At 35.6% G+C, this 288,358-nt stretch overlaps 1 protein-coding gene and 1 pseudogene across 4 annotated transcripts; both read right to left on the bottom strand.

The window, feature by feature from the left end:
- Positions 1-40,450: 40,450 nt before the first annotated feature.
- Positions 40,451-173,114, bottom strand: TFEC (transcription factor EC). Of its 4 annotated transcripts, XM_045191550.3 has the most exons (9): positions 172,987-173,079; positions 124,474-124,520; positions 117,197-117,448; positions 85,343-85,429; positions 65,486-65,600; positions 63,222-63,278; positions 55,276-55,351; positions 42,453-42,600; positions 40,451-41,586 (listed from the first exon to the last, which is right to left on the bottom strand). In XM_045191550.3, exons 3-9 carry the CDS (start codon positions 117,374-117,376, stop codon positions 41,215-41,217), a joined length of 1,035 nt encoding a protein of 344 aa, XP_045047485.2. In that variant the 5' UTR covers positions 117,377-117,448; positions 124,474-124,520; positions 172,987-173,079; the 3' UTR covers positions 40,451-41,214. The 4 variants fall into 4 exon arrangements, with proteins under 4 accessions (XP_045047485.2, XP_024411207.3, XP_024411206.3 ...); XM_024555439.4 differs by lacking the exon at positions 124,474-124,520 and having other exon boundaries at positions 172,987-173,114; XM_024555438.4 differs by lacking the exons at positions 85,343-85,429; positions 124,474-124,520 and having other exon boundaries at positions 172,987-173,114.
- A 66,691-nt stretch (positions 173,115-239,805) lies between these two features.
- LOC112300499 (cell division control protein 42 homolog) lies at positions 239,806-243,492 on the bottom strand (annotated as a pseudogene).
- Positions 243,493-288,358: the final 44,866 nt, after the last annotated feature.

The raw sequence follows: 288,358 nt of genomic DNA on the forward strand, positions 1-288,358 counted from the left end.
TTCATAAGATGGACTAGGTGAGAAATGAGGAAAAGGCAACCTTGTGACAGATAAGATATGCCTTGGTCTTCAGAGGGGCTAACACTCCATCTAGTCTCAATATAATTACCTGATTTTTAACATTTGGTTTTAGGACTTTTAGTAAGCTCTGGGGTTTTTTACTCACATACCAAAAATATCGCTTCTTTATGTGTGTTCCATATGACATCACTCTGACATACTGTAAACATGATAGCATATTTTATGGCACTTGGAAAAATAAGCAAGAAAAGGAAATATTATTCTACAATGCTTTGGCCAAATATCTTTATAGTTAACTAAACTTAGCACATGCACGGTATCTAGAAATGTTCTGAAATGAACTTTCTATTTTGAGTGAATTTGATCTAACAAATGCAACTATTCACCAAAAAACTTAGAGATTCCACAAAAATGTCTTATTTCCTGTTTCAAGATGTATTACCTTCTCTACAAAAAAAGTCTTTACTATATATATAATTCTAATTCTATGTAATTAATATTGAAAGGCATATGGCTCACTTTCAAGATCTAAGGATGTAAATAAAGGACTGATACCTGAACGTTTCAGTTGAATTTAAGCTGTTTTCCCCCTACATCTAGCAGAATGACAGCCCCAGGCTCAATTTTTGCTGAACAATCATTGATAAGAGAAGTGAACATAAATTGGGGGGATTAAGTGAAGTAGAGGACATTTGGAGAAAAGAGAAATAGGATGCAAACAAAACTGAAACATTGAAAATGGGTCAGATGTAAGCTTCTTCACCAGCAGAAAGTCAATGATGGATCTCCAAGCTCCTTGTGCTGTCCTGATGGTTTCAGAGGCAGGCCTCATATTTGATATTTGAAAGTATAACAGGACAAGTGGTTTATTATATAGGTTATTCAAAATCATACAAAAAAGTAGCATTTAGTCATTTCTTAAGTATTATTAAAAAGCTCAGGTTACAGTGTACTAGTGTTGCTTCAATTTTTCCCTTTCATTTTCTCTGAAAACAGGCAGTTGAAAATATCCTTTAGTATGTATTGCTTAAATACATAGCCCCAGTTTATCCAGCTAATGTAAGTCATGTCAGCAGTAAAGATTAAGTGTGAATTTTTTTTTCTCATTAGGTTTTATGTGTGTGTGTACACATTCAGTTTTATTGTAATAAATGAATTTTAATGTTTAAATCTGAGCATCGGCTTTCCTTTCCAGTGAGACCAAAAGAAATTTAAAAGTAAACTGGAACAAAATTATAATAGAGAATGTCAATTTCATTCTGTATCTGTGAAATATGTCATTGGTACTTTAATACGGATTGCATTGAATCTATAAATTGCTTTGGGTAATATGAACATTTTAATGATGTTAATTCTTCCAATCCATGAACATGGTACATGCTCCCCTTTATTTGTATCATCCTTAATTTCTTTCCTCAGTGTCCTATGGTTTTCTGAGTACAGTTCTTTCACCTCCTTGGATAAGTTTATTTCTAGGTACTTTATTTTTCTTGTTCCTACAGTAAGTAGGATTATTTTCCCACTTTTCTTGTTCCTGTAGAATGTCAATTTCAAATGTGATCCTACAGGTTCTGCTGATTTCCCCATCAAGTGGCAGGGCTTACATCACCATTAGGGGAGAGTTTTGTTTAAAAAAGGTCATTTTAAAATGTTAGGATGTTCATTAAAATTACAATTAAATATTCTAAAGGAGAGAGCATGTTGTCAAAATGCCCACCTAAGCCATGCAAACATGTCAAACCCACCCTTTGCTTTAAACAAGAAAAGTAGACAGATACATGTTGGAAAATGGTAACTTCCATAGTCACATAGAGACAGAGTGTGATCTCTAAGCCCATAATACAGAGAAAGGAGAGAAAAATAGAACTCTATGCACTGCTATACCCCCTAGCTTCCAGAAGAACTAAGGGAACAGGACAGTTTTCTTTTTTCCCACAGTGCACAGTAGGGTTCATTTCACAAATATTTTGTTGAGACAGGAAGAGAAAAAAAATGAATTTGGAACAGAAATGGGCAGAAATTCTTTTCCTACCATATTTTCCCCAGAATAAAATGAAAACCATGATATAAAGGATAGAAGAGACCTCAAAGAAAGGGCAACTGAGTACAAGAGGAAGAAACAAAAGACTTCAACTTGCTCCCAGAGACTGGAGAAAATTATAAAAGGAAGTTGGATTCCATCGGTTAGTGTTCCATCAGTCTTCTTCTTCATCTTCCTCTCCTTCCCCTCCTCATCAATAGGTTTTAATTTGTATTTTTTCTTTGATATGTTAATAGGATAAGGCATTTAGTTGACTTGTTTTTTAAAAGTTAATGATAAAAGAATATATTGGGTTGTCCAAAAAGTGCATTTGTTTTTTTCCATATGATGGCCTTGGTAGCACTTAGTCATCTTTAACTAAATTTGAAACAATTTTCTTAGATTGTATTGTGACAGATGTCATATAAGCATGCATTAAAAAAGTATCAAAATTGTTGAATTTTTGTGTAGCCATTTGAATATTGCAGATGGAAGAAAACAAGTGACAGCTTCAGCCTATAATGCTTTATTATTTCAAGAAAGATAAAAATGCAACTGATATGCAAAAAAATATCTGTGCAGTGGTTGGAGAAAGTGCTGTGACTGACTGAATGTGTCAAAAGTGGTTTACAAAAAAGTTTCATGCTGGAGAGATTTCTCACTGGATGATGCTTCAAGGTCAGGTAGACCAGCTGAAGTTGATAGCGATCAAATTGAAACATTTATTGAGAACAATCAATGTTCTACCATGTGGGAAATAGCCAACATAGTCAAAATATACAAATCAATAAAGTTATTGGTGAAAATGTAAAATTTCTCTTTTATTTTATTGAAAAAATCACTAAATGGACTTTTTGGCCATCCCCATATAATTAAGTTCAACTCACTCACTATTCCTTAAAGATTTAGAAAATTAAGTTCACGTGTTTACATGTAAAAAAAAATGACAGGAAAAAATTCTACTGCCTGGAAAAAATCAAAGCATAACTGCTTTGCTATCTGTCTTCCAGCTGACCCACACAGAGGAATTCTCTTCCATTGTCTTCATGAAGTAAACTGGTCTTGTAATATCATAAACATAAGTTTTCCTTTTTTTAGCATTTACTAAAGATGTTTAAAATAATCTTGAGCTACTTCAGCAGTGATTTATCAATGCATTTTATGCCTTTTGCTGGCTACAATCTTAGTCATTTTAGTACATCAAGCCCTAATTTTCAAGTCTGTCAGCCCAATTTTGCATTACAAATCATTCGTAGTTTTATAACTGTCAGTTCCAAGGACATCTGAAAAAGATGGATTTATGAAAGGTTACCATGCATTCTAAGAAGGCCGAGAATTAGCATGACTTTGTAAAGGTTCTTATGAATTGAGCAGCGGCCATTATTGGCAATAAAGTGTTTTCTGCTTTTGTAATGTATCTTCATTTAAATATTAAGGGTGAAATATGACCTTTAGCCTTGAAGATCCCTGTGACATAGCAATGGCCCAATGTATTTGCTGTCAATGGAGTGCTATGGCCTGACTCTCTCAAGGCCCCTGTTTGTGGACAGTGTTATAATAACCCCTCCATTAGGCATCCCCAAGGCAAATAACCTCAGCTTTAACAGAGTCACTTTACAATTCCTTAGAGTAACATTAAGAGACTGCCTGGCTTATGTCAGTTTAAGATCAACCGCTCTCTGCATAGGTTCAATTCTGTAAATTTTAAGTAGCCATAGTTATTTCAGAATTATTTCATACATGCCTGCAGGTAAATATTAGACACATAGATTATAGAAAAAAAACCCACTTAATTTTTTAGCCAACCTCTTTAGAGATGAACTAAATCTAAATAGTCTTGAGAATGTATATTTCCAATGATGTTTTTAATCTGTGTACATATTATTTTTTATGGAAATTTCACAAAGTTGCTGTTTATGGTATGGACGGGATTTAGAGACATAAAATCACAAATGAAAGAGGCAACAGAATGTTTACCAGAAAGCAGGCATAGCTCCTTATGTATGTCCTAAGGGTAAGTAAATGTCAGAATACCAAAACTATTTGGGTGTTTTCTTCTGCCTTTCTGTCCTGATTTTGTCTGTCTCAAACTATTTTACCCAGGTAAATAAATCTGATTATGCTGAAATGAAATGCTTGATTTTCCATAAAAAATTGTTACTTTTCCTATCTCTACTCTGGATTATTACTACTAGGCTCAGACTTTGTGGAAAAACTGATGTCAAAAGACATGTTTATTCCATAAAAATTCAAGATCAAGCTGTCCTAAAATGCTTTGATAAAGCACAATTATCATCCTGAGTCTTAAAATAAATCTCTAAGTACGATTTGAACAATTCAAATATTTGGCCATGAAACGAATTTATTCTGTCCTCTGAATCCACCTTTTGTTTTTGGGTGTCTGTGCCTTCACTTATTAAAAGGTATTAAGCAAATTAAAAAATAAACAAATTCATTGGTAACTGAAGATTACAACTCAAGGGTAACTTTCATTGCTTTATTTTCTTTGTTAAATAAAACTTAATAAATTAGTTTTGTTTGAAAATTTTATTTTTAAAACTAATAGAAAATTCTACCACTGTTTACATAGTGCCTACAATGCATACAATATATACATAGCTTCGGAAAAGTATATACATCTTCAGTGTTATTTCAATTCTTACAGTAAAAATCCAGACAATATTTAAAATAAAAGACTAGGAAAATAAATTATGTGTTTAGTACCTCCCTTTGCTTATTGATGTGAAAAACATTAAAGTATAAATAAAATTTGGTTGAATTTAGTTTTGTCCCACATCAGGTTAGCTGTTTTAAGAAAAACAAAACTGAAATAATATCATGTGCTAAAACCCAGGTGCTCATAAATGACACTTAGCTTTTTTGATTCACAGTGAAATCACAGTTCTCCATTTCTTCTTCCCTCTGTCTCTGACATTGCATGAAAGACCATAGGACAATACATGCCCTACAACATAATATAGGATGTAGTTCAAAGGATTCTATTGATGCTATAAATCAGAAGCAGTTCTGCTGAAGCAGTTTATGAACAGCAGTAAAACACTAAGTCTGGATCATATCATTAGAATTATGTACCATATGCAGGTATTATTATTTATAATTGGGAACAAAGTATTATAGAACACATATATGGAAATGGCATTTTTCTTGGTATTTTCAGACTTCTTTTACTAAAGAATAAAAGTTTTGGCTAAAATAAGAAATCCAGGGTTGTAGAATATCTGTCATTCTTGAGAAAGCATCAGTGTGCTCTGAGAGTAGACTATAATAGTTAAAATATTCTGACAGGTCATATATAACACAATTGCTAGAAGCATAAAAGACTATCTGCATATGGGCTACCAGAGAACTCGATAAGGTTAATTAGTACATAATCAAGGAGATATAGCACCACAATGACTATGACAGTATGAGTTTAAGAGTGTAAAAAATCAGTCAACCTGGTAGTAATCTCTACAAGGAAATTATAACTGTAATGGACTTATTTTTCTGATGAATTGACTGGTTTGGGGAGATTTTTTGTTTGTTTGTTTGTTTTTAGATATACAGGCATTCTGAAGTTCTGAAATAATTTTAAATTACAAGTGTCTTTCCTGGGAAACTAAAATGACAATGGAAGTACTTCAACAATTCTGGTCACATTTTTGATGATGAAGAGGAATTCTAGCATTCTAGCCTGTTTAACTGTAACCTTCTGTTATTATGAATAAATTGTCCTAGTAGATGTTTCTATGTGACTAAACCAGGTGGCCTGGATTGATGCCAAACAGTCCTTCCATCTGATTTTTTTTCTCAAAGAAACTAAAATATCATATATTGGGCTAACACGAGTAATATCAGAATATTGTAGGTAGGTCTTTGTTTTTTATTTATTTATTTCCACAAATGAAGACATTCCCAAGCAATATTCTAAAATAAGTTAAGGTTCGAGCATCACCTATCTTTCTCTCCCAGGCATTGACCAGAATGACCATCAACCACCACTTTACCCTTAGTTTCCCAAGAGTCAAACAAGACACTCCAGAATTATTCATCAGATTATCACCTCTCAGAACCAGTCCTATCATTTTAGGCTTGTTGCTGCCGTATTTCCCTTTATGCAGAAATAAATTTATTTTAATCTTATTTATTCAGAACAAGAATAACAATTAATTGCTTAATAAACTATTAGTATTTATTTGCAAAGGCAGTGTTTACTATGAATAAATTCTTTTCAAGTGACTCCCTAGGAATAAGTTAGAGTCAATTAACCCAAAAGTTTAAACATGAAGGCAAGTAAAATGGGCAGTTGATACTGTAGCAAGTTATTGTTAGCATTTAATTTGAATTGTGGGTCATTAAAGTCCATTACTCTAAATAAATACATATACACACACATATATATACATTTGGTGAGCATAATTATATATGTATATAACATACAAACACATGTTACCTATACATAATACAAATGTAAGTATACATATGTATGTAATTCATCCTCAAATCTTAATATCTTAATACCACTCAGAAGAAAGAATTTTTATAGTATTGATTTCTAGAGTCATACCACATTTCAGATAACAAAAGGAAAATTTATAGCACTGTAATGTCACTAAGAACAAGATTTCATAAGTCAGGTTACCTAGGTTCCAATTCCTATTAATTGTGTGACTTCAGTTAAGTTTCTTAACTTCTTCATGTCTAAGTTTCCTTATAAGGTCATTGAGAAGGTTTAGTAATTAATTTATATAAAATGCTCACAGCAATGACTGAGAAGGGAATACTATCATATGCTTGTCTTTACGATAGTAATGTTCTTTAAGACAGAGTTTTATTAACCAATATCCTAAAATAAGTACACAAATTTTTACAAAGCAAATTCTAGTTTACTACATTATTCATTTTTAATGTTATCCATTTTTCATAAATGTATTCATTCAACTGATTTTTAAACACCCATATGCTATGTGCAACGCTAGATGATATGAAATACAAGGGGGACCCCAAAAAAGGGAATTATATTGTGGGAGCTGGACCCCTTGTAGTGCAGGCTTCTGCCACTAAGTGAGTATTCTAGGAACTCATCTGTATCAGCATAACATTTGGCATTGTTGTGAGATGCTGCATTTGGCTTCAGTGAACTTTTTGAAGACTCAATGTGTATCCCCATTTTATTATGGATGATCTATGAGTGAACAACCAGACCATATTACACTGAGTGTTCAGCAGTTTTTGACCCAAAACTAGATGACCCCCATGCCATACCCTATCTGTTCACCAGATCTCACCCCGAACGACATTGTTTTATTTTTCCCCTAGATAAAAACTGACCTCAAAAAGACACATTTTGCCAATGTGGAAGAGGTGAAACAAAAAAAGGCAGAAGAACTAAAAGGCATCAAAATTGATGAGTACAAAAACTGATTTGAGCAGTGGAAAAATGTCTTGATAGGTGTATTGCATGAAATGGAGAGGATATTGAAGGTGACTGAAGTTTAAACATGTAAGAATAAATACACAATTTTTTATAAATAAATCCTGGGTTATTTGGGCCCTCCCTCTACACACACAAAAAAGTATTAAAATCTTTTTTTCTCAACAAACTTAAAATCTATTTTCCATTAAATCATAAGGTAGATGAGGTCTTTCCAGAAAATGTCCAGCCATTATTAATATAACAAGAATGGTTTGCGTGACATTGCTGTAACCTGGCAGCCAAGGAGAGTGGACTGCAACATGCATTTGAACAATGATGATGACTTCACTAGTAATTTGTGTTGGCAGTAGATGCTGTTGAGTGAACATGTGTACTGTGTGGCCATCTCATTTAAAACAACTGAGCAATTAGAGCAAAGAATATCCATCCAATTTTGTGTTAAGCTTGAACGTTCCTCTGAGGAAACCATTTGGATGATTCAGAAGACCACAGCCGAGGGCAACTGGTGATTGGCAGCTTCATCACAACAACGCACCCACTCATGCATCATGTCTCATGCAGAATTTTTTTGCAAAACATTGAATCACCCAGGTGACTTAACACCCCCTACAGCCCAGATTTGGTGCCCTGCAACTTCTGGATTTTCTCAAAATGAAAATTACCCTTGAAAAGGAAAAGATTTCAGATCATAGAAGAGATTCAGGAAAATATGATGGGACAGCTGATGGCAACTGGGAGAACTATGTGAGGTCCCAAGGTGCCTTCTTTGAAGGGGACTGAGGCATCATTGTCCTATATACAATGTTTCTTGTGTCTTGTGTGTTTTTCAGTAAATTTCTCTGTTTTTCATGTTACATGACAGGATACTCTCTGGAGAATATATATATATTTACTTATTTATTTATTTATAATCCAAGATGGAAAGTGATAAGGCCATAAAGAAGTAGTGATAAGGTTTATGACAATTTGTACAGTAAAAATAACTTCCAGCTACAGGTTCCATAGGAAGCTTCTTGGAGGTGATGAAATTTGAAGTCATCAATGAAGATTAATCAGCTTACAGAGATAAGAAAGGTGATCATTGTGGAGGAGCTTAAGGCATATATGCAGGAAAGTGAGAAATTCTGTGTGTGTGAAAGAGAATACCATAAGACACTCTAGTATTGTGGACATGTTTAGAAATCCAAAAACATGTATGTAAGAAAATAATTATTTTGAATTATAGTCTTCCAATAAAAAATAATCAATATTCATATTTTATAGTTTTGTCATATAATTTTATTTAAATATTTGAGAAAGTACTGTATATGATATGTATGATCACATACATGTATGTGTATATAATACATCATACACATATGTGATTATATCCATGTTTATATGTGTGTGAATTATATACATATATAATTGTATGCACTTTATTTTAAATAATCAAATAAATATTTTAAATGGCTATATAAATTTATAATAGAAATGATTATTTAATATTTGAACTTCATATAAATTGCATGTTTTCCATAGTTTGCTCCTATTAAGAAGTTTAGAATAAACATATTTACATATAAAGCTTTGTTGTACTTGAACTTGTTTTTTTAAGCTGTATTGCTTTAAATGAAATCAGTGTCAAATATGTTAAGGATTTTAAATATTTCTGATAAAATGCCATGTTGCTTGAGTATAAGAATGTAAACACTCAGCTATTAATGAGGGTCATCTTAATACCTATTTTCTTCTCTCTTAATTTAACAGGTATAAAATTGTATTTCATTTATTTTTAAAATTGAAATTCAAACAAGGATAACACATTATTTAACTGTATTTTTGATGTTTACCCTTTTTATTTCCTGATGCTCACTCTACCCTTATAAGGTCATTTATTTACCTATGAGAGTGTAGAACTGTTAGCACAGGAAAAAAAAAACAAAGTTTTTAAAACTAGCTTCTAAATTCAAAATATGTGTATTTTTGCAGAAATAAATATATTTGGAACATTATTTTTGAAGTCATTTTCTGATAAACCCAATATCTGGACTATCCCTGGATTGGCTTATATTGACTTTAAAAATCTCTTTTTATCAGTAAATTTTTCCTGCTTCCTCACATGCCTAACAATAATGGATTATATTCCAAGCACTGTAAATATATACTAGGAAAAAAAAAACCTCTGGATTATGTTATTTTCCTCTGGAGAGTAAAAATAATTTGGTAAAATATTAAATTATCAAAAGGTAAAATTGCAGCAGTCAAGACTTGGTTTTAGGCTTTATTAAAATGAGTATGATTCAACTTTGCTACTGCTCCAAAGGCATATTTATGACTTTTAGAACATAGTCCTTACTCACAGCACATAAGCATTCTCAGTTTAAACCATAAGATGTTTACTGAGGGCTCTCCACTTTAACTGAGTACAAACTTTAATTTCTGTTGACACCGCTTTCTGAAACAGATTGGAAAAAATATTCTTCATAGGATTGTGTAATGTACTTAGGAAGATCTTGCCTCAGTGAGAAATATTTAGCCCTAGATGACCACGATTCCTTCCTTCCAAAAACCATAAGTAAGACTAAGAAGAATCAAACTATTTCCAAGTAATTCAACTACATTTCAGAAGAGATATCCAGATGAGTGAGCTGGAAGGTTACATTTTCCCAGTTGAATCTTAAAGTGACTACGGCCTCAGAGTCCAAAGATACTAATATCTGGATTCTTGGCCCACGGATACTATGTGATAACAAATGCTGTTGTTTAAACCATTAACTTCTGGTATAATTTTTTTATGTAGCAATAGATACTAATACAGAAGGAAACTTTCATAACCTAAAAAAAGGCATAATTGAAACATCACTGCCAAACTTATATAATGGTAAAATACTAATTTTTTTTCCCTGAAAGATCAGGAACATATAACTTTCACAACTTTGTTCAATTCCCACTTTGAGCTCTGGCCAATGAATCAGTCAGGCAAAAATCAATCAATCAATCAATCAATCAATCCACATTGAAAAGATAAGTAAAGCTGTCTTTATTCACAAAAATCATAATCAAATGTGTAGAAAATTTGATGGATTCTGTAAAATAAGCTACTAGGACTAATGGTGAGATTAGCAACTTTGTATAAACAAATTTACCAAAATTATATTTCTATATATTAAAAAGGAAGAAAATATCATAATAACATCAAAATAGAAATAATTAGGGGTATATATGATAAAATATATGTAAAATTTATACATTGTAAACTGCCAAACTGAGAAATTGCAAAAGACCTAAATAAATGGAAACAATAACATATTTATGGGTCTGAAGGCTTAATATCATTAAGATGCCATTTCTCCAATAATTGATTCATAGATTCAGAACAACCCCAATTAAAGTCTTAACTTCTTATTTGTAAAAACTAAAAATGGAACTGCCCTCTAAGAACCCTGAAACACCAATCCAAAAGAACCTGTGCACCCCAATGTTCATATCAGCACAATTTACAATAGCCAAGTACTGGAAGCAACCTAAGTGCCAATCAGCAAATGAGTGGATCCAAAAACTATGGTATATTTACACAATGGAATTCTATGCAGCGGAGAGAAAGAAGGAGCTTATACCCTTTGCAACAGCATGGATGGAACTGGAGAGCATTATGTTAAGTGAAATAAGCCAGGTGGTGAGGGACAAATACCATATGATCTCACCTTTAACTGGAACATAATAAATAGAAGAAAAAAGGAAACAAAATATAACCAGAGACATTGAAGTTAAGAACAATCTAACAATGGGCAGGGGGGAATGTGGAGGGGACAGTGAGGAGCGGGGATTACAGGCACTACTATAAAGGACACATGGACCAAATCAAGGGGGAGGGTGGAGGTGGGGGAGGGAGGGGGGTTCAGTTGGGGTGGGGAGGAGGGATGGGGAGAAAAGGCACACAACTGTAATTGAATAACAATACAAAATTAAAATGAAAAAAAATGAAAAAAAAAACTGGCTAAAAGCTAATTCTGAAATTCATATAAAAATGTAAGAGAAAAAAAATTCTCAAACATACACTATGTGCTTTTGTGACATGTTATAAAGGTACAGTCATCCAGACAGTGTAGTATTGATGTAAATTATTCAAAGAGGTCAATAGAACATAATAGAAGTCTATAAACCCACCTGAAAATATGTGAACAGTTGATTTTCAACAAAGTGCAAAGACAAAGCAGTGGAGTAAGTTACTGAAAAAAGACTACTAAAAAATTTCTTTGCATTCCTATGGGATCATTTGCTTTTCTGTAATGCATGAATAATTTACATTGCAATTAATTTTCTGCCAGTTCACATCAACCAGTTAAGAGTTTTACAGTCACTTAGTTGATACAGAGTCAATCAAAGTTACAAGCAATAGAAAAGCACCAAGTTTTCCCTCTTATATTTTTCCAATTTTGAATATTTTTTTCTGAACAGTTAATTTTTATTGACTCTACCAAAATCAGAATGCCCCCATCATTGCTTTAATATTGTGCTAGCTAATAAATTTTTATTTGTAAAGTGAACTAAAAGACATTAGCATTACAAGGGAAGAAAAATGTTTTCAGAGATTGCCTATGCAGAAAATTCAAAAAATCTACAAAGGTGTTATTATAACTAATTAAAAAAGCAAGATTTCTGGATTAAATGTCAATATACAAACATCAATTGTTTAGGCTGACCAAGAAAAAAAAAAAAGACTTAAATTACTAAAATCAGGAACAAAAGAGAGAAATCAGGAAAAATATTACAAAACTAAAATGAATTAAAAAGGAGTACTTTGAACAACTGTGGACTAACTACTTAGAAAACCTAGATTAAATGGACAAATTCCAAGAATTACAGAAATCAATAATGTAAAAATTGCATCTGTAATTGAGGAGAAAATTTTAAAACAAAGGTATAAACCTAATAGAGATGTACAAGATCTAGAAAAATATAACAAAACATTTTAAGGCACAAAATCTTTCATAGAGGGCATGGCTTGACATATTAAAGATATAAATTTTCCCAAATTAATCTTTATATTTTTAATTAAAAACTCTGGACAACTCACTCTTAAAGAAGTCACAAGAAATTTCTCCTATGACAAGCTACTCAAGTACAAAGTACGAGTGGATGTCATTGTAAGTGTATTTTTATATTTTTAATCATATTTTATTGATTATGCCATTACAGTTGTGCCAATTTCTTTCCCTTTGACCCTCTTTACCAAGCACCTCCCACTACCTCAGGCAATTTCCACACCATTGTTCATGTCCAAGCATCATGTATATAGGATTTTTGGCTACTCCATGTCCTATACTGTACTTTATATACTCATGACTATTCTGTAACTACCTATTTGTACTTCTTAATCCCATCATCTCTTTACCCATTTCCCCATATCCCCCTCTCACCTGGCAAACATCAAAATCCTCTCCATATCTATGATTCTGTCTCTTGTTTTCTTAGTCTGCTTTTTAGATTCAATTGTCAATAGATATGTATTTATTGCCATTTTACTGTTCCTATATGATCTTTCTCTTAAATAAGTCCCTTTAACTTTTCATATGATAATGGTTTGGTGATGATGAACTCCTTTAGTTTTTTCTTGTCTGGGAAGCTCTTTATCTGCCCTCAGCTATAAGTATATTTTTGCTGGATAGAGCAATTTTGGTTATAGGTCCCTGATTTTCAAGACTTGAATATTTCTTGCCAATCCCTTCTAGCTTGCACAGTTTCTTTTAAGAAATCAAATGACAGCTTTATGATTAACTAACTGCTTAGTTAACTAACTGCTTCTTTTGTTGGTGTTTTTAAGATCCTTTATCTTTAACCTTTGGCAATTTAATTATGATGTGTCTTGGAGTGGACTTCTTTGCATCCATCTTGTTTGGGACTCTCTGTGCTTCCTGGAGTTGCATGTCTATTTACTTCACCAAATTAGGGAAGTTTGCTTTCATTATTTTTTTCAAATAGATTTCTAATTTCTTTCTCTTTCTCTTCTCTTTCTGGCATTCCTATGATGTGAATGTCAGAAAACTTGAAGTTGTCCCAGAGGTCGCTTATACTATCCTTGTTTGGGGGGATTCTTTTTTCATCTTGTTGTCCTGATTGGTTGTTTTTTTCTTTCTTGACTTCTATATCATTGATTTGATTCTTGGCTTCATCCAGTCTACTGTTGTTTCCCTATAAATTATTCATTATTTAAGTTAGTGTATCCTTCATTTCTGATTGGATCTTTTTTATGCTGTGAGGGTCTCACTAAGTTCATTGAGCATCCTTATAACCAGTGTTTTGAACTCTGAATCTGATAGATTGCTTATCTCCATTTTCTTTAGTTTTTTTTTGTTCTAGAGTTCTGATATTTTATTTTATTTGGGCCATGTTTCTTTGTCTCTTCATTTTGGCAGCTAGCCTGTGTTTGCTTCTATGTATTAGGTAGAGCTGCTATGACTCCCTGTATTGGTAACATGGTCTAATAAACAAGGTTTGGCAACATGAGCCTTTGTTGCTGTTGGCGAATCAATGGGAGGGATTTACCCAGGCCAGTCAGCTGCAAGTGTCAACCACTTACCACCAATCTCCGCCCTCTGTGGAGGATCAGCTGTGAGGAGACAGGGTGGTGGTGCTCCAACATGGTCTGTATCTGTCCACTGGTTGCACAGGCCCTGGGCTTTCCTGCATGGCACAGGCCAAGGTCAGCCCTCAAGGTGTGTTTTGCCCAGAGTCACCCTGCCTGAGCTATAAAGCAACCTTAGATGGCTGCTACCTATGCTGGGCTTGGAGATTTCCAGTTCAAAGTAATCTTTGAATTAAATGCAATTTTATGAGTTTTTCAAGATAGCAGCAGAGTAATCTTACTCTCACCTCCTTCCACAACCAAATTGGAAATACAAGTAAATTGTGGAACACTGCCCTTGAATTAACAACTAAATACTTCTGAAGAGGAAACTTAGAACCAAAGAAAAGCAGAAGAAGCCACCTCAAGACTGGTAGGAAGGGTGGAGACATGAAAGGGACTGGCCCAGCTCCCATGAGAAGGCAGTTGAAATAAAGGAAGAATATCTTAGTTGCAGCAGGTTCCCCATGAGAGGTATGATACTTCAACAGCAGGCCAGGCTCCCCAGGTCATTCTGCCTTGCCCAGAGTACCAGAGCCAGGAACAAGCACCCACCTAGTGTATGGCTACAAAAAGTGGTGGGGTTTCTGTCCACCAAGAAGAGGCAGAGCCTGATGAAAACAAAGGCAGTTTCTTAAAGAGCCAATGTACAAAATTTTATTTGCAGCCTCTTTCCCTGTGCTTTGTTAGGGGAAGGGCAACAGAGATTGGAGTTGTATGAGGAGAGTCTGGGGTTTGTGGCTTTGGGGAGAGATGTAGGGGGTGCAGCCATCAGGGTTCCAGTACTGAGTCATCCTTTAATACCACAGCAGCCATCTTTCTAGGGCAGAGCAATTTCTTCCATGCAGCATCAGTCTGGGAAAAAGCAATTATCCTATTCCCTGAAATTTCTCTTGTGTGGTTAGTAAACCCTGCTGAGGAATCAGCAGCATAGGCTGGGGTGTTGAAGTCTGGGAAGACTCAAGAGGTGTCAGTGACTGGCTTTGGGTTGCGCCATTCCCTCCACTTTCCCATGAACGCAATGGGTGCTCCCCCCATATGGAAAATAAGATAGAAACACCCTCCCAGCTTCTAAGAGAACCAAACTCTGTGATCTGGAGGCCCTGTCTGCTTGATTAGTAGGAGTTCTTCCTTTCCAAGGTCATGGGAAAAATTTGGAAAACACTCAGACTGTGGTTCTGGGGCAAAGAATCACACCCATCATCTTCCTGGAAGTCTGAATGGCACCTCCCTTTGAGAGGATATCCAAAAGCCCCATTCTCCTGATCCCACTAGAGGTTCTTTCAGTGAATGAGCTTTTTCATTGACTAGGCCTAAAAGCCAGCTGGCAGGCAGAGGAAGGAAGCAGACCCTTGGGTGCATTGTGATATTTGCCTACCAGCCACTGGGATCTGGTGCTGGTAAAAGCCAGCTTTGAAGTGTAGCTTGAACCTTCCCATATGCAGCTAAGCCCAGCAGAGGCAGCCAAACATTGTGGATTGCTTGTAGCTTCAAACAGGTTGCTGAGGGTGAGGCATAGACAGTGTCTGTCATTGGCTTACATCAGAGTCCCTCCCAAGAGACCCACAACTAACACACACCAAGTAGCCAATTTCAGACAACATCAGAGAAGAATCCAACAAGCTTCACAAACAGCATGTACAAAGGAAGATTGCAGCAGGTACTAACGTTTGCTGAGGTGAACTCCACACTTGTTTCTTATTCATTTACTTGTTTTTTTTTTCTTTTCTATTTTTATCTTTACTTTTCTTATTTCATTTTCCCTATCTTTTCTTCTTATATTTCCATCTTTCTATTCTTATTATATTTTATTTTATTCCTTTTCATATTCCTTTTCTTTCATGTTTTTCTTATTCCTTTTTTATTTTCTTATTCTTTTATTTTTTGGTTGTTCTTAGGTTTTGTGTTTTATTCTCTTCTATTCTGTATTGTTTTGTTGTGTTGGCATCTGTATAGCAGCTTACATGCCATAGCTGGGGTTGAGCCAGCCTGGAAATAGAACCCTACCATGAATACATCAACAGCAATCAACACCCATTTATAAAAAGAGGGCATATATGTGGCACACAAAGTACAAGTCTAGAATACATTATTCAGGAGATCAGGGAGAATACACCACTGGATCCCCCAGAACACCTACTACATAGGCCACTCAACTAAGACTGGGAGTCATAGCAGTTATATCTAATACACAGAAATAAATACAAAGAGACAGCCAAAATGGGGATACAAAGAAAAAACTCCCAAATAAAAGAATAGGAAAAACTCCAGGAAGAGAGCTAAATAAAATGGAGACAAGCAAGTTCAGATACAGAGTTCAAAGTTATGGTTATAATGCCCTAGCTGGTTTGGCTCAGTTGATTGGGCATCACCCACAAACCAATTGGGGTGCATATGAGAAAGGCAACCAATCTATGCTTCTCTCTCACATTGATATTTATCTCCCTTCCTTTTGCCTTCCCTTTCCTTCTCTTTAAAATCCAAGGGTAAAGATTTTAAAAGTTATGGTTATAAGCATGCTCAACAGCATCAAAGAGGACATAGAAACCATGAAAAAAGGATAACTTGAAAATGAAAAATCATATATCTGACATCAGAAATACACTGGAAGGGATAAAATGTAGGTTGGATGAAACAGAGGATTGAATCAGTAATTAAGAAGACAAAATAGAAAAAGAAAACAGCCAGTCAGTAGAGCGAAAAGAAAAAAGAATTTTAAAAAAATGAGGATAGTTTAGGGAAACTTTTGGACAACATTAAACATAGCAACATCCTCACCATAGGCATAACAAGGAGAAGAGAGAGAAAGAAATAGAGAACATATTTGAATAAATAATAACTGACATATTCTCTATCCTGGTGAAAGAAAAAAACACACAAGTCCAGGAAGTGCAGAGAGTCCCAGACAAGAAAAACCCAAAGATTACCATACCAAGAGACATCATAGTTAAAATGGAAAAGGTTAAAGACACAGTGAGTCTTAAAAGCAGCAATAGAAAAGCAGTTAATTACCTACAAAAGATTTCTGTTAAGACTGTCACTGATATCTCAACAGAAACATTTCAGGCCAGAAAGGATTGGCATGAAGCATTACTTTATCCAGCAAGGCTATCATTTAATATTGATAGTGAAATAAAGAGCTTCCCACAGAAGCAAAAGGTAAAGGGGTTATTCTCCACAAAACCAGAAATGATACAAGAAATGTTAAAGGGCCTGCTTTAAAAAGGAATAGGAGGAGGAGAAGAAGAAGAAGAAGAAAAAGGAGGAGAGAGAGAAGAAAGAAGAGAGTGGGGAGGAAAGGGAAAAGGAGGAGAAAGAAACAGAGGTAAAAGAATGAAATGGCAATAAATACATACTTATCAATAATCAATTTAAATATGAATGCATTAAATACTCTAATCAAAAGACATAGGGTAGTTGATTGGATAAAAAAGGAAGACCCATATATTTGCTGTCCACAAGATAACCACCTCAGAATGAAAGATACACACAGATTAGAAATAAAAAGATGGAAAAAGATATTTCATGCAAATGGAAATGAACAAAAAGCTGAGTAACAATACTTATATCTAACAAAATAGACCTTAAAACAAAGTCCATAGTAAGAGACAAAAGACACTACATAATGATAAATGGAGCAATCCAACAAGAGGATATAACTCTGGTAAGCATTTATGCTCCCAAGTAGGACTACCTAAAAACAGAGGTAAATCTTAATGTACATAAAGAGAAAGATTGACAATAATGCAATCATATTATGGGATTTTTAACATCTCTTTTATATCAATGGATAGAAAAAAATCAATAAGGAAACAGTGGTCCTAAATGACACACTAGATCAGATCAATTTAATTGATATTTTCAGAGCACTTACACTTCACTCAGTGCAGAATATACATTCTTTTCTGTTGGGAACCGCCCTGCCTGGTTTCAGAGGCTGTAACCCCTCATGGTTAAAGCTGAGTCAGAGTTGGGACCATAAGCCACTAAGGAGACAAAGCTTGTCTCCCTGGCAGAAGTGCCACCTCTGCCCACTTCACCCTGCTTGGCCCTGAGCTTGGCCAGTTAGCCAATGACGGGTAAGAATCCTCAAGGGAGGATCAACCTAAGACAGGTTCTGGTCACAAAAGAGGCCTGCAGGGAAGGACTCGGGGGGCTGTGGAAAAAGGGGGTGATGGACCCTCGCCCCTAGGCTTTGAAATAGCCTGAGTCCTCATTCTGTCTGCAAGAAGTCTCCTAATCTCTTGGCTGCCTTACTTCCCTTGCCTGACTTAAGCCTGAAGCAATAACAGAGGGCAGTGCAGTCCTGTGCTGGGAGGGGCGGATTCCCTGGGGAATCAGGCCTAACAAAAATACATACATTCCTGTGAAACCTACTTAATTTGTACCCTCAGTTTAAGAGATAAGGGTCCAGACCTGAGATGAGTCTGGCGCCTAAAGTTTTATGGCCCTCTAACTAATTGGCTGTAACTCAGAATAAGCCCTCAGAGTTCTCTGTAAATCTTGTATTGTTTAACCCTTACTGACTGACAATGATTGATGAGCTTTATCTGTATTCCTATGCGAATGAACCTAATAAAAGCCCCTGGAGAGAGAGGCTTGGGGCCCTTCTCCCCCTGAGAGAAACGGCCACCTTTCCTCCCCAAGCAGATCATGTCTTGGTAGTCTTTTTCTTCGGCCGTGGCGGAACCTGGGGGGCGGCGTTAAAGCCCCCCGACACTTTTCAAGCACATATGAAACATATTCTAGGATACATCACATATTAGGACACAAAAAAACTCAATAAATTTAAGAACATTGAACCCTGGCCATGTGGGTCAGTTAGTTAGAGCATTGTCCCATAGGGAAAAAAAGTTTCCAGTTTCGACCTGTGATCTGACACATACCTAGGTTGTGGTTTTATTCCTGGTTGGAGCAGGTATGGGAGACACAGGATTGATGTTTCTCTTTTGCATTTCTCTCTTACCTGTCTCTAAAATCAATAAAAACATATCCTCAGGTGAGAATTAAAAATAATAAGAAGATTGAAATAATATCATGCATCTTCTCTGGCCATAATGGTATGAAATTATAAATCAACCATAAGAAAAAAAAAACACAAAGTCTTGAAGGCTAAATAACATGTTACTAAATCATGAACAGATTATCAATGAGATCAAGAAAGAATGTAAAAGTTACCTTAAAACAAATTGAAAATGTTTCAACAACCCCATTATCTATGGGACATAGTGAAAGCAGTCCTAAGAAGAAAATTCATAGCATTACAGGCCAACCTGAGGAAATAAGAAAAAAACTCAGACAATGCAATGTCACACTTGTAGAAACCAGAAGATAAAATAAATAAATAAATAAAACAAGTTCCCAAGTGAGTAGAAATAAGAAAATAATAAAGATTAAAGCAGGAAAAAAATAGAATCTTAAAAAAATACAAAAAATCAATTAAATCAAGAGCTACTTCTGTGAAAAGATAAACAACATGGACAAATATTTAACCAGAGTCATCAAGAAAAAGAGAGGACCCAAATAAATAAAATCAAAAAGGAAGAGGAGAAGTAACACCACCACCAAAGAAATGCATAAGATTGTTTTAAAAAATTACGAACAACTGCATTTCAACAAATTGAATAATCTGGGAGAAATCAACAAATTCCTAGAAAAATACTATCTTCCAAAACTGACTCAGAGGCAGAGAAACTGAATAGACAGATTACAACTAGTAAAATTGAAGCAGTAATCAAAAAATACTCTCAACAATGGAAGTTGTGGACCAGGTGGCTTCACAGGTGAATTCTACCAAACATTCAAAGAAGAACTAACAACCATCTTTCTCAAACTATTCTAAATAATTCAAGAGAAGAGAAAACTGCCATACTCATTTTACAAGGCCAGCATTTTTCTAATTTCAAAACCAGAAGAAGACACTATGAAGAAAAAATCATAGGCCAATATCCCTGATGAATTTAAATGTTAAAATCTCAACAAAATAGTAACAAATAGCATAATCTAGCAATAGATTAAAAGATCATACACCATGATCATCTGGGATGTATTCCAAGGATACAAGTTTGGTACAATACTCACAAACCAATAAATATGATACACCATAAAAGTGAAAGATGAAAATATGAGCATATCAATAAATACAGAAAAATCATTTAATAAAATCCAGCACCCATTATGATAAAAACTCTCATCAAAGTGGGAACGGAAGGAATATACCTCAACACAAGAAAGCCCACATACGACAAACCTATAGCCAATATCATACTCAATAGGCAAAAAATATGTAAAAGTTTACCTACCAATTTTTTCCCTGATTTGGTAAAACTAGGTAAAAGCTGTGCATGCCTCCTCCCATGAACACATCAAAATTACAACTGTACTACAGAAAAACCATCATTGAGAATCATCTGAGGACTAGCTAAACAACAATCCTACAACTAAAGATATACATAAAAAGACATGTTGAGACTGATGGGAGGGGTGGAGACCCAGAATAAGCAGGCCCCATAACATCAGAGTGCTGGGTAAAAAAATGGGGAAGATAACTCAGCTGATGGGGTCCCTCCTGAGGAGCAAGGGATCCTAGCCCCACAAAGGGTCCAGTGCCAGAAAGAGAAGTTCCCATAATTTATGGCTGTAAAAACCATCAGGGATTGTGGCTTAGTCGGATGGAGGGCTCCTGGATTCTCAGGTGCTCTTAAAGAGTCTTCACAAAGATTTACTCACTGAAGATGGACTCATTCACTGTGAGCTCCAGTGTCGAGGGAGCATGTGAAAAAGCACCAGGATATATATGTAAGGAAAATGAATTGTCTGGATTCAGGGCAAGGGTTGGAGGGGCAGCTTTCTCTCAGACAGAACTGCTGATAGATGACACTGTTTCTTTGTTAATACCAAACCCTACTCAGCCTGCAGGTGCAGGCCTGCTCCAAGTTTGAATCTCTAGCTACCTATCTAAACTAATCTGTTTGTCTCATTTTGGTGATTTGCTGAGACTTCACCCCACACAACTTGTGCATTAACCTGAGCCCCTTCCATTGGCTTTTCCATACAAACAGACTGTCTAGATTCACACTGAGGACTTTCCTAAAATTTCTCAAATGTTCACAAACCCCAAAGAAGTAGAATCTGGCCTCACCATGGTCTGTACTTCTTACTAAGTGGCTCCAAGTCCAGAACTAAGGGCAGGCCACTTTGGTCTCAGCTTAGCTTCTCCCAGGCATATCCAAGCCCAGCACAAGTGGCACCCTTCTGCAGATCACTTTGTAGCTCACACCAGCTGACCCTGGACTGGTCACAGGCAGTGGCCAATCTTGACCTGCATCTTGACTTTCCAAAGAGGTACCAAAATCAGCACACCAGGTGGCTTGATTCAGATGACACCAGAGACCTCCCAACCACCTCCACAAATGGCATACCCAAGAATCAGGTGCAGTAGGCACAATAGCCCCAATAAAGTGAATCCTACTCCATGTAGTCAGTCCCTACACAACAGCATCTCTGCTGTAATCAAGGTCATTCCTCACAATCAATCAGCCTGTGGGGCAACCCCTCTCATTGAAATGCCAACAGAATGAAGGTTTAACTATCAAAGGAGGGAACACACAACCTGGAATACCTGGCTCAGGTGACCAAGAAGACTGAAACTCTTATGAGAGAAGTCTACTCTAACAAGATTGAGAGATGTAGCAATTCTACCTAATACATGGAAACAAGAACAGGGAGTCAGGAAAATGAGGAGAAAAAGAAACATATCCCTAATAAAAGAGCAGAATAAAATTCTAGAGAAAGTGCTATACAACATTTAGACAAGCAATGTACCTGATGCAGAGTTTGAAGCACTATTTATAAAGATGCTCAATGATTTCAGTGAGAACTTCAACAAAGATATAAAAAAGAAAAAACTGGAGGTAAAAAAAAATAACCAGTCAGATATTAAGAATACATTAACCTTAATACAAAAATACATAAGAGGATATCAATAATGAAGTAGGTAAAGCACAATATCATATAAGCAATTTGGAAGACAAGGTAATAAAAAACACAAAAACAGTACAGCCAAAAGAAAAAAGGTATCAAAAATAGGAATAGTTTAAGGGGCCTCTGGGAAAAACATATCTAGCACACCAACATTTCCATCATAGGGGTACCAGAAGGAGAAGAGAGAGAACAATGAATTGAAAACCTATTTGAAAAAATAATGATGAAAAATTTTCCTAATTTGGAAAAGGAAATAGACACACACACATCCATAAAGTGAAGACAGTTCCAAACAAGATAAGATCAAAGATGCCAAAACTAACACACACAATAATTAAAATGCCAAAGGTTAAGGACAAAGAGAGAATCTTAAAAGCAAGAAGAAAAAAGCAGTTAGTTACTTACATGTTTTCTCTCATAAGAATTACAGCTGATATCTTAACAGAAATTTTGCAAGAGAGAAGAGATTGGCAAGAAATATTCAAAGTGATGAGAAGCAAGAACATACAACCGAGATTACTCACTCAGCAAAACTAACATTTAGAATTGAAGGGCAGATAAACAGCTTCATATATAAGAAAAATCTAAAGGCATTAATCACCATCAAACCAGTATTACAAAAACTGTTAAGGGGACTTCTTTAAGAAGAAGAGAAAAAACCGAAAAGCTAGAAATAATAAAACAGCAATAACTACATACCTATCAATAATTACTCTGAATGTAAGTGCATTAAATGTTCTAATCAAAAAACACAGTGTGGCCAAGTGGATAATATAACAAGACCTTTACCTATCCTGCCACTTCAGTTTGAAAGACAATACAGACTGAAACTAAAGGGAAGAAAAAAAAATATGCTAATGTAAAAAATAGCTGAGGTAGCAGTATATATATATCAAACAAAATATACTTTAAAACATAGGCTGTAACAAGAGAGAAAGAATGAACCAGTAATTCCACTTCTGGATACTTATCTAAAGAAATGCAGAACACTAATTCTAAGAGGCATATGCACCTTTATTGCATATTATTCATTGCAGCATTATCTACAATAGCCAATATGTGGAAGCAACTTAACTATCCATCAATAAATGAATGGATAAAGAAGTGTATAGATATACATGGGAAAAGAGAAAAGGGAAATACATATTATATAAATAAATATATATTATATGACATACAATATATAATAGTTTTTATTTATTACAGTATAATATATTAATTTATTATATGTCAATAAATTATATATTATAATAATATATAATGCATTGATTATTACTCTATAATGATATATTGATTTATTATATATTGTATATCATATTATATATATACTATACAAAAGAGAAAATAACCATATAAACAAAATTACAAGTAAGAGGAGAAGTTACCATAGACATTGCCGATATGCACAGGATTATACTACATAGAATACTGTGAAAGAATATATGCCATCAAATTCAATAAACTAGAAAAATGGATAAATTCCTAGAAATATATAACCTTATTAGACTGGATCATGAAGAAGTGGAAAATCTAAATAGACCAATCAGCAATGAGGAAATTGGAAACAACCAGCAAAAACTTCACAAAAAGTAAAATTCCAAAACTGGATGGCTTCACTAGTGAATTCTACCAAACATTTAAATATTTGAAACCTATCCTTCTCAATTCTTTCAAAAAATTGAAGAGGTAGTACATCCTAACACATTTGATGAAGCCAGCATAACCCTTACACCTGGCAAGAATAACAGAAAAAGAGAAAACTACAGACCAATAACTTTGATGACTACAGATGCAAAAAATCCTAAACAAAATAGTGGCAAATCAAATACCACAATACATTAAAAATAGTGCATCATGATCAAGTGGGGTTTATTCCAGGACCACAGGAATGGTTCAACATACACAAATAGGTAAATATAATACCCCACCCTAACAAAAGAAAAGATTTAAATATTATGATCATATCAATGGATACAGAAAAAACACTTGATAGGATACAATATCCATTCATGAATAAAATACTCAATAAAAGAAGTATAGAAGGAAAGTACCTCAACATTATGAAGGTCATACATGACAAACCCTTAGCCAATATCATACTCAATGGTGAAAAACTGAAAGCTTTTCCTCTAAAATCAGGAACAAGACAAGGATGACCACTCCCATGATTGGTATTTAACATGAAACTGAAAGTCCTAGCCAAAGCAATTAGGCAAGAAGAAGAAATAAAAGGCAACCAAATAGGGAAAGAAGAAGTAAAAATGTCACTTTTTGCAGATGACATGATTCTATACCTGGAAAACCCTAAAGACTCCATCAAAAAATATTAGAAACAATAAACAAGTAGCATGTTACAAAATCAAGGTACGGAAGTCCACTGCCTTCCTCTACACTAACAATGAAACTTCAGAAAAATTAAATGAAACTCCTTTTGTAATTGCAACCAAAAGAATCAAATATCTGAAAATAAATTGAAATAGATTTAACAAAGGGTGTGAAAAACCTATATACTGAAAACTACAAAGCATTATTAAAAGAGATTTAACAAAGACACACAAAGTGCAAAGATACTCTGTGTTCATGCATTGGAAGAATCAACATAGTTAAAATGAACATATTACCAAAAGCAATATTAATATTTAATGCAATCCTCATCAAAACCCCAATCTCATTTTTAAAGAAATAATCAGATTTGTATGGAACCCCAAAATATCTGAATAGCCAAAGCAATTCCGAGAAAAAAAAGAACAAAGCCAGAGGTATCACACTACCTGACTTCAAATTACACTACAGGGCTACAGTAATCAAACAAAGCATGTTATTGTCAGAAAAACAGACACACAGATCAGTGGAGCAGAACTGAGAACCCAGGGGTGGAAAAGCTCACGTATATGGGCAGATAATTTTCAAAAAAGGATCCAAATCGGTGGGAGGAAAGAAAATCTCTTCAATAAATAGTGCTGGGAAAATTGGAAAACCTCACGCAAAAGAATTAAACTAGGTTACAATTTGTTCCCAGGTATAACAATCAATTCAAAATGGATGAAAGAGCTAAATATAAGATCTAAAACAATAAGTTACATAGAAAAAAATTGATACTAAAGTTATGGACCTTGGTTATAGTGAAGTTTTCATGAATTTGACTCCAAAGGTAAGGGAAGTAAAGGTAAAAATAAATAAACAAGACTATAGTAAACTAAAAAGCTTCTGCACAGCAAAAGAAACCAATAACAAAACAAAAAAAACAAAAACCAAATGAGAGATAAGTATTTGCAAACAACAGCTCTGACAAATGATATTGGCTGTTGAATTTCTGTATATGGTCTTTATTATGTTGAGGTATGCTCCCTCTACTCCCACTTTGCTGAGCATTTTTATCCTAAATAGGTGCTGTATCTTATCAAATGCTTTTCCACATCTGTTGATATGATCATATATTTTACTTGCCTTTTTATATGTGATGTCTTACATTTATTAATTTGCAAATATGGTACCATCCTTGCACCCATGGGATGAATCCTACTTCACCATGGTGTATGATCTGTTTAATAGATTGTTGGATGTGGTTTGGCAATATTTTCTTGAGAATTTTACTGTCTATGTTCATCAGTAATATAGGCCTGTAGTTTTCTTTCCTTGTTGTGCCTTTATCTGGTTTTTGGATTAGGATAATGCTGGCCTCATAAAAAGGGATTGAGAGTTTTCCTTCTTCTTGGATTTTTTGGAATAGTCTAAGAAGTATAGAGGTTAGTTCTTCTTTAAATGTTTTATAAAATTCTCCTATGTGACTGTCTGGACCAGGGCTTTTGTGTTTCAGGAATTTTTTGATTATTGCTTCAATTTCACCAGCTGTTGTCTGTTGAGGCTTCCTGCTTCTTCTTCATTGAATTTTGGAAGATTATATTTTTCTAGAAATTTGTCCATTTCACTCAGGTTTCACATTTCTGGCATATAGTTGTTCATGGTAATTTTTTTAGAATCCTTTGCATTTCTGTGGTATCGGTTATTATCTCTCTTCCTTCATGTCTGATTTTGTTTATTTGGGTCCTCTTTTTTTTCTTGATGGGACTGGTTAAAGGCTTTTCAATTTTGTTTATCTTTTCAAAGAACCAGCTCCTGGATTTATTGATTCTTTGGATTGTTCTTTTAGTCTGTATGTCATTTAATTCTGCTCTGATCTTGGTTATTTCCTTCCTTCAACTCACTCCCTGCTTTGTTGTTGTTCCACCAGTTTTTGTAGATGTTGGGTTAGCTTGTTTATTTGAAATGTTTCTGTCTTTTTCTAGTAGGCATATATTGCTATGGACTTTCCTCTATGGACTGCTTTTACTGTGCACCATAAGTATTGGACCCTAATGTGTTCATATTCATTTGTTTCCAGAAACTTTTTAAAATTTCTTCCTTGATCTCATTATTAACCCATTCATTGTTCGATAGCATGCTATTCAATCTCCACAAACTTAAATGTTTTGGAGTGTTTTGATGGTTTCCAGTTTCAGGCCCTTGTGGTCCGAGAAAGTACTTAACATGATTTCAATTCTCTTGAATTTGTTGAGGCTTGTTTTGTGTCCTATCATGTGGTCTGTCTTTCAAAATGTTCTATTTGTATTTGAAAAGAATGTGCATTTTGCTACATTGGGATGAAAGGTTCTATATATATCTGTTAAGTCCATTTGATCTAAGGCATTGTTCAATGCCATGCTATCCTTGCTGATATTTTGTTTGGAAGATCTATCCATATTTGACTATGAGGTGTTAAAATCCCCTAGTATATGTGTGTTGCTGTGTATATATTTCTTGAAGTCCTCCAAGATTTTCCTTATATATTTGGGTGCTCTCATGTTGGGTGCATATATGACTATAATGTTTATAACATTATAAACAAGAATCTTGATGTATTCTTCCCTTGAGTATTATGGAGTGTCCTTCTGGGTCTTTTTTTTTATGACCTTTATTTTCAAGTCTACTTTGACCGATAAAATACTGCTATCCAGGCTTTTTTTCCCCCTGTCCTTTCACTTGGAATATTTTTTTTCCAACCCTTTACTTTCAGTCTTGTATGTCTTTTGTTCTGAGGTGGATCACTTGTAAGCAGAATATATGCAGGTCATGTTTTCTTATCCTTTCAGCTACCCTATGTCTTTTGTTTGGAGCATTTAATCCATTTACATTTAAGGTTATTATTGATAGGTACTTATTCATTGCCATTTCACTCTCTTTGTATCCCTCCCTCTCTCACTCTTTTTTTTTTCCTTTTCTTAAAGCTTTCCATTTAGCATATCTTGTTGGAGATATGATAAAATTTGTCCACTTTCTCTATTTGGTGAAGACATATTATTTCAGCCTTCTTTTCTCTGGAAAAGTCCTTATTTCATCTCCCAATATAATTGAGAGCCTTGCTGGGTAGAATAGTCTCGGTTGCAGGCTTTTGCTTATCATTACTTAGAATATTTCTTGCCAGCCTCTTCTGGCTTGTAGTGTTTCCCTTGAGAAGTCAGCTACTAGCTTATGGGGCTCTCTTGTATGTTACTTCCTGTTTCTCCTTGCTGCTTTTAAGATCCTTCCTTTGTCTTTGAATTTTGCCATTTTAATTATGATGTGTCTTGGAGTGGGCCTCTTTGGGTTCCTCCTGTTTGCAACCCTCTTTGCTTCCTGGATTTGTGTGACATTTCCTCTCATCAAATTACGGAAATTTTCCATCATTACTTTTTCAGATAGGTTTCTTATCACTTCTTCCTCTTCTTCTCCTTCTAGTATCCCTATTATATGGATATTATTACATTTCATGTTGTACTGCAGTACCTTTAGGTCCTCTTTATTATTTTTGAGTCTTTTTTCCTTTTCTTGCTTGCTCTTTTTGGAATTTTTTTTCTACCTTGTCCTCCTGCTTAGTGATTCAAACCTCTGCTTCATCTATCTTGCTTTTGATTCCTTCTCCTGTATTCTACAATTCAGAAATTGTTTTCTTCATTTCCTCTTGGCTCTTTTTTGATAGTTTCTATGTCTTTTTTCATGGTGATATAGTTTCAAGTTAGTTCCTTGTATCTTCAATGTGGCTTTCGGTAATTCTCACCGAGCTCATTAAGCTCCCTTATAACCATTGTTTTGAACTCAATATCTCATAGTTGACTTGCCTCTATTCCACTTAGCACTTTTTCTGTGGATTCTCCTTTTCCTTTGTTGTTTTTTTTCTTTGTTTTTCCATTATTTGCGAAACTCTTTTTGTTTGCTTCTGTTTCTTAAATTGATCTCTTTTGACTCCCTGAGTTTGTGGTGTGAATTTCTATGGTAGGAGAACTGTGAGATTCAGTGGTGCAGACTCCTTGATATCCTGAACTTGATGCTCTTGGGGTGCCCTTTATGCTGTTTATTTTGGCTCTTTGGATGTAGTTGGGTTTTGATTGTTGTTGAGTCATTCTTTGGTGGGTCTTTCCCTTCAGCTGATTGTCTGAGGGTCACTCCGCCCATCAGGTCTTGTATGCTGTTTTGCAGGTGCTCCCAGAAGAAAACCACATAGTCCAGGGAACAACCATCTCCCAAAACATGTCCCCCTGCAATTCCACTATCAACACCAAATTGACCAGTATTAATAAGAGTGTAAAGAGATTAAGAGCATTATATGTAAATAAAGGAATAAACTATAGTACAAAATCTAGTGACTTAGTATGCACAAACTTGATGGACAAGAAATGAATGTTAAAAACCTCTGCCAGAAAGAAAATATCGCAAGTCATGGAGAAGACCATGGTGGATTTGTCTCGGTATCCTCTAGTATTTAGCACTATTTTTCTTTCTGTATCCTTCTCTGGTGATATCAGATGTTGACCCCATCTGACCTTAGCAGCATGCTCTGAGACTGCCAGGGATCTACTGTCTGTGGCTACCTCCTTCAGTTGTTAATCTAGTCATTCTGCACTCAGCATTAAGGCTTAAGCCCCATGGAGTGGGACAGAATCCCTCTTGGGGTTGTGGCTATTGTTTCCCTTCAGGCTGCTGCTGCTCGGAGAGGAGCAGTCTGCCTGAGCAGGATGACTGCTGCCATAGGGGATGATTAGCACCCAGATCCTGTTGACTATTTTTTCAGTTCTCTCCCCAAAACATGTGTCCCCAATGTCTCCTCAAGCATCTCTAGTTGACTCTCCCCCCACCCCTTTTCCAGGGATCTACTGTCTGTGGCTGACTCCTATAGTTGTTAACCTAGTCACTGTGTACTCAGCAGTCAGACTTAAGCACCACAGAGCCAGGGCAGAGTCCCTCCTGGGGTCAGGGCTATTATTTCCCCTCAGGTGCTGCCCCTTGGAGGGGAGTGGTCTGCCTGAGCACAATGGCTGCTGCCAAATGGGTGATGACTCAGCACCAGGATCCTTGTGTCTACTTCCTGAGTTCTCTCCCCAAAGCTTCCATCCCCAGTCTCTCCTCAGGGGTTTCTAGCCCACTCTGCCCCTACCTTTGCTGGAGCCCACGGTAAATGGCTGTAAATGAAAATTTGTGTGTTGGCCCTTTAAATGGGTCTTTGCATCTCCAGCTGTCCATCTTTGGCAAAGAGCAACCCTGCCACTTTTACCACTATTTGTTATCTGTGTACTTTTCAGGCTCTGGTGCTTTATGCTGGGAATCTCAGCTTAAGGTTTAGACCCCACACTTCTCAGGGGGATCCAACTGGTTGCTTAATTATTCCTCTGGCACTTCAGCTGCTACTTGTGGTTACCTAGACAGCCTTCTCGAGTCTCCACCACACTCTTTACCAGTCAGGTTGTGCTGACGCTGATTCTGCTGTCTGTCCAAGGTTATAAGTCTTCCCTCTCTCTCTATTGATCAGTTGTTTGTTCTGGGTAATTTCTTCACAATTTATTTGTAATCCCAGATTGGTCCTGGGAGGAGGTTAGTGTGGTTTCCATTCACTCTTCCACCATTTTGCCAATCTAGTATCCCTTTCTACTTATTCAATTTCTGTTTCACATTAAGTTTCTTAAATATTATATGTAGAATATTAATAAAAGAGGCAAGGCGTTTTGGTCATTGTTCAGTGTTCATAGACAGTGAGGAAAAGGTACTTAATAGAAGGGTCTGCTAGCTGTAAGCAAAATGTTTAATCTACATTAAAAAAAGTACTTTGGTTGTATTTTGTTTGCTTTTTTCTTTTGTTGATTATGTTCCAGTTAAAGGTCAGATCATATGATATTTGTCCCTCACCGCCTGGCTTATTTCACTTAGCATAATGCTCTCCAGTTTCATCCATGCTGTTGCAAAGGGTATAAGCTCCTTCTTTCTCTCTGCTGCATAGAATTCCATTGTGTAAATATACCATAGTTTTTGGATCCACTCGTTTGCTGATAGGCACTTAGGTTGCTTCCAGTACTTGGCTATTGTAAATTGTGCTGCTATGAACATTGGGGTAGAGACATTGAGGGGGGGAACAGTCTAGCAGTGGCCAGGGGGGAGTGGGGTGGGGACAGTAGGAAGAGGGGATTGCAGGAACTATTATAAAGGACACATGGACAAAACCGGGGGGGATGGTGGGGGTGGGGGAGGGAGGTGGGTTCAACTGGGGTGGGGGGGAGGGAAGAGGAGAAAAGGCATACAACTGTAATTGAATAACAATTTTTTAAAAAAGCTAAAAAAAAATACTTATCCCCTGTTTAGAAAGGAGAGGTGAGTAATGGCGGAGCTATTTGAGAACAGTACCTTTTTTCACCATACAAGTATAATTCCTCCTTCTTCTCCCCTTCCTTCTCTCCTTATACCCCCCACACACATGCATTCATGCATATATATACATATTGAAATACATGCTTTCTTACATCAAGTACAAGAGAATTGACATGAAGTACTTCTGACAAACAGTCTGAATAACATGGGTTTTGTGTGATAAATGAGATTTTATGACTAGTTACTCCAAATAAATCTAAATTTTCTGACCCCCAAAAGTTACTAAAAGCATTGATGAATCTCCTGAATTCATAATAGAAATCTTGTAATAGGATACAGAGCATGGGTCCCCTGATAATAGAGGAATACCTGTAGGCAGGATGGGGGCCAAGGAACATCAGAAAGTACAGTGTTTAAAAACACTTTGCATAACAAAGGCAACATTAATAGCCATACCTTACTGAAGGGTAGAAAGCTGCTGCCCAGGGCATATTGTGTGTGTGACTGTGAGAACATGCAATGACTCATGACATAGCCAGCAGGCAGATGCCCTCCCCAGATGCCTGTGCATCACTGGGAACTCTTGCCCTGACTAAAGATGGCAGCTGAAAGAGGGTCAAAGACACTGGGGAACTGACAAAAATTGCAGACACTAACACACCATAGGAAGAGCTGTTTTTTAGGTCACATAGGAAGTTCCAAGCTGAGCATTTAAATTAGGTTAAGCTGAAGGTCAGGGAGGGAACCACAAGGTCTGTCTGCCTGGAGGTGTGCCTGGAAAAAATGATAACAGAGCTGAGGGAGTTGCAAGGACCCGCCAGGCCAAGCACAGACATGTGAGGGATGCTTGGAGCTGAACTATGGGAATTCTGAGTCATAGGCTTCTGATTCTCTGAAGGCCATACAGAGAAGTCACCCTATATCCTGAAGGAGGTAGCTGCTGTGAAAGGATGGCTTCTCTGAAATCCACAAGTGCACATTTCAGAGAGGATGGAGACCTATTTGCATGACCAGCTGATGGACAGATAGATAGGGGGAAGTTCTGAGCATGGTTTTGCCTTTTAGCCTTTTGGGGAGCAATGGAAGTTCTGGGTCTTGTGGCAGAGGGCTCCAAGCAGGAGTGCTCTCAGCCTCCCACAAGATTGGAACCCTGTTAGTATAAACCTGTCTCCTTCAGCACTAATTATTGAGTGATGTAGATCCAAGGCATCAAGTGGCCAAGCCTCTGTTTGCAAAGTTACAATCTGACTGGTTGCCTTTGCTTAAATAATACTCTCCCTTCTCTCTGTCTTATATCCCCATCTTCCACCAGGCGAGCCCTGCTTGGCCTTAGGATATGAGTTACCTGAGACTGGTCCAGATGCCCTGATATGTGCTTCCATACCACCCTGATTCTGCTACCATAACACTTACTGCAATTTATTAAAAGATCATGTTTTATATTATCCTAAGCAACAACCAGTGTTCTTTCAGGAAAACAGTGAATGAATTAATGAATCAATTCTAGAGTAAAAGATTTCTCTACATTCATTGTTACAACATTTGATATTACTTTCATTTAAATAAGCCAAAGAAGACACAAATACTTATCTTACTGCAGTTGAAATAACTGACAAGAAGAGATAAGAGGAGATTCATTTCAATGAATGTTCATAGCCTTGAGTGAGCACTATTTCATTATCTGAAGAATTTGACAATTCACACTTCCCTTATAATTAATCATCATTTAATCATTTATTAAGGAAAAAAACATGTTAAGCAAAACACAGTGTTAAGTATCACAATACAAATACAGCTAAGGAATAATTTTGGTGTCCAATGCCCATCCATCTAATGAGGAAGGTAATCTATGCATGACTACAAAAACAGAAATATAAATATTTTAAGAAGCAGCTAGCTGCTATAGTCAGCAAGGACCATAATGATGGTAACTGTTGATGTGGATGATGAGGAAAATCTTTAAGCAGGATTGTTAGACTAAAGAACAGAAGGCCAGTTGTTGCAAAGCCTAACTAAATTTATTGATTTTGGAACATGTGGAAAAATGTAATTCATCTATATCTCTAATCTACCTTTCATATTTACTAATGAATAAATAGAAATTTAATAGCATAATGAATAAAATCTCAAATATCTCCCTCTTCCTGTCATTAAGAATATCAGAATGGGTTTTATAAAACTACATATCTTTTCTTTCAATTTTTAAATTATTTTATTGTTGTATAATTACAGTTGTCTGCATTTTCTCCCCATCCCTCTACCCCAACCCAGCCAAACCCACCTCCCTCCCCTGCTTCCACCCTCCCCCTTGGTTTTGTCCATGTGTCCATTATAGTAGTTCCTGAAAACCCTTCTCCCCACTATCCCTTCCCTCCTCTCCTCTGGCTATTGTTAGATTGTTCTTAACTTCAATGTCTCTGGTTATATTTTGTTTGTTTTTTTCTTCTGTTGATTATGTTCCAGTTAAAGGTGAGATCATAGCACAATTTACAATAGCCAAGTACTGGAAGCAACCTAAGTGCCCATCAGCAAATGAGTAGATCAAAAAACTATGGTACATTTACACAATGGAATTCTATGCAGCAGAGGAAAGAAGGAGCTTATACCCTCTTTGACAGCAGGGATGGAACTGGAGAGCATTATGCTAAGTGAAATAAGCCAGGCAGTGAGGGACAAATACATATCTCTTTTAACAAAGAATGATTATAAAGTCTTGTAGAACACCAGACCCTAGTTGTTACATGTAATTATACAAAATAAGTATTGGAAGAGAAGACCACATAGTTCAAACATTATTTTTCTTCACAGATATACACAGCATTGCTTTTCACTTGTATTAGCAAATAAATATAATCTTGACTATAGCATTGTTTGCAGCACTTTAATTTTTTGGAACATAGCTTTTATTCTATAATGATGCTTGACTTTCACATGCAGTATTTCCAATCCACTTTTCCTGGCATGTGAAAATTTTTAACAAAATGTTAGCATTTGCAGGCACCACATGTTTTGACACGAGGAGAAGCAATATGTAAATTTTAATCCATGCTAGGAACAATAGCCTGCAGGCACCTTTTTCTTATTACATGAATTATATACCTAACCATAATGTGATAGATTCTATCAAAATCATCACCATCCAGAATGCTGTACACTGGTCTTGCAGCCCAATTAATGAAGCTGACATATATTTAACCAGATTGCTATTCATTTCTTAACCAATAAACTTTCTTTATTTTCCTACTTAACCACCCCATAGCTAGAACTCTGCAGGCAATAATAACAGCAACAACTTTGTAGGTTGGTTTTAATACTCCTTCTGATGGTCAATACTTATGTTATATCTAAATGGTTTATAGCTGTATAAATCACTTACTTTAACAGAAATATTAAAACCTGTTACAATTTTCTGTATCATTTCCATATTTTTAACTAATCTCAGAGTCAGGTGTGTGTGTGTGTGTGTGTGTGCATGTGTTTCTAACTGAATTGATTTGAGGATAGCTCCAAATGTTTCCTAGACATAGGTCCAAACAAAGAATAACATATTCTTATATAGATAGTCTTTTATAACAGATTAGAAAACTTTTTTATAAGCTCCCACACAGACCTACAAGGCGTGTACCCCCCCCACACACACACAGTAAACAATCGCACATAAAATTTGTCCAATCATCCAACTTTTCAGCCTATATTGTGTCAAAAATCATCCTAACTTATTTTTACCTGTATTAGATTGGTTATTTCTTTCCACGGAGAAATTATTATATGCATTGGTATTTTTAGTACTAACAATGCTTTAAAAATATGCATGTTATAACTTTAAAAAAATGAACATATATCTGAAATAGAACACCATCTTTATAGTCAACTCAGAGTTGTCCTGTTTTATTAATTTTGAAGCAAGTATATAGAAAAATTAATAAACATGGTATTACATATTAGGAAGTCTTAACATTTCACTGAAATTATTATTAATTTAATTATCAAGGGATATGTCAAATCAATACCAATTAGCAGCTTTAAAATGTTTTACATATTAAAATGCATCATTCTATTTATCTTAGAATGTCTGGGGACCCTCTAGTATATTAAAATATTTTGTTGAGTTTCTTAATGATTTTACTGCTACTATTATGCCTGTTAGCAATTTTGCAACATTTTGATAAATATTTTCCATAAATCAAAACCATAACAACATGGAGAAGCAGATGGCAAGATAGTATATTAAGAAATGTAACAATTAGTTTCATGAATAGGGAAATAATGGGTCATCATTTTCAGCATGCACTGTGCATTGAGCAGTTGTCAGTTGTGAAGTCTCCTGGCTGTTAAGTATACTTTCAGATGATTCAACCCACATTCTGCATTTTCTAGTACAGTCTATGTACAAAGGCAGAACCAAAAGTATGCTAAATGTTCAATTATTCTATGCCTCTATTTAATATAAGCAAAGAAAATGTTGGTACTTTTTTAAAAGTATGTGTACAAAGATTTATATATGTATTAAATTAGTGCTCTTCATTTTCTCAGAAAATAAGACAAATTACTGTGCTATTAAAAAGGAAAGATGGCAATAATTACAAATTTACAATCTTACTACTCTAACAATATTATCTCCATCTAACCAATGTTGGATTAAAATTATACAAATATTACTTCAGCTATTCATATATGTAAAATGGTATTTGAATCAAAGATTCTAAACTACTTTGTTATTTTTATGATTAAATAATTTAATTAATTTTATCCTTGTATACTACAAGCAATTGCAATGCAATTAAATAAGATCTTTGATTTTAGTTTTTAAACTTTAGTAGTAATGTATTAAAGGATGATGTATTATGTAACTTCCTAGTGATATATAATTCTTTCAGTAAAGTAAGTCTCCCTATTCATTTGCATATTTCATATTTTCTTTGTTATATAACCACCAGCCTTAAATAAAACACAAATAAAATTTATTTCTGTGGAAAAAGAAACAGAAGAATGAATACATGGAACAGAATGACAGCTGTCAAAGGGGAGTGGTGATGACTGGCTATAAGCGGGTGAAGGAATCAGCCAAAGAGCATATATGCATAACCCATGGACACAGACAACAGTGTGGTGATGCCCACAGGGAAGTGGAGGGGTAGGGGCTGGGTAGAGGCAGGCAAAGGCAGGTAAAGGGGCACATCTGTAACAGTGGAAACAATAAAAATAAAGTTGAAAATACCGAATTTTTAAATAAAATGGTAGTGCAGGAAAGGGAGAGGTAGCATTTCAAACACAAAAATCTTTCCATTTATTCTTGAAGCCTGCTGCATAAAGGCAGAAAAGACATTTTACTGAGGATTCCATCAATAGAAAGCACAATATAAATCATTTGCATATGCAGAAATACAGGCACTTATCCTTTTATAGGAAGATTAATAGTTCCCTTTTGTGTATAAAGCCGCAGATAGTAGTAGTTCATCATTAAATTGGTTAAATCTAGTAGGAGGTTTTCTTTTTTTGTCAAAATAACTATTTTCCAGTAATCTTCTAAACATTAATTCTTTATGAACTTTAGAGAAGAAAAAAGTAGAAGAGAAGAACAAAACTATATAATTTTTAAATAGTTTCTTTGCTAAAAGTTAAAATCATTGAAATGATGAAATATTGGTGCAAACAATGAATAATGATTACAGGAAGGTCATATGACACATTAGATCAGCAACACTCTAAAAGTGTTTAGTGTCTATTAAATAAATGTAATAAAATCTCTCTATGTGTAACTTGCCCTAACTCAGATTGACATCTTATACTTGTCAACATGCAGGGCCCTGGAGGGGCAAATGATGTAATTTCCTGTAGCACATCTAAGCTGTACCATCAATAATGAAGCAAAACTCAGTCCTTCAGGTGTGTCACGAAACACAGATAGCTGATCTAGTGCTGATAACACAATGAAATGATTGATTCCAGTTTTCATCTATATCTTAGATATTATAAGATCAGTAAATAGCCTAGAGATATTCTATAAACATTGAAAACATTAGTTATACCATTTATTTAAATATCCAAATTCCACAATATCAACAGTAGAAAGCAATTTCATAATATTTTGAAGTAAAGAAAATGACAATATGACTCATCCATCAAAATAGAAAAATATCTTATTTTTGACATTGTAAAATCTAACTTTTCCTCTGACATAAAGGTAAATGAGTACACCAAATCAAGAACCTCATTGTGTCTAATTTTTAAAAAGATATTAAATATTTTATTTACAGTTACATGAAAGAAAATATGAGTTAAAAAAGAAGGAGCAGGAAGGCTATTTACCAATGTCTGCAGCTCATCTCATTATTTATTATTTAGAGCTTCGGTGCCTGCATAAACAAAGTTATAGTCCTGATATCGCATCTGTATACGGAGGAAATGTGTTCTGTTTATATATTCTTCAGTTATTGGAAAAGTTCAAAAAGAAAGAACTAAAGAGAAATTATGAAGATCTATATCAACTCATAGGATGCCCTTGTTAAGATCATTGGGAGATGGAAAGGTTACCTAGTATAAATCCATGTAAAGGTGGCCAATGTTTTATAATAAATAGAGAGACTAGATTTAATGAAGCATTACCTTAAAAAGATACCTAAAAATAATGGAAACAAAATTAATTAATCTTCTCACAAAATTTTTATTATCATTGCAATTATGCATTAATTATTTGAATGAACAGGCTTGGTTAATTGCTTGTCAATAGTCCAGTGATAGTTCATGCTTTTTCTTGACAAAATTATTTGATATACACTATAACTCTCTCCATGTTAATATAAGTCTAATTTTTGCAAAAATATTCTAGATAATTTTCCCAAGGATCACTCATGATACTTATTTACTCAAATAATTTTGCTTTTGGATTTATATTTTTTTACTCTGTTATTTATTTGTATCATTCAAAATTTTATTGTCAGATGCTTACAACATTTAGTAGCCATAGAGAAACTGACCCATAAATATTTAACAAATATATAGCAGGAGTCATACATATATAATGGGATGTTTGAATGGGGACTATTTTATAACTGAACAACTCCCTCAATAGATTGTCTAGTGTTTGGTACACTTTCACTTTCCTATGCAACCTCATCACTATTGGTGTTGGGATAATGATAGCTAACAAGGGCTCCCTCCTCCATCATTATATAGAGTATTAACTATGCACTTAGCTCTTGATGAATATAGCTACAATTGTATAGCTACAATGCTATATATGAAAGTACCAGACTTGATGCAGGGATTTTTCACCTGGGATCCAAGGAGACATTCAGGGGGTCCTTAAAACCTCTTGGTGCATGCAAATTCTTGATTGTATATACAATTCTGTATTTTTCTGGAGAGAGGTTCTATTTGTCACACAGTACCACTCTTCACCCTGCCTTTAAAAATCAATTATCCATTTTACAACACCCTAATAGTTATTATAATCTGAGAATAGCAAAAAAAATATTTGTTCTTTTTCCAGATCTCTTTTGTCCAGACTCTACCATCCTGTGTCAAGTTCTTACAATTAGCTATGATAATAAAAATTGGGTTTCAGGGCTGGGTAGTAGTATTTTGGATAGAAAATGATGATGGAGGAATGACATCATCAGTATAAGTCTTCTCAAACTATAAAGAAAAGAGAATAATTGATAATATGAGAGCATAAATGAGATTCTATCCAGAATGATATGTTTTCCACGGACTGAGAAACATATTGTTTCTCTATGATTTACAATGTTCAATTATCAACTCAGATAGTAAAGTGGAATTTTATCATAAAGTTAAAAGTATATAATCTTCCCCTAAAAATTCTTGAGGAAGTATATCTCACTGCTCTCTCTTACATGTCATAAATCTTCTATTTGGCTTTAATGACTGCTTCTATAAATTAAGAATTATTTTTCCATGTCAAATGATGAAAACTGATTATCCAAACTCTGAGGTAATGCTGTAAGCTAAGCTAGAGATAATTATTATACCACAAGAATATAATATTTTCCCTCTTTCATCAGCATTAATCTCAAATTTTGTGATGGTGTATTTTCCATGTAATACTTAAAACTCCCTGAAAATTTATCACCAAGTTAATATGCATGAAAGATTGCATTTCAATCACATTAGTAATATACAGAAATATTTTAATTTTTAGACTTCTTCCTAATTAAAAAATCTATTTCTACTATGTCATTTTTATCCTAGTTTTCAAGGGCTTTCACAACCTGTTGCCAATATTAATTTTCAGAACTCCCTAACAGGCATCTTTTAGGGTGGCCAGATGAATGTTCTATTTCTAATAATGTTACATTAAGATACTTATCTCACTTATTTTCATTTTTATCATTCAGTTGATATTATTGCTCTATCTTCCCTCCCAAATTAGTTAAATTCTGTTCTTCACATATATTTTTGTGATTCTCCAGACTTTATTCATTTTTATTTTCTCTGTCTGATCTGTACCCTATGCTGTTCCATGTAAGCTTTAATTCTATATATTGTTTATATTTTTTGTTCTTTTTCATGTGATCTTGATAACTCCCTGAAGAGAAAGACCATACCATCTTGCTTATCTGTTGTATATTTTCACAGGACACTGCAGTTTTGAGTATCCCTCAATAAATACACATTGATCAGATTACCATTACAGAGCAATATATCTGGTAAGTAAATTCACATTCCTAAAATAAGTTCAAGAGAGAAAATTTTGAGTAAAGCATTATAAAGATAAATATTCTTAATAAATACTAACAAACAACAGAAGTCAATAGGGTACTCTAAGTACTTATGAGAACAGAACTTTAATTCAGAGCTGGATGTAATTAAGAGCTTCTGTTTCACAAATTATTTTGTCACTTGGCAATACAATTCTCAACACTTTGTCAATCTGAAGTAATACCATATCAACAACTAATTATTTTACATTCAATATTGGACATAGTGATAAATTTTTAAAACCTGACAAGTTGTCATAGTAGCAGGATTTTTTAAAGAAATAGTTTATTTCCTGAAATTGATTACCCAAAATCTCTTTGTGATAAAAAAATGAATTTAGAATGTGATTTCTGATGAAAAATAGAAAATCAGAAGAGTGAAAGGAAAAAAAAAACATATTACCTGCATTGTATGCATGTGTGTGGGGGTATATCTGTGTGAAGGGGTAAAATTCTAATCCATTTTCTTGAGAAAGGTTATTCTGAATGAGGCATATTTCCATAAACATGCAAAGATACTTTTAGAAAGAAAACTAAAAATGGAACTGCCCTTTGACCCAGCAATTCTGCTGCTGGGATTATACCCTAAGAACCCTGAAACACTAATCCAAAAGAACCTGTGCACCCCAATGTTCATAGCAGCACAATTTACAATAGCCAAGTACTGGAAGCAGCCTAAGTATCCATCAGCAAACGAGTGGATCCAAAAACTATGGTATATTTACACAATGGAATTCTACACAGCAGAGAGAAAGAAGGAGCTTATACCCTTTGCAACAGCATGGATGGAACTGGAGAGCATTATGCTAAGTGAAATAAGCCAGGCGGTGAGGGACAAATACCATATGATCTCACCTTTAACTGGAACATAATCAATAGAAGAAAAAAGGAAACAAAATATAACCAGAGACATTGAAGTTAAGAACAATCTAACAATGGTCACGGGGGAGTGGGGACAGGACAGTGAGGCGAGGGGATTACAGGCACTACTATAAAGGACACATGGACCAAATCAAGGGGGAGAATGGAGGTGGGGGAGGGAGGGGGGTTCAGCTGGGGTGGAGTGGAGGGATGGGGAGAAAAGGCACACAACTGTAATTGAATAACAATAAAAAATTAAAATTAAAAAAGAATGCATGTAATTAAACAGACTAGCAAAATTAGGATATAATTTTAGAAACCAGTTTTTATGAATTTTCTGTATTTTGAAATATTTTAATGTTTATTGTGGATTCACTTTTCAATTATGAACAAATGACAGATTGTCTTTATAATTATTTTCCCTAGAAGGTTGAACTTTAAACAACATGGTCACCAGGCTATAGAGAAAGGAAATGAACTTCCAAATCTATTGATCAAGATTATTGCAAACCATTTTAAGAGTTGAATAGGAAGGAGTTGGAAGTGAGTAACTAAGAAAATGTTTGTGTATTTCAGAGGTTTACCCTTGTAGTCTGTTTTACAATACAACATTCAGTAAAGAGCTATTTCTTATGTTGCACCTGTTTCTAGAAAACAAAATTGAAATAGATTTAGATTCCATAGTCAAAGAGGAAAAATATGTTTTAGACTTCAGTAATTCCTCTATACCATATTTCTTCTTCCTGCGAATTTATTCTACTGTTGTTTTTAATCCACCAGTTTTTCATGAACAATATATTCTTTTAAAAAAAATGAAGCCAAAGGAATACATGAAACACAGACTATAATTGCATAGCACCAGCATAGAATTGTTTCCTAATTGATGAGTGGACTGTGTTTTCGTTTTTGTTTTTTTTTATAACTCATCACCATCATCTGAGCTAAAACTGCTTCTCCTACTGCTCTCTTTGGAAACTGCAGAGGAAGTGGCAGATAGCAGAGGATCTGTTCCTAAATGAGATATTGTGTCATCCAGTAGCATATCATCCAATCTTTGTTCCTCTTTCAAAGCAGCACTGAATGATAAATCTGTGAAGTGTGACAAAGGATCAGAGAAAGCCATAGCTTGATCACAGAGTTCGGGGCTTGTTCCCTGAGACAGAGTCAGTTGTTGGCAATAGTCTACTGAATTCTGCTCAAGATGGGTCTGTTCTTTGGTGATGTGAGCACCTAAATCAACTCGGTCCAGGGTTGGCAGACCATGAGCACGAGCCTGTATTTCTAGTTCCTGCAATTTCAAACAAGATTAATTAAATAATGATTTTAAAAGGGGACAACACTAGAGTATAAATCAGAAATGAAACCAAAATATTTACAAGTATTCAAAATGAAAAGTAATACAAATTATAAATATTCTTACAAATAATAGAATCTGAGATGTTTCTATTGCCTAAAAAATAATACTTAAAAATATTTTTAAAAATTGTAAGTCTATATCTTTGTCCTTTAAAGGAATACACTATGGTCCCATAGTGACTCAGACTCTAATACAGTCATTTGGAGAGAGTGAAAAATCTTCCATTTATTCTTCCAGATTAATTTCTCACTATATCACCATTTTATGGAAACAAAGTAAGTGCTTTACCTGGCCATAAGCATACTCACATAAAAAATGTGATAGTTATGAAAACCTGTATTTTAATATTTTTGTCACATGAACAGATGAGGAGTGACTTAATATAAACTTGCACAATATGCCTTGAGGCAATGAAATCCATAGCAATGTTACTAAAGAAATAAAAGGGGTAAAGGAGAATTTAGTGTCTAATATTATCTAAAGAAACAAATGTTCTACTTAATTATTATTTTTGTCTGAAATAATATTGTGTGTGTTTATAAAATTGATTCAATGCTCTGCATTTTGCTATTAGTTGTTGTCACTCATTATGAATTTTTTAAGTCATCTTGATCCTGTATTTCCAATCAAAACTTAATTGAAGCAACTCAATTCATAAATTCCTAAAAGGCAACAAAATTATCCTTCAGAAGGAAAAATAATTGTTAATAAGAAAATAAAAGAGACCAATGCATAAAACTGATGACAGGTAAGTCATACATAAGCTATGTGGTTCATAGCAACATTCTTATAAAAACCTGAATCCGGAGGAGAAGCCGCCTGTTAGCCTGCTCTAATTTCTTCTGTCTGTGTTCTAATTCTCGAGCTCTCTGTTGTTCTTTTTGTAGCCACTTGATGTACTCCACTGATGCTTTTAGAATGGTTCCTTTGTTCCAGCGCATATCACTGTAGAAGGGAGAGATAACCTTTTCACAATTGTGCATGTCAGCAGAATTCATAAGAACTTACAAAATCTTTTACATTAATATGAAATAATGATTTACATGACTATTATTCACTCTTAGATATTATTGCTTCTGAATAGAAATTTTAATAGAATAGTTAAGGAGCCCTTATATAGTAAAATTAATCCCAGAATGAAAATAAGTGTCAAAAGAAAGTAATAAAGTGACTTTTTGTGGGAAGAGCTAAATGCAATATCATGATTCTACCATTACAGTTTTTATATTTTTAGTGAAAATTGCTTTTATTATTAACTCCAAGATTAAAATCTATGTGCTGTATTTCTGCATTAATGAACTAAGAAATGTACATTACTGAAGACTTAAGCCTAAATTTTTAAAGATCATTTCAAATGTACCAATCTTTTAACCTACTTTCTAATAAGGTTGCTTTTATGCTTCTAAAAAAAAAATAAGGTCCCTCTTGAATGTTGATCCTGAGTCATTGTGAAACAAAAACGAATTTGACAATATCATTTTATGTAACATAGCAAAACTTTCTAGAATTATTAAGCAAATATTTCTGCACAGAAAGTATCAATACTTTTTTAAAAAGCTATATACCTATTTTTAAATAAATTGAATATAAGTAAATACAATTAAACATCAGATAACCTTTCAGGTTATAGTATAGAAAAAATTATTAAAACGTATTTTTGAGATAGGAAAATGATAATCTGTAATTACAGAAAAGGCCACTGATTTTAAATCTGAAAGCACATCAGTAAATTTAATACTACAAGAGAGTTAATAATATTTTAGGAGAATGAAGCCAAACTGTTTGCTAAAATTAGCCCAAGCTATTGGGAAACCTAGATGAATTTTCAATTTATAGTTATGAGGTGTTTCAAATATAGCAGAAAGTAAGAATGTACAAAAATTTTAAAAAGATTACACTGCATCTATTTTTTAGTTTACATGATCTTAGTAAAATATCTTGAACTTACTATATACAGGGTCCAGCAGAAGTAATGCCTGCTTGAGTGTGGTTGGTAGGGTAATAATATGGATATAATAATTTATAGTTTTAATTTGAATATTCCACCTAAAATGTCATATGGGTTGCTTGAATGTGATATTGTTATGTTACAGAATTACATGCTTATGATTTTGTAGTAAAAGATTTTGTGATAAAAAGGGACATTATTTGTGTCAGACCCTCTATATATTTAAGTGATCAGAAGTGGAAACATATATTTTAAGAAACAAATCTGCTTTGCATATGCCTCATTGGAAGTTCATGTTAGATGACAATTTCCTTAACTTTAACAAATTAAGTGTAGCTGCATTTTTCTACCAGCAGTTGAAAATGTTTATTAGGGACTGGATAAGCCTTCTTATACTGAAATATACCAAACTGTTCACAACTCTAAAAAGGCTTTGTCAATTGTCTAAGGCTAACATAGCTTTTGGTCCTATTTATCTCACAGTGACTTATCTGATGGTGAGAAGGCTAGGAAAAAAGAGGGTACTTTTGTCATTAAATCAAGAGGTATTTGTATCTGAAAAGTGTAGTGAACTTCTGAATTAAAACTCTAACCTACAGACAGCCTTTGGGTCCTAATTTTGTTTAATTTCTTCTCATAAGAAGAAAAAGTTGGACAAAAAGACAAAAATTAAAAATATAACCCTGGATAACTTTGAAGTTTAAAGCACTGTTTACTTATATCTAAAAATAAATACTCAAAATGGTGGTAGAGACCACACAATGAGTCTTCCTTCAATTCCTACCTGACATAATTTTAAAATATTTTAAATGATCACTCTATTTTAAAGCCACTTTAATATATAGAGTTCCACATGCTCAAACTCTCAATAACTGGTTTGCTTAAAATTAGGACTATATGCCCGAAAACATCAATAAGAAATTCAACAGAAGCTTAGTCAAGTCAAATAAGGTAATACAGAGCATCCAAGGACCTGTTCTAGCTCAGGACTGGGCATGCCAAGAGAAGCCATGCACAGAGCTCTCCAAGGAGAGAAAGAAACTCAATAGCTTCTCAAGTCCCCTTTGCCCTGCAAACAATCTGATAGGAGTTCTTCTGTGGCAGGTGAAGGGGTAAACAGGGCAGCAGGAAGGTGGTGAACTCATGAATGGAAACTGTACTGTGCTGTGGGGAACTAAGGATACTAACTTCCAGTGGAGCTGAATCACAAAAATTGACAAATCTATGGGTGTGATATAATAAAGGAAGAGTTCTTTTACTTGAAGTCTTGTCCATGAAAGTGGAAAGAATGATTTATTGTGGTTTTCCTAGTTTTAAAATATGGCTTGCATATTTTTAAATTTTTCAATATAATGAAGCAAAAATAAAGGTCACTTAAAATCTAAAAAAATAATAATAAAATATATAAAGCTCCTTCTGAATATATTTTAAATTGTCCAAAATTATTAAGGAGATGCAAGCCTTTCTCCCAAGACAATTTCAGAGCAGCAGGGCATTCAAAGCATCGTATGCGACAGTAACACCAATACATATACAGGCATGCTTAAGGAATTAATGTCTACACTAACTTTCCATTTTTTACAAAATATTTTTCTTTGAAGAACTTAAAATTTTTAGGAGATTTAATGCATTTAGATTTAAAGCAAGTAATAAAAATGCATACACTGTAGTAGAATTGTGGCCACACAAAACTATTTAAAATGCAGTCTGTTGTCATTTTAGGAGTTCACATCCACTAAAAAGCATCAAAACATAACAAAAAAGAACACACCATGGCAGGTTTAATTTCTCTTGCTTAAATTAATATTTAAAAGTCTTATTAGGTCTCATGTACTACCTCAACCATCATCCATATATAAAAGCAGGTTAAAATTATCACTATAGAAAAAAAATAGTAACAAAAACCTGTAATCTGTTTTATAATTTAAAAAGTTGAAAGACAAGAGCAATTTTATAGCATCAGTAGAATAATTTATGCTGATAGTATTTTATATTTCTAATATAATTTTTTGAAAATATGATTAATAAAAACCACATGTAAATTAGACCACAGCCACTTATCTATAGAAGCTCTTCATTTTTTGTGTTTGTTAGTTTTGTTTGGTTTTATTATTTACCAAAGGTCAGGAGATTGTCATCCCCTCATAGTTTTTTTATTAATTTAATTTTCTCAACCTATATATTTTAACTACACATATTCACTATATTATTTCCTCTTTTGACCTTACTATTTTGACCTAGCAAAGAAATATAAATTTCTGAAGTTTTTTGACGCATAAAAATGTCCACTTCATAGAACTGAATATGTCCTCAGGTATTAGCCTTCATTTCCTAAGCCAACCAATAAGTTTATTCTAATCATGAGCTGGAAAGGTCCTCCGAGTTCAACTCCTTCACAGTTCCTGCTATTTGCCCAAGAGCACGTGATGTTTAGAAGATGAGCCCCAGATCTCTTCACTCAATTCAGTAATCTTTCGGCAAATCTCTGGCCTTTCCACTTTTTCAAAAGTATCTGCCATAAGAAATATGTTTTCCATTGTGACACAGTGCATCAAATTGTAACAAATATTTCACAAGTTATTACTAACTTCTTTAGATGCAATATGTAATATTTTTGATGTTTGCAATGCTATTTTTCCTTCTTTGTTTAAAAATGCACAATCTGTCCCTTTTGATTGATTTCATGATCTATTAATAAGTTAGGGCAAACAATTTGAAAAAGTCCATTCTCTATTATTTTATGATCTAATATATATCCTTTCTTAAAAAAAGAGAAACTGATCTTATGCATTTTAATGGTTACAGTCACCTATTGAACAAATTAGTCTGATTTTTTTACTCACTTTTTAACTTCATCACTGCCATAACATGGTATTAATTTTTCAATATGAAACTTAGATTTCTGGTCAAGATGGTAGCATTGGTAAATGTGGTACTCACACCTTCCCACAACCACAACAAAATTACAACTAAACTACAGAACAACTATCATCACAAACCACCTGAAATCTATCTAAACGGAAGTCCTACACCTGAAGAATTGAAGAAGAAGCCACATTGAGATGACAGGAGGATCAGAGATGAAAAACGGGTGGACCCACACTCATGTGTAGCAGATAAAAATCAGGAGAGAGAGATCTCAGCTGCAGAGGTGCCCCTGAGGAATGAGGGGTCCTAGCCCCATACCACTTAGCTAATAGCCCTGGCTGGTGTAACTCAGTGGATACCAGGCTCCCAAGTCCCAGGTTTTAGTACTGGGGGAAAAAGTCCCCATAACTTCCTGGTGTAAAAAACAGCAGAAACTGTGGCTGAGTGAGATGGTGTGCCCTTGGAGTCCTAGGCAGTTCTTCCTAAAGGGCCCCAAACACTTATTTGGACTCACTCCCTATGAGCTCTAGTGCTGGGGCAGTGGTCTGAAAGGCACCGAGAACATACGAGGCAAAACTGAATTATCTGGCATCAAGGCCAGAGGTCCCCCCTGCCATGCAAAAGTGCTGGCAGAGGCCACTGTTCCTTTGATAAGACATACCCCTATAGAGCCAGCAGGTTGGTGCCATACAGGAGTTTCCATCAACTTGGTTCACACTATTCACCCAACGCTGGTGATTCCCTAAGACCACACACCACCAAAATTTCAGGCCCACCCAAGCTTTTTGCAGTGGCTTTTTCATATGAGTGGCCCATCTTGCCTCACACTTAAGGTTTTCCTAAAATCTCTCAAACAAGCAGCATCTGGCCTCATTGTTCCATACCTCTTGATAACTGGCTTGGCCTGTCCTTGGAAACTCCAAGCCCAGCACAGGTAGCAGTCATTTTATGATCACTTTGTAGTTCAAGCTGGGTGGACACTGGGCATGATACAGGTAGCTGATGACCTGGGTCTGCACTTCCAGCAAGGCCCCAGAGCCAGTGCACCCAGTGGACAACTTCAGACCATGTTGAAGCACCACACAACACTTTCCACAAACAACATGCTTAGGGACAGACTTGGCGAAGTAAGTCCTGCTCCATGGGGTGGGCACCTATGTAGCTGATCTTCCACTGTAGTTGGTGGTCACAGCCATTCCATGCAGTCAGCCTATTATCCTGGGCATAAATCCCTCTTATTGATGTGCCAACAGCAAGAAAGTTTAGATTACAACAGGAAAGTATACACAGCCCACATGAGAAGGTTGTGCTACTATACCTACAGGACACCTACTACCTTAGGATACTCTATCAAGCCTGGGAGATGTAGTAGCTCTACCTAATGCATAGAAATAGCCCTGGCTGGTGTAGCTCAGTGGATTGAGTACAGGCCTGTGAACCAAAGTGTTGCTGGTTTGATTCCCAGTCAGGGCACATGCCTGGGTTGCAGGCCAAGTCCCAAGTGGGGGTTGCATAAGAGGCAACAACACATTGATGTTTCTCTCCCTCTCTTTTTCCTTCCCTTCCTCTCTCTCTAAAAATAAATAAATACAATTTTTTATAAAGAAATAAACACAAGGAGGCTCTTAAAATAAGGAGACAAAGAAACATGTCCCAAATGAAAGAACATAAAACTCCAGAAAAAGAACTAAACAAAATGGAGACAAGCAATCTATAGATACAGCATTCAAAACATTAATTATAAGGATGCTCAATGAACTGAGAGGAAGAATAGCTGAACTCAAAGAAAACTTCAACAACATAAAAAAGGACATAAAAACTATTAAAAAAGAATCAATCAGAAATAGAGGATAGACTAAATGAAATGAAAAATAATTTACAGAGTATAAACAGTAGGGTAAATGAAGCTGAGAATCAAATCAGTGATTAGGAATACACGAAAATAAAACCACCCACTCAGAATAGCAAAAAGAAAAAAGAATCCAAGAAAATGAGGGTAGTGTAAAGAGCCTCTGGGACAAGTTCATTCACATCAAGGGGGTGCCCTGAGGAGAAGAGAAGGAGCATGAAATTGGGCAATCTATTTGAAAAAATAATGATGGAAAACTTCCCTCACTTGGTGAAGGAAATAGACATACAAGTCCAGGAAGCAAAGAGAGTCACAAGGAAGACAAACCCAAAGATACCCACACCAAGACACATCATAATTAAACTGCCAGAGATTAAAGACAAAGAGAAAATATTAAAAGCAGCAAGAGAAATGCAGTTAGTTACCAACAAGAAAGCCCCATGAGACTGTCAGCTTTGCAGGCCAGAGGGATTGGGGAGAAATATTCAAAGTGGTGAGAAGCAAGGACCTACAACCAAGATTACTCCACTTAACAAAGTTATCATTTAGAATCAAAGGACAGGTAAAGAGCTTGCCAGACAAGGAAAATCTAAAGGGGTTCATCACCACCAAACTAGTATTACATGAAATGAATCTAAAATATAATAATAAAAATAAGCAAAGAAGCAGAACAGAAATAGATGCATAAGTACAGGTAATATTTAATGGTTACTAGATGGAATGGTGCTTGGAGAGATGGGTGAAAAAGTTGAAGGGATTAAGAAGTATTAATGAGTTGTTGCAGAATAGTCTTAGAAATGTAAAATAAAGCATATGGATTATAGTTGATAATATTCTAATAACTGTGCATGGTGTCAGTTGGGTACTAGGCACATTGAGATGATCACTTAGTAAAATATATAATGTCTAATCACTGGGGTGCATACCTGAAACTAATATAATATTGTAAGTCAACTGTATTTTAAAAATATTTTAAATTAAAAAATACTAATAAAATATAAGTATGAAAAAAACAACACAGTCAAAGTTGCCTACTCTATTTTATCCAGACATTCTATCCCCATTAATTCATTTTCTGCAACTTTTTTTTAAAGATTTTATTTATTTATTTGTTTTTAGACAGAGGGGAAGGGAGGGAGAAAGTGAGGGAGAGAAACATCAATGTGCATGCCTCTCGTGCAACCCCTACTGGGGACCTGGACCACAACCCAGGCATGTGCCCTGACTGGGAATAGAACCAGCAACCCTTTGGCTTGCAAGCCAGCACTCCATCCACAGAGCTGCACCCGCCAGAGCCATTTTCTTCAACTTTTATATTATCCATAGTAGCATCTGAAAATTCAATAAATGAAATTAAAATAATTTCATAGAGTAAATGGCTACTACTTAAGCCCATATACCCAGACTCTACTTCTCAAGTTAAGTCAATTTGAAGAGGCTACATTCTGGATTCGACCATGAGACTCACATTGGTGACCCCCCATAAAGGGACACAGAGTGACAGATCAGGCCATAACAATCCAAGGGATAAGATGTACTGAAACAGAATTGGTATTGGATGTCTGAAATGTCACAGCTGGCAGGGAGTATCTCTTCTGTCTATGCTATGTGGACAGATTCACATATACACATATTCAACATCTGACTAATGTTTTTAATTAGACCAAAAATAAATAAATTTGCCTACATATGAAATAATACAGTTAAAATAAATACTAATCACTTTTTCTAAGATCAATAAAGAGAAACACACTTAAGAATGATTATAGTGAGTTTTCTTAATGGTGATCCCTTTCAGGGTAAACTGATTTTCCATATTCTAGATTAGAAGATTTTTATGGTGTCATGACTTATATTTAATAAGTCTTTTATCCATCTTGAGTTTATTTTTGTGTATGGTGTAAGCTGGTGATCAAGTTTCATTTTTTTGCATGTAGCTGTCCAGATCTCCCAACACCATTTGTTGAAGAGTCTATTTTTACTCCATTTTATGCTCCTGCCCCATTTGTCAAGTATTAATTGACCTAGTAGATACATGGGTTTATTTCTAGGCTCTCTATCCAGTTCCATTAGACTATGTGTCTGTTCTTATGCCAGTACCAGAGTATTTTGATTACAGCGGCCTTGTAAATACAGTTCGATGTCAGGTATTGTGATCCCTCCTATTTTGTTCTTCTTTCTCAGAATTGCTGAGGCTATTTGGGGTCGTTCATACTTCCATGTAAACTTTTGAAATGTTTGTTCTTTATCTGTGAAATATGTCATTAGTATTTTAATAGGGATTGCATTGAATCTATAAATTGCTTCAGGTATGGTTATTTTGATGATGTTCATTCTTCCAATCCATAAACACAGTATATGCTTCCATTAATTTGTGCCTTCCTTAATTTCTTTCTTCAGTGTTCTGTAGTTTTCTGAGTACAGGTTTTTCACCTTCTTGGTTAGGTTTATCCCTAGGTACTTTATTTTTCTTGTTGCTATAGTAAATGAGATTTTCTCCTTATTTCTGTTTCTGATATTTCATTGTTGGTATACAAAAATGGCTTCAATTACTGAATATTGACTTTGTATCCAGCTATTTTTCCAAATTCACTTATTAATTCCGGGATTTTTTAGTGGAGTCTAAAGGGTTTTCTATGTATGCTATCATGTCATTGCAAACAATGACAGTTTTACTTCCTCCTTTCCAAATTCGATGCCTTTTATTTCTTTCTCTTGTCAGATCCCAGTGGCTAGAACTTCTAATACTATGTTGAATAAAAGTGGTGAAAGTGGACACCTTTGTCTTGTCCCTGATCTTAGTGGGACAGCTTTTAGATTGGCCCATTGATCATGATCTTGGCAGTAGATTTCTTATATATGTCCTTTATTATGTTGAGGTATGTATGCTCCCTTTACTCCCACTTTACTAAGTGTTTTTATCATGAATGTGTGGTGTAATTTATTGAAAGTTTTTTCTGCATCTATTGATACGATCATGTGATTTTTGTCTTTCCTTTTGTTTATGTATTATTATGTGTATTGGTTTGTGAATATTGTGCCATCCTTGCATCCCTGTGACAAATCCCACTTGATCATGGTATATGATCTTTTTAATGTATTGCTGGATACAGTTTGTCAATATTTTGTTCAGGAATTTAGCATCAACATTTGTCAGTGATATTGACTTATAGTTTTCTTTCTTTGTTGTGTTTTTATATGGTTTTGGTATTAGGATGATGTTGGTCTTATAAAAGGAGTTTGAGAATCTTACCTCTTCTTGGATTCTTTATAATAGTTTAAGAAGGACAGGGGTTAGCTCTTCCTTAAACATTTTGTTAAATTCTCCTGTGAAACCATCCTGTCCAGGGATTTTGTGTTCCAGGAGTTTTTTTGATTATTTACTCAATTTCACTGGCTGTTACTCATCTATTCTGGCTTTCTGCTTCTCCTTGATTCAGATTAAGAAAATTATATGTTTCTAGACATTTGTCCATTTCACCCAGGTTTTCAAAATTTTGTAGTAATTTCCTACAATCCTTTGTATTTCTGTGGTATCAGTTATAATTTCTCCTCTTTCATTTTTTATTTTACTTAGTTGGGTCAGGCGTCTCACTTTTTTTCTTGATGAGACTGGCTAAAGGCTTGTCAATTTTGTTTATCTTTTCAAAGAAGAAAATATTTGTTTTTCTTTTCCTAGATTTATTGTCCTTTGAATTGTTCTTTTAGTCTTCATGTCATTTAATTTTGCTCTGATCTTTATTGTTTTCTACCTTCTACTCACTCTGGGCTTTGTTGTTGTTCCTCTAGTTTTTTTGGATACCGTGTTGGGATGTTTATTTTAAATATGTCTATCTTTTTTAGGTAGGCCTGTGTCACTATGAACTTCCTTCTCAGGACTGTCTTAGCTGTGTCCCATAGGTTTTAGACTGTTGTGTGTTAGTTTTCATTTATTTTCAGAAACTTTTTGATTTCTTCTTTGACTCATTATTCACCCATTCATTATTTAATAGCATGCTATTCAGTCTCCATGAATTTGAGTGTTCTTGACATTTTTCCTTGAGGTTGGTTTGTAGCTTCAAGTGCTTGTTATCTAAGAAAATGCTTAATATGATTTCAATTTTCTTGAATTTGTTGAGGCTTGTTTTGTGTCCTATCATGTGGTCTATCTTTGAACATGTTCCATATGCATTTAAAAAGAATGTGTATTTTGCTTCCTGGGATGAAATATTCTATACATATCAGTTAAGGCCTTTTGATGTAGTACAGCATTTATGTGTTTATGTTGGCTCTCTGGATGTAATTGGGTTTTGACTATTGTTGGGTCATTCTTTGGTGGGTCCTTCCCTCCTGCTGGTTGTCTCAGTGTCACTCCACCCACCATGTCTTGTATGCTGTTGTGCAGGTGCTGCCAAAACAAAACCACAATGTCCAGGAAATAAACCCTCACCCTCAAAAATAACTTGCACCTCCAATCCCACTATTAACAACAAATGAACCAGTATTAATAAGGGTGTAAGGAGTGTAAGGCTATCATAAGAAAGGAAAGTGAATTTGAGATGACCTATTGAAAGAAAAATGATTTTTTGAGAGTTTAGAGGGAAGAGCATCAACAAGAGTTGGAAATTGGAGCAATGTGAAGAGAGAAAGTAAAATTTACATCATAAATAAAAAAGGAGTGAAGAAGACAGAATGGAGTAAGAGAAAGGAAGCACATAGTATTAGGTTTAAACAGAAAAATTAAATTAAAAAAATAGGAGCCATATTGAAGAGAAAGATCCACCACAGCACTATCAACAAAAATAAACTGATCCAAGATGGCTGAAGAGTGAGTGGAAGTTACACTAACCTCCTCCCAGGACCAAAATACAATTACCACTAAATTGTGGAGAAACCACCCAGAACAAATGACTGAACAATAGTGAGAGAGAAGCCTTATAATGTCAGGCAGACAGAAGACTGTGCTTCAGCTCAATGTGACCAGTAGGGAGTGCAGTGGAGACACAAGAGGGTTGGCTGGGCACCCACAGGCAGAAGCTGAAGCACCAGAGGAACATTTAAGCAGCTGCTTGAATCCCCCAGAGAAGTGTAGGGTCTAAACCCTAAGCTGGGATCCCTAGCCTAGAGCAATAGAGCCTGGAAAGTACTCAGATAACATCCAGTTGTGAAAAGGGGCAGGGTAGCTCTCTGCCAAAGATTATGGCTGGAGAAACAAAGAGCTGTTTAAAGGGCCAGCACATAAATTTTCATTTGCAGTTACTTACCCTGGGCTTCAGCAAAAGGGGGTTGGCAGAGTGGACTAGAGACACCTGAAGAAAGACTGGGGACAGAGGCTTTGGGGAGAGAACTGAGAGAGTAGCTGCTGGGATCCTGGTGCTGAGTCATCCCCCAATACTGCAGCAGCCAGCCATCTTGCTCAGGCAGACCACCCTCTTCCAAGTGGAAGAAGCTTGAGGGGAAACAATAGCCCAACCCAGGAGGGATTCTGCTCTGCCCTGTGGTGCTTAAGCCTGAGTGCAGATTTACTAGATTAACAATTGAAGGAGTCAGCCGCAGACAATAGATCCCTGGAATTCTGTAACAGGCTGCCTAAGGTCAGATGGGGACACCATATGAAATCACCAGAGGCTGATACAGAGAGAAAAAACAGTGGTAAATACTAGATGCTACTGAGATGAAATCCACCATGGTCTTCTCCATGATTGGTGATATTTTCTTTCCTGCATAGCTTTTTAACATGAATTTCTTGGCCTTCAAGTTTGTGCATATTAAGTCACTAGATTTTATAGTATAGTTTATTCAAATTCACATACTTTGCTCCTTTCTTCTCTTACCCCATTTTACCTTCTACTTTCCTCTTATTATTTTCATTTTAAATTTTATTTTCTCTCATGCTACAACTTGTTTCCATTCCACACTCTTACTATTCCCGCCCTCCCATCCAGCTTCTCAAAGCCAATTTTCTTGTCAATGGTCATCTCACATTTCTTTTTCCTGCTCTTAAAATACCTGTGTTCTATCTTCACATTTAGCAATCTTTGCTTGTTGATTGTGGATAGGGTAGTTGTTGTATCATTTTTTTTTCATTTTTATCTTTAGATCTTCACTAATTTTGTATTTCAAATCTCAAATTTTACCATTCCCCTCTCCTACTCTTTTCATCTCAAATTTTAAATTTGCTGCGTCTTAGCTTGCTTTTTTTCCTTTTTTCTTTTTTCTTTCATCCTGCCCTTTTTTAAAAGCTTCTTCCTTTCTTTTTCTTTTCATATCAAATATTAATTTTTCCCTGTCTTAGCCTGGTTTTTATTCCTCACTCTTAGTATTCCCTCTCCCTCTGTCATCTCAAAATCACTTCCCTTTCCTTCAGACATCTCTTAAGCCATTCTTTCTTTCTTTTTCCTTCTTATTCTTATCCCACCTATATTAATTTTAGTTCAAAAATATTGTTTAACTGATTTTGTATGTATGATACCAAAACTTGGCTAAAAGTTTCATTACAATAATCAGTTCATCGTTGAAATCTATAAGCATGATTTTTATAATTCTATTTTTTATTTGCATGTCTCCAGAATGTTGGAACCTCTGAAAATCTGACATTCCAATATTCATTTGGAATCTTACATTTGAAGAATTCTTAGAACCATAAATTGAGTACAGTACTAAATGTCTTAGATACCATGAGACACTACCAATAAGTCTGTCAATATTGGTGTCATACAGAAAGACCTACTATAAACGGAAAAGAAAAAACTTATTTTTTTACAACTAAAAAGGACAACTGTTAGTGAGAACTTTGATACTTAATGGCTTTCAGCCTTGAATAAATATTTTAAAATAACATCAGAAGGAGACTTATCTCTAACATAAGCTGCTTAGTTTACTAGTTATTAGTCCTCCTCTATCCTTCTTCCCTCCCACCCATTTTTGCGGGGTATAACAACTATAACATTATTATAGAAATGGTTATTGAACTCACGGATCATTAGACTTTGGAATAAGAGTACCAAGCTCCTTGATTCGGTAATTAATATTATACCTTCTTCTTCTTTCAACTATTAAAAAAAGAAATATTTATTATTCTCATTAAAGCACAATTCAATTTTGTATAGATGCAAACTTTCTTAATAATTTTTAAAGAGCAATAAACAAAAACTTTCATTTACTCAAAAGAATATTTCTTAAAATAAAATAAAAATTCAAATATATTTTATTCTAAAAGAATAACAATATAATTATTATTCACAATGCTTCAAAATATTTCCTTCTGAATACAAGTTTTTCAGTATCTAAAATGCCATACAATATTTACATACTGAAACATATATATATATTTGATATATATATATTTTGTCAGAGGATTATAAACATCTGAGATCTTAACTACTCTTATATACAGCCCTGAAGGCCTAACACAAAGTTTGGCACATAGTAGGTATGTGTAACCAAGTAAATAATGACCATTTTGAGGGAAGGAACCATTTCCTCCTCATTTTTGTATCCCCAGAGGCCTTGGCATACAAGAGAAGCTAAATAAATATATGTCGATTAGAGTGTAAATATGTTCTTTTAAACTTTTCAATTATATATAGAGCAGTGGTTTTCAAACTTTAATTTACATCAGACATGCCTGAAAAGATTGTTAGAATATATCTTTACCCCACTAGTAGACAATCTGATTTTAGTAGGTCTTGTCAGGGCCCCAGCATTTTCACTTATAACAAGTTTGCAGATGATTCTGATGTTGTTTGTCTAGGGCCCACACTTTGACAAGACTGTTTAACTGTTTGCATTTTCATGCATTCATTGCTTATGTAAATTTAGAGCATTTAATAAATGTTCAATAAATGTCAGATATATAAATAAGTAGAGTTTCCTAAATTGACCTCCTTTAAGAGTAGTCATAGAGTACAGAGTAGTCTTATAGTCTATATGGTTTGTGTCAAGAACAATTATATATATGTGTGTATATATGTATATATATGCATATATGTATACATGTATATATATATATATTCAGTTTTAAAGCTTTCTTAAAAATGATTATGCTTGAAAATTAAGATCATTATGAGAAAGAAGGAAATTCATGAAAGATAATCAATGGTCTTTGTGAACCTACAATACATGAATGGATTTCACTTTCAGGAATAATACATTGGAATTCCTTTGAAATTAGAATATAACTGATTCTTGATATAGTTTATTTCCCTTCTTTATTAATTCTATGTTCCCTGTGCATGTGATTCAAAAAGCATGACACCACGTTAAAAAAAACTGAAAAGAAAATAAATATAAAGCTGATAGAAATACATATATATTTCACAGTGATAATGTATTACTAATTCTATGTTCACACATACTAACTCCTATATTATAAAACAGAGTTTTAAGTAAAAAAGAGGCCCTGGCCAGGTAGCACAGTTGGTTACAGCATCGCCCCAATACACCAAGGTCGCATGTTGGATCTCCAGTCAGGGAACACACCAGAAGTAAACAATAAATAATAAATAAGTGGAACAACATGATGAGAAAAAAAGTCACACAAATCCAGAAAACACAGAGAGTCCCAAGCAAGAAGAAGCCAAAGAGGCCCACTGAAAGACACATAATAATTACAATGGCAAAATTCCAAGACAAAGAGAGGATCTTAAAGGCAGCAAGGGAGAAACAGGAAGTAACATACAAGGGAGCCCCAATAAGGTTAGCAGCTGACTCCTCAATGGAAACCCTCCAAGCCAGAAGAGAATGGCAAAAAATATTCCAAGTAATGAGAACCAGAGGCCTGCAACTGAGGCTACTTTATCCAGCAAGGCTCTCAATCAAGATAGAACGCCAAATACAGAGCTTCCCAGACAAAAGAAGTCTAAAAGAATACACCTCCACCAAACCAGCTCTGCAAGAGATGCTAAAGGGACCGCTTTAAGGAAAGGAAAGAAAAGAGAAAGAGGGGAACACAGGTATGAAAAAATGGCAATGAATAACTACCTATCAACAATAATCTTAAACGTAAATGGATTAAATGATTCAATCAAAAGACATAGAATAGCTGAATGGATAACAAAAAATGACCCACACATATGCTGACTACAAGAGACCCATCTCAGGACAAAAGACATACACAGATTGAAAGTGAAGGGCTGGAAACAAATTTTCCAAGCAAATGGACAAAAAAAAAAGCAGGGGTAGCAATAATCATATCAGACAAAATAGACTTCCAAAGAAGGGCCATAAAGAGAGACCCAGAAGGTCACTTCATAATACTCAAAGGAAGAATCCACCAAGAAGACATAAACATTCTAAATATATATGCACCCAACATAAGAGCACCCAAATACATAAAGAAAATCTTGGAGGACTTCAAGAAAGATATTGACAGCAACACAATTATAGTAGGGGATTTTAACACCCCACTGACAAAAATGGACAGATCTTCCAAAGAAAATATCAACAAGGATATTGTGTCACTGAACAATACCCTAGATGAAATGGACTTAACTGATATACATAGAGCCTTTCATCCCAAAGAAGCAAAACACACATTCTTTTTAAGATTACATGGAACATTTTCAAAGATAGACCACATGATAGGACACAAAACAAGTCTCAACAAATTCAAGAGAATTGAAATCATATCCAGCATGTTCTCTGACCACAAGGGACTGACACTAGAAACCAACCCGAAAGGAAAAATCCCAAAACACTCAAAATAATGGAGATTGAATAGCATGCTATTAAACAATGAATGGGTGAAAAATGAGATTAAGGAAGAAATCAAAAAGTTTCTGGAAACAAACAAAAATGAACTCACAACAACCAAAATTTATGGGACACAGCAAAGGCAGTCTGAGAGGGAAGTTTATAGCGATACAGGCTTACCTTAAAAAGATAGAATCATGTCAAACAAACAACCTAACCCTACACCTACCAGAACTCAAGGAACAACAACAAAGACAACCCAGAGCAAGTAGAAAGAAGGAAATAACCAAGATCAGAGCAGAATTAAATGACATAGAGACTAAAAGCACCAATCTAAGGATCAATGAATCCAGGAGCTGGTTCTTTAAAAAGATAAACAAATCAGCAAGCCCTTAAGTAGGCTCATCAACCAAAAAAGACAGAGGATCCAAATAAACACAACTGGAAATGGAAGAGGAGAGATTACACTGGCACTGCAGAAATACAAAGGATTGTAAGAAATTAATACAAAGAACTGTATGCCAAGAAATTTGAAAACCTAGGTGAAATGAACACATTTCTAGAAAAATATAATCTTCCAAACTGAATGAAAAACAAGGAGAAAGTCTGAACAGATCAATAAAAGCAGATGAAATTGAAGGAGTAATCAAAACCTCCCAATACACAAAAGCCCTGGACCAGATGGTTTCACAGGAGAATTCTACAAAGCATTTAAGGAAGAGCTAACCCCTACCCTTCACAGACTAATTGAAAAAATCCAAACAGATGGCAGACTCCAAAACTCTTTTTATGAAGCCAGCATCATCCTAATCCCAAAACCAGATAAAGACATAACAAAGAAAGAAAAGTTGAGGCCAATATTGCTGATGAACATAGACGCTAAAATTCTCAATAAAATATTGGCAAACTGCATCCAGCAATACATTAAAAAGATCATACACCATGACCACATGGGATTCATCCCAGGGATGCAAGGATGATACAATATTCACACATCAATATCTATAATACATCACATAAACAACAGCAAAGGCAAAAATCACATGATCATGTCAATAGATGCAGAAAAAGCATTTGATAAGATACAGCACCCATTTATGATAAAAAACACTCAGCAAAGTGGGAATAGAGGGAGCAGTCCTCAACATAATAAAGGCCATATGTGAGACACCTACAGCCAACATCATACTCAATGGACAAAAACTTAGAGCTTTCCTACTAGGATCAGGAAAAAGACAAGGATGCCCTCTCTCACCACTCCTATTCAACACAGTACTGGAAGTACTAGCCACAGCAATCAGACAAGAAACAGAAATAAAAGGCATCCAAGTTGGAAAGGAGGAAATGAAACTGTCACTGTCTACAGATGACATGATAGTGTACATGGAAATTCCTATAGACTCCAACAGAAAACTACTCGACCTAATAAATGAATTTGGCAAAACAGCTGGATACAAAGTCAATACTCAGAATTCAAAGGCATTTCTGTACACCAGCAATGAAATAGCAGAAACAGAAATCAGGGGAAAAAAATCCCATTTGATATAGCAACAAGAAAAATAAAGTACCTAGGAATAAACCTAACCAAGGAGGTAAAAGACCTGTACAGAGAAAACCATGCAACACTGAAGAAAGAAATTAAGGAACACACAAACAAATGGAAGCATGTACCATGCTCATGGATTGGAAGAATTAACATCATCAAAATGGTCATACTACCCAAAGCGATTTATAGATTCAATGCAATCCTTATTAAAGTTCCCATGATGTATTTCACAGATATAGAAAAAACATTTCAGAAATTCATATGGAACCATAAATGACCCCGAATAGCTGCAACAAGTTTAAGAAAGAAGAACAAAGCAGGAGGGATCACAATACCTGATATCAAACTGTATTACAAGGCCACTGTAATCAAAAAAGACTGATACTGGAATAAAAACAGGCACATAGACCAATGGAACAGAACAGAGAGCCCAGAAATAAACCAATGTCTTTACAGTTAATTAATATTTGACAAAGGAGGCAGGAGCATAAAATGGAGCAAAAACAGCCTCTTCAACAGATGGTGTTGGGAGATTTGGACAGCTACGTGCAAAAAAATGAAACTCGACCACCAACTTACACCATACACAAAAATAAATTCAAGGTGGATAAACGACTTAAATATAAGTCATAACACCATAAAAGTCCTACAGGAAAACATTGGCAGGAAAATCTCAGGCATTCCATGCAGCAAAATCCTCACAGATACGTCCCATAGTGCATGGGACATAAAGGAAAGAATGAACATATGGTACCTGATCAAAATGAAAAGCTTCTGCATGGCTAAAGAAAACGGCATTAAAATACAAAGAGAACCAACAGTCTGGGAAAACATATTTGTCAATGATACCTCAGACAAGGGCCTGATCTCCAAAATATATAAAGAACTCACACAACTCCACTCCAGGAAGACAAACAACCCAATTAAAAAATGGGCAAAGGACTTCAACAGAAACTTCTCCAAGGAAGACATACAGAGGAACCAGAGACATATGAAAAGATATTCAGAATGTAGCCATCAGAGAGATGCAAATTAAAACCACAATGAGGTACCATCTAACACCAGTCAGAGTGGCCAACATAAACAAATCCACAAACGCATGTTGGAGAGGATGTGGAGAAAAGGGAACCCTAGTGCACTGTTGGTGGGAATGCAGACTGGTGAGGCCACTGTGGAAAACAGTATGGAATTTCCTCAGAAAACTAAAAATGGAACTGCCCTTTGATCCAGCAATTCCACTGCTGGGATTATACCCTAAGAACCCTGAAACACCAATGCAAAAGAACCTATGCATCCCAATGTTCATAGCCGTACAATTTACAATAGTCAAGTACTGGAAGCAACCTAAGTGCCCATCAGCAAATGAGTGGATCAAAAATCTGTGGTACATTTACACAGTGGAATTCTACACAGCAGAGAGAAAGAAAGAGCTTATACCCTTTGCAACAGCCTGGATGGAACTGGAGAGCATTATGCTAAGTGAAATAAGCCAGGTGGTGAGGGACAAATACCATATGATCTTACCTTTAGCTGGAACATAACAAAAGAAAAATGTAAACAAAATATAACCAGAGACATTTATATTAAGAACAATCCAGCAATAGCCAGAGGAGAGTGGTGAGGGGATAGTGGGGAAAGGGGTTTACAGGAGGTACTATAAAGGACACTTGGACAAAATCAAGGGGGAGGGTGGAGGTGAGAGAGGGAGGTGGGTTTGGATGGGGAGGGGTGTAGTGATGGGGAGAAAATGCAGACAACTGTAATTGAATAACAATAAATTTTTTAAAAATAATAAGTGGAACAATGAACTTATCTCTCTTAAAAATCAATCATTAAAAAAATACAAAATGAAGAACAGCTATGAAGTATATTCAAAAACTTATCTCTAAATATGGGGTTGTTTTAGTCCTTAAATATTTTCCCAAAATCTATTTAAATATAAATAATAAATTTACCTCATGTAAAATATCAGAAGTTTCTACTCTATTCTTCTTAAGTTGTGCTTGATACACATTTAATGGCTAATTATGAGAGCTTTGGTTTCTCAATGTTTTCATATCTAGCACTAGTTATTTGTAAAAAAGTCAATTTTTTAAAATTATATGATTACTTCATGCCATGTTTGATTTCACTGTTCACAAAGTTGTTAATATATTCAATTATTTCTGCCTTTATGTCTAGGCAAGAGGAGCCCCTATCCAGGATCCCATACCTAAGTGGAACCACGCTTACCTTCTCTCATCATACCCATCTCCACTGAGCAAGGCAGCCACTGAGCCAGACTGATTCCTTCTAAAATACGCACATAATGGATATCCTCTCAAACACACTGAGCCTACTTCTAGAGCCTGCATAGGCCACTTCTCAGGTCCATCGTTCTGAAGGAAGATCATAACACCAGTGTGCTCACTACTAGACCCAAGATATGGACAAGGAGCAACTATTTGCTGAGATGTGTACGGAGCTTTAATGTACTGGGTCAAGTTGTCATACTTATACCTGAGACCACTGGCAACACAGAATGAATATGGGGTGAAGAGAAAAGTGAGGTGGCCTGGCATTGCCCCACTCTGACATTCCCATTCAGAACTCCAAGGATATGAGAATTCTAAATCCACACCTGACCTTCCAGTCCGTATACTTATTTTAGCACTTTCTAACTTGAGTTATAACTTTAAAATATTTAGACATCTGGTAAGTGGGACTTCATTTGTCTTCCTGCACAATCGTCACAAACTTTAGGGGTTATCCTAGATTTGGCATAATTTAAAATGTAATATTAATTTTTTAACCATGATACCTCCAAAAAACAAAATCACTCAATAAGGGAATCCAGATTAGAAAACATTTCAATAATGGACATACAAGGCACCTGTCATACTTTATACTTTATACTTTATCCTGTTATACCTGTCTTACATGGCCTGTTTAAGCTGCAGAAACAGAATAGAGAAGAAACAAACAAGGAGAGTAATAATAAGCAGTCTAAAACTAAAAGAGAAGCCCATAGTTCCTTACTGTATTAATTCTTTCTTTTTTATTGGTGTTCAATTACAGTTGTCCCCATTCCCCCCCTACTACTCTCCCCTGCCCTACCCACCCCACCTTCCACATTCAATCCAAAGAAAGAAGCCCCTCCCCTTTGCAACAGCATGGATGGAACTGGAGAGCATTGTGCTAAGTGAAATAAGCCAGACGGACAAAGACAAATACCATATGGTCTCACCTATAAGTGGAACCTAATCAACAAAACAAACAAGCAAGCAAAATAGACCAGAGACATAGAAATAAAGAACAAACTGACTGTAACCAGAGGGGAGGGGAAGGGAGTAATGGGGGGAAAAGGAGGAAGAGTTTTCATGAACATCTATAAAGGACCCACAGACAAAGCCTAAGGGGGTATGATCAAGGGTGGGAAGAATTCCTGAGAAGCATTCCTGAGAAAGAATGATCAAGGAGAGAATTTTAGAAGTTTCAAGTTGTGAAAGCGTATAGCTTTTCTGAGATTTTACATTATTTAAATGTCTCCAAATAGCTTAACTGGTGAGATGTACTATTAATTTTGACCATCTGACCTCAAAATACTTATGGATACACAATAAATAACAACACATTTTAACCTCCATGAGTTTCCTCTTGTATTACTTTTGTTTGGAAAAGAAGAAAAAGAAAAATGTACTCACTGAGGTTGTGGTTGTCCTTTTTTTGTCTCTCTTTTGTCAAAGCTCGAGTACCAGTTTCTGATAAAAGGAAGATAAAACAATTCTTAGTTCTACTGTGTACCCCTTTAATAAACATAATTCAAGAATACTAAGTGAAATACAATATTACTTGCTCCAAACAGTATAGTAATTTTATGCAAATATTTAGAAATCAGAAGAAAAGTACTCTTGAGTAAGAGGCAATGGCAAACCCTTTAGACTTTGAGTAGTAAAAATCAGATTTTTATTCTGGCCCTCCATTTAATAGCCCTCTAATTTATTAGGTAAATTCTCAGTTTCAGTCTCTTCATCTGTAAAATTGGTATAATACTGTGATGATTAAAAAAGGAACAGTACACAGTAAATGTTTAACAGCTCAATTATTATTATTTTCAGAATTTTAAGATATTCAAACCTAAATTTTATAAGCTATATTTACAATACACATACACACACACATACATGCACAATCTTTACCTGAGAATATGTTTCTGATTTTTTCAGAGAGAGAAAAAACTATTGATGTGAGAGAGAAAAACATTGATGTGAGAGAGAAACATCAATCAGTTGCCTCACATATATTTCTTGACTGAGGATGGAACCCATGACCTAGATATGTGCCCTGACCAGGAATGGAACCCACAACCTCTTGTGTTTGGGTTGATGCTCCTACCAACTGAGCCACCCAGCCAGGGCAACAACCTACATTCTTCATAACTAATTATGATTTATACATTATAGGATTTGGAACTAAGTGCATTTCTCAGATATTACTATTAAACAATTAATTCCAGTAAATAACACATTTTATGCTATTTGGTTGTGAGCATTTGTGATAGTCATCTTCCAACATGGCCCACAATGATTCTTATTCATTATATTCACACACTCAGTAATTCCTTCTCATATAGAATAGGGTCAACCTGTGAAATCAATAGAATATTGTGGAAATGACTAATGTGGCTTCCAAGAATAGGTATAAATGACATTTTCAGCTACCAATTTGGTGTGCCTTGGATCACCAGTTGTCATGTCATGATGAAACTTGAGTAGCCCTACAAAAGTCCACATGTTAAGTACCAAGGTCACTTGCCCACTAGCAGCACTAACTTGCGAGACCTGTAAGTGAACTACCTTGGAAACACATTCTCCAGCCCATCAAGGGTCAAATGTCTGTATCTTTAGCAAACATCTTGACTATAGCCTTATGAGAAACTCTGAATTAGAACCAATTTTCTAATCTACCCCTGGATTTCTGACCCATAGAGATTATTTGAGGTAAATATTATTTCAAGCTGTCAAGTTTTGAGTAATTTTTTATAAATTAATGCAGTGTCCCTTAAATTATTCTAGTTTTTAAAATGGGTAATATAGAATACATTTATTTAAATTTGTTCAACTATAGGCATTAATTTTGGTCTAAATTATTTAAATGCATAAATATTTGCATTATTGATTAGACTGTGTAAAAATTATTAAAAACCAATGTTTGGCCTCTAAACTAAAAATGTGTAATAGACATTTTAACTTTATTTTATTCAAATGAAGGAACTAAAACTGGACTTATTAGTTAAGAAATCCTTTTTGATCCATTTTTCCCTACTCAGCTTTATGACTAGGGGAAAAGAACTCCTCTTATGCTTTTATGAAAAAAACCCTTGGTTTCCTAATCTATATATTGAAGGAATTTTACCATGACTCTATAATGCCTTTGAGTTGTAAGAATTTTAGAATATACTATTGAAAATTGATAGATTTTTACCCACTTGAGAAAGTTAAATGTGAGTCCATCAAAATTCATAAAACAAGCTAAAAGAGGAAATCTAATTGTTTGTTTTACATCAAATTTTACATATAAAAGGACTAATTTTCCCTAGTCTATTAATCTATTATTTTGCAATGATGCTAATAAATTGCATCTATTTAATATTAAAATGAACCTATGTTACATAAAGAACCTAGTCAAGCTGTTTTATACATATATGTGTTATATATATGCATATGTATATATATATGTGTGTGTGTGTGTATATATAGAGAGAGAGAGAACATACGTGTATATTTACCCATTTTCTAAAATAATAAATCAATTTAGTTGAACTGCAAGTTACACTCTCTAAATCTTAAATGTCTCCTATTTTAACTGACAATTTTGATATTTAAATTTTTTTTTATCTTGATAATACATGATATTCACTTCTTATGTAGTTGGCTAAAAAGAGATAAAATGGTAAAAGCAACATTACCTGGAATTTCTCTTTTCATTGATAGACTCCTTGGACAGGAAGCATTTGTAAGGCCCATATTAACTGATGAAATTCCCTGCTCGTTACTATACACATCCAAAATACTGCCAGATAACTTTAGGGAAAAAAGAAAGAAAAGGTCAATTAATCTTTCTGTGGACATTGATATATGTGGCTGTGTATTTTAAATTTGCCACTTTAAAAATTATAATATATATTTTAATCTTGAATAAAAATGAGTATGCATTGATTTTAAAATCAATATTAGATGCTTGTGGAAATTTTTTAAAAAGTTATTTATATGTAAGCAAAAAAAAGGAAATTAATTCACTCATTAATGAAAATTCTGATTATAATTTACAAATTTATAAAAGTTTGATCTATCACATTACCTGGTTATAAATGAATAAGATAAGAATATCACTTGAACAAAAATCAATATACATATTAGCAAAGCTGGTAAGCATACCATAAATTAGGTATAATGGTTGAACATTTTGGAAACCTTCTTAACACTATCAGTGCTACCAGCCACTCAAAGTCAAGAAGTGTTTTACACTGTTAATTGAGAAACTTCCTTTTCTCACAGGAAGGCATGCTTTTTACATTGTACACCTAATGTTCTAGATTATTATAATTATTCCAGATGGTAACAAAAAGTAGCCTAAAACTACTTGTGCCTGTAGTAGATAGAGGTTATATTTAATTATAGCAACATTACAATTCTTAAAGTGCTGTTGGGAACAATTTTTCAGAGAGCTGTTTTTTATACAATTCAAAATTGTACCAGTTTATCACTTAAAATGTGCATATTGATTTGATTTCTCAAGAAAATTAAATTTAAACAGTATAGTTTAAGTTAATATTCATTATTCCAGAACAAGCTAACTTCAAAATGTGTGACTTGAATATTTGAAATATTTCCATTCTATATATCATTATTTCATTTATAGGCAGTAAACCAGGAACTGAATAAGTAGCAACTTTTTTCTTTAAGGACCACGCACAATACAACTAATCAAACAAAACAATAGTCAGTTTATTACAAAAACTAACTCCTTATTCCAACATTTTGTAAAACTCTGACTCAAAATTAAGACTTTTTTTGATACTTATAAAATCAGACTGGAAATAAATGTGAAGAAAACACAAATGAAGATAAAAATTAACTTCTGAATAATAATCTCTTAAACTATGTATAATAAATAATGTATATTTCTCAGAGAAAATGTTAAAAATACAGTGTAAATCAGGCTAATCTGTAAGTGCATGTACATATCAATAGAGACATTATAGAATACATATGTATTTTGATGTATATTTATAAGTATTAGTTCTTTTCATATTTATTCTATTAGGAATCTTTATCTTTGTTGTATATAAACTCATTATTTTAAAATGTATTTGTACTTCATGCATTTTGGAAGGGAGCTACTTAAGTCAGGAAAGTCTTCTCAATTTTCTCATCTGAAAAATAGGGACAAAGTTGATCATATTGGATAGATGATGAGTGTTAGTATCAGAACAATACAATTAGGGAAAAATTTTAAAAGCAGTTATTTCCTTAACTTGTGAGTCATTTAGTCTTATTTGTAAAAGTAAAAAAGTTTCCAAGATCTTTTTGGAAATCCTATTGGTGATAAGCTGAGGTGTGACCATCCTAAATTGTACATTTCTACTATACCTTAGAAATAGAATGGTTGTGTGAAACAAGACAGGCACTAAGGGGGAAGGAAAGAGGAAGGAACTAGGGAAAAGACTTTTCTTTCTGAAAAGCTTGAATTCAGATGGATTTCAAAGCAGCAGTTTGCAAAAATGTTTAAGAAGAAAAAGAATCATATTACATATACACTGAAATAAAATGATAGATTCTTAACATACCATTTTGCTGGGTCCATATTACCTACTCAAACTACACCTAATCAATGATTTTAGCCTTAGAAATGGGGCTGAAATTCTGATAATGAATCTAATCTTGCTTCACCATAGGTATATTACATTTCTACTGACCTTGTTTATTGTCTAATTTATGCACTAAAAGCACAATGATTAATATCCTATTTAATTTTATGCTGTAAGTACTACTCTGTTTATGTAAATGGCTAATCACTTTTTGGATATCATTACACAGTTTATTTCAAAGTATCACGCATTTCATATCATTTAAAATGCCTTTTCTCCATTAAAATATATATAAGTATACTGTTAGGGAAAATTTAGATACTAAATACACATCTTATAGGTCCTACAAAGCAAAATTATATTTAGTTTTCACAAAATTATTGATATAATTCACTTAGGCAATAAAGTCTAAGTGTGTGTTTTATAAACAAGTTGGCAAGTGGGTACTTTATGAAGGAATATCTATTGTTCTGGTTTAAAAGAACAATAAACATTATTCTTTTCAGTAAAGCCAAAGCTTTGACTTGAAATAGTAGAACATATTATTAACAAAAGCTAATCAATGGGCAATGGATTGATGTTTCTCTCATACATAAATGTTTCTCTCCCTCCCTTCTTCTCTAAAAATAAATAAAATAAACCTTAAAAAAATTAAATACATATAAAATAATTTATTATAAAATATTTTCAACAAAGTAGAACATTCTTCTCAAGATAATACTTATTACTAGTAAAAAAGATAAACTCATTATTTAAGAAGTTGCTTTGAGGAGAGAAATAATTGATAGTGGTTCCCATTGTCTAAATTTCTTCACCCTAGATTTTATGCACATTTTCACTGCTGAGATCATAGAGATTGAAAAGGGTAAGGATCTGACCTTCCCACATATACTTGCCTTTCACAGTAGCCAATATTACCTGAAGAAAATGAGCTCACAAATCAAAATATCACAACAACATGCAGTGTTAAAAATAACATCAAAAGATGCCCTGGCTGGTGTGGCTCAGGGGATTGAGTGCCCGCTTGTGAACCAAAGGATCACCGGTTAGGTTCCCAGTCAGGGCAGGCAGGGCACATGCCTGGGTTTTGGGACAGGTCCCCAGTATGGGGCAAGTGAGAGGCAACCACACATTGATGTTTCTCTCTCTCACTCTCCCTCCCTTCCCTTCTCTACAAATAAAATAAATAATTTTTTAAATAACATCAAAAGAAGCAGTAAAAATAAATGAAAAATCTCATGAAACAAAGTTCTTAAATTAGCCATATAGATTCTTAAAAATATATATTTGTAATTATTTATAATATACAAGAAAAACAATTAAAATAAAAATCTCCAAAATGATCAAGCAAAAATAAGAAGTGTGAAAATATAATTTTCACATAAAAACAAAACAACTTAAAAAAACAAATCTGTAAAAGAAAAAATAGCATAATGTATACACTGAGAAAAGAATAAAGGAATTAGTAAGTTATAAAACCAAATTAACCTCTCAGGAGGATGAAGAAATGGACCAAGAACTAGAAAATATAAAATAAAATATAATCAGTACAGAGATAGAATTACAAGAATTAAATACAGAGATTAGCATCTCAGAGAAAGAAAAATAAAATGGGAAGGAAAAATATTTTAAAAAATAATGGAGATACATTTCTGAGAATCAAAACTAAATAAAAAACTAAAGTCTTTTTTTTATTTTTTGTTTCTTAATTTTTTATTTAAAAATCAAAAGGCTTAGGAATGACAATGAACCCTGACCAGTGTGCCTCCATTGGGTGTCTTACTACAAAGCAAAAGGTTACCAAGCCACCGGTTTGATTCCTGCTCAGGAAACATGCCTAGGTTATAGCCAGTACCTGGTTGGGGAAAGCATGGGGGGCAACAAATTGATGTTTCTCTCACACGTCACTGTATCACTCCCTCTCTTCCTCCCCCTGTTCCTCTTTTTCTTAAAAGAAATACAATAAATCTTTAAAATAAAAGAATAACCAGAGACATTGAAATTAAGAACATTGTAACAATAGCCAGAGGGGAGTGGGGAGGGGATAGTGGGGAGAGGGGTCTATAGGAGCTACTATAAAGGACACAAGGACAAAATCAAGGGGGAGGGTAGAGGTGGGGGAGGGAGGTGGGACTGGCTGGGGTGGGGTGGAAGGATGGGGAGGAAATGCAGACAATTGTAACAATAAAATTAAGTTAATTAATTTAAAAAATAAAAGAAAAGAACAATGGAAAATGATACAGAAAAACCTAAACCCAGACATATTTTATTAAAATTTATACATATACAATGATAAAGAAAAAAATCTTAAAGCCTAATAGAAAAAAATATTATGTCCAAAATAGCAAGAATCTGATTTACATAAGATTTTTCAATAGTAAAGTTAGTTGAAAGAAGAAAGTGAATCAATAAGACAGACAAGGGTCATCAAGGAACATATATGAAGGAGCCATGGACAAAGCTAAAGGGGAAAAGAACTGAGGGTGGGAGGTGGGTGTGGGTGGCATGGGAGAAAGTGGTGGGGAGGAAATGGAGACAACTGTACTTGAATACCAACAAAAAATAATAAAAGCAAATAGAATTTCAAAAAAATAAAAACATTGAAAGAACTTAAAACACAGTTTTATATCCAGCTCAAATGTCATTCACATATTAGACCATGATAAAAATATTCTTAGAGGCATTAAACATTTAAGAATGTTTATCCAAACAGACTAACATTGAAAACAATTTTGGATGAAGTACCTAAATGGAAGGATATATTTAAAGGATATCTTCAAAAATATAAAATAAAATGATCAAATATCTTGGTAAAGTAGTTGTGGTCTAAGAAAATGATAAGAAGAACCAAGTACAAAGATAAAGTGAAATAAGCCAGTCAGAGAAAGACAAATACCATATCATTTCACTCATATGTGGAATGTAATGAACAAACTGAACTAACAAGAAAAATGGGGACAGACTCAAAGATGGAGAACAGGATGACAGCTAGTAGGGAGAGAGGTGAGGGGGCAGAGGGATTGAGCAAAAAGGAAAAAGGACTCATGAACATAGGCAACATTGTGGTGACTACTGGGGGGAGGGGAGTATAAGAGGACTAGATGATAAGGGAAAAAATACTGTAAAGATTAAACCAAGGAGAAAAACCAGAAAAGAATTGTTCATTCTCAGTGAAGGTTGAAAATGCACACTAGAAAATTTCAGCTACTTTCAGGGCTCCCACCAGCCTAGTTGTAGATGTGTTTGCAAAGGGACAGCCTGTCTCACAGTGGATGCGTAAGGAGCCTTTGAGAGCTAACATATCTGAAAGGTGAGTTTGTGAATAATTTCAAGGTTTAGGGGCATTGATGAAGGGATGGTGTACTGAGAATCTATTTCCAGTGGAGTCAGCTCCAGAGGTATAAGGAGTGAACAAGCATAACAGTTGGCCTGGGACTGATGAGTTTCCCAGGATGGGAATTAGAAGCTTTGGTGCTAAAACAGGGAAAGTTCCAGGCAAACTTTGGCATGCTGGACTTCCCAGGTACAGAGCCCTTTGGTCCTAATAATAGATTGAAAGGAGAAAAAATGGATTTAAGGCAAACAAGCCTCAAAAATTTGTGCAAACAATAACCAAGTTTCATTGCCCCTTGGTCTAAAAGTTGCTGAGAAGCAAATGAAATTCTCTCACTATGGGAAAAAATAGATAAAGTGAAATATATAACCATATAAATCAGTCTACTAATATCATCAATATGATCGGGTGGAGTGGTAAGGAACTTAATGGATATGAAAATGATAAAAAAAAAGTACTAAGAAGAAACATTAAAATATGTAACACAAATAATACAGATGAAACAGGTAAAAATATATCAATAGGAACAATGTAACCAGTTCAAATGCCTCAGCTAACAGGTTGAAAGTCTGGGTAAAAACACAATATTTAGATATATGTAGCTTACAACAAACACATTTGCATAGTAACAGGAAATACAGAGGTTAATGGAAAAAAATACAATAAAGATTAAATAAAATACAAAAATATTGATTCTGGACCCCCAAAACTAAATAAAAGTTAAAAAATAGAAAAACATATCCAATAAAAGATAACCATAGTAAAACTGGTGTACCTATTAATATCAGAAAAAGTAGATTTTAATATTAGAAAAAGTGCCCTAGTTGGTGTGGCTCAGTGGATTGAGTGCTGGCCTGCAAACCAAAGGGTCGCTGGTTCAATTCCCAGACAGGGCACATGCCTGGGTTGCAGGCCAGGTCCCACAATAATATCAAAATGGTAAAATATATAGTAATAAAGTTCCCCAAGGAGGCAAAAGATTTATACACTGAATAGTAAAAAAATATTGCTGAAAAAATTTAAAAAGACATAACTAAGTGGAAAGACATCTCATATTCATACATGAGAAGACTTAATATCATTAAGATGACAATAGTACCTACAGTGATACACAGATTCAAATCAATCTGTATTAAAATCCTAACAGCTGTTTTTGCAAAAAAGGAAAAACTCACACTAGTAGTAAAATTTATATGGAATCTCAAGTACCTCCAAAGAGCAAAACCAATCTTAAAAAATAAACAAAGTTGGAGAATTTGCACTTCCAAATTTAAAAACTTACAAAAAGCAGTGTGGCATAAAGATAAACATATAGACCGATGGAGTTGGAAAGAAAGGCCAGAGGGGTGGGAGAAAGACATAATGGTGGAAAGCAGGGGAAGGGACTAGTCAAAAAACATGTATGAATGGCTCATGGACATGGACAACAGTGAGACTGACTGTGGGAGTGATGAGTAGTCTGGGTAGAAGAGAGCTAAGGGAGGAAAATTGGGACAACTGTAATAGAATAATGTTATTTTTTTTCAATGAGGCCAGAAATAAATCCTTGAATATACAAATGTGTCAAGACCATTTGGTGGGAAAAAGTAGTCTTTTCAACAAATAATATTGAGAAAGCTGGATATTCACATGCAAAAGAACGAAGACACTTATTTTAAACAATATACAAAAATTAATTCAAAAATGGATCAAAGACCTAAAAGGAGAACTAAAACAATGAAACTTCTAAAAAAACATAGGGAAATGTCTTCATAATATTGGGTTTAGTGATCATTTTGGGGGTATGATACCAAAATTATAGGCAACCAAAGAAAAAGATAAAATGGACACAAAACTTTAACACTTTATACATTAAAAACACTACCAAGGGAGTAAAAAAGACGGCCTATAGAATGCGAGATACTATTCACAAATAACATATCTAATGGACCAATATCCAAACTATATCATAAAAAAAACTTCTACAACTAACCCACCACCAACAACAACTCAATTTAAAAAAAAAAAAACAAGGCAAAGGACCTGAATAGACATTTCTTAAAAGAAGTTATACAAATGGCAAAAAAGCACATGAAAAGATGCTCAACATCACTAGTCGTTAGGGAAATATGAATCAAAGCCACAATGAGATAAAGCTTCCCACTCATTAAGATGGCTTATCAAAAAATAAAAAGAAAAAGAAAGAGAGAGAGAGAGAGAGAGAGAGAGGGAGGGAGGGAGGGAGGGAGGGAGGAAGAAAGGGAAAGAAAGAAAGAAAACATGTGTTGGTGAAAATCGGAACCCTGATGCATTGCTGATGAGAGTGTGAAATTATGTAGCTGTTACAGAAAACAGTATGACACTTTCTCAAAAAATTCAACTTATAATTACCATATGACCAGCAATTCCACCTATAGTTATATACCAAAAAAAATTAAAAACGGAGACTTTAAACAGATACTTACATACCAATGTTTATGAAAACATTGTTCACAGTAGCCAGAAGGCAGAAAAAACCTAACTGTCTACTAATAGATGGGTGAATAAATGAAATATGTATATTCATATTAATACAATACTCTAAAGCCTTAAAAAGAAATAAATTCCTGATACATGCTACTACATGGATGAATCTAGAAACATTATGCTAAGTGAAATAGGCTGACAGAAAAAAGCAAATATTATATGATTCCACTCATAAGAGGTACAAATTAGGCACAATTCATATAGACAGAAAGTAGAAAAAAAAGTTACCAGGAGCTAAGGGGCAGTGGGAAATGGGTAGCTATTGTTTAACAGATGTAGTTTCTGTTCGCAATGATGAAAAGACTTGAGAAATAAATAGTGGTGGTGATTGCAGAACATTGTGAAATTTCTTAATGTCACTGAATCGTACACTTTAAATTGTATACATTGACAAATTTGTGTACATTTACCACAATTAAAAATGTAATGAGATATAATAATAATTTACCAATGATTATAAATGTTTAGGCAAAAAAGCATAGTTTTAAAAATTATTATTTAGTAGAACAAACTGAAGAAATAATTAATAGCTTAAACAGTCTTTTGATCATTGAAGATATTAAAATAAACTTTGAACATATTGCACAAAAAATCTGAAAATGATGTTTTTATGAGCCAAAGTGTTACATTTTCAAGAAAAATATTATCCCAATTTTGCACAAATATTTTTAAACAATAGAAACCAGAAGGAATGTGTTCCAATTCCTTGAAAATGAATCATAAAAAGACATTATAAAAAAGAAAAATTATAAACCCTTTTACTCAACTATAAATTTTAAAGAAAATTGCATTAGCAATATGAATCCAAGAAAATGTACTCAAGATAATTTGCTATAATCAAGTTGGGTTTCCTATAAATATATTTTATGATGTTAAAAGAGAAAAAGAAATATATGATCATCTCAATAGATTCATAAAAAATTATCTGATAAAATTCAACCCCATTTATAATAAAACTCAGTTTTTGAGATTATAATTTTTCATAATTATAGAAAAAAATATAGCGTTGCCTATTTTAAAAGTAGTGTTTCCCCTGAGAAAAAATCTAGGTTCAAAATCATTTTAGAAACACCTAAGTAAACTATGAAAATGTTCATATATCCATTTATTCTTATCAGGCCAAAATACTAAAGGACAGCATAAGTAATCTTACCTAAATTCCACATATTTTTCTGTTTTGGCCTATTCCATATCTATATACTATGTTCAATCTATTACCCAGTTATTTATTTTTCTTTTAAATCATGTATCAGTTTAAATTTTCTTCTCTATTCTTGTATCTCAAGATCCTCAGGGCCCTAAGCCTAACTTATATCCCTTTATCTAATATCCATCCATTCATCTTAGTTGATTCCCAACTGCCCCTCTCAGCCCAACTCAAAATCTAAAATGTTTTCCCTTTAACTCATATATTAAGGTCAAAAATTTTTGTCTAGCTTTTAAAATCTTATTAAATGGCCCTACATTATCTAGCCAACATTATTTACCACTATTCTCAAGTTTTGAAATATTTCTCATCAGCACATACACATACCCTAAGCCATGGCTTCCAACAACAGATTTCAGACTGCAGTGGGAGATAGAGCGTGGGGGAAAGAGTGTTGCCACGAAGAGTCTACAAATGAAAATTTAAGGATAATAAAATATAATATAAAATATAAGCATTATCATAATCTTAGATCTGTCTGACACAGACACTGGAATTTTTACTACTAACCCTATTGTGGAAGGGTCCTTGCTTTAACACTTTTAATGGTAAGAGCTGTTTGAATACTCAAAAATGTTGAAATCCACTGGACTATATTTTTCTCAGTTTTATTCTTTCTAATTGGTATTTTCTGTACTTCGAATGTCCTCACTCATTTATTATCAAAATCTAACCTATCTTCTAATCCTCAATTTAAGGCCCAAACCATCTCTAACATTCTTCTTCATGGCAGCCTGGTTTATTTTTCTTTACCCAAACACTATAAGACTAATAAAGTTGGCCATATTTTAAAGAATTTAATTTATATATTTATTGTTTTACCCCTATGTATTTATTCACTCAGCAAGAGAGAAAGTACCAGAGTACGTATTCACTACGTTCCTGAGAATCAATTATTTATCTGAAATCCTGAGAATTGTATTGAGATATATGTGTGCATATATGTATACATATGTATTATATGTATTCTGTATTTGTGAATGTGTGTGATAAAGCTATCCCCCAGATAATCACATTATAAATACATATAATGAAAAAATCTAATAGGTATACATTACATATTACATGTTCAGATAATTTTTCAACATAAATAGCAAAAAGAAAATAAAAACCCTGAACTCTTATGTACGTATGTATATATGCCATATCTATATACCTATAGTATATATTTAGTGCAAGTTTTATGAGAAACTGAGAGAAAAAATTTTGAGTTGTTTGGATCCTCTACTTTGGTTTTCTGTGAAGACATTCATTGTGAACCTAAAATGGTCAAAATGAGCATGAAACTATTAGATAAAATAATTGTAAACAAAAAAAGTAAATGAACTTAAGTCATAAAGAGGGAGCACTGAAGAGGAGCTTATACCACACATGTATGAATACTTGAAAAACTGATATTTAACTATTATTTTCTGTCCTTTTGTGTATTTATTCATTTAAATGTAGTAAACTAGATTTTTCCAGTTTTAAGACACACACAACTGATCTCCCTCTAACTTTACTTGGGTTGCTAAAGTAAAGCTATGAGGTTTGAATGATAAACATAGAATAGAGAGGTCCCACTGAATTATTATTTTTTTGTTCTATTCTGAGTGAATAAAAGTAATGCATGGAGCAGGAATTGGACACTCCTTGTTCTTGACTGGCTTATAACCCAAATAGACAAAGATAAAATACAAAACAGAGAATGTTGACTTATAAAAACTTTTGCACAATATACTTTAGATGCACATAATCTATTTAGTATTAAACTAATAAAATGTTATTAATTTAATGTAAACACTGCAATAAATAATTAGTGGAACTCTCACTTTTTGATAAAATAGTTACAATAAAACATTACTTTATTTTTAACATTTTTTTTACTAAATAAGACTGTTTTTAAAAAAGGCTCACTGCATCCAGAGCACTAAAAACTACCTTGTCAGTAAATGACTCTTAAAACAGCAGATTATATATGATATATTTTAAATCTCAATTTCTACAGTCCATATTTCATTAATTATTAATTTGTAAAGTTTTATGTCAGTATCTAAGGTGGTTTCATCTCCAAACATTGAAAGAATGGCAAAATGCACTTGCTCACCAGTTTTAACTTTGAAGTGTCTATAACCTTCACAATAGCAACGGTTTTCTCTTTCTCCTTCATCATTTTCTTTTCCTTAAACTTGCAAATAGTAATCGGGAGAGCTGCACAGAAATTTTTGCACTACGGTGAACTTTGGTTCTTCCTTGGACTTTAAGACTAATCTGGTCTAGATTGTGATTGAGAAAAGCTTGCTTGTTGATGGTATGCAGTCCTTTCAAGTTCCAACCAAGCACATGGGTTGTTAATATTTACTCAGTCCTCATCTCTCCAATGATCTTGAACTATAATAGTTTACTGAGATTGCCAAATGCCACCAGCATTTACAGACACCTGGTTGAAAAATACCTATATATGATAAAAGAAATGACTTACTATGCACTACCATGTCACTGAAAGGAAGGGGTGAAACTATACCAATTATAGGGAAACATATCTAAACTCAAAGGTTAAACAATCATTGAGCTAGAGTGTGTCAGAGAATTGGATCAGTCTAATGTCCCTACAAATACTAAGATTCTATACTTTAGGTAACATACAGGACTGGATTCAAACCCCTTCCCTTCCATTCGCTAACTGTATGAACTTGAGTGAGTTACTAAACATTTCTAAGTTTCTTTCCTTATATATAAATTATACTAGGTGATTATAGTCTTTATCTCATACATAGGTTTGTCCTAGGGATAAAATGCAGTTTTTCACACAAAAAAATATTTTGCACAATCCTTGTCACATAACAAGTTCCTAAGGCATAATAGCTATTATTATTGTTGTTATCCTTGTTGCTACTGCTTTTTTCCATTAAAATAATTATCAAAAGTAACATATAATGAGAAAACTTTTTCAATAATCTGTGTGAATTTTATAGTATGTATTTAATATATATTTGCTTAGCATCTATGATGGACTAGGCACTTGGCTGTATGCTCAAAATAAAATAATGAACAGGTTACTGTTCTAGGCTCCAGATACATCAGTGAACAAGCCAGACAAAAATCGCTATTTTCAAAGAGTTTATATTCTAGGGATGGGAGAACACAACACTTATGTAAATGAAATAATAAGGATGATAATATTTTGGTAATCAAATCATAAATGTCAGAGGAAATTAAAATGAGATACTGATTTAAGGAGTGATGCGCTAATGTTTTCTAGTAAGGGTGATTGTGGATAGACTCTCTGACAAGGTGATATTAGCTAAATATGTGAAGCATAAAGAAGCTTCCATGCAAAGATCTAGAACAAAAGTATTCCAAGACAAAAAAGGAAGTTAAGTAATCCTAAAATGATAATATGCTATCATGTTCAAGGAGCAGGAAAAAGACTATCAAGGCTAGAGCCAAAAGTTAAAGGGAAGTGCTGACTATGATAAAGTATCTGGATTATATTCAAGCATTTCAGGAAGTTAATAGAATGTTAAGCCAAGAGAAACAGGATCTAATTTTTGCTTTGTGAAGGTCATTCTGATTACTGTGTGAAGAGCAGCTATACGGTATTGAGAAGTAGCAGGAAAGTTAGGTTGGAGTTTGTTTCTGAAGTTCAAGTTAGACATGATAGAGCATACTGAAGGGCATATTGAATATATGTTCAGGTGTGGAAGTAAGAGAGAGAAGAAAACAAATGGCTTTTGGGGGCATTCAAAATTAGCAAAAAACAGATTGGGGGGAGACAAAGCTTTTCAGTCATATTAAATATGAGATGATGTTAGAAGCACAAAAGATGTCAAGTAAGCAGTAGGATATACGAGTCTAGCATATAGGGGGAAAATCTACTATGGAACAGGTTGGGATCACCTATAGGATGTGCAGATACATGAGAAAAAGTCTAAAGTCTGAGCCTGGAGGCACTTTAGCAATTACACATATCTTATAGGAGAAAGAACTCACAAGATTGTGTAAACCCAGATGATGTTAAGCCACAGAATCACAGATAGTATTTGCAGAAGGAGAGAGTGGTCAAATATGACAAATGCCACTGGGAAGCCAATTCAAGTGAGAATGAAGAATTTACTATTGGCTTCTTTATTCCTTGGTTTTAAGAGCCCTTCTAGAATTATGAGGACAACAGCTCCATAGGAGAGTAGAGAGTGGGCAATGAGGAAATGGAGGCAGGGTGAAAAAGGAAGCAATGAGGTTTTTTTAGGGGAGGGGGGGTCATGAAATTATGCAGTGACCAGAGAGAAAATGTATCCAAAGGGATATGTTTGATTTGGTTTTATTTTGGGGGAGTCTTATTAAAGACTAGTATAATGCTGCTATTTATAATCCAATAAATTTGAACAGACTAGTAATACAGGAGGAGCTGCTATTTAAAGAAGGAAACTGCTTGAGAAGGTAAGAATGAGTGGGATCTAGGACACAAAGAGTTGAGTTGGGTTTAGATTATGAGCTGGGATAATTATTCTATTATTATAGAGGAGATGTGCCAGAAAAAATGAAAACATATACAAGTGACTTGATAGAATTGGTAATGAAAAGCTAATGACTCAGTTCTAATCTGATTGCATATATTTTTTCTCTGAAGTATGTGGTGAAAGAGAAATTAGCTGAAAATGGAGAATGGATGAGGGATTATGGAGATTTGAGGAGAGAAGAGAAGGTATTTAAAAGTTATCTTAATTAATGGGAATTTTTATCCAGGGAATGGCGATAGTATTATCTGTGAAATTTTGGTGATGCATTTGAGGTGAAAACCCCAGTGAAATTTTGGTGATGTATTTGTGGTGAGTAATATGAGCAATGTGGCAAAATTTTATCCATTCACTTCTTAAGTGAAGATGTGGAATAAGATAAGTAATAAGTTTAACTTGGGTTGGGGTTTTGTCAGGAGAATAAATGAAGAAAACAGAAAACATATTAAGAGTGTCTGTAAGAGAACTGGTTATAGTGCTTGCCCAAAGACTCTAGACAGGTTAAGGAAGGAAGTTTCAAAATTCTGTGAGTGGAAGTGATAGCTATTGAAAACAGTGATAGATTCCATTGATATGAAGTATCCACAGCCTGTACAATTGGTGGATTTAGAAGACTAGAAAAAATAGAATGTAATGATCAAAAAATGTAAAATAAAATTGTTACAGGATAGAGAAATTGGTTATAATGAGATCTAGGGTACCATCATATGAGGGATGACTAAATAGGGAAAAAGAAAAATACGATTCATGCTAAGGAGACTGAAAGACTGAATGGTTAAGCAAGATGCTGATAAAAGCATGACTAAGTTGCTTAAATGTTTCTTTCTCTTTGACTCTTTTCAATCCTGCTTACTAGTTGTTGCAGTAAGAACTAATTGGCAGGTGGCTAACTCTGTTAATTAAGTACAAATTGAGAGGTAACTTTCCCTTAATTACTCTGAGTCTAGTCACTAATATATTCAATTCATTTCTGAGGCAGAAATGCCTGGGCTGAATTGATCTGTGAAAATTTTGAACTATTTTATTCAACCTAGATTAATAGGAAGAACAACCACAGGTGATCCAAGCTACAAGTCAACAGCTGTTAAGTCTCCTACCAACAGAAGTTACAACAAGACACTTAGTTAAGCCTATGTGCAGTGGTCTGGGATAAATCTTAGCTAAGTGACATTTTAGGTTTTATGCTTAGGGCACACAGCAAAGGAGCCATAAAGTGTCTAAGAACGCACGCAATAGACAGCCCTAGAGACTTCACATATTTCTGTGAGAACTAGAGAACATATATTTAGAAAACTCTCAAAAGTAGGTGAAAATTAGTCATAATTATTATTAGTAAATCTCATTTATGAATCTTACCATAATGGACAGCTGTTGTCCATATGACATTAGAATTAATTCATATTTACTTTGTAACAACCCCTATACTCCTGGTTCTCACTCAGTCCAGGTAATTTGGTATGTGGGGCTGCTCAGTCCACAGCCCTAGGGTTGGCCCAAGGCCAGAGAAGTTGGATTAGGTATAGATAATTAATAAAAGTTGCTCCAATAGGAATTATCCCAGGTATTTAACTAGAACTATGGGGGTGAGGGGGAGGGGAGTTCTCCTTCTCTTTGGTTGCCAATAGTAGCTGAATGTATCCATTAGTTGTGATAAATCAGAAAATAGTGACACAATTAGCTCATAAAATAAAGGAAAAAACCTAACATAATATAAAATCCATAGGTAAACAAAATCTTCAGGGACACAAAAGCAGGATTTCTTTACATTTTTTTCACATTTCTTCAGAATTTGTTTATGTTTTTCCTCAATTTACCTTCTGGGCAATAAATAGCTAAGTTCCATTATCCTACAACATCATAAAGAGGCAAAGCGTCCTTCACTCTCTTGAGTCTTGTTTGAGGACTGAAGAGAACTTCCCAGAAGGCCCAGTAGACTGCTCAAAATGCCAGAATTGCAGTACAAGCCAATTCTTAAAATAACATCTAGCAAGGGAAATGGAGCCACCAGAATTAGCTTACGTTGTTAATCAAAAACTATATCTTCTTTATGAAGGAGTGGATGTCTGAAGAAAAAAAAATGTACCATAGTCTTTTTATCTACTCATTTACTAGTAGGCAAAAATCTATGGTACATTTACACAATGGAATACTACGCAGCAGAAAGAGAGAAAGAGCTCCTACCCTTCATGACAGCATGGATGGAACTGGAGAGCATTATGCTGAGTGAAATAAGCTAGGCAGTGAAAGACAAATACCATATGATCTCACCTATAAGTGGAACCTAATCAACAAAATGAGCAAGCAAGCAAAATATAACCAGAGACACTGAAATTAAGAACACACTGACAGCAACCAGATGGGATGGGGAAGAGAGATAATGGGAGAAAATAGGGGAAGGTCCATTAAGGAACATGTACAAAGGACATATGGACAAAGTCAAAGGGGATAGGGTCATCGGTAAGTGGTGGGGATGGGTGGAGCAGGGGGTGAAGGTGGCATAAAAATGGAGACAACTGTACTTGAATGAAAATTTAAAAAATAACACACAAAATAAATGTTAAAAAAGAAAAAATTGTTAGAAGGATAAACTGTGTGCATAGCTAAGGATAGGCTATGATAGTGTCTACTCAATGCCTGAGAATAAAGACAGCATAGAAAAAAACAAAGGCAAAGTTATGGAAGGATGCCCACATACATACAAGGTCTGTCCAGAAAGTATCTAGCCATGTAATATGAAAAAATATAGATATTTATTGAAGAAGACAGAAGATACAAGAAACATTGTACCTAAGACCCCCTTCAAAGGTAACTTTAGTTGGGAAAAGCCAGAAGTCGCAGGGCACCAAATCTGGATTCTAGTGGGGCTGAGTCACCTGGATGATTTGATGTTTCACCAAAAAACTCTGCATGAGATGTGATGCATGAGTGGGCGTGTTGTCATGATGAAGCTGCCAAACACCAGTAACACATAGCTGCAGCCTTAAGGAAAAACTTATCTGAGTCTGATTGTGTGGTCTCATCTCCTTCTTGCTTTCATATACACAGTCTGTCCAGAAGGTATCCAGCCATGTAATATGAAAATTAGAGACATTTATTGAAGAAGATAATAAGATACAAAAAACATTGTACATAGGACAATATGCCTCAGTCCCTACCAAAGTAGGCACCTTGGGGCCTCACCCAGTTCTCCCAATCACCATCAGCTGCCCCATTGTATTTTTCCAAATATCATCAGTGGTCTGAAATCTCATCCCTTTCAAAGGTGATTTTAGTTTTGGAAAAACCCAGATGTCACAGGGTGCCAAATCTGGGCTGAAGGGAGGCTGAGTCACCTGGGTGATTTGATGTTTCACCAAAACCCCTGCATGAGATGTGATGCATGAGCAGGTGCATTGTCATGATGAAGCTGCCAATCACCAGTTGCCCATAGCTGTGGCCTTCTGAATCATCTGAATAGCTTCTGTGGCGAAATGTTCATTCTAATGCAAAATTTGATGCAGATTCATTGCTCTCCTTGCTCAGTCATTTTAAATGAGATGGCCACACAGTACACATGCTCACTCCGCAGGCATCACCACCTCCACTGACTAGCACAGTGAAGGCATCATTGTTCACACATGCACATTCCAGTCCTCTCTTGGCTGCCAGTTTACACTGATTTCATACAAACCATTTTCGTTATATTAACAATGACTGGACTTTTTCTGGACAGACCTTGTATTTTAGGTAATTCCTTTCATGCTTAAGCCCTGTAGAACCAGGTTCTGCCATCTCCAATCAACAGTTCCCTGGCTAATATGCTAAATCAAAGCATTCCTCTGAACCTAGCAGGTTTTATATTTTTCCAAATGAACTAAAATAATCCTTCATGGTTTCCTATCTCTGGTCTTATCTATCTTTATATCTACCCTTAATATCTTAACCACCTTTATAACTATATTTCAAACATCATTTTTTCATAAAGCATTTCCAAAAAAAATCTCATTTTCATAATGGTTTCTTCTTCACTTAAGCTGAAGAGCAACTATCTGACTAGCATTTAAAATATACACATGTAATCTACTAAGATTTGATATAAAACAGATTTGGAGATAATTGTTTTAATTATTCTCATAATACAGAAGAAAGAAGCAAAGAGAGGTTATGTGTATTATACAATGTCTAAATTAGAACTTGGGTTTAACACCAAGATTCATATTCTTTCCCTCCCTGCCTCTCAGGTTGCCTCACTGCACCACCCCAGTATCACGTGGTCCCTTGACATGTCCATTGTATCTCACTCAACTTTTTTCTATGGTGCAAGTATTATGCTTTATGCATAATAAGTATTAAATAAATATTTGGTTAATTGAACTGCTTGGTTTGATGTTCAAATCTATAGTTATCAATGATTACTGACTGGTTAACAGTAGATATTTCTTTATATAAATAGAGATAAGCCAGTAGTATCTAACTTTTAAAAAATATGGCCCTGGCCAGGTGGCTCAGTTTGTTGGAGTGTCATCCCATACACCAAAAGGTTTTGGGTTTGATTCCCAGTCAGAGCACTTACCTAGGTATAGGGTTCAATCTCCACTCAGGGTTCGTATGAGAGGCAACTGAGGGATGTTTTTCTCGCATATTGAAGTCCCCACCCTTGCTCTCTCTTTTTCCCTTCCTCTCTTTATAAAAATATTAATAAAAATATGCTCAAGTGGGAGTTAAAAAATATATTCTGAATATCAAAAGCAAATCCCCAATAATCATTGATAACAAATTATACTAAGTTATTCTGTGCAGTGACTGGAAAGCAAGGTAATTGGCAAAGAAAAGTTTTCAATATATAGTTTCAATGAAGTAAGTACTGCACATGAGGAAAATAAATTAGCAGGAAATAAATATAATTTCCTCTAACCCAGAGTTAAATACTGGTTAAGAAAATAGCATCCTCATTCTGTGAAATTAGACCCAGAAAGCTAGGCTTTAAACCTCATTTCATCTTTGTCAGATAAAATTAGTATTAGTGACTTTTTATAAAATAGAGGTCCTACATATCAGAAAAAAAAGAAAAGAAATACTTCTCTTTAAATAGTCTATTTAGGAATTAATAAAGAAAAAATGGACTCTTTCTCCAATTTTTTAAAAACTTAAATTTAAGACATCTATCATTAACATACCCCAGTTCATTGATTTACTGATGAACAGTATCCACACTATGCAATAATGTCAGTATTCACTTTCTTTAAGTAAAAATGTTTAAAGTCACACTTCAGTTAAAATGTTTCATATTTTCTGAAAAATCTAAAACCATAAATAAACCAAATTTTAAAAATGTGTGAGAAGTACTTACACACTCTTTACAGATAACAATTTTAGTGGTTAATAAATGGGCAATGTGAAGGCAATAGCAATAAAGTAAGATAAGGTACTATCCCTTCATTGCCTGTTATTCCAGGAATAAGTGCCGATTTCAACATAGACATCTATCCATTGCCTTAAAGAAACATTCTGTCTTCAGTTTATCTTTAACTTCTAGTTATTCTCTCAGAGTAAAGTTATATTTTTTGTGGTAACAATTTTTTTTTTCTTTATTCTACAAGGTGTAGAGCATCTGAGCCCAATAGCTATTAGTCATGGTAAATTAAGCAAAACTCAGTCATGAGCTTATGATGGTGTCTGATTATGTGAGGAGCTTCAAACAGAAACTCTGAAGATTAAATCACTCATTTCTATTTCTTCTAATGCTATAGAAGATTAGATATATAATTAAATGAGTGTTTATAGAGATTAGAAAGATAGATAGATGATAGACAGGTAGATAGATAGGATAGTTAAAGCCTTATTACCTGTCTTCCTCAGTAACATTATATCTTTTTTCTGCACCAAGAAATATTTTCTAATATTCATCCATTATCTTGTCTGTTTCAAAAATTCAGAAGAAAACACCATTTATTAAGCAAGTTAAATTTATTCTTACAATCTGAAGCTTTTTTATTTGTTATTTTATTTTGGAAACATATAAATACAAGTTTATATTCCTTTTCATTATTATATGGAAAATGTAATAGTTGAGTGAGTTATTTAAATTCTAAAATGTACACATTTAATTAAATCATATTTACATATATTAATTTGGGTAATTTTACACATGATTATCTATTTGAAAAATATTTCATTAACTATTGTATTGTGCAGAAATGGCTGTAGCATTTCAGGGTGCAGTTTAAATAATGTTCATTCTTCTTTCCTGATATTTAAATTATCCTTTGACAAATCTAATCAACAAAAGAGTGAAAGCATTTTATTTTTCCCAATAAATTGAATTTAAAAGATCTTAGGAAAATGATTTTACTATGTACTAAGACATTTTTTGGTAATCAGAAGCTTTTATTTATTTAAATTACATTGACCTTCTCAGGTCTAGAAATACTTACTCTTCTTTGCATTAGCAGAGGAGAGTCTCTCCCTTCCTCTTTAAAACTTGATTCCATACTGCTTATATCCTCAATAGCATCTTCCATCTAGCAAAATACAATACATTTAGAATAATGTGTATAATGATAAAAGTTGTGCTTCATCCTGAATTTAAAGATAAAAATTTTAGTAACTATTAAAATTTTTAAATGTTCAAAGTTATATGTATATAAAAACCTAGAATATTTTAGAACTTAAAATGATGTAATCTTGAAACACATTGATTTGTGTTGCTTTCTTGAATTTATATCTACCTACTGGCAGGTAATAGCTGGGCAAATGATCCTGGGCTAGTCCCTTGGAAATCACTATCACCATAAATACAGTGTTTTTCATGACGTAAATCAAGCCACAGCCCATTTCTTTAAATTGTAGGAAGAGGTCTTTTCTTTTAAAATGTTTCAGTTGAAATCTAAGTACTAATCAGACCTGACTCTGCTTAACTTCTGGTATCAGATTAGATCAAGTACATTCAAGGTGGTATGGCCATATTTGAAAAACCAAGAGCTAGTTCCTTGAAAAGATAATCAAGATTGATAAACTTTTAACCAGACTCTTCAAGAAAAAAAGGAGATAGTTTATTTTGTTCATTAGATTCCACATATTTGTGAAACCATATGGTATTTGTCTTTCTCTGACTGGTTTATTTAACTTAGCATAATAGTGTCCAGGTCCATACATGTTGTTGCAAAAGGCAAGATTTTCTTCTTTTTTATGGCTGAGTAATATTCTATTGTGTAAATATACCAGTGATTTTTCTTTATCCACACATCTACTGATGGCCAATTGGTAAAGGGACTGAGCAGAAAAAAACAACACTCATAGACAAACAACAGTATGGTCATAATCAGAAGAAAAAAAGGGAGTGGGAGGATCAGGAGAGTGTAAATGAGGGATAAATAGTGATGGAAAGAGACACTACTTGGAGTGGTGAACACACAATATACAGATGATGTATTATAGAAATGTACACTTTAAACCTACATAATTTTTATATAATGTAATCACAATAAATTCAATAAAAATTAATTTTAAAAAGAAAAAAGAGGACCCAAATAAAATAAAAAATGAAAGAGAAATAACAAATGATACCAACAAAATACAAAGATTGTAAGAAAATATTATGAACAACAACATTCCAACAAAATGGACAACCTGGAAAAAGATGGATAAATTCCTAGCAATACACAATCTTCCAAAACTGAATCAGGAAGAATCAGAGTATCTTAATAGACAGACTGAAACTAGTGAAGTTGAAGTAGTAATCAAAATACTCCTAATAAACCAAAGTCCTGGACTGAATGAATATACATGTAAATTTTACCAAACATTCAAAGACAAACTAATTCTTATCAGACTATTCCAAAAAATTCAAGATCAGATAAGACTCCTAAGTCCATTTTGTGAAGCCAGCATTATCTGAATCCCAAAAGCAGGTAGACACTATAAAGAAAAAAAATTATAGGCCAGTATCCCTGATGAACATAGATGCTAAAATCTTCAACAAATATTAGCAAACCAAAATCAGCAATAAATCAAAAAAATCATGCACTACAATCAAGTGGAAATTATTCCAGGGTGCAAGGTTGGTATAATATCCACAAAACAATAAATATGTTACACAACATAAACAAAATGGTGTATAAAAGCCCATGATCATATTAACAAATGAAGATAAAGCATTTGATAAAATCCAGCACCCATTTATGATTAAAAAAAAAAACCCTCTCAGCATAGTGGGAATAGAGAGAACACACTTCAATGTAATAAAGGTCATATATGACAAACCCACAGCCAATATCATACTCAATGGGCAAAAACTGCAAGTGTTCCCCTTAAGATCGGGAACAAGACTGGGTTGTCTGATTTGACTTTCTTATTCAACAGAGTAGTTGAAGCCCTAGCCACAGCAATCAGACAAGAAGAAATAAAAGGCATACAAATTGGAAAGGAAGAAGTAAAACTGTCACTATTTGCAGGTGATATGATACTGTATATAATGAACCATAAAGACTCTACCAAAAGCTTGCTAGAACTGGGTTTATTAAAGTATCAGGATACAAAATACATATCTACAAGTCATTTGTATTTTTAAACACCAATGATGAACTCTCTGAAGGGGAAACTAAGAAAGCAATCCCATTCACAATTGTTTCAAATGTAATAAATACCTAGGAATAAATTTAACCAAGAATATAAATTACCTGTACTCAGAAAATTGTAAGACACTGAAGAGACAAACTGAAGAAGACACAAGTGAGTGGAAGCATATACTGTGTTCATGGATAGGAAGAAATGACATCATTAAAATGTCCATACTGGCCAAAGCATTCTATAGATTCAATGCAATTACCAATCAAGATACTAATGGTGTATTTTGCAAAATGACTACAAGTATTCCAAAAATGTATAGAACACATTAAAGAGCTTGAATAGTCATACCAATGTTATGGAAGAAGAAAAGAATTGGAGAAATTATGCTACCTGATGTGAAACTATACTAAAGACCATAATGAACAAAACAGCATGATATTGGCATAAAAACAGACATACAGATCAATGGAACAGATTAGAGAGCCCATAAATAAACCCACACTTTATGGCCAATTAATATTTGACAAAGGAGACAATAACAAACAATGGGGTAAAGAAAGTCTATTCAATAAATGGTGTTTAGAAAATTGGACATAAACATGCAAAAAGTGAAACTAGACCACCTTCTTACACCATACAGAAGAAAAACTCAAAATGAATTAAAGACTTACAAGTTAGACTTGAAACAATATAACTCCTAAAAGAAAACATAGGCAGTAAAATCTAGGATATATCTTATAGCAATATTTTTTCTCATATACCTCCTCGGGCAAGAAAAACTAAAGAAAAAAATTTAAAAATGGTACCACATCAACTAAAAGTGTTTGCACAGCAAAGGAAACCATCAACAAAATGAAAAGACAGACTACTACATTGGAGAACATATTTGCCAAAACATTTGATAAGGGGTTAATATCCAAAATTAATTTAAAAACTTAAAAACTCAACACCAAAATAATAATTCAATTAAAATATGATCAAAGGGCCTGAACAGACACTTCCCAGAAAGGACAAAGAGATAGCCAAAAGACATATAAAAACATGTTAAATGTCACTAATCATCAGAGAAATGCAAATTACAACCACCAAAAGAAGTCACCTTACACCTGTCAGAATGACTACCATCAATGAATCAACAAACAATAAGTGCTGATGAGGATGTAGAGAAAAGGAACTCTCATGCACTGTTGGTGGGAATGCAAATTGCTGCAGCCACTGTAGAAAGCAGTATGGACTTACCTCAAAAATTTAAATGGAACTATTTTATGTCCCAGTGATTCTACTTCTGGGAATTTATCTGAAGACCCTGAAACTAATTCAAAAGAATATATGCAATCCTATAATTATTGCAGCTTTATTTACAATAACTAAGATTTGGAAGCAGCCCAGGTGTCTATCAGTAGATAAGTGGATAAAAAATGTGATACATTTACACAATGGAATTCTGCTCAGTCATCAAAAAGAAGAAATGTTTACCCTTTGCAACAGCATGGAGGTACCTGGAGAGTATTATGGTAAGTAAAATAAGCCAGTCAGATAAAAACAAATACCATCGGATCTCAGTCATATGTGGAATTTAATGAACAAAATGAACTAACAAGCAAAATAGAGAAAGACTTACAGATAGAGAGCAGGCTAAAAACTGTTAGGGAGTTGTTGGGTGGTTCAGTTGGGGAAGTGGAGGGATTGAGCAAAAAAGAAAAAAGGAGAAAAAACTCATAGACAGGTACAATAGTGTGGCACTGCTAAGGGAGGGATTAGGAGGAGGGTGTAAGGGTGATAAATGGTAAGGGAAGGAGATTTGATTTAGGGTGGTGAACACAGAATAAAAAGTACAAATGGTGTGTTGTGGAATTATGCACCTGAAACCTGTATAATTTTTTTAACCAGTGTCATTCCAGTGAAATCATTAGAAAGGAAAAAATATTTTGATTGCATCTTACAGGCATACAAATATAAGTAGTCAAATACAAGTACAACTAAATGAAAATATATTCAACTTTCCAAAATGACCAATAATAATGGAAAAAATAACACCAAAAAGAATCATAGATATCTTAAACTATAACAGTAACAAACATTTATATACTACTGGGGATGTGCTGGGCACTGTTCTATGTACTTTGCATACATCAGTTTATTTAATCTTCATATTAGCCCTATGAAGTGGATACTATACTCATCTCCATTGTAAAGATGAAAAATGAAGAGAAAAGGAAGTTTAATAATGCATTTCAAAATATGTAGCTAGTGAATGACAGAGGCAGGAATAAATCCTGGAAATTTGGATCTATAGTCCTAAGTTATTTATTTATTTTCTGCAAAGTACTTTTATTTAATTGTTTTTTCCTATGTTCCTCCAGAAAGCAATACAAAAACAGATGTATCTAGTTTGGTGGTTAGTTATTCCTTAAAGCCTCAAGGTTTATACTTTACTGTCTTGTGAGAGGTGGTCTGCGATTTTAGGCATGTTTCTTATAACATATACCTCAAGTATAGGGACCCAAGTTATGAAGAGATCAAAATATTTGTCAGACATTCTCAGCTCTTCACAAAGCTAACCCAGTGAGTAAATGACACATAAGCAGAGGAAATAAAGACCTTATTTTTTAAAGTCATGTCTAGTCTTCCTACAAGCCCATTAGAGCAACAAAACAGGAATCACTTTTTATTTTATTTTTTTAATTGTTATTGTTATTCAATTACAGTTGTCTGCTTTTCTTCTCTTCCCTCCACCCCACCCTAGCCAGTCCCACCTCCCTCCCCCATCTCTACCATCCCCCTTGATTTTGTCCTTGTGTTCTGTATAGTAGTTCCTATAAACACCTCTCCCCACTATCCCCTCCCCACTCCCCTCTAGCTATTGTTACATTGTTCTTAATTTCAATGTCTCTGGTTATATTGTTTACTTTTTTTCTTTTGTTCATTATGTTCCAGTTAAAAGTGAGATCATATGGTATTTTCCCCTCACTGCCTGGCTTATTTCACTTAGCATAATGCTCTCCAGTTCCATCCAGGCTGTTGCAAAGGGTAGGAGCTCCTTCTTTCTCTCTGCTGCATGGAATTCCATTGTGTAAATGCACCACAGTTTTTTGATCCACTCATTTGCTGATGAGCACTTAGGTTGCTTCCAGTACTTGGCTATTGTAAATTGTGCTGCTATGAACATTGGAGTGCATAGGTTCTTTTGGATTGGTGTTTCAGGGTTCTTAGGGTATAAAACCAGCAGTGGAATTGCTGGGTCAAAGGGCAGTTCCATTTTTAGTTTTCTGAGGAAGTTCCATACTGTTTTCCCAGTAGCCTCACCAGTCTGCATTCCCACCAACAGTGCCCTAGGGTTCCCTTTTCTCCACATCCTCTCCAACATTTGTTGATTTGTTTATGTTGGGCACTCTGACTGGTGTGAGATGGTACCTCATTGTGGTTTTGATTTGGAGGGATCACAATACCTGATATCAAACTGTATTACAAGGCCACTGTAATTAAAACAGCTTGGTACTGGCATAAAAACAGGCACATAGACCTATGGAACAGAACAGAGAGCCCAGAAATAAACCCAAGTCTTTATGGTCAATTAATATTTGACAAAGGAGGCAGGAGCATAAAATGGAGCAAAAAATAGCCTCTTCAACAAATGATATTGGGAGATCTGGATAGCTACATGCAAAAAATTGAAACTCAATCACCAACCTACACCATACACAAAAATAAATTCAAGGTGGATAAAAGACTTAAATATAAGTTGTAACACCATAAAAGTCCTAGAGGAAAACATTGGCAGGAAAAGCTCAGACGTCCCATGCAGCAACATCCTCACAGGAATCACTTTTTAAAAAGGCATTGCAGTTTAAAACATCAGATGATGAATTCTACTCTGTTTCTCAACTCTTTCTAAAATTGGTATATTTTCCTTCTATAATTTAGCTGAAGATTTACAAAGCTACATTTTAAAATACCATGCTTGCCAGTCCCCTTCATTTCTCTTTAGCTTTACTAGCTATCTTCTTTCTCCTTATATTCTTTATAGTGAAATTTTAAAATATGATATAAACACAATGAATGTGAAAATACTGAATTTATATAACTGTAATAATGTGAATCTCCCATGATGTGCAGAAATAATCAAGAGTAAACTCTGGGAGATATATAAAAATATTTTATGTTTTCTTGCTGATGGGCACAGGGTGCAAAATTTCTGAGAATTTAGAGAATCAAATGTTCAGAGACATCTACTAAGATACTTCCGAAGGTCATATGCCAAAAAATTGGAACACTATTCACATGTTAATTTAACAGATATTTATTGAGCAATATTTATTTTAAGACCTTATAAATACTGGAGCTGTAAAAACAAGCAACAAAAAAATCTCTGTTCTCATGGAGCTTAAACTCTTGAGGAAACAGAAAATAAACAGTTAGTAGCAAAAAGTAGTCTGAAAAGAAAATAAAGAAGGAAATCAATATAGTTTAATGGGAAGAAATGTTATTTTAGAAAATCATCAGAGAAGGATTTACTGATATTTGAACGCAGGCATGAATAACATGAGGAAGGGTAGCCTTTGGAAATAAATATATACAAAGACCCTAAAGTAGGAACAAGCTCAGACTATTTGAGAAAGAGTAAGAAGGCCAATGGGAATGGAGTGGAGTAACAAGGGCAACTGAGGTTTCAAATTTGAAAAGCAGGCAAGAAACCTACATTGTAGAAATCTCTAGGCCAGTGCTAAACTACAAAAATTTCTGCCATAGTGGGAATGTCTTATATTTTGCTGTTTATATAGCAGCAACTCATCACAATATGGCTACTGAGCCTTGAAATGTGGCTAGTGTAACTGAATTTTAATTGCATTAAATTTTAAAGATTTCATTGAATTTGAATTAATTTAAAATTAATTTAAAGAGCCACATCTGGATAATGGTACTGTATTCAAGAGTGTAACTCTAGAGCATTGTCTAAACTTTAGATGTTATTCTATGTGCTGTGAAAGATGTTCCAAAGATCTAGGATAATAAATACGTGTTTTGTTTCTTTTGGTTAGTCCAGTCTCTGCAAGTTTTACAGTATGTTATTTATTGTTACTAAACTCAAATTTTAATTTCATAACATTTCTTTCATTCACTTTATGCCATTAAGAGGGCAGCAATGTTTTTTAACAGCTATGAAGAAGACCTAAAAGGAGAAGGGTAGTAAGAACAACTTATGGTAAATATTTTTCTTTGAGGTACTTCTGGTAGTTTCAGAAACAATTACAAATAAGTCACTCAACCTTTTATATTTCCTGTAAGCTTACAACACAAATAACTCAATCTCTTGCATTTCCAATTTTTTCCTCTTGCTTATAAACATGCTTAGTTTTCTCCTATTTCAGAAGGAAACCTTTCTTCTCTACATGTGACAGTTCATGCACCTAAGAGTCTCTGTCTTTTCTTTTAACACTTCTATCTCTTATTTATCTTATCCACCAACATGACTATCTTTTTCCCTAATTCACTGAAGAAGTTGGTATTATCCTAAATTGATTTAAAGATCTAAAATAGAGTCCAAAATTTTGCTTCACATCTTCCAAGAATCTTCATAATTAATTATCTTGGAATCCAATTGATACCTTTAAAAAGACAACAAATACAACATTTTGTATCAGATGAAATGATTAACAGCTTAGACAAAAGCACAATTACAAATCTTCAGAATAACCACCCTCAAAGTGATAAATGAAGATAATGAAATACGCAGAAAAAGAACATGATTTTGAAAAATATCAAAATGTCAAAAATAGACACAGAAATTATGAGGTTCAAGGACAAAGGAAAATGTTTACAAGGTTTGAATGATTTAAAAATAAAGGTCTACAAACACCAACTATCAAGCCTTTCAACATCACAGGGTGCAAAATGACAATGGGATAATATTTTAAATATTAAAGGTAAAGAACTTTGAAAACCAATAATATATCCTTTAAGTATATGGTGTGATAAAATTTTTCTTAGGCATAGATATTCTGAAGTTTTAAAGCAAAAAGACATTTTAAAAACACTCTTTCAGAAGGCATTTTAGTCAGGTGATAAATACAAATATGAAATAAATACAAAATATAAAAAGAATAAGTAAGTTACAGTAAAAATTTTGAGGTCTAAATAACAAGTATATAGCATGAGGTATGTACATAAAAAGTCCAGCTATTGTTAATATAATGAGAATGATTTGCATGACATCAATGTAAACTGGCAGCCAAGGCAAGTGGACTGGAATGTGAGTGCATGAACAATGATGCCTTCACTGTGCTAGTCACTGGAGATGGTGACGCCTGCGGAGTGAGCATGTGTACTGTGTGGCCATCTCATTTAAAATGACTGAGCAAGGAGAGCAATGAATCTGCATCAAATTTTGCATTAGAATGAACATTCCGCCACAGAAGCTATTCAGATGATTCAGAAGGCCACAGCTATGGGCAACTGGTGATTGGCAGCTTCATCATGACAATGCACCTGCTCATGCATCACATCTCATGCAGGGGTTTTGGTGAAACATCAAATCACCCAGGTGACTCAGCCTCCCTTCAGCCCAGATTTGGCACCCTGTGACATCTGGGTTTTTCCAAAACTAAAATCACCTTTGAAAGGGATGAGATTTCAGACCACTGATGATATTTGGAAAAATACAATGGGGCAGCTGATGGTGATTGGGAGAACTGGGTGAGGCCCCAAGGTGCCTACTTTGGTAGGGACTGAGGCATATTGTCCTATGTACAATGTTTTTTGTATCTTATTATCTTCTTCAATAAATGTCTCTAATTTTCATATTACATGGCTGGATACCTTCTCTACAGCCTTTATATGAGAGCAAGAAGGAGATGAGACCACACAATCAGACTCAGATAACTTTTTCCTTAAGGATATGATATAGATATTTCTTTTTTTTCTTTTTTTAAATTTTTATTGTTTTTCAATTACAGTTGTGTGCCTTTTCTCCCCATCCCACCACCCCACCCCAGCTGAACCCCCCTCCCTCCCCCACCTCCACCCTCCCCCTTGATTTGGTCCGTGTGTCCTTTATAGTAGTTCCTATAATCCCCTCTCCTCACTGTCCCCTCCCCACTCCCCCCTGACCATTGTGATATTTCTAAACAATGATATACAGAAAACATATAACTATGTTTCTTAAAAAGTTAGGAGTCATGAGACAGAGAAAGAGAAACTTAATCTGTCCTATGGTGTATAGGAAAAAGAGATGGCAAATAAGAAAACAGTATAGTAACTTAAAAAAGACATGAAAAAAGAAAACTATTAAATCTTCATAGTAAACTAATTGCAAGAGTGTAAATGAGCTAACATACTAATCAAGAATCTGTCTTAAATTTGATTTTTAAAAACTATTGCATAGTATATCTATAAGAAGCACATTGAAAATAAAGCAATAGAGAAAATTGAAAACATAGTGAAAAGTTTAACCACAAACATGAACAAAAGGAAAACTACAGTAGCAATTTCACTATAGAGCCATATAAAATTCAAGGCTAAATTTTAAAGAAAAAATAATGCCACATGATCACAAATGCATATGCACCTAAAAATACATGTAGTAACAACGGTCAGAACTCAATGTATAAATAAAGCAATCCTCTAGATGAATATTTCAGCTCACCACTCTCAAAGTTATAAATCTGAATTTAGCCTTCTCTTCACTTATTCTCTAGGTCCTGACTTGGGTCTCATCATCTTCTAAATTACTCTATTTCTGAAATCTTAAATTTTATTTTTTCACTCATCAAATGTAATCTTATATTTAGACCCAATCTAGACCCTCCAGCAGATAAATTGGATAAACTGCACAATTTTCATTTTATGATTCTCCATGCCTTTTCCCTATTATCTTTCACTATAACCACCCCAAATATCTACAGATTCAAACTCTCCCCCTCCTGTTAACTCTGAATTCAGGGTGGAATGGCTCCTGCCCACCATCCTAGTGAAATTCCTTTTGATGCTATTTTATTTGACTTTTTTATAGTGAATTAATATTTTTTTTAATTTTATTGTTGTTCAAGTACAGTTTTCTGCCTTTTCCCCCCTGACTTTCATATTCAATGTATATTCATCACTCCTTATTTCACTAGATTCAATTGCTACATTTGAGTGTGTGGATGATTCTCTCCTTTGTTAACTCTTTCTTTGGCTTCAGTGATACCACACTGGTTATCTTTTTAGTTTATCTTTATCGCCCCTCTCCTCTGACCATCATTACATGGTGGTGATATCCTTGATCCCATATGTGATTCACCATCTCTTAACTAGGTTCATGCTCTAATTTCAATTTTAAACTACCACCTGCATGCTGACAACTTCCAAATCTCTTCCTCCAGTCTAGATTATTTCTCCTCAAGGCAAACTTGGATATCTAGCTGTCATCAGCATCTTCACAAGGTAGTCTCACAGATACCTCAGCCCTAACATGTTCAAACAGAGGGTCTTATCATCTTTCACTGCACTGTAGAAAAAAACTCTCAACTCCAGACTTCTTCCCCTACAAAGCTGACAGGGTGATATGAAACTCAAATATGATTATGTCATTAATCATATTTGATTAATAGTATCATATTAATCAAATATGATTAATGACATAATCATTATGTCCCCCACATAATCATAGCCCCCATATTTAATCCCTTTAATGATTTGGTGTTCTTTAACATAAAGTACCAGACTTTCTGTGATTTGTCGATTGCCTCCTTCTCTGGTATCTTCATTAACCACCATCCGCTTTGCACTTTCCACTCATCTCATGTTGTTTCCCATCTCTCTTCTTGGTTTATGCTATCTCACCTGGCTCATTATTTCACTAGCCATTTTCCTCCATTTCATACTGTTGATATACTTCTGATAAAAATAGCACTTCTGTGTTTCTACATATACATACCATTGACCTTTGTACATAATATTATAATTATTTGCTTATTTTTCTCTCCCCTTTAACTTGGAGTGCCTAGAAGGTACAGAAGATAAAAAAGGACAATGAATAATTAACTGTAGGATGTGCTCTGAAAATTCTATGATAAGTGCAATTTTTATCCATGTAATGATATAGCTGTAACTATAAAAACTCGGGCAATAGGCACTTAATTCCACTCAGAGAACCACCAGGGCTTTCCATATAGAAAACAAACATGAAATTAATTTTCAAGTGATTTGGGATTTTCCAGACAAATGGTGGAGTATGAATGAGTAATTGGAAAGAAACAGGTGTAAAAAAAGGAAACACTATGAAAACCATATGGCTGAACTCAATAGAGCTAAAAACAGAGCACCATCATAAGTCTGGGTCAAAAGCAAGAGTTAAGTGTGGAAAGGTACTGTGTACCTTGAATACAAATTTGGATTATCCTGGAAAGACCATGTTATAAAATGCTTCTTTTGATTTTATATTTCATTGTCTCAGAGACCTTTAATCACCAAGATATTCCTAATTCCAACTCCCAAATCCTGAATCTAATGATTTTCTCACAGACTTATTCTGTGATAGCTATGACTTCTGGTGTCTTCTTTGAATTCACAAAATGCTCCTAATGTCACAGGAGGACAAGCTTTGGAGAAAGAAGCACCAAAGTGACAATATCTACCATCACCTGAGCCACCACATTGCCCTTTATTAGAATTTTTTTAAATGTAAGCATCAAAACAATTCTTCAAGATGTAGAAATGTTGATGAGTGAGATTAAGAATTGAAACCCAGGAGAGGAAGATGGCGGCGAGATAGGTGGGAGCAGAGTTAACTTCCCCCTGCACCTGGGTGAAACACCTACCCACTCTACTGAGAAACAAAGCAAACAGCCAAAATCAGCCCAGTGTTTATGAAGATAGGAGACCAAAAAGTAAAGAGGACACTGAGAAAACAGAAGGTAAGGGGATTGCTTCAGGACAAAAGGTCCCAGGGCCCAGCGTGGGGACCAGGGTGGCTGCAGCCCCAGGCCCGCCCGTGCAGGGCCTGCTGCAGGACTCCTGGGAGAGAGCCAGGTTAACGGCCCCCTCTGCTGCCAAACAAGGCCTGAGCAACACTGTGAGAGACCTGGTTGCCTAAAGTTGCAGGGTGGGGAATAAGGATGAAGTGGAAAACCCAGGGATACTGCAGGCACTGGCCAAGGAGAGTTGAAAGTTGGGCCTCTGTGTGATCCTCACCTGGACAGTCCCCGGCCTAGCTGGAGAAGTGGGCTGTGTGAGAGGTCAGGCCCTTCCTTGTAAGGAGGGAGCCACAGGATCGAGCAGGAGGATTTTTCCCAAAAAGAAAAAGACCCTCTGGGGCACTTTGGGGAATTCCCCTGCAGCAACAGCTCCAGGCTCCTCTCCACCCAACCACCTGTGGGGGGACTGTGCCCACCTCATCTGGGAAGGAGCTGAGACTACAGGCACCACCCAGGGCAGGGTGCCCAGCAACGGGGAGTGTGCCTATCCACCAGGGAGTGCTCAGACCTCATCTCAGAGGGAACTGAGACTACAGGAACCACCTGGGGAAGGGTGTCCAGCAACCAGGAGTGTGCCCAGCTACCTGGGAGTACCCGCACCTCATCTCGGAGGGAGCTGAAACTACAGGAACCACTGGGGGGAGGGTGCCCAGTGAATGGGAGTGTCTGCACCTCATCTCAGAGGTAACTGAGGCCACTGGAACCAGGGGGAGTGCAAATCAAGGAAGGCTCTGCACGCACACCCATAGCCCAGAGGAGGCCTACCATAAAAAAGAGTAGGTAGAAACCAGGAACAACAGGATAACTGCTGGAAAAGGAAAACCACCAACAAAGGAAACACCAACAGATAAGAACAGAAGAAGGTGAAGGAGGGAGTGGAAGTCACACCAAGTCAACTGAGGACCTATCTGAAAATACAAATAGTGAAGAAATTACTAAGAACAAACAACTGAACAAGAGAAAGAGAAAAGTCCCAAAACATTGTATACACGGAAGAAGCAGCTCCAACACAACCTGCCCACACCTACACAATAGAAGACAAGAGGGTGGGGGACAGACCAACCCTCAGATAGCCAGCTGATGGGAAAGACCCATGAAAGGGAGACCCAACAAGAACCAAAAACCAAAGACATACACAGAGACAACAGAAACCACAGCCCAAGATCAGTAAGATCAGGAGATCAAGGAGACTGTACACAAAATCTCACAGGTATTCTACCACAGAATTTTACAACAAAAACTCAGGGGGTCAGAACAGAGCAACTTAAGAAGCAGAGGCTAACAGGAAGAATCTCACAAACAATGGGAAGACAAAGGAACAATCCCCAAATGAAAGGAAAGGGGGAAGTCTCAGAAACAATGCTACATGAAAAAGAGGCAAGTCAACAATCAGATTCTGAGTTCAAGGAATTGGTTATGAAGAAGCTTAATGAGCTCACATAGAATTACCAAAAACTACAGGGAAACTACAGTGAACTCACAGCAAACTATATCAACATGAAAAAGGAAATAGAAACTATCAACAAGGGCCAAGAGGAAATGAAGAATACAATTTCTGAACTGAAGAACACAGTAGAAGGAATCAAAAGCAGGCTCGAAGCAGAGGATCAGGTCAGCAAACTGGAGGACAAGGTAGAAAAAAACACCCAGAATGAGCAAGAAAAGGAAAAGAGGCTCAGAAAGAATGAAGAGGGGTTAAGGGAAATGCAGGACAACATGAAACATAATAATATCCGCATAATAGGGATACCAGAAGGAGAAGAGGAAGAGCAAGGGATAGAAAACATATCTGAAAAAGTTATAATGGAAAATTTCCCTAATTTGATGAGAGAAAAAGTCGCACAAATCCAGGAATCAGAAGGAGTCCCAAGCAAGAAGAACCCAAAGAGGCCCACTTAAAGACACATTATATTTAAAATGGCAAAATTCCAAGACAAAGAAAGAATCTTAAAGGCAGCAAGAGAGAAACAGGAAGTAACATGCAAGGGAGACCCAATAAGGTTAGCAACTGACTTCTCAATGAAAACGCTCCAAGCCAGAAGAGAATGGCAAAAAATATTCCAAGAATGAGAACCAGAGGCCTGCAACCAAGACTACTTTACCCAGCATGGCTCTCAATCAAGATAGAAGGCCAAATAAGGAGTTTCCCAGACAAAAGACGTCTAAAAGAATATACCTCCACCAAACCAAATCTGCAAGAGATGCTAAAGGGTCTGCTGTAAGGAAAGGAAGGAAAAGAGAGAGAGAGAGAAGAACACAGGTACAAAATATCAGCAATGAATAAGTACCTATCAATAATAACCTTAAATGTAAATGGATTAAATGCTCCAATCAAAAGACATGGAATAGCTGAATGGATAAGAAAGCATGACCCACACATATGCTGCCTGCAAGATACCCATCTCAGGACAAAAGACATACACAGACTGAAAGTGAAGGGCTGGAAACAAATATTCCAAGCAAATGGACAGGGAAAAAAAGCAGGGGTAGCAATACTCATATCAGACAAAATAGACTTCAAAAAAAGGACCATGAAGAGAGACCCAGATGGTCACTTCATAATACTCAAAGGAAGAATCCACCAAGAAGACATAAACATTGTAAATATGTATGCTCCCAACATAGGAGCACCCAAATACATAAAGACAATCTTGGAGGACTTCAAGAAAGATATTGACAGCAACATAATTATAGTGGGGGATTTTAATACCCCACTGTCAAAGTTGGACAGATCTTCTAAACAAAAGATCAACAAAGATATTGTGGCATTGAACAAGGCCTTGGATGAAATGGACTTAACTGATATATATAGAGCCTTTCATCCCAAGGAAGTAAAATACACATTCTTTTGAAATGCACATGGAACATTTTCAAAGATAGACCACATGATAGGACACAAAACAAGCCTCAAAAAATTCAAGAAAATCGAAATCATATGAAGCATTTTCTTGGACCATAAGGGACTGAAACTAGAAACAAATCTCAAGGAAAAAAACCCAAAACACTCAAAAAACACGGAGATTGAATAGCATGCTATTAAACAATGAATGGGTGAAAAATGAGATTAAAGAAGAAATCAAAAAATTTCTGGAAACAAACAAAAATGAACTCACAACAATCCAAAACCTATGGGACAGAGCAAAGGCAGTCCTGAGAGGCAAGTTTATACCGATACATGCCTACCAAAAACAATAGAAAGAGCTCAAATAAAGAACCTAACCCTATACCTACAAGAATTCAAGGAACAACAACAAAGACAACCCAGAGCAAGTAGAAGGAAGGAAATAACCAAGATCAGAGCAGAATTAAATGACATAGAGACTAAAAGCACAATTGTAAGGATCAACGAATCCAGGAGATGTTCATTGAAAAGATAAACAAAATCGACAAGCCCTAAGGCAGGCTCATCAAGAAAAAAAGAGAGAAGACCCAAATAAACACAATCAGAAATGAAAGAGGAGAGACTACAATGGATACCACCGAGATACAAAGGATTGTAAGAAATTACTACGAAGAACTGTATGCTAGAAAATTTGAAATCCTAGATGACATGGACAAATTTCTAGAAAAATATAACCTTCCAAAACTCAATGAGGAAGAAGCACAAAGCCTGAACAGACCAGTAATGACTGATGAAATTGAAACATTAATCAAAAAGCTTCCGACACACGAAAGCCCTGGACCAGATGGTTTCACAGGAGAATTCTACAGAGCATTTAAGGGGGAGCTAACCCCCATTACCCAGAGATTATTTCAAAAAATTCAAGAAGATGGAAGACTCCCAAACTCGTTTTATGAAGCCAACATCATCCTAATCCCAAAACCAGATAAAGACATAACAAAGAAAGAAAACTTCAGGCCAATATCGCTGATGAACATAGATGCTGAAATCCTCAATAAAATATTGGCAAACCACATCCAGCAATACATTAAAAAGATCATACATCATGATCAAGTGGGGTTCATCCCAGGGATGTAAGGATGGTGAAATATTCACAAATCAATAAACATAATACACCACATAAACAAAAGCAAAGACAAAAACCACATGATCATATCAATAGATGCAGAAAAAGCATTTGCTAAGGTACAGCACCCATTTATGATAAAAAAACACTCAGCAAAGTGGGAATAGAGGGAGCATTCATCAACATAATGAAGGCCATATATGAGAGACCTACAGCCAACATCACACTCAATGGACAAAAACTTAGAGCTTTCCCACTAAGATCAGGAACTAGACAAGGATGCCCTCTCTCACCACTCCTATTCAACATAGTATTGGCAGTCCTAGCCACAGCAATCAGACAAGAAAAAGCAATAAAAAGCATCCAAATTGGAAAGGAGGAAATGAAACTGTCACTGTTTGCAGACGACATGATAGTGTACATGGAAAACCCTATAGGCTCCACTCAAAAACTACTCGACCTAATAAATGAATTTGGCAAAACAGCTGGATACAGAGTCAATACCCAGAAATCAAAGGCATTCCTGTACACCAACAACGAAACTGCAGAAACAGAAATCAGGAAAAAAATCCCATTCGATATAGCAAGAAGAAAAATAAAGTACCTAGGAATAAACCTAACCAAGGAGGTAAAAGACCTGTACTCAGAAAACTACACAACACTGAAGAAAGAAATCAAGGAAGACACAAACAAATGGAAGCATGTACCATGCTCATGGATTGGAAGAATTAACATCATCAAAATGGCCATACTACCCAAAGCGATTTATAGATTCAATGCAATCCCTATTGAAGTCCCCATGACATATTTCACAGATATAGAACAAACATTTCAGAAATTCATATGGAACCATAAACGACCCCGAATGGCTGCAGCAATTTTGAGAAAGAAGAACAAAGCAGGAGGGATCACAATACCTGATATCAAACTGTATTACAAGGCCACTGTAATCAAAACAGCCTGGTACTGGCATAAAAACAGGCACATAGACCAATGCAACAGAACAGAGAGCCCAGATATAAACCCAAGTCTCTATGGTCAATTAATATTTGACAAAGGAGGCAGGAGCAGAAAATGGAGCAAAAATTGCCTCTTCAACAAATGGTGTTGGGTCAGTTTGACAGCTATGTGCAAAAAAGTGAAACTCAATCACCAACTTACACCATACACAAAAATAAATTCAAGGTGGATAAAAGACCTAAAAATAAGTCGTAACACCACAAAAGTCCTAGAGGAAAACATTGGCAAGAAAATCTCAGACATTCCATGCAGCAACATCCTCACAGACATGTCACCTAAAGCAAGGGACATAAAGGAAAGAATAAACAAATGGGACCTCATCAAAATAAAAAGCTTTTGCATTGCTAAAAAAAAAAAAAAAAAAAAAACATTAAAATAAAAAGAGAACCAACAGTATGGGAAAATATATTGGCTAATGATACCTCAGACAAGGGCCTGATCTCCAAAATATATAAAGAACTCACACTGCTCTCCAGGAAAACAAGCAACCCAATTAAAAAATGGGCAAAGGACTTGAACAGACACTTCTCCAAGGAAGACATACAGAGGGCCCAGAGACATATGAAAAGATGCTCAGCATCACTAGCCATCACAGAGATGCAAATTAAAACCACAATGAGATATCATCTCACACCAGTCAGAGTGGCCAATATAAACAAATCCACAAACAAATGTTGGAGAGGATGTGGAGAAAAGGGTACCCTAGTACATTGTTGGTGGGAATGCAGACTGGTGAGGCCACTGTGGAAAACAGTATGGAATTTCCTCAGAAAACTAAAAATGGAACTGCCCTTTGACCCAGCAATTCCACTGCTGGGATTATACCCTAAGAACCCTGAAACACCCATTCAAAAGAATCTATGCACCCCAATGTTCATTGTAGCACAATTTACAATAACCAAGTTCTGGAAGCAACCTAAGTGCCCATCAGCAAATGAGTGGATCAAAAAACCATGGTACCTTTACACAATGGAATTCTACACAGCAGAGAGAAACAAGTAGCTTGTACCTTTTACAATGGCATGGATGGAACTGGAGAGCATTATGCTAAGTGAAATAAGCCAGGTGGTGAGGGACAAATACCATGTGATCTCACCTTTTACTGGAATATAATCAACAAAAGAAAAAAGCAAACAAAATATAACCAGAGACATTGAAATTAAGAACAATGTAACAATAGCCACAGGGGAGTGGGGAGGGGATAGTGGGGAGAGGGGTCTATAGGAGGTACTATACAGGACAGAAGGACAAAATCAAGGGGGAGGGCAGAGGTTGGCGTAGGGAGGTGGAACTGGCTGGCATGGGGTACAGGGAAGGGGAGAAAATTCAGACAATTGTAACTGAATAAAAATAAATTAATTAATTTTTTAAAAAGACAAAAAAGAAAGGAAAAGAATTGAAACCCCCCAGCTAGGTAGTGGTAGTGGTAACCTCATGCTGTGTAACTCTAAAGAATGCACAGTTTCTGTTGAGTTACATGGACTCCAAGCACCAATCAAAGAATGTTGGAAAATTGCAAATCATAGGATACAATTTAGGTATTAAAGATAAAAAGAATGTCAATAATTGCAGTATGTGAAAATGTATGTTATAAGTCAAATTCAATGAGAACAGACAATGATTAAAGCTATAACGGATTGATTTAATGTATGACTTAAAGGACATCAATGATGGAAGAGACTTCTATATACACATTTTGTAGTAAAATGATTTTTTTTAAGAAAAATTTTTTGCTTATTGCCCTTAGACTACTGTAGGGACTTTCAGTCTTTCCAAGCCATGCAATTCCTTGTGACTGATACCACCTAAAAGACCACAAAGATTACATTAATTTCCTTTATAATGTACATACTTATTATTTTTTTAAAAGGTAAACCGTGTACCTGAGGAATAAAAATACTTGCTAAGAAAAACTGAGAAGACTGATATATGTTAATTATCTTTATTTTTAGAACACATATATCATAAGAAATATAAAATCATTTTCTGAGTTTTGCCTAGAATTGACTGACATATGCATATCCTTTCGGAGTTATCTTTTTCCTTTAGAAATCACTCTTCTACACAAGGAAATGAATGTTGAAAGAAGGAGGTTGTAAAATAAATTGTATTGGGTTACATCTAATATTTACTGTACAGATGACTTTCGTCCTACATATATTTTATTATATTCACAGAATGAATAGAAATTCTAGTTTACAGTTTTAGGGGGGGATTTTTTATATACCCACTATTGAATAGTTTAAGTAAATATACATGTAGAGATTTATATTCAGTTTTGGATTTCAATGAGTACTGCTTTGTGGTTGTTTTATATTTTGTTAAACCATTTAGCAGATCCTTATTCTTTTCCTTTTTTCAGATTAACATAAAACTTGCACACGCAAAAGAATCTTCCTCTATCACTTGAAATTCAAATAATAGGATACTGAGCATTACTCTTTTGTACCTGGAGGCTACAGACTTAATAACTAAAAAGCAGTGACCCAAAATCAGTAATATCCATCAGGAATGTAGATTGGTAGATTGAACATGGGGGATCATAGGACCATAGCTCCATCTAATAAATCAAGTGAAAAGAGAATAGAAAGCTCAGTAATTAATATGGTTTTTCTACATTGTGATATTAAAGGAAGTCATTTACCCAGTTCTAGTTGTTTCCCTGTTCTGTTCATTCTTCATCACTTTTGAAGGCTCATATACAAGTCAGTCACAATAAATATAAATTCCATGAAGCTACATAATCTCATTTATTTTGTTTCATCAGTGCCTCTGAATTCCTCTTATTTAGTAAACAGTAGGCAGGTATGTTTTGAAAATAATCAATAGTAAAATTTTCATATATAATCCCATAAAATATTAGGTCCAAGATTATTAGTCTTATTTTAATGAATATTTCTAGAGCACATATTTACTACTATTTAAACACCTTCTGCCTATTCCATTTTAATGTGTATTTGATATATAACTATGATTAATATTTTAACAATTTATTAGAAAACCTTTAAAATTAAAGCTAATATTCCTTTTTTTTTTTTATCTTCTAAAATTTTTATTTTATTTCCTCATTTTTTTTTATTGTTATGCAATTACAGTTGTATGCCTTTTCTCCCCATCCCTCTACCCCACCCCAGGTGAACCCACCTCCCTCCCCCCTCTCCACCCTCCCCCTTGGTTTTGTCCATGTGTCCTTTATAGTAGTTCCTGTAATACCCTCTTCCCACTATCCCCGCCCCCACCCCCCCCCACCCCCGCCCTGGCTATTGTTAGATTGTTCTTAACTTCAATGTCTCTGGTTATATTTTGTTTGCTTTTTTCTTCTATTGCTTATGTTCCAGTTAAAGGTGAGATCATATGGTACTTGTCCCTCACTTCCTGGCTTATTTCACTTAGCATAATGCTCTCCAGTTTCATCCATGCTGTTGCAAAGGGTATAAGCTCCTTCTTTCTCTCTGCTGCGTAGAATTCCATTGTGTAAATATACCATAGTTTTTGGATCCACTCGTTTGCTGATGGGCACTTCGGTTGCTTCCAGTACTTGGCTATTGTAAATTGTGCTGCTATGAACATTGGGGTGCACAGATTCTTTTGGATTGGTGTTTCAGTGTTCTTAGGGTATACTCCCAGCAGCGGAATTACTGGGTCAAAGGGCAGTTCCATTTTTAGTTTTTCTGAGGAAATTCCATATTGTTTTCCACAGTGGCCTCACCAGTCTGCATTCCCACCAACAGTGCACAAGGGTTCCCTTTTCTCCGCATCCTCTCCAACATTTGTTTGTGGATTTGTTTATGTTGGCCATTCTGACTGGTGTGAGATGATACCTCATTGTGGTTTTAATTTGCATCTCTCTGATGGCTAGTGATGCTGAGCATCTTTCCATATGTCTCTGGGCCCTCTGTATGTCTTCCTTGGAGAAGTGTCTGTTCAAGTCCTTTGCCCATTTTTTAATTGGGTTGTTTGTCTTCCTGGAGTGGAGTCGAGTGAGTTCTTTATGTATTTTGGAGATCAGGCCCTTGTCTGAGGTATCGTTGGCAAATATGTTTTCCCATACTGTTGGTTCTCTTTGTAATTTGGTGCTATTTTCTTTAGCCATGCAGAAGCTTTTTATTTTGATGAGGTCCCATTTGTTTATTCTTTCCTTTATGTCCCTTGCTTTAGGGGATGTGTCTGTGAGGATGTTGCTGCGTGGAATGTCTGAGATTTTCCTGCCAATGTTTTCCTCAAGGACTTTTATGGTGTTACGGCTTATATTTAAGTCTTTTATCCATCTTGAGTTTATTTTCGTGTATGGCGTAAGTTGGTGATCGAGTTTCATTTTTTTGCACGTAGCTGTCCAGATCTCCCAACACCATCTGTTGAAGAGGCTGTTTTTGCTCCATTTTATGCTCCTGCCTCCTTTGTCAAATATTAATTGATCGTATAGACTTGAGTTTATTTCTGGGCTCTCTATTCTGTTCCATTGGTCTATGTGCCTGTTTTTATGCCAGTACCAGGCTGTTTTGATTACAGTGGCCTTGTAATACAGTTTGATATCAGGTATTGTGATCCCTCCTGCTTTGTTTTTCTTTCTCAAAATTGCTGCAGCTATTCGAGGTCGTTCATGGTTCCATATGAATTTCTGCAATGTTTGTTCTATATCTGTGAAATATGTCATGGGTACTCTAATGGGGATTGCATTGAATCTATAAATCGCTTTGGGTAGTATGGCCATTTTGATAATGTTGATTCTTCCAATCCATGAACATGGTACATGCTTCCATTTGTTTGTATCTTCCTTAATTTCTTTCTTCAGTGTTGTGTAGTTTTCTGAGTACAGGTCTTTTACCTCCTTGGTTAGGTTTATTCCTAGGTACTTTATTTTTCTTGTTGCTATATCGAATGGGATTTTTTTCCTGATTTCTGTTTCTGCAGTTTCGTTGCTGGTGTACAGGAATGCCTTTGATTTCTGGGTATTGACTCTGTATCCAGCTGTTTTGCCAAATTCATTTATTAGGTCGAGTAGTTTTTGAGTGGAGCCTATAGGGTTTTCCATGTACACTATCATGTCGTCTGCAAACAGTGACAGTTTCATTTCCTCCTTTCCAATTTGGATGCCTTTTATTGCTTTTTCTTGTCTGATTGCTGTGGCTAGGACTTCCATTACTATGTTGAATAGGAGTGGTGAGAGAGGGCATCCTTGTCTAGTTCCTGATCTTAGTGGGAAAGCTCTAAGTTTTTGTCCATTGAGTGTGATGTTGGCTGTAGGTCTCTCATATATGGCCTTCATTATGTTGATGAATGCTCCCTCTATTCCCACTTTGCTGAGTGTTTTTTTATCATAAATGGGTGCTGTACCTTAGCAAATGCTTTTTCTGCATCTATTGATATGATCATGTGGTTTTTGTCTTTGCTTTTGTTTATGTGGTGTATTATGTTTATTGATTTGTGAATATTTCACCATCCTTACATCCCTGGGATGAACCCCACTTGATCATGATGTATGATCTTTTTAATGTATTGCTGGATGTGGTTTGCCAATATTTTATTGAGGATTTCAGCATCTATGTTCATCAGCGATATTGGCCTGAAGTTTTCTTTCTTTGTTATGTCTTTATCTGGTTTTGGGATTAGGATGATGTTGGCTTCATAAAACGAGTTTGGGAGTCTTCCATCTTCTTGAATTTTTTGAAATAATCTCTGGGTAATGGGGGTTAGCTCCCCCTTAAATGCTCTGTAGAATTCTCCTGTGAAACCATCTGGTCCAGGGCTTTCGTGTGTCGGAAGCTTTTTGATTAATGTTTCAATTTCATCAGTCATTACTGGTCTGTTCAGGCTTTGTGCTTCTTCCTCATTGAGTTTTGGAAGGTTATATTTTTCTAGAAATTTGTCCATGTCATCTAGGATTTCAAATTTTCTAGCATACAGTTCTTCGTAGTAATTTCTTACAATCCTTTGTATCTCGGTGGTATCCATTGTAGTCTCTCCTCTTTCATTTCTGATTGTGTTTATTTGGGTCTTCTCTCTTTTTTTCTTGATGAGCCTGCCTTAGGGCTTGTCGATTTTGTTTATCTTTTCAATGAACATCTCCTGGATTCGTTGATCCTTACAATTGTGCTTTTAGTCTCTATGTCATTTAATTCTGCTCTGATCTTGGTTATTTCCTTCCTTCTACTTGCTCTGGGTTGTCTTTGTTGTTGTTCCTTGAATTCTTGTAGGTATAGGGTTAGGTTCTTTATTTGAGCTCTTTCTATTGTTTTTGGTAGGCATGTATCGGTATAAACTTGCCTCTCAGGACTGCCTTTGCTCTGTCCCATAGGTTTTGGATTGTTGTGAGTTCATTTTTGTTTGTTTCCAGAAATTTTTTGATTTCTTCTTTAATCTCATTTTTCACCCATTCATTGTTTAATAGCATGCTATTCAATCTCCGTGTTTTTTGAGTGTTTTGGGTTTTTTTCCTTGAGATTTGTTTCTAGTTTCAGTCCCTTATGGTCCAAGAAAATGCTTCATATGATTTCGATTTTCTTGAATTTTTTGAGGCTTGTTTTGTGTCCTATCATGTGGTCTATCTTTGAAAATGTTCCATGTGCATTTCAAAAGAATGTGTATTTTACTTCCTTGGGATGAAAGGCTCTATATATATCAGTTAAGTCCATTTCATCCAAGGCCTTGTTCAATGCCACAATATCTTTGTTGATCTTTTGTTTAGAAGATCTGTCCAACTTTGACAGTGGGGTATTAAAATCCCCCACTATAATTATGTTGCTGTCAATATCTTTCTTGAAGTCCTCCAAGATTGTCTTTATGTATTTGGGTGCTCCTATGTTGGGAGCATACATATTTACAATGTTTATGTCTTCTTGGTGGATTCTTCCTTTGAGTATTATGAAGTGACCATCTGGGTCTCTCTTCATGGTCCTTTTTTTGAAGTCTATTTTGTCTGATATGAGTATTGCTACCCCTGCTTTTTTTCCCTGTCCATTTGCTTGGAATATTTGTTTCCAGCCCTTCACTTTCAGTCTGTGTATGTCTTTTGTCCTGAGATGGGTATCTTGCAGGCAGCATATGTGTGGGTCATGCTTTCTTATCCATTCAGCTATTCCATGTCTTTTGATTGGAGCATTTAATCCATTTACATTTAAGGTTATTATTGATAGGTACTTATTCATTGCTGATATTTTGTACCTGTGTTCTTCTCTCTCTCTCTCTTTTCCTTCCTTTCCTTACAGCAGACCCTTTAGCATCTCTTGCAGATTTGGTTTGGTGGAGGTATATTCTTTTAGACGTCTTTTGTCTGGGAAACTCCTTATTTGGCCTTCTATCTTGATTGAGAGCCATGCTGGGTAAAGTAGTCTTGGTTGCAGGCCTCTGGTTCTCATTCTTGGAATATTTTTTGCCATTCTCTTCTGGCTTGGAGCGTTTTCATTGAGAAGTCAGTTGCTAACCTTATTGGGTCTCCCTTGCATGTTACTTCCTGTTTCTCTCTTGCTGCCTTTAAGATTCTTTCTTTGTCTTGGAATTTTGCCATTTTAAATATAATGTGTCTTTAAGTGGGCCTCTTTGGGTTCTTCTTGCTTGGGACTCCTTCTGATTCCTGGATTTGTGCGACTTTTTCTCTCATCAAATTAGGGAAATTTTCCATTATAACTTTTTCAGATATGTTTTCTATCCCTTGCTCTTCCTCTTCTCCTTCTGGTATCCCTATTATGCGGATATTATTATGTTTCATGTTGTCCTGCATTTCCCTTAACCCCTCTTCATTCTTTCTGAGCCTCTTTTCCTTTTCTTGCTCATTCTGGGTGTTTTTTTCTACCTTGTCCTCCAGTTTGCTGACCTGATCCTCTGCTTCGAGCCTGCTTTTGATTCCTTCTACTGTGTTCTTCAGTTCAGAAATTGTATTCTTCATTTCCTCTTGGCCCTTGTTGATAGTTTCTATTTCCTTTTTCATGTTGATATAGTTTGCTGTGAGTTCACTGTAGTTTCCCTGTAGTTTTTGGTAATTCTATGTGAGCTCATTAAGCTTCTTCATAACCAATTCCTTGAACTCAGAATCTGATTGTTGACTTGCCTCTTTTTCATGTAGCATTGTTTCTGAGACTTCCCCCTTTCCTTTCATTTGGGGATTGTTCCTTTGTCTTCCCATTGTTTGTGAGATTCTTCCTGTTAGCCTCTGCTTCTTAAGTTGCTCTGTTCTGACCCCCTGAGTTTTTGTTGTAAAATTCTGTGGTAGAATACCTGTGAGATTTTGTGTACAGTCTCCTTGATCTCCTGATCTTACTGATCTTGGGCTGTGGTTTCTGTTGTCTCTGTGTATGTCTTTGGTTTTTGGTTCTTGTTGGGTCTCCCTTTCATGGGTCTTTCCCATCAGCTGGCTATCTGAGGGTTGGTCTGTCCCCCACCCTCTTGTCTTCTATTGTGTAGGTGTGGGCAGGTTGTGTTGGAGCTGCTTCTTCCGTGTATACAATGTTTTGGGACTTTTCTCTTTCTCTTGTTCAGTTGTTTGTTCTTAGTAATTTCTTCACTATTTGTATTTTCAGATAGGTCCTCAGTTGACTTGGTGTGACTTCCACTCCCTCCTTCAACTTCTTCTGTTCTTATCTGTTGGTGTTTCCTTTGTTGGTGGTTTTCCTTTTCCAGCAGTTATCCTGTTGTTCCTGGTTTCTACCTACTCTTTTTTATGGTAGGCCTCCTCTCGGCTATGGGTGTGCATGTGGACCCTTCCTTGATGCACACTCTCCCTGGTTCCTGTGGCCTCAGTTCCCTCCTAGATGAAGTGCAGACACTCCCTGGTCACTGCACACAATGTCTGGTGGGTGTGCACATTCCCGGGTTGGTGCCTGTGTTCTTAGCTCTCTCCGAGATGATGTGCAGACACTCCCCAGTCAAAATGCACTGTCCCCTTTGGGTGTGCACACTCCCCATTCAATGCACACATTCCCTGGTCAATGGGCACACTCCCTGGATGGGCGGGTGGCTGGGTGGAGAGGAGACTGGAGCTGTTGATGCAGGGGAATTCCCCAAAGTGCGACCAAGGATCTTTTTCTTTTTGGGAATATCCTCCCGCTCTATCCTGTGGCTCCCTCTGTACAAGGAAGGGCCTGTCCTCTCACACAGCCCACCTCTCCAGCTAGTCCAGGGACTGTCAGGGTCAGGGTCTCACAGGACCCAACTCTCAACTCTCCCCAGCCAGTACCCATGGTCTCTGTGGGTTTACCAGTTTGTCCTTACTACCCTCCCTGAGACTTCAAGCAACCAGGTCTCTCTTGGTGCTGCTCAAGCCTTATTTGGCAGGAGAGGGAGCTGTTAATCTGGCTCTCTCCCAGGAGTCCTGTGGCAGGCCCAGCAGTCGCGGGCCTGGAGCTACAGCCGCCCTGTTTCCAGTGCTGGTTCCAAGGACATTTTTGTCCTGAAGCAGCCCCCTTAACTTCTGTTTTTTCAGTGTCCTCTATACTTTTTGGTCTCCTATCTTCCTAAACACCAGGGTGCTGTTGGCTGTTCACTTTGTTCCTTAGTAGATTGGGTAGGTGTTTCACCCAGGTGCAGAGGGAAGTTGACTCTGCTCCTACCTATCTCGCTGCCATGTTCCCCTCAGATTATACATTCTTTTAAAGTACACATTGAACACTGTCCAAGACAGACCATATGGTAGGATACAAAACAAATTTCAATAAATTTAAGAAGACTGAAATCATATCAAACATCTACTCAGACCACAATAGTAGAAAACTAAAAATCAAGGGTCTAGTCAAGGAACATGTATAAAGGACCCATGGACATGGACAACAGGGTGGGGATTGACTGTGGGACTGGGAGGGTAGACTAGTGTTAGAGGAGAACAATGGTGAAAAATTGGGACAACGGTAATAGAAAACTAAAATAAAATTTTATTATCTAAAGAGAAAAAACTAAAAAACATATAAACATATGTAGGCTAAATAGCATGTTACTAAACCATGAATGGGTTAATAATGAAATCAAGGAGGAATCAAAAGATATCTTGAGGCAAAATTGAAAATACAATCCAAAAAGTTATGGGGCCTAGCAAAATCAGTCCTAAGAGAAAAATTCATGTCAGTACAGGTCTACCTGAAGAAACAAGAAAAATTTCAAATAAATAATGTAACCTTATATCTAACAGAACTAGAAAAAGAACAAGAAATGAATCCCAAAGTGAGTAGAAATCAGGAAATAATAACTGAATAAAAATAAATAAATATTAATAAAAAGAAAAAGAAAATAAATAAAAAATGCTTAAAGTAAAAAAAGAAATAATAAAGATCAGAGTAAAAATAAACAAAATAGAATCTTAAAAAAAAATACAAAAGTTTCACCAGGAGCTGGTTCTTTGGAAAGATAAATAAATGGATAAACCTATAATCAGACTCATCAAAAAACAAAAGTGAGAGAGAGAGAACGGGGGGACCAAAATATATAACAAATGAAAGGAAAGGTAACAACTGACATGATAGAAATAAAAAGAATTACAACAAAATACTATAAACAATCCTATGGCAACAAATTGAATTGTCTGGATGAAACAGATAAATTCCTACAAACATACAATCTTCCAAAATTGAATCAAGAAAAAACAAAAAAAGCTGAATAGACTGATTATAAGAAACAAAATCATAGCTATAATAAAAAAAAAACTCCCAACAAAGAAAAGTTCTAGACCAGATGGTTTCACAGGTGAATATTACCAAACACTCAAAGAGCACCTCTCCTTCTCAAACTATTCCGAAAAGCTCAGAAGGGAATATTCCCAAGGCCATTTTATAAAGGCAGCATTATCCTAATTCCAAAACCAGATATGGACACTACTAAGAAAAAAAAATTATAGATCAATATCCCTGATGATCATAGATGCTAAAATGCTCAACAAAATATTAGCAAACTGAATTCAGCAATGCATCAAAAAGATCAAAAACCATAATCAAAAAGGATTTATTCCTGGGATGCAAGTTTGGTGCAATATCCATGAGTCAATTGATGTGATACAGCACATACAAAATTAAAGGACAAAAATCATATCAATAGTTATAGAAAATCATTTGACAAAACCCAGCAGCTATTTATGATAAAAACTGTCCACAAGTGGGAATACAGGGAACATACTTCAACATAATAAAAGCTATATGTCAAACCCATAACTAACATTGTATTTAATGGGGAAAAAACTAAAAGTGTTTCCATTAAAAGAATGAACTACACAGCATGTTCACTTTCTCAGACCACTGGAAGTCCTGGCCACAGAAATCAGATGAGTAGAAGAAATAAAAGCCATCCAAATTGGAAAGCAAGAGGTAAAATTGTCATTATTCACAGATGACATGAAACTTTATATAGAGAATCCTAAAGATTCCACCAAAACACTAGAATCGATAGATGAATTTAGTAATGCAGTATGATAAAACACAAATATTCAGATACTATTTGCATTTTATTTTATTTTAAGTATATTTTATTGATTAAGCTATAACATTTTTTTCCATTTTTTTCTTCCCTTTATCCCTGCTCCACCCTGCACCACCCCCTGCCTTCCAGCATTCCCCCCCACTGAGTTCATGTCCATAGGTTGTACATATAAGTTCTTTGACTTCTCTGTTTCCTATACTATTCTTAATCTCCCTCTGTCTGTTTTATGCCTATCAATTATACTTCTTATTCTTTGTACCCCCCATTCATCCCCTCCCCCACCCCACTGAAAACCTGCCATGTGATCTCCATTTCTGCTCCTGTTCCTATTCTAGTTGTTTGCTTAGTTTTTGTTTCTGTTTTTAGGTTCAGTTGTTGATAGTTATGAGTTTGTTGTCATTTTATTGTTCACAGTTTTTGATCTTCTTCTATTTCCTAGACAATAAACTATCAAAGAGGGAAACTAAGAAAACAATTACATTCACAATTCTGTCAAAAAAGAAAAAATATCTAGCAATGAATTTTAGAAAGGAGGTAAAAGACTTATACTCAGAAAGTTATAGGATTTGAAGATTGAAATTAAATAAGATACAAATAAATGGAAGCATATATCAGGTACTTGCATAGAAAGAATAAATATCATTATAATGTATATATAGCCTAAAGCAGTCTTTAGATTCAACATAATTTCTATCAAAATACCAATGATGTATATGACAGAACTAGAATAAGTAACCCCAAAATTTATGTGGAACCACAAAAGACTTCAAATAGCTACAGCAAACTTGAGAAAGAAGAACAAAGTGGAAGTATCATGCCACCTGATATCAAACTATACCACAAGGCTAGTAATCAAAATAGCATGATAATGTCATAAAATAGCCATATAGATCAATGCAATAGAATGCAGGGTCCTGGAATAAACCTACACCTCTATGGTTAATTAATACATAGTTTACAAAGGAAGCAAGAACATACAGGGGTAAAAGCAGTCTATTTGATAAATGGTTTTGAGAAAATTGGACAAATACATGCAAAAAAAATGAAACCAGACCACTTTCTTACACCATATACAAGAGAAACCTCAAAATGAATTATAGACTTAAATGTAAGAATCAAAACCATAAAACTCCTAGAAGAAAACACAGTAAAATCTGTGACCTTTCTTTTAGCTTTTCTGATACATCTGATCAGGCAAGGAAAACAAAATAAATAGAAACAAATGGAACTATATCAAACTAAAAAGGTTTTGCCCAGCAAAGGAAATCATCAACAAAATGGGGAATAAAACACTACTGAATGGGGGGAAGATATTTGCCCATGATACATCCAATAAAGTGTTAATATAAAAAACTTAGGTTAACTCATACAACTCAACGCCAAAAAAAAAAAAACCAATCAATTAAATATGAGCAGAGAACCTGAATAAACACTTCTCCAAAAAAGATGTACAGATGGCCAATAGATATATGAAAAGATGCTCAACATCACTGCAAATTAAAATCACAATGAGATATTTCCTCACACCTGTAAAAATGGCTATCACTTTTTTTACCCTCACCTGAGGACATGCTTATTGATTTTTAAAAATTTTTATTATTATTCAATTACAGTTGTATGCCTTTTCTCCCTATCCCTCCACCCCACCCCAGCTGAACCCACCTCCCTCCCCGACCTCCACCCTCCCCATTGATTTTGTCCATGTGTCCTTTATAGTAGTTCCTGTAATCCCCTCTTCTCACTGTCACCACCCCACTCCCCCCTGGCTATTGTTAGATTGTTCTTAACTTCAATGTCTCTGGTTATATTTTGTTTGCTTTTTTCTTCTATGGAACTGGAGAGCATTATGCTAAGTGAAATATGCTTATTGATTTTAGAGACAGGGAAAGGGAGAGAGAGATGAAGAAAAACACTGATGTGAGAGATAAACACCAATCAGCGGCCTCTCATGTGCCTTGACCAGTGACCAAACTGGCAATTCAGGAATGTACCCTGACTGGAATTGAACCTACAACTTTTCTTTTTATGGGACTATGCTCCAACCAAGTCACACCAGCCATGGCAGAATGGCTACATTAATAAATCAATAAACAAGTGTTGCTGAGGATGTAGAGAAAAAGGAACTCTCATGTACTGTTGGTGGGAATGCAGACTATGAAGCCACTATGAAAAATAGTGTGGAGGTCCCTTAAAACATTTAAAATGGAACTGCCTTATTACCCAGTTATTCCACTTCTGGGTACATATCCAAAGAAATCCAAAAACACTAATGTGATAGAACATATGTATCCCCCCATGTTCAATGCAGCATTATTTACCATACCCAAAATATGGAAGCAACCCAAGTGCCCATCAATAGATGACTGGCTAAAGAAGTAGTGGTGTATATATACAATGGAATATTATTGGATCATTAATAAAATAATGAAATCTTACCATTTGTCACAGCATGGTTGGACCTAAAGGGTATTATGCTAAATATAATAAATCAGTCAGAAAAATACAAATATCATATTATCTCACTTACATATTAATCTAAAGAACAAAATAAATAAACAAAACAGAAACAGACTCACAGATACAGAGAACAAAATATTTGTTACCAGAAGGGATGTGGGGTAGAAGATTGGTTAAAAAAGGTAAAGAGATTAAGAAGTACAAATTGGTAGTTTCAATATAGTCACAGGGATGTAAATTACAGCATAGGGAATTTAGTAAATAACTATGCATAGTGCCAGGTGGGTACAGGAAATATTGGCAGGAACAATTTTTAAATTATAAAATTGCCTAACCACTGTGTTGTACACTTGAAACTAAAGAAAAAAAATTTTATTAATAAAGATGATACCATACAGGGTCTATATGTAGGTCCCATAACTTAGTATTTCATTTGTATCAATAAAACCCAAATAACTTCAGAATAAATTTTGATTTACTGTCAGTAAAGTGGTGAGAGTCAGTTCCATTATGGGCAACGGACCCATAAGTCATGCAGTGGTTATTGAATACTCTACTTGAGAAGACATGTGCTTGACTCTCAGCTTAAGTTTGTTTGCTTTATAAAATAAATTATTTTAATTATTATTTTTATAACAAAGATCTTTCCATGCCACACCCAAAAGCTAAATCTTCATAATATATATTACTGTTAGTGATTAATTTGTCTTACATTGCTACATAACTGAAATGAATATTGAAATGAATTTTTATATTTATTATGTATAATTAATATGTATGTAATTAATTATTACAAATTAAAATAATTAAGACATCTTTTGTTAAATGAATTTGGATTTGGATTTTTACTATAAAAATGTCAACTTCAATTTCTTTTAATGCTTTTTTTTTAAACTCATTATATATTTTTACAAGCAGCTATTACACATACATGCCATTCCACATTGTCATCTTCTTTCCCAAGAGTTAGCAATTTGGTGAGTGGATCTCCAGCCAGGACAGTGTCACTCTCAGGAGATGAGTGTCCGGGCTGTACCACAAGCACACTTCTTTGTGTTGGAGGGTAGGACTGTTTAAAAGTCCGGTTGACAATCTGGTGGTCAACGGTCATGAAGGGTTTTACTTGCTGTCTCTGGACTTTCTGTACCTGAGTCCTCCCAGGAGTTTCCAGGTATTGGGGGACCTAAAAATAGAAACCAAAAAATTGCAAAGTGTAGCATCATATTGTATTTCAAAATTCCATTTTCAACAATTGAATTATGACAATAATCACTATAACATATAGTTGCTCTCAAATTTATGGTCTAAAGTTTACTAAAATATATTAAGTGCTGACCATGTTTTTAACCATATAACCTTCAAAATTACATGCAACTGAAACAAAGTTTTGAATAAATTTATAAGTAGTGATACTTTTTTCAGGATCTAAAAAGGAAAAGCTGAAATAATACAAGGAAAGTTATAGCCGATTCATTATTTTTAGTAATTTTTATATCCTTTTATATTTGAAATCTAAATATTGTATGGGGTATAATCACAACTATCTTTTAGTTAAACATTTAAAAATTATCCAGGAGGGAACAGAAAGAATATATACATATATTCTATCTGGAAAAAGTCCAATCATTGTTAATATAATGAGAATGGTTTGCACAACATTGGTGAAACCTGGAAACCAGGAAGAGTGGTCAGGGATGCACATGCATGAACAATTACAACTTCACTGTACTAATCATTGGGGGGCTGTACATGCTGTTGAGTGAGCATGTGTACAGTGTGGCCATTGCATTCAAAATGACTGAGTGAGCAGAACAACAAATCTGCACCAAATTTTGTGTTAAGCTTGAACATTCCTCCATGGAAACTATTTGGATGATTCAGGAGGCCTCAGCTATGGGCAGCTGGTGATTGGCAGCTTCATCACAACAATGTGCCTGCTCATGCATCATGTCTTGTGCAGAGTTTTTTGGTGGAACATCAAGTCATCCAGTTGACTCAGGCACCCTACAGCCCAGATTTGGTGTTCTGCGACTTCTGGGTTTTCCCAAAAATAAAGCTAAAAAGCTATTTCCCTTTGAAAGGGAAGAGCTTTCAGAGCATTGATGAAATTCAGGAAAATATGACAGGGCAGCTGATGGCGATTGGGAGAACTGTATGAGGTCCCAAGGTGCCTTCTTTGAAGAGAACTGAGGCATCATTGTCCTATGTACGTTGTTTCTTATATCTTGTATCTTCTTTAATAGATGTCTCTATTTTTCCATATCACATGGTGGGATAGCTTCTACACAGACCTCGTATATATACTAAGTATTACACGTGATTCTTTATGAGTGATGAAAATCTAAGTGATTGTTTTCACTTTTCTACATTTTCCAAAGTTTCTATATTAAGCTTATTTTAATATTTTAATAATCTTATTGCTAAAACCTTCTATATTCCTTTTTATTTTTTGTTATAATTATTAAAGTACCATTAACCCCCCCCTTATAACCTCCTCTGCCACACAATCACCACATTGTTGTACATGTCCATGAGTCCTTTTTCCTTTTCACTTGATCCCTTCCCCCACAACCCCCACCAAGAGCTATCAGCCTCTTCTCTGGGTCTGTCTCTATTTTGCTTGCTAGTTTAGTTTGTTCATAAGATTCCACCTATTAGTGAAATCATATAACAACAACACTTTGGCAGAGTCATTATGAATGACAAAAAAATCATTCAGAAAAAAATGTAACTAACTAAACAACTGTCTGATATTTTGAAACTCCTTTTTCAAAACATAGACTTAAAATTCTAGGAATCTTCAGTCTAGCTATCATAGTTAATGATATACCATTATTTATGTGAAGACAATTATAAGCATTTTCAAGCTTTCCCTTTAAAAGCATCTGAAAGTATTATTGTCTGCCACTACCATTTATTTTAACTATGCTGTGATGTGAATACATTTTCCTCAAGTGACCTATATATAAACCTATTTAATATTTTTCTCATGTTAAACAATAGTAAAGACTGCTGAACAGTGCTTTTTTTTTTTATTTCCACTACATAAACTACTCCTTAAAGCCCTTAACATGCATTAGCCCAGATAAATGGCATTTCCAAAGTATTTTGCACTTAAATTAGCTGGTTTGGGACACAATATTGTAGTAGTTACTTTAATTCTGTTATGCTGACAGTTTTATTATTATTTTAATTTTACTAGCATAAAATAATTTTCAGTCATATAAAAAAGATTAATATTGGTAATAAATATTATACATATTACTAATTATAGTGCTATAAACTTTAAAGTTGTGAAATAGCATTGCATTAAAACACCATGGGTGTTTTTAGGATAGCTGTTTCAATTACCCTAAATTTTAAATTAATTCATCTTAATCTGTATACATTTAAAAATATACATTATAAATACTTTTCATATTCACACATCTGTATTATTTATGCAATGTAAATGAATACAAAAAGATATGTTTTATCCACAAATGGCAAGTATCTCTTATAAGAAAAGTATGTTGAATCAGAATTTATAACATTAGCTAATTCATTTTTCACTATTCATCCACCAACTGTAAAAGCCTTCATTAGAGTACTTGTATTTTGTGTTATATCAAGAGTACAAGAGAAGTCATAGATATGATCCCAGGGTCCAAGAAGTTTTCCATCTATGGCAGTATTAATATCAACTATAGCAAAAGCAACAATAATGATAAAAATATGCAACAGGTATAAGGCACTGTGCTGAACAATTTACCCACATTACTTTATTTTATCCTTGTTACAACCTTAGGAGACAGGTATCACTAGTATCTCCATTGCAGCATATAGATGAATCCAATGAGACTTAGAGGTTAAGTGCCATGCCAGTTATTACTTAAGTAAGGGATGAATCCAGAATACAGAGCCTGCCTTCCTAAACATTACACATATTGGCTCAGTGATGTATACAACAAATTAAAAATTCCACAAAAACAATAGTTTAAAAATAATTGGAAGAGAAAATGGTTATAAATCAGGTGTTGGAAGGAGACGGTCCTATGCATTGGAGAAAAAGGGAAGGGAATCTCAAATGCAAAAGATTAAAATGAGGACATCTTATTTTAACAAAAATAAGTGTCAACAATATAAATAAAGTTAAAAGGAAAGAGAAGATAGCAGCAAAGTAGGTAGGTGAGAAACCCACTTGCTCATGCACCCCCCTGGGACACTTAGCTGATCTAAATAAATGGAGGCATATACAATGTTTATGGATTGGAAGAATTAACATCATTAAAATGTCCATACTACCCAAAGCAATTTATAGATTCCATGCAATTCCTATTAAAAATACCAATGACATATTTCAGAGATATAGAACAAACATGTCAAAAATTTATATGGAAAAAAAGAAGACCCCAAATAAACTCAGCAATTTTGAGAAAGAAGAAGAAAGTAGGAGGGATCACAATACCTTATATCAAACTATATTACAAGGCCTCTGTAATCAAAATAGTCTAGTACTGGTATAAGAACAGACACATAGAAAAATGGGACAGAAGAGCCAAGAAATAAACCCATGTCTCTAGGGTCACTTAATATTTGACAAAGGTGGCAGGAGCATAAAATGGAGTAAAAACAGCCTCTTCAACAAATGATGTTGGGAGATCTGGACAGCTACATGCAAAAAAAAATGAAATTCAACAACTAACTTGCACTATACACAAAAATAAACTCAAGATGAATAAAAGACTTAAATATAAGTCATGGCACCATAAAAGTCCTAGAGGAGAACACAGGCAGGAAAATCTAAGATATTCCTCCACACAGCAACATTTTCACTGATATGGCCCATAGAACAAAGGACATAAAGGAAAGAATAAAGAAATGGGACTCCATCAATTAAAAAACTTCTGCACAGCTAAAGAAAACATCAGCAAAATAAAAAGGGAATGAAACATATGGGAAAATGTATTTGCCAATGACACCTTGGACAAGGGTTTGATCTCCAAAACATATAAAGAATTCACATGACTCCATACCAGAAAGACAAATAATGCAATTAAATAATGGGCAAAGGGCCCTGGCTGGTGCAGCTCAACGGAATGAGTACCTGCCTGTGAACCAAAGGGTGGCCTGTTCAATTCCCTGTCAGGGCACATGTCTGAGTTGTTGGCCAGGTCCCCAGTAGGGGGCACACAAGAAGCAAACACACATTGAAGTTTCTCTCCCTTTCTTTCTCCCCCTTCCCTTCTTTATAAAAATAAATAAATAAAATCATTTTTAGAAAATTGGCAAAGGACCGGAACAGACAATTCTTCAAGAAGGGCACACAGAGTGCCCATAGATGAATGAGAGGATGCTCAGCATCACTAGCCATCAGAGAGATGCAAATTAAAACCCAATGAGATACCACTTCACGCCAGTCAGAATGGCCATTATAAACAAATTAACAAACACCAAGTGCTGGCAAGGTGGTGGAGAAAAGGGAACCCTAGTACACTGTTGGTGGGAATGCAGACTGGTACAGCCACTCTGGAAAACAGTATGGAATTTCCTCAAAAAGCTAAAAATGGAGCTGCCTTTTGACCCAGCAATTCCACTGCTGGGATTATACCCTAAGAATCTTGAAACACCAATTCAAAAAAACATATGCACCACTCTGTTCATAGCATGTTATTTACAATAGCCAAGTGGTGGAAACAGCCTGAGTGCCCATCAGTAAATGAGTGGATCAAAAAACTGTGGTACATTTACACAGTGGAATACTACACAGCAGAAAGAAAGAAGCATAGATGCAAATGTACAGCATTATGCTAAGTGAAATAAGCCAGGTGGTGAAAGACAAATACCATATGATCTGACCTATAAGTGGAACCTAATGGACAAAACAAACAAATGAGCAAAATAAAATAAGAGACATGGAAATAAAAAGCAAGTAATCACTCAGAGGGGAGGGGGAGAGATATAACAGGAAAAGAAGGGGAAGGGTCATCAAGGAACATGTATAAAGGACCCATGGACAGACACTGGTGGGTGGGTAGAGGATTAAATATGGAAGATGGGGATGGGTAGGGAAGGGGTTAGTAATGGAGGGAAAATGGGGACAACTGTAATTGAACAACAATAACAAAAGTTTAAAAAACATTATCTAATTGAGTTTGGCTAACAAAATATAAAAGAAAGAAAGACAAAAAGTTGGGAGATAGTTGCAGAGTTAGTCATGAAAAGGAAGTAACACAAATACCTTCTTTTCTGAAATGAAGACTACTATCACCTCTTTAGATCACTCTATAAAGAGACAGACTAAAATATAAGAAGAAACCAACTCTAATTCTACCTAAATTATTGGTTATTTATAGGGAATTCCAAATGTTTGGCAGGCAAAAGAGAAGAGTGTCTTGGACCCAACCTTTGTAGCACCTGCAAACTAAGCAAAAAGAGTTTAAAAGCTTAGTGAAGAAGGGAAAGAATCAATGGAATGTGATTAAACTACTCCCCAGAAAAATCACTGTTCTTTTCCAATCATGGACTGATATCAGAAAAATGAGACAACTAGGTGTAAATATCAGTTAAAATCATACACAGCCAATTCTAAAATACTTTTAAATTGCCTGAGATCTAAAGATGCATTCATAAAATTAGCCATTGCATTTGTTTTACTGAAGGACCTAGTTTTTGGTTGGATGAAGTAAATGAAATTATAGGCTGCTCTCGTTCATTTACTCACTTATGTAAGAAATATGTATTGAGCGCCCAGAATGTGTGCAGAGTGATACACTTAAAATCGAAAGGAGATAACTGCAGTGTCTGCTTTCAAAGAACTTGCAGTCTAGTCATAGTCTAGACAGGGAAGAAACGTATGTGATTTCCGAGAGCAAGCACTGTGTTTATCTTGCTGGCTGCTATACTGCCATTATTTCCTATGCATACCCCAGATAATGGTACAGAGTATGCTTTTTAAAATATGTATCTAAGCCCTGTTCAAGTGGCTCAGTTGGTTACAGCATTGTCAAGATATGCCAAGTTTGCAAGTTCAATCCCCCTGCATTCAGGGCACATACAAGAATCAACCAATGAATGCATAAATAAGTGGAACAACAAATTCTCTCTCTCTCTCTCTCTCTCTCTCTCCATGGCTCCTCTCCTGTCCCATCTCTATAAAATCAATACATAAACATTTTTTTAAAAATATGTGTCTGTATGTATTCAATGAGTGATTGAATGAATGAATCACCAAAGTACAGACTGACGATAGTTACCACAAAGTGCTCTGGGAATCCACAATAGGAACAGATGAACTGTAATCAGAATATCAGTCTTAACCTAAAAGACTGAAGCAGCTATAGATTATTTGGTTCATTAAAATGTCAGAGTTTAAGACAATGAATATCATACTTCCAGAACTCTGAATCATGTCTCAACATTATTGCTGTGCTACTGGAAACTAAATATAGTCATGGTCAGTTGAAGTTCAAGATTTTTTCTATGTGCAGAATCTGTTTTATTTCACTTAAAATAATTTATTTTTAGTCTCCCTATTTTCTGAAACATGTAAATAAATAAGAATGGTGAATGTGGTGAGAGTTATTTGTACCAGAAAATGTGGGTGGAAACTTAATTTGTAATTGCATATACAATTGACCCATGAGCATCCTGTCAGCCAAGGAAAAAGAATTTTTTTTTTAATTATTAGGTTAGAACTTGTGAAATTGCAGATATTTCACCATTTTTGATCCACAGAATGTCAGTTCCATCTGATTCAATCTAATATATATCTTACTGATGAATTTATTATACCAGTTCTAAGGAGAGAAAAATCTTTTTAAGAATAGTATTAGAATTTATAAACCAGGTTTTTTGATGTTTTCAATGATATAGGACCAAAATTTCAACAGCAAGTTTTACAAATATGCAAAGGCATTCTTCATATGCCCAAATTTTTAAATATAAAAGTATACATTCATTGTCATAAGTTAGGTGATCTAGGAAATGTACTCTGACTTTAAAAGTAGGTGCTGTGAGAACCTGAGCCACAGAGGGTGAGGAAAGAAAGATTATGCAGGCGAAAGCAAGGGTGGTTTAGTCATGAAGGGGATAATCTAGGCCATACACTATAACATCCATTATATTTACTCTTGATCAAAGGCCCAAAGAATAATGTAAGTCAGCTCAAGTAAAAAGTCCAAATACATAATTTGGTTCTAATCTGACTGATCTTTTGATAGTACTTACACAGGCAGAGACAGCAGTATTTTCCAAGCCAAATTATCATGCAGACTCTGTATTTGGATATACAAACCCAAAAGATCATCTCGTTAGATCATTACCTCACTATCAATTGTCTCAAACTAGACTTTAGATAGAATTACATTTTTTTTTTACTTAAAGATCCATTATTTTAAGTTACAAAAGTAAAAAAACTGAGCTTAAAAAGTTTAACTTTTTAGGCCCTGGCTGGTGTGGCTCAGTAGATTCAGTGCCAGTGTGCAAACTGAAAAATCCCAGATTCAATTCCCAGGTAGAGTACAGGCTTGGGTTGTGGGCCAGATACCCAGGTGGGGGTGAGTGAGAGGCAACTGATCAATGTTTCTCTTGCATATCTATGTGTCTCTCCGTCTCTTCCTCTTTCTCTAAAAATAAGTTTAAAAAATCCCTTTTATTGTTTTAATTGATTAAATAATTTTATTGATTATGCTATTATGTTTCTCACATTACCCCCCCCCCACCTTTATTCCCCAATGCTCTCTACCCTCCCTCTCACCTGCAATTCCCATCCCCTTAGTTCATGTCCATGGGTCATACATATAAGTTCTTTGGCTTCTGCATTTCCTATACTATGCTTAACTTCCCCCTGTCTATTTTGTACCAACTATTTATGGTTCTTTTTTAAAAATTTTTATTGTTATTCATCTAGAGATGTCTGCATTTTCTCCCCATCCTCCAACCCACCCCAGCCAAACACACCTCCCTCATCCACCTCCACCTTCCCCCTTGATTTTGTCCATGTGTCCTTCATAGTAGTTCCTGTAAACCCCTCACCCCACTATCTCCTCCCCACTCCCCTCTTCAATGTCTCTGGTTATATTTGTTTCCTTTTTTCTTCTATTTATTATGTTCCAGTTAAAGGTGAGATCATATGGCATTTGTCCCTCACCACCTGGCTTATTTCACTTAGCATAATGCTCTCCAGTTCCATCCATGCCATTGCAAAGGTACAAGCTACTTGTTTCTCCCTGCTGTGTAGAATTCCATTGTGTAAACGTACCATAATTTTTGGATCCACTCATTTGCTGATGGGCACTTAGGTTGCTTCCAGTACTTGGCTATTGTAAATTGTGCTGCTATGAACATTGGGGTGCACAGGTTCTTTTGGATTTGTGTTTCAGGGTTTGTAGGGTATAATCCCAGCAGTGGAATTGCTGGGTCAAAGGGCAGTTCCATTTTTAGTTTTCTGAGGAAATTCCATACTGTTTTCCACAGTGGCCTCACCAGTCTGCATTCCCACCAACAGTGCACTAGGGTTCCCTTTTCTCCACATCCTCTCCAACATGTGTTTGTGGATTTGTTTATGTTGGCCACTCTGACTGGTGTGAGATGGTACCTCATTGTGGTTTTAATTTGCATCTCTCTGATGGCTTGTGATGCTGAGCATCTTTCCATATGTCTCTGGGCCCTCTGGATGTCTTCCTTAGAGAAGTGTTTGTTCAAGTCCTTTGCCCATTTTTTAATTCGGTTATTTGTCTTCCTGGAGTGGAGTTGTGTGAGATCATTATATATTTTGGAGATCAGGCCCTTGTCTGAGGTATCATTGGCAAATATGTTTTCCCATACTGTTGGTTCTCTTTGTATTTTAATGCCATTTTCTTTAGCCATGCAGAAGCTTTTCATTTTGATCAGGTACCATATGTTCATTCTTTCCTTTATGTCGCATGCACTAGGGGACGTATCTGTGAGGATGTTGCTGCATGGAATGCCTGAGATTTTCCTGCCAATGTTTTCCTCGAGGACTTTTATGCTGTTACAACTTATATTGAAGTCTTTTATACATCTTGAGTTTATTTTTGTGTATGGTGTAAGTTGGTGATCAAGTTTCATTTTTCTGCATGTAGCTGTCCAGATCTCCCAACACCATCTGTTGAAGAGGCTGTTTTTGCTCCATTTTATGCTCCTGCCTCCTTTGTCAAATATTAATTGACCGTATAGACTTGAGTTTATTTCTGGGCTCTCTGTTCTGTTCCAGTAGTCCATGTGCCTGTTTTTATGCCAGTACCAGGCTGTTTTGATTACAGTGGCCTTGTAATACAGTTTGATATCAGGTATTGTGATCCCTCCTGCTTTGTTCTTCTTTCTCAAAATTGCTGCAGCCATTCGGGGTCGTTTATGATTCCATATGAATTTCTGAAATGTTTGTTCTATATCTGTGAAATATGTCATGGGTACTCTAATAGGGATTGCATTGAATCTATAAATCGCTTTGGGTAGTATGGCCATTTTGATGATGTTAATTCTTCCAATCCATGAGCATGGTACATGCTTCCATTTGTTTGTGTCTTCCTTAATTTCTTTCTTCAGTGTTGTGTAGTTTTCTGAGTACAGGTCTTTTACCTCCTTGGTTAGGTTTATTCCTAGGTACTTTATTTTTCTTGTTGCTATATCGAATGGGATTTTGTTCCTGATTTCTGTTTCTTACATTTCATTGTTGGTGTACAAAAATGCCTTTGATTTCTGAGTATTGACTTTGTATCCAGCTGTTTTGCCAGATTCATTTATTAGGTTCAATAGTTTTCTGGTAGAGTCTATAGGAATTTCCATGTACACTATCATGTCATATGTAGACAGTGACAGTTTCAATTCCTCCTTTCCAATTTGGATGCCTTTTATTTCTTTTTCTTGTCTGATTGCTGTGGCTAGGACTTCCAGTACTGTGTTGAATACGAGTGTTGAGAGAGGGCATCCTTGTCTTGTTCCTGATCTTAGATGGAAGGCTCTAAGTTTTTGTCCATTGAGTATGATGTTGGCTGTAGGTCTCTCATATATGGCCTTTATTAAGTTGAGGACTGCTCCCTCTATTCCCACTTTGCTGAGTGTTTTTTATCAGAAATGGGTGCTGTACCTTATCAAATGCTTTTTCTGTATCTATCAATACAATCATGTGGTATTTGTATTTGCTTTTCTTTATGTGGTGTATTATTTTTATTGATTTGTGAATATTGTACCATCCTTACATCCCTGGGATGAATCCCACTTGATCATGATGTATGATCTTTTTAATGTATTGCTGAATGTAGTTTGCCAATATTTTATTGAGAATTTCAGCATCTATGTTCATCAGCGATATTGGCCTGAAGTTTTCTTTCTTTGTTATGTCTTTATCTGGTTTTGGGATTAGGTTGATGCTGGCTTCATAAAACGAGTTTGGGAGTCTTCCATCTTGTTGAATTTTTTGAAATATCTGTGGAGGATGGGGGTTAGCTGTACCTTAAATGATCTGTAGAATTCTCCTGTGAAACCGTCTAGTCCAGGGCTTTTGTGTGTCGGAAGATTTTCGATTACCATTTCAATTTCATCAGGTGGTATTGGTCTGTTCCAGCTTTGTGCTTCTTCTTCAGTTAGTTTTGGAAGGGTGTAGTTTTCTAGAAATTTGTCCATTTCATTTAGGTTTTCACATTTCTTGGCATATAGTTCTTTCTGGTAATTTCTTACAGTCCTTTATATTTCAGTGGTATCATCTGTAGTCTCTCCTATTTCATTTCTGATTGTGTTTATTTGGGTCTTCTCTCTTTTTTTCTTGATGAGCCTGCTTAAGGGCTTGTTGATTTTTTTTATCTTTTCAATGAACATCTCCTGGATTTGTTGACCCTTACAGTTGTGCTTTTAGTTTCTATGTCATTTAACTCTGCCCTGATCTTGGTTATTTCCTTCCTTCTACTTGCTCTGGGTTGTCTTTGTTGTTGTTCCTTGAGTTCTTGTAGGTATAGGGTTAGGTTCTTTATTTGAGCTCTTTCTATTGTTTTTGGTAGGCATTTATTGGTATAAACTAGCCTCTCAGGACTGCTTTGCTCTGTCCCATAGGTTTTGGATTCTTGTGAGTTCATTTTTGTTTGTTTCCAGAAACTTTTTCATTTCTTCTTTAATCTCATTTTCACCCATTCATTGTTTAATAGCATGCTATTCAATCTCCGTGTTTTTTGAGTGTTTTGGGGTTTTTTCCTTGAGATTTGTTTCTAGTTTCAGTCCCTTATGGTCCAAGAAAATGCTTCATATGATTTCGATTTTCTTGAATTTTTCGAGGCTTGTTTTGTGTCCTATCATGTGGTCTATCTTTGAAAATGTTCCATGTGCATTTCAAAAGAATGTGTATTTTACTTCCTTGGGATGAAAGGCTCTATATATATCAGTTAAGTCCATTTCATCCAAGGCCTTGTTCAATGCCACAATATCTTTGTTGATATTTTGTTTGGAAGATCTGTCCTTCTTTGACGATGGGGTATTAAAATCCCCTACTATAATTGTGTTGCTGTCAATATCTTTCTTGAAGTCCTCCAAGATTGTCTTTATGAATTTGGGTGCTCTTATGTTGGGAGCATATATATTTACAATGTTTATGTCTTCTTCGTGGATTCTTCCTTTGAGTATTATGAAGTGACCTTCTGGGTCTCTCTTTATGGCCCTTCTTTGGAAGTCTATTTTGTCTGATATGAGTATTGCTACCCCTGCTTTTTTTCCCTGTCTATTTGCTTGGAATATTTGTTTCCAGCCCTTCACTTTTAGTCTGTGTATGTCTTTTGTCCTGAGATGGGTATCTTGCAGGCAGCATATGTGTGGGTCATGCTTTCTTATCCATTCAGCTATTCCATGTCTTTTGATTGGAGCATTTAATCCATTTACATTTAAGATTATTATTGATAGGTACTTATTCATTGCTGATATTTTGTACCTGTGTTCTTCTCTCTCTCTCTCTTTTCCTTCCTTTCCTTACAGCAGACCCTTTAGCATCTCTTGCAGAGCTGATTTGGTGGAGCTATATTCTTTTAGACTTCTTTTGTCTGGGAAACTCCTTATTTGGCCTTCTATCTTGATTGAGAGCCATGCTGGGTAAAGTAGTCTTGGTTGCAGGCCTCTGGTTCTCATTACTTGGAATATTTTTTGCCATTCTCTTCTGGCTTGGAGCATTTCCACTGAGAAATCAGTTTGTAACCTTATTGGGTCTCCCTTGCATGTTACTTCCTGTTTCTCTCTTGCTGCCTTTAAGATTCTTTCTTTGTCTTGGAATTTTGCCATTTGAATTATGATGTGTCTTGCAGTGGGCCTCTTTGGGTTCCTCTTGCTTGGGACTCCTTCTGATTCCTGGATTTGTGCGACTTTTTCTCTCATCAAATTAGGGTAATTTTCCATCATAACTTTTTCAGATATGTTTTCTATCCCTTGCTCTTCCTCTTCTCCTTCTGGTATCCCTATTATGCAGATACTATTACGTTTCATGTTGTCCTGCATTTCCCTTAACCCCTCTTCATTCTTTCTGAGCCTCTTTTCCTTTTCTTGCTCATTCTGGGTGTTTTTTTCTACCTTGTCCTCCAGTTTGCTGACCTGATCCTCTGCTTTGAGCCTGCTTTTGATTCCTTCTACTGTGTTCTTCAGTTCAGAAATTGTATTCTTCATTTCCTCTTGGCCCTTGTTGATAGTTTCTATTTCCTTTTTCATGTTGATATAGTTTGCTGTGAGTTCACTGTAGTTTCCCTGTAGTTTTTGGTAATTCTGTGTGAGCTCATGAAGCTTCCTTACAACCAATTCTTTTTTTTTTCATTTTTATTTTTATTCAATTACAGTTGTCTGCATTTTCTCCCTATCCCTCCACCCCATCCCAGTTATCCCACCTCCCTCCCACACCTCTACCCTCCTCCTTGATTTTGTCCTTGTGTCCTTTATAGTAGCTCCAGTATACCCTCTCCCTACTCTCCCCCCGCACTCCCCTCTGGCTATTGTTACATTGTTCTTAATTTCAATGTCTCTGGTTATATTTTGTTTGCTTTTTTTGTTGTTGATTATGTTCCAGTTAAAGGTGAGATTTTCTTTTGAACTCATTATCTAATAGTTGACTTGCCTCTTTTTCATTTAGCATTTTTTCTGAGACTTCCTCCTTTCCTTTCATTTGGGGGTTCTTTGTCTTCCCATTGTTTGTGAGACTCTTCCTGTTAGCCTCTGCTTCTGAAGTTGCTCTGTTCCAACCCCCTGGGTTTTGTTGTGAACTTCTGTGATAGAATACCTGTGAACTTTAGTTGTACAGTCTCCTTGATCTCCCGATCTTACTGTTTTCTGGCTGCAGTTTATGTTGGCTCTGTGTATGTCTTTGGTTTTTTATTGTTTTTGGGTGTTTCTTTGGTGGGTCTTTCCCACCAGCTGGTTATCTGAGGGTCAGTCTGTCCTCCACCTCTTGTTTTCTGTTGTGCAGCTGTGGGCAGGTTGTATCAGAGCTGCTTCTTCTGTGTTTACAATGTTTTGAGGCTTTTCTCTTTCTCTTGTTCAGATGTTTCTTCTTAGTAATTATTTTACTATTTATTTGTATTTTCAGATAGGTCCTGGGTTGACTTGGTGTTACTTCCACTCCCTCCTTCACCTTCTTCTGTTCTTATCTGTTGGTGTTTCCTTTGTTGGTGGGTTTCCTCTTCCAGGAGGTATCCTGGTGTTCCCACCTTTTTTTATGGTAGGCCTCCTCCGGGCTATGGGTGTGGGCACAGAGCCTTACTTGAATTGCACTCTCCCTGGTACCTGTCTTCTTACTTCCCTCCGAGATGAGATGCAGATACTTCTGGGTCAATACACACTGTCCCCAGGGTTGCACACACTCACTGTTCATTGGGCATATTCCCAATTTGTGCCTGTGTTCTCAGCTCCCTCCGAGATAAGGTGTGGACACTCCCTGGTCCATGCGCTCAGGCCGCAGTGGGTGCACACACTCCCTGGATGGTCAGGTGGTTGGGTGGAGAGGAGACTGGAGCTGTTGCTGCAGGGGAATTACCCAAAGTGCCCCCAAGGGTCTTTTTTTTGGGGGGCGGGGAATCTTCCTGCTCAATCCTGTGGCTCCCTCTGTACAAGGAAGTGCCTGTCCTCTCACACAGCCCACTTCTCCAGCTATTCCAGGGACTGTCCGGGTCAGGGTCGCACAGGACCCAACTCTCAACTCTCCCCATCCAGCGCCCATGGTCTCGGTGGGTTTAACCACTTCGTCCTTATTCCCCTCCCTGAGAATTCAAGCAACCAGGTCTCTCATGGTGCTGTGCAGGCCTTGTTTGTCAGGGGAGGGAGCCATTAATCTGGCTCTCTCCCAGGAGTCTTGCAGCAGGCCCGGCAGTCAGGCTTGGGGCTGCAGCCGCCCTGGTCCCCATGCTGGGCCCAGGGACCTTTTGTCCTGAAGCAATCCCCTTACGTTCTGTTTTCTCAGTGTCCTCTATACTTTTTGGTCTCCTATCTTCGTAAACACTGGGGTGCTTTTGGCTGTTCGCTTTGTTCCTCAGTAGATTGGGTAGGTGTTTCAACCAGGTGCAGAGGGAAGTTGACTCTGCTCCCACCTATCCTGCTGCCATCTTCTGAAAGGCTCCACTTACTTAAGTTTCTGAATAAATGTCAGCATGTTTCAGCTAAGTATTATATAATCCAAATTTATCTGATGGATAATAATATAAAATGTGATTGTAATATATGTCCTTCAGTCCTAAACATTGAATTTGGATAATTCCAATGGTATGTCTTTAAGAAAAGACCCACACTTAAAGGACTTTAAGAGGCATGAATACTATTAATCAGTTTTCCTAATTTAATAATATTCTAGCAGTAAAAATGTTTACACTCCACAGCACTCATATTTGTATTATAAAGTCTAAGGTCCCCTTACAAATCCCTTACAATTAATCCAGCTCCATCTACTGCACTGATTTGTTTTATTTTAGTATTTCAGTAAAATTTATATATTTAAAAGAATTAGATAAACCAGCTATAACTGTGGTTTATTTAGTCTGATCTCTCCTATTTTAAAATATCTATTGCTTACCACACATTAGGATTTATGCTACTAAATTCTAAGAATAAAATTATGAACAAAACAGGCACAACCCAATCTCCAAAGATTTCATAACCTACTAAGAGAGATATATAACTCAACATATAATTACAACATTATGTAATAAGTCCTACAAAATCAAAAGTTGTCACAAAATTAAGCAGAAAGACACATAAAAATGGGAACAAATCAATCAAATGAAATTCAGTTTCTGGAAAAAAATGAAAGAAAGACAGTTTCTGCTACTAATTTCACAAATTCATTCACATAACAAATATATGTATACCTATATAACATAGCCACCTGGATTGGTAAATATAGTGAGCAAAGTGTCTCTCCTCAGGAGCTCATGGAGAGGTGAAACAGACATATTTTTAATCAAACCATCACACAAATGACTGTAAATTTTCAAGTGCTATAAGTGATAGGAAGGATAGATACACATGATTATGAGCAGGTACAAAAAAATTAGACAGAAATTAGGGATAATTTCTCTGAATAAGTAATGACAGGGCTGAATCTGGAGGATGATAAGAAGAAACTAGAGGAATAGCACAGAAAAAAACATTGTAGGGAGATGAAACAGCAGGTGCAAAAATGCTGGTGGGGGGAAGCAAGAAGAAAAAAAATACACTGAAAGGAAATAACTGGGACTACACCAGAGAGTTTAGAGTGTGTTATGAGGTTGGTGAAGCCAATAGGACCAGTGTATGAAATCCTTTAGGTGTATAAAAGTATCTTATTTTCCTTATCACAAGGAAGCAAACATAGTAGTTTGGTTAGATGAATTTTAGAGGTGTAAAATGAGAGAGTCCAGGAAACAAGGGCTACTGTACTAGGGTTAGTGTAGCTGGATTCCAGGATCATTAGAAATTAACTAAAACTGTTACCTGAGTTTCTGGCTTAAGTGAATGAATGGATAGTGATGCACTTCACAGAGAAAACTTGGTTGTTTTTTGGAGGGGGCATGGAATCATAAGTTTGGTTTTGAAGATATTCAAGAGAGTACATGAAATACACAGTTGGATATATGGGTCTGCAACTCAGAAGTAATCTCATATGTACTATCAATAAAATTTATGTGACATCTATACTTAGGTGATAACTTATGAGATTATCATTAGAGAATGTGCAGAATTCTCTGAGAAGACAGCCTAGAACTGAACAGGCTTGACTCCCAAGTTCTAATTACACATATGAAATCTATTCTGATTCTACACACTATTTTCCCTTAGGTCCCACTGATATTTTTCACACATTTTTCAAATGCTTTTTTGTTGTATGTGTTACGTTGTCAGGTAAATCCTCATTAACTAAATAATTATTAGTTTGCCTTGTTTCCAAAATTAGTTATTCATTCCTTTGATATAGATACAGCAGTATTTTCCTAGTTCAACTGCATTACAACTCTTACATTACCAGGCCTCAACCTCTTCACTGCAGTTACAAATTCCAAAAGGCTCTGAAAATCAGATTAAAAAAAAATTGGTGCACAGAAGCAAGATGGCGGCGTAGGTAGACACACTGCGCCTCCTCGCACAACCAGAACTAACAGAGATTCGAACAGCAAGGGGGACCGACACCAAGGAAATAGAAAATAAACATTCATCCAGGCCCATAGGAGGGGTGGAGATGGGCACTGGGGTGGAGAGGACTCTCTTGGCTGTGGCAGGACTGAGACTGGCGGAGTGTGGGACAAACGGTGCAGGCAGTCCAAGCACTAGCAGACCCTGCAGCCCCACATTCACACAGATAAACCGAAAGGGCCGGACTCAGAGTGGTGGAGAACGGGGCAGGCAGAGCAGCGGGTAGCACCCTGCGGCACCACATTTGCACACAGATAAACCGGACGAATGGCGGGGAGCCAAGCAGACCAAGCAACCCAGGGCTCCAGCTCTGCGGGGATGGGGGGGGAGGAAATAAAGCTTCAAACCTCTGATTGAAAACGCCCATGGGGGTTGGGGCGGCAGCAGGAGAGACTCCCAGCCTCACAGGAGAGGTTGTTGGAGAGACCCACAGGGGCCTAGAGTGTACACAGGCCCACCCACTCGGGAACCAGCACCAGAGGGACCCAGTTTGATTGTGGGTATCGGAGTGAAAGATTGAAAGCTGGAGGAGAGTGAGGCAGGCGCCATTGCTCCCTCTTGCCCCCTCCCCTACGTACAGCATCACAGCCCAGCGACCAGCATTACCCCGCCCAGGTGAACACCTAAGGCTCCGCCCCTAAAAGTAACAGAAGCGCCAAGACAAAAAAAAAAAAGGCCCAAATGACAGAACACTTCAAAGCTCCAGAAAAAATACAACTAAGTGAGGAAGAGATAGCCAGCCTATCGGATGCACAGTTCAAAACACTGGTTATCAAGATGCTCACAGAATTGGTTGAATCTGTTTGAAAACCAGATGAAAAAATGAAGCCTATGCTAAGAGAAACAAAGGAAAATGTACAGGGAACTAATAGTGATGAGAAGGAAACTGGGACTCAAATCAATGGTGTGGACCAGAAAGAAGAAAGTAACATCCAACCAGAAAAGAATGAAGAAACAAGAACTTGGAAAAATGAGGAGAGGCTTAGGAACCTCCAGGACATCTTGAAACATTCCAACATCCGAATTATAGGGGTGCCAGAAGGAGAAGAGGAAGAACAAAAAATTGAAAACTTATTTGAACAAATAATGAAGGAGAACTTCCCTAATCTGGCAATGGAAATAGACTTCTGGGAAGTCCAGGAAGCTCAGAGAGTCCCAAAGAAGCTTGACCCAAGGAGGAACACACCAAGGCACATCATAATTACATTACCCAAGATTAAACGCAAGGACCTACATCCAAGATTACTGTATCCAGCAAAGCTATCACTTAGAATGGAAGGGAAGATTAAGTGCTTTTCAGATAAGGTCAAGTTAAAGAAGTTCATCATCACCAAGCCCTTATTATATGAAATGTTAAAGGGAGTTACCTAAGAAAAAGAAGATCAAAAATAGGAACAGTAAAAATGACAGCAAACTCACAGTTATTAATGACCACACCTAAAACAAAAACAAGAGCAAACTAGGCAAACAACTAGAACAGGAACAGAACCATAGAGATGGATATCACATGAGGGTTGTCAATAGGGGAGTGGGAGGGGGAGAGGGGGGGAAAGGTACAGAGAATAAGTAGCATAGATGATAGGTGGAAAATAGGCAGGGGGAGGGTAAAAATAGTGTAGGAAATGTAGAAGCCAAAGAACTTATAAGTATGACCCATGGACATGAACAATAGGGGGGGAATGTGGGAGGGAGGGGGTGGGCAGGATGGAGTGGAGTGGGGGGGAAATGGGACAACTGTAATAGCATAATCAATAAATATATTTTTTTTAAAAATTGGTGCAATCCCTGGCTAGGTAGCTCAGTTGGGTAGAGCATCATCCCAATACACCAAGGTTGCAGTTTAATCCTTGGTCAAGGCACATAAAAGAAGCAACTAATGAATGAATAAATAAGTGGAAGAACAAATCTCTTTCTCTCAAATCAATAAATAAAAATATTTTTTAAATTATTGCATACCAAACTGGTGACAAGATGAGGTCCAAAATGAAGTAAGGCTATTTATACAGCCTTATCCCACTTAGAGTAGATATCCATATATATGCATTGCTGTAGATATATTAATGTATTTGATTTGGAATGCTGCCTTTGGAACCTCTATGGCAGTGTCAAGGAATAAACTGTATATGTACCATATTAGCTTTTTTTCACCTTTATTTTATTTTTTGTTTTAATAACATTTATACTATATCATCTGAGGTGGTAGGAAAAAAGTTTATTCTAATGTTGTTTTAGTTACTCCAGTGATCAGATGAAGCTTCAAATATTATTTTCTATGATTCAAACTTTTCTATGATTCAGATGTTTCTCATTTCTCACATATTCGTCATTGCTGTGTAGAGGAAAAAATATCTTTAAACAATAATCAAAGGCAATCTCTTTTCTAACTTACCCTCCTCCTATAGGCAATCATATTGTTTACAAAAATACATGTATAAGAATATTCATGGATGCTTTATTTGTAATAACAAAAACCTTGAATCAAAATAAATTGTGATATATTTATTGAATTATATATTACATAATAATGAAAATAATAGATTTATTTTCCAAAGAATAAGAATAAATCATATGTATGTGTATACACACATACATAAAACAATGCTTTGTTTGAAGTTCATAAAATGATGTAAGTCATTTAAGATTGTTCTGTATTACCTTTTAACATCAGAAATATTGTGGATTCTGAAGACAGCTAGACCTAGGTTTTTGAGTAATAAATTTTATAACTATTGGGTGAATGTCATGTAGAAAAGACTAAGCTATATGCTTTGCATATGTTATTTCATTTGAATCACAATACCATAAATAAAATTGAAATGGGCTTCAACAATTAGTTTTTTAAATGTCACTATAATATTTGTTTTCAAAAATTATTATGTATTCAAAACTCAAATTTAAATTGAGCACATGCTATCTCTTGATAACATTAAAAAAACTAAGGAGAAATGTCCTTTCCAATTTAACACACCAATTCAATGAATGAAAGATGTATTATTTTATTAAGAATGAGTTGTCTGAGTATAACATCATATTTTGTATTATTAGGCATATTTGTATTTAGTGCATATGGCTATACTTAAATAAGTTAGTACTACAGTTTGTATGCTTTTTAGAAGTTCCCTATACAATTAAATTGTTTCCTGTAAGTATGGAAATATATAATTAAATACTTAAGCTAGATTCAGTAAAATACCTTAAATTTCTTTTCATAAAAGATGATTATCTAACTGAATGTTAGATTATTCATATTTATTAGGAAGATTTTATAAACAAAGGACATGGTGCTTCAGAAATCAACAATTGTGTTTAAATGATGTTTTATACTTCAGAATTACTTTCGACTTAAAACAAAGCTCTCGTGTAATGCTTAAATGTATTAGTTTTCATCCTTGGTATAGTGACATTTTCATATTATTTTCATTATAAAGTTGTAAGTGTTCTTTCAAGGATGCAGAAAATAAAGATGCAACACTGACTTCTTTAAAAGGTCCTATTTCAAGTATCTTGGAGAGTCATCAATTGCACTTTTAAAAAAATTTACGTGTTGTAGAATAGAACCACAGCCATAACTAAAATATCTGGAATAAAAATCCAAAGCTTCCAACAATAATTGCATTTCTTGGATCATCCTGTTACAATTACATTATATTTCTCTTTTTAATGATCTTAATGGTTATTTCAGAGATAATATAAATAGATTATCAATATATGCAGACCTTGTAAGAGAAAGAAACTGGCCACTTAATATAGTTAAATTTATAATAAAAAAATTCATACAATTTTGTAAAATAAAAGGATCATAAATGTTTATTCCTCAAAAAATTACAAACAGTCCAAATGATTTTATACTAACTTATACTTGAGAGTTTGTTACCACCAAGGCAGTGGTACAAGAAATTTTTAAAAACCAGGACAAGAAGAAGAAGAAAGAAGAAAGAAAGAATAAAAAAGAAAGGAGAAAGAAGAAGAAAAATAAAAAGAAACAAAAAATGATAATTAAAAAATAAATGGCCATAAACACATACCTATCAATAATCACTTTAAAATGTAATTGACTTAAGTGTTCCAATCAAGAAACATAAAGTAGCTAAATAGATAAGAAAGCAAGATTATACATATATATATTGTCTATAAGAGACCCACATAAGAATGAAAGATATGCACAGACTTAAATAAAAAGGATAGAAAAAGATATTGCATACAAATGGAAATTTTAAAAAGCTAGGGTAGCAATAATTATATCTGACAAAACAGACTTTAAAACAAAAGCTATAGTAAAAGTCAAAGAAGGAAAGAACATAGTAACAAAGGGAATAATCCAACGAGAGAATAAAACCCTGGTAAACATTTATGCTCCCAACCTAGGAGAACCTAAAAATGAAAAGCAAATCTTAATGGAAATAAAGGCAGAGATGGACCATAATACAGTCATAATAGGGGATTTTAACACCTAATTAACATCAAATGATAGATCTTTGAGACAGATAATCAACAAGGAAATAGTATCCTTAGGTCAGATGGATGTAATTGATATCTTCAGAGCATTTCACCCCAAAACAGCAGACTATACATTCTTTTCAAGTGCACATTGAATAATTTGTAGGACAGACCATATGGTAGGACACAAAACAAGTCTCAATAAATTGAAGACTTAAATCATAGCAAGCACCTTTTCTGACCATAAGTGCATGAAACTATAAATCAATCACAAGAAAAAAAAAAACTGAAAAACACACAAAGACATAAGGTTAAATAACATGTTACTAAACAATGAATTAGTAACAATAAGTTAACTATAAATGGGTTAACAATGAGATCAAGAAAAAATCAAAAGAATCTTTGAAACAAATGAAAATTAGTACACAACAAACCAAAACTTATGGGACACAGCAAAAGCACTTTTAACAAATAAATTTATAGGACTACAAGCCTATCTCAGTATCCAAGTAAAACTGCAAATAAATGATATTACTTTACACTTAAACTTGAAAAAAAAACAAAGACTAAAATGAGTAGTAAAAAAAATTAATAAAGATCAGAGGAGAAATAAATAAAATAGATTCTTAAAAAAAGGAATAAAAAGGTCAATAAAACCAAGAGCTGGTTCTTCAAAAAGATAATCAAGACTGACAAACCTTTAAACAGACATATGATATATATATAAATATACACATATATTTATATATATCACACATATATTTATATATGTGTGATATATATATATCATATGATATATCATATATAATGATATATATGGAGAGAGAGAGAAAGAATCCAAATAAATAAAATCAGAAATTAAAGGGAAATTAATAACACCTGATATCAAGGATATATATAGGATTGTAAGAAAATATTATGAACAACTGCAAAAATATGCCCACAAATTGGACAATCTGGAAGAAATGGATAAATTCCTAGAAACATACAATCTTCTAAAAGTGAATCAGGAAGAATCAGAGAATCTGAATAAACAGATTGAAACTAGTGAAATTAAAGCAGTAATCAAAAAATCTCCTAATAAATAAAAGTCCCACATCACATGGCTTCTACACAGGTGAATTTCACAAAACATTCAAAGAACTAAGAACTATCCTTTACAAACTATTCTAAAAATTCAAGACAAAGGAGAACTCCCAAGCTCATTTTATAAGGACAGCATTATCCTAATTCTAAAACCAGGTAAGATACTACTAAAAAAGAAAATTATAGGTGAATATCCTGATAAATATAGATGCAAAAATCCTCAATAAAATATTAGCAAACATAACCCAACAATACATTTAAAAAATCATATACCATGATCAAGTAAGATTTATTCCAGGATGCAATGTTGTTACAAGATTTGCAAAATAACAAACATGATACACCACATAAGCCAAATGAAGGATAAAAACTACATAATAATATCAATAGATGCAGAAAAATATTTGATAAAATTCAGCACCCATTTATGCTAAAAAATGTTATCAAATTGGGAATAGAGGGAACATAACTCAATGTAATAAAGGCCATGTATGACAAGTCCACAGCCAACATCATACTCCGTAGGCAAAAACCAGAAGCATTTCCCTTAAGATCCAGAACTAGACAAGGGTGTCCACTTTCACCATTCTGATTCAACATAGTACTGAAGTCCAAGCCAAACAATCAGAAAAGAAGAAATAAATTACATCAATATTAAAAAGGAAGAAGTAAAACTGTCATTATTTTCAGATGGAATGATACTATATAGAGAGAACCCAAAGATTCCACCAAAAAATCTATTAGAACTAATAAATTATTTTGTAGTATAAGTAGGCAGGATATAAAATAAATATCCAGAAACCAATTGCATTTGTGTACAACAATAATGAACTATCAGAAAGGGAAACTAAGAAAATAATTCCATTCACAATTGTTTTAAAGGTGATAAAATGCCTTGGAATAAATTTAACCAAAGATGTAGAAGATCTGTAGAAGAAAATTATAAGACACTAAGAAAGAAATTGAAGAAGATTCAAATAAGTGGAAGCATACATTGTATTCATAGATAGGAAGAATTAACATCATTAAAATGTCCATACTACCCAATTCAATGCAATTCTTATCAAGAAACCAATAGTGTATTTCACAGAACTAGTACAAATATTTCAAAAAATTATATGTAACCATGAAAGAACCCAAATAGCAAAGGTGGTCTTGAGAAAGAGGAATAAAGTTGGAGGATTCATTGTACCCAATATCAAACTATACTACAGGCCATAGTAAACAAAACAGCATACTACTGGCCTAAAAATATACATATAGATCAATGAAACAAAATAAAGAGCCCAGAAATAAACTCATGCTTCTATAGACAGTTAATATGCAAGAAAGGAGACAAAAACATACAATGGGGTAAAATAGTATATTGAATTATTGGTGTTAGGAAAATTAGACATATATGCGCAAAAAAATAACCTAGACCACATTTTTATACCATACACATGAATAAACTCAAAATGAATTAAAGACTTAAATGTTAGGCTTGAAACCATAAAACTCCTAGAGGAAAACATAGGCAGTAAAATCTCAAGATTTCATGTTGCAATATTTTTTTGATGTATCTCCTCGGGCAAGGTAAACAAATAAGCAAACAAACAAAGCATATGGGACTATATCAAACTAAAATGCTTTCTGCATAGCAAAGGAAACCATCAACAAAATGGAAAGACAATCCATTAAATGGGAGAACATATTCACCAATATATCTGATAATAGGTCAATGTCCAAAATGTATAAAGACTTTACAAAACTCAATACCAAAAAATTAAACACTCCAATTTAAAAAACAGGCAAAAGTCCTGCATAGACACTTCTCCAAAGAGGGCATAGAGATGGCCAATAGGCATATGAAAAGATGTTCAACATCACTAATCACCACAGAAATGCAAGCTAAAACCACAATGAGATAACACTCACGCCTGTCAGAATACTTATTGTCAACAAATCAACAAATAACACCTTTTTGCAAGGATGTGGAGAAAAGGGAACTTTTATGCATTGCTGGTGGATGCAGATTGGTGAAGCCACTGTAGAAAGCAGTATGAACTTACCTCAAACATTAAAAATAGAACTTCTTTATGACCCAGGGATGTCCAAAGAAACCCAAAATAGTAATTTGAAAGAAGAAACCCAAAATAGTAATTTGAAAGAAGATATGCTCCCCTATGTTCGCTGCAGAATTATTTACAATAGCCAAAATTTGGAAGCAGCCCAAGCATCTATCAGTGCATGAGTGGATAAAAGAGTTGTGGTACATTTACACCATGGAATAACACTTGGTCATATGAAATCAAGGAGTTTTTACCCTTTGAGACAACAAGGATGGACCTGGAGAGCATTATGCTAAGTGATATAAGCCAGTTAGAGAAAAATAAGTCCCATATGATTTCACATATGTGTGGAATCTAATGAACAAAATACAGCTAACAACAAAATAGAGAGACTCTCACAGAGAGCAGGCTGACAGCTGTCATGGGATACGGGAACAAGTCAAAGATGTGGAAAATTGAGCAAAAAGAAAGAGAAAACTCATGGACACAGGTAACAGTGTGGTGATTGCCAGGGAGAGGGAGAGGTAAGGGAAAGTGGATGAGGGTATAGGAGGGTATAGGGGAAATAAATGGTGCTAGATGGAGACTTGACCTGGGGTGGTGAACACACAATACATTGTACAAATGATGTGTTATAAAATTCTGTACCTGAAACCTGTATAATTTTGTTAACCAGTGTTACTCCAATAAATTCAAGAAAAAGGAAAAAATAAAATAATAAAAAGCTCTTTGTAAGAACTTTCTTTTATGTCAATTACTTTTGAGAAATAAAGAAAAAATCAATGTGGTAGTTAATATTGTAGCTTTGAAATATGTGGAAAATATTTTACTGTCACTTCAGAGGAGATGATCCAGGATTATATTTTACATTTTATTTTGTGTAGACTAATCAATTAAAGTAAATCTTTTTTCATTGGAAACTAAAAGGAAAAAATGAAAATTTATTAGAAAATATATTGTTTTTAGCCTTTTAAACATTTATCAATTATTTATAATTATTTTGTGATATGTAAAATATTGCCTTCCTCACCAAAGATATCTACATATTAATCCACAGAACCTTGGATATGTAAGCTTACATTATTAAAGGGGCTTTGTAGATGTGATTAAAATAAAGAGTTTTAAGTGAGGAGATTATTTCAGATTTTCTGGAATGTCAATGTAATCTCAAGGGAGTGTCCTTATAAGAGGGAGACAGGAGGGTCAAAATTCAACAGGAGCTGTGACTCTGGAATTAGATGTCACAGTGATAAACATTGAGCCAAAAAATACAATCAGCCTCTAGAAGCTGGAAAAGGCAAGGAAACGGATTCTCCCCTGGAGCCTCCAGAAAGAAACTAAGCCCTAATGGTACTTTGATTTTAGCTTAATGAAAATGATTTCCTCTAAAACTGTAGGATAATAAACTTGTGATTTATAAGTCTCTAAGTTTGTGCATTTTTATTACAGCAATGATAGGGAACTAATATGTACTCCTTTTTAATTTAATTCCAATTTTTATTATCTCATTTTTTAAAAATTGTTGTTCAAGTACAGTTGTCTCCATTACTGTAGGAATTTTGCTGGTGACTTTTAAGAAACACCCTGCATTGAAATGCTGAGAGTATGAGATTTCCATATCATAGCTGCAGTCAGTTGAGTAAAAACCTAAATGAAGTCAGTTCCCTAATCTAACACCTTTAATTAACTGCACAATGTTACTAAAATGTTCCAGTAATAAAAGTTATAAAAGCAAAATATTCTTCCACTCTTTCTTCCTCCCTTCTCACTTTTCTTTCTTTCTTTCCTTTCCTTCCCTTCCTTTTTCTTTCTCAGAATTATCTGAAGTATAGGTAAAGACAGATAAAAATAGAAAACTAGATTGAAGCCAAGCTTATAAAGAGGAATAAATATCATCCTAAGCGTATAGCCCTGATGTGCCATAAGAGGCTTTTAGTAGGATAGTAACATGATCAACTAGTATTTTAGAAATATCACTCAGGTAGCAATATGGAGATTAAATCATGGAAAAACCAGACTGGGCACAAGAAGAAGATTTAGGAGTTTTCAGTAATATTACAGGAGAGAAGAATTAGAGGGCCCAAGCTAAGGCAATAGTATTTGATACTGGAAAGATAGATCAAATGTTACTTCTAATAAAGATAAATTAAACAAAAAACATGGATAGGACTTCTGATTGATTTATAATATAGTAAAAAGGAAGGAATATTCATATGTGATCCTTTAGTCTGATAGAGGAAGTTGTGGAGAAGATGGTATTTACCAAAATAAGAAGTGGAGGGAGAGATGGAAGATGGCGGCAACATAGGTGGGAGCGGAGTCCACTTCCCCTCAACGCCAGGGAAATACCTAGCTGATCTGAGGAGCAGAGTGAACAGCCAACAGTATTCCAGCATATATGAAGATCAGAGACCAAAGACAGAGGACATTGAAAGATCTGACAGTAAGAAGAGTGCTTAAGGACAATAATGTCCCTGGGACCCGGGACCGCGCGGTACCAGGGTGGCAGAAGCGCCAGCCCAGGAGCAGGGGCTGCTGCAGGAGTCTTGGGAGAGGGCCAGGCTGAGCTGTGAGCAGCCAGGTGCTTGATTGGACCAGGGGGGCTTGAAAAGGAGGAATTTCTCAAAAAGAAAAAGAAAATAGAGACACTCAGGGGCTAGTTAGAGAACTCTCAGCAGCAGCCACGGCCCCTGGCGCCCCTCCCCCTCCGCCCCTGGACTGCCAGCGCCAGATAAGCAGCACCGGAGCCAGGGCGCTCACCTGAGGCCAGGTTGCTCGCGCGCAGATTAGCGAAAGGGGCCCTTACGTGAAACGCCGGAGGAGCACCCACACCTGAAACCTCCGAGATCATCTGGAGCAGATGCTAGCTGCTCCACCCAGAGGCCCAAAACCTCGGAACTGAGTGCCACATGATTCAGTCCCAGGGCAGCCCGCCCACCCCAGAGACTCAAGCCCAGGGCAGCTGGATCGGCCTCCCAAGCACATGGCCGCTGGGTCGGTGGGCTGTGCGCTCCCCAAGCGCAGGGCCGGCTGGATGTGCCGTTTTCCAAGCACAAAGCTGCTTGCGAGTGTCCTAAACCCAAGGTGGCTGAATCCGCTGCCTGCGCGCAAGCGTGCACCAGCGTCCCAAGCCCTTGCGGCTGGAGCGGCTGGATCGGCCGGCACCGCGCTCCAAGCACAAAGCCGCTTGAGATCGTCCCAAACCCAAAGCGGCTGGATCCCCCTGCTGTGCTTGAGGGTGTCCCAAAGCCAAAGCAGATGGAGCCGCTGCTTGCGTGTCCCAAGAACAAAGCTGCTGGATTGGCTGATCAACGGCCTGATTGCCTGCCAGGGACCACACCTACAACGCCTACCTAACACTTGTGCACCCTGCAGGGCCTACTAGCTCTCTAGGACAAAGGCAGAACACCCAGCAGAGGGGAGCTGCAGTGCTAGGGGAGACTGCAGGCTGAACAACAGTGAAGAGTGTGGCCCAGGAAGGGAGAAAAGTGAAAGCAATCCATCCAACCACCCCCTCCCGTTGCACAGACAGGACACCAGCAGAACTAACGTGACCAGTTTAAAGCCAGCAGATTTTTTTTTCCCTTTCCTCCTTTCCCCCTGAATTCCTTCTTCCTCTCTCTTTTTTTTTCTTCATTCCTTCTTCCTCCCATCCTTTACCATTTTTATGTCTTCTTCCTGCCTTCTTTTATCTACTTCTATGTTTTAATTTTTGTTAAAATTCCTTCTTATCTTGCCTCTGATCTTTCTTTATTCCTTCTGCCCTCGTTCCTTCCTTTCCTCCTTTTCTATTTCCTTTTTCCCTCCTTCACTTCTTTTTTTTTTCTTCCTTCCCCCCTTTCTCTTTTTCCCACAGGTGAGACAACCTGTGGTCTGAAAACCTGGAGTGCTGAAAAGACTAGAGTTAGACCGTGTTAAACCCATAAACGTCAGCTCAAGACCAGTGAGCACAGGAGATTAAGGAGACAGCACCAGTGAATCCCATTGGCATTCCACCATAGAAGTTCATATCATAAACCCAGAGAGTCAGAATAGAGCAATTTAAGAAGCAGAGGCCAACAAGAAGAGCCTCACAAACAATGGGAAGACAAAGAAACAATTCCCAAATGAAAGGAAAGGAGGAAGTCTCAGAAAGAATGCTAACTGAAAAAGAGGCAAGTCAACTATCAGATACTGAGTTCAAAGCAATGGTCATCAGGAAGCTCACTGAGCTCTCTGAGCTCAAAGAGAACTACCAGAAACTACAAGGAAACTACAATGAACTCACTGCAAACTATATCAACATGAAAAAGGAAATAGAAACTATCAACAAGTGCCAAGAGGAAATGAAGAATACAATTTCTGAATTGAAGAACACAGTAGAAGGAATAAAAAGCAGACTTGATGAAGCAGAGGATCGGATCAGGGAGCTGGAGACCAAAGTAGAAAAAAACACCCAGAAAGAGCAAGAAAAGGAAAAGAGGCTCAGAAAGAATGAAGAGGCAATAAGGGAAATGCAGGACAACATGAAACATAACAATATCCGTATAATAGGAATACCAGAAGGAGAAGAAGAAGAGCAAGGGATAGAAAACATGTTTGAAACAGTAATGATGGAAAATTTCCCTAATCTGAGGAGAGAAAAAGTCACCCAAATCCAGGAATCACAGAGAGTCCCAACAAGAGGAACCCAAAGAGACCCACTGCAAGACATATCATCATTAAAATGGCAAATTTCCAAGACAAAGAAAGAATCTTAAAGGCAGCAAGGGAGAAAAAGGAAGTAACATACAAGGGAGCCCCAATAAGGTTAGCAACTGACTTCTCAATGGAAACGCTCCAAGCCAGAACAGGATGGCAAAAAATATTCCAAGTAATGAGAACCAGAGGCCTGCAACCAAGACTACTTTACCCAGCAAGGCTTTCAATCAAGATAGAAGGCCAAATAAAGAGTTTCCCAGACAAAAGAAGTATAAAAGAATACAGCTCCACCAAACCAGCTCTGCAAGAGATGCTAAAGGGACTGCTTTAAGGAAAGGAAGGAAAAGAGAAAGACAGAGGAACACAGGTAGGAAAAAATGGCAATGAATAACTACCTATCGATAATAACCTTAAATGTAAATGGATTAAATGCTCCAAACAAAAGACATAGAATAGCTGAATGGATAAGAAAACATGACCCACACATATGCTGCTGACAAGAGACCCATCTCAGGACAAAAGACTTACACAGACTGAAAGTGAAGGGCTGGAAACAAATTCTCCAAGCAAACAGACAGGAAAAAAAAGCAGGGGTAGCAATACTCATATCAGACGAAATAGACTTCCAAAGAAGGGCCATAAAGAGACACCCATAAGGTCACATCATAATACTCAAAGGAAGAATCCACCAAGAAGACATAAACATTGTAAATATATATGCACCCAACATAGGAGCACCCAAATACATAAAGAAAATCTTGGAGGATTTCAAGAAAGATATTGACAGCAACACAATTATAGTAGGGGATTTTAACACCCCACTATCAAAAATGGACAGGTCTTCCAAACAAAAGATCAACAAAGATATTGTGTCACTTAACAATACCCTAGAGGAAATGGACTTAACTGATATATACAGAGCTTTTCATCCCAAAGAAGCAAAATACACATTCTTTTCAAGTGTCCATGGAACTTTTTCAAAGATAGACCACATGATAGGACACAAAGCAAACCTCAACAAATTCAAGAAAATTGAAATCATATCAAGCATCTTCTCTGACCACAAGGGTCTGAAACTAGAAACCAACCCCAAGGGAAAAAACCCAAAACACTCAAAATCATGGAGACTGAATAGCATGCTATTAAACAATGAATGGGTCAAGAACGAGATTAGGGAAGAAATCAAAAACTTCCTGGAAACAAATGAAAACGAACTCACAACAACCCAAAACCTATGGGACACAGCAAAGGCAGTCCTGAGAGGGAAGTTCACAGCAATACAGGCCTACCTTAAGAAGTTAGAAACAGTTCAAACAAACAACTTAACCCTATGCCTACAAGAACTGGAGGAACAACAACAAAGACAGCCCAGAGCAAGCAGAAGGAAGGAAATAACCAAGATCAGAGCAGAACTAAATGACATAGAGACTAAAAGCACAATTGTAAGGATCAATGAATCCAGGAGCTGGTTCTTTGAAAAGATAAACAAAATCGACAAGCCTTTAAGTAGGCTCATCAAGAAGAAAAGAGAGAGGATCCAAATAAACAGAATTAGAAATGAAAGAGGAGAGATTACAACTGATACCACAGAAATACAAAGGATTGTAAGAAATTACTATGAAGAACTGTATGCTAAGAAATTTGAAAACCTAGATGAAATGGACACATTTCTAGGAAAATATAATCTTCCAAAACTGAATGAAGAAGAAGCAGAAAACCAGAACAGACCAATAACAGCAAAGGAAATTGAAGCAGTCATCAAGAAACTCCCATCACACAAAAGCCCTGGACCAGATGGTTTCACAGGAGATTTCTACAAAGCATTTAAGGAAGAGCTAACCCCTATCGTTCACAGTCTCTTCGAAAAAATCCAAACTGATGGAAGACTCCCAAACTCTTTTTATGAAGCCAACATCATCCTAATCCCAAAACCAGATAAAGACACAACGAAGAAAGAAAACTTCAGGCCAATATAGCTGATGAACATAGACACTAAAATTCTCAACAAAATATTAGCAAACTGCATCCAGCAATATATTAAAAAGATCATCCACCATGACCAAGTGGGATTCATCCCAGGGATGCAAGGATGGTACAATATTCGCAAATCAATAAACATAATACGTCACATCAATAACTGCAAAGACAAAAATCACATGATCATATCAATAGATGTGGAAAAAGCATTCGATAAGATACAGCACCCATTTCTGATAAAAACAAACAGCAAAGTGGGAATAAAGGGAGAAGTCCTCACCATAATAAAGGCCATATATGAGAGACCTACAGCCAACATCACACTCAATGGACAAAAACTTAGAGCTTTCCCACTAAGATCAGGAACAAGACAAGGATGCCCTCTCTCACCACTCCTATTCAACATAGTATTGGAAGTCCTAGCCACAGCAATCAGACAAGAAAAAGCAATAAAAGGCATCCAAATTGGAAAGCAGGAAATGAAACTGTCACTGTTTTCAGATGACATGATAGTGTGTACATGGAAAACTCTATAGACTCCACCAAAAAACTACTTGACCTAATAAATGAATTTGGCAAAACAGCTGGGTAGAAAGTCAATACTCAGAAATCAAAGGCATTTTTGTACACCAACAATGAAATGTAAGAAACAGAAATCAGGAACAAAATCCCATTCGATATAGCAACAAGAAAAATAAAGTACCTAGGAATAAACCTAACCAAGGAGGTAAAAGACCTGTACTCAGAAAACTACACAACACTGAAGATAGAAATTAAGGAAGATACAAACAAATGGAAGCACGTACCATGCTCATGGATTGGAAGAATTAACATCATCAAAATGGCCATACTACCCAAAGCGATTTATAGATTCAATGCAATCCCTATTAGAGTACCCATGACATATTTCACAGATATAGAACAAACATTTCAGAAATTCATATGGAACCATAAACGACCCCGAATGGCTGCAGCAATTTTGAGAAAGAAGAACAAAGCAGGAGGGATCACAATACCTGATATCAAACTGTATTACAAGGCCAATCTAATCAAAACAGCCTGGTACTGGCATAAAAACAGGCACATAGACCAATGGAACAGAATAGAGAGCCCAGAAATAAACTCAAGTCTATACGATCAATTAATATTTGACAAAGGAGGCAGGAGCATAAAATGGAGCAAAAACAGCCTCTTCAACAGATGGTGTTGGCAGACCTGGACAGCTACGTGCAAAAAAATGAAACTTGATCACCAACTTACGCCATACACGAAAATACACTCAAGATGGATAAAAGACTTAAATATAAGCCGTAACACCATAAAAGTCCTTGAGGAAAACATTGGCAGAAAAATCTCAGACATTCCACGCAGCAACATCCTCACAGACACATCCCCTAAAGCAAGGGACATAAAGGAAAGAATAAACAAATGGGACCTCATCAAAATAAAAAGCTTCTGCATGGCTAAAGAAAATGGCATTAAAATACAAAGAGAACCAACAGTATGGGAAAACATATTTGCCAATGATACCTCAGACAAGGGCCTGATCTCCAAAATATATAAAGAACTCACATAACTCCACTCCAGGAAGACAAACAACCCAATTAAAAAATGGGCAAAGGACTTGAACAGACACTTCTCCAAGGAAGACATACAGAGGGCCCTGAGACATATGAAAAGATGCTCAGCATCACTAGCCATCAGAGAGATGCAAATCAAAACCACAATGAGGTATCATCTCACACCAGTCAGAATGGCCAACATAAACAAATCCACAAACAAATGTTGGAGAGGATGCGGAGAAAAGGGAACCCTTGTGCACTGTTGGTGGGAATGCAGACTGGTGAGGCCACTGTGGAAAACAATATGGAATTTCCTCAGAAAACTAAAAATGGAACTGCCCTTTGACCCAGTAATTCCGCTGTTGGGATTATACCCTAAGAACACTGAAACACCAATCCAAAAGAATCTGTGCACCCCAATGTTCATAGCAGCACAATTTACAATAGCCAAGTACTGCAAGCAACCTAAGTGCCCATCAGCAAACGAGTGGATCCAAAAACTATGGTATATTTACACAATGGAATTCTACGCAGCAGAGAGAAAGAAGGAGCTTATACCCTTTGCAACAGCATGGATGAAACTGGAGAGCATTATGCTAAGTGAAATAAGCCAGGCGGTGAGGGACAAATACCATATGATCTCACCTTTAACTGGAACATAAGCAATAGAAGAAAAAAGCAAACAAAATATAACCAGAGACATTGAAGTTAAGAACAATCTAACAATAGCCAGGGTGGGAGGGGGGGTGCGGGGTCAGTGGGAAGAGGGGATTACAGGAACTACTATAAAGGACACATGGACAAACCAAGGGGGAGGGTGGAGGTGGGGGAGGGAGGTGGGTTCACCTGGAGTGGGGTGGAGGGATGGGGAGAAAAGGCATACAACTGTAATTGAATAACAATAAATAAATAAATAAATAAATAAATAAATAACACTTCCAGTAAAAAAAAAAAAAAAAAAAAGTGGAGGGAAAGTTTTAAAGAAAAGAATAATTTCAATGAAATCTGAGTGCCTCCTACGAAGGGGACCTGATAAACAGATGTATGGGTTTAGAAATACAGATTTGGTTGCCAGCTTAGAAGTCACTGAATCATGGTTTTAGATAAAACCACACAGGATGAAGAATTAAAATTAAAAAGACAAAATACCAAGTCAAGACCTCTGAAGACCATACACAGGTAATACACAGGAAAGACTAAATGAATCTCAAAAAAAGTATTTAAAAAATTAGTATAGAGTGACATGACAAAGACAATGCTAGATAGAGTTTCAAGAAGAAAAAAAGTGGTTAACAAAGTTCAATGTCACAGGGATATGGGAAGAGAAAGAGCAAAAGATATTGCTGGCAGACTGGGGTACTGGGTCACTGGTCCAGTTACTCATGAGAATGATCTCAGAGACTTAGAAGGGAAGTCACTCTTTAGGGACAAGAAGTACATTGTGAATTGTAAATGAGACCTCAGGGCTCAACATTAGGCAATTTTTCTTCTCTCTCTACACTTTCTCAGAGGAAGCATCTGTTCTCATGATTTCAAATATTACCTACATCCCTGACTCCCAAATTTGCATTTCTGTTCCAGATGGCCTATGAGGATTGACCCCAGAATGCAGTGACTTAAGAAGTGAATTGGAGGTGCCACAAGACTCTGTACTAGGTACCTTCTCCTCTTGTCTATGTGGATGTTATTATCTATCCTCACAGTTATAAAGCCATTTACATACTAACAGAATATAAATCCTAAAATTTCTCTCTCTGTAGGATATATATATTAGAAGGAGAGGGAAAGAAAGCCAGAGAGAAAGAGAAATAACTTACAAATATCTCAAAATTTAAATTTAATGTCCAAATACCCCCCAAACCTGTTTCTCCCCAGTCTTCTCCAAGTCAATCAATGGCATCATTATTCATCCAATTTCTGAATTCAGAAACTGAATAGTCTTCCTTGCATCTTTCATTTTCTTTACCCACAACATATGATCAACACTGTACATGTTAGATCTCAAATGTATCTCAAATAGATCTATTTTTGTTTTTACTACCAGAGCTCTAGTCCAAGAGGCCATCATCCTTAACTGTGAGTCCTCCGCTACCGATCCTCAAGCTTCCTTCATTGCTCTCCTTAACCATTCTTCATATACCTTCAGAATCATATACCTTTTAAAATCATAAAATGAATTATCCTCTCTCCTGCTTAAAATCTTTCAGTTGCTTATCATTTTATCTAGAATACAATTCAGTTTCCTTATTATGGCCTACAATTGGATAAGTGGTCTCCTGCCTATCCAACTTCATCTCATGCTGTTCTCCCCCATGCTCACTTTGACCTAGCTACAATGGACTTTTATTTTTAGTTATTGTAACAAGCTAAGCACTATCTCCTCCCACACTTAGAGCTTCTAGATATGCTTTTATTTCTACCTGGAATGTTTTTTTTTTCTTGGATTCCTTAAAAGACTGATATCTTACCTCACAAGACTTGATTTTAATGTACCCTGATCACTTTGTTTAAATAATTTTCTTACTATGCTCCTAATATTTTCAATTTATAAATCCTTTATATTGTTGGCACTTTTCTAACTAGTTTTCATGTGATTATTTAGTATTTATGTTTTAACTACATTCTAAGCTGTTTTAGGACAAAGACTTCATCCCTTTCATTTAAAATTAGACACCCAGTACTGCACATAGCACCAAGTATATGGTAGGTTCTCAATATTTTTGAAATAAACAAGTCAGTGAATTTGGACAAAACCTTAAGTAATAATGACTACCGTATATCGGGTGCTTACTATATGCCAAGAACTATTCCAAGCATTTTACATGTACTAATGTTTTAATCTTCCCACCAGACCTAGGGGGCAAAAACTATTCTCAAACCAATTTCAATGATGAAAACACTGAAGCAAAGAAAAGGTAAGTAATATTCCAAAGGACACACAACAAGTAGTGCCAAGATTTGAACCTAAGAAGTCTAAGTCCAGAGTTTGCACTCTTAATCAGCTTTAAAAATTTAGAATGCTTGAGCATAAAAAAAAGAAATCTAGAGGGACGTTAGCTATTATAGTTGACTCTAGGGTTAATAAATGGGAGTGTTTGTGTGTTTGCATGTGTGTGTATAAGTGGAGAGACTTCACCATATATACATGTAGAGGCTAACAATTAAGGAGAGGTAGAAGATACAAGCAAGAAAGAACAACTGATTAAGTAGGTGATTGACAAAACGGGTGTAAAATGGGATCTAAAGCAAGGGACCTATTTTGGCAAAAACATTCTCTTTCTATGAAACAGGAAGAAAACAAATGTGCTTTAATAAAAATATTTTTAGATTTCTGGGAAGAAATTTGAAAAATTGTTCTTTTTTAATTAGAGTTTCTCAGTAAAGTTGTAGGCAAATTCATCTGCTGAGATTGTGGGAAAAGGTGATGAAGTGTAAGTTTTGATGAGAGAAATAAAATGTATGAAATCTACTAAATGGAATGGAAGAGAAGTGGAAGGCCCAGCTAAGATTGAAGATCACTAAAGGCGTCAATCTGTATATTCTCCTGGATTGTTATCCTAGACAGCTGCCTGGAGGCTAAGCTAAGAGGTTGCACTGGTCAATAATAGTGAGGTATAACAGAAGCACAATGGGGCAAGAAGAAACTTTACTTGTGAGAACTGACTGAAACGAGTGGGGTAAAGGCTGGATGTGGAAGGGACAAAGACACAAAGACCAAAAGGTGAGGAAATTGGTTAATAAATGGATAAGAAGATTCAGACCAATGAGAAAGTATAAAGATTGCAAGAGCAGGAGAACTGGAAGGCTGAGAGCTGTGGACTCAGCCCAGGACATTGGCTCATCCTCTCAAACATCCTGATCCTGGGAAACAAGTTGCTACACAACCCACCCCCCATTGACTTTTATAACATTTTTTATCCTTCCCTTTAATTGCTCATTAACCCTCTGCCTTAGAAAACCATTTGCAATTCTCATAAATATCCATGCATGTTAACTTGACCACTTGCTTGGTGGTGGTAAAAAGTTTACCATAAAAGATTTATTGGCAACATATACTTGTCTATTCATCAGTCTTCCTCTTCTCAATGGAAAATTGTCTCCAAGTAATGCAGCATTAAACATGTTTTTAATACTCTTCTTACTGTTTATAGAAAATTTTACAATGACAAAATGGTAGGCATTTTCTTAACTTTAAATATAATGTTTTCATGAGACTTAATCAAAAAACATGGATTCAGAAGATGGCAGCTGAATGGGTGGAAGCTGAGCCCACTTGCTTATGCTCTCAGCAAGGACTGTCGGCTGCTCTTCCAACAAGTAATGTAAATAGTCAACGGAATCTCAGCTGACATGAGTTTTTGAAGCCAAGCAGTACAGAAGATGCTTTGCAGCATCCAGTAAGACATTTTGCATGTTGAGGTGGGGAATGCCCTGTGTGAGCTGAATGCAGGAGGAGAGAGATCAGACAGAAAACACAGTTTACTGGCTTCCTCCCCTGCTGGAGTAGAGTTCTGGTCCCACTAAGGGAAACAACCAACACTAATCAGGGGAGACATGAAAGGACATAGGAAGTCTGGGAAACTTAAACTATACAAACAGAGTGAGCAACATGTCCATAGCTGCAGCACCAACCAGAAGAGTTCCAGAGAGAAACTCCATCTCTTAAAACTGTCAGAGGCACTGGGAAGGCTGTGCACAGCTCTGACTGAGAGAGACTTTGTGCTTTTGGGGGAGGTAGAGCACATGGAGAACTGGCTAGGACTCAGAGCTACAGTTTGGGGGCCACATAGAGATTGAGGAGCTTTAAAAGGGGAGCAGAGGTGAGCCTGGGCAGGGACCCTGTACTCACACATGTGTGCAATGGCTCTGCCAACAAAGAAACCATAGTGAAAGCTCAGTTCAGTCCCACTGAGTCCAGCTGCACAGGAAGAACAGAAAGTGGCACGGTGAAGGGATTGTGGGACCCGGCATGGTATGGCTGGTGAGAAGAGGGCTACACAGAGCAGACAGTCAGGCCTGAGTCTTCTGCAAGAGTGACAGGCTGGGGACTAGACAGCCAGGAGCCAAATGCCTGAGATTCACTGTAGCCAGGCTGGTCCCCTCACAGGCAGGTGTGCCCAAACTCCACCAGTAGGATTGCAGGTTCTGCAGATCAGTTAGGCCAGGCTCAGTAACCCCATACTCAGTACACATACACAGGGGAAAGAAGGAGAAGATCCAAAAGGGCCCTTTCTAAACTTCTATTAGATGCTATGAGATACAGTGGTTCCTCAGGCCCTGATCCATTGAAATAGCAGAGCAGAGAGATTACATGCAAGGGGTGTTCAGGGCCCTGCCCAGCCTCAGCTCTTATACAGAATTGCCTTTAGTACCAAGCAGGAAAGAGTTTCCCCTTTTACAAAGATTGGCCTCTCATAGGAAATGGACAGCTAATTCATCATAAACGATATATTACTGAAAATAATCTGGGATCTGGGACAGACCAAGACAAGTTGGGGTGGGGGGTGGGGAAACAGTCTCACCATCTTCCCTGAAGACTGAACAGTACATACTGAGGGTGATCCAGGGATTCCACCCCCCTGATTGCATCAGAGACTCCTCTAGGGCAGGGGAAGGTGGTACTGGCAACACACTCAGACTTTAGATGAACCAGTCCTGGGCCCTGTGCCAGTGGAAAGCTGACAGAGCAGAACAGCGGGGCCTAGCCAAGCCTAAAGGAGACAGTCACAGCCTGTGATTGGTTATACTTTCAAACAGGCTGGTAAGGCAAGACTATGGTACCATCCAACATTACCAGGAGCAAATCCAGAAAGAAAAGACAGTGGCAAAGACTAGACTCTGCTGAGATTAATTCCACCATGATCTTCTTCATTATTTCAGTTATTTTTCCTCCAGCATAGCTTTTTAACATTTTTTCTTTTTCTTCAAGTTTATACTTACTATTTCACTATGTTTTTATTTTAGTTTATTTCAAATCTCATATTTTACTCCTTCCTTCTCTTATTCCCTTTTGCCATCTTCTTTCCTCTTCTTATTTTTTTATTTTATGTTTTTCCTTTTTTATGCCTTGTTTTTATTCTGCACTCTAGCTATTTCTCCTTCCTCAAGCTTCTCAAAACAATTTTTCCTATGATTAGTCATCTCACATTATTTTTCCCTTTCATATTCTCTCTCCACCTTTATTAATCTTTGCTTGTTAGTTGCTGATATGGTGGTTGTTGTGGAATTTCTTCAATTTTAATCCTAGAGTTTCACTAATTTGTATTTCAGATCTAAAATTTTACTGTTCACTTCTCCTATTCCATTTTGCCTTCTTCCTGCCATTTTTTTCATTTTATTTTTTTTTCCTTCTTTTAGCCTGGTTTTCATTCTTCACTCATCATTTCTTCTCCCTTTATCCTCTCAAAATCACTTTTCATTCCTTTAGACATCTCATAATCTTGTTTTATTTCATTTTCCTTCTTATTCCCTTTCCACCTTTATTAATCTTTGCTCAACTATCATTGGTATTGTTAGGGTGGATGATGTTTTTCTTTATTTTGTTCCATCTTCACTTTTCTTAATTTTTTTAAACCTGATATTATAATCTTCCCTTTTCTTACTCCATTTTCCTTCTTCCTTCCCTTTTTTATTTAAAATGTAAATTTTCTTCTTTCCTTCTTCATCTTGTTTCTATTCTCTACTCTTATTATTTCTCCTCCCTCTATCCTCTCAAATCATTTTTCTTTCTATTAGTCATCTCATGTTTGTTTTTCCTTTCTTATCATAATCTTAATCTCTTTCCACTCTTACTAATATTTGCTCATTTGTTGTTGATAATGTGGTGTGGCTGGGGGTTAATTTTGGAGGTATTGGTTTTATTTCCTGTGTTGTTTTGTTTTCTCCCAGCAGTACCTGTACAATAGCATACAAGAGGTGGTGGGTGGTGTGAGTCTCAGTCAGTCAGCTGGAGGGAAGAACCAACCAAAGTATGACCCAAAACAACCAAAACCCAATTACACCCAGAGAGCCCTGACAAAAAAAACAGCATAAGGAGAATCCCAAGAGCATCCAGATCAGGAGATCAAAGAGACTGCACCACCAAGTCCCATAGGTATCCTACCATAGAAGCCCACCCCATGAAGAAAGGGAATCAAAGCAGATCAATCTAATATGCAAAAACAGTCACCTAAAATGGGGAGACAAGGAAACAAACCCCAAGTGAAAGGAAAGAAGGAATCCCCAGAAAGAGTGCTAAATGAAATGAGACAAGCAATACACCAGACATTGAGTTCAAAATAATGGTTATAAAAATGCTCAAGGAGCTCAGTGAGGACTGTAAGGAACTCTATGGGAGGAACAAAGAACACAGTGGGAACTATATCAGCATAAAAAAAGACATAGAAAAAATGAATAAGAGCCAGGAAAAAATGAAGAATATAATATCTGAAATGAAGAATACACAAGAAGGAATTAAAAGAAGACTAGATTAAACAGAGTATCAAATCAGCAAGCTGGATGACAAGGCAGAAAAAATTCCAGAGAGAGCAACAACACAAAACAAAACAAACAAACAAAAAAGACTCACAAAGAACAAAGATAGTTTAAGGGAGATGCATGAAAACATGAAACATTATAATATTCATACCATAGGGATACCAGAAGGAGAAGAAAGGAAGCAAGGAATAGAAAACCTATTTTAAAAACTAATAACAAAAAAAAACTTCCTTAACTGGGTGAGGGAAAAAGTTATGCAAGTCCAGGAAGCACATAGCATCCCAATCAAGATGAACCCAAAGAAGCCAACTCCAACACACATCATAATTAAAATGGCAAAATTCAAAGACAAAGAGACAATCTTAAAGGCAGCAAGGGAGAAACAGAGAGTAACATACAAGGGATCTCTGATAAGGCCAGCAGCTGATTTCTCAACAGAAACACTTCAAGTCAGAAGGGAATGGCACAATATATTCCAAATAATCAAGGCAAAGGCCTGCAACCAAGACTACTCTATGCACAAAAGCTGTCATTTAGAATGGAAAGCAAAATAAGGAACTTCCCAGATAAAAAAAGGTTAAAAGAGTACATTTCCACTAAACTATCATTGCAAGAGATGCTAAAGGGACTGCACTAAGAAGAGGAAGGGGGGGAATACAGTACAAAGGGGGAAAATGCCAATGAATAAATACCTATCAATAATAACCATAAATGTAAATGTATTAAATGTTCCAATGAAAAGATATAGGGTAACTAAATGGATAAGAAAACATCACCCACAATATTCTGTCCATGAGAGACCCACTTCAGAACAAAAGATCTACACAGGATTAAAGTGAATGGTTGGAAAAAATATTCCAAGCAAATGGACATGAAAAAGAAAGCTGGGGTAGCAATACTTATATCAGACAAAATAGATTTCTAAAAATGGCCATAACAAGAAACAAAGATGGTCATTACATAATACTTAAAGCAGTAGTCCAACAAAATGATATAATCCTTATAAACTATATGCACCCAACATAGGAACATCTAAATACATAAGTAAAATCTAGCAGACTTTAGGAAAGAGATTGACAGCAATGATTATCATAGGGGATTTTAACGCCCCACTGTCAACAATGGATAGATCTTCCAAACAAAGAATCAACAAGGATGTTGTGGCATTGAATTACACTCTAGATTAAATGGACTTAATTAATATATACAGAACATTTCATCCCAAAGCAAAATGTACATTCTTTTCAAAAACATATGGAACCTTTTCAAATATAGACCACATGATAAGACACAAAACAAACCTCAACAAATTCAAGAAACTTGAAATCATATAATTATCTCAGATCACAAAGGCTTGCAACAAGAAACCAACCTCAAGGAAAAAACTCAAAAAAAACCATTCAATACATGGAGACTTAATAAAATTTTATTAAATAATGAATGGATTTGTAATGAAGAAATCAAAACACATTGGAAAATAAATGAAAATGAGCACACAATAACCCAAAGTCTAAATGACACAGTAAATGGAGTCGTTAGAGGGAAATTCAAAGAGATACAGAAATCAAGGAAGAAATCAAAACACATTGGAAAATAAATGAAAATGAGCACACAATAACCCAAAGTCTAAATGACACAGTAAATGGAGTCGTTAGAGGGAAATTCAAAGAGATACAGGCCTATCTACAGAACATAGGAAAATCTTAAATAAACAACTTAACCCTACATCTAAAAGAACTTGAGGAACAACAACAAAGAAAGTGCCGAGCAAGTAGAAGGAAGGAAATAATCAAAATCAGAGCAGAATTAAGTGATGTAGAGACTAAAAAAATAGTTCAAAGGATCAGTGAATCCAGGAGCTGGTTTTTTGAAAAAGATCAACAAACTTTAACCAGATTCATCAAGAAAAATAAAAAGAAAGGACCCAAATACATAAAATCAGAAACAAAAGATAAGAAGTTACAACCAATATCACAGAAATACTAAGGACTGTACAAAATTACTATGAATGCCTATATGCCAAGACATTGGACAACTTGAGCAAAATGGATACATTTCGAGAAACATACAATCTTCCAAAGCTAAATCAAAAAAAAAAAAAAAAAAAAAGCTTGAATAGACTGACAACTGTAAAAATGAAGCAATATCAAAACACTCCAGGCACACAAAAGCCCTGGTCCTGATGGCTCCACAGGAAAATTTTACCAACCATTTAAAAAACAACTAACTTGTATCCTTCTCAAACTACTCCAAAAAATTCAAAGAGGGAAGCTTCCCAAGCTCTTTTTAAGAGGACAGTATTACCCAAATTCCAAAAACAGGTAAAGACACAGCATATCAAAGAAAAAAAAAACCACACAGGCCAATATTTCTGGTGAATATAGATGTTAAAATCATTTACAAAGTATTTAAACTGCATAGAAAATACATTAAAAAGCTCATACACCATGATCAAGTGAGATTTATCCCAGGGGTGCAAGGATGGCACAAATATTCACAAATCAAAAAACATAATACACCACATAAAAAAATAGAAGTTAAAAACCACATGATCATATCAATAGATGCTGAAAAAGCATTTGATAATGTACAGCACCCATTTATGGTAAAAAGCACTCATCAAAGTGAGAATAGAGGGAGCATACCTCAACATAATAAAAGCCATATATGAGAAACCTACTGCCAACATCACACCCAAAGAGCAAAAATGGAAAGCTTTCTCCTAAAGAACAGGAACAAGACAAGTGTGTCCACTATTAGGACTCCTATTCAACATAGTACTGGAAAGTCTAGCCACAGCAATCAGATAAGAAAAAGAAATTAAAGGCATCCAAATTAGAAAGGAGGAAGTAAAACTGTCATTGTTTGCATATGACATGATATTTTACATAGACAACCTCATAGTTTCCACCAGAAAACTATTTGACATAATAAGTGAATCAGGAAAAATAGCAGGAGACAATGTCCATATTCACAAATTAATGGCATTTTTATACTCCAGCAATGAACTATCAGAAACTGAAACTAGGGGAAAATCCCATTTACTATAGCTACAAGAAAAATAAAGTATATTGGAATAAAGTTAACCAAGTAGGTAAGCAACCTGTACTTGGAAAACTACAGAGCACTGAAGAAAGAAATTGAGGAAGGTATGAATAAACATACCCTGTTCATGGATTGGAAGAATTAACATCTTTAAAATGTCCATACTACCCAAATCAATTTATAGATTCAATGTAATTTCTATTAAAATACCAATGGTATATTTCACAGAACAAATATTTCAAAAAATTTATATGGAATCAAAAAGACCCCAAATAGCTTCAGCAATCTTGAGAATGAAGAACAAAGTAGGAGGGATCATAATACCTGATATGAAACTATACTAGAAGCCCACTGTAATCAAAACAGCCTGGTACTGGCATAAGAACAGGCACATAGATCAATGGAACAGAATAGATAGCCCAGAAATTGTCTCTATAATCAATGAATCACAAAGAGGGCACAGGCATACAATGGAGTAAAAATATCCTCTTCAATAAATGGTGTTGGGAGAACTCAACTGGTACATGCAAAAAAATGAAATTAGACCACCAACTTACACCATATTCCAGAATAAACTCAAAAGGGATAAAAGACTTAAATATAAGTTGTGACACCATAAAAGTCCTAGGGGAAACATAGGCAGTAAAATTTCAGATATCTTACATGGCAATATTTTTGCTGATATATCTCCTAAGGCAAGGAAAATAAAAGAAAAAGTAAACAAATGGGACTACATAAAATTAAAAAGCTTCTGTATGGCCAAAGAAACCATTATCAAAATGAAAAGGAAACTGAGTGTATAGGAGAGCATATTTGCCAATAATACATCGGAGAAGGGTCTGATCACCAATATATATAAAGAACTCATATGACTCGACACCAGGACAACAAACAATCCAATTAATAAGTGTGCAAAGGACATGAATAGACCCTTCTCCAAGGAGGATATATACATGGTTCATAGACATATGAAGAGATGCTGAGCATCACTAGACATCAGAGAGATGCAAATTAAAAACAAAATGAGATATCACTTCACACCTGTCAGAATGGCCAACATTCATAAATCAATAAACAAGTGCTGGCAAGGATGTGGAGAAGAAGGGAATCCTAGGGCACTGTCAGTGGGAATGCAAACTGATGCAGCCACTGTGGAAAACAGTATGAAATTTTCTCACAAAATTAAAGATGGAACTGCCTTTTGACCCAGCAATTCCACTGCTGGGAATATATCCTAAGAATTCCAAATCACTTACTCCAAATAGCTTATGTACTCCTATGTTCATAGCAGCACTATGTACTATAGCCAAGTAATGAAAACAGCTTACGTGCCCTTCAATTCATCAGTAGATCCCCCCCCCCAAAACAAGTGGTACATTTACACAATGGAATACTACGCAGCAGAAAGTAAGAAGGAACTCCTACCTTTTGCAACATCACGGATGGAACTGGAGAATATTATCTTAAGTGGAACAAGTGATTCCATGAAAGACAAATGCCATATGATCTCACCTATAAGAGGAATCTAATGAACAAAATAAACTAACGAGCAAAATACAACTAGAGTCATGAAAACATTGAACAGACTGACAGTGACCAGAGGGGAGGAAAGAGACAGATAATGTGGAAAGAAGGGAAAGGCAATGGTCAAAGAACATGTATGAATGACCCATGGACATATGCAATGGTATAGGGATTGACTGTGGGGGAAGGGTGATAGGCTGGGCAGAGGAGGGCAAAGGGAAAAATTGTGATTTAATTTAAAAATATTAAGAAATAAAATAATATATGGATCTAAATTCAAGAAATTGACATTAAGAAGTAAATTAAACATTATAACACTGGGCAAAGTTAAATGTAAATTCTATAAAAGTGAGCACAATATTCACAAAAAAATGTTATGAACAGTAAAGAAAAACAGTGAGATGGCATAAACAATTTAATTTTTAAACATTTCCACTATTTTAATAACTTCCACCATCAGTGTCACAGACTGTGTGTGTCTTCTCTGTCATTGAAATTGAATTTTTTAAATATGCAGCCACAAAATTTTAGGGAAAATAGACAATTGGCATGGGATCTAGAGATGACAATGAATAAAATGAATAAGACTTATAGAATAGTGTATTTTATACAACATTTTACAATTTACACAGCATTTTCTTATCCATTGATCCCTTCTGGGATCTCTTATTTGATCCTTTATGATACGACCCCCTATTTGACACATTTTATTGGTGAGCTAATGAAGGCTCAGAGAAATTAATCAACTTATTAAAGTAGCACAAAGTTAAAAATTAATTCATCCAAGCCTGCTTATCTCTGTTATGGTGCTCTTTTTAAAGTAAAATCTATGTGTCTTGGCTGGTGTGCCTCAGTGGATTGAGTGCTGGCCTGCAAACCAAGGGGTCACTGCTTTGATTTCTAGTGAGGGCACATGCTTGACTTGTGGGCCAGGTGCTCAGTAGGGGGCACACAAGAGGCAACCACATTGATGTTTCTCTCCTTCTCTTTCTCCCTCTCTTCCCCTCTCTAAAAATAAATAAATAAAATCTTTTTAAAAATAAAATCAAATCTATGTTAATAATCATAGTGTTAATAATGGCACACATTGCTGGTAAGTACAGAAAGATTGCTTTATGTCAGGCACAGAGTTGAAGCACTGTAATCGCCACAACAAGCCAATGAGGTGACCAGTCTTATTCTCTATTTTACTACACATGAAAAACTGGAGATAAGGCATAGGTGAAAGAGCTCCAAAGCAAAGCAAGATTTCAAATCCTTACTGGTCTCCTACTGAGTCTTTGTTTCTTCATCAGGATGCTTATTAAAATGAAGCTGTTTGTCTTTCAAATTATCAAATATTTTTAAATGATAATACCTGGTGCTGAAGAAGGAACAATGCAACAGGCACCAGTAAGAGTTGCTGCTAGGCAGTTAAATTCATATATTTTTATAGCCTAAGGAAATAATCCTCAATGTGTACAAGGTTTGAAGAATTAAGATGATCACTGAAACCTTATTAACAATTCCATAATATAGAGAACATATAAATTTTAAATAGTATATATCCTGCTGACCTCTTTATAGCAGTCTTCAAACTGTGAGATTTAACTTACTTCTTACTTTTACTCAGGTAAAAGTGCTTTATTGCTAAAAACAATCATAAATGACTGAAAAGCAAAAACTTTGAAAGTAAGGCTAGTAATTTTCTTCCCTTCCACTATTCAAAAAATTTAAGTAAACAAATGATACATTAAGTGACTTTAATATAAGAGAGGAGCTATGACTATTAAGCAAGCTATTTTGAGAACAGTATCATCATCTTATTCATTACTGATACTCTGGCCCTAACTTCTATCTAATCTTTCAATTGAACTTATTTCATAAAATTAAATGAAATAGCATCTAAGTCCTGAATATTTACAAAACACTTTCATGGAAAAAGTTAAAGTTCCAGGAGTGTTAGAAAAGCAGTTCATAGATGTCTTTCAAATAATAACAGGGTATTTCAAATTATTGATGTAAATGCAGTAGGATACTCAACCAATGTATGCCAAACTTTATAATAATATGCTTACAGCAAGCAATAACCTTGGTATATTCTCCCTATAAGTATGAGAATAAATCATTATATCTATCTTTACAGTGGTGTTTTTACCATGCCCAAACCTGGGAGCTCATTTCAAAGTAAATTTCCTAAAGGAACATAAGCATGGATGTATAGAAAGGGGTTTGCTTTTAAAAAGCCACTCAAATAATAGTAGAAACCATATTCTCTTGTCTCATCACAGGTTTTGTTTGGTGTTTTGTTTTAGTGGGTCTTTTTGCCTCAAATTATTTTTTTAAGTAAAACTACTATTAGTAACAAGGTCAACTTTTCCTTACCACAAGTCATTAATGACTGAATTAGTAACCTGATATCAGAGAAGTCATTTGCTCTCATACATCTATCATCAAAGCTTCAGAAGGATAAGAGAATATGATGCGTTTTAGTACTTGGCCAAGTTAGGTTAGAGTTTCAATCTTACTCAACTCTATATGCGCACAGAGAAAATGTGATTGTTTTGCAGCCTATAAATATATTGTGAGCCCTAGCAAGTGGCAAGACATCTCACTCTTAAAATTCAAATACTGCAATGTGTCAGTTTCAAACTTCTTACTGGTCCCAGGAAAATAGGTACAGTTTCAAATAAAGTTATATAAAGTAGATTCTGGTATACAGACACCCACGTCCTCCAAAGTTAAATTTTCCAAGTAGGTTGTCTCCAGTCAGTCTGACCCCTTATACCTGACAGGCAAGCCAGTCAAATAAGCAGTCACAATGGGCCAAAAATCTGTCAAAATGGTTTGCTTAACTAGTGATTACTTTTTGACTGACTGAGCAGTCGAGTTCATCAAAACAGTCAAACCAGATTTCCCATGTATATACCGTCTTAGCTCTTCCTGTTTTAGTAGGTGTGCCCTGTTTCTATATTGGAAAAGAGTATGATTTAGTTACATTGTTTAAGAGATACAAATCAGTTAGGAGCAACTAGTGTGATAATTGGGGCTCTCTTCATCATTGGTTTTCAGCTTCACCACTGGCTACAAAGGGCTCACTGGGCCTGCCTGAGAGTTACAGAAGGGAAGCAAGAGGGAGAGGCAGACAAGAGAAAACACCATCGGAGCAGGAAGGAGCCATACACCCAGTTGCCAACAGTTCTTGGTGAGAGGACTGAGATATGTATCCTGACAAGGAAATGAACTAGTTGTACTGTTTGGGATTAGATTAAAACCCTTAGACAGAACTCAATGTAGGGTTTGGTGACATAGATATCTCTGTTGATGATGGTTTTTTGTTCTTAGTATGAATAATCATTTTTGTCAGCAGAAAGATAAGCTTTAAGAATCCCCTTAATTGATTTAGAAATGAGGGTGAGGGTGATTTCATTTCTCAACTTGCACAAGTGACAACCTTGAATTGCAGTTTGATATTTCAAAAGCATTGGTAGAGCAGCAATTGGGATTGCAGGTTTAGGAATTAGTCCACCTAGTTTAAAAGCTGAGCTACTCCTGTATGTCTTGGGGCCAAATATTTCCTTCGCATGATGTGAATACCCTTACAAAGAGTGCAATACTACTACTCAATTCCTAGGACTGTTCTGATTAGTAAATAACTTCATGAGAGCACAGCACTTTTAATAAGGTAGGGTAAGGGGGACTTGCTGTAGAAAGGTATCTAACTGCAGGAAGATGGTCCAGGTCAAGTTCACCATAACTGTCAGAGCATTTTATTTGAATAGTTCACTTTTATTGTATTTTTTCCATTACCATTTATCTACCCTATACTCTCTTCCACCTCTACCTACTCCCTCTCCTCTCCACTATCACTACAGTGTTAGTAAAGTATTTTTATAGAAAGTACTAAACTTCTTTTTACCAGCATCTTATGTTTGTTTGGTCTTGCTCCAATTAATAGTGTTATCATTTAATAACTTTAAAACTTATAATAACAACACTAAGGCATATGGCTAAAGTTTCTAGGACACCATCTATGCAGGCATTGAGCTACGTGTTTTACTTTCACTTTCACATTTAATAACCATAAAACCCAATGAGGTATATCAGGTTTACATAAAGAAACTAAGTTTCAGATTACATGAGCTATCTGGGATCAAACAACTGGTTCTGACAGAGCTTGTTTTAAAACTTAACCATCTTGCTTTAAAACCTATGTCCATTCTAATTTGTGTTTATAAGAGTCTATAATGTAATAAATATCTAATTAACAGTAACTTATATTTCTGGTTTTTCCAGCAAAGAGTACTTGATACTGCATGTTTGGGACTTCCCAAAGAGAACTTGTCTATTGGGCCCCTGAAGGTATTACAAGTAAATCAGAGAAGCCAAATGATTGAACACTGACCTATCATATTCTGAGCACATGTTCTTTCCTCCTTCTATATTGCCATTTTTTGTTCCAAAAGAATAAAGCAAAATGTCTGAAATGTAAAACTCAGATATTTCAAAAGACATGGATGGAGCTGAACAAGACTTCAAAGACTGGTTAATTCAGCAAATACAAAATACAATGTCTCATTAACTGAAGATAGCTGGAGCATCAATAGCTTACAAGTGACACAATTGTTGTGACATCAGATGGTTCATGCTATTTCTTGGTTGGTTATTCTGTCATTGATAGAGTTTGTAGTCTCAGACAACAACGTATAAAAAGCCTAAAAACTCTGAAGAAGCATGAATGAATGATGCCTATGGAAAGAGCACAGTCTTCCAGCTAAAACTCAGCATAAGAGGTTATAATCCAACATACAGGATTAACATCTCAGGAGACTTGCCCTAGGTCAGTTCATCTCTCTGTGATGCCCTATCCTCTAGATGGAAATAAAAACAGTGAACTCTCTTAAATGTGCCCTACGGCCTGATTAAAGATTGAAAAGGTCTCTAAAAATCTACAGCACTCCCAGGGAAAAATGCTAACTATCATTATCATTATTATACCAAATGCCATAATTTGGTCTCCTCAGATTCCCTTTTTATGTAGATTCCATCAAACTCTGACTTTTGACTTTTTGCCTCTCTGACCAAATCTCCAAAGACAAAGCAAAGGGAAATGTTGAGGCAATTAGTGGAAAATGGAAGCAATTAATTCACTCCCTTTTTTACTGGAGACCTGGCCTCTGTGAACCAGTTTAACCAAAAATAATCAATGACCTTTCTCTGACCAAACTGAAACAAATCTACTTGATATTTGTCACTGGTTATCCATCTACTCCTTCAACATTAATGAGTATCTTCACTTTGCCCCTTTCTTTTATGAAATAGAGCCATCTATTCTGGTCCTTTGTTACATCTGCAATTGCTATTTTTGCAAATGTAACATAGTCAAAGACCTCATTATCCATATGTAAGCCTAGGAACCATTTTTGGCATAACAGTGCTTTCTGATTTTCTCCAAACCTTTCTTCAACTGTTTTCCCTTCTGTGCTATAAAGATAGGCTCTTTTTCAAAACCAATGAAATAGAACAACAAAGACAAAGTTTAAATTTAAAAGTAGTGAAAAAAAGATTGTACAATTTGCCTGTGTCTAATACCAAACATACCAAGATCCAAGTCACTGCTCTATGACTTACTCACTGGTTACCTTGGGATAGTTACCTATCATTCAAAAACCTCACTTTTCTGAACAATAAACATAAGAGCTTTTGCCTCAAGGTTATTGTCAGGCTCAAATGAGGTGATATATGTAAAGCCTTTTAGTACCTGATGAGAGCCCAATCAATGTTAGCTACTATCAACTATAGCAGCTAGAAAAGAGAAGGGAAGAAAAGAGAAGGGAAAAGGTTTCATGTAATAGAGCTGATATTGATACTCATTACAACTTTTCTAAGATGACTGCTACTCAAGCAGAATAGTTAACAATTACCTACTCCCATTTATCCCTCAGTAGAGGAATTACTATTTTAGCTAATGCATTTATTTTATACATTCTTTCCAACTAATATATTCTGAAATATCTTTGCTTACTATTTTGTTGTGCTGGTCATGTTAGTTTTGTATTTATACAAATATAGCTTAAGCAACTGATGAAGTTTTGTCTTACATTTCACTGAGTGTGTTCAAGTAGGACTAAATATACTGAACTTAGACACAAATTAGTACAACCTGTGCTTCATGTTGAAAAAAATAGAAATGCAATTAATTGGCAATAACTTTTTAGAAATTATGGAAAAGTAGAGATAATTTATGAAGGAAAATTATAGGTTACTTGCCAAATTATGCAAAGAATTGCCTCATTCTATACTTAATTTTTCTCTGAATGTTCTGTCTGAAGGCAAAAATCCTCAGACACTGTTTTCAGGAGAGGATATTAGAAGAAGAAAGGCCAGATACATGAAATAGTAGTAGCTCCTGAATATTTTTCATGCTCTGAAAATCTATCTGAAATGTGAGATCATGGATCCTACAGAAAAAGGACAGAGGTCCCACATTTAGGCTCTGAACTGGATTTTCAGTTTTAGAGCTCTCACATTCACTGTAAGTTTAGTATCCTAGGAATAAATTCAGAACCACTGTTTAGGCACAGGGGACCTAAACTTAAGCACTTGGACATCAGACCCCTTCTTCACATTCAGTCCTTCACTCACCACACTAGATACTAGATATTAATTTAACTTAAAATATTAAGTAAACACATGAGAGAGAGACAGACACAGAGACAGAGAAAGGACACTTACTCAAAATCACATGGCAAGTTAGTAGCAAGCTAAAAATGCTGAACTGACTTCCTATTTCACAGTGTGTTATATCAGCACTAAACCAAGCAACCACAAAGAAATCACTGAATCATTTACAAATATTTTCTTGGCCCACTGCTTTGGGAGCTAGTCCATGTTCAGCTTAAATGCTTATTTGTACAATAAAAAATGACATAGTACACCATATTTTTAGCAAAATAGATGTTTTTTGTTCTTGTGAAAAGTACATACACTTTGCAAAGTATTACCCAGGGACACATACTTGCCCGTGCTTTCTTAAAGCAGGTACACTCTATAATCAAACCTAAAACTAATTATTCTAGTCTTTCATCCCTCCAGTATGTGTTACAAATGGCCAGAGATATCCTGCTAAAATACAAACAGACCAAGCTACTCCCTTTAAGAAGATACCAAGATAAAAGACTCTTGAATGCGCCATGCTTTCTGAACTCTCTGCACATGCTAGTTTTTGGTTTGATGCTTTTCTGCTACCCTGTGTCTGCCTAGAGAATAACTAATTATTTTTCAAGATGTACTTCAACCATCATATCTTTGAACACTTTGCAAAAACAGATGCTCATAACAAATTCATATATACTTTTATTATAACACTCTCCGGTATCATTAATTGTTAAAATGCAGTTACTCATGGGCAGGTAACATATTTTACATATCTAGTGTACTACCTGGTACACTCCTTTACATATGCACCTTCAACTTAAGCAAACTTAAGTAGTTATCAACTAAGCGACTGGTCACAGCAAAATCACACATTTTCTACATTCTCTGGAGGATGGTGTTGCAATCATCTTACTGTGCAGACTCAATTCCTGGCTTGTTTCTACACTTAAGAGTGGATAATTTCAGAGTTTTCCAAACACTATGACCCCACATGTCCACAATAAGCATTCAAAAGGCAAATTTTTTAAGAAAAGTGATGGATGTTTTAATATTTGAGAGCAGAAAGAAAATATAGAAGGATGATATGGGAAGAACATTTAATGGTAGGTACAATTCTGATGGAATGAGAAAATCATCCATTGTGTGAAAAGTGCCTTGCACATGTGAAGGACAATAATAAGCTACAGAAGAGGAAAAGTGATTGATAAATGGAGAGAAGCCTCTGAGAGTATAACTAAAGGATTAGATGCCTCTTAGACTAATATTAAGAAACATAAAAGTTTACCAGAATTTAAAGTCTGATGGTAAAAACAATGCTGTTTCCAAAACTGTTGAAGACCTCAGATTGTTTAACAGATTCAAATCCATTTGAATTTGCACGGGATCAAAAGGAGCAGAGAGTGTAAACATCATATCCACTGAAAAATTCCCTAAAGACACTCACAGATTACTACCTGCTAGATTTCCAATGTAGTAGATACTGATCCAAATTTGTGGGTGGAGAGTGAGGAAAAATGTTTGAGAGAATGACTTGGCTAAATGGGAAAAAGATATAGAAAAGCATATGATTAAACAGATAGGAAGTTCTGGCTCAAATATTTCATAGATGGAAATACAACTAAGGAAGGTGAATGTCTTTCAGAACTTTACTTGTTCATGTGCATATGAACTTTTGTATTGGAAACATGTTCATACAATAAGAAATAAAGAAAGGAAACAAAGGGAGGAATGAAAGGATTCTCTGGCCCCGTGGAAGAAACTAGAAAGTGAATCACACTCAGTTCTAGTATACAGGCTCAGCAGGAGCATTTCAGGAAAGGCAAGAGATGATTTGGAAATATTCTTCCATGGTAACTCAGGAATGAGTATAAGGAGGCATGGGAATCCTTATTAAAACTCAGTCTCTGTCCCCTCATTTCCTTCAACTGTTTTTCTTTTTAATTCTGTTTTTGAATTCTCACTTAGTCTTTTCAAAACTGAAGAGATATTGTAAAAAGAAAAAGAGCAACCTAATGAGTCTTTAAGATCATTAAGCTCAACCTCTCTATCCTGAGAGCAACTATAAAATTGGGAACAAAGGATTTCACCTGAGGAAATTCCACACTCTTATCTTACTATTTCACCTCTCAGTAATATCAATTCCCCCAATTTTCCTAATGTTTAGCATACACTACCTATAATACATACTCACGTCATTCTATTTTTGTCCTTAAGTGGCCAAGCCTTTTTAATCTCCAATAAATACAATTTAATAAAATCACAAAATTATTATCATCTACTAATTTCTCATAGGCAAAATATCTGCCAAAAGTTGAATATCTCCAAGCACCTGCACTCCAAACCAATTAACCAGATGGTAATTCATGATTATATAAAATAAATGCTTTTGTACACATTAGTTTCTTGTTGTTCACTTCTACAAAAACTGTTAAGCTCTCTCTCAAAGATTATGTTTTTAAAGACACTTGTGATTCTTAACAGCTTTCCTTATATATCTTCTGCTCTATGCCTCACAGACTCTTCTTTCTGAGCTTAGTAAACATAATCCATAAAACCTGCACAGGAACTACATTTTGGATTATAAATTTCTTTTTGTTTTGCCAAATGGCATAAAAATTGCAATCTGCAATTTGTAAACATTACCTCTGGATTTGCTATTACTCCATTGCTTAATCTAATTTTTTTACTCTAAGAATTAATAAACTTTACCTTTGTGAAAAATCTGGCATGTCTAGCTGATTTTATATAATTCTACTTGTAAATTAATTAATAAAGAATTGAATGATTGCATTTACACATGTACATGTTAATTCTTTTATCTATAGCCATCATTATTCCCCTTGAATCATATTTCATTAGCTTATTTGAAATTATTGTATAAAATTTTTTTTTCAGTTTTTCCTTTCCTATTTCTCCTTTCTAGCCATTCAAACCACTGTTTTCAAAATTATGTTCCACTTCTACTGTGCTAATTTACCACAATTTCTAAAAATGTTACTTATGCTAGAAATGTACATCATGTTTAAAGTTTTTATCATTATTTTGGCTATCTAGAACTTACAACAAACTCTTATGTCACAGTCATTAAAATTAATGTGACTTTTAAAAAACATTTCTCAGCTTGTTTTATTTTTCATGTCAACTCCAAGTTTTATTTCAACAAAATTCTACTACTTTGGAATGAAACTGAAAATTTAAAAAATAGTAATAATAGTTAAAACCAAAGAAATATATACAATGAAAATCATATGGGTTCCATTTGTTTTATAGACTATTTTTATACTGAAAATGGATATCACAGATATTAGGCTTCTTTAAGACAGTCTCCACCCCAAAGAGTAAAATATTTAATATTAATTCAAAAGCTACAAAAGTGTATAAATCTATGGTCAGATTCATCTAAAATGGAAGTAAAGCAGAATTATATGAATAACCTTGATAATGAACTCCACATTCTGTTTCACTTTTCTTTGTTGACACAGTCTCTGAACAGGGAAGAACTGTGAAGTTTATTTTAGTCTCTTAAATGTTAAATGAAGTTACTAGTAAATAAGTTACTAATAAGTTCCCTGAAATAAATTAAAGGTTACTTCACATTTATTTTTCTCAAAATGTTTATTTCTGATTAAACATTTGAAGATAATATTGATAGTATGAGATTATAATTCATATAAACAAATACACATATATACTACGTGAGCAGATAGATGTGTGATATTTTCAGATACATAACTGAAGTCCCTATGCCAACTCTAATTATTGCAGTTGAAATCTATTAGTATAAAAATTATTGCTTTGGGATACTTTACATCATCTAAACAATCTTTCTGGATCCAAATCTTCATAAGAAACTCAAAAGAATGTTTAAGCCTGGATAAATAACATATGCTAACATGCTATCTGGTGTTATTTCTGCTATGAATAGTAACATTTTTGTACATGTAAAAGCCAATGACATTTGTGTTTAAAGACAAATACCATGTGATCTCACCTATAAATGGAACCTAATCAACAAAACAAACAAGCAAGTAAAATATAACCAGAGACACTGAAATAAAAAACAAACTGATGGTAACCAGAGGGGAGTGGGGAGGGGGATAACAAGGGAAAGAAGGGGAAAGTTCATCAGGGAACATGTATAAAGGACCCATGGACAAAGTCAAAGGGAGGTAGGATTGAGGGTGGGGCGGGGGAAAGTGGTGACAGGAAAATGGAGACAACTGCACTTGAACGACAATAAAAAAAATAATAAAAGCCAATGACATATATTTTGCTAAAATGTAAACAGAAATTAATACTTATTCAAAATAACACATAAGATGCAATAAAATGTGAAATCATGTTTCCATTTAGTAAATATTTGAGAATATTACACTGAAAGAAGTAGCTTTGGTTACCATGAACTAAAACAGTGATTTCTCTATCTTGATTAAAATAAGATGTTGAGTTTTAGATATATTTTACCCAAATTACAACAAATCACAGTGACTACTTTAATATCCTGATACCTAGTGATCATACAAAATAAAACCATAATTATAAGCAAGCCACACATATCAACGTAAAATAGGTATTGATTAGACTCAGAATATGTTTAAAGTACAGATTAACTTGCCAGTTTAGTTACCTACCAGCAACAATTGGATTGTATCAGTGTCATCACTTCTACAAACAGCACCATAGAATAATCCCTCTTCCCATAATATAAGCACCATGCCAAAGAGATAACCAGACTAAAAGATCTGATCATGAATAATTTGGGCTGGTTGGAATCCACTTATTAGAGGAAAAAGAAAAGAGAAGTAGCTCACTAGGGCATTTCCTGAACTTGTTTGGAATTTCAGTTAAGGAAGAAGAAATGACACAGCAGTTTCAAGTAAGAGAACTTCCTTTCTTTATCTAAAATATGTTACCAATGTGAGAAAAAGCACTCCAACAAAACTACTCCACCACAGTACTGTGGCCACAGTAAAAGCTCTCATTTCATTTATTACCCCATAAATAACATTTCTCCCAGGATATACAAAAGCATTATGCGGTTGTTACCAAAATGGACTTAAGATCCCACATTTATTGCAGCATGTTCAGTCTCGCATTTAACATTTTTTAACAAAGTGACATGCACCAATTTTTACTTTTTAAGAACTTTAATTTTATTTAGAGTATTATTAGATTTTGAGTTTTTATTGAAGGCTATCAAATATCCCATGTTTCATATAATCATATTTTCCTTACATATAGTTTTGTTCTCAATGTGACCCCAGGATAATATTTATCTTGTCCAAGAATATTTTATCTTCCTTTGTAGATGGAAGGTATACAATTCAGCTTATAGGTTTTCTAATTTTTATTTTCATAACCCAGTATTTTTAAGGGACATGAACACCTATTTACTCACTGCCTTTACAAATGAAACTTCTAAAGAAGTCTCATTTTACATATTAGTTATCTGCATAAACATAAAATCTAACGATATAAATTCCTTCTCAAACTGTAGTTCATGTTAATTACTGAAGTTTCATGCAAAATTTCTCTTGCCTTTTTGTTTTAAAGTATAGATCATCCTACCCAAGTTGCACATGAGCAGAGTGGATTCTGCCATGCTGAGGGCAGCCCTCTGACAAACCTTCCACTGCAGGCTGTTGGAAGACAAACTCTTATTTACTGAAATGATGAGGGACGTGGAAATACAGTCAGAGCACCAACAGCATCTTCTCCAAGTACTTAGAATGAATCCTGTCACACAGTAGACAGTGCACATTAAATACTAAGGCTTAATGTTTTTTAGATTAACCTCTCCATCAGAACTAATACCATATTTATTTATTTATTCATTCATTCATTTATTAATAAACTTCTATTGAATATCTACCATATATCAGGCACTAGGAGACTAAGACAAACAGTTATGGTTATTACCCTGAAGGAGATTAAATCTAATAGAATTTGGAAGATAAATTACCTATGGTTTAAATTAGTTAAAGAGAGAAAAATAGTAATATAATGGGTAATATATGAAATAACAAAAATAATGTAAGGAATTAAAGGATTATTTTCCTACATATGATTTTTGGAGGAAAAAAGGTATTGAAATAAGAAATGCCATGAAAGTAGGGAGTGTTCGGTTTTCTAAAGTCAAACAATTTGGATGCACTAAAGTAATAAATAATGAATAATGTATAAGTCAAATAATGTTTAAGTTAAACATATTAACACTTCATACAGGAAAAAATTTTTGCTTGCAAAGGGGCAGCTAACACACTTTTCAAAATTGATTTAAAAAGTAGTCTTACAAGTAAGTAAGAAACAGACCACAAGATAGAATATTAGCCCTTTGAAAAGGAAAAACAATAAACTTGTTGTTATTCAGGTTGTTTTTATAGAAGTCTCGATATAAAAGGTTATTTTTTAAATGTTTTTTTGGCAATTGATTTTATACTTACACATCTGGGATTTTGAGCCTTTATGCCCATAACTATGCCTTTAAACTTACCAACAAGTAGCCAAGGTAAAGACAACCATTAATTTACAAAAAACTTCCAATCTGTTAAAACTGGAAAAATCCAGCCTATTTTTTAAAAAGAAATCAAGTAGGTCAGTCAAAGGAAAAGATATTTCTCTTTTAAGAAGTTTGGAAAGGAAGTCCAAGATCAATAGTACCAAAGAAAACAAGCAAATAAAATCAGATGTGAGTATATAATTTATATGCCACTCATGGATATGAATCATACTTTTAGAGAAATTATATTACAAGGATGTCACTTGGCAAATAATTGATATTGATTATTCAAAAGTCTGGTTTTGATACCAGTTTTGGGAAGTTCAGAAGCTAGAAAGTAAATGTTCCCTGTTTTTACATAACTGCAGACTCTGCCTGAATAGTACCTTATGATAAACACTGAATGTCAAATCTGATCTTGAATTCCAGTATCATTTAAGAAAAACATACATCTAACATATAGGAGCTGATCTCTCTAAAATACTAACATTGAAACTTATTTAGATTTAAGTATTTCACCAGCACACTATAGTATTTATAAACTTTAAAAATATATTTTAAAACTTCACTTAAGTTTTATTCTATCAAAATTAATGTCCTTAACAAGAAGCACGCCAGGTATGGGGGCTGTGGAACACATGTAAAATGTGCACATCACTATATAGTTGCAATAGTAGTACTTTTTCACTTCTGAAATGCTTTGTCTACCTCAGTGACCTTAAGAAATCTCAATCCATTAACCCATCTGTGTCAGCAGCAATGCATGGACTTATCATTGCTCCATGAGAAAAGGATAAATTCATTCAAGGGAATCAAATGACTTTCCTAAGTTTGTCCCTGACTCAGTTTTGAACAACTAAGAGTCCCTAGAAACCTTAAATACATTAATGTAATTTAATTATTCTATGATGTCAAGGGCTGTAAGAATTCTCTAGAGTTTATGTTTAATCTTGGCATACAGTGGAGCATTAAACAGTCAGCCCTTCTGAAATTTATGAAGTAGGCAAAATTTGTCTTTAGCACACACTGTCTATGTCCTTTTCCCTTTTGCCAGACAGGTGCCATGATGCCGTAGCATCTCCCCACTTTGCCACTGCCTACAACTATTTTTAGAAAACTCTATAATTAATTCATTGCACACTTTATCACTAAGATATAAATGACTGATGAGACATAAAATATTCTCCCTCCAAGAGCATTTGCATTTGAAAGGTTATGAATCTTTAAGGTAAAGAAGGGAAGATATATTTAAAATTGGGAAGGGATTATTGTATAAAAAATTGGGGAAATCAAAAATATTCCATGGAGACTGTCATCTAATCTGAGCACTGCTATACTCAGACTAGATGGTGTATTATCCATAACATATATAAAAGTATAAAGCTTTTTCCTTTGCAATGTTAGGATCTTCCAAATGAGATGGCATCTCCCATGATTGACACTGCAACTCCCTAGAGATTAGAAAAATGACAAGACTTCTACAGTCTGCCAGAATTGTACAGTTGCTCTCTGTCAGACAGGGGAGGATAGGCTATGCTGTCATAACAAACAACTTGTAAAAAACACAAAATATTAAAAACAAAAATGTTATTTCATACTCTACACATCCAGTGTGGATTGGTGGGAGAGCTCTGTTCCACATAGTTACTCAAGGACCCAGGATCTGAAGGCCCCATCTCCACACCACTGAGGCAGGGAAACAGAATAAGGAGAACTGCACGCAGGTTCATAAAGCTTTTGCAGAAGTGATACTCAAATTCTGTTCATCTTTCATTAGTTAACACTGTCAATAGCCATACCTGCTTCAAAATAAATTAATCTGCAATTCTACCATGTGTCGAGAAGAGAGAACTGAGACATTTGTTATTAATAACAATGACTATAACACTTTTAATGACTTTTAATAATCAACTTTCCCATGTAAGAACTCTTCAGTAAAGATTAGTTCCTCCATAAGTCTCCTAAGAAGCAAATTCAGTCCATGCAATAATAAGCTCTGACCTTTATTCAATGATTTTACTATAAATACAAACAAGAAGGGGAAGTAGGCATAGGAATAAGAGAAGGAGCAGATAAACAAATAGTTGAAGAGGCTAATTTTGATTATCATGATTTAGGGAGACAAGAACTAAACTAGAAGACATGTTCTGTGTAAGAGTATATGGGCTTATCAGTGTTATGATTTTTGTTCTTAAGATCTACATTAAACATACCTTCCAGAATTTATCTGCAGGGGGAGTATAATTTATATGCAACAGGAGCATCTTTCAGAGGAGCATAAAAATTTGAGAGAGACATTTCCCAAATTTGAATTTTACTACAAGCCAACAAAAAGTTTTCCTGAGAAAATTATCTGGAAAATAACAATTCTTTTATTAATTTAATTTTTCTTATTTTTTAAATTCTCACCTGAGACTACATTTATTGATTTTTTTTTTTTTTTTTTTTTTTTTTTTAGAAATAGAGGGAGGGAGGGAGAGAGAGAGAGAGAAACATCAATGTGGGGGAGAAACATTGATTGGTTGCCTCCCATATGCATCCCTGACTATGGATAGAACTCTCAATCTACATAAGTGCCATGACTTGGGACCAAACCTGCAACCTTTTGGTGTACAGGACAATACTCCAACTAACTGTGCCTCCCGGCCAGAATCAACACAATTTTTTAAAGGAAGAAAATTTGGAAAGAATAATAGAATCAGAGATACAAAATAAAGAAATACATAGAAATATCTTCCATGTTGTTTTTTTACTCACTTAGAGGTTTAAAAAAATACCCATGCATACATAAGAATCATCAATGAGTACTTCTTGTTTTAATTTGTAATTATTAACAACAATTATTTAATCGCAGTTATCTCTAGAGCCTCACTAATTCTGTACATCAAATAAAAAATTTCACAGGACCCCTCTCCTACAGTTTTTTTTTTTCACTCAAATTTTAATTATGTGGTCTTAGCCTGTTTTTTTCTTTTCTTTTTTGTCTTTCCTCTATTTCTCTTGCATCCTGCTCTTTTATTTCTCTTTATTCTCCATTTTTTCTTTTCCTTCACACCCCAAATTTTAATTTTTCCCTCAGTCTAGTATTTGTTCCTCACTCTTAGTATTCCCTCTACCTCTATCATGACAGAATCACTTCCCATTCCTCTAAACATCTCTTAGACTTTTACCTGTTTTTTTTCCTCTTATTTCTATAACACCTATATTAATTTTAACTTGTTTGTTGTTGATAGTGCTCCAGTGGATTTTTCCAATCTGGCTCCTATTTTTTTTAATTACATACTTTTGATTATAATTGTTGTTCAAGTACAGTTTTCTGCTTTTCCCCCCCACCCTTCCCCATCACCCCTGCCTTCCCCACCTCCCTCCCCTGTTTCCACCCCACTTGTTATTATCCATGTGTCCTTTCTAATTGTTCCTGTAAATGCTTTACCCTTTTCCTCCATTATCTGCTCCCCTATTACCTCTGGTTACTGTCAGTTTGTTCTTAATTTCAATGCTTCTGGTTATATTTTTCTTGCTTGTTTGTTTTATCGATTAGGTTCCACATAAAGGTAAGATCACATATTATTTGTCTTTCACCACCTGACTTATTGCACTTAGCATAATGCTCTCCAGTTCCATCCATTCTGTTGCAAAGGGTAAGGGTTCCTTCTTTCTTTCTGCTGCATAGAATTCCATTGTGTACATGTACCACAGGTTTTTTTTTTCAATTTTTATTGTTATTCAATTACAGTTGTATGCCTTTTCTCCCCTTTCCTCCCCCCACCCCAGCTGAACCCACCTCCCTCCACCTCCCCCACCATCCCCCCCGATTTTGTCCGTGTGTCCTTTATAATAGTTCCTGCAATCCCCTCTTCCCACTGTCCCCACCCCACTCCCCCCTGGCCACTGCTAGACTGTTCTCAACCTCAATGTCTCTGGTTGTATTTTGTTTGCTTTATCCTTTTGTTGATTATGTTCCAGTTAAAGGTGAGATCATATGGCATTTGTCCCTCACCGCCTGGCTTATTTCACTTAGCATAATGCTCTCCAGTTTCATCCATGCTGTTGCAAAGGGTATAAGCTCCTTCTTTCTCTCTGCTGCCTAGTATTCCATTGTGTAAATGTACCATAGTTTTTGGATCCACTCGTTTGCTGATGGGCACTTAGGTTGCTTCCAGTACTTGGCTATTGTAAATTGCGCTGCTATGAACATTGGGGTGCACAGGTTCTTTTGGATTGGTGTTTCAGGGTGCTTAGGATGTAATCCTAGCAATGGAATTTCCCAGTCAAAAGGCAGTTCCATTTTTACTTTTCTGAGGAAATTCTATACTGTTTCCCATTGTGCTTGCACCACTCTGCATTCCCACAAACAGTGCACTAGGGTTTGCTTTTCTCCACAACCTCTCCAAGACTTGTTTGTTGATTTGTTTATGATGGCCATTTACACCAATGTGAAGTGGTATCTCTTTGTGATTCTGATTTGCATCTCTCTGATGGCTAGTGATGGTGAGCATCTTTTCATGTGTCTCTGGACCCTCTGTAGGTCCTCCTTGGAGAAGAATTTGTTCAAATCTTTTGCTGATTTTTTAACTTGGCTGTAAGTCTTCCTAAAGTGCAGTCATGTGAGTTCTTTATATATTTTGGAGATAAAACCCTTATCTGAGGTATCATTGGCAAACATATTTTCCCATATGGATGGTTCTCTTTTCATTTTAATGCTGTTTTCTTTAGCCATGCAGAGGCTTTTTTTATTTTGAAGAGATCCCATTTGTTTATTATTTCCTTTATGTCCCTTGCTCTAGGGGACATATCAGTGAGGATTTGATGTGTGGAATATCTGAGATTTTCCTGCCTATGTTCTCCTCAAGGACTTTTGTGGTGTCATAACTTATATTTAAGTCTTTTATCCATCTTGAATTTATTTTTGTGTATGGTGTAAGTTGGTGGTCAAGTTTCATTTTTCTGCATGTAGTTGTCTGACCAGCCCAACACCATTTGTTAAAGAGGCTATTTTTGCTCCATTTTATGCTGCTGCCACTTTGTCAAATAATAATTGACTGTAGAGATGTGGATTTATTTCTGGGCTCTCTATTCTGTTCCATTGATCTATGTATCTGTTCTTATGCCAGTACCAGGCTGTTATGATTACAGTGGCCTTGTAACACAGTTTGATATCAAGTATTGTTATCCCTATTACTTTGTTCTTCTTTCTCAAAATTGTTGCAGCTATTTGGGGTCATCTATGGTTCCATACAAATTTTGAAGTGTTTGTTCTGTATCTGTGAAATATGCCATTGGTACTTTAAGAGGCATTGCATTGAATCTATAAATTGCTTTGGGTAGTATGGGCATTTTGATGATGTTCATTCTTCCAATCCATGAGCATGGTACATGCTTCCAATTGTTTGTGTCTTCCTTAATTTATTTCTTCAGTGTTGTGTAGTTTTCTGCATACAGGTCTTTTACCTCCTTGATTAGGTTTATTTCTAAGTACTTTATTTTTCTTGTTGCTATATCAAATGTGATTTTTTTCCTGAATTCTGTTTCTGAAATTTCATTGTTGGTGTACAAAAATGCCTTTGATTTCTGAATATTGACTTTGTTTCCCGCTGTTTTGCCAAATCCATTTATTAGGTTAAGTAGTTTTTTTGGTGGAGTCCATAGTATTTTCTACATACACTATCATGCCATCTGCACACAATGACAATTTTGCTTCCTCATTTCAAATTTGGATGCCTTTTATTTCTTTTTCTTGTCTAATTGCTGTGGCTAGGACTTCCAATACTATGTTGAATAAGAATTGTAAAAGTGGACAAACTTCTCTTGTTCCTGATCTTAGTGGGAAATATTTTATTGTTTGCCCATTGAGTATGATGTCAGCTCTAGGTTTCTCACATATGGCTTTTTTGTGATGAGGTTTGCTCCCTCTGCTCCCACTTTGCTGAGTGTTTTTGTAGTAAATAGGTGCTGTACCTTACCAAATGCTTTTTCAGCATATGTTGATATGATTATGTGATTTTTATCTTTTATTTGCTTATGTGACATATTACATTTATTGATTTGTGAACATTTTACCATCCTTGTATCCCTGGGATGAATCCCATGTGGACATGGTGTATGATCTTTTTAATGCATTGCTGGATGAGGTTTGCCAATATTAATTATTTAATATTTTTCCTTCCTTTTTCTTTGTCTCACTTTATTTTATTTTATATTATTTCAATTTCTGTTTAAACCTAATATTATATGCTTCCCTTCTCATACTCCCTTTCCACACTCTTCGTTGCCTTTCTTTATTCATGAGGTAAACGTTACCTTCTCTCCTTCCATTGCTCCAACTACCAATTCTTATTACTACTCTTCCATCTACCCTCTTAAAGCCATTTCTCTTTCAGTAGGTCATCTCATATTCACTCCTTTTCTTATAATAGTCTTAATCTCATTATATCCTTATTTATACTGGTTCATTTGCTATTAATAATGGGATTGTGGAGGGGAGTTATATTTGTGGGTGTGGGTTTGTTTCTTGGGCTCTGTGGTTTTGTTCAGGCAGCACCTGCACAACAGCACACAAGATATGGTGGGCAAAGTGACCCTCAGTCAAACAGCAGCAGGGAAGGACCCTCAAAAGAATGATGTAACAACAATCAAAACCCAATTACATCCATAAAACCAGCATATAAGGCATAAAGGACATCTCAAGAACTTCAAGTTCAGGTGATCAAGTAGACTGCACCACTGTATCTCACAGGCCTCTCACCATAGAAGTTCACACCACAGAGTAAGAAAGTCAAAACAGATCAATTTAAAAAAAAAGCAAACAAGAAAAGTCCCACAAACAATGGGAAGAAAAAGAAACAACCCCCAATCTATAGGAAAGGGGGAATCCTCAGAAACAATGCTAAATGAAATAGGGGCAAGTCAAATATCAGACATTGAATTCAAAACAATGCTTATAAGGAAGCTCAATGAACTCAGTGCGAACTACCAAAAACTACAGGAAATTATGAGGAACTTACTGCAAACTATATCAGCATTAAAAAAGGGCATAGAACCAAAGAACAAGGGCCAAGAAGAAATGAAGAACATAATTTATGAACTGAGAACACACTAAAAGGAATCAAAAGCAGGGTCAATGAAGCAGCATCTGATCAATCAGCAAGCTGGAGGCCAAAGTTTAAAAAAAAAAAAAAAACCTCCCAAAAAGAGAAAGAAAAAGAAAAAAGACTGAAAAACAATGAAGAGTGCTTAAGGGAAATGCAGGACAACATGAAACAAAATATCCATATAATATAGGGATACCAAAAGGAGAAAAAGAGGAGCAAGGGAAAGAAAACCTTTTTCAAAAAGTAATGATGGAAAACTTCCCTAATTTGGTGACAGAAAAAGTCACACAAGTCCAGGAAGCAGAGAGGGTCCCAATCAAGAGGAACCCAAAGAGGCCCACTGCAAGACACATCATAATTAAAATATCAAAAATTAAAGACAAAGAGAGAATCTTAAAGGCAGCAAGGGAGAAACAGGAAGTAACACACAAGGGAGCACCAATAAGGCTAGTAGCTGACTTTTCAACAGAAATGCTACAAGCCAGAAGGCTTGGCAAGGAATATTCCAAGTAATAAAAAACAAAGGCCTGCAACCAAGACAACACTATCCAGTAAAGGTCTCAATTAAAATGGAAGGTAAGATGAGAAGATTCCCAGACAAAAGAAGGCCCAAAGAATATACCTCCTCCAAGCAGCACTGCAAGATATCCTAAAAGGACCGCATTAAGATGAGGAAGAAAAACAGTGAGAGAGGAAGGAACAAAAGCACAAAGGGAGTAAAATGGCAATGAGTAAGTACCTACCAATAATAACCTTAAATGTAAATCGGTTAAATGATACAATCAAAAGACACAGGGTACTTCACTTCAGTCTTACAACAGACCGAAAGTGAAGGGCTGGAAAAAAATATTCCATTCAAATGGATAGGAAAAAAAAATGGGATACCAACATTACATCAGACAAAATAGACTTCAAAACAGAGGCCATAAAAAGAGACCCAAAAGGATACCTCATAATATTCAAGGGAAGCATCCATCAGAAGACATAAACATTATAAACATATATGAACATAACATAGGAGCACCCCAATACATAAGGAAAATTTTGGAGGACTTCAGAAAGAGATAGCACCACACTTATACTAGGGTATTTTCACACCCCACTGTCAAAAGTGGAGAGATCTTCCAAACAAATATCAACAAAGGTGTTGTGGCATTGAACAATGTCCTAGATCAAATGAGCTTAACTGACATATATAGAAGCTTTCCTCCCAAAGAAACAAAATACACACTCTCTTCAAATGCACATGGAACATTTTCAAAGATAGACCACATGATAGGACACAAAACAAGCCTCAACAAATTCAAGAAAATTGAAATCATATCAAACATTTTCTCAGGCCACAATGGCCTAAAACTAGAAACCAACCCCAAGGAAAAAACTCAAAAACACTCAAATTCATGGAGATTGAATAGCATGCTATTAAACAATGAATACTTAAGAATGAGATCAAGGAAGAAATCAAAGTTTCTGGAAACAAATGAAAATTAACACAACAATCAAAAACTTATGGGACACAGGGAAGGCAGTCCTGAGAGGGAAGTTCATACTGATACAGGCCTACCTAAAAAAGATAGAAACATTTCAACTAAACAGCCTAACCCTACACCTACAATAACTCAAGGAACAACAACAAAGGCAGCCCAGAGCAAGTAGAAGGAAGGAAATGACAAAGATCAAAGAAGAATTAAAAAACAATGAGACAAAAGAATCAATTCTAAGGATCAATAAATCCAGCAGCTGGTTCTTTGAGAAGATAAAGAAAATCAACAAGCCTTTATGCAGGCTCATCAAGAAAAAAAGAGCAAGGACCCAAATAAACACAATTAGAAATGAAAGAGGAGAAATTACAACTGACACAACAGACATACAAAGGATTCTGAGAAATTACTATGAAGAACTATATGCCAAGAAATTTGAAAACCTAGGAGAAATGGACAAATTTCTAAAAAATATAATCTTCCAAACTGAATGAAGAAGCAGAAAGCCTGAACAGTCCAATAACAGATGACAAAATCAAAGCAGTATTCAAAAAACTCCCAGCACACAAAAGCCCTGGAATGTATGGATTCACAGGAGAATTTTAACAAACATTTAAGAAGAGCTAACCCATATGGCAGGGGCACCAGTTCTCCCCACTTTTACTTCAACCTGCTTGGCCCCAGGAAGATGACTGGTTATCCAAAGATGGCTAAGATTCCTCAAGGGAGGGATGACATAAGACAGGCTTGGTCATGAGGGGTCATCAGGGAAGGACTTGGGGGACTATAGAAAAAGGGGGTGATGGACCCTTGCCCCTTGACTTTGACATAGCCTGAGTCCTCAATTCTATCTGTAAGAAGTCTCCTAATGTCTTGGTTGCTAGTATCCCCCACCTGACTTAAGCATGAAACAATGCTGGAGGTGGGTGCAGCCCTGTGCTGGAAAGGGGGGGGAGAAGTTCCCTGGGGTGATCAGGCCTAAGAAAGAATGCATAAAATCCTGTGAAACCTGCTTTGCTAATGCCCTCAATTTAAATGAGAAGGGTCCAAGCATAAAATAGTTTGTTTCCCAAAGTTTTATGGCCCTTTGGTTATCTGACCCTGACTGAGAATAAGCCCTCATAGTTCTTTGATTGTTATCTGTTGTTTGATCATTACTGCCTGACAATGACTGAGCTTTACGTATATGCCCTGAATTCCTATGCAAATTAAACCCAATAAAAGCCCATTGATGAATAGGCTCAAGGCCCTTCTCCTCTGAGACATTGGCCATCTTTCCTCCCCAATCAGATCATGTCTTGGTAGACTTATTCTCATCCACGGCAGACAGGTTGCACTTCAGGTGGAGCACCCCCACAATACACTATCATGGCTTAGGAAATTTAAAATGGAATACATTCCTAGTAGATAGAGGTTTCCTTCAGGGAAATGTTAATATTGAATTTCCCAGGATACTTAGTTTATGTTGCTTGAATATCTGTCTCATGCCATGACACTGAAGTGAGAAAGATCTGTTAAATTTGCTACTTAAATATTTCTGAGAATGTAAGTAACTGGGTGTATCTAGACTAGCATGTAAACATACTAATTACATGGGTATAAGTTTCCTTATTTTTTAATATAATATTTGTAAGTGTTACATGTCCCATATGATAATGGTTTCTTTCATTGTGCTATCAACTAATCAGGGAAAAGGAAAATTTAAAAAAAAGAATTGAAAAGATATCCAATTAAATGCTAGAGATGGCCAACTATTATAAAATAAAAACACAGCTCTAGTCACATATCAGCTCTAGGATTCAGATAATATCGAGCCTGTGTACTGTGTGCCAGGAGCTGTGCTATGTGCATTCAGTTGCATACATAATGGAATGCAGTGATTTTTAAAAATAAATATAAAGTTAGAAGATTGTAAAATTAAACACCTTAAAAACTTTGTATGTATAATAAGAAAAAAAGAAACAGAAAGCTGGTCAATGGCAGTGATCAAGCTGGTATATCTGAAAATCTATGACAAGTAATGATGTGCTCAGAAGTGATTATTTTTCTCCTATGTGTAGATCTTGCTAGTCATGCAGAAAACTCTTTACTGCAACTCAAAGCAGGAAGGGCTGAGCTTTGAAAAAAACCCAAATCTGCACTGACCACTGTGGTTCAGTTGATTGTTCATCATTCCACAAAGCAAAATTTTACAGTTCGATTCCTGGTCAGGACACATGCCTGCATTGCAGGTACAGTCCGCGTTGGGCTCCTATGAGAGGCAATCAATTGATGTTTCTCTCTCACATCAATGTTTCCTTCCCTCCCTCTCTCTCTCTCTCCCTTCCCTCCTCTCTAAAAATAAATAAATAAAATCTTTTTGAAAGTCCAAAATCTCACAGGCTTTACGTTTTCTGTCATATTTTCCCTGTTCAGGATGACAATTCTGAAGCAAACTTAGACACACAGGCGTGCATGCACACATATATATATGTGTGTTGGTGGATCTGACTCCTCTAAGCAGAGCTTCTTGATCATCCAGTCCTGCAACAAGAGGCAAGAGATGCATCTCTCCTACAATATGTACACTTACAACTCTTCACCCACTGGCAAGCTCATATATTATTAGAGAAATGTAACAGGTGTGACAAGCAAGGAATAATAGGGATAGTGGTATGTTGTAATCTTAACTTTAAACACAAGAAAATACAGGGTAAAGTGTCAGAAACAGCAGTTAGACTTTAGAGTTACATGTTATCAATTCACAGAATATAGGTAGCATAGCATTGCTTATGAAGCATAAACAACTAGATAGGTTACATAGGATCAGGGAAACATTCACAGTATAGACAAGTTTGTCCAGACATTGACAAAAAGAGAAGTAATATGAGATAGGCACTATCCCATATCACAAGTAAGTTTGGAGTTTTATGACTAATATGATTTAGTTCTGAATGTTAAGGGGTTTTTTCCCAGCTTTATTGAGGAATAACTGACACATATAATTATATTTTTTAGTACAAAACATAATGATTCAGTAGACATATACATTGTAAAATGTTATCACAATAAAGACAACAAATCACGTCACATAGTTAACTTTCTTTTTTATGGTGATGACACAAGATCTAGTTTCAGCAAATTTCAAGTACATGATACCATATTATTATCTATAGTCTAGTCGAAAGCAGAACTTAACTGCATTATTAATCTGCTAATAGTTCACCCCTACAGGAATGTTAAACTTGAGTATGGATATAATAAGTAATCTACAATGGCTTTTTATTAAATGTAATTGACACAAAATGATTTGGAAGCATATATACACACACACACACACATGAATTTAAAAGAATGAAAGACTCATTTAGAAGTCAAGCAGGGATGATGAAGAAAGTTAATAAGAACAAACTGATATCTATGTCAATGACTCTTCTCCCTCCAAATTCCATTAATGGGGGAATTCCTTCCCCATTCTATTCAATGGGGAAGTGGCTGTATAAATCTCAAAATGATAACTTGAATAACATATTTTGGCTTCTTTTAAAGTTAATGATTCATATTTTGCAGAAACCTAAAATAAACTTTTTCTTATAATTAGAGAGAACACTATAATATATGAGACAATTGGTGACATGGATAACTACTTTGTTACTAAAACTTGAATCTTTTTATTCACTAATTCACACTGCCTTGACTTCTCATTTTTATGCAAAACAGATTTTTTGGAGGAAAAAATAAAAGTACTATAACATCTGAGGAAATCATCAAAGAACTAGTGGCAACATCTTAAGGCTTTTATCAAAGTAGAGAGGGAATGCATTAAAGCAACAATATATGAAGCTTACATGTGATGGGACTACTAAGTTTAACAGAGTATTTTATAAACATATGTGGATATAATGATTTTTATAAGAGTACCTTATTCTAAAATACTTTTTCTGATTATAAGAACATTATTCTTTCAAGACAATTCAGAAAAAGTCCACCAATACTTCATTAGTAATAGATGCCTCACACACTACAAACAGAGAACCAAAACGTTTGAAAAGCTATATGCAGTGTAGGTGAGGGTTATACAAAGGGGAATAAACTTATAAATGAAAAAAGTCATTTATAAAGTCCCTCATCAAATTCCTATGAGAAAATCATGGGGATAAAACATGAATTGTTAAACTGAGTTATAGCACATAAGGATTAAGTAAAAATAGGGAGTTCTTGTTTAACAAATCTTGCCAGGCAAGCTATGATCAAAAGGGGGAAGAAGCATAAAATGGAGTAAAAATAGCCTCTTCAAGAAATGGTGTTGGGAGATCTGGACAGCTATGCCAAAAAATGAAACTCGGTCATCAACTTACACCATACACAAAAATAAATTCAAGGTGGATAAAACACTTAAATATAAGTCGTGACACCATAAAAGTCCTTCAGGAGAATATAGGCAGGAAAATCTCAGATATTCCACACAGCAACATCTTCACTGACATGTCCCCTAGAGCAAGGGACATAAAGGAAAGTTAAACAAATGGGATCTCATCAAAATAAAGAACTTCTGCACAACTAAAGAAAACAGCATTAAAATGAAAAGAGAACCATCCATATGGGAAAACATATTTGCCAATGATACCTCAGACAAGGGTTTGATCTCCAAAATATATAAAGAACTCACAGGACTCCTCACCTAGAAGACATACAAGGCAATTAAAAAATGGGCAAAGCACCTGAACAGACACTTCTGCAGGGAGAACATATAAAAGGCCTAGAGACATATGAAAAGATGCTCAGCATCACTAGCCATCAGAGAGATGCAAATTAAAACCACAATGAGATACCACTTCACACTGGTGAGGAATGGCCATCATAAACAAATCAACAAACAAGTCTTGGAGAGGTTGTGGAGAAACGGGAACCCTAGTGCCACTGTTGGTGGGAAAGCAGACTGGTGCAGCCAGTATGGAAAACAGTATGGAATTTCCTCAAGAAACTAAAAATGGAACTGCCTTTTGACCCAGCAATTCCACTGCTGGGATTATACCCTAAGAACTCTGAAACACCAATTCAAGAGACCCTATGCACCCCAATGTTCATAGAAGCACCATTTACAATAGCCAAGTGCTGGAAACAACCTAACTGTCCATCAGTAAGTGAATAGATCAAAAACTATGGTTTGTTTACACAATGGAACACTATGTAGAAGAAAGAAAGTAGGGGCTCCTACCCTTTGCAAAAGCATGGATGGATCTGGAAAGCATTATACTTAAGTGAATTAAGCCAAGTGGTGAAAAACAAATACCATATGATCTCGCCTGTAAGTGGAAACTAATCTACAAAAGAAAAAAGCAAACAAAATATAACCGGAGACATAGAAATAAAGAACAAACTGACAGTAACCAGAGGGAAGGTGGGAGGGGATAATGGGGGGGAAGGGGAAGGGTTATCAAGGAACATGTATAAAGGACATATGGACAAAAGCAAAGGAGGGGGAGGATCAAGGGTGGGACATAGGTATGGCTGGGGTGGTGGGGAAAGAGGCAGGGGGGAATGGAGACAACTGTACTTGAACAACAAAAACAAAAGAAAGGAGAAAAAAGAAAATAAATGCAACTACACAACAGAGAGAAAATGAATTTAAGAAAATGAGTGTGAATAAATAAATGTAAAAAATACAAATTTGAGATATCTATTCACATTTATCAAAATGTGTTAAAAATAAACCACTTCTTGTTCTTAAAAAAATGTATTGAAATATAATCTTACCTGCAAATAGTAAGTAAAAGGAAAGGAAACCTAAATGAAAATTCATGTCTTAATATTTAATATAGTGTGACCATTTCAGATACTACTAATAAGAAATATCATGGGAGATCACCAAGGAATTCTCTTACATACTGGCAAATCCAAGGTTAACTTCTCATGCATAGTCTCCTTAGGGATTATTTTATAACTCAATCACTATTGAGCTCTTTGGGTAATGAAATATTGAGCTCTTTGAGCTCTATGGGTGGGAATGGTAATGCTGTAAAGGAAGACTCTTCCAAGTTCTATGAAGGCCTGTCCTATAAATGTGACTGCAAAGCCACTAGTATCCCATTTGGGGGATGCTCAGCTAACACATAATGCCTAGTTATTTTCTCAAAAGCAAAAAGGTACTCTATAATCTCTAAAATTATATCATTTAAATTTATGGCATGATTAGAATCTGTCATCCAATGTGAATGATGGAAAAGTTTTACACAGGAGTCGTGAACTTGGGCCCATGAACATTAAACAAAACAGTGACTTGCCCCAAAGCAGACAGAAATAGAATTCATTAAATATTCTAAAGTTCTCCTATACACATTCTTTATCACAGCCATAGAAAGCCTTATGGGCTACCACACAGGCTAATAATGTATTCAATCCTTCTGACTGATATTCTAAGGTATTCATAAAAAAATGTATTTAATGACAGTAGGCTTTACTCTTAATTAGTACTAATAGTATAACACTTTTTAGTCAAAATAACATACTGATTACATGCTCTGAACATAAAATTCAAAATACTTGGAATATTATTTTCTTTCACAGTCAACAAGAATAGATGTGACTAACTTACACTTATTTTGTAATAGAGAAACCCCATGCAAATGTAAGTTTATGGTCTTCTGGCTACTGTATCAGCAAAATGTCTTTCAACTTCTTTTTTTTTAATGGGTGTATTTTTTTATCGTTATTCTTAAGTAGTTTTGTGTTCTCTCGTTTTTTGTTTTTTGCAACAATATTTGGGAAGCATATTTAAGGGTTAATGATTAAGTGATAAATTGAATCACTAGTTCCTGGTAAAGAGCTGGATGCTGAGCATCATTCCCTCCTTGAGCATTTTCACTGCTTACATCTACTGTTTTCAGGCATGTGACAGCTGCCTGGTCTTAGGCTCAGAGGCATAATCTGTAGTTCCACTCTGAACCTGCCTATGTGAAATGCAAAGTACTCAACTGGGACAGACCAGCAACTGTGAAGAGCCTTCTCTTTTCCAAATTTATTTCCTCTGGGCAGCGCTGTTTACTTCAGTGGAGGGTAGACCAACTTAGATCCTACCAATTATGTAAGGAATTGCAGGGGAGAAACCTGAGCAAACTAGCAATCCGTTTCCAACCTGTCCCAGTGTTGTTGCAGTATCGCCTATAAACTGGCACCCTGTGATGCTACAAAATTGGTTGGATCCTTAATCCATATCAAAAAGAGGATAAATTGTTGGGCTTATAATTTATGTGAAAATTATCTCTATCTCATAAGTTCAAAGAGGGCAGAAACTTTTTCAGCTTAATCACCATTGTACCCCATTTCAAACTTTGTGCATAACATTTAATTAGTGCTTAATAGTTCTACATCGAAGGATGAAATTGACAGACATTTGATATTAGTTATGTTCCCCATACTTTAAGTATAGTTAAAGTTGTCCACTTTTGTTCCAGAAAGATGTATATACAAAAAAATTTTAAAGAATCTGGGGCAAAATCATGCTGTGATTTATATTTTTGAGGTTGTGAAAAACTATTGTCATATACATAGGCTTTCACATCTGCAAGAGAAATAAACAATAGTATAATTCTTCAATTTATGCCTTAGAGCTTTCTTACATAAAAGACTACTTTATTACAATAAAAACAAAAGTGGTGAACACTCTCACTTATGTATCAATAACTGCACTAAGTACTGCACAAATGAGAAGAAATTAAACAAGATTATGAGGAGGAACTGTTATACTTCCCATATTAAAGATGAAACAACTGAGGCATAAAGTTCTAGTCAGTAACCAGAGTCATACTAGAGGCAAAATTCAAGCTCCAAAAGTCTGGCTCAAGCTGAATTCTTAAGATTACACAACATAACTTCTAGTAATGAGATTTTGGGGGTGTACATCTCAAGCTAAACCTGTATAAGCCATCCAAAGGAATTGTTATTTTAAGAACTTGGGCAAATAGCATATTTTGTACTAATATATATCTGATGACAATTAAGCCCGTGGTGTTTTATAGTCAGGTGCATGTGTGTGTAGTTATTTACATTAATACAGTCTAGAGGAGGAGAAACACAAAATGGAGCAGTATTAATAGTGGTAAAAATAGCTGCAAACATTTATTGACTATTTACCACACACCATACACTGTGTTCAGCATTTTTCATGCATTATGGGCTTAATTCTCCCTTATTTTTGACAGGTGCTACTATTTGTTATCCTCTACTTTTTCTAGATTATAAAACTAAGAATTGGTAAGTTAATTTTTTGAAACATCAGGCAATCTTTGGAGCCCATGCAAAGGATGTGTGGTATGAGAGGAAGGGAGGAGCCAAGTGGTTTGTGCTGAGAAACTGTAAGGTTGGAGCTGCTGTTTCCTGTGATGGGATAATCTGTTGGAGAAATAAGCAGTGTGTACATGTTAACTTTGTGGTACCTACTATTTATCCAAATGCAAACAAACAGGAGGGTGGGAGATGCAGTCCACAAATGGGGGCGGTTGCTCATGGCCAGTGGCACTGAGAGTCACAGTGAAAGGAGGAAAGCCAAAGTGTGTGGAAAGACTCAGAAAGCCTGGGAAACATGGCTGTGAAGAGTTTTTGAGTTTTTGAACATTCTCTCCTGATGGCTCAAATTTCCTCAGTGAAGTAAAATTTAAGAGTGAGGAGAAGCATTCCAGGTTAGAGAGAAAAGAAAGGTGTGAAACAGAGATGGAATGAGTCTTGAATATGTAACTGGATTTCTGGATAGCAACCAGGGCCCATTTAAAGTTCACAGTCACTAATTTAAAGTGAAACTAGACAACCTATTTATTTTGAATTTTTTCTATCTACTTTCTATGTGAATGTACAGAGTACAGTTGAATTTAAATAATATTGAGGTTCTGCCAGACATGAAAGATGAAGAAAGAGATGGACAAAGGATTTGAGAGTGAGAATAAGAGCATTATGATATTGCCAATGGTGATAATGTTAATGATGGTGACAATGATAATAAAAGCTAACCTTATTGCATGCTATGTACCAATAGGAACTAAGGTTCTAAAGAAGATTCTAAGCATATTATATAAATTATTCATTCACAATAATCTTATGTGCATGTGTTTTATTATTGCCATTTTATAAATCAGGTAACTGAGGCAGAAAGATTAAGTAAATTTTTGAAGATTATAGCTAGTAAATAGTGAAGGCAGGATTTAATTCCAGGTGTTCTGGCTCCCTGTAACAATAATTCTAAACTTCCTTGAGGAATGTACAATCTGTTGAATAAGGAGAGAATTAAGAGCTTGAAAGTAAAGGTAATGAAATGGTGGAAGGATCAATGGACTATAGATCCCAGTGGAAGAAAAAGAACAAATGCTAGAGTTGGAGGTCTTTGATGATGCAAAATAAAAATACATAGTGTTAGTTGTAGAGTGGAATTATTAAAATTTAAGATAATGAATGATGTTCCTATATTTGCAGTTAGTCTAGAATATAATCACATGAAAGGATAATTAATGTAGTAGTGTCCAATAACCCTGGAGGAAAAAAGATCAAGAAATTAAGAGACCAAAGTATTGGAGATATCATCTGCAGAGGTATTGAAATCACCAAGATAAAATCAGTTGTATGAAGAGTAACATGGGTCCAGAGGCTAAATATAGAGAATGAAGGGGATTGACACTGAGATGGTGACTGATGAATAGACTTGCCCAATTTAAAAAATAAAACTATAGGATCCCCAGAGACATTATATTAATTTCAATATAATATATATTATAATATTAATTGAAATTAATGTATATCTTAATTGAAATTAATATGTTATATAACATTGATTGAAATTAATTTTAATGTATTTTAATTTCAAGTAAAAACTGAATTTTTAGTAAGTTCCAAATATTGTATGATACATACGTAAACAAAACAAATTATGTGTGTTCATCTAAAGCTCAAATGTTGTTAGGAATCTTATGTTTTATCTGTCAAACCTACTAACTAATCCAGCATCTGAATTTAGATTTGTTTTACTCACAGACTGATTTCCTAAACTTGATATACTTTATCACTAGTATTAATTTAAGCAAATAAAGTAATGAATAAGTCTTATCAAGTAAATATTAAACTCCTACTTTACTAAGTGAGAGTAAGTGCATTCCATGACCTTAAGACATTTATTTACATGAATACATAAATGTACATGGCATTTTATAAAACCAAATGTATTTCAAAAACATAATCTTTAATCTCAAATTTTTATCACCAGTTATATGTACAATAAGATCTCAATGGCCCAGTTCCCCAATTATCTCTTTTGTTAATTTAGTTCAGCAAGTAAAGCCAATTATGATGACAGAAAAATAGCTATGCATTATCACAAATCACCTTTCATCTTTGACATAAATTGAAAAAGATTCCTCTCAGTAATTCTATAGTTATATTTAAAACAAATTTAGCATTGTGGTTGAAGTCATGCTTTTACAAGCAAGAGAACCCACAGTTTAGAATCAATGTTATAGTAATATCATTTATTTAAATGTGGCTCTTTCTTTTTTCAATGCCATGTTATGCTATTTCATCTTTAATTTAAATCTTCATTCAGATTATCAACTAAATTCAAAAGATATAGGAAGATATGTGTATAAAAATAGTAGAAAACTAAATAATTCCCCCAAAATTAGACATACAAATATTTTAAAATACTTTTTTATATGCTGGTTCATAATTATTAGTGATTTTAGTGATTTGGTATTATGCATTTCTTCAGCAAAACATGTAAGTAATGTAGGAAATATATATTCATTACCTAATGCAAAAATATTTGTAATAAATATTATATAGAAAAGTAAAATTCAAAACTTTTAAAGAGATCTTACATTTACATAAAATGTTTATTCTTCAAAGTAATTTTACAGACATTATCCTAATGATTTCACAATTCTGTGAAGAGGATAGTAAAACTATAATACTCTCTTTTTTGCAAGTAAGAAAATCTAGTATGAACAGAAAGCTTAAAACCTGGCAAGCTAACAAATAGGAAATTTAACTCAAAGATCAGATATTTCTATTATTGTTTCTTAATTTTTTTACTATAATAACCTACATCCTCAGAGGCTCCTATCTAGTACATATTGAAGCATTTTGTTTCTGTTATTATAGATATTATAATTAATAGCTGTAAAGTTCACTTTATAATTATTGTTTGTATATAGTTGAAATCTCACTAAAATGGTAGTAAAAATATTGTTAAGAAAGCACAAACTGAATGTTACTACAGTTGACCAAGACAGAGTAAAAAGGACCATTTACCCTCTTAATACAAACAACTATAACACAAAGAACATATTTGAAACATAAGCTTTCAAGAGAACATATTTGAAACATAAGCTTTCAAGAGACAATGAAAGAGAATGATTCCTGAGAGACAAGAAACATTCAAGGAAAAAGTGAGCTCAATTATTTCCCTAGTTTATTGTCAAGAGAGTTTCCAAGTTGTGGTACAAAGAAAGTAAACCCAGGCAGAAACTGGCAGACTCCAAGAGTGGAGAAAGCTGATACGAGTTACCAAGAGACCAAGGTGGCTAGAGTTCTCAATCCAGTATACAGGGGGCAAGGGGTAGGGAGATGGCTGCAGAAAAAGAACTCCAGATATCGTTAGGTGTCCCTCTCAAAATATCCACCTAAGTACTTATCAGTGCATTTGTCTGGGGAAAATGCCCCAAACCAGAAAAAGAACCACCTTAAGTGAAAAAAGGTAACAGACATACTGGAAAACACATGGTTCATAGATAGTGAGAATAAAGAAGGATCTTGCCTCAATTATGAGGATACTTACCGCTAAATCTAGTGCTGCTTTGGTCCATTCTAAAAGAAATCTTAAAAACATAAAAAACTTCACATTTTTTCCAAGTAACTAAATTGTGTTCCAAAACAAAGTATATTTTTTCTTATTTTAAGTATATTTTATTGATTATGCTATTTGTTTTTCCAATTTTTTACCCTTTATCCCACCTCCACCCTGTACCTCCCACCTTCCAGCATCCCCCTGCCTTAGTTCATGCCCATGGGTTGTACATATAAGTTCTTTGGTTTCTCTGTTTTCTATACCATTCTTAACATCTCCCCATCTATTTTATGCCTTCCAATTATCCTTCTTATTCCTTGTGCCTTTCCCCCCATTCTTACCTTCCCCCTCCCCACTCCATGTGATCTCCATTTCTCTGGTTCTGTTCCTGTTCTAATTGTTTGCTTAGTTTTTGTTTTTGTTTTTTAGGTTCAGTTATTGATAGTTTGAGTTTGTTGTTATTTTATTGTCCATAGTTGTTGATATTCTTCTATTTCTTAGATAAGTCCCTTTCTTTAACATTTCATATAATAAGGCTTGGTGATGATGAACTCCTTTACCTTTACTTTATCTGGGAAGCACTTTATTTGCCCTTCCATTCTAAAGGATAACTTTGCTGGATAAAGTAATCTTGGATGTAGGTCCTTGCCTTTCATGACTTCAGATACTTCTTTCCAGTCCCTTCTTGCCCGCAAGGTTTCTTTTGTGAATCAGATGATAGTCTTATGGGCACTCCTGTATTTGTAACTCCCTCCTTTCCTCTTGCTGCTTTTAAAATTCTCTTTATCTTTATCTAGGGTAACTTAATGATATGTCTTGATGTGTGCTTCTTGAGTCCAACATTTTTGGGACTCTGAGTTTCCTGGACTTCCTGGAAGTCTATTTCATTTGCCAGATTGGGAAGTTTTCCTTCATTATTTGTTCAAATGATTTTTCAATTTCTTGCTGTTCTTCTCCTTCTGGCACCCCTATGATTCAGATGTTAAAGCACTTTAAGTTGTCCCACAGGTTCCCTAAGCCTCTCCTCGTATTTTTGAATTCTTATTTCTTCATTCTGTTTTGGTTGGATGTTTATTTCTTCCTTTTATTCCAAATTGTTGATTTGAGTCCCAGTTTCCTTCCCTTCACAGTTGGTTCCCTGTATATTTTGTTTTACTTCACTTTGGGTAGCCTTCATTTCTTCGTTCATTTTGTGGCTGAGCTCAATCAGTTCTGTGAGCATCCTGATTACTAGTGTTTTGAATTCAGCATCAGATAGGTTGTCTATCTCCTCACCACTTAGCTCTTTTTCTGGATTTTGATCTGTTCTTTCATTTGGGCCATATTTCTTTGTCTTGGTGCACCTGTTATGTTGTAAGGCAGTGGAGCCTTAGGTATTCACCAGGGCAGGGCAAATTTCTTTGCTGCATTGTGGAGCTGTCTGTGGAGGAGGGGTCAGAGAGGAAACAATGCTGCTCACTTTTTTTACTCTAGCCCCACTTTTCCCATGAACTCTCCTGTAAGACTGGGAGTTTTTCCCACCATGGCAACCCCTGAAGTATTTTATAGCTAGCTTTGAGTCTTTAATTTCTCATTCAGCCAGCCCCACCTTACCCTTGTGGTCTACCACCTTGTGGCATCCTCTCTGCTTGGCTGCCCGCCTCCCATGTCCACCCCTCCTACCAATATGGATGAATGTTTCTTTAACTCCTTGGTTGACAGAGTTCCATGCTGTTTGATTCTCTGGCAGTTCTGGTTGTTTATTGTTTTTAAATTGGTTGTTATCTTCTTTTGGTTGTGTGAGGAAGCAAAGCATTTCTACCTACGCCTCTAACTTGGTCTAAACTCTGGAAATTCAATAATTTTATAAGAATACAAAAATATCCAGCATCCAGTAAGTTAAAATTCACAATGTATGGCATCCAATGAAATGTTACTAAACAGCCCCAGCTGGGCAGCCCAGTTGGTTGAAGCATCCTCCCTCACATCAAAAAAAAAGGTTTCAGGTTCAATTCTGGGTCAAAGCACATACCTAGGATGTGGGTTCAATTCCACTCAGGGCACATGTGGGAGGCAACCCATCCATGGTCCCTTTCACAACAATGTGTGTGTGTGTGTATGTGTGTGTGTGTGTGTGTGTCTCTCTGTTTCTCTCTGAAATCAATCAACATATCTTTGGGTGAAGATTAAGAAAAGTGTTGTCAAACATACAAAGAAACAGAAAAACACAATCCATGAAGAGGAGAAAAATCAATAAAATATTCCAAATGGATGGAGATATTAGAATTTTCAAAAGGCATAAAAACATTATAAAAATTGTATTGTGTATATTTGAAAAATTAAGTAAGGACATATAAGATATAAAAAAGACTCAAACTGAACTGTTAGATATGAAAACTACAATGTATGAGATGCAAAGTACTCTGGATTGGAATAACAATAGATTAAATACTGCTAAGAGAAAGAAAAAAGATTAGAAAACTTAAAATCATAACAAAATAAACAATCCAAAATTAAACACAGAGTAAATCAAGAATAACAAAAATAAAGATGAACATACTGTCAATTAGCTGTGTGGACAACTTTCAGTGATCTAAAATATGTGTAATTGTAGTCCCAGAGTTAAGAAAGAGGGGCAAACAGAAAATATATTAGGAGATGTAATGCCAAAAACTTTTCAAATATGATGAAAACAATAAACTCATAGATCCAAGAATCTCAATTAATCCCAAGCATTAAACTTCATAGCCAATAATTACTAAATGATTCAAAGCCAGTGGTAATGACAAAATCTTAAAAGTAGCCAGAGAAGAAAATATGTGATGTCCAGAGTAATAAAGATAAAGATGACAGCATATTCCTATCAATGAAGACAGTGAACTAACATCACTAAGGTACTGAAAGATAAAAAGGGTAAACATAGATTTCTAAACTCAACAAAAATAGATTTTGAAAATAAAGTTTAAATACTTTTACAGACACACAAAATGTGAAAGAATTCATCGCCAGCAGACCCATATTATAAAATATATTAAAGGAGTGAGAGTTATAAAAATAGTAATTTATGGGTGAATATATAAGATTTTTCTTATTATTTACGTCTCTCTAGAAGATAATTTACCATTTACCAAAAATAGTAATGCAATATAAGTTTAATATTTGTAAAAGTAAAATTAATGAAGAATATAACAAAAATGGGGAAAGGAGCAGTGAAAGACTACTATTGTAAGGTAATATATCAATTGAAGGTAAATTGTGATAAGTCAAAGATATAAGCTATAAACCCTAAAGTAATGATTAAAATAACTAAACAAATAGATATAGTGAATAAACTAACAGAGGAGATAGAATGGAATCATGAACACTATTTATTTAATTTGACTAATCCAAAAGGGGGCAAAAAAATGGAAAAAGGGAACAAAGAAAAGATGGGGGAAAATTGAAAAGAAACATTAAGATGAAAAATTTGAACAAGGCAAATTAATAACCACACTAAAAACAAATTATCTTATTGTCTCAATTAAAAGGCAAAGATTGTAAGACTTTGTAAAAAAAGTATGACCCAATTATGTGCTTCCTAAAAGAAATACAGTTTAAATGATAACTAGTAAATAGGATAAAAGTGAATGAATGTAAAAAAACTACACCATGTTAACACTAGTAGAAAGAAAATTGGAGTGGCTATATTAATATAAGTTTAAGTAATTTTCTGAACAACAAATATTAGCAGGGATAAAGAAGGTCATTATACAAGAATAAAACTGTCCATCATTTACAGAATGTAACAGTTTTAAAATGATGAACCAATGATGGAAGTTCAAAATATATAATAGAATAAAATAAGAAATAAAAATAATTACAATTTTAGTTAGAGACTTTAATAACCCTCTCTCAATAATTGATAAAAGACAGAAAATCTGTAAGAATATAGAAGCCTTGAACATTATCAACTTACCTGCTCTAATTGATATTTATAGAACACTCCACCCAACAACAAATACAAATTGTTTTTATTTGCACATGAAAAAATTTAACAGGTACACCATATTAGGGGCAATAAAACAAATAGCAATAAATTTATAAATGAATAATGTTATAGAAAATATGTTCTCTGTGTAGTATAATTAAATTAGAATTCTAAACAGGGCAATATCTAGAAAATCACCAAATATTTAGAACAAAATAATATACTGCTTAATAACCCATGTTACAAAAAAGAAATCAAAAGGGAAATTAGAAACTGAACTAAAAGGGAAATTTGAACTGAATGAAAATTAAAATAAAACAGTTAGATATGTGAGATGCTAGAAATGCAGTACTTAGGAAGGAATCCTTATCACTAAATGACTCTGATAAAAAAGGGGAGGGGGGTCTCACATCAAAGACCTCAGTTTTACCTTAAGAAACTAGAAAAAGAAGCCAAAGTAAGTAAAAGAAAGGAAATAATAAAAATCAGAGTGAAAATTAATGAAATAGAAAATAAATAAAATTAATGAAATGTAAATCTGGTTATTTGATAAAGTCAATAAAATTAACAAAAGTCTAGCTAAACTGATCAGAAAAAAAAGAAAATGCAAATCACCTAATAAGGAATTAAAGATGTACATCACTATATAAACTACAGATATTAAAAATATAATATGTGCATGTTACAAAAACTTTGCTTCAAAAACATTTTAAAAATTAAATGGACTCTTTTAAGAGACAAACAAAATTTCAAAAAGAAATATGTAACTTGAATAAATTACATCCATTAAAGAAAAATATGTAAAGTTAAAAAACCTTCACAAAAAAAAGTTCCAAGGTCATGTGGAGGGTGGAGTGACTCTCAGTCAGTCGTTCAGAGGGAAGAACCCACCCAACAACCACCAAAACCCAAATACAACTACATAAAAGGCATAAAGAGCAGCATAAGAACATCAAGCATAGGTGACAAAGGAGATTGCAGCACTGATTCCCACAGGTCTCCTAATATGGAAGGTCACACTATAAAGACAGGGAGTCAAAGCAGATAAATCTAACAAGTAGAGAAAAACAAGAAGAGTCATCCAAAATGTGGAGACAAGAAACAACCCCCATTTGAACAGAAAGGAAGAATTCCCAGAAAGACCACTAAATGAAATTGAGGCACCCAAATTATCAGACATGGAGTTCAAAATAATGGCTACAAGGATGCTCAAGGAGCTCAGTGAGAATTTAAAAGAACTCTGGAGAACCTTCAAGGAACTTACTGCAAACTATACAAGTATGAAAAAGGACATAGAAACTATCAATAAGAGCCAGGCAGAAATGACAAAGACAATATCTGAAATAAAGAACACAGTAAAGGAATCAAAATCAGATTAGATGAAGTAGAGGATCGAATCAGCAATCTGGAGGACAAGGTAGAAAAAATTCCCAGACAGAGCAAAACAATGATAAAAGACTGAAAAACACTGAAGAGGGGTTAAGGGAGTTGCAGAACAACATGAAATGTAATAATATCCATATAAGAGGGATACCAGAAGATGAAGAAGAGGAGAAAGGGATAGAAAGTGTGTGTGAAAAAGTAATGATAGAAAACTTCCCTAACTTGATGAGAGGAAACATCACACAAGTCCAGGGAGCACAGAGGGTCCCAATCAAGATGACCAATCAAGATGAAATCAAAGAGGCCCAGTCTAAGACATATCATAATTAAAAGGCAAAATTCAAAGACAAAAAGAGAATTTTAAAGGCAACAAGGAAGAAACAGATAGTAACATACAAGGGAGCTCCAATAAGGCTAGCAGCTTTCTCAACAGAAACACTACAAACCAGAAGTAAATGGCAAGAAATATTCCAAGTAATGAAAAGCAAAGGCCTATAACCAAGACTACACTACCCAGCAAGGCTGTCATTTAAAATGGAAGGTGAAATAAGGAGTTTCCCAGACAAAAGAACATTAAAAGAATTCACCTCCACCAAACAAGCATTGCAACATGCTAAAGTGACTGCTTTAAGAAGATGAAGTTATAGGGTGAGAGATAGAGGAACACAGGTAAAAAGAGGAAAAATGGCAATGAATTAGGACCTATCAATAATAACCTTAAATGTAAATGGATTAAATGTTCCCATCAAAAGACATAGGATAGCTGAATGGATAAGAAAATATGACATGCATATATGCTGCCTACAAAAAACTCACCTCAGAACAAAAGACCTACACAGGCTAAAAGTGAAGGGTTGGAAAAAATATTCCAAGCAAATGGAAGGGAAAAAAAGCCAGCATAACAGTACTTACATTGTACAAAATAGATTTCAAAACAAGGCCATAAAAACAGATGTTGGGAACCACCCTGTCTGGTTTCAGAGGCTGTAACCCCTCATGGTTAAGGCTGAGTCAGAGTTGGGACCATAAGCCACTAAGGAGACAAAGCTTGTCTCCCTGGCAGAAGTGCCACCCCTGCCCACTTCACCCTGCTTGGCCAGTTAGCCAATGACGGATAAGAATCCTCAAGGGAGGATCAACCTAAGACAGGTTCTGGTCACGAAAGAGGCCTGCAGGGAAGGACTTGGGGGGCTGTGGAAAAAGGGGATGATGGACCCTGGCCCCTAGGCTTTGAAATAGCCTGAGTCCTCATTCTGTCTGCAAGAAGTCTCCTAATCTCTTGGCTGCCTTACTTCCCTTGCCTGACTTAAGCCTGAAGCAATAACAGAGGGCGGTACAGTCTTGTGCTGGGAGGGGCGGATTCCCTGGGGAATCAGGCCTAAGAAAAATACATACATTCCTGTGAAACCTACTTAATTTGTACCCTCAGTTTAAGAGATAAGGGTCCAGACCTGAGATGAGTCTGGCGCCTAAAGTTTTATAGCCCTCTAACTAATTGGCTGTAACTCAGAATAAGCCCTCAGAGTTCTCTGTAAATCTTGTATTGTTTAACCCTTACTGGCTGACAATGATTGATGAGCTTTATCTGTATTCCTATGCGAATGAACCTAATAAAAGCCCCTGGAGAGAGAGGTTCTGGGCCCTTCTCCCCTTGAGAGAAACAGCCACCTTTCCTCCCCAAGCAGATCATGTCTTGGTAGTCTTTTTCTTCATCCGTGGCAGAGCGGGGGCTGCGTTAAAGCCCCCCGACAAACAGACAGACAAGGTCAGTTCATAATATTGAAGGGAAGATTTCATCAAGAAGACATAAACATTGTAAACATATATGCACCCAATAGAAGAGCACCCAAATATATAAGGAAAAAGTTGGAGAACTCCAAGAAAGCTATAGAGAGCAACACGTTTATAGTAGGGTATTTAACATACCACTGTCAACAACAGACAGATATTCCAAACAAAAAATCAACAAGGATATCGTGGCACTGAATGACACCCGAGATAGAATAGAGTTAACTGACATATACAGAATATGTCACCAAAAAGAAGCAAAATATGCATTCTTTTCAAAAGCACATAAAACATACTCAAAATTAGGCCACATGATAAGACACAAAACAAGCGTCAACAAATTCAAAATAATTGAAATTATATCAAGAATTTTCTTGGATGACAATGGCTTGAAACTGAAACCAAACCCAAGGAATGAACTCAAAAACAGTAAATTCAAGGGCACTGAATAACATTATGAAACAAAGAATGGGTTAACAACAAGATCAAGGAAGAAGTCAAAAAGTTTCTGGAGCCAAATAAAAATGAACACACAACAAACCAAAACTTATGGGACACAGGGAAGGAAGGCCTTAAAAGGAAGTTCATAGCAATAAGGGCTAACTAAAAAAGAACCAATTCAACTAAACAACCCAACCCTACATTTACAGACTAGAACAACAACAACAAAAAAAAACAAAGCCCAGAGTGAGTAGAAGGAAGGAATAAATCAAGATAAGAACACAATTAAATGACATAGAGACTAAAAGAACAATTAGAAGGGTCAATAAATCCAGGAGCTGGCACTTTGGGAAAAAAAATTGACAAACTTTTAATCAGACACATCAAGAAAATGAGAGAGAGGACTCAAGTAAATAAAACCAGAAACAAAAGAGGAGATTACAACTGACACGACAGAAACACAAAGGATTCTAAAACAAATTACTATGAACAATCTTATGCCAAGTAATTTGAAAGCCTGGCTGAAATGAGCAAATTTGCAGAAACAGATAATCTTCCAAAACTTAATCAGGAAGAAGCCTGATAACAACTGGTTAAATTGAAGCAGTAATAAAGAATCTCCCAGCACACAAAAAGCCCTGGACCAGTTGGATTCAAAGGAGAATTTTACTAAACATTAAGGGAAGGGCTAACCCCTATCCTTCTCAAATTATTCCAAAAAATCCAAAATCCAAAAAATAAGAAGAGGGAAGACTCCCAAACTCTTTTTATGAGACCAGCATCATCCTAATCCCAAAACCAGATAAAGATACAATGAAGAAAGAAAACTACAGGTCATTATTGCTGATAAACAGATGCTAAAATTCTCAACACAATACTGACAAACCTCATCCAGCAATGGATTAAAAAGATCATACATCATGATCAAGTAGCATTTATCCCAGGTGCAAGGATAGTACAATATTCACAAATCAGTAAATACAATACATCACATAAACAAAAGGAAAGACAAAAATCACATGACTATGTCAATAGTTGTGGAAAAAACATTTGATAAGGTATAGAACCAATTTAAGATAAAAACACTCAGCAAAGTGGTAGTAGAGAGAGAATATTTTCAACATAATAAAGGCCACATATGGGAATCCTATAGCCAACATCATACTCAATAGGCAAATACTAAAATCTTTCCAAATGAGATCAAGAACAAAACAAGGAGTCGTGGAGGAGAACCAAGATGGCGGCGTAGGTAGACACACTGCGCCTGCTCGCACAACCAGAACTGACAGAAAATCGAATGGCAAAGGGGTCCAACACCAAGGAAATACAAAATAAACATTCATCCAGACTGGTAGGAGGGGCGGAGACGGGCACTGGGGTGGAGAGGACTCACGTGGCCGTGGCGGGACTAAGACTGGCGGAGTGTGGGATGAATGGGGCAGGCAGTCCGAGCACTAGCAGGCCCTGCAACCCTACATTTACACAGATAAACCAGGCGAACAGCGGGGAGTGAAGCAGACTGAGCAACCCAGGGCTCCAGCTCCGGGAAATAAAGCCTCAAACCTCTGATTGAAAGCACCCGTGGGGGTTGGGGCAGCAGCAGGAGAGACTCCCAGCCTCACAGGAGAGGTCGTTGGAGAGACCCACAGGGGCCTAGAGTGTGTACAAGCCCACCCACTGGGGAACCAGCACCAGAGGGGCCCAGTTAGATTGTGGGTATCGGAGTGAAAGATTGAAAGCCGGAGGAGAGTGAGGCAGGCGCCATTGCTCCCTCTGGGCCCCTCCCCCACGTACAGCATCAGAGCATAGCGACCAGCCTTACCCCACCCCAGTGAACACCTAAGGCTCCGCCCCTTAAAGTAACAGAAGCACCAAGACCAAAAAAAAAAAAAAAAAAAAAAAAAAGGCCCAAATGACAGAACACTTCAAAGCTCCAGAAAAGATACCACTAAGCGACGAAGAGATAGCCAACCTATCAGATGCACAGTTCAAAGCACTGGTTATCAATATGCTCACAGAATTGGTTGAATCTGTTCGAAAAGTAGATGAAAAAATGAAGCCTATGCTAAGAGAAACAAAGGAAAATGTACAGGAAACCAATAGTGATGCGAAGGAAACTGGGACTCAGATCAACGGTGTGGACCAGAAGGAAGAAACAAGCATCCAACCAGAAAAGAATGAAGAAACAAGAACTTGGAAAAATGAGGAGAGGCATAGGAACCTCCAGGACATCTCGAAACATTCCAACATCCAAATTATAGGGGTGCCAGAAGGAGAAGAGGAAGAACAAAAAATTGAAAACTTATTGGAACAAATAATGAAGAAGAACTTCCCTAATATGGCAAAGGAAATAGACTTCCAGGAAGTCCAGGAAGCTCAGAGAGTCCCAAAGAAGCTGGACCCAAGGAGGAACACACCAAGGCACTTCATAATTACATTACCCAAGATTAAACGCAAGGACCTACATCCAAGATTACTGTATCCAGCAAAGCTATCATTTAGAATGGAAGGGAAGATAAAGTGCTTCTCAGATAAGGTCAAGTTAAAGAAGTTCATCATCACCAAGCCCTTATTATATGAAATGTTAAAGGGAGTTACATAAGAAAAAGAAGATCAAAAATAGGAACAGTAAAAATGACAGCAAACGACCACACTTAAAACAAAAATGAGAGCAAACTAGGCAAACAACTAGAACAGGAACAGAACCATAGAGATGCAGATCACATGGAGGGGTGTCAATAGGGGAGTGGGAGAGGGAGAGGGGGAGAAAGGTACAGAGAATAAGTAGCATAGATGATAGGTGGAAAATAGACAGGGGGAGGGTAAGAATAGTGTAGGAAATGTAGAAGCCAAAGAACTTATAAGTATGACCCATGGACATGAACTATAGGGGGGAATGTGGGAGGGAGGGGGTGGGCAGGATGGAGTGGAGTGGGGGGGGAATGGAACAAATGTAATAGCATAATCAATAAATATATTAAAAAAAAAGAACAAAACAAGGGTGTCTGTTTCACCACATCTATTCAGTATATTATTGGAAGTTCAAGCCACAGCAATGAGACAAGAAAAAGAAATAAAAACATCCAAATTGGAAAGAAGGAAGTAAAACTCTCATTGTTTGGAGATGACATAATAGTGTACATAAAAACCCCTACAGTTTCCACCAAAAAAACCACTTGACCTAATAAGTGAATTTGGCAAAATAGCCAGATAAAACATCAACATTAAGAAATGAAAGGCATTTCTGTATACCAACAATAAAATATCACAAATAGAAATTAGGAAAGAGTCCCATTTACTATAGCAACAAGAAAAATAAAACACTTAGGAATAAACTTAACTAAGGAGGTAAAAGACCTGTACTAAATAAAATACACAACACTAAAGAACAAATTTAAGGAAGATATCAGAAAGTTCTGGCCAAGATGGAGGTCTAGGTAGAAGCCCTTCACTTTCTCTCACAACCATAAGGAGGATAACAACCAATCTAAAATCAATAAACAACCAAAAGCGCCAGAAAGTCAAACTGCATGGAACTCCGACAAAGAATTAAAGAAAAATTCAACCAGAACAACCAGACCAGTAATGCAGCGGACTGTGTGGGCTGAATCAGAAAAACCACTGCAAGGTGGCAGACCAGGCAAATGGGCTGGCTGAAGGCAAAACCGAGACTGAGCTTTGACTGGACTATGGCAGTTGCCGTGGTGGGAGAAACTCCCAGTCTCACATGAGAGTCTATTGGAAAGTGCACTAGAGACGAGCAGGCCAGCTGCACTGTTCCCTCTCTGGCCCCTCCCTCACAGGCAGCACTGCAGCACAGCAAAGAGGGTTGCCCTGCCTGGGTGAATACCTAAGGCCCTGCCCCTTACAGCTTATCAGGTATGCCAAGACAAAGAAATATGGCCCAAATTAAAGAATAAAGCAAAACCTCAGAAAGAGAACTAAGTGATGAGGAGATAGACAAACTCTCTGATGGAAAATTTAAAGCCCTGCTAATCAAAATGCTCACAGATCTGATTGAGCTTGGTCAAAAAAATGAAAAAACAAGTGAAGGATACCAAAAGTGAAATAAAGCAAAATATCCAGGGAACCAACAGTGACAGGAAGGAAACCAGAACTCAAAGCAATGACTTGGAACAAAAGGAAAAAATAAACAACCATCCAGAACAAAATGAAGAAATAAGAACTAAAAAAAGTGAAGAGAGTCTTACAAACCTCTGGGACAACCTGAAATGTTCCAATATCCAAATTATAGGGGTGCAGAAGGAGTAGGACAACAGCAAGAAATTGAAAAATTATTTGAACAAATAATGAAGGAAAACTTCCCCAATCTGGTGAAGGAAATAGCCTTCCAGGAAGTCCAGAGAATCCCAAAGAAGTTGGACCCAAGGAAGCACACACCAAGGCACATCATCATTAAGTCACCCAAGATTAGATATAAAGAGAGAATCCTAAAAGAAGCAAGAGGAAAGGAGGGAGTTACCTACAAAGGAGTTCCCATAAGGCTATCAGCTGATTTCTCAAAAGAAATCTTGCAGGCAAGAAGGGACTGGAAAGAAGTATTCAAAGTCATGAAAGGCAAGGACCTACATCCAAGATAACTCCACCCAGAAAAACTATCATTTAGAATGGAAGGGAAGATAAAGTGCTTCCCAGATAAGATCAAGTTCAAGGAGAATAGCATCACCAAGCCCTTAGTATCTGAAATGTTAAAGGTTTTTATCTAAGAAAAAGAAGATCAAAAATATGAACAATAAAATGACAACAAACTCACAACTATCAAAAAATGAACCTAAAAGAAAAGAAAAACAATGAAAACAAAAACTAAGCAAACAACCAGAACAGGAACAGAATTAGAGAAATGGACATCACACACAGGGATTTCAGTGGGGAGGGGGAAGGGAGGAATAGGGGCAGAAAGGTACAGGGAATAAGAAGCATAATAAGAAGGCATAAAATAGACAGGGAGAGACAAAAATGGTATAGGAAACAGAGAACTCAAAGAACTTATATGTGCCATCCATGGACATGAACTAAGGTGGGGGGGGGAATGCGGGAGGGTAGGTGGGTGCAGAGTGGAGGGGTTTAAAGGGGGGAAAATTGGGAAAACTGTAATAGCATAATCAATAAAAATACTTAAAAACATAAAAAATAAACTTAAAAAAAGAAATTAAGAAAGATACAAATAGATGGAAGCGTATATCATGACCATGGATTGGAAGAATAAACACCATTAAAATTTCCACACTACCAAAAAGAAATGTATAGATTCAACTCAATCCTTATTAAAATACCAATGACATATTTCACAGATATAAAACAAACATTTCAGAAATTTATATGGAACCATAAATGACCCCGAATAGCTGCAGCAATGTTGAGAAACAAGAACAAAGAAGGAGAGATCACCATACGTGACATCAAACTATATTACAAGGCCATGGTAATCTGAACTGGTAGTCAGTCTCGTACTGCCATAAAAACAGACACATAGATCAATGGAACTGAATAGAGAGCCCAGAAATAAACCTAAGTCTCTATGGTCAATTAATATCGCCAAAGGGGGCAGAAGCATAAAATGGAGTAAAAACAGCTTCTCCAACAAATGGTGTTGGGAGATCTGGACAGGTACATGTAAAAAATGAAACTCAACCACCAACTTTCACCATACATGAAAATAAACTCCTGATGGATAAAGGACTTAAATATAAATCATGACACCATAAAAGTCCTAGAGGAGAACACAAGCAGGAAAATTGCCAATATCCCACCCAGCAATAGTTGAAACAATATGTACCCTAGAGCAAGGGATATAAAGGAAAAAATAAACAAATGGGGCTACATCAAACTAAGGACCTTCTCACAGCTAAAGAAATCATCCGCAAAATGAAAAGCGAACCAACCATATGGGAAAACATATTTGCAAATGATACCTCAGCAAGGGTTTGATCTCCCAAATATAAAAGAACTCATAGGACTCCACTCCAGGAAGACAAACAACATTATTAAAATATAGGTAAAGGACCTAAACGCATACTTCTCCAAGGAGGACATACAGAGGTCCCATAGACATATGAAAGGATGTTCAACATCACTAGCCATCAGAGAGATGCAAATTAAAACTCCAATGAGATACCACTCCACACCAGTCAGAATGGCCATCACTAACAAGTCAACAAACAACAAATGCTGGTGAGGTTGTGGAGGAAAGGGAACCCTAGTGCCCTGTTGGTGGGAATGCAGACTGGTGCAGCCTCTGTAGAAAACAATATGGAATTTCCTCAAAAACTCACACGGTAACTGCCTTTTGAACCAGTGATTCCACCCCTGGGATTATACTCTAAGAATCCTGAAACACCAATTCAAAAGATCCTGTGCACCCCTATGTTCACAGCATGTTATTTACAATAGCCAAGTGCTGGAAACAGACTGAGTGTCCACCAGTAAATGAGTGGTCAAAAAACAGTGGTACATTTACACAAGGGAATACTATGCAGAAAAAAAAAAAAAAATGAAGGAATGACTATCCTTTGTGACCACATGGATGGAACGGGACAGCCTTATACTAAGTGAAATAAGCCAGGCTGTGAAAGACAAATACTGTATGATCTTCCCTAGTGGCATCTAATCAACAAAACAAGTGAGAAAAAAAGAACCAAAGACATGGAAACAAAGAACAAACTGACAGTGACCAGAGGGGATGAGGGAGGGGGATTATGGAGGAAAGAAGGGGAACGTGTACAAAGGACCTATGGACAAGACAATGAGGTGGGGATTGTCTTTGGGAGATGACATTGGACAGAGCAGGGGAGAGTAATGGGAGTGGGGGTAATGGGAACTATTGTAACAGAACAACATTAAAAAATACATGTTAAAAAAAGCTATCGGAATTATTATGCTATCGGGATTTTTATCAAGCTTGCAGCATACATCAATATAAATAATCAATATAAAATCAATGATAGTTTTATACATTAGGAATAAACAATTGGAAATTTAAATTAAAAAGCAATACTATTTAAAATCTCAACAAATTTTAATATTTAGGAATAATCTAACATAATGTGAACTACCAGTACATTAATGCTATGAAAATTGTTGAGAAAAGTTAAAGACCTAAATGATTAGTGAGGTACACCGGAATCATGAAGCAAAAGACTCGATTTTTAAGAAGTCAATAAGTTCCCAAGTTTTTCATAGTTTTAATACAATATTAATTAAACTCCAATCAGGGTATTTGTAGCAGTTGTCAAGTTGATTCTAAGATCCATATGGAAATAGAAAAGATACAAAATTACCAAAATAACTGAAAAAGATAAAGTTTGGAATAATAACACTAATTTACTCCAAAACTTGTAAAGTCATGGTAATCAGAACAATGTACTACTGGTATAAAAAATATACATAGAGCAATGGAACAAAATAGGAAGTCCAGAAATAGATCCATGCTTATATACACAACTGATTTCAACGAAGGTTTAAAGGCAAGTTAGTGCAGAAAAGGTAGTCTTTTCAACAAATAGCCTTGGAAAAACTGGATATGCAAAAAAAATTTATTCCATAACTTCACCATACACAGAAAGTAGCTGAAAATAGATTGATGACTTAAACATAAAACCTAAGACTACAAAATTTCTCAAAGAAATAACTAAAGAAAATCTTTGTGAAGTTAGGTTTAAGTAAAGATTTCTCAGATATGATACCAAAAGCATGATCTGAAAAAGGAGAATTTTGTTAAAATGAATGTTAACAAATTGTAAAGCACCTGCTCTTCAAAAAATCCTATTAAGAGTATAAGAAAATAGGATTAGGAAACTAGGACAAAATATTTGCAAATTATATATCTGATAAAGGCATGTACCAGGAATATACAAAGAACTCCCAAAATTTAATACAAATAGCTTAATAATAAAGGTAATAAAACCTATGTGAACAGACACTTCAACCAGCTAAAGAAAGAACATTCAATATCTACAGTATTTAAGGGAAATGTAATTTAAAACCACAATGAGATACCACTATGCATCTACTACTATGCACATGTTAGGAAGGCTGAAATGTAAAAGACAGACCATACTGAGTGTTAACAGATTGTAAAATTGTACAACCACTATAAAAATTGTTTGTCAGAGTTCATAAAAAGGTGAACATTCATCAAGTATGTGACTCAGCCATTCACTTCTAGGTATTTATTCTGGTGTAATGAAAGCATATGTTCATACAAAGATGTATACAACAATATTCATAATATCTTTATTTGCAGAAACCTAACATTGGAAACAGTGCAAACAATGTCCATCAATAGATTCATCCATATACGGAAATGCTACTCAGCAATAAAACAGGAATGCACTATTAGTACATGCTTCAATATAGAAGGATCTCAAAATAATGATACTGAATGAAGAAGTTTTTCTAAAACAGAAAAAGACAGTACGTACTGTGTAATTCCATTTACATAAAATTCGAGAAAATGCAAGCTAATACATAGTGATAGAAAGCAGATCAGAGATTCCCTGCAAATGGCAGTAGAGGAAAGTGGAGTCATGAAGACATGTTTATGAAGAAACAAGAGAAATCTTTTGGGAAATGATGATATACTCATTATCTGGATGGTGGTTTTAGTGTCACAGGTTATACACACACACACACATACATATATACATATATATGTATATGTATATATGTATGTGTGTGTGTGTGTGTATAGTCCAGAAGGCACCCAGCTATGTAATATGAAAAATAGAGACATTTATTGAAGAAGATACAGGAAACTTTGAACACAGGACAATGGCCTCTCAGTCCTCTTCAAAGTACGCACCTTGGACCTCACACAGTTTTCCCAATCACCATCAGCTACACCATTGTATTTTTCTTGTTCCAGTTTAATGCAAAAATTGAGGGAGATTCATTGCTCTCTTCACTCAGTCATTTTGAATGTGATGGCCACACAGTACACATGCTCACTCAACCGGCTTCTACCACCTCCACAGACTAGTACAGTGAAGTCAATATTGTTCATGCATGTGCATTCCAGTCCACTCTCCTTGGCTACCAGGTTACATCCATGTCACACAAACCATTTTTGTTATATTAAAAATGGCTGAACTTTAATATGCAGAATGTCCACTTTTTACATAGCACATTTTATATCAACTATACCTCAATAAAGGAAAACAATGTAAACTCACAAGAACAGGGGGGAAAAGAAAGAGAAAAACAAGTTTGGGAAACCAAAAAGCAGTTAAAAGGGAAGCAACTTATAAAATAATGAGAAATCTGGATTTTAAGCAGGCATCAAAACAAAGCAAAAAATAATAAGCTCTTGGCTTTAAAACAAGCTTCTGAAATTGTTGGCCCAGTTACATTTGAAAATAAAATGAGACAGGAAATGCTAATATAAAAAGGTTAGTTAAAAATTATTTAGGAATTTGTTAGATCCTAGTATATTCCACTACCTCAATAGAATAGACTGGAGATTAATTCCCTGAAGAGAACAAAACATATCCTATGTAATGTGCTCAGATAACAGTGAACTATTCCACTAAAAACAGAAGGATGAAGTGAACATATGCCCACCAGTTCATTTCTCTAGACTACCAGAACCCTCACAGCCCAGCCTCTTCTATCTAGGTAGGAGAGCTAAATGGTCTTTCTGGGAAATCAGACAAGGACAAGAAGAAATACCTAAAGGTAAAAGTATGAAATAGTTTGATCTGATCATCCTACAATGAAGTTAATAATCAACAAGCCCCAGACACTCACTTCGGTTCCAATCATCTTTTGAGTCTCTTGTTCTTAAATATGAGCACAAAACCCAGGATTAAATATTAGCATAAAACCTTAGGAAATCCCCTAGGAGAGATAAAACAAATTTACACACACACACACACACAAATAACTTTGAGGAAACAGAGAATGAAGATTTCAAAAAAAACTATTATTAACAACAGAGGAATATGAGAATATATTACAAGCACAAAACTAGAAAAGGATTTCTATTAAAGGAATATTGCATAGAACAGAAAGGAAATTGGAAATTAAAGTTTTAATTATATTATATATAAATAATTCTTGGTGATTAAATATATTAAATATATATAAAGTTCTTGGTGATTAAAAATAGAAATTAAAAATAAAAAATTTAATGAAAGTGTTAGCGTATAGAATGGAGACAATCCCCTATAAAGAATAGAAGGGTAAGGAAATGGAAAATAGGAAAGAAAGGTTTTTAAAATTAGAGAATCAGTTCAGGAAGTCACTATTCCAATAAAAGGGAAAAGAAGTGCTGACTGAGGTCAAAGAAAAGAATCAAAAAATAATTTATGGAAATTTACAAGAATTTAAGGACATGAGTTTAAACATTAAACTGGTCTGCTGATGACAATATATTAACATATACCCACCCCAACTTGCAATAATAAGACTGAAATAAGATCTTACAACCTTCCAGAGAGGAAGGGGAAAGAAAAACAACATGTATAAGAGATCAAGTATTAAAAAGGCCTCTTTATTCTCAATAAACATCACTGAAACTAGAACTGGCTCAAATAAATTCTGAGAGAAAATTGTTTCCAAGCAAGAATTATTTGTAGACATAACAGAATTCAACTTGTTTCATGTACAAGATAAGGAATTCCACCTGAAAAGGTAATGTGGTGTAGAACACAAGGGAGAACATGAAAATCCCCAGGGTGATGGGAAGGAGATCCCATAGGATTGCTATAAACCAGACATAAAGTGCAACTTGTTTGCATTGGAGAATGTCAAACTTCTTCAAAAAAGATGAAATTGATAATATACTGATCTTATCTTAAGATATCTTGAAAGAAGATGCAGACAATTTTGGAGAGTCTTTGGCACTGGTTAGTAACAAATACATAAAAACTAATTTAAAAGAGGAGTAAGGATAATTAACTCAAAAAAAAAAAAGAACCATTTAGCAGTAGAGGAAACTACTCATGGCTTACCATATCATTCAGTTCTGAATAGTGCTTACATGGTCAAAATAACATTAACATATAATATTGATCTAACCAAAATAACAACACAGTCATGAATTATGTAAGGAGTGGAGAGATGGGAAGAGCTTTTAAGCATTATGGGTTGGAGAAAAGAGAGAGCTAATTCCTAACCCTTTGGACTGGAAGGTCAGTGGATAATGTATGAAACTGACAAACCAAAATACATAATTTTAACCGTGTTATTTGGACACTTGAATAATACCCAGCAAATCAACTAAATTGTGAACGGAGGTGCTTCTGAGGCAGAGAAAATAGAGGAAGAGGGTTAAGGTGGTACATTAGTGACATTCATAAAAGCCTTGTTGAACTAGTTGAGTATGTATAACTTTGACAAAAATGGAAACCAACCAAAGGATTTATATTTATCACAGACTATTAATAATAGCACATTAACTTATGATAGCATGGATTATAAATTGATTGTTAAAGCAAGGACTATTTCACCATTTAGAGTTCCCGTAGTCTTTATCACTTACTATATGATAGTGGCTAATATAAAAGTGTCTATACATATGTGCGTATTTATAAACATATTTGATGTGGTTGATATTTCCATAGGAACATTAGATTGTCCTCTGCAGCAAAACTGAGATAATAGATCATACTTAAGTTACCAGTGTTATCTTAAAGAGGGAAAATGGCTTCACCACCAGATAAAAAAAAATTGAATTTAACCTAATTGAGGTTATTATCTCACCTAAAGAAAAAATACATCAAAGGGAAGGAATCTTGGTCAGCAAAGGAAACAAAGTAAAACTGGAATCTTCCTGGTAAATGCTGGCAATGTCTATTCAAGTCAGTCCAAGGAGGAAGATGCCCTGTTTACATAAATCAGACTAATGTCTGTAGTGGCTATTCTGTCCCTTTTGAGGGAATAAATTCTCTCATCTTGCATTGCTTGTTGCCATTAAACATTTGAGTCACTTTAATCAACTCTCCTTTATTCTGATTCCAGGCCCATCACAAAGCTATAAAGATCATCTGTACTTGTCAGAAGACATAAATATGGATTTTTATCCATAATAATTTCATTTCTCATTGGAAATTAATATAATTTACATGTTTCTTTTTATCTAGGTTAATGTAGGTTCCTCCCTAAGAGACTAGTCAACACTTAATATGCTAGAAATTTTTTTTTCCCATTTTGTAATTTTGGGTTAGTAGACAGGAAATAGGAAAGCATATTTTAAAAACTGTCAGAGAATATGTGTATGAGATAAATTTGAAGAGCAACATTCCTTCTAATTTTAAAATATCAAATTACTTTTGAGAAAAAAATTTCTTAACTGGAACATAATCAACAAAAGAAAAAAGCAAACAAAATATAACCAGAGACATTGAAATTAAGAACAATGTAACAATAGCCAGAGGGGAATGGCGAGGGGATAGTGGGGAGAGGGGTCTATAGGAGCTACTATAAAGGACACGAGGACAAAATCAAGGGGGAGGGTAGAGGTGGGGGAGGGAGGTGGGACTGGCTGGGGTGGGGTGGAGGGATGGGGAGAAAATGCAGACAATTGTAACTGAATAAAAATTTAAAAAATAAAAATTTTTTAAAAATGAAAAAAAAATTCTTTCTCTAAATTGTAAAGAACCTGGGAAAAGCTTAAAATTCTCGAGAGCCTTGAACTTAAATGGGGAAGTGTTTGTTTTGTGTGTTTGATACTGATGGACAGGCTGTCTGGACTGCTGGAAGCGTGCTGAGAGCATGGAACAGGATGGACTTCCAGAAGTGATGTCAAACAACCTGGTGCCATGGCAGGCAGCTCCAGGTTCTGCTGGGTGGGGCCACATCACCCAGGTAACCAAGTGCATGCTCCCTCACCCAAGGCAAGATAGCAGCAAGATGAAGTTCTTACACTAAGCATGTACAAAGCTAGAAAGATAATTGGATAAGAGGGGAAAAGCCCTCCTACACCATTCCAGTACCAGATTAGGGGTGGTACCAAAGGAAGGGAGGCACATGCACAATAAAGGCAAAATGGCGGCCGAGGAAGGTGCTAGACCAAAGAGGCCTGTCTTTGGGAAGTAAGGCAAAAGTAAGGATTGTTTGGGAAGTGGACCAACCCAAAGCATGCCAAAGTTTAGGAAGTTAATTGATCATTCTGAGAAAGGCCCTTGGTCTACCCCACACAGGAAACTAATATAATCCGAGGGGAGCAAAGAAATCTCTCGGTTATGGTTCACTCTTTGGCACCTGCACTCAGAAAGTGCATTGGCCTGTCCTCTCCATGGGCCACTTAACTGATAAGGTCAAGTGGTTCATGGCCTCCAGCAGGGAGTCTCTCTTGCTGACCTAGTAAAGAATTCACCTGTGCCTTTGTATGCTCTCCAGCCCAGTAGCACGGGGACTTTGTGGCCCTAGAAGGTGCATAGCCAGTGGTGGTACTGACTCCACGTGTGGCCTCAGGAGGGAGCCTGAAACCGAATAGCTGGGAACAAACTAAGCTACCTGGATAACCACTTAGCAGCTGCCTCAGGTTCCAAAGGGTGATACTTTAAAATAGAGCAGGAATTCTGGGCATTGTCTTTTGTTTTGATCTTTCTGAGAACAGCTGAGTTTTGTCTGGGTTTTGAAAAAGAGATGAGCTTTGAGATAGGGATTTGCCCATTCTCCCATGTCATTCAGCATCAAAATAAAAACCTTTTTTTCTTTCTCACCAGCCTTTGCCTCTAGAGTTTGCCTTTTAGTGCCCAGCACCACTTTGGTTCGGTAACATGTTTGAAAGCTACACTTAGAAATTTTTAAAAATTATTTATCTGGACCTAAATATGTAACATGTATTATGCCTCCTGTGTAAATCACCTCTTCAGGAAGCTGAGTGGTACCCTAGTAGTCTTGAGAAGATGATGCAAATTATAATTTGCTAAATTATTCCTCAAGCACAGTTTACACAGAAGGAGTATGTGACCTATTAAAGTCAAAGTACAATTTATGTAAAGACTATAATTCAATTTGGACAGCTGGTGATTTCAAGTGAAATAATAGTTCAATAATTCTCTCACCTAAGAATTATTTGTATTTAAGAAAACAATTAAAGTGATATCATGAGCTTTGAAACCTTTATGTAAAATGTAGAATACATTTTAACTGAACATTCAAAATCTTATTTGTCTTATTTGGCTCACATTTCTTAGATTTTAATTAGTGCATATTGAGTCTCTTGAAGGGGAGAATTAAAAGGATCCTTGTGACAACTGCTCTAGCTCCTAAGGACAAGGCCATAAAACACAGACAGGGCCTGAAAAAGGCTCTTTATTTTTCATAGCTTATATTGATCAAGATTCCCACATTTTACTCACTTTGTTTTATTCATTTAAGATGATTATGCAAGACCTAATTTTCACAGGTATTTTCAAGTGTATGGCAGAGATCAATCAGTCATTTTTCCGTGTTAATTTGTGAATATCTGCAGTGTCTATGACTTCAGCAAAAATGCAATGGCTCCAGTGCGATGTTCACCAATTTTAGCTGTGAATTATAGAACAAAATGTGAAATGAATAAAAAGCACAAGAGAAATATAGAAAAACTGTTGTCAGTAGACAAATTTTGGATATGCACAACTAAGCATTCAGCTTGACTGATATTAATTTTGTATTGTGTAGATCAGGTGCACAGGGCAATTTTCTGTGTCATGCAGATTAATTAATGGCATTGTCCCATCTGAATCACTGCTCTACACTCTTTTATCATGCATTTATTCATTAATTTGGCAAATATATTTTAAGATCTATTATGTAGTATATAGTTACTATTTTCAAACTCACTATTACATAATCCATCTTTAGTCAAAATTGACCATGGAAGATTTTCTTCTACTTGGTCTATATTCCTCCTCTACTTACTAATGCTTGGCCATTAACTTACAATAAAATATATTTACTGTCAAACTGCTCTTTGGTAAATAAATTCCCCGAGAAAGTAGGGAAAGGGCAGAGCTCTAGTCTCATTTCTAACCTAAAGAGCAATAAGTCACTTAAAAAAGCAGAAATGCTATTTACTATATCTAGTTAATTAACTTATCAGCAAGCTATTTAACAAAGATCCAGTTTCTCATTTTTAAAATAACATTTATATTTTCTAAGGATATTTCCAAGAATACAACTGAACTTGATGATAGAGCAAACTAATAAAAATAAATACAAACGAAACACTGAGAAATAACAGAAATAAGAACACAACGTGTAGAAAATAGAAAGAATATATAAATGTAATTTGTTAAGATTTGTTGATTTGGGGTTTATAAACATTAGATTTCTCCATGCTTGATTCTTGGCTAACATGCTGCGCTCTCATTTGTAGAAAAAAAATGATTATTTTTCAAATTCATTGAAACAGAAACAAGAAGTACTCTAGAGAAGATCAACAAAGCTGAAGGTGGTTCTTTGAAGAAAAAAGTCTAACAAAACAGATAAATCTCTGACAAAATTAATTTCAAAAATAGAAAAGACCTAAACAATATAATGAATATAACAAGGGACATAATCACACATAAAGAAGAGATTGAAAAAGATACAAGAACATTGTCAATATCTATAGGCTATGATTTGGAAAACAAATTTAAAAATTCTTTAAAATTATGTCTTGTCAGAATTGACTTAATAAGAAATGAAGAGCTTGAGTAATCTTATGTACTTACTTGATTCATTTTCCCACTTCATGCTGATGATAAAAACATGGAAGAGGAAAAGATTAGACTTTATTCTCTGAAATACTGCTAGACCCTTACTTCCAAATTGATAGAACATTATTAATCAACAATGTAATAGTCAGTAATCATAATTCCTAACTATAATTTTAGATTGATATGATTTATTCATGTAGGTTTTTAGTGAGTATTGCTTCCTATTCCAAAGAAGCCATAATTAATGGTTAATCTTATACCACTAATGTATTAATCAGTAGTTTAAAATTTTTCTCACTTTTCTTCTTCTCACTGCCCCTGCCTTAGTTGATAGGCTCATGATTTCTTGTCTGAAAAATTATGAAAGCTTCCCCAACCATCTTTTGTCAATCACAATTAATCTTCCTACTAATCAACTTAAAAATATTTCTAGAAATTCTCAGATTACTAGTCTAGAATATATAGCCATTTAAAAATTTTCAAAAAAGAATTTTGACCTTGTTAATGATTTATAAAACCTATACCATTCAATATCACTTCTTTGTCACCAGATAAAGCAAGAGATCAAATTGATCCCTAAAGCAAACAAATGGGTCATTTTTATTTATTTATACAAAAATTCTTTACCATGTATTTATTTGAAAAAAAGATATTTAAATCTAATATTTATGAAGGAATAGTGAACTAATAAATTCTCTCAGATCACCTAATACAAAATTATAACACTAGGCATTTTAGTATTTTGGCACTTAAGAATATAGTGTTATACCTTCAGAAATTAGTATCACTGTGTTAGGAGATATAACTGAAGAAAACATAAATGTAAATACATTGGACATAAAAAGGAAACACATTCAATATACACATCCTATTTGATAGTTGGCTAAAACATCATCTTTCAATATATATCATAATAAACACCAGTATCTATTAAATCTAAATTTAAGTTTCAATGACAATGTTTAGTTTTAAAGTAATAAGATTTTCCTATACTAAATTATGGAACACTTGAAATATCTTTATCATGTAGTGAAAATCAAACTTAACAATGTGACTATCCATGTTGAAAAAACAATCCTCTAAGAGCAAGATAACAAAAAAAGCACAAACCCCAAAGTAACACATAGACACACACTTACTCTGTCAAGTTATGCACAATGAAATTGACTTAAAATATTTCTGTAAACTATATACACGAACATAGTCTATATTCTCAATGCAGAGAGAATAAAGAAGAAGACAGAGTCAAGTAATAAAATACATAAGCACATATCAAACCTATTTCATATGATTACTGTATAATAAAGGGAATTTGTAGAATAAAATACTTTGCTGATCAAAAAGTTAGCATTTTTACCATATTTAGGTGATGCTAAAATAAGACACATTAACAAAAATAAAAATACTCCCAACATAAAGCTTCAAATGTTACTTTTAGTTTAGAGATTCTATGAAATTCAAGCTTATCCCAACATCTATGATATAATGATATTCTATATATATAATATATACATGATCTGTACAGAAAAAATCCAACCATGTACTATGAAAAATAGAGGCAATGTACTATGAATAACATATAAGACACAAGAAACATTGTACATAGAACACTGACGCCTCAGTCCCCTTCAAAGTAAGAATCTTGGGACCTCACACAGATCTCCCAGCGTCTCTTTTACTGTTCAAAACACTGCAAAATCTTTTGTTGGAGTCGCCATCAGCTACCTATCCTATTTTCCTGAATCTCATCAACTGTCTGAAATCTCTTCCCTTTCAAAGGTGACTTTAGTTTTGGGAAAAGCCAGAAGTCACAGGGCACCAAATCTGGGCTATAGGGTGGCTTAGTCACCTGGATCGCTGATCTTTGTTGATTGCAGCCTGTACACATTCGACATTCTTTTTTTAAAATATATTTATTGATTATGCTACTACAGTTGTCCCATTCCCCCCTCCTCACTCCAATCCATCCTGCCCACCCCCTCCCTCCCACATTCCCCCCCTATAGTTCATGTCCATGCGTCATACTTATAAGTTCTTTGGCTTCTACATTTCCTACACTATTCTTACCCTTCCCCTGTCTATTTTCCACCTATCATCTATGCTACTTATTCTCTGTACCTTTCCCCCCTCTCCCCCTCCCATTCCCCTATTGACAACCCTCCATGTAATCTCCATCTCTATGGTTCTGTTTCTGTTCTAGTTGTTTGCTTAGTTTGCTCTTGTTTTTGTTTTAGGTGTGGTCATTAATAACTGTGAGTTTGCTGTCATTTTTACTGTTCATCTTTTTTACCTTCTTTTTCTTAGGTAAGTCCCTTTAACATTTCATATAAGAAGGGCTTGTTGATGGTGAACTTCTTTAACTTGACCTTATCTGAGAAGCACTTTATCTGCCCTTCCATTCTAAATGATAGCTTTGCTGGATACAGTAATCTTGGATGTAGGCCCTTGCCTTTCATGACTTGGAATACTTCTTGCCTGTCCCTTCTTGTCTGTAAGGTCTCTTTGGAGAAATCAGCTGACAGTCTTATGGGGGACCCCTTTGTAGGTAACTGTGTCCTTTTCTCTTGCTGCTTCTAAGATTCTCTCCTTATCTTTAATCTTGGCTAATGTAATTATGATGTGCCTTGGTGTGTTCCTCCTTGGGTCCAGCTTCTTTGGGACTCTCTGAACTTCCTGGACTTCCTGGAAGTCTATTTCCTTTGCCAGATGAGGGAAGTTCTCCCTCATTATTTGTTCCAATAAGTTTTCAATTTTTTGTTCTTCCTCTTCTCCTTCTGGCACCCCTATAATTCGGATGTTGGAACGTTTTAAGATGTCCTGGAGGTTCCTAAGCCTCTCCTCGTTTTTCCGAATTCTTGTTTCTTCATTCTTCTCTGCTTGGATGTTTCTTTCTTCCTTCTGGTCCACACCATTGATTTGAGTCCCAGTTTCCTTTGCATCATTATTGGTTCCCTGTACATTTTCCTTTGTCTCTCTTAGCATAGCCTTCATTTTTTCATCCAGTTTTCGGCCAAATTCAACCAATTCTGTGAGTATCCTGATTACCAGTGTTTTGAACTGTGCATCTGATAGGTTGCTATGTGTTCGCTGCTTAGTTGAATTATTTCTGGAGCTTTGAAGTGTTCTGTCATTTGGACCATTTTTTTTTTGTCTTGGTGCTTCTGTTACTTAAAGGGGCGGAGCTTTAGGTGTTCCCTGGGGCAGGGTAATGTTGGTCTGGTGCTGTGAAGCTACTCTGTGGCGCTGTACATGAGGGGGGAACAGAGAGGGAGTAATGGCTCCCTCTCCACTTTCCACCGGGTTTCAATCACTCCTTGTGCTACCCACAATCAAACTGGGCCCCTCTGGTGCTGGTTCCCGAGTGGGTGGGCTTGTGCGTGCTCTAGGCCCCGTGGGTCTCTCCAAGGAGCCCTCCTGTGTGGCTGGGAGTTTCTCCTGCTGCAGTCCCAACCCCCATGGGTGTTTTCACTCAGAGGTTTGAGGCTTTATTTCCCTGCACTGGAGCCCTGGGGTGCGTGGTCTGCTTCGCTCCCCACTGTTTGTCTGGTTTATCTTTGCACAAATGTGGGGCTGAGGGGTCTGCTACCCACTGGTCTGCCTGCCCTGTTCTCCACCACTCTGAGTCCAGCCCTCTTGGTTTATCTGTGTGTGACTGTAGGGCCACAGGGTCTGCTAGTGGTCAGACTGTCTGCCCCATTTGTCCCATTTGTCCCACACTCCGCCAGTCTCGGTCCCACCAGGGCAATTTGAGTCCTCTCCACCTGGCTGCCAGCCTCTGCCCCTCCTACTGGTCTGGATGAATGTTTATTTTTTATTTCCTTGGTGTCGGACTTCCTTGCCATTCGATTTTCTGTCAGTTCTGGTGTGCGAGGAGGCACAGTGTGTCTACCTATGCCGCCATCTTGGTTCTCCACATTCGACATTCTTAGGTGTTCTGCTTGTTCCAGGCATTCCAGAACACAGATCTCTTTCAACATATTCTTGACCATCTTTGAAGCATTTGTACCACACTTTTATTTGTGCTGCACTCATTGTATTGTCCTTGAAAGCCTTCTGAATCATCTGAACAGTTTCTGCTGAGCAATGTTCAAGCTTAACACAAAGTTGGAGGCAAATCTTTTGATCTACTCACTTAGTCATTTTGAATGCAACAACCACACAGTACACATGATCAATCAACAGCACCTACTTCCCGCACTGACTAGTACAGTGAAATCATAATTATTCTTGCATGCACACTCCAGTACTCTCCTTGACTGCCAGGTTACACCAATGTCACCCAAACCATTCTCTTTATATTAACAATGGCTGGACCTGTTCCAGATAGACCTTGTATATATCTCCAAATGAAATAAAATATTCTTCCACATAAAACTTATGCATTTATGTTATAGCAGCATTATTCACAATAGTCAAAAAAGTAGAAGAAATCAAAATATCTATCAACCCATTAATGGGTGAATAAAATATAATATGACTATGCAATGAAACATTACTTGCCAATAAAGAAGAATGAAGTTCTGATACATGCTACAGCATGGATGAACCTTGAAAACATTATGCTGGGTCAAAGAATTTAGTCAGAAAAGACTACTTATTTTATTTATATGAAATGGTAAGAATTGGTAAAAGTGGAAAGCATATCATTGGTTGCCCAGAATTGAGGAAAATGGGGATAACATGGAATGATTGCTAATGGGTATGCTGTTTTTTGGAGCAGATGATGAATGCATTTTAAAGTTAAATTGTGATGATATTTACACAACTCTGTGAATATGTTTTAAAAAACATTGAATTTTACCTTGTGAGTGAACTGAATCATATGTGAATTATATATCAATGATGCTATTTTTTAAGTGTGCTTCTCATTATCTTCCCACAAAGAAATATTACACTTTCAATGTCCCAAACACCAAAAATGTAAATCTTGGGGCTCCCCTCCACTACAGCAAATTCTTTATCTGACAATATCAAATCCCATGGGCTCTCTCTCAGTTGTCTTCTTAAAATAGCAGCACAATTTACAATAGCTAAGTGCTGGAAGAAACCTAAGTGCCCATCAGCAAATAAGTGGATCATAAAACTATGGTACATTTACACAATGGAATTCTACACAGCAGAGAGAAAGAAGGAGCTCCTGCCCTTTGCGACATCATGGATGGAACTGGAGAGCATTATGCTAAGTGAAATAAACCAGGCAGTGAGGGACCGATACCATATGATCTCACTTTTAACTGGAATATAATCAACAAAAGAAAAAAGCAAACAAAACATACCCAGACACGTTGAAGTTAAGAACAATCTAACAATAGCCAGAGGGGAGGGGACAGTGGGTAGAAGGGTTTTAAGGAACTACTATAAAGGACACATGGACAAAACCAAGGGGGAGGGTGGAAGCGAGGGAGGGAGGTGGGTTTGGCTGGGGTCTGGGATAGTGGTTGGGAGAAAATGCAGACAACTGTAACTGAACAACAATAAAGTAATTTAAATATATATATATATATATGAAACCACAAGCTATATCTAATCAGGCAAGAAAACAGTAATTTTGTTTGGTCAATCTAATAGATTTGTCACAAAAATAAAATACAAAGGTAAAAGAAAAAAATCAGCTCTACTCTGCTCCATGTCCACTGCCCCTGCCTTGTTGAGTAGGTGATAATTTATTGCCTAAATAATCACAACAACTTCCCAGAAGTTCTTGCTGCAAGCCAACAGTCTCTGCTCTCTTCATATCAGCTTATTCACTGCCTACACTCTTGTCTTCCTAATGCACACACTTTTAAAGATGTTCCAAAGTTCCCCAATAACTCTCATAATTAAGCCCAAATCTTTAGCATAGACACAAGGTACTTTTCAACCTGATCCCACACAATAAATTAGCCTAATATCCCTGGAACTTCCAATGAGTACTCACTGTTTTAAGCAACTTAGCTTGCTTTTTTTCAAAACACAATATACTCTTTATGCCTCTATAACTTAGTCTAATACATCCCCTCCATCTTTTACCTCAACTGCCTGATTGTTTCTCTTAGGACCGTTTTGAAGTCTTCTAGGATTCCCTTCAGGCATATTTAGTGACTCATTTCTTCCACTTGGGAAGAATTTTATTCATATCTTAATTATAGTACTGACCATTATTATAATGTTATTATTTGTTTACACACAAACAGATTGTGAACTTAGTAATGACACTTCTATTCATCTTTGATTTTCTAGTGCATCTATTACAACACTTATTATATTAGAAAATACTTAATACTTATTAAAGCAAGGAATATATACAGGAACAATAAATGTGTATACATACACATTTACTTCAGAATGAGTGAAAACTTTAACACTGAGGAAAAATATCCTTCAAAAACCTTACTGCTAAATTTTTCTACTTCACCCTGATTTAACATAGCATATTGGAGCTAGAAGGACTTTTTTTCTAGATTAACTTCATAAACTAAAGTCAAAAGATGTTCTCTAAAAATTTTTAAACTTTAAAATTTTAAGTCCAAAATATTTTAACTCACCATGAGAAATATTTTGTCAATATTATGTATTGACAAATTATTTATTAACCAAAATGAAAAGGTGCTTTCCATTATATATAAAGGAGAGAAAAAAGCAAGTTTATTTATTTAAAATTTAAGGCACCATTATGATCTAAAACAAAAGAAAATATGCTAAGTTAAATACTACCAATAAATATAAAAGCTAAATTTATAGATTCATGTATTTATATTGAATCACAATGATTTTTCAATGGTATGCTTACATGAATTAGGATATCACAAATTTTATTTTTTATTTGCAAATTATACTCTCAGCAAATACATCCTAAAATATGTGTGTGTGTGTTTCAAATTTGTCTCATCTCCATTAATCATTTTCAATATATTTTAATAGATGTTTAATGAGAATCACAAAACTAAATGTCTAACTCAATCTCATACTTTACATTTGATTCCTATTTATCTCTAAATTTTGAGGGAAATTTGATTGAAACATTAAAACAAGTATATAGCTTATTTAAAAATATACAGTATGCTTTTGAAAAACAAAACATAACTAAAAATATAGAAGCTTTTAATAAAATGCTATTTAAAATATATAGCTCAGATTTTAGTTACATAGATAACTCATTAAGTACTATGAAAAAAATTGCAATTTTAAATGTTCAACAGGTGTTTTATTTTTGTGCTTATGTTTGCCATTGCATTATTATATCTAATTTCTAAAATTGAATTATCTGTACTAATATGAAAATATTAATGCAGATTAATAACTGCATTCTAACTTCTAAAGGTTTTACAGTAATTAGTAAAAATAGAGATACTTTTCAAGTATCAATGTGCAGAAATAAAATTTATACTCTTACAAAATGATCACAGAAAATTAAATAGCAAAGTATGAAACTTGAAAACATTTGCATATTTTGTGCACAAGTTGCTATTAAAACATCCATTTATAAAACAAATTTATCTTACTAAATTAAAAGAATTTAGAAAAACCGTCTTAAAATTTATCAGAAAACTTTCCATGTTTTTTTCCAGTATGAACTAAAATAAATAATCAAAAGGAATAAAAGCATCTAAAAACTATATAGTTAAAAAATATATAGGGTATAATCCACAGTTCCATGCTTAGAGTGACAAAACCCTAAGTGTCATATGGCAGTAATTTGGTTTCATTTAAAATAACATATGAAATATAAATCTTTCACCACAACCTCCAACATCATTCGAATGGAAATATACATACCTGCCCACACCAACCATATTCCAGCATTGTAGAGATGAATAATATAAAGCTTTCAAGATTCTAAATATGTATATAAAAGCTGTTGGTTCATTCAGAAGAAATCTATTTTCCTTCCTCAAAGAGTGGTTACCAGCTACAACTTTTTACTTAGCCATCAACACTACCACAATCCAAACTTTGTTGTTACATTGTATTCTTACAGTTAAAAGTCTGTTGATAATGAACATGAACCCATTATTCTGAATCAATGAATTGAAAGAAATAAGTAAAGAATGAAAGCCACAGGGCCAATTATGGGCATTCTCTGATGTATTATACGCTAGTACCCAACATATCACTTTGTGTCTTTGTCTTGATCCCCTCTGTTATTCATTAATTATTCTGGAAGGGTTAAAGTTCAGAGAACTAATTGCACAAACCATCTTTCTTAGTAGGGATTCTCCTTACTCTGACACTTTCCCCAACTGTGCCCAGCCACCTTGCATTATGCCAATTAACCCAGTTCTTGACATTTTTGCTTGGCCTTCTATCATTTTTTAAGCTTTGCCTAAAATAATTTCACAGGGTAACCTACAGAATAAACCATGCAAGTTTAAGATTTGATTAAAACTTATATCATGATATAATTTTTCCTAAACTTCTAATGATAAAATTCTATTTTTTCTATGACAATTATGTCATAAATACATTATTTATAATAAATAAAAATATCTTAACTAACCAATTGCTAAACATTTAGCAATATTAAATCATTCATTCTGCTGTCCTACACTGAGTCACAGCCCCATTCTAATTAAGATTACTTTTTGAACATTTGTTTGCAAAGATCTGAACTAAGAAGATTCAGTTTTTACAAGTATCTGGGAATTGTTTGAAGGCATATATTTCAGAGCTAAGCACAAATTAAGTACTTTATTTATTTTGTTATTGCCGTGGTATTTTCGTTGATTAGTAATTATTGAAGTTACATATCAAGCATTTCCTAACTGCTGTGGTTGAAGGATGAATTAATCAGAGTCTCTGCTCTCACAGAACTTTTAGACTAATGGGGTTTTCAAAATATAACAAAATTAAATGCTAAATGAAGAAGGAGGAGGCCCATTAACAAATAGAACCATTAACTTTCCTCCTTTTAAGTATTTATTTATGTTATACCACTGTCCCAATTTGCCCCTTCCCCACCCCCCTCAACCCATCCCACTGCCCCATTTTCAGTCAATCCCCTCTCCATTGTCCTGTCCATGGGTCAACTAATATTTGACAAAAAAAGGCAAGAACAAACAATGGGGTAAAGACAGTCTATTCAATAAACAGTGTTGGGACAATTGGACAGATACATACAAAAAATGAAAGAAGAGAAGAAGAGAGGAAAGAAGAGGAGAGAAAGGAAGAGAAAGAAAGGTAGAGAGAGAGAAAAAAGAAAGAAACCATACCACCTTCTTATACCATATACAAGAATAAACTCAAAATGAATTAAAGATTAAATGTAAGACTTGATACCATAAAAATCCTAGAAGAAAACACAGGCAGTAAAATATCTCACATTTCTCTTAGTTATATTTTTTTCTGATATATCTCCTTGGGCAAAGGAAAACAAAAGAAAATAGAAACAAATGGGACTACATCAGACTAAAAACTTTTTGCACAGCAAAGGAAACCATCAACAAAATAAAAAGGCAAACCTACTTAATGGGAGAAAATATTCACCAATATGGGGTTAATATCCAAAATTTATAAAGAACTTTTAAATTTCAACACCAAAACACAAACATTCCAATTAAAAAATAGGCAAAGGACTGAATAGATATTTCTCCAAGGAAGACAAACAAATGGCCAATAGACATGTGAAAAGTGGTCAAATCAATAATCATCAGAGAAATGCAAATTAAAACCACAATGAAATATTACTTCAACATGTCAGAATGGCTACCATCAATAAATCAACAAACAACAAATGTTGGTGAGGCTGTTGAGAATGGGGAACCCTTGTGCACTGTTGGTGCACAAGGGGAACCACTGTGGGGAACAGTATGGAGGATACTCAAAAAATTAAAATGAAACTGCCTTATGACCCAGTGATTGTACTTCTTGGTATATATCTGAAGAAACCCAAACACTAATTTGAAAGAATATATGCACCTCTATGTTCATTGCAGCATTATTTACAATAGCCAAACTATAGAAGCAACACAAGTGCCCATTAATAGATGATTGGCTAAAGAAGTAATGGTACATATATACAATGGAATATTATTCAGCCATAAAAATAAGGAAATCTTACCACTTGCAATAGCATGGATGGACCTAGAGGGTGTTATCCTAAGTGAAATAAGTTAGTCAAATACCACATAATTTCATTTATATGTGGAATCTAAAGAACAATATAAACAAACAAAACAGAGACAAGTCCACAGAAAACAGACTGATAGTTGCCAGAGGGAATGGGATTTTGGGTTCTGGGTGAAAATGTGAAGAGATTGAGAAGTAAAGATTGGGAGTTACAAAATAGTCATGGAGATGTAAAGTACAACACAGGGAATACAGTCAATAATATTGTAATAATTATGTATGGTGTCAGTTGAGTACTGGAAATATCAGGGGATACACTTTGTGAAGTATATGATTATCTAACCACTATGCTGCACATCGAAAACTAATGCAAAATAATGTTGAATATGAACTGTAATTTTAAAAAAGTAAAAATTAGAAAAATAATAAGATGCAAAAAATAAGAAAGCAAGCTGAGTCTGAGAAACTGAATTAAGGTTGTTTGCAGTATAGTGAGGGAAAATAATGGTTGGGGACTACATTAGATGTTGATAAGAAGTTATATTTTATTTAAGGAACAAGACATGTTATGTGACTGATTTTGTACTGCTGAGAAGAATATGTCAAATAGCTTTCAGATTTAAGAAAGAAATGAGGCGAGGGATCAGTTTTTAAGTAGAAATTCCATAAATCTTCTAGTTAGTTCTGTGGAAGAGGGTGTTGTTTGCAAATAGCCATAAAACTGTACTTAAAAGTCTAACTTATAGAACTAGTTTGACCACATGAATTGCATTTGTTAATATCCATTAGGTGTACGATAGAACCCCCTACTCCACCAGCAGCTGTGTCAGAAGAACAGGCTAATAATTTATTGGTTTAAATAAAAATATGTTTAAAATCCCAAATTACATATTGTTGAATAAGATTTTTAAAATTTGTTTACAGAGTTCATTAAATGGTAAAAGAATAAAATAAGTCCAATACAAAGCTAAAATGAAATTATTAGTTCTAGTGAAGTTGACCCAATCATTCATTCAAAGTTAGATAGGTGTCACCTTTAGCTAGAACCATATATTAAATGCATTTGTTTAGTTCATAGAATTATCAATGACAGAACTTTCCATTTTGACTTTTTCATAAAGCCAACATAAAAATAACCAACTGTGATTCCAAAGTTATTAAATGTATCCTTTTAATTAACCCCTCTTTTATAAAATGCTCTAACTTACTATTAGGATGGCAAAAATAGGTTCATGAATTAATTAACTCTTACATAACAACTGCAAAAATACATCTTTCAGACTTGTGGCTTATCTATTTCTTATTTTTAGAATGCCAAAAACTCTCTTCTAAATTTAACTTCTCTCACATATGATTTATGAAGATACTAAGCTATTCTTCTTAATATAAATAAGATAAATGATAATTATAAAAAATAGTTTTGTTTTAAAGATTTTTCTCTCTAAACATGAAGTTCCATATTTTAAGTAAAGAGGGTTGCTCTAGATTGATGTTATCCCCTAACACCCTGAATTCAAAGGACTTATTGCTTCATTCCAAACCTCTTCATCACCTCTGGCCCAGTTTATCAAATTATGTATTTCTCTCTCTCTACTTCTGCCTTGTCATGTAATGGGTACTTTCCTAAAACAACAATACCATATTTAGGACCAGGAACTCTGAGAAGTCCAACTCCAAATTATGATTCAATTATTATTATCCTCACTTTTTAAGATTTTGATTGTTTATCATTACCTTTCCCACTTTTTCTCAAGTTGTAATGTTACAAGACACTGTCTATCCCTTAATGAATTGCTAGCAAATGCAAAGTGACAATATCAATACTTTGAGAAAGTTGAACCATATCTCTAGGGGTCAGATTCCAGAAGAATGGTAACTCAGCATTCAACAGAAAAGAAAGTGGAATGTTTAGCCAAGTCATGATTTTAAACTCCCGTATTCTATTTATAAACTACTGGTAAATAGCTTGTACTGAAATAGATTGAAAATTATATACTTCTGTAATTTCTGCTCCCATATTTGCTTTTTCGTATCTCACATGATTATCCTTCCTACAGATTCCCTTCTAGATCTATAGGTAAAGTAATTCTGAATCTGCAAAATATTGTAAAAGAAGTGAAGTGATGTCCTAGAACAGCTATCCCAATAATGGAGTTATTTTTTCACTGGTAAATTCATTAACCCTCTGGCTCAATCTGCCACTATTTGAACCATTACTGAGAATTTTATGGCAAAATTGGTACATGATTCACAATCAGTTAAAGATCAGGGAGGAAAAGATATCTCAGTCAATGTTAAAAACTTCCAACTAACCCTAGATGCCACCAACTCCTTTCCATAATTTTATCCCAATGAAACTGTGCTTAAATTATACTTATTTAGAATAAACTATATTAGAAATTGTGTTAAATATTTTACTAAAAATTTATATATCCAATAAAAGTATTTCTCTTTTAAGAGATTTTTTTCAGGTAAAGGTTAAAAATAAAAATCATTGCAATAATGTTTAGGGCCTCTAAAACATGTATCTTACAAAAATAGATACATGTACCTATTTTTGATACATATCTAGGATACTAAGAAGCATAGATCATTATTGCCTGCGTTTTGTCCTACTCTTCTTACTAAACTGAAAATATCTATAACAAAAGACCATAATTTTATATTCCTCATTACTTCTTTAAAGTGTATGTGGTTTTGGCCCATGAACTATAAAATTCACTCTGCTCTATGTTTACATGCTTGTGGGAATTGACTGTGGGAGCAGGGGGTGGGATAGGCAGAGGAGGGCAAAAGAAGGAAATCTGAGACAACTGTAATAAAATAACAATAAAAAATGATTTAAAAATTCCTTACAAACTGAACTTCAAATAGTATCAGATATATCTTCTCTACAAATTCTGTACTCAGCAAATTAGAATGCTACATTCGCTTTTCATCTTTTCTTAAAATCATCCTTTGCAATCTAGTAATGGTTTCAGGGGTAGGTGAGTTGAAAGGTGTCTATGTGAACAAAAGTTCCTTTCCAATGAGAGAAAGAAAAAAATAACCTGCCAGTGTTCATGAAAAAGGAATATCTTCCAACCTGTAATTAAATGCCTCCAGTAACACAAGTCTCAAAAGCCATTCTACTGTTGGATTAATCTAAGAGCCTAAGTGTTCACTTTTAATATTAAACTGTAAATCGCTACATTCTAACATGTTACATGTTAATTTCTGTTAGTCATTCTTCCTTCTGGAATAACATAAAATAAGATTATTTTCTCTATATAGCTATCCTTCAAAAAGAAAAACACTTGCTATCACAATTCTCTTAAACCCAATTTCTGACATAAGTATGTACTTATCCCTTTATTATTATTTATATGACTTTGTTGTCAAGCTTTTCAGGATCTCTTTCATCTCAGTTCTTACACCTACTGTTCCTTGTGCTTGAAGCACCATTTCTTGGCCCATTACTGCTCCAGACTGATTCTCATTCACCAGGTCTTAACCTGGAGGTTAATTTCTTTGGAAAACTTTTCCTAACACTCTAAAAGAATGCATTAGACAACCACTCCTACCTTTACCTTAAGTGTTGCTATAGAACTGTGTGCTGAAAAATCATATAATATTATAGTGTATTATAATTCTCTCTTTTTATTCTGTCTTTTCAATTACACTGCCAACTCACTGATCACAGGAACTGCCTTAATCTTTGAAATATTTCCAAAACTGAGTACGTGATAGACATCATATAAATATTTGTGAAGTAATTAGAAAACCTAAGAATAAGGCAGGTTGATGAACAACTATGTTCTTCAGTTATATATAAAATAGAAATGAGAACAATATAAACCTCTTCTGGTTACAGAATACAGTAATTGAATCAACATATATAAAAATCTAAGAAAAGTTCCTGCTATATAGTTTTGAAAAATCTTGATTATTATTTTTTATGGTCAACTAAAACATCTCTTGTTTTCATACAAGCTAATTTTAAACTATGTCCACATATTTTTCTACTTAGAGTGTTAATTTTTAAAATATAAATGAAGAGCTTAACATTTATATTTGTTACTTTTCATCTTAGTTATTCCAGATGATGTAGATGAGTATCTTTAATATTTTCACCTAAGATATGAATAAGTGACATACATATATAAAATGTATTATATACATATAGAGTATATTTTATATATTTAAGTATGTGTATATGAAGTCTCATCACTGAGGTGAAACTAGAAAGTACTCGATATTTTACCACTGTATTTTTTTTCTCAAAGATAAGATATATATACACACACAGAAACATTGACAGAGAGATCAGGGTGTAAAGGAAGGGATAAAATGGAGCAGAAAGAGAGGGAACTTTATTAATCAATTATAAGAACTTTGGACACAGTCAACCTTGGGTCTAAATCTCAGTTCCTTGTACTTCATGACTGTGCAAACTTGGAAAAGTTGTTTACTCCCTTCGACTATTAATCTCCCTCTGTATAGATGTTCAGTTAACGATAAATTCATCATAGCACTTCATCACCAGATCAATATTTTATAATACCTTTGTCATATATTTGTTTAAATATATAGTAAAAATATCTTTATCCTTTGAACCTTTAATTGCTCATAACATTTATCAGAGAGGAGCATGGAACATATCTGATAAATGGTGAATATCATATTGGGACCTGAAAATATGATACATAAAACATAGTAAAGAAGGAACATTGGAAAGGTGGGGTTGGGCTAGATTGTTTAAGGCCTTGAATACAAAGATGAACAGTGTACACTTAATTGGAAGACTAGCTAATGAATATTTTCCAGGGGAAAAAATGACACAAATAGAGATAAATACATATATATATATATATATATACATATATATATATATACACATACATATATATTTAAAAACTGATATAAGGCATCTATGATCACTCAAAATAGAAATTCAAATGATGATTTAGGAAAAGAAATATTAATTCTTACCAATGGTAGAAAAAGTTAGGAAAATTTCTCTGAAAAAAACCTGGGTTTATGTCACTCACTAGCTATGGAGGAAGGTTGAACACAAACAGGAATGTATAGAGAAGCTTATTTTAAAATTAAGAGTATAAATTCTTCCTTCTGCCTGCCTAATCAGTATCTGGAACTTCTCTTTTGTTCAGAGGCCCAAGATGTCAAGGTTTTGGTTACATCATTCCCAGAGACTCCTAACCCCAGAGGACTACATGGCTTGTCCCAGATGTATCAAAACATCACACAGAGTGGCAGCCATATTTAGGATGCTGGTCTCTAAAATGAAGTCTTACCACTGAAGTGAAAAGACAAGCTACTACAAATATTCTACTGTTTATTTTTTCCACAAAGATAAAACTTTCTTATTTGAAAAATAATTACTAACAATTAGTGACAATTAGAAAAGTAAAAAAAAATAGTATAATATTATGAGTATAAATTTTAAAATGTCATAAAACAAACATTTGCAAAGATTGGGCATTCTAGAGATCTGAACTGGGGACTTAAAATAAAATATTCTTTCTTCCAATTCCTTATGCATAAAAAATCCTCTAGGAAAATTCATTTTATACATGAGAATTATGTGAAGAACATTGAATATAGTGGGAGAGAGCCTTAATATCAAGAATGGTTTGGATTCTAAAATCTCACAGATTAGAATACACAGAGCTTTAATTTTTACAAAATGTATAAGATGATGTAAGATTCTTAATAAAAACAAATACTGTGCAAATGGTGAAATAAGATTTTGGTCCAGCCATTCACACAAAAGTTTAGTATTGTAGTTTCCTCCATCTGTTTTTCTTCCATTTAACTCATCACTAACAAGAGAGTCTTTATATAGGCAATTCATTAACATTTATAGTGTCCCTGCCATTAGATAATCAGCATTTTTTATTAACAACATCTTTCAAAGGGACAATAAGAACAGAGCCACAAGACCCTACAAGAAATATTTGGCTTCCAAATGGATGTCAAAATTGGCTGGGTTGAACTCTAGTGGAGAAACATCTCCAACATGAATTTTTTAAATAAAAATAAGCAAGATCTGTAACCCTTACCTCAATTTACAAAGTCATGCAAGACTGAAAATGTGCCTCAGCCCAAAACATTCTTTTTACAAACATGTGTCTGTTTAGTTGTATAGGAAAAATTGTACATTTGCAAAAGCCATTAAAAAATTCTTAACTAACAGAAAAAGTAAAATGCAATTGGACACATATATTCATCCTTTAGTTTAATAAGCTAAATTGACACAACTGAATTTCTAAAACAAAATAGCTTCAAGGCTAGAATTTTGATGCCAACTTTAGCCTAGAGCAAATTTTTACACTGACATTGTTTGGTCTGTAAAAGGTGTTTTAATGGAAACATGTCAGACATTTTCTCCAATAAAGTTACTAGATGCCCCATAAAGACATAATGTAAACATCCCAACACAGGGATCTTTTTACCTGTTAATTCTCCTTTCAAAGATAAGAGCTCATCCCAATGTCCCCAGTGAATTTCCTGTGGACTCTGAAAGCACTCTTTCACATCACCCTAAGATTCAAATGGAAAGAAAAAATAACAAAAGTTAGACATTACTATTTGGTTCTTACATTTTACTTCCTTTAATACTAGTTACAAATCGAACTTTTCCTAACTGACAAAGCCTGACAGACTCCATTCAATTAGCTTTAATAGGATTAAAACACTGCCTGGGAACTGCATATTTAAATAGACAAAACTCTTGGCAAATGCATCTTTCATGCACCCATTAATTCAAAAACAAATATGTTACCTGAGGTAAAATAAGCATAGTCAGATATTTGAAGCACTTTACATTTTTACTAAAGTATGTCTTCTCATTGTGGTGAAGTTTTAAAACCTAAAGATTAAAAAGAAAGAGTGATGGGTGTGTGTGCATGTGTGTGTGTGTGTGTGTGTGTGTGAATTAAAGTTAGATTCAACATACACCCTTTCTTGGTAATATTCTTCCAACTTAACATCAAGGCCATGGCTAAAGCTAATATCACATTAATACATTTAATTTGTTTGCTTGAGTTGGGTAAAATCTACCAAGTAAACAAGGCAGATTTCCATGATGATCACTACTGCTTCCTTTATCCATACATTTCTTTTAATGTTAAAAATGTAGGTCACTTCAAGATTCACAAAGTAATTGCCAAATTTGAGTATGGTCATTACCAGAAATCAAGCCACCTTCCACAGACTTTACAAAAGAAAGCAACTAAGTGCACAAATAGCTCCAACAAATGCCCTGAAAACAATTAAAACCAGTCCAAAGAAAGAATAGATTAACAATTCTTTAAAAAGGCCAAAATTTGCATTGCTTTAATTGGCTCATTCATTCAACCAATTAACATGTACTGAGTACCTAATGAGTTCTCTGGGCCCTCTGTTTGTCCTCCTTAGTGAAGTATCCGTTCAGGCCTTTTGCCCACTGTTTAACTGGGTTGTTTGTCTTCCTGGAGTGGAGTCTTATGAGTTCTTTATACATTTTGGAAATCAAACCCTTGTGTGAGGTGTCATTGGTAAATATGTTTTCACATACAGTAGGTTCTCTTTTCATTTTGCTGATGTTTTCTTTAGCTATGAGGAAGCTTTTTATTTTGATGAGGTCCCATTTGTTTGTTCTTTCCTTTATGTCCCTTGCTCTATGGAACATATCAGCTTTCACCACTTTTATTCAACATAGTATTGGAAGTCCTAGCCACAGCGATCAAAAAGAAAATGAAAAAAAAAGGCATCCAAATTGGGAAAGAGGAAGTAAAGCTGTCACTGTTTTCAGATGACATGATAGTGTACATAGAAAACCCTATAAACTCCACTAAAAAACTACTTGACTTAATAAATGAATTTGGAAAAATGGTGGGATACAAAGTCAGAAATAAAAAACATTTTTGTGCACCAACAATGAAATATCAGAAACAGAAATCGGGGGGGAAATCCCATTCACTAAAGCAAGAAGAAAAATAAAATACTTAGGAATAAACTTAATCAAGGCAATAAAAGACCTGTACCCAGAAAATGATACAACACTGAAGAAAGAAATTAAGGAAGACACATATAAATGGAAGCATATACTGTGTTCGTGGATTAGAAGAATCAACATCATTAAAATGTCCATACTACCCAAAGCAATTTATAGATTCAATGCAATCCTTATCAAAATACCAATGACACAATTCACAGATATAGAACAAACACTTCAAATAGGTATATGAAACCACAAATGATCCCAAATAGCCTCAGCAAATTTGAGAAAGAACAACAAAGTAGGAGGGATAGCAATACCTTATATCACACTGTATTACAAGGCCACTGTAATCAAAATAGCCTGTTATTGGCATAAGAACAGACACATAGATCAATGGAATATAATAGAGAGCCCAGAAATAAAGCCGTGTCATACAGTTAGTTAATATTTGACAAAGGGGGCAGAAACATAAAATAGAGTTAAAATAGCCTCTTCAATAAATGGTATTGGGAGATCTGGACAGGCACGTGTAAATAAATGAAACTTGACTGCTAACTTATACCATACACAAAAGTAACTCAAGACAGATAAAAGACTTAAATACAAGCCTTGACACCATAAAAGTCCCAGAGGAAAACATAGGCAGGAAATTTTCAGATATTCAACAAGCAATATTTTCACTGATACATCCCCTAGGGCAAGAGATATAAAGGAAAGAATAAACAAATGGGACTACATCAAACTAAAAAGCTTCTGCATGGCTAAAGAAAACATCAACAAAATGGAAAGGGAATCAACTGTGTAGGAAGACATATTTGCCAGTGACACCTAGGACAAAGGTTTGATCTCCAACATATTTAAAGAACTCACAAAACTCCACACCATGAAGACAACCAATCCAATTTAAAAAATGGGCAATGGACTTGAACAGACATATCTCCAAGGAGAACATAAAAAGTGTCCACAGACACATGAATAAATACTCAACATCATTAGCCCTCAGAGAGATGCAAATTAAAACCACAGTGAGATACCACTTCACACCAGTGAGGATGGCCATCATTAATAAATCAACAAACAAGTGCTGGAAGGCTGTGGAGAAAAGGGAACCCTAGCCCACTGTTGGTGAGAATGCAGACTGGTGCAGCCACTGTGGAAAACAGTATGGAATTTCCTCAAAAAACTAAAAATACAACTGTCTTTTCATCCAGAGTTCCCACTGCTCGGACTAAATTCTAAGAATCCTGAAACATCAATTCAAAAGAACCTATGCATCCCAATGTTCATAGAAACAGCATTTACAATAGCAAGGTGTTGGAAACAACTTAAGTGTCCCTTAGTAAATGAGTGAATAAAAAAACAGTGGTGCACTTACATAATGGAATACTACACAGCAGAAAGAAAGAAGGAGCTCATACCCTGGCAACAGCATGGATGGAACTAGAGAGCATTATGCTAAGTGAAATAAGCCAGGAGGTGAAAGACAAATACCATATGATCTCACCTGTAAGTAGATCCTAATCAACAAAACTAACAAATGAGCAATAGAGAACTAGAGACTTGGAAATAAAAAACAAACTGACAGTGAGGAGAGGGGTAGCAGGAGGGGCATAATGGGGGAAAGCAGAGGGAGGGGCAAGCAAAGGAACATGAATAGAGTACTCATGGGCACAGACAGTGGAATGGCATTGACTGTTGGAGTGGATGGCACAGGGCAGGAGTGAGCAATGGGGAAAAAGGCAGGACAACTGTAACTGAATAACAATAAATAAATATATAAACATATAAATAAATATTTACAGGTACAGTTCATAGAAGAGGAATCATTTTTGTTTCTTAAAGCAAAAGAAAATTTCTCAAGAACATATATGAAGACTAAAGGTCATAAAGGCACAAGGCAACAAAATGGTCAAGGAAACAATGAAAAGCAATAAAGAATGTAGAATTTTAGGCTTTGAATTTTTTTCCCTTGTGAAGCGTGTTCCTGTTTGTTTAATACATCTGCAAAGAATACATGTACAAAGAATTGAGAATGAGAAAGCAGTGATTCAACACTAATGAATCTACAGAATTAGGATTTGGGGAAGTTGGAGAAGATTACCTAAATATTTTTAAAAATTGAAAACTGAAACTAAAATAAGGTGATACAAGAATCTTTAGAAGACTCTCTCCATGATTTTTTGTGAAACTAGAGAGCCTCAGCTGACTGTTGTAATGCCTCTCATGCAAAACAGAAATAAATGGATTCCACTGACTGGTCCCCATGTTGTTAAATGTTCTCCCTGCCTCTAGCTTCTTAATGAAACACATCTCCACCCTCATAACTTGGAAGAGGATATGAATCATTCCACAGACATCTGTCTTCTAGCACCACCCTCAAATATACCAGGTCTTCAACTGTGTTCTAGAACACCATATCATACACTATTAAGCTGCACATTTATGCTATGCATATAAGACAATGACCGACAAGGAAAAATATTTTTTTAATTATGTATTCAACTCATTTGGTATATTTCAAATGGGTAACACTTTTGTTCATTTATCAGTGAAAGGAGTTAAAAATTAACCTCAAAAAAATCAGCCAGTGGCTAACAAATTTCCTTGAAAGTCAGTCACATATATAGTGTATCCTAGAAAAGAGGAGAGGCAAGACAGTTCCACCCACTTTCATGAGTTTCATCAAATACTGAACTTACTCAAGGGTGGAGAGAAAAGGCCATTTTGAAAAAGGAGTATGTTATTAAATGACGCATTTACTATACTCCTTCCTAAAAGCACCTGGTAGGGAACATGTTTTCTAAACTAGATCTAGGAAGTATAATGTGTAATCACCCATCCTCCTCCCCTAAAGGGATATCCAATAGTTAATGAATTTTTAATGAGTAAATAAAAACAAACCCTACGCATTCCCCCCTCAAAAAAAAATAGAAAGAAAAAATAAAACTAGATGTCCCAGATCACTATCCAGAGTGGAACCTGGGAGCAACTTCAAGAACCGAAATTGCTCAGTTACAGAGTCATCATAAGCATGCCTTGCTTTTAAACAAAAATCAATAAAAAATATTTTTGAAACAACAAAACAAAAACAAGTACTGACCACTTTTCTGACAATACACAATTACTCAAAATTAACTAGTATTGAGAGTGGGAAAGGGACCATACCTATGGGTCTTGTTTCACACGAGTGCATGAGGGTAGGTGGCATGCATTTGTCATTATTGCCAAAGTGAATTATAATTTTTAATCTTTAGTTTGATTTAAACATTGCTTTTAATATGATGCTGACACCAGCTGTGTAGAAAGGGCTCTGGAGAGATGTTCACAGCAGCACAGACCCTCAACTCTTCTTTGGGTCTGGAGGCTCCAGGGCAGCCAATATTGCTTCATCAAGTGCATTCTCTAGGCCTTTCTGTGTGAGTGCAGAACATTCCACATACTTGATAGTCTTCAGCCATGGGTCAGTTTTTCAGCAGTCTCTGGAGTGATAGGCTTCTGTTTGTTCCTGGCAAGTATCTCAATAGTTAGGGGGTCATCTCTGAGATCAATTTGGGTCCCAGAATGCAAGAAAGCAGTCTTTGGACAGTGGTGAGTTATCTCAGGCACCCACTTTTCTTTCACATTTTCAAATGAGGATGAAGGGACCACTGAAAAGCAGATTAGAAATATATCTGTTGTGGATTACTCAGTGGTCATAATCTGTCATAATCCACTTGCCTTGCAGTATCAAAAAGTTGAAATATATGGCTCTCCACCAATCATCATTGTGACTGCATAGTTGTGGGGACAGTTGGTACATACTAAGATGGAAATTTGTTTGTTGCGTAGGACATCAAGAGATGCGTTTTACCAATGGCACTGTCACCTACAACTCACTTAACTATCTGCACTGCTGAAACAGTTTTCTATCCACTTCAAATATCTCAAATCCAATGATAATCTCAGCTTCTCCACCAGGGGTCAAGGCTTTGAATTCTGGAGATTAAATTTACTTAACCTAAAATTTAATATATGATTTACCCTGTTGATGGCTTTAGAATGAGTTTGCTTTTGTTTTTAGGGGGGTTTTGTTTAAATTTATTATTTTGTCACTATGCTCTTAACAGATGCATATCTCTTTGTAACTTCATTTTTCATATCTTTTTCTCACATCTATTTATTCCTAAAATAGTTTCTCACTTTTTTATTGAAAAATTTTTTACTTTTTTGCAACTATAATGATTTTATTAATTTCTGAAGTTCTGAGAATGAAACAAAGTCTAAGTAGATGTCAACAAAGTATATTCATAGGTGGATCTACTTTAGGGGGAATTCAAGCTATAAGTTTGTGTAGACATAACCCCACCCAGAAAAAAATCAATATCAGAAATATGATCATATTTGTTTGTCTCATCTTCTGGAGATACCAACTTTTTAAAGGTCGCAAAACTATTTTACATATGGTTTGTAGTTTTGTTTTATTATCCATTTCCCCCACGGCTGTACAAATTAATAGAATGTATTATAAAAGGGAGGTGAGTTTACAAAAGAAAGTACCACAAGAGAAATAAAAAAGCTTAAAGAACACATATAGAAAATACTGAGACATGGTGGAGACCAGGAATAATATATGAGGTACCTTTAAGTACATTAAGGAGGTAAAAGAGGACATAAATAATCTTGATCCCTGAGTGTGAGATCATAAACTCTTCAGGAATTTGACTCTAGCATCTGGTAACCTGATCAATTTTATCAAAAACAAAATTGGTTTGAAGTCAGATGGGTAAAACCAACTGCTGTTAATGTGATTAGTTTTTTCTCATTTTGCCTACGTATAGACTAGACATCAGGTTTTAAATTCCCATAGCACTACCATGTATGACAAATGTATTCAAAATTTTAAAATTAGAATATATTTTTGGGATGTTGTAGCTTTATAAATTAGCAAACTTGTAGAAGGTTTTTCTCCACTCTACTTTTTTATTCAGTGGTCAATTTACTATTTATTATTATAATAGAAACACTATTTTTTAAAAGGTCTTATTTACTTTTAGAGAGGGGGGAAGGGAGACAGAGAGGGAGAGAAACATCAGTGTGTGGTTACCTCTCACACATCCCCCATTGAGGACATGGACCACAACCCAGGCATGGGCCCTTACTGAGAATTGAACCGGCGACCCTTTGGTTCATAGCCCATGCTCAATCCACTGAGCTACACAAGCCAGGGGTAAGAGCACCACTATTGTAACATGAATTCACCACACCTAATCCTTATATAAGCTATAAATTGAAATCAAATTGTTAAGTCTCATCAGATTCTAATTAAACTATTACCGATTTTATGTAGCACGTTATGCTTTAAGTATTTATGCTTGGGAAACCTAGCAGATGAACTGCCACTTTTAGATACTAATAATGAGGAAGTTGGTTATATTTGCAATTTTAATTAACAGGTGTAATACCCACTTGAAAAGATATTATTAAAATAGTATCCAAAATATACAGAATTAATAATACAGAGGTTATTTAATATCCCTTTCAGAGTTTGACCTTTTCAAAATGTGGTCCAATATTTGGCCATAAAACCACTGAATTTTCAAAACTTTGTTGCCAAAGCTTACCTTTTTATATATATATATTTATTGATTATGCTATTACAGTTGTCCCATTCCCCCCTCCTCACTCCAATCCATCCTGCCCACCCCCTCCCTCCTACATTCCCCCCCTATAGTTCATGTCCATGCGTTATACTTATAAGTTCTTTGGCTTCTACATTTCCTACACTATTCTTACCTTCCCCCTGTCTATTTTCTACCTACCATTTATGCTACTTATTCTCTGTACCTTTCCCCCCTCTATCCCCTTCCCAATCCCCTATTGATAACCCTCCATGTGATCTCCATTTCTGAGGTTCGGTTCCTGTTCTAGTTGTTTGCTTAGTTGGCTTTTGTTTTGGTTTTAGGTGTGGTCGTTAATAACTGTGAGTTTGCTGTCAATTTTACTGTTCATCTTTTTTATCTTCTTTTTCTTAGGTAAGTCCCTTTAACGTTTCATATAAGAAGGGCTTGGTGATGATGAACTCCTTTAACTTGACCTTATCTGAGAAGCACTTTATCTGCCCTTCCATTCTAAATGATAGCTCTGCTGGATACAGTAATCTTGGATGTAGGCCCTTGCCTTTCATGACTTGGAATACTTCTTGCCAGTCCCTTCTTGCCTGTAAGGTCTCTTTGGAGAAATCAGCTGACAGTCTTATGGGAACCCCTTTGTAGGTAACTGTGTCCTTTTCTCTTGCTGCTTCTAAGATTCTCTCCTTATCTTTAATCTTGGCTAATGTAATTATGATGTGCCTTGGTGTGTTCCTCCTTGGGTCCAGCTTCTTTGGGACTCTCTGAACTTCCTGGACTTCCTGGAAGTCTATTTCCTTTGCCAGATGAGGGAAGTTCTCCCTCATTATTTGTTCCAATAAGTTTTCAATTTTTTGTTCTTCCTCTTCTCCTTCTGGCACCCCTATAATTTGGATGTTGGAATGTTTTAAGATGTCCTGGAGGTTCCTAAGCCTGTCCTCATTTTTCTGAATTCTTATTTCTTCATTCTTTTCTGCTTGGATGTTTCTTTCTTCCTTCTGGTCCACAGTGTTGATTTGAGTCCCAGTTTCCTTCGCATCACTATTGGTTCCCTGTACATTTTCCTTTGTTTCTCTTAGCATAGGCTTCATTTTTTCATCTAGTTTTCGACCAAATTCAACCAATTCTGTGAGCATCTTAAAACCAGTGTTTTGAACTGTGCATCTGATAGGTTGGCTATCTCTTCCTCGCTTAGTTGTATTTTTTCTGGAACGTTGAAGTGTTCTGTCATTTGGGCCATTTTTTTTTTTTTTTGTCTTGGCGCATCTTTTAAAGGGGTGGAGCCTTAGGTGTTCCCGGGGCGGGGCAGGGTAAGGCTAATGGCTACGCTGTGTTGCTGTACATGGAGGAGGGGCCGAGAGGGAGCAATGGCCACTTGCTCCACTCTCCACTGGATTTCGGTCACTCCCTCCGCTAGCCATTATCAAATTGGGCCCCTCTAGTGCTGGTTCCCGAGTGGGTGGGCTTGTGCACACTCTAGGCCCCTGTGGGTCTCTCCAACGACCTCTCCTGTGAGGCTGGGAGTATCTCCAGCTGCCGCCCCAACCCCCACGGGCGTTTTCAATCAGAGGTTTGAGGCTTTATTTCCCTGCGCTGGAGCACTTGGTTACTAGGTCTGCTTCGTTCCCCGCTATTCGTCCCAGTTTATCTATGCGTGAATGTGGGGTCATGGGGTCTGCTAGTGGTCAGACTGCCTGCCCCTTTTGTCCCACACTCCGCCAGTCTGGGTCCTGCCACGGCCACACGAGTCCTCTCCGCCCTGGTGCCCGTCTCCGCCCCTCCTACCGGTCTGGATGTATGTTTATTTTTTATCTCCTTGGTGTCGGACTTCCTTGCCATTCAATTTTCTGTCAGTTCTGGTTGTACAAGGAGGTGCAGTGTGTCTACCTACGCCACCATCTTGGTCCTCCGCCAAAGCTTACCTTAAACCTATTTCCTTGAAGTGTTTCTGTTTTATTGCAAAGGAACATTTCACTAATACCACTATTCCAACTACAAAAACAAAAGTAAGTGTGTGACGTGTGACTTCTGGTGTCTAGTCCAGAATGTAAGAAGCTTAGAAGTAGCTACTCTATCTGCAAAACAAATGGAAAGTGAACAAACTGAAAAATCAATAATTCTTCTCAGATCTACCGGCAAAGTGAGTTTACAGGACAAACTATTGCCTCCAAATCGGAGAGATTAATGGGCAGATACAGAGAATTACAACTTACCCAAGCAGAAATCCATAAGCAAAAAACCCCTTGGGAATTAGTCCCAGAGCAGGAAAACCTAAACTTTGATGAATTGGTACAGGCCCAGTGATGAGAAGACTGAGTTGATAGGTCTAGGATAGGGCCTCCAGATACATGAGACCCTTCCACTTTTATGAGATTTACCTCCAGGAACTCTACCAGGTTTTCTCAACAAATAATCAGAGAAAGAGATTTTCTTATGCTTTTGGAAAAGGGAAGGGAAAAGTAACCAATTTGAAATTCACCTGAGCATTCTATTATTCTTACAAAACCTTCTCTCGGGAGAAATTATTTTATCAGAACCTAGCCTACCTAAGAAAAGGAAATACCCAACTTCAGCCTCATCAGGCATCCTTGTCCCACTTAAGGTACGTGGAAGTGGGAATTGAGAACCTGTGAAGTTCACAGTCCACAGGCACAGGCTCACCAAATGGCTGACACCTAATAACAGGACGATAGAAAGTTTTCCTTTCCCTCACATTTTACCACTATATTAATAAAAACCTATCTACATGTTATTCTTTTACATAATACATCATGTCTCCTTTTCAACAAAAAAGCATAAGGCATACTGAAAGGCAAAACACACACACACAGAATTGAGGATATTGAACAAGCACCAGAACTAGAGTAAGATATAGCAAGGATGTAGAAATGATAAGCCCCACAATCAAAAACGAAACCAAAAAAGCAATTAACATGATAAGGGATTTGGTAGAAAAAGTAGAGAATGTGAAAAAAAGATACATAATATACACAAAGAGATGGAAATCCTAAAAAAGAATCAAAATGTGCTAGAGATCATGAACACTATAACAGAAACAAAAATGCTTTGAAAGGCTCATTAGTAAACTGGATATAACTGAGGAAAGAATCTAGGAGTTCAAGGATATGAAAGTATAAACTTCCAAAGCTGAAAAGAAGACAGAACCTCAGTCTGGGTGGTGTGGTTTGGTGTTTGAGTGCTGGCCTGTGAATCAGAGGGTCGCCCATTCCATACCCAGTCTAGGGCGCATGCCTGAGTTTCCTGCCAGGTCCCCAGTAGGGGGCCCACAAGAGACAACCACACATCGATGTTTCCCTCCCTCTCTTTCTCCCTTCCTTCCTCTTTCTAAAATTAAATAAATAAAATCTTCAAAAAATAGAGAGAGAACAAAGACTGAAAAAAGTAGAGCAGACGATTCAAGAACTGTGAGACTGTGAGACAATTACATAAGATATAACATACATATAATGGAAATACCAGAAGATGAAAAAAGAAGGAAAAGCAACAGTTAATAATGACTTTGAATTTCTCAGAATTAATGTCAGTCACCAAACCAGAGATCCAGGAAGCTTAAAAGACTTTCAGGGTAAATCCTTAAAAGATTATACCTAGAGATATATTCTAACTGTAGAAAATCAAAGATAAACATAACTTCTTGAAAGAGGCCAGAGGAAAAAATATCTTACCTATAGAGAAGCAAAAGTAATATTTACATTGACTTCTCAAAAAACATGCCAGCAAAAAGGTAGTAAAGTGAAATATTTAAAGAGTTGAGAGAGAAAAAATACCAATATTGTACAACTGCAAAATTATTCTTCAGAAATGAAAGAGAATAAAATCTTTCTCAAACAGGCAAAAATTAAGTGAATTTGTTTCCAGTAGATTTGCCATGTAAGAAACATTAACAGAACTTTAGAGAGAAGTAAAATGATATAGGCCAGAAAATCAGATCTACATAAAGGAAGAGCATTAGAGAAATAGGGGCAGGTAAAATAAAGCTTTTGTTTTTCTTATTCTTAACTGATCTAACATAAAACAGACTCTTCAAAATAATAATAGTAACAATGCATTTAATTATGTATGCTTGTGTGTATATATGTGCCTGCATATAAGTAAAATAAATGACAATGATACAGAAACAACAGGATAGAAATTAGAATTATTTTATTATAAATTACATGCACTACCATGAAATGATATAGTGTTTTTTGAAAATGGGATTGGGGAAATCCAAGATGGCTGCACAGTAGGTGAGAGCTCCCTATCCACTTGTTTCCAGATCCGGACCTGTCTTTCAGCCTATCCACAGAGTATTCAACTTGAAAATCGGCGGAGAGTGAGTGAGTGACGTGAATGCAGATGAAAGCACAGGCAATGTGCGGGAGTGGGCAAGACCCAACCACACAGGGCACCAAAGTGCGGGCTGCATGGGATCTCCAGGTGGAGTGACTGACACCACTGCAGCCAAGCCAGCACTTTTAGTGGCTCAGAGCCAGGATGGCTGCCCAGCGGTGCAGGAGCCACAAGTGCCAGTGGCAGAGGGAGACCGCTGGAGAGGTGCTGGCTCCAGAAACAGTATAGTGGGAGCAGGATCAACCAAGGTTGAAAAATCTCTGGAGGGAGCAGGGAGAGCACCCCATCACCACCCTGTGTTATAGTATATCTACTGGGCTCTTTCCAACACTATCCAGGAAAGATCAAGAGAGAAGCTTTATCTAAAACTGTTGGAAGCTCTGACAGGTTGGTCAGCCCCTGAACATGAAAGACTGTGATTTTCAAGGAGGGAGAGCGTGAGGAGAACAGGCCCCCCAGGGCTTAGTGCTGCAGCATGTGGTCCACATAGAAACTCTTCTAAAAGGAGAGCAGAGGTGAGACCTGAGACTCAGTAGAGACCCAGGCCTTGCAGACACTTGTGCATGTGTACAGCAGGTCTGCTAACAGAGAAATCAAAGGGATAAAGTCACACTGAAGGGTCTGTGGGTCCCACTGAGTATGGCTGGTGAAAAGAGGGCTCTTCAGAGTGGAGAATTGGGGCTCGATCCTGCTATGAGAGAACAGAAAGCTGGGGTCTGAAAGGACAAAAGCTGAATGCTTGAGTTTTGCTGCAGCCAGCCGGATCCTCTCACAAACAGGTGAGCCCAACCTCCACATGAGGGATTACAGGATCTGCAAATCAGTGAGGCCAGGCTCAGGAGCATCCAGCTGGGCACATGTCCACAGGGGAAAGAATAAAAAGCTCTGAAAGGGCCCTTAACCAGACGCTACAAGCTACTTGACCCTTGAGTCCTGATCCACTAAACCCAGTAGAGCAGAGAGAATAGTGACAGGCACAAGGGAGCTTTAGGGCCTCACCCAGCCTCAGCGACAAGAGGGAGTTTCTGCCTGTGCCAAGCAGAAAAGAGCTGCCCCTTTTATACAGATTGGCCCCTCATAGGAAAAAGTCAGCAAAATCACCAGAAAATGTACATTATTGGAAAGGATCTGGGACAGACCAAGATGTGTGGCAAGGGATGGGGAAACACTCTCACTACCTCCTCTAGGACTAAATAGTGTCCTCCAGGGGTGACCCATGGATCCCCCCTCCTGATCCACAAGGCCTCCTCTGGAGACAGGTGGAGAAGGTACTGGCAGTCCTCTTGGGTCATTAAAAGAACCACTCCTGGCCCCAGGGCCGATGGAAAGCCAGCAGGGCAGAGTAGTGGGGGCTAGCCAAATCTGAAAGAGATTACTACAGACTGTGGATCATTTGCAGCCTTGAAAATGCTGCCTAGGGCCAGACTGGGACACCATCTAACATCACCAGGGGAAGACCCAGAAAGTGAAGACAATGGTAAACACTGGATTCTACTGAGACAAATTCCAAATTCCAAATGGTGTTCTTCATCATTTGTGTTACTTTTGCTTCTGCAAAGCTTGTTAACCTCTTTTCCTTTAAGTTGATGCATATTAGATCACTGGTATTTATATTATAGGTTATTTCAAACCTCATATTTTACTCCTCCCTTCTCTTACTCCATTTTACCTTCTTCCCACCTCTTCTTTTTATTTTAAATTATCTTTTCTCTATTGTTATGACTTGTTTCTATTCTGCACTCTTACTATATCTCCCTGCTCCGACTCACATAACCATTTGTCATAGTCATCTCACATTCTTGTTCCCATTCTAAGATACCCTTATTCTCTCCCCACCTTTATCAGCCTTAATTTGTTGGTTCTAGATACAATGGTTGTTGCATTTCTTTAATTTTATTTCTAGATCTTCACTATTTTTGTATTTCAAATCTCAAATTTTACCATCCCCCTCTCTTACTCCATTTTGCCTTTATCCTGCCCTTTCTTGTTTTTGTTTTAAATCTCATTTTTCCCTGATTTAGCCTGATATTTATTCCTAACTCATAATACTTTTCCTTCTCACTTTATCATCTCAAAACCACTTCTCTTTCCTCTAGATATCTCTTAAGCTTTTCTTTCTATTTACCTCTTATTCCCATCCCACCTACATTGCTCATTTGTTGTTATTGCTGTGGTGGATCTTTTTCTCCAATTTTGTTCCTATTTCTGTTATTCACTATATATTTTTGAAAAATTTTATTTAAACTTGCCCTGGCTGGTGTGCCTCAGTGGTTGAGTGCTGGCCTGTGAATCAAAGCGTCGCTGGTTCAATTCCCAGTCTAGGGCACACACCTGGATTGTGGACCAGGTCCCCAGTGAGGGGCACATGACAGGCAACCATACATTGATGTTTCTTTCCCTCTCTTTCTCCCTCTCTTCCCCTCTCTAAAAAAAAAAATAAATATTTTTTAAAAAAACATATAAATAAATAAATAAATAAACCTAATACTATACACTTCCCTTATCTTATTCCATTCTGCTTTCCTCTCTCCCTTTTTTATTTACAATGTAAATTTTATTTTCTCTCTATATTCATCTGGTTTCTATTCCCTACTCTTATTATTTGTCCTTCCTTTACCTTTTCAAAATCATTTTCCTTCAGTTACTCAACTCATTCATTTTTCCTTTTTTATAATAGTCTTAATCTCTTTACACCTTTATTAATATTGGTTCAATTGCTGTTGATAGTGTGTTTGTGGGTGGAGGTTATTTTTGTGGATGTGTGTTAGTAGTTTCCTGGGCTTTTTGGTTTTGTTCATATATCACCTGTACAATAGCGAAGAAGTCATAATGGGTGATGTGACTGTCAGCCAGCCAGCCAGAGCAAAGGACACACCAAAGAATGACCAAACAACAACCATAACCCAATAACAACCAAAGAGTACACATAAATAGCATAAATGGCATTCCAAGAGCATCAAGCTCAGGAGATCAAGGACACTCAACCATAGAGCCCCACAGTTCTCCCAACATAGAAGGTCACACCATGAAGACAAGGAGTCAACCAAATCAAACTAATATGCAGAAACACACAAGAAGAGTCACCTAAAATGGAGACACAAAGCAACAATCCCCAGTCAAAAGGAAAAGAGGGATGCTCAGAAAGAATGGTAAATGAAATTGAGACAAGCAACTATCAGATATTAAGTTCAAAATAATGGATACGTGGGTGGTCACAGTGCTCAGTAAGAACTACAAAAAACCCCAGGGAAGCTACAAGAAATTTACAGCAACTATACCGGCATGAAAAATGACACAGAAACTATCAATAAGAGCCAGAAGGAAACGGATAATACAATATCTATAATGAAATACACAGTAGAAGCAATTAAAAACAGGCCATATGAACCAGAAGACCAAATTAGCAACCTGGAAGACAAGGTAAAAAAAATAATTAAAACTCCTATACAGAACAAAAAATGAAGAGACTCAAAAAACTTTTAAGAGGGTTTAAGAGCACATTTAAAAGGCACGACAACATGAAATACAATAATATCCATATCATAGGAATACCAGAAGGAGAAGATGAGCAAGGTATAGAAGACCTGTTTGAAAGAGTAATGATAGAAAATTTCCTCAACATGATGACAGAAAAAGTCATACATGTCCAGGAAGCTTACAGGGTCTCAATAAACTGAAACCAAAGAAGCCCAGTCCAAGACACATCATAATTCAAATGGAAAATTTTAAAGACAAAGAGATAATCTTAAAGGCAGCAAGGGAAAAACAGCTATTAACATACAAAGGAGCTCCAATAGGGCTGGCAGCTGATTACTCAACAGAAATACTACAAGCCAGAAGACAATGGCAAAACATATTCCAAGTAATAGAAAGCAAAGGACTACAACAAGACTAAGACTACCCAACAAGGCTCATGTTTAAAAAGGAAGATGAATAAGGAGTCCCCATACAAAAAAAATAGGATAATAGAATACATCTCCACCAAACCAGCATTGGAAGAAATGGTAACGGGACTGCTTTAAGAAGAGGAGGAGAGAGAGTGAGAGAGAGAGAGGGAGAGAGAGAGAGAGGGAGCGAGAGAGAGAGAGAGAAGAAAGAGAGAAAGGAAAACAGGAAAACGTGAGGAAAATGGCAATGAATAAGTACCTACCAAAAACAACCCTACATATAAATGGGTTAAATGCTCTAATAAAGACATAGGGTAGCTGAATGGATAAGAAAATATGACCGGCATATGCAGTCTACAAGAGACACTCCTCAGAACAAAAGATCAACATGGACTGAAAGTGAAGGGATGGAAAAACATTCCAAGCAAACAAACATGGGAAAAAAAAAAAGCTGGGGTAGCATATTTATATCAGACAAAATAGATTTCCAAACAAAGGCCATAAAAACAGAAAAAGAACACTTCAAAATACTAAAGGGTAAAATTCATGAAGAAGATATAACCCTTATAAACATATAGGCACCCAAAATAGAAGCACCCAAATATATAAGGAAAATCTTGGAGAACGTCAAGAAAGATACTGACAGCAACATGCTCATCATAGTGGATTTTACCACCCCCATTTTCAACAATGGATAGATCTTCCAAGTAAAGAATCAACAAAAATATTGTGGCATTGAACAATACTCTAGAACCATGAACTTAATTGATATATATAGTACCTTTCATTCCAAAGAAGCACAACACACTTTTTTTTCAAACACACATGGAATATTTTCAAAGTAGACTACAGGGTAGGACACCAGACAAGCAGGAAAATTGAAATCATATCAAACATCTTCTTGGAACACAATGGCTTGAAACTAGAATCCTTTAAAAGGAAAAAATTCAGAAGTATTCAAATCCATGGAGACTGAACAACATGCTATCAAATAATGAATGGGTCAGCAATGAGATCAAGGAAGAAATCAAGAAGTTTCTGGAAATAAATGAAAATGAACACACAATAACCAAAACCTATAGGACACAGCAAAGGCAGTCCTGAGAGGGAAGTTCAAAGCCATACAGGCCTGCCTAAAAAATATAGAAACATTTCAAATAAACAACTCAACCCTACATCTACAAGAACTGGAGGAACGACAACAAAGCCCAGAGCAAGTAGAAGGAAGGAAATAATCAAGATCAGAGCTGAATTAAATAACATAAAGTCTAAAAGAACAATTCAAAGGATCAATAAATCCAGGAGTTGGTTATTTGAAAAGATAAAAGTAGAAAGCCTTTAACTAGACTCATCAAGAAAAAAAGAGATGGAGAGAAGATGGTGGCAAGATAGGTGGGAGCAGAGTCCACTTCCCCCTGCACACTGGTGAAACCCTTAGTTGATCTTCTGAGGAACAGAGCAAATGTCCAACAGTACCCCAGCATATATGAAGATTGGAGACCAAAAATTGTAGAGGGCATAGAAAAATCAGACGGCACAGAGATTGCTTCAGGACAATAAGGTCCCTGGTTCCAGTGCCAGAGACCAGGGCGGCTATAGCCCCAGGCCCAGTGCTGGCCAGCTCTGCTGCAGAGTTCTTGGGAGAGAGCTAGGTCAATGGCTCCCTCCACTGCCTAACAAGGTTTAAGCAACACCAGGAGAGACTTAGTTGCTTCAAGTCATAGGGAGGGGAATAACGACTAAGTGTCAAACACAGGGGGCTGTGAGCACCCTCAGAGACTGCGTGTGCCAGCTGGGGAGAGTTGAGAGTTGGGCCATGATGAATCCTGACCCAGATAGTACCAGGTCTAGTTGGAGAACTAGGTTGAGTGAGAGGTCAGGCCCTTTTACGGAGTGGCAGGCTTGAGCAGGAGGAATTTTTCAAAAAGAAAAAGTGAAAAAAGAGATAATCAGTGGCTGTTCGGGGAATTCTCCTGCAGTTGCCCGCCCAGCCTTCCTGCCACCCAGCCTTTCAGCACTCCCATAGTGGCACGGAAGGCCCCGCACCCACACTGGAAGCTCTGGGGAAAGTGTGCACCTTGGAAAGCCCTGCACCCGCAGCCCTTGGGACGGTGCACACCTGCTGTGGGAGCAGCAGCCGATTGTCCTGCCACACCTGCAGGCCAAGGTCTGAGTGAGCCTGAAGCCTGCACTCTCACGAAACAGCAGGGGAAGCTCACAGCATGGCAGAACCCCTGCCCTGCAAGGCCAGGAAGGTGGAGATGCCCAGCAGGGCTCAGGGAGCCAATAATCCTCAAAAAGACTTAACACGGGGTGGGGGGGGGCGGGGGGCGGAGAGTGTACTTAACTAGACTGAAAGGGCACAGAGAGACCCTAGCATCTAGGACAGCTGAGAGCAAGAAGGCAGTGTGTGAATTGCCCCTAATTTGTGCAGCTCAATTTGTGCAGCTCAAGGACAGCGCAACTGTTGGACTGAAGGCCTAGGCTGGGTGCAGAAGGACACTGAGGACCCAAAGTGAACTGAGAAACTGGGCCAGAGGCTGGTTGAGTGCTGCTTAGGAAGGGAGAAAGAGAAACCAATTCCCCCTCAGCCTGCTGCAGCCAGGAGACCAGCAGAACTGGCTTGGCTAGTTTGAAACAAGCAGGCGACTTTTTTTTTTTTAATTATTTTTTTTATTTAACTCCTTCTTTTTCTCTTTCCTTCTTTCTTTTTTATTTATTCCTTCTTCCTTTCTCTCCCTTTCTTTTTCTTCTTCCTTCCTCCTTTTTTTTTTTAATTACCACAAGTGAGGCAATAAAACCTGTAACTGTGAAAAGACCAGAGCTATATAACCAAAGAGGGGTCACTCCAATAGCTGAGACAATGAGACAAATTTCACTTTGCTACTCCAGAGAACTTGCAAGTTATTGTATATTTGTATTATTATTTTTTTCATTATTCTTACATCTTTCATTTTACTAGTATTTTTGTATTTCTCATCTTTCTGTTTAGTCTTCTTCACTTGACTGGTTAAATTGCATTGTTTGACTAATTTGCCTTGTTCTCTCCTTCATAGTGTATTTTTAATTTACTGTCTTTCACTTCACTTGTGTTCCATTAGCACCCTACATTAGGTCCTGTACTTCCTATTCTTGTTATCCAGATCAAATAGAGTTTGTCATATGATTGTTGCTCCATTATTATTGGAGCACATGGCTGTTCCATAAATAATTGCTGTTCCATACAATTGTAAATACTACACAGCAACCCTCCCAGGGCTTAGCCCCTTTCACTGTTTCCTGAACTTTATTACTGTGGTGATTAACTCTATTCTCTCACACACTACACCTATTTTATACCCTTTACTCTCACTTTACCTCATAATCTGACCTCCCACAAGCTCACTACTTCCTAGATCCAACTCACAACCCCCCTAACAAGAGTCTTATCTACTTTCCACCCATTCTAAAAAGTGGGTAGCTAGGTTAAATATCCCAGTGAACACTATACATATACAAGGGATCTCCTATCTCTTCTCTATGGGTTGGTACTTTAAATATCATAGAATACACTCCTGCTGTCTTAAACAATTTGGCCTTCCCCCTCCAACTGATCACAAAAAAGAGTAGGTGGATCTGTGAACACCAGGATACCTGCTGGAAAAGGAAACCCATCAACAAAGGAACCACCAACAGATAACAATAGAAGAAGGTGAAGGAGGGAGTGGAAGCCACACTAACTCAACCCAAGACCTATCTTGAAATACAACCAAATGGTGGAGAAATTACTCAGAACAAACAATTGAACAAGAGTTAGAGAGAATCTTCAAAACCATGTACACATGGGAGAACCAGCTCCAATACCACCTGCCGACACCTGCACAATAGAATACAAGATGTGGTGGACAGAGTGACCCTCACTTAACCAGCTAGAGGGAAGGACCCACCAAAAGAAAGACCCAACAACATTCAAAACCCAAACACATATAGACAGCCAACATAAACAACAACCCAAGACCAGCATGCTCAGGAGATCAAAGAGACTGTACACTAAATCTCACAGTCCTTCTACCATAGAAGGTCACACCATAAACCCAGGGAGTCAGAACAGATCAATTTAAGAAGCAGAGGATAACAAGAAGAGTCTCACAAAAAAATGGGAAGACAAAGAAACAATGCCCAGATGAAAGGAAAGGAGGAAGCCTCGGAAAGAATGCTAAATGAAGTAGAGGCAAGTCAACTATCAGATACTGAGTTCAAAAAATTAGTTATAAGGAAGCCCAATGAGCTCACAGAGAATTACCAAAAACTAAGGGAAACTACAATGAACACAAAAAAGCCGTGGACCACAGGGTTTCCCAGGAAAATTTTACAAAGCATTTAAGGGAGAGCTAACCCCCATCTTCCACAGATTATTCCAAAATATTCAAAAAAAGAGGGAAGACTCCCAAACTTTTTTTATGAAGCCAGCATCATCCTAATCCCAAAACCAGATAAAGACATAACAAAGAAAGAAAACTTCAGGCCAATATCGCTGATGAACATAGATAATGAAATCCTCAACAAAATATTGGCAAACTACATCCAGCAATACATTAAAAAGATCATATACTATGATGAAGTGGGATTCATCCCAGGGATGCAAGGATGGTACAATATTTGCAAATCATAAACATAACACACCAAATACACAAAATAAAAGACGAATATCACATGATCATATCAACAGATGTGGGAAAAGCATTTGATGACGTCCAGCACCCATTTATGATAAAAACACTCAGCAAAGTGGGAATAGATGGAGCATTCCTCAACATAATAAAAGCCATATATGAGAGACCTACAGCCAACATCATACTCAATGTACAAAAACTTTGAGCTTTCCCACTAAGATTAGGAACAAGACAAGGATGCCCTCTCTCACCACTCCTATTCAACATAGTATTGGAAGTCCTAGCCACAGCAAAAAGACAAGAAAAAGCAATAAAAGGCATCCGAACTGGAAAGGAGGAAGTAAAACTGTGATTGTTTGTAGATGACACAATAGTGTACACAGAAAATCCTATAGACTCCACCAAAAAACTACTTTACCTAATAAATGAATTTGACAAGACAGCTGGACACAAAGTCAATACACAGAAATCAAAGGCGTTTTTGCACACCAACAATGAAATATAAGAAACAGAAATCAGGAACAAAATCCCATTTGACATATCAACAAGAAAAATAAAGTACCTAGGAATAAACCTAACCAAAGAGGTGAAAGACCTGTACACAGAAAACCATGAAACATGGAAGTAAGAAATTAAGGAAGACACAAACAATTGGAAGCATGTACCATGCTCATGGATTGGAAGAATTAACATCATCAAAATGGCCATACTACCCAAAGCGATTTATAGATTCAATGCAATCCCTACTGAAGTACCCATGACATATTTCACGGATATAGAACAAACATTTCAGAAATTTATATGGAACTATAAGTGACCCCAAATAGCTGCAGCAATTTTGAGAAAGAAGAACAAAGCTGGAGGGATCACAATACCTGATATCAAACTGTATTGCAAGGCCACTGTAATCAAAACAGCCTGGTACTGGCATAAAAACAGGCACATAGACCAATGCAACAGGACAGAGAGCCCAGAAATAAACTCAAGCCTTTACGGTCAATTAATATTTGACAAAGGAGGCAGGAGCATAAAATGGAGCAAAACCAGCCTCTTCAACAGATGATGTTGGGAGATCTGGACAGCTATGTGCAAAAAAATGAAACTCGATCACCAACTTACGCCATACACGAAAATAAACTCAAGATGGATAAAAGACTTAAATAGAAGTTGTAACACCATAAAAGTCCTTGAGGAAAACATTAGCAGGAAAGTCTCAGACAATCCATGCAGCAACATCTTCACTAATATGTCCACTAGAGCAAGGGACATAAAGGGAAAAATAAACAAATGGGACCTCATCAAATTAAAAAGCTTCTGCATGGCTAAAGAGTACAGCATTAAAATGAAAAGAGAACCAACCATATGGGAAAACATATTTGCCAATGATACCTCAGACAAGGGCCTTATCTCCAAAATATATAAAGAACTCACATGACTCCACTCCAGGAAAACAAAAAACCCAACTAAAAAATGGGCAAAGGACTTGACCAGACACTTGTCCAAGGAGGACATACAGAGGGCTCAGAGACATATGAAAAGATGCTCAGCATCTCTAGCCATCAGAGAGATGCAAATTAAAACCACAATGAGGTACCATCTCACACCAGTCAGAATGACCATCATAAACAAATCAACAAACAAGTGTTGGAGCGATTGCGGAGAAAAGGGAACCCTAGGGCACTGTTGGTGGGAATACAGACTGGTGAGGCCACGGTGGAAAACAATATGAGATTTCCTCAGAAAACTAAAAATGGAACTGCCCTTTGACCCAGCAACTCCACTGCTGGGATTATACCCTAGGAGCCTGAAACACCAATTCAAAAGAACCTATGCAACCCAGTGTTCATAACAGCACAATTTACAATAGCTAAGTGCTGGAATCAACTTAAGTGCCCATCAGCAAATGAGTGGATCAAATAACTATGCTACATTTACACAGTGCAATTCTATGCAGCAGAGAGAAAGAAGGAACTTATACCCTTTGCAACAGCATGAATGGAACTGAAGAGCATTATGCTAAGTGAAATAAGCCTGGTGGTGAGGGACAAATACCATATTATCTCCCCTTCTAACTGGAACATAATCAACAAAAGAGAAAAGCAAACAAAATATAACCAGAGACATTGAAATTAAGAACAATCTAACAATAGCCAGAGTGGAAGGGGGAAGGGACAGTGGGTAGAAGGGTTTTCAGGAACTACTATAAGGACACATAGACAAAACCAAAGGGGAGGGTGGAAGCAAGGGAGTGAGGTGGGTTTGGCTGGAGTAGGGAGGGGGAATGGTTGGGATAAAATGCAGACAACTGTAATTGAACAACAATAAAGTAATTTATGAAAACAAAATTCTGCAGCACACCAAAAACTATAGTTTTTGCTTATCTGATGAAAAAGAGAGAGAGGGAGGATCCAAATAAATAAAAACAAAGGAAAGAGAGGAAATTATAGCAAATACTACAGAAGTAAAAAGGATTGTAAGAAATTACTATGAAAAACAGATGTCCAGAAATTGAACAAGCTGGGTAAAATGGACAAATTTCTGGAAATTTGTAATCTTCAAAAACTGAATCCAGAAGAAGCAGAAGGCCTGAATAGATCAATAACAACTAGTGAAATTGAAGCAGTAATCAAATACCCGGCAAACAAAAGCCCTGCAGTGGATGGCTTCACAGGCAAATTTTACCAAACATTTAGGGAAAAGCTAACTCCTATCCTCCTCAAACTATTCTAGAAAATTCAAGAAGAGGGAAGATGTCTAAACTCATTTTATGAATCCACTATTACCATAATTCTAAAACCAGGAAAGACACAACAAAGAAAGAAATGTACAGGCCAATATCACTGAGGAACATAGATGCTAAAATCCTCAACAAAATACTGGCAAAATGGAGCCAACCATATAATAAAAAAATCATACACCATGATCAAGTGGTATTCATCCCAAGGGACATAAAGATAGAATAATATTCAGAAATCAATAAATATAATATACCACATAAACAAAAAAATGACAAGAAATCACATAACCATTTAATACACGCTGAAAAAGCATTCAGCAAAGTACAGCACACATTCATGATAAAAACACTCAGAGAAGTGGTAGTAGAGGTAGCATATCTCAACATAATAAATGCTATATTTAGACTTCTGGCCAAGAATGAAGTATAGATAAATACATTTTACCTCCTCATACAACTAAAAGGAGAAAAACAAATTTAAAAATAAAAACAACCAGTACTGACAGCAAATCAAACTGTATGGAAGTCCAACAACCAAGGATTAAAGAAGAAACATTCATCCAGACCAGTAGGAGGGGTGGAGACAGGCAGCCTGGCAGCAAGGACTCACAGCAAGGCAGTGGCTGGAGGACTCAGGAGGGCAAGGCAGTGGCTGATGGAATGGGTTGTCCCACATTTGTGTTCAGATAAACTGGGAGGAACAACTACGGAATGAGACTGACTATGCAACCCAGGGTTCTAGCATGGGGGGAAAAAGGCCTAAAATCCTGTGACTGAAAAAATGTGTGAGGGTTTAGGTGGTGGGAGAAACTCCAGCCTCACAGGAGAGTTTGTTGGAGAGACGAACAGGGTCCAAGAACGTACACAAAACCACTAACCTGGGAATCAGCACCACAAGGGCCCAATTTGCTTATGGTAATGGCAAAAGTGACTGAAAGCCAGCAGAGGGCTAAACAAGTAGCATTGTTCCCTCTCAGGCCCCTCCACCACACACAGTGCCCACTGTGGCAAATACTTAAGGCTCCACCCCTTACCATGTAATAGTCTTGTTGAGACAAAAAAAAAAAAATTGGCCCAAATGAAAGAACATCAAATCTCCAGAAAAAAAATGCAACTAAACAATGAAGAGATAGCCAACCTATCAGATGCACAGTTCAAAACACTGGTGATAAGGATGCTGACACAATTAGTTGAGTATGGTTCACAAAATACAGGAAAAAGTGAAGGCTATGCAAAGTGAAATAAAGGAATATGTACAGGGAACCAACAGTGACAGAAAGAAAACTGGGACTCAAATCAACAATTTGGACCAGAAGGAAGAAACAGACAACCAGACAGAATGAACAAGAATTAAAAAAAAAAAAAATGAGGAGAGGCTTAAGAACCTCCAGGATAACCTGAAATGTTCCAATATCCAAATCATAGGGTGCCAGAAGGACAAGAGGAAGAGCAAGAAATGGAAAACTTATTTGAAAAAATAATGGAGAACTTTCCCAAACTGGCAAAGGAAATAGACTTCCATGAAGTACAGGAAGCCCAGAGAATCCCAAAGAAGTTGGACCCAAGGAAGCACACACCAAGGCACACCAGAATTACATTACCCAAGATTAAAGAAAAGGAGAGAATTTTAAAAGTGGCAAGAGAAAAGGAGACAGTTACCTACAAAGGAGTTCCCATAAGACTATCAGCTGATTTCTCAAAAGTAACCTTACCAGCAAGAAGGGGCTGGAAAGAAGTATTTAAAATCATGGAAAGCAAGGACCTACATCCAAGATTACTGTATCCAGCAAAGCTATCATTTAGAATGGAAGGGCAGATAAAGTGCTTCTCAGATAAGGTCAAATTAAAGGAGTTCATCATCACCAAGCCTTATTACATGAAATGCCAAAGGGACTTATCTAAGAAAAAGAAGATGAAAAATATGAACAGTAAAATGACAACATTCTCACAACTATCAACAACTGAACCTAAAAAAACAACTAAAACAAATTAACCAAACAACTAGAACAGGAACAGAATCACAGAAATGGAGGTCACATGGAGGGTATCAGCAGGGAATGGGTGGGGAGAATAGGAGGAAAAGTACAGGGAATAAGTAGCATAAATGGTAGGTAGAAAATAGGCAAGGGAATGTTAAGAATAATATAGGAAAAGTAGAAGCCAAATAACTTATATGTAAGACTCATGGACATGAACTAAGGTTGGGGGGCAGGTAATGTGGGTAGGAGGGGGTGTGTAGTGCAGAGGTTAATAAAGGGGAAATGGGACAGCTGTAATATCATAATCAGTAAAATATATTTTTAAAAAATAAATGAATGCCATATATGAGAATCCTACAGTCAACATATTACTCTGCAGGCAAAAACTAAAAGATGTCCCCTAAGATTGGGAATAAGACAAGGGTGTCCACTTTCACCACTTCTATTCAACACAGTATTGGAAGTTCTAGCCACACCAATCAGATGGGAAAAGGAAATAAAAGTTATCCAAATTGAAAAGGAGGAAATAAAACTGCTGTTGTTTTAAGATGACATGATAACCCTATAGACTCCACTAAAAAAATGACTGACCTAATAAGTGAATTTGTAAAATAGTGGGATACAAATTCAGTATTCATAAATTAAAGGCATTTTTGTACACCAACAATTTAACAACAGAACAGAAACTAAGGAAAAATCCATTTTACTATAGTAACAAGAAAAATAAAGTACCTAAGAATAAACTTAACCAAGGAGGTAAAAGACCTATATTTGGAAAACTACAAAACACTGAGAAAAGATTAAGGAAGATATAAATAAATGGAAGAGTACATCATATCTATGAATTGGAAGAATTAACATCACTAAAATATTCATACCCAAACTAATCTGTAGATTCAATTCAATCCCTATAAAAATACCAATAAATATTTCAGATTTTGAACAAATATTCCAAAAATTTATATGGAACCATAAATGATCCCAAATAGCCTCAGCAATCTTGAGAAGGAACAATAATGTAGGGAGGATCACAATACCTGAAATCGAACTATATTATAAGGCCACTGTAGTCAAATCAGTCTGGTATTGGCATAAGAACAGACACATAGATCAATGGAACAGAATAAAGAGCCCAGAAATAAACCCAGGTCTCTAAAGGCAATTAATATATGACAAATGGGACAGGAGCATAAAATGAAGTAAAAATAGCCTCTTCATTACATGGTATTGGTAGATCTGGACGGGTACATGCAAAAATGAAACTAGACCACCAATTTATACCATACACCAGAATAAGATGAAGATGGATAGAAGACTTGAATGTAAATGGGGACACCAGATAAGTCCCAGAGGAAAACATAGTCAGTTAAATTTCAGCTATCGCACACAGCAATATTTTTGCTGATATATCTCCTAGATCAAGGGAAATAAAGGAAGGAATAAATAAATAGGACTATATCAAACTAAAAAGCTTCTGCTCAGCTACAGAATATATCATCAAAATGAAAAGAGAACCAATCATATGGGAAAACACATTTGCCAATGACACACCTCAGACAATGGTTTGACTTCCAAAATATATATAGAACTCACATGACTCCATACCAGTAAGATAAACAATCCCATTTTTAATAACCATTTTTAATATCAGTGATCTATATGCACCAATTAAAAGATATTGTCACAGTAGATTAAATTAACCAATTCCTTGAGGGACACAATTATCCAAAACTCAGCCAAGAACAAATAGACAATCTGAATAAATCTATATGTATTACAGCATCCTGATCAATAATTAATAAACTTTCAAAACAAAAAGCACTAGACCCAGATGGGCTTACTGGTGAAATCTACCAAATATTTTAGGAAGAAATTATACCAATTCTCTACAATTTATTTCAGAAGATAGAAGTAGAGACACTACTTCTCATTCTTTGGTCTTCTCATTCTATAGTCTTCTCATTCCTAACTCGTTCTATGAAGTCAGCACTACCCTAATAGCAAAACCAGATAGACATTACAAGAACATAAAACTATAGACTAATACCTCCAATGAATACAGATTAAAAGCCTTCAACAAAATATTATCAAATTGTGTCCAACAGTGTATAAAAATAATTATACACCATGCCCAAGTGAGATTTAACTCAGGTACGCAAGTCTGGTGCAACATTAGAAAATCAGTTAATATGATCCATCCAAGCTAAAGATAAAAAATCACATATTCATCTCAGTAAATGAAAAAAAATTAACAAAACCAAACACCCATTCATGATAAAAACTCTCAGCAAACTAAGAATTAGGGGGAACTTCCTCAACTTGATAAAGAACATGTATAAAAAACCTACAGCTAACATCATACTTAATGTGAGAAACCCAAAGCTTTCTCAGTATGATCAAGAACAAAGTAAGGATGCCTTTTCCCACCAAAGCTTTCCAGCATCCTTCTGGTAATCATAGTTAGTTAAATAATACAAGAAAAGGAAAATAAAAATACAGATTGAGAAGTAATAAATAAAACTGTATTTGTTCACAAATGACCTAGTCATCTATGTAGAAAATCTGAAAGAGTATGTTTAGTTTTGTAAAAAACTATCAAACTATCTTCCACAGTGAATATATAATTTTGCATTTTTGCCAGCAATAATAAGAATTCTGTTATTCCATATTCTCGGCAGTATTTGGTATTGTCAGTGTTTTAGTTTTTGGACATGCTGATAGGTATATGGTGGTATCTCAATTTAAAATGAAATTCCCTAATGACATTAGATATTGAGCATATTTTAATACTCTGAATTGACATCTATATTGTGGAGGGGCTTTAACACAGTCCCCCCGGTCCGCCATGGATGAAGAATAAGACTACCAAGACATGATCTGCTTGGGGAGGAGAGGTGGCTGATCTCTCAAAGGAGAAGGGCCCAGAGCCTTTCTCTCCATGGGCTGTTATTAGGTTCATTCGCATAGGAATGCAGATAAAGCTCATCAATCATTGTCAGCCAGTAAGGGTTAAACAATACAAGATTTACAGAGAACTTTGAGGGCTTATTCTGAGTTACAGCCAATTAGTTAGAGGGCCATAAAACTTGAGGCGCCAGACTCATCTCAGGTCTGGACCCTTATCTTTTAAGCTGAGGGTACAAATTAAGTAGGTTTCACAGGAATGTATGTACTTTTCTTAGGCCTGATTCCCCAGGGAATCCGCCCCTCCCAGCACAGGACTGCACTGCTCTCTGTTAATTACCCGTCATTGGCTAACTGGTCAAGCTCAGGGCCAAGCAGGGTGAAGTGGGCAGAGGTGGCACACCTGCCAGGGAGATAAGCTTTGTCTCCTTAGTGGCTTATGGTCCCAACTCTGACTCAGCCTTAACCATGGGGGGTTACAGCCTCTGAAACCAGGCAGGGCAGTTCCCAACACTATATACCATCTATATTGTGGTTATTTGTTTGGATCTTTCATTCAGTTTATAACTGAGTCATTTGTTTTCTTACTGTTGAGTTTTATGAGTTCTTTCTTCATGAGTATTTAAAGTCACATTTGATGATTCAAGAAAAAGTTATAATGCTATCTAATGTATGCTCAAAGTATATAGAAAAACTAATTAAGTAAATCACATTTTAAAAGTTGTCAGGATAAAAGGAAGTCAATTTTCTAAACATTACTCAAAGTAGTAAAATGTCAATACCAGCAGACTGTTACATATGTAGACTGTGAAGTAGATATATGTGTACTGTAATATCTAGGGCAACAACTAAAAACCTATACAATGATATATATTCAAAAACCCTGTAATTAATAAAGTGATACTCTAAAAAAATGTTCAAGTAATCCACACAAAGGAAAGAAAAAAGAAATAGAATGATGAGAAACAGAAGGAACAAATAGAAAACAAATAATAAATGAAAGGCTTATCACCTAACATATCAAAAATGGCATTAATTTTAACTATTCTAAATATATCAATTAAAAGACAGATTGGATAAAAACACGGTTAAACTATACACTGTCTACAAGAAACTTACTGCAAAATGATTTAGGCATATTGAAAGGGTAGAAAATGCAAACCTTAGCTTTCTTGAAAGAAACAAAAGTAAGTCTATTAATATCATGTGAAGTAACTTCTGAGCAAAGAAAATTACCAAGAAAAAAGAAGGATATTATATAATACTAAATGGGTTAATCTACCAAGAGATATAGTGATGTTACATGGATATGCACCAAGCTGTTGAACATTAAAATAAATGTAAAAAAAAAAACCTGATAGACTTGAAAACTGAAAAAAAAAGGCAAATCCACAGCTTTAATTAGGATTTTCAACACCTATAACTGTTAAATGAATTAAATTTATAAGTAAAAAGCTTACAAAAAAGAAATCCTTAGGCTCAGGTGGCTTCAATGGAAGAATCTACCAATCATTAAATAAGAATTGGCACCAATTCTACATAATCTCTTCCAAAAATTATAAGAGAAACTAACATTTTCCTGTATTAAAAATTATCTTGATGTCAAAGTCAAACAAAACAAAGGTACAAAAAGAAAAGAAAGAAAACTGCAGATCAATAACTTTCATTAACTTAAATGCAAAACTCCTCAATAAAATATTAGCAATTTGAATCTAGAAGTATATAAAAAGAATTCTTAAAAATGGTGCCAAAAATAGAATTCATAAAAGATATCAATAAACTGGATTTTATCAAAATTAAAAATGTTCATCTTGTGAAATATCTTACTAAAAGGATAACAAAATAAACTATAGACTTGCAGAAAGTATTTGCAAACCACACACATAAAAATGGACTTGTGTCTAAAATATATTGAAAGAGGGACAGGCAAAGAAATTAGTTTGATTTTTATGTTATGTAATCAATTATTTTCTCTTGTAGATTTACAGAATGTAACCCAATATTCTAGTGATGGCTTGTACTGTGTTAGGTATTCTGGAAGATAAGATTCTACCAACTGATAATCCTGGTAGTAAAATGCAATAGATTATTACAGTTGGAGCAGCCAAAAATATCATACTTCTCTGCATCCATCCATTACATAGTCTTTTCCTACATTGCCTCTGGGTTTTGTCAGGTTGGCTTGGCCAATGGTACATCTTACAGACAGAAATTTAAAGTAATTTCCACATTAAGGCTGGTCCCTTTCCTTTCTGCTTTTAGATCCTTGCTACAGATGAGGATGCCTAGTTATCCTATTAAAGGCAAATGGTCTAGCAGGTAGCCAACACAAATCAGGCCTTTGAATGATGCTATTTTAGACTATCAATCCCCAGGATAGTGATCAGACTATTTACAATGAGCAGCAAAAGAACCAGTAAAATGACTCCAGCCCATATCATAAAGAAGTAAAATAGTTGTTAAGTTATTAATTTTAGGTCACTAATTTTCATAGTAGTAGGCATTGCAACAAAACATAACTATACAGCTTAATATTACTGAATATTTAAATCTTCATTCAACTTAAGTAAATGGGTTGAATTATATAGTTGAGTACCATCTCAATTCTATTTTTTAAAACCTTTAATAATTATATCATTCTAAGTTTTTTGAATCTGAAGGTGTTCTTGGTGTCCCAAGACCAACTTCATTAACAGTATAAATGTAGATGATTTGGAAATTTGAATTAAGTGTGAATTTACTTGGACCCTACCTTGCATATTATATTTTAAGTTTGTCAATAATAATTTTAGTTCCAAACTCTACCTGCCTTCTTAACTTCAAATGTCAAAAATCATTAAATTCAGAGTTTACTCAGGAACAATTAATGTTTTACCAAATACATCTTTATACAAAGATTCAAGTCTTGAACCATTATGGACTATGAACTACTTTTCTTATCATCTGTTTGAAATCTTTTAAAGAAAAACCAACTGCCAAACATGGGGATCACCACTCTTAAAAGATTAAATGTTCATCCGTCAAATTAATTTTTCCAAATAATGTGGTATTAATAATAATTTGTGAAAATTATTATTCAAGCTATCATTTAGATCAAACAATCTAGTAAGCACATTAATATAAAAAAATCCCATTTTGAAAAATCTTAACTACAGAAAACTTTAAAATATGTCAATCTCCATGCTTTAGGGCATAATTTGGCTACCAGCTGGGTCAGGGAGAAATTTTCCCCATGGTATAGTGTTGCCAATTACCACAGATGTAAAGAGAACAAGAGAAAGAGTCAGGGGGTTACACAACTCTCTATAGCATCTGGTAATAGATACTCTCTGAGTGAGAATTCAGGATAAGATAAAACATTCAATTGTTCCCTTCTGTCAATTCCAATATTCCTATGAGTTGCCAATATGACACTCCCACCACAAGGGAGGGATTTATTACAGAACAGATGTCACTTACAGTATTATGTGGACTCTCTATCTCAACAAATAATTGCTTGGCACTTCTGCCCTATGGCAAGGGTCTGAAAATATGTTAGGGTAATAACACAGCATAAAGCAGATGGGCATAGATAAAAGAAAGAGCAAGAGGATACTGAGTCTTAAATGCATGTGCAAAAGCCAGATGGGGGTTTTGAAGCAGATGCCTTTCCTTATCTTCAGTAACTAAAACCCAAGATAAGAATTTTTTTCAGTTATTAGTTATTTAGAAGTGCTACACTGAAATTTCTTTAGATGAATCTGTGTTGCATAAGACTCTACTTTATTGAAACAAAGAAACCTTGCCCTTTTTATTCAAACTGCAATTTCCATTTGAAATAAATGCATTTAGCTTAAGGTCTGAAACTGATATAAAACTCCCAACACCAGTGCCAACCCTCCTGGCAAAAAGAGAAAAAGGAAAAAACTAGGCTGGGATAAGAGAATGGACACAAAGACTGACAATGAGTGACAAAGTACAATTGAGATGTGACTTGCCTGAGAGAGACAGCAAGAGAGGAAAAAAGTTCTTTTAAAATATCAATAAGAGAATCAAAGAATGCAAGATCTTTTTTTCTGATAAAAGGGGCAAAGTTAATAACGGTGAAGAAAGAAGGCAATTGCAATATGCTCCAACTATAAAAGAAGAAAAGAAGATGAAGGTAACCATTTTAAATAAGTTTAACATATATGTAGCATTCACACTTTACACAATACAAGGATTAAAGTTTTTCAAACATTTAAACTATTTGCTCAAATAGCAGACCTGATTGACTATCCAAATAATTGGGTAGAGAAAGGAAAGGACTGTTTTCGTTCATGAGAACCAGCAAATGAATTTTTACTTTAAAACAAAACAAAACAAACAAAGAAAACTTTGCAGAAAAAAAGTTTGGGGTGGGTTGGGAGACAACATGAATATATTTAAATTACTGAAAGGCATTAAGTGATATCAGAATAAGAAAATGCTTGAGGGTATTATTGACACATTTTTATAGCTATAATTGGACACAAGAAATAAGTGCTTTGAAAATTTTCTAGACAAAAAAATTATTTGGCCATTCAATACTGTCTGAAAACTGATTCAATGGATTATTTGTTCATGTGTGGGAGTATATCCAAAGATGATTCTTAAGGAAAATTCTAAGCTTTGTTTGCTAGTATCTCTTTGTAGTCATTTTCATTTTAAGGAATATATCTTTAGCATATAGTATATGCTTAAGTGTAATCCTACCATATTCCTCTGTTTTCAAAGTTTAATAATCTATCCTCAATTGTTAAGAAAAAATGCAATAAAGTCCTTATTGGGGAATATAATCTAATTTTTTTACAGTTTTAGTTCCACCGAGAAAAGTGTAATATAGGGAAAATTACCTAAGATTCAATCATTAATTCTTCTGAGTACTCAAAGCAAGAAAGGTTAGTGTAGTAAAGATATACACCAGGCAGCACCAAGCAGTTTAAGGAGTTTGGACTTTATCTTAAAGGGAATAGGAAACCCCTATTGTTGATGGTGTGTTTGCTTGTTTGGGGGGAAGGGTACCACCAGTCATTTACATAGTAAAAGATCCCTAGAGATATGTAGTGGAGAAAAGACAATGGGAAAAAGACAGAAAACAAGAACACCAAATATGGAGCATTATAGTAATATAGATGAGAAAGGAGGATGACCTCAACTAGTGTAGTGGCAGCAGCAATAGAGGGAAGTGGACAGCTCTGAGAACTATTTCTGAGGAAGTCTCTACAGTATGAGGGAGACTCAACAGGAGTTTGCAATAACAGCAGTGACAGAGAGAGGAAAAAATGAAAGGATAATCTCTGTTTCAAGTCTTGTGCAAGTGCATGGATCAGTGTTCTGGTTTTGAAGTACAAAACACTGAAGTATTGTCAGGGTGTTTGTTTTATTTGTGAAGGCATTGGGAGTCACTAGATTACTAATGTAGTTTGAGCTGTATTGAGTCTGAACAGGTGTATAGATAGAAGCAGTTAGATGTTTGTATATTAGTTAGATGAGGGTTATAAACAGAAAACAAATACTTATAGGTTATCAGATTTACATTTAATGAAGTCATTAAAGTGGAGAAATTTGCCTGAGGATAGTCAGGAGAAACTCTTCTGACTTTTGCCTGGGGAAAAAGTCAGAAGAATCCCCAAAACAGAATTTTAAGGAAAACTATTGAACAAATATTTCATAAACACCTACTGTGTTCTAATCTCCAGAGTGGCAACTATAAGACAAATTAGGTTCATCCTCCCATGCAGTTTACATTTTCAATTGTTGAGCCAATTAACCAGTAAACAAGTAAACAACAACAAAACCCCCAGTATGATAGACTATGTATTTTCAGATACTTTCAAGAGGTATGTAGAAAATAAACAGTGATACCAAGTGCCTGGAATGGGTGGGATATTTTAAGGGAGGGGTAAGAAGGTGAAGCAGGCCAGAGAAAGTAAGAGGGCACATGACATGATGTTCAACCTCCCTAATGATTAGGGAAATGTCAGTCAAAACCACATGAAATATCACCTCACAACCATTAGAATGTCTATTACCAAAAAAACAAGGAATAAGTGTTGGAGAGGATGTGTAGAAAAGGGAATCCTTATATACTGTGTGTGGGAATACAGATTGGTACAAAAACCATTAAAAGCAGTATGGATGTCACACACTGAAGAAAGTAATTGAGGAAGATACAAATAAATGGAAGTATATACAGTGTTATGGATTAGAAGAATTAACATCATTAAAATGTCCATACTACCCAGAGCAATCTATATATTCAATGCAATTCCTATTTAAAATACCAATGGCATATTTCACTGATCTGAAACAAATATTCCAAAAATTTATATGGAAGAAAAAAGAGACACTGAATAGCTCAGCTATCCTGAGAAAGACAAACAAAATTGAAGGGATCACAATACCTGATATTAAACTGTACTACAAGACCACTATAATCAAGACTGTCTGGTACTGGCATAATAACAGACTATAGATCAATAGAACAGAATAGAGAGCCCAGAAATAAATCTGAGTCTCTCTGGTCAATTAATATTCAAGAAAGGGGGCACAGGCATACAATGGAGTAAAAACAGTCTCTTCAATAAGTGCTAATGGGAGAACAGACTGGTACACATGCAAAAAAATAAAACAAGACCACCAACTTATGCCACACAACAGAATAAACTCAAAGTGGATAAAATACTTAAATACAAGTTGTGATAACATCAAAGTCCTAGTAGAAACCATAGGTGGTAAAATTTCAGATATCCCACACAGCAATATGTTTGCCAGTATATCTCCTAAGTCAAGGGAAATAAAGGAAAAAATAAACAAATGGGACTACACCAAATTGAAAAGTTTCTGCACAGCCAAAGAAACCATCATCAAAATGAAAACAGAACCAACTCTATAGGAGAACATATTTGTTAATGATACATGGGACAAGGATTTAATCTCCAAAATATAAAAATAACTCATACAACTCAACACCAGGAAGACAAACAACCCAATTAAAGAATGGACAAAGGACCTGAATAGATACTTCTCCAAGGAGCACATACAGATGGTGCACAGACATATGAAATCAATACCATTAGCCATCAGAGAGATGCAAATTAAAACCACAATGAGATATTACTGCATGCCAGTCAGAATGGCTATCATTAATAAATCAACAAACAAGTGCTGGTGAGGATGTGGAGAAAAGGGAATCCTAGTGCACTGGTGGTGGGAATGAAGACTGGTACAGCCACTGTGGAAAATAGTATGGAATTTCCTTAAAATATTAACAATGGAACTGCCTTATAACTGAGTGATTCCACTGCTGGGATTATACCCTAAGAATCCTGAAACACCAATTCAAAAGAGCTTATGCACCCCTATGTTCACAGCAGTGCTACTTCCAATAGCTAAGTGTTGGAAATAGCCCAAGTGCCCATAAATAGATGAGTGGATCAAAAAAAAACTGTGTTACATCTACACAATGGAATATCACACAGCAGCAAGAAGGAAGTCCTACCTTTTGTGATAACATGGATGAAACTGGAGACTATTATGCTAAGTGAAATAAGACAATTGGCAAAAGATAAACACCATATTACCTCACTTATAAATGGAATCTAATGAACAAACACTAATGATAAAAATAGAACCACAGACATGGAAACAGGATCAGACCGATAGCTATAGGAGGGGAGGAAGAAGAGGGGGAATGGTGGAAAGAAGGGGAAAGGATTAGTCAATTATCATTTATGAATGATGCATGGGCATGGACAATGGAGAGGGGATTGACTGTGGGCCAGAGGGGTAGGCTGGGTGGAGGAGGGTAAAAGGGGAAAAAATTGGAACAACTGTAATAGAATAAGCAATGAAAAAAAGAAAAGAAAAAATCATATAACTAAGTTCCTGCCACTGCAGTTCAAGGAAAAAAAAAAAAAAAAAGACCTGTACTCAGAAATCTATAGGACACTGAAGGGAAAAATTTACAAAGATACAAATAAATGGAAGCATATACTGTGTTCATGGATTAGAAGAATTAGCATCATTAAAATGTCTGTACCACCCAATGTCCATACTACCCAAAGCAATCTATACATTCAATGAAATTCCTATTAAAATAAGGGCATATTTCACAGAACTAGAACCAAAAACTTATGTGGAACCAAAAAGAGACACTGAATAGCCTCGTAATCTTGAGAAAGAAGAACAAAGATGTAGGTATCACAATACCTGATATCAAATTATTCCATAAGGCCACTGTAATCAAAACAGCCTGACACTGGCATTAGAATAGACACACAGATAAACAGAACAGAACAGAAACCCCAAAAATAAACCCATGCTTTTATAGTCAATTGATATTTGACAAAGGTGGAAAGAGCATACAAGAGAGCAAAGAAAGTCTCTTCAATAAATGGTGCTGGGAAAACTGGACTGGTACATGCAAAAAAAAAAAGATGAAACTAGACCATCAACTTATACCATGCACAAGAAAAACTCAAAATGGATAAAAGACTTAAATGTAAGTCATGAAACCATAAAAATCCTGGAAGAAAATGTAGGCAGTGTAATTTCATATATCTCACATAGCAATATTATTGTAGATATATCTCCTAGGGAATTGGAAACAAAGGAGAACAAATGGAACTAAATTAAATTAAAAAGCTTCTGCACAGCTAAAGAAACCAGCAGCAAGATGAAAAATAAACCCACTATTAGGGAGACATATTCACCAATGATACATCTGATAAGTGTTTAATCTCCAAAATATACAAAGATCTAAGACAACTCAATACCAGGAAGACAAACAATCCAATTTAAAAATGGGCAATGGACCTGATTAGACACTTGTACAGAGAGGACATACACATGGCCCATAGAAATGTTAAATAATGCTCAACATCACTGGCCATCAGAGAAAGGCAAATTAAAACTACAATGAGATATTACCTCACACTTGTCAGAAGGGCTACCATCAATAAATAAACAACAGTGCTGGCTAGGATGTGGAGAAAAGGGAAGTCTAGTGCACTGTCAGTAGCAGTGCAGTCTGGTGCAGCTACTGTGGAAAACAATGTGGAGTATTCTCAAAAGATTAAAATTGGAACTTCCTTTTGACCCAGTGATTCCACTTCTGTGAATATATCATAAGAATCCCAAAACACCAATTATATATATATCCTTATGTTCATAGCAGTGCTATTTACAATTGCCAAATTTGGAAACAGCCTAAGTGCCCTTCAGTAAATGAGTGGATAAAAAAGCTGTGTACATTTACACAATAAAATACTATGCAGCAGTAAAAAAAAGAAACTCTTAGTTTTTGTGACAGCACGGATAGACGTGGAGAATATTATGTTAAGTGAAATAAGCCAGTTAGTGGAATACAAATAGCACATGATCTCACTTTTATGAGGAATCTGATGAACACAATAAACTAACAAAAATAGAAACAGAATCATAGATACATGGAGCAGACTGATAGCTATCAGAGGGGTGGAGGTGAGGGGAACTGAATGAAAGATGGAGAAGGGATTAACCTAAGGATATTTATGCATAACCTATGGACACGGACTATGATATGGGGATTGACTGACTGAGGAGAAAGGGTGGGGCTGGTTGGAGGTGGGAAAAGGGAGAAAAAATGTGAACAACTATAATAGCATAAACAATAAAAAAAGTAGTATGGAGATTACTTTAAAAAACTAAGACTAGATCTCCCTTATGATTCAGTTATCACACACCTAAAACCAAAACAAAAGAAAACTAAGCAAACAACTAGAACAGGAACAGAAACACAGAAATGGAGATCACATGGAGGGTTATCAATAGGGGAGGGGGAGAGTGGGGAGAAAGGTTCAGAGAATGAGTAGCATAAATGATAGGTGGAAAATAGACAGGGGGAGGGTAAGAATAGTGTAGGAAATGTAGAAGCCAAAGAACTTATAAGTATGACCCATGGATACGAACTATAGGGGGGGGAATGTGGGAGGGAGGGGGTGGACAGGATGGAGTGGAGTGAAGGGGGGGAAATGGGAACTGTAATAGCATAATCAATAAATATATTTTTAAAAAATAAATAAATAATAAAATAGAAAGAATATTTTATATCCTACTTAATTTTGTTTCAGTTGATACAACATTGTTTATCTCATAAAATTACCTGGTTTGCTAATGTCAAACTTACAAAAATTGTTCTGGCAAATGTTATGTACATATATTGTTATGTAACTTTATTAGTTGCCATTTTATATCATAATGGTGATGATGTGAATATATTTAACAGTTACATTAATTTACATTGATTGATATTTTATTTTAGTCATTAACAAATACCATGTTTAATAATGTTTTGTGTAAATTTAAGATAATTAAACTATCTTTTTAAAAAATTTTATTGTTATTCAATTACAGTTGTCTGCATTTTCTCCCCATCCCTCTACCCCACCCCAGCCAAACCCACCTCCTTCCCCCACCCTCCCCCTTGATTTTGTCCATGTGTCTTTTATAGTAGTTCCTGAAAACCCCTCTCCCCACTATCTCCTCCCCACTCCCCTCTGGCTATTGTTAGATTGTTCTTAACTTCAATGTCCCTGGTTATATTTTGTTTGCTTTTTTTCTTTTGTTGATTATGTTCCAGTTAAAGGTGAGATCATATGGTATTTGTCCCTCACTGCCTGGCTTATTTCATTTAGCATAATACTCTCCAGTTCCATCCATGCTGTTGCAAAGGGTAAGCTATAGCATATGTACATGAAGGCATTATAAGGGCATAATATCTTAAAACTCTAATAAAATATATTTTGGTCAATCCCCATGATGCACATTTTCAAGTAGCTATGAGAAATTTGATGAAGTAAGTACTAGTCATAATAATTCATTAAAAGGTTCCGAAAAAGAGACAAAGAAAAGTTAAAAATAAAAAATAGTTCTCACATTTATGCAGGGACATTATAAAGTTAAAGGTTATCAATTTTCTATGTTTCAAGATAAGTAAAAGGAAGTTAGGCTAAAATTATAGGTCAATCATTATGAAGAACATTAATATTATAACTACTCTGGATGTTGCTATTTATTCCCCAAAAGACCATGTAATTCTCTCAGCTTCATCACCTAAAATAAGGCAGACTCTGAGGAGCATGTACTGATTAATAAGAATCACAGTGCCAGACTGTCTTACACTTGAGGACTCTAAGGGAACAGGTGATTCCCACTCCTTCCCCTTCAGCTGCAGTAAGCCAATTTCCTCCATTAGTAAGCTCTTATGCTGTAAAGCTAGTTCACAGGGTAGGAGATGCTTTGAGTCTCAGGTATACAATGTGTTATTCAGACAACACAAAGGGGAGCATCTTCTTTAGGCCTCATGATTATGAAATTAATCATAATTTAGATGAACAGCATAAACCATGGCCACCATTTCAGTCCATCTATTGCTCATAATCCAATTGTAGTAGCTATATTTGCCTAGGTCCAAATCCTGCATTCCCCACATTTACAACAAAAGGGAATTTTTTTAAGGGGAAAGAAATGCCTTTGTTCTGGTTTTTATTTTTAAGTTTTTATAGACAATGCATAGCTGTCACTTTATGTTTTTCAGCTCTATGACTTCTTTAATTTCCACCCCTTTTATCAACAATAGAGTCAGAGGAACTTTTAAAATATGTAAGGTCCAATGCCTGACATAGGCTACTTGACATAATTTTCCTTTTCATTTTTAGTCTGAAATTAATTTAAAAGTCATGATTTTAAGAGGTCTTACAAGTTGAAAACTTCAAAGCTTGTTCAGCATAAATGTAAAGGAGATTTATATCCAGAGGAAATGACAAAATCCTACAGGTTATTTAAAAAATTTAGAACACCCAAATCACAACTGGAAATGGGATCTGACCATAGAAGAACTAGCAACTGATTCTGTAATTGCGATTTTTTTACTATCTTCTCTTGTTAAGTTTTACTTCTGTATCACAGTAAATATCCTTGACATACACCTCATGGATTTTTCCTTTTCTGTATCCCAGATCCTTTCCTTGCAGCTCTCCTGCCCTTTGACCCCAGAGAAAAGTACTTGCCAATACTGGAAGAAGAAGATGTAGGAAGCAAACCAACAAAAGTAATATGTTTCCACCAAAAAAAAATTTTATAGAAAGAGAGCAAAGGGAGACAGGACAACAGACATGCCAGACAAAACCATTAGTGTGTATGCAGTGGATAGTTTTTAAAGAACAGAAACCAACAGAGAGAGAGGAAGAAACATCAAGAGGAGTTTTTGCTCTGCTCCCCACTTAAAATACAGACAGTGTTGAGTGACCTTGGCATGTCAGAAATGGTGACTTGACAAATATTCTTGCAGAACCCAGTGTATGATGGGTGGCATAAGGTAAATTTAGCTTAGGTTTTGTGACCCAGGCCCATGGCCCACTAGTACTGATGGCTGATGCTGCGTCTGCCAAGAGAAAAGACCATGATCCCATTAGCCTCAGAATCAGCAGTTGAAGCCAACAGGAAGCCTGATGGTGAGGCCAAACAAGGAGCATCGCAGAGGAAGTCATCCAGGTGAGGGGACGTGTGGACATACAAGCTTCCCTCCCACCCATGAAAAACAGTGTTTACCAAAAAGAGAAGATTCAATCTGAAAGCAACCACTTTAAATTGAAAGGCTTCAAACACCTTTCACTGGAAAGTTAAATTTTTATCCCATTACTCTTTTTCCAATTAGCCATTTCCTCCTCCCTCATCTCTTACCACCCTCATCCTCCAGTAAGATATGAGTATTGGGAGGGCAGCGGTGAACTTGAAAAATATTTGAAATTGTTATAGAAGAGGAAGAGACTACACTTTTCTTATAATTTTTATCCTTTCACACATTATCAGCAACATGAAATTAGACACTCCAACAGGCTAGAGTTTCCCATATAGTCTCTCTTCATTCACATTCAACACAGGCTGGCTCATGATATTGCTTAGAAAGAAATAGTTTTCCATTGATTAAATAAGTCTGCTGTTTTACATACTTGAAAATAGTTAAATTTAGTTTTTTAAATAAAGAAATATTTTTGAAATGTATATCACAATGTATTATCAAGGATTTTCATAGTATTTAAAATGTGTTTATCACAATGTAAGTCTCTAAAGCTTAGAATCTTTTTTTACCATAGCGTGCCTCAACATTTTATAAGTCAAAAGTGTGAGCTGTCTAATGACTTCAAACAGACCTTCAAAGTGGACAGTCCTTCATAAAGTCAGTCAAGAGTATAGCACTCTCCAGGTCCATCCATGCTGTCCCAAAGGCTAATATTTCCTTCTTTTTTATGGATAAGTAGCATTCCATTGTGTAAATGTGCCATGGCTTTTTTATCTACTTATCTACTGATGGGCACTTGGGCTGCTTCTAAATCCTGGCTATTATTTAAAAAAAAAACCCTGTAATGAATATAGGGGCACATATATTCTTTGCTTTGTAGGCCGGTGCTCAATCCACTGAGCCACACCAGCCAGGGCTGGGGCACATATATTCTTCTGAATTTGTGTTTCAAGTTTCTTTGAATAAATTCCCATAAGTGGTATAAAGCAGTTCCATTTTTAATTTTTTCAGGTAACTCCATACGGCTTTCTGCAATGGCTGCACCAAGCTAAATGAAATAAGCTAGTCAGAGAAAGACAAGTACCATATGATTTCACTCATATGTGGAATCGAATGAACAAAATGAACTAACAATTGAAGTAGTGACAGACTCATAGAGAGCAGGCTGATAACTATTTGGGGTAGGGAGCTGAGTGGGAGGGTGTAGGGATGGAGGAAAAAAGAAAAAACTCATGGACGTGGACAAGAGTGTGTTGGTTGCCAAGTGGAGGTGGAAGAGGGTATGGGGAATAAATGGTGATGGATGGAGACTTGGGGTGGTGAACACATAATAATAAATTCAATTATAAAGGAAAAAAGGATCTAGTCCTCAGCTTTACAAACTCAGAAATTAAATTTTTATCATATCACATAATATTGATTAGGCTCTGAGATTCTGGCATATGATAAACCAAAGATAGAGTTAACCAAATAGACCCATTGTATATGGCAAGTTTGTCCATATATCACTGCTACAGAGTCTGAAAACTATCAGTCATGTGTTAATTTTTATTTATTTTAAATTTAGAGGTTGATTCTGTTCCCAATCAGAAACAGAATCTTCTACATTAGAAAAATAACCAAGATCTAGAAAATGTATCTAGAAAATATATCTGGGTCAAACCTACTGCAAATGTGTTAAAACAAACTTGATAGACTTTAGTTTAATGAACAAAATTAGATAAAGCCTCTCCATCCTGAAGATATGTTTTAACAAATATAATCAGGGTGTCAAATGGTAAAGAATTAACTAAGGCAATAAGAATAGCCTTAGTTAAGCCCCATTTTTTCCCTAGGTGGCAAGTTGTGAGGATGTGGACCTAGAGGAATGAAGCCTACAGTTTACTGCAAGGGGAAGCTGGTTTCAGAACAAAAACAATACGTGGATGAGAAATAGACATGTTCTTAACAATATTTGAAATCCTGGCTCCAGTCACCCCTGATATTAGCTAACCTTCCTAGTAACAGGAACCAACAAGTTATTTTTGTAGGTTAATCCACTTTTAGCTGGGTTGTTCTTACTGGAAATCATCTGAGTCCTCACTAATAAAGCTAGTGAGGAAGTATAACCCCCAAGTAGGTGAACAATAATAACTTTCAATATTGTCATGGTCATATAACAATGCATTCTTGCTAATTGTGTGATTTTGAGACAATTTATTAAAATCTGTAAGCCTCAGTTCATTATTTGCGAAATAGGACTTATGGCCACTTACTGGGTTATTGATAAAGAATAATATATGTATACTTACATTATTAGCATGATGGCTCTCCCATAGCACCTGCTCACTAAGTCCTAAATATGTACTGTTCTGAAAAGTGAAAATGATGATGATGAAACTAAAAGGACAAAACTTGTAGAACTCAGAATGTTACATGAGTTTTCCATTAAAAGTACAGCTGCTTAAACATGTTTTGGTAAAGTAAGTTACAAGGACTTGAAGAGAAAAATGTAATAAAATCAGACATGATTATAAACAAAACATGTCCATTACCTTAAGAAATAATTTTAAAGCTTAATTTATAATAATTAAGCATTTGTAGTTGAAAGTTTACTACACTATAATCAAATAGTATTTTTAAGAATAGGTTTAATATGAAAGTTAAAGCAAATATGATTAATATAGCTATTCCCTGAGAATAGATGTAGCAATACTTTACACCCAATTCAAATGCCTCCACAATAATAAAAGCTTTTATGACATCGCCAAATCATGCAAAATTGCTATGCACCACACCTATGATAAATAGTCTTTCTTTAACTGTAATTATTTACCCTTCTACACTAAAAAGCCTTCATAACAAGTTCCTCCTTTTTCATACTTGCACCCTATAATTTACAGTTCAAAAACTTGCTCAAAAGTTGCTATTCAAAATATAGTATTTAAATTAAAAAACAAATTAAAGTGACTTATAGAATTGTACTGAAGTCAGAAGAAATGGATTCCAACTTTGCCTCTACCACTTGCTGGGTATGTGCCATCAAAAAAGTTATTAGCCTTAGGGTCATATACTCATTGTGTTGTCCTTCAAAGTTATGTACTCTAACCTCCTACCATGATGCAGAATTGACATCTATAATACATTTGGTATATATACACACTGAGTAGGTCCTCTACAAAAAGTAGTCTTCAAAGAAACTTCCCAACCACTTTTGACATAATTATTATTTCTAACACTGAGCCACTGAACAAAGCAATGCTTTATAAGGCCCAATATTATAGATATAGCAATGCAAACCTAGAATTCTAGTTCAAAGATAGCATCCTTCCTACACGTTGCGCCACCTGTTTTGGGAGTCTTGGGATGCTTTCAGAAAGCTTATCACACTCTTAATCTTTCTACTTACGTGGCACACCTCAGTGAGTGGTTTAGATAGGCAAATGAGGTGATATGAAACTTTTTGTAAAATAAATATGTTCTCAAGTATCAAGTAGTATTATTATCCTGATAATGACAATGATAGGGAAGGTAAAATTATGTATTTTGGATATTTTCTTGCTCTAATATTTACATGCTTTTAGATGAGCAACTTACTAGGTATTTTAACCACTTACTGGAAACTGGGAGAAGGCTCTATATGTTTATTCTTTTTTTTCTTCAACTTTTGAACACAATTAAAATGTATAGATTTTCAGAGGTGATTTCACCTATTACATTTACTTAGAAATTATACCTATATATGCATACAGATATATACATTGGGAAAAGATAATAATTGACTTAAAGAAATTTCAGGTCTTACTGGGAAAAGTCTCGGAAACATTGGTGTGTGTAAAAATTGCATGTGGAACTATGTATGCTGAGCCCTGGCTTCCTGGCTGAGTTGAAGTCTCCTCCCTTTCTCTTAATTGTTCTTTCATTTGAAATTGGAGTCCAGTTAAACCTTGTAACACATTTCTCTTCTCTTCTTCTATTAATGGATTTGTAAAAAAAGGTGTGCTGCAAAGAAAAAACATGCAAAAATTATTTTCTTCTATCAATTGGTATTAAATATTATAAAATAAATCTAGTAAATTACAGGGGAAGCATCTGAAAGAAAAACAAACCCATTCTTTAATGGTATAGTTCACCCATAAAGACACAATTCTTAATGTTCAAGTTAAAAAAAAAGATGAGAAGAAACAGTTGGCATTCAGCTAACAATTGTGTTTGGAGATTTGTGTCTGACTTTGTTATTCTGAGCAAAGCCAGGTACCTGTCTCTTGGGATTATGTACAAAGGCAAGAAAAAAAAGTGGACATGTACAAACCTCAAAGGTGACCGCTGGGTTAATAAAACAGTCTGTTTTCTGTTCGCCGACTCTCGCTCTCAGTGTGCAAGTATATTAAAATATGTCAAAAGGAACCATTCACAGTGCAAAAATAATTCAACTGCAAGTCACCATTTCCAGCTGGTGGAGTGCCTTAGTGTATTTAAGTTAAGTGCACTAACAAGTGACCCATACATCTCCCTGGATGAAAGTTGTCTCCTCATTAAAGGAGAAACAAACACGAAATAGGAACAACTGCCACATAGAAAAACAGACCACAATAGACTCTGCATTCCTTCCACTCTGATTCTGACTTGTGCTATCGCAGACTGAAGAGCAGTGCTGTCCTAGAAGTAACCTCCTCAAAGCCATGGAAGTAAAAGGAGAAAGCTGCTAGAGGAACTAAATGTGTAGCTAGTGCTCCCCCATATTATTATTCAATGTATCTGGGAAAACATTTTTCTTTCTTTCCTCCCACCACATAAGACACTTTAACAATGTAAAGTAGCTAGATTCAACAAACACACTCCAGGGAATTTAGAATTAGTGCTCTAATTTACATCTTTAAATAATCTCACTTAGAAAAATTACGGTTTAAACTTTCATAAGATAGCATGCCAACCTTTGCTTTCTGATTTTTCAGAAAAAAGAGGTTAATGTTGCTCAACTCTAATAATATTGTTCTAGTTTGATTAGTATATTGCACATTATTATAAGGCAAAAACATACATTGGAAGCTCCAGTCCTAAGCATAACAAGATATGTAAAAAGAGACCGTGTCTTCAAAAAGTAAATAATAATCTAAAATTATAAGGGAATAATATTTAAGAGAATATAACTAATTACAAAAGTGTGGTACTAACTATTATTCCAAAGCTGGGTAAGGAACTCCTCTGGTATACTTGCAATACCTTTGTTCAACTATTTTCACAGCAGTTACTATACACTATTGCAACTGTCTGTTTCCTCTATTGTGCCCCCCCCCACCCCGCATAATAGAAGGCAAGCTCCTTAGGGCAAGATTTCTTATGTGTTGTTTCTTACATTGTTAGAAACCCCATTTCATAGAGCTCTTGGCACGTAACAGGAATTCAATAATTATCAATTGGTTGGTTGTTTAACTAATTAAATATGGTTGTGTAGTTGACAATTTGTGCCGCACTTAGAACTGCCAATTCCTTACTGGAAGACATCAGAACTGTAAAGGCAAAGAGGATCTAGAAAGAGACCAACAATTTCTGTCACAAACTATAACCCATGAAAATGGATATACCCATAAAAGACAGAACTATTCAACTCTGAATTATGCTTTAGACTAGAATACATAAGAACAATCATTACAATGAAATGAAAGTCCAATATAGAAGCAAAATTAATAAGGGATCAGCAAATCAATCTAAATAAATTAAATTTTCCAGGCCCAGAGCAATTATACAAGCTTAGAAACAAAAAAAAAAATGTGTTTGAGGAACCAAAGTCAATGATAAGAATAACTTATTAAAATGGGAAATGATAGATTTGGAAACCAAGAAATAGTGAGCTTGATTTTTAGCTCCCATTAAATTTTCCAGCAGATTCTTAAATAGCTAGTCTACAAAGTCATGAAAAATAAATAAATAAATAATTCCATAGGAGAAACAGAGCTGGAGTACAAAAGAGTCTATATCTCTTTATTGTATAAAGATAAAAGTCATGGGTCCATGGCCTGTGTATATCCCCCAGGCACTTCACTAATTTTTTTCTTGTCTCTGTCTGTTGTGGACTGAATTGTGTTTTCCTACCCCCAAAATACACTGAAGTCTTAACCCCTTGAACCTATAAATATGACCTTGTTTGTTAATAGAGTCTTTGCAGTTGTAATTTAATTTCAAGTTAAGATGTAATCATATTGGAGTACAGCGAGTCTTTAATCCATATGTCTAGTGTCTTCATGGGAAGAGGGAGAAGATACACAAAGAAGGCAGACAAAAGGAAGAACATCATATGATGAGGGAGTCAGAGACTGGAGTTGTATCAGGACAGAAGCATGGAAATCTCTCTCTGAGCCTCCAAAACAGAACCACTCCTGCCAACACCTTGATTTTTGACTTCTGGTCTCCAGAACTATGAGAGAATAAATTTTTGTTGTTTCAAGCCACCCACTTTGTGGTTATTTGTTATAGAAAACTAATAAACTGTTCTATAAAATGTAATTAGTGATGTAGCTTCCTAAGATGATTGTCAAGAAGATCATAATTCTTAGTTTCAGCAAAGCATTTCACAAAGTCTCTCATAATGTGCTCAATGAAAAAATAAATCAATGTGAGTTCAATTATTATTAATAGTTAGTTTCAAAGTTTTTAAAAGTATCATTCCAAAACAGAGCTAATTAATATTTCAACATAAATCTAATTTTTCCCAAAATTTTCACTTCTTGGTATACTGAAAATATCTCTTAGCCCTGAGATGTCTATATGTTAGGACCCTTTGGAGACAAACAGGATTTGGGAAACACCTTAAGTAAAATTTTCAATGGTAGACACAGAACCTTTCATTCACTTATTGCTGTTTTAACATATTTAAAAGGACTTAGAGAAATACACAGAACAATGCTACTCAAGTGTGGGGAAAAAACTAAGTTGGGAGAAATAACATTCACTAAATGACAAAGTCATCATTTAAAAATTAATAGTATCCTAATAATTTTATCAATATTATTTAGTAATTATTAATAACAACTTAATACTGTAGACACCTAACAGTTCTTGACAATTAGTAGAGTCTCAATAAATTTCTTATTATTAATAATGTGATAGCATACAATAATGGTCTAAACCCACTTAAATGGGAAACATAATATATCCTTTGGGTTCAAAATTTAAATAGGTATAAGATGGGAAATATCCAGGTTCATCATCAATTCCTATAAATAGATTTGGTGACTTCAGCTGTCCAAACAGTGTTTATGTGGTCTTGGAAACATAAACAAAACAAACAACAAAAGTAAGAACTAGGGATGAATTAATAGGTATGTGTGAGCCTGTGATAATTTATGGAGAAGAAAGGTAAGAGGTCTGGTTTTCTAAAAGCATCAGGTCTCTACTTTACATTTGACAGTGGTCTACATGGTAGAGGGAATTGAGTGAAGTTCAAAAAGAGATGGAGAGCTCGCTGCAATTCCCATCCAAACTTCAGACAGATAAAAGGATATAGACCCCTAAGGCGTGCAAATCTGTGTCAGGAGAAGTAGATCTGGGTGACAGACATTTCTTTTGCCTTCTAAAAACAACTGAACCTACACAAAAGCAGCATCCAAAAAATGAAACAGCAGTAATAAATGTTAGGGACTCCCTCAGTGCAGACTGAAGTGCAAAGAATAGCCACAAACATTTGAGAGGCTACAAGGAATACACAACCTAGAAAGAGATATTGGGGCATTTTCACTCACAAAGATCCAAAGGAGGCCCCAAAGATAAGTGAGAAGGGAGGACATTTGACAGAGGATGAAGGCAAAGCCACCAAAAGAGAATAATTTCCCCCGCACTGATTGTCATTAGGCACTGGTGATATCCCAAAAAGGGAGGCAAGGGGAGGTCAGATTTAACACTGTTAATTGTGGGATATTTTGTTAATGAGACCTCTTTCCCAAAACTGTTTGGAGTATCTCATGCAACTGGGACCCTTCAGAATATAAAATGTATTTTCTGGCTTCCAGCCAAGATGGAGGCGTAGGTAGACACACTGCGCCTCCTCGCACAACCAAAAGAAGGACAATTTAAAAACAAAAAACAACCAGAACTGACAGAAAATCGAACCACATGTAAGTCTGACAGTCAAGGAGATAAAGAAGAAACTTTCATCCAGACCAGAGACCAGTAGGAGGGGCAGAGACGGGCAGCTGGGGCAGAGAGGGTCGCAGCAATGCGGCCAGACTCAGAGAGGTGGCAGATTGTAGAACGAAGGGGGCAGGCAATGCGACAGCTAGCAGACCCCACATTCATGCATAGATAAACTGGGAGGAACGGCGGGGGAGCGAAACAGACCACACAAACCAGGGCTCCAGCTCAGGGAAACAAAGCCTTAACCCTCTGATTAAAAACACCCGTGGGGGTTGAGGCGGCAGCAGGAGAAACTCCCAGCCTCACAGGAGAGTTCATTGGAGAGACCCACAGGGGCCTAGAATGTGCATAAGGCCACGCTCTCGGGAACCGGCACCAGAAAAGCCCAGTTTCATTGTGGGTAGAGGAGGGAGTGACTGAAAACCAGCGGAGAGTGGAGCAAGTGACATGGCTCCCTCTTGGCCCCTCCCCCACATACAGCATCACAGTGCTACCAGCATTACCCTGCCCCCATGAACACCTAAGGCTCTGCCCCTTTACATAACAGGTGCACCAAGACCAAAAAAAAAAAAAAAATATATGGCCCAAATGAAAGAACAAATCAAAGCTCCAGAAATAATACAACTAAGCAGCGAACAGATAGCCAACCTATCAGATGCACTGTTCAAAACACTGGTAATCAGGATACTCACAGAATTGGTTGAATTTGGTCACAAATTAGATGAAAAAATGAAGGCTATGCTAAGAGAAACAAAGGAAAACGTACAGGGAACCAATTGTGATGCGAAGGAAACTGGGACTCAAATCAATGGTGTGGACCAGAAGGAAGAAAGAAACATCCAAGCAGAGAAGAATGAAGAAACAAGAATTCAGAAAAATGAGGAGAGGTTTAGGAACCTCCAGGACATCTTAAAACGTTCCATCATCCAAATTATAGGGGTGCCAGAAGGAAAAGCGGAAGAACAAAAAATTGAAAACTTATTTGAACAAATAATGAAGGAGAACTTCCCTAATCTGGCAAAGGAAATAGACTTCCAGGAAGTGCAGGGAGCTCAGAGTCCCAAAGGAGCTGGACCCAAGGAGGAACACACCAAGGCACATCATAATTACATTACCCAAGATTAAAGATAAGGAGAGTATCTTAGAAGCAGCAAGAGAAAAGGACACAGTTACCTACAAAGGACTTCCCATAAGACTGTCAGCTGATTTCTCCAAAGAGACCTTACAGGCAAGAAGGGACTGGCAAGAAGTATTCCAAGTCATGAAAGGCAAGGGCCTACATCCAAGATTACTGTATCCAGCAAAGCTATCATTTAGAATGGAAGGGCAGATAAAGTGCTTCTCAGATAAGGTCAAGTTAAAGGAGTTCGTCATCACCAAGCCCTTCTTATATGAAACATTAAAGGGACTTACCTAAGAAAAAGAAGATAAAAAAGATGAACAGTAAAAATGATAGCAAACTCACAGTTATTAACAACCACACCTAAAACCAGAACAAAAGCAAACTAAGCCAACAACTAGAACAGGAACAGAACCACAGAAATGGAGACCACATGGAGGGTTATCAACAGGGGAGTGGGAGGGGGAGAGAGGGAGGAAAGGTACAGAAAATAAGTAGCATAAATGGTAGGTAGAAAATAGACAGGGGAAGGGTAAGAATAGTGTAGGAAATGTAGAAGCCAAAGGACTTATAAGTATGACCCATGGACATGAACTAAAGGGGGGGAACGTAGGAGGGAGAGGGTGGGCAGGATGGAGTTGAGTGAAGGGGGGAAATGGGACAACTGTAATACCATAATCAATAAATATATTTTAAAAATAAAATAAAATGTATTTTCTTATATGTTGACTGGGACGCAATGCCTATCATATTCATCATAGAATTAACTCAGGGTTTTTTTTATACCTGAGTTCTTTTCCAATACAAGGTTTCAGACAGTCCTGTATACCCACTGTATTATTTTCCTGTGGATGCTGTAAAAATAATTACCAAAACTTTGGTGCCTTAAAAAATATAAAATATTTTCTCATATAAGACAAATGTCTGAAATCAGTTTCCCTGGTCTAACGTCAAGGTGTCAGCAGGACTGATTCCTTCTGGAGACTCCAAGACAGAGTCCATTTGCTTGCTGTATTCAGATTCTAGATGTTGCCTATAATGGCTTGTGGCTTCTTTCTCCATCTTCTAAGTGTGTCACTATGATCTCTGCTTTCAGGGTTATATGTCTTTCTCCCTGACTCTGTCCCTCTCTAAACATAAATGCAATTACATTGGGCCAGGATAATCTCCCCATTTTAAGATCCTTAACTTAATCATGTCTTCAAGATCTCTTTTGCCATATAAGGTAATATTCACAGGTTCCTGGGATTAGGAAGGAGAAATATGTGGAGGGACCTTTATTCAGCATGCCAAACTCACTTCAAAAGAAACACTGTAAAAAGGGACTATGGTATAGAGTGAAAGCATAAACTAACTACTTGCTTCACATACAGTTATAATGATTTTTACTGGCCAGGTGCTTTTCTAAGTGCTTTACCTATATAATTCATTTAATCTTTACAAATGCCTTACAAGGTAGGGATCATTATAATTCCCATTTTACTAATGAGAAAACTGAGGCGCCCAAGCATAACTTTCTTACACAGTGTTTGGTGGTTATTTAGAGACATTAGAAATCTAATTCATGCCTATTAGGTGTTTTATTAGGAAAAATCTATTTTATATGGTTGGTGTGAGGATTAAATAAAATGATATATATGCTAGTTGTCACAGTTACTGTTCAAAATGTATTTCTTTACTTGATATATGATAAATCAAATAAATATCTTAGAAACATTGGCCAAAAACTTATAAAAACTAGGGAAAAAAAGAATAAGAATATTTCAGGAACTGGACACTCCATTATCTGAAAAATGGTGGTTTAATTTGGAGAAGAGAAAAATTATGGGGGCATATTAGCTGTCTTAAAATATGTAATAAACTTTCATGTGAAAGGGAAAGTAGATTTATTTTAATGTTACCCCATAAAACCACACTAAAACCTAATGTTGGAAATTGTATGGTGATAAAATCTAGTTCACACACAGACCAAAAAAATGTATAATTATTATGATCCATCAATAAAAATAGCTGCCTCAAAGTTTTGTAAGTGGTCAGTTTGTTGGTTGCAATGTTCAGGCACAGGCTAAATGACCCTTTGTAGTCTGTGCTTTTTCATTGTCTCCAGCAAAGATATGCACAAACTTCACCTACTTTTGGACCTACAAACAAGTTAATTAATGTAGAACTCTATTTAGTCTGATTTGCCCTGGGAACTTTTAAAAGGCTATCTACCTACCTCTCTACTATGAGAGATTGCTTTTGGACAATTACTTGAATTACACAGGTAATTCAAGAAAGCCTCCAATCACTGAGCAGAATGGGCCTAGTATCTATATCACTATATGACTCTTCATCACACAGTGTCCAATAGTATTTATAACGCAGCTGTTTGTGTCAGAATTAAGCAGATAATTAGATAGCTCTCTATTTGATTTTTGCTACTTACAATATTTTCTTTGCTGAAGATACAGAGCAGGAATGATAATAACCCTAACTCGAGTTGAACTTTTAATAAGATCTTACTACGTAATGGTCATCATGTGAACCATCATAGGCAATCCTTTCCACACCCTGTCAGGCAAGTGTTGTGTAGAGAATGTGATGAGGTCAAGATTAAAACCCAAAGGGACATGGAGCTCTTAAGCTCCCATTGACTGATAAACTGCCTTCACAACCTTAACCACCACCCTAACAAAAACAAATAAATCAGAAGAAATATAAAAAATAATTACAAGTCTGTATTTAAATATCTTTTACAGATATAGTGAGTCAAAGATGGGTTAGAACTTCGTTCCCTAGATACCTGTGTTCCAAATGACTATTGACTAATTTAAAAATAAAAAGCACTCCCAGCCTCTGAGGGCTAGCCACAACACTGAATTATTAAATATCATGCAAGTGCCTGTATAGGTGAGAACATTTTTAAAAATACGGCCAGTTTTTTTTTTTCTTCCACTTAAAAATGCCCCAAGGCACTTGTATTCATTATGGACACCACTGACCTGAAAATTCTCAGTTGAGGAAGAAAGAAATCCAAAATCCTTGAATTATAAGAGCACTAAAAGCATCTAAAATGATAATTATTTTGCCCCTTTAACACCAAAAGATCAACTGATTTTTATTTTTTACTTAGAGTTGACCTTTTTTAACCCATGGCATGCCAAAGTTATGGCCTGAAGCAATTTTCAGTGAATGCCTTGACTTGGGACAAGAATAGACATCTCACTCACCTGGTCTCTGAATCACTGTTTTATAGCACTATTGATAGCCAGTCAAACAAAGAAAAAACATTTTTCAGTATTTAAAAAACACTAAAACTTTCTATTCAATTATTTCCTCCATTTCAAATATATTCAGTACAGTATAAAGTGTTGCAATTCCAGAATAATCTACAGTTATTTAGGTCTCACTAAAATATTCACTTTAATATATAATTATATATTAAAAGTAACCAGCTGATTGTGTATGCATCACAAAAAATGATAAAGTTTTATTTTTATCATTTGACTGCCTCCTAACATTTTTTCCTAATAGGGAAATTAACTTTAAGACAGTATGGCACCTCTTTTACCTCCTTGGTAAGGTGTGCACCTATGCACAATTGTTCAGAGTTATTCCATTATTTTCATTGCAATAAATGAGGTATATTTAAAATATTTAGACATGATTAGTATAGTCAGTGTTTTTATAACACAAACAAACTCAATAGTAACATATTATGAAAGATTACAATACCAAAGAGAAAAGTCCAAAAGTATAGTAGGAGGTATCTAATTTAGAGATTAAGAATTTATGGCTGTAAAGGCTGTGAGGCACCTCTGTGAGTTATTCAAGAGAGAATGCAGATTCTCTGGAGGTTTTTAATGACATAAACAGCTATATTTCTGAGCTGGCTTAATAGGATCCTGTCTTACAGGTAGGCAGCATAATAAGATAACTATTTGTAGAGAAAAGGCAGATATAGTCAGGCTCAAGAACGTACAGAAGAAACTATTTGACAAA

This window comes from Desmodus rotundus, chromosome 6 (genome assembly GCF_022682495.2).
Source record: "Desmodus rotundus isolate HL8 chromosome 6, HLdesRot8A.1, whole genome shotgun sequence".
NCBI lineage: Eukaryota > Metazoa > Chordata > Mammalia > Chiroptera > Phyllostomidae > Desmodus > Desmodus rotundus.

Bases quoted from the DNA above. Each gene is read 5' to 3' on its own strand.
- TFEC (XM_024555439.4), bottom strand. From the start codon at position 173,070: ATGGTGCTTATATTATGGGAAGAGGGATTATTCTATGGTGCTGTTTGT. The intron at 117,449-172,986 runs GTAGGTAACTAA...TTCTATTTTTAG, and splicing joins ATACAATCCAATTGTTGCTG to GTCCCCCAATACCTGGAAAC. The intron at 63,279-65,485 runs GTAATGTTGCTT...TCCTTTTATCAG, and splicing joins AATGAAAAGAGAAATTCCAG to AAACTGGTACTCGAGCTTTG.